Source organism: Lissotriton helveticus, chromosome 5_1, assembly GCF_964261635.1.
Source record: "Lissotriton helveticus chromosome 5_1, aLisHel1.1, whole genome shotgun sequence".
NCBI lineage: Eukaryota > Metazoa > Chordata > Amphibia > Caudata > Salamandridae > Lissotriton > Lissotriton helveticus.
Genome location: NC_136065.1, coordinates 468,297,843 through 468,586,200, shown reverse-complemented (window position 1 = coordinate 468,586,200; position 288,358 = coordinate 468,297,843). Strand labels below are relative to the sequence as shown.

General features: G+C 45.5%; 2 protein-coding genes across 2 annotated transcripts in view; both read left to right on the top strand.

The window, feature by feature from the left end:
• The window catches only part of ADAM8 (ADAM metallopeptidase domain 8), a 161,372-nt gene extending 31,805 nt beyond the window's left edge, over positions 1-129,567 (top strand). The window contains exons 5-25 of the mRNA XM_078640406.1: positions 22,877-22,953; positions 28,651-28,840; positions 38,305-38,370; positions 41,971-42,039; positions 48,547-48,716; positions 51,853-51,934; positions 54,998-55,146; positions 69,698-69,875; positions 71,570-71,659; positions 73,087-73,282; positions 73,365-73,467; positions 74,611-74,794; positions 74,919-74,996; positions 80,923-81,007; positions 84,669-84,783; positions 103,551-103,728; positions 107,894-107,956; positions 112,579-112,704; positions 116,792-116,845; positions 118,612-118,692; positions 124,998-129,567. Of these exons, the coding sequence (XP_078496532.1) occupies positions 22,877-22,953; positions 28,651-28,840; positions 38,305-38,370; positions 41,971-42,039; positions 48,547-48,716; positions 51,853-51,934; positions 54,998-55,146; positions 69,698-69,875; positions 71,570-71,659; positions 73,087-73,282; positions 73,365-73,467; positions 74,611-74,794; positions 74,919-74,996; positions 80,923-81,007; positions 84,669-84,783; positions 103,551-103,728; positions 107,894-107,956; positions 112,579-112,704; positions 116,792-116,845; positions 118,612-118,692; positions 124,998-125,048 (2,385 nt within the window). The 3' untranslated portion in view covers positions 125,049-129,567. The remainder of the gene's footprint in view (positions 1-22,876; positions 22,954-28,650; positions 28,841-38,304; positions 38,371-41,970; positions 42,040-48,546; positions 48,717-51,852; positions 51,935-54,997; positions 55,147-69,697; positions 69,876-71,569; positions 71,660-73,086; positions 73,283-73,364; positions 73,468-74,610; positions 74,795-74,918; positions 74,997-80,922; positions 81,008-84,668; positions 84,784-103,550; positions 103,729-107,893; positions 107,957-112,578; positions 112,705-116,791; positions 116,846-118,611; positions 118,693-124,997) is intronic.
• Positions 129,568-139,138: 9,571 nt separating this feature from the next.
• Positions 139,139-274,353, top strand: LOC144753225 (sperm flagellar protein 1-like). Its single transcript, XM_078640986.1, has 7 exons — positions 139,139-139,305; positions 173,065-173,176; positions 177,456-177,621; positions 178,814-178,847; positions 211,072-211,156; positions 230,533-230,629; positions 272,570-274,353. The coding sequence occupies exons 1-7, from the start codon at positions 139,194-139,196 to the stop codon at positions 272,681-272,683; spliced, it is 720 nt and encodes a 239-aa protein (XP_078497112.1). The 5' UTR covers positions 139,139-139,193; the 3' UTR covers positions 272,684-274,353.
• The last annotated feature ends 14,005 nt before the right edge of the window (positions 274,354-288,358 follow it).

Sequence of the window (288,358 nt, the reverse complement as noted above, 5' to 3'; positions counted from 1 at the left end):
TGCGGAAGCTCCCACTCTTGGGCGCCATCTTCAGATTCTTTTTTTCCGCGGTCGGGTCTGGATCGTTCCCGTTTGGGCTCCAGACATTTTTGGAGAAAGAAGAAAGAAAATACAGAAAAGACGAGGAGAAGTCATCTGAAGACTCCAGGGGACTTCACCGACGAAAGACAAGCAAAGATAAGGCGTTTTCCATCCAGATCTTCGACGACCGTCGACGAACACGCGACCAGAGAGGCCCTGGACGCTCGAGGATGGACAACACGCCGTTCAAGTTCTGCTGTAACTGCCACCACAAGTACGCGCAGAAGGACCAGCACCCGGTATGCAACCTTTGCCTACCGGTGGACCACGAAAGCGGAGACTGCAACGCCTGTTCCGCCTTCACCCCGAAGACCCTTCGTGTGAGAGAGAGGCAGAGGGTAGCACACGCCGCCCTGCAGGGGAAGGCCCCGACCCCGTCGCTCTACGAGCTGGGGATGTCCTCCGAGGAAGAAGACAACGCTGCCGCCGAAGACGACAGCTACACGGTCGTAGAGACCGATTACACGAAGACTTCTGACAAGGTAGGAGACTCTTCGGCCCCCAAGAACCCGAGAGACTCTGAGTCTCGAAAAATCGAGGGCAAGACCCCGAAAGCGCCGACGCCAAAAAAGGCGGCGTCCGCGACTACTCCCAGGCCCAGCGGATCCTCAGAGAAGGAGTCCCCGGCGCCGAGAGCTGCTGATCAGCAGAAGACGTCGAAAATCGTCCCCGAAAAGGATCGATCGACGAGGGAGAAAGACCCGAAACTGTCGACGACGACCGGAGACCCGATATCCGGTTCGACGTCGAAAACTTCGACTCCGAGAGGCACGGCGACGAGCCATCCGTCGAAGAGAGCGGCGGAACCATCCGACGCGGAACACGCGGCCGAGATGGAAAAGAAAAGAAGGCGCCTCGAGGCAGAAATGGAGAACTTCATGCAGCGGAAAAAAGATTTCGACGCAAGGATGAAGGCCTTCACGATCCCTCACAAGACCAAGCCACCAGTGCTGGAGGCGGTCGAGGAGGAAGAAGAAGAGGTCGCCGAAGTCACCGAGCAAGACCAGGACGTCGAGGTGTTCGACGACCAGGAGGAGTACGAGAATCCCCACGAGAGCTACAGCTATGGGGAGGAAGATGAGGGCAGGACAGACACAGAGTCGGCGCCCTATGACCTTCAGGAGGTAGATTACATCGATGTCGACACCGACAGCCCGGAGGAGGTGGTCGACACCTACCCCTCGAGGCCCTCGCCGCCGGACGACATCGGGGCCTACAACGCGGTGATACAATCTGCCGCAGCAGCTTTCAAGCTCAAGCTCGACGAAGAGAAGCAGAAAGCAGACTTCCTTCTGGAAACATTGCTCCCAACACAAACGAGGAGCCAGTTCCTCCCGATGCTCGAGAGCGTCTTGGCTCAGGGGAAGGAAGCTTTCAGGGAGCCCGCAACATGCAAGGCAGTAACTCCCAGAACTGAGAAGAAGTACAAGCATGCCGCAAAGGACCCGGCCTACATTCAGGGCACGGTCTCCGCAGACTCCATTATCACGGCCACAGCAAGGAGGAGGGCTAACGTACCCACTACCTCGGGCCCGCCACCGGATAAAGAGAGCAAAAGGATGGATCTGGTGGGCAGAAGGATCGAACGGAATGCCGCGACCCACTGGCGCATGGCTAATTCCAACGCCCTGGTAAACAGACACATGTACCAAATCATGGAGGGACTGGGGCAGTTGGTGAAGGACTTGCCCCAGGATGCCAAGCAGAAAGCCGAAAAGCTAATTGAAGAGGGGAAGAATGCTGCAAATTCTTGCCTTAAGACGGCCCTGGATGGGGCAGACACCGCCAGCAGGCTCATGATGATGGGCGTCACGGAAAGGAGACACGCCTGGCTCAGGATATCCGGTTTCAAACCGGAGGTGCAACACAGCATCCTGAACACACCATTCAACGGCAGTACGCTTTTCGGACAAACAGTTGATGAGCAACTCAGCCAACTTAAGAAGGATAACGAAACAGCAAGATCCATGGGAGCATTGCAGTTCAGAGGGAACAAGAGGGGCACCCCGTCACGGAGGCCCGGCGGAAGAGGCGGAAACCAGCCAGGTACATCACACCAGGCTTTCCAGCAAACGCACCAGGCAGACTCGCAGGGTCAGCAGGGCCATCAGAAACAGCCCTGGCAGTACCAACAAAGAGGCCAGTCCTTTCGAGGGAGAAATGGACGGGGACAAAATAGAAGAGGGGGCCAGCAGCCCACCTCCAAGTGACTTCAAAAAAATCCGTGTGCCCACCCACAAAAAAGATCCCAGGGGGCAGCACGTACAGATGGGTCAAGACAAACTAGACACCTACGACCACAGGACACCAGTGGGAGGAAGATTAAGATTCCACCTCCAGGAGTGGAGAGGAATCACATCAGACAAATGGATCCTCAACATTATCCAATTCGGATACTGCATAGAGTTGGAGGCGAGGCCAACAAACAGAAAACCAAGAAGAAAGCCGCTAGCAAGCAAGCAGCTGCAGTGCCTTCAGGAAGAAGCAAAAGAACTCCTGCAGAAGCAGGCCATAGAAAGGGTACCCTTCAAGGAAAGAAACACAGGAGTATACTCAACATACTTCCTGGTACCAAAAGTAGACGAGACAATGAGGCCCATTCTCGATTTACGGTTCGTGAACAAATTCATAAGAACGCAAAAATTCAAAATGACCTCCCTGCAAGAGGTGCTCCCACAGTTGCAGACCGGGGACTTCATGGTCACTATAGACCTCAAAGACGCATACCTGCACATCCCAATGAACAGGAAGCACAAGCACATGCTCAGGTTCACCGTCGGAGAAAGCCACTACCAGTTCACGACACTGGCCTTCGGTCTAAAATCGGCACCAAGAGTTTTCACAAAGTGCCTCGCAGCAGTCGCAGCGCACCTAAGAAGGCAGGGAATACATGTATACCCTTACCTGGACGACTGGCTGGTGAAAGCAAACTCATACCAGAAATGCAAGCTGCACGCACATACAGTGACCAGCACGCTCATAAACCTGGGGTTCTCCATCCATTGGAAGAAATCATCAATGGAGCCGGAACAAGTGAAGATCTTCCTGGGAGCACAGATCAACACCTTACAGGGCAAGGTGTTCCCCAGCGAGAAGAGGGCGAGGGCGCTGGTGAAGGAAACTCGCCTCTACCGGAAGGGACAAGCTCGGACAGTGAGGACGGCGAGCAAGATCATGGGGATGATGGCATCATGCATCCACCTGGTACCGAATGTACGACTCCACATGAGACCCATTCAAGAATGGCTACAGGAGCAATGGTCACAAGCTACAGGCAGTTGGGAGGATCTAGTGGTTGTAACGCACGCAGTGCAGAAGGAGATGACATGGTGGACCATGGAGAACATAGCAAGGGGAAAGCCTCTAACGCCCCCAACGCCAACAGTGACCATCACCACAGACGCATCCCTGAAGGGATGGGGCGCTCACATGGAGGAGCTCAAGGTGAGGGGACTGTGGACACCGACGGATGCCACAAAGCACATCAATTACTTAGAATTGAAGACAATCTTCCTTGCACTGAAGGCCTTTCAAACAAGACTGTACAAGCACAGGGTATTGATACAAACAGACAACACCACTGCGATGTTCTACATCAACAAGCAGGGGGGCACACAGTCCGCACCGCTTTCAACGCTGGCGCAGGAGATATGGAGATGGGCCATCCCTCTCAAGATAGACCTGCTAGCCATACACCTACCAGGGAAGGACAACATACAAGCCGATTGGCTCAGCAGGCAGACATCGGCATCCCACGAGTGGGAGCTCAATGCTCAGGAGACAAGATACCTGTTCGACAGGTGGGGGACACCATCGGTGGACCTGTTTGCCACACGCCAGAATGCAAAATGCCAAAACTTCGCATCCAGGCAGCCCGAGGAGGGGACACTGGGGAATGCCCTATGGATAGATTGGTCAAGGACATTTGCCTACGCCTTTCCCCCGATACCACTGATGCACAGAGTACTGAGCAAGTGCAGAGCGAGCAACATGACACTGATACTGGTCGCACCGCAGTGGGCGAGGCAGACCTGGTACTCGCAGATCATGGAGATGACACAGTGTGCACCCCACAGATTCAGCAGGAGGAAAGATCTACTGTCCATGCAGAACGGAGAGGTACTGCATCCAGAGCCAGAGAGCATGAGCCTAGTAGCGTGGCTCCTGAGGACATAGAGTTCGCACATTTGAGACTACCAGAAAGCACCCTGAGGGTACTTCGGGAGGCACGAAGGCCCAGCACTCGAAAGTGCTACGTTGCGAAATGGAAAAGATTCACAATATGGTGCAGACAGGAAAGACTCCACAATAAGATGAAGAGGGACTCCACAGTGCTAAGGTACCTGACGCACTTACTGGAGAAGAACCTTAGCTCATCCTCGTTAAGAGTTCACTTGGCAGCGATAGTAGCCTACACAAGGGGAGAAACGTGCAGGAGCTTCTTCACATCACAGGTGGTGAAGAGATTCCTAGAAGGAGCGAAAAGGATCGCACCACCCAAGCGGGTGCCGCCACCTGCATGGAACTTGAACACAGTCCTAACGGAACTCATGAAAGAGCCCTTTGAACCACTTCACAAGGCCTCCCTAAAGATGCTAACTATGAAAACAGCCTTCCTGGTTGCGATAACGTCCTTACGCAGAGTAAGCGAGCTTCAAGCGCTGACGCTACAAGAACCATACATACAAATACACAACGATAGAGTTGTGATGAGGACTGACCCACACTTCATGCCGAAGGTGGTATCCAATTTTCACATGAACCAGTCTATACAGATACCGAGTTTTTTCCAAAAACCCACAACCAGCGCAGAGAGAGCTCTGCACACCCTGGACGCCAGAAGGGCAGTCATGCACTACATTGAAAGGACAAAGGGGCACAGGAAAACGAAACAGTTTTTTGTGTCCTTCGCAAACAGCTTCATGGGCAAAGCAGTAACCAAAAGGACCATTGCACGATGGATCGCACAAACAATCCAACTCTGCCACAAACGGGCAGGACAGGAACTGGCTGAGGGGACACGTGCCCACTCCACCAGGAAGAAGGGCGCTACAATAGCCTTCCTGGCTAACACACCCATAGAGGACATATGCCTGGCGGCAACATGGGCTTCGGTGCACACGTTCACGAAGCACTACTGTGTGGACATACAAATGAACAAGGAAGCTCAAGTGGGACAGAAGGTGCTACAGCACATATTCAACACCCAACGCTCATCTTCCACCCAGCCGCCACAGAGATGAGAAACCGCTACAAAATCTATGCACAGCATAGTGAATCCAGAAAGATTCACGCTGCAAAACGAATAGTTTTCTTACCTGTCGGTGTAGTTTTGCAGCTTGAAGATCTTTCTGGATTCACTAGCGAACCCACCCACCTCCGCCAGAAAGATGAGGCTGGAGAGAGAAGAGGTGGTTAACTAAAGAATAGACTTTGAAAATACAAAGCGGTAAATACAAACTAAGAAGAACATTGCCATTACTTCGGAAACGAAAGAAACACGGAAAAAAAGAACCCGAAGATGGCGCCCAAGAGTGGGAGCTTCCGCAGGAAGCATGCCGACGTCACCGGAAATACACCCAAAGGGGGTGTGACGCCGACGCCCACCTGGGCAAAGAGAAAAAAAAAAAAAAAACAAAGAAAAGACTACGAATCCGGACCCAACCACAAGACCGCGGAATAATGCACAGCATAGTGAATCCAGAAAGATCTTCAAGCTGCAAAACTACACCGACAGGTAAGAAAACTATTCGTTTCAGCGAAATCCACTCACCCTTGCCACAGAGATGAATCATCTTCCCTGAGAAGAAAAGATGTCTCATTATCTCTGTTACTTTCGGTAAAGGGAAATTAGCTGCTGCTAATGCAATATTGTGTCGGTTGCTCAGCAACAAAAGAGCGGCTCAATAGTAGTGGAAGGAACAAAAGAGAAGGTATGGAGGAAGGTTGGAGTGAGAGGAGGGATGGAACAGAAGGGGAGGGGGTGGGGAAGGGTGTAAAGGCATAGGGGGAGGCGTGCAGTGAGAAGAGGGGGAAGGAACAGAAGGAAGCTAGGAGCGCTGTGGAATACTGGCACAAGGAAGAAATGACATGTGTCGAAGTGAAATAATGGGGGGAAGAATGAACCGAAGGGAGGAAGAGTTTAAAGAAATAACCAGAAGGAGGGATTGGAAGGGTCCTAGATGAGGTCGGTTTGGTTGCTGGCTGATTAGCCCCGTGGGAATTCTTTTTTAACGGTAAAGTTTATTTCTGTTAGTCCGTGCGAATAGTATTCTAATTTAACTTTATTTCTGTTAGCCTGTGTGAATTGTACTGTTATTTAATTGCTGTTTAGCCTTCGTTGGCAGTCCCCTGCAGTGTCTTCCCGCCATTTCAGCCACAGATCCCGTCTCCCTCCCGCCTCCCAGCCAACCCTTCCATCCTCCCAGGATTACATATAGAGATGCCACTGTTTGGCCGCGTCGCCCGGTTGTATGACGTTACAACGCATACTTTTACAACGCAGGCCTTTACAATGCATTTTTCACATCGCAAAATCCTTTACATCGCATTCCATTATATCGCATGACACGACATCGCATTTTAAGAAACTACCTTTACAACGCATTCCATCGCATACTACCTTTACAACGCATACCATTACATTGTATTTATGGTAAGTATTGGATAGTATAGGGGTAAAAATTACTATTCTAACTCCAGGGGGTGCAAAAGTAGGGTAAGTGTTGGGTAGTGTAGGGGTACAAATTATTATTCTAACTCCAGGGGGTGCAACAGTAGGGTATGTGTTGGACAGTGTAGGGGTAAAAATTACTATTCTAACTCCAGGGGTTGCAACGGTAGTTTAAGTGTTGGATAGTGTAAGGGTACTATGCGTTGTAATGGTATGCATTGTAATGGTGTGCGTTGTAATGACTGCATTGTAATGACATGCGTTGTAATGGTATGCGTTGTAATGGCATGCGATGTAAGGGATGTTGCGATGTAATGACTACGCTGTAATGGTAGTGCGATGTAAAAGTTGCATTGTAAGGTTGTTTCCCCGTCGCCCGCACGCTGAAGGCATGCTAAAGGCAAGCCTGTCTACGCCCGCCCATGCCTGGACCACTCGCAGCACCAGGACCTCTCTACTTCTGCACGCCCACCGCTCCTCTGCCACAGACCTTTGTGCACTAAACTCCAGACAGCACAACTACTGCCTCACATCACCCCGCTCCACAAAGGGACCTTTCTCCTGCATCAGCTGCAAGTTCACCTCAACCCCAGAGCCGAACCCCATAACAATGATCAGCACCTTTCCACCACAAGAAGCCGGAGACCTCCCCCGGACAACTCTCTTGCCTCCTGCTCAACTACATTTTGCTCTGCAAGCACGCCACTGAAATCTGGTACACCATCACCACCCTCACGCCAGACGTGACCTTCATCACAGAAACTTGGCTCACCCTAGAAGCAACTCCAGACACAGCACCTACCCTTGGCTACAAAATGATGCACCGCGACCGCACCAAAAAACCTAGAGGTGGCATCTCCATAATCCACAAGGAGCCAATCACCTGCACCAGCTCCAATGATGAAACCACACCTATGATGCAACATATGAACTTCCGGCACGAAACTGACGACAACACCACCATCAGAGGCACCCTCGCCTACGGACTGCTAGGACCACGGACCAGCCTCAGTAATGCCATCGCTGAATTTATTTCCCTGCTCGCCATTAAATCAGAACTATAAGTCCTCCTGGGAGATCTCAACCTTCCCATAGACGACATTACCATCATCAGCTCCACTGACCTCCTGCAAAGACTGGACAATATCGAACTCAAGCAACTAGTCACAGACCCCACCCACAAAGCAGGCCATACGCTGGACACTATCTTCACATCCAGCAACAGAATCAGATACAGCCACACCTTATAACTCACCTGGTCAGACCAAGACCACTCCATTGTACACTTCACCATCGCCAGACAACTCCTCAAGTAAACCCTCGGCAGACCCCAGCGATCTACAGAACTCTGACCCATCTTGCTACTCACCTTTCCATTCAAAGTGCTGGAGAAGGCCAACAACCTCCAACTCACTAAACACCTGGAAAGAAACAACCTACTCGATCCTTCACAATCAGGTCTCAGTACCAACCACAGCACCGGCACAGCCCTGACCACCACAACAGACGACATTCGCACCCTACTGAACAGAGGAGAATTAGCCACCCTGGTTCTGCTCGACCTCTCCTCCGCCTTCAACTCTGTCTCCCACCACACCCTCATCAACCATCTTCAACACATTGGCATTGTGAACTACGCCCTCAAATGGATGCCATCCTTTCTCATGGGACGCAACCAGAAAGTCAAGATCCCCCCTTTTGCATCACAGGCCAAACACAACATTTGTAGTGTACCTTAAGGATCATCCATCAGATCAACCCTCTTCAACATCTATATGACCCCACTCGTGTACATCGTCAGATCACACAACATAATCATCATTTTCTAGGCCGACGAAACCCAGCTCATCCTATCACTCTCAGCGGACCCCATCTCAACTAAAACCAACTTCCACAACTGCATGAAGAACGTCTCAGTCTGGATGATGGACAACTGCCTCAAGCTCAACACAGACAAGATGGAACTCCTCATCTTCAGCAAGCACACCACCCTATAGAATGACTCCTGGTGGCCATCAGAACGTGGTCCCACCCCACTCCTAAAGACCACGCCCGCAATCTCAGTATCATCCATGACAGCAAACTTTTCATAAAACGCCAAGTCAACTCCGTCTCCTCAGCATGCTTCCACACACTCCGCATGCTCCGAAAGATTTTCAAGTGGTTCCCCACCAACGCCAGGAAAACGATAACACAGGCCCTCGTCACCAGTGGAATGGACTTTGGCAAACCTTTATATGCCAGCACCACTTCTGAACTCATGCAGAGACTACAGCTGATACAGAACTCTGCGACCAGACTAATCCTCAAGCTGCCCAAGAGATCCCACATTACCTAGCACCATAAGGATCTCCACTGGCTCCCAGTCAAGAAGAGATGCCTTTTCAAGCCCCTGACCCACGCCTACAAGGCCCTCCATAACCAAGGACTGGCCTACATGAACTACTACCTGCACTTCCACCAGCGAAACAGGAACCTCGCCCACACAGAGATACAAATATGTGATGCAGCCGTACAGGAGGATGTTCCTTCTCCCACCTCGCCGCCAGAGCCTGGAACGACCTACAACTCCACCTCTGCACTGCACCATCGCTACCCACCTTCAGATAGGGACTCAAGACCTGGCTGTTCAAATGACACCAGCAGTAAGCGCTCTACAAATACGTGATTAATTGATAACCACACCAAATTAAAGAAATTAGAAAGGATGAAAATGGATGGATGGATGGATGGACAGACAGAGGGATGGATGAATTAGTGAGATCCCATGCTGAGAAGCAATGCCAGTTGCGGGATGGACACCAATATTGCTGCTAATCATGACAGAACACTAGCTTCCACCATGGTCAAGGAACCAGAAGCGGTGAGCAGGAAAGTGGCCCTTCTTCCTGGTACTGAGCATTCAGTATGGTCACGCCGAGCTCTGGTCAGCAGTGGACCATACTGGAACTAGAGCATGAGTAGAAATAACAAAGATACTTTCCAGCGGCATGGGTGATGCTCCTCTCTGTCTGACACCTGCTTCCACAAGCTAAAGCAGGAAAGGAGGAGAGGGAGGATGAGGCGGGTGTAGAGCGAGGAAGTAATTAGGCTTAAAAGGGAGTGAAAAAGGAAGGTACTAATGCAAAACAGAAGTGCTAAGAAAAGGAAATAGCTAAGCCACAGAGTCTGATGGGATGAAATGCAGATGGGTGGGGGGGGGGGGTGCTGAGGTGAGAGAAGGATGCAAAGATCAAAGAAGAAGTGAAGATGCAAGGGAGGGAGCAATGGAGAAAGCAATGGAAGGGCAAATGAGCATGGATGTTAACCCCAGGGCTTAAATAGTGGGTGTCCGAAGATGCTTGGCTTTCTCTCAAAAGGACTGCAAAAAGTCCTTGAAAATGTTACAACAAATGAGCTTCTAGGCAATGAGCTAGCTCAATTGAAAATGTTCGCTCTGCTATGCCAGGTATGAAAGTAAAGCTGCATGTGTCAGAAGTGAAACAGCCTAGGATGCTTGGTTTAACATAGGCATGCAAAATGGCTGCAGGCAAGCAACATGTTAATTCAGTTAATCAGTGGCGGCTTGTAGGTAATGGTGGCGGGAGGTTAGAAAGGAAAAAAAAGACTTGTTTGCTCATTGCCACAGCCTCTTCTTCCCCCTTGATATTCTGCTGGCTCCTGGCAGAACCTAAGGTTCCCTAAGCCAATTACGACGCTGCTGTCACCATGACAGTAGCCTTGTGATTGGTCTGAGCACCGTGGTTCGGCACTCAGACGGGTACTGATAGCCTGTGCATGTTCTTCACCAGGGGTGCGCGTTACAGCCAGGGTGGAGAACATGCAAAGTGCGCATGATTGTTTGGCCGGTCCAAGACAGCCGACCAAACCATCATGCGCACTTCATGCAGCGGCAATCACTCCTCCTGCCTCGACTCACAGAAGCCCAGCCTGCCCCTGGCTGGAAGATATTAACCCCTTCCGCGCGGCCGCGATTCCCACCCTGTGCGGCTGCGGAACGGACAGGGCGGGGCCGTGATGAACCCCAGCCGTCATCAGCACACGAGCACCGTGGAGCGTGACGGCTGGGGTTCGTCACCAGCATGGAAGGGGTTTAAAATAAAATAATAATAATAACTCCTGCTATTATCATTTTATTTTTCCTTTTACACTGCTCTGAGAGACAGGAGGAGGAGCCGCCACTGCAGTAAATACAGTGCATATCAACAAAATCGGATGAATTAACAGTGACATAGTGCTCTCTCACAAGCAGGACACATGAAGAGGATGGAAGCTTCACAGGCTCAATTTAATTGGACACTCATCTTGGCATCGTCATCAGATACAGATAATAAAAGCTGTTGGAGAATTTTACAGACCGATGCAGGGCCATGTCTCACCATAAACTGGTAGACTGATGAATGATCAATAAGGGTTGATCTCTCTACAATATAATATTTAATGTAATAATCATTGACCTATACTGAAAATGCATAGAAAATACATTTCATTATAAGCCAGGAAAATAAATGTCATTATAAGCCAGGAAAATACATTTCATTATAAGCCAGGAAAATACATTTCATTATAAGCCAGGATGCTTCCATACATGGGGCCAGATTTACGGAGGCTTGGCGTTGGTTTGCGCTACTTTTATAATTCAGACCTAATACAAAATACTTGTACAAAGCAATGCAAATTGGCGTTGCTTTGTTTCCAAGAAAAAGTAACACAAAAAAGGGCTGCTTTGCATTGCTCTCTCGTCAAGGGGTCCTTCCATGGATAGTAACCCTTAGTTTTTGATGCAAAATCCTATCTACTAACAATAGCAGATAGGGGTTTGCACCAAAAATGAACGCCACTTGAAGGCATGAGTTAAAAAGGAGAAATGCTTTAATTTCTCCTAACTCTTCCCTCGTTGCATGTGTGCTGAAACTGTACAACACACAGCCAAAGTGGAAAACGTTTTAAAGTCATCCGGACCACAGTAATTTGTACTGGAAGGGTACCCGTACATATTTCTGTAGATATGGCACTTTCCTGCTTACTCCCTGTCACGCAACGTAGTACAGCACCTTTGAGGGCAGCGCTGTGCCTGCGTTCCATGACAGTTTTGTAAATCTGGGCCTTGATGTCTCAAATACCTGGGGGCAGATTTACAAAGATTTGATGCAACGCAATGCAACAAGACAATGTGCTGCACCAAATGTAGATTTCGTCGGGATGCAGGCTGTAGCAACATTGCAGTTAAAAGGGTCTGCTTGTTCGAAGTATCCGAAGCCAGAAGAAGTAGCAAAGTGATACAACGTTGCAGGGCAGAAAACTGGGATAATTACACAGTTGCGAAAGACCAATAATCCATCTTGGCTATAGATATTGAACCAAAGATAAAATGGAATAAGAGAAACGGGAGACGTTGTGTACTAACTGAAGAGCACACTTTCATAGATGGTTAAAATGTATGAACTACCACTATTTTGATACAAAGAAAAGATTCTCTACAGCCCCCCATTCCTAACAGCAACCTGATAAATGACAAAGCCCTGAGGAGATACCAGGAACTGGTTTCCTGGCATCCGAAACGTGTCGGCAAATTTAAAGGAGTAACTACTTAGCAATAGCTGGCTCAAAGATTGTTTCATTGATTGATTACACTCCTTTTTCTTTGACTTTGTCCTTTACTTTTTGGAATCAAATGTACATGAATACATAATGTTCTGTTTTGTCTAAAAAGGTATTTTTCGTTGGGATGTATGATGTTAAAAATCTGTTTGATTTAGCGTCTATATGTATTGTTGTTTTTATGTCTGTAAATTGCATTGTATAGTTATGTAAATATATGAATGTACAGTTGTCTTAATCTTTGCAATAATGATCTAACAAAAAGTCTTAAAAAAGAAAATATAAATGAACGGTATGAATAAAAATACCTGGTCAAACTAAAGAAACTATTTTTTGGCCGTCATAAGTAAGACTTTGTATAAAGAAGGGTGGTGTAGGCACCTTGTTTGTTTTCTTGCTTAAAAAGGGTCTAGCCTACCCCCATGCCCCTATGGACCTAACTCCTTAGTTTCACAAAGAACCAAATGTAGAGGGCAGGAATGTGCCACATCTGCTAAGATCGGGCACATTCCTGCTCTAACTCTGCGCTGGTCCACTGAGTGCGATACAAAAGGGGATGATGGACGGAACGTTTGAGCAAATCAAACATTCACCCCCAGTCAACTGATCTGGGTTTAATCCATCACCATTCTTTAGCCCACTCAGCCACCCCATTTCAGACATGGCTATATGCAAATCAGTCTGACCCTTTGCCTCATGGGAAAAGTCCAGCCCGAACTGCCAAGCCATGTCTTCCATGGACCGGAAACAAGCATCCTGGGACCGGTTTCGGATTCATAATCCTCATCAGCCAGGCTATCTTGAATCCAGTGGCCAAGTGAGCAAGGGACTCACGTCTGAGCATACCCTGCCACACATAGGGCGAACAAAGCGATACAAAAGGGGATGATGGACGGAACGTTTGAGCAAATCAAACATTCACCCCCAGTCAACTGATCTGGGTTAAATCCATCACCATTCTTTAGCCCACTCAGCCACCCCATTTCAGACATGGCTATATGCAAATCAGTCTGACCCTTTGCCTCATGGGAAAAGTCCAGCCCGAACTGCCAAGCCATGTCTTCCATGGACCGGAAACAAGCATCCTGGGACCGGTTTCGGATTCATAATCCTCATCAGCCAGGCTATCTTGAATCCAGTGGCCAAGTGAGCAAGGGACTCACGTCTGAGCATACCCTGCCACACATAGGGCGAACAAAGCGATACAAAAGGGGATGATGGACGGAACGTTTGAGCAAATCAAACATTCACCCCCAGTCAACTGATCTGGGTTTAATCCATCACCATTCTTTAGCCCACTCACTGAGTGCAGCATAGCGCTAACGCAGGCACACTTGAGCCATGGTGCAAGGGTGTGTGCATTTCAGGCAGGATTGTTTTTGTGCAGGAAGTGGCACCTTCCTGCACCTAAACAATCCTCTGAGGCCTTTTCCTCTTTCTACTTGTGCCGCAGAATGCAGCACACATAGAAAGATGGAAAAAATGAGGAGAAATTAAGATATTTCCCCTCATTATGCCTCACCTGGGAAGGCACAGCATTTTGACTCATTCCAAGATATACTAATGTACGCAAATCTAGGAATGCGCCAAAAACCATGGGTGGATGCATGGGCACGCCTCATGGAACGCCTTCCCAGCGCAGAGTCCAACAAAGTAGTGACCTGCACTGCCTTGTGCAACTCTTGATTTACTATGCCACGCAGAGCCATGCAAGGTGGCTCTGATTCACGGGCTTGCCTTGCTTGACACAGGGGCAATGCAAGCCCTTTATAGGTGTCTAGATGAAAACTGTGCCCTGTATTTCATTACCTATCTTTGTAAAGTTTCTTCCCCTTTTCTCCTGCACCCCCTGAGCATATTCTGGACCAGCCGCGGCTGGTAGTGGGAGTACCTGCCGGGCAGTGACGTGGGGAGGGGGGGGCATAGTGGGGGGTAGTAATGTATGGATTACAGACCTTAACAGGTAAGTAAACATATAAATAAATAAAACGAATTTCGTTGCGCGCACTGCATCGCATTTGGTGATGCAGTGCAGACAACGAAATTTGTTTTATTTATTTATATGTTTACTTACCTGTTAAGGTCCGTAATCCATACATTACTACCCCCCACCCTGCCCCTCCCCCTCCCCACGTCACCGCCCGGCAGGTACTCCCACTACCGGCCGCGGCTGTTCTGGACCCACCAACTTCTCATGAATTTCACTTTTATTCTAGAGATTCTGTGAGGCTTAACGTCACCTTCCAAGAAAAGGGTTAGGTAATCCCGCACAAAAATGGAAACTCTTGATTTAACCCCTTCGCTGCGGTGGCTATTCCGCCGCAGCGCTAAGGGGGAGGCGGGGCCGCGCGGCGGTCCCGTGCTCGTGATGGAACCGCTCCGTCACGGCCCTCGGGTGAGCTGTGCTTGTGACGGAACGGTTCCGTTACGGCCCCACCGCTCTTTAGAACGTCAGCGCAGGTGCGGAATTCGCACCGCGCAGGCGCGGCGAGAGGGCCGTGACGGAACCATTCCATCACCAGCACAGCCCACCCGAGGCTTGTGACGGAATGGTTCCGTCACGAGCATGGGAGGGGTTAAAAAGATTCTGTTCTCTCTCCTTTTGATAGCACCAATTTTCAGACTTGCAAATTAAAAAAAACACAAGGTTGTTCTTCAAATAAATAAAAACCTAACCAGAATGTTTGGGGTGTCAATGGCCATGATAATTGTGTACAAGTATTATATCGTGAAGAAAGATGTATTAAAGTAGCATGCTGTCCAAAACGTTCTGAACACGAAAAGTAAGACCTCTTTAGAAAAGTAAGACATCTTTGTTAGCTATAATCAGTGAAAAGTGAACATTAAGGCGTACCATAGATATTCAGAGTTAGAGGTAACATTTAAAGTAAGTCCAGTAGAAGGGGCGCAGGCCAGCCTGTAAGCCTTCAGCTTGCCCAGGAGGTAGTCAGGGAGATGTGCATAGAAGGTTCCTCGGTTGGCTTTTTACATTGGTGGCATTTAGAATTTAGTCTCAGAGAACGAGACAGACAGACAGCTGGCGACCAATATGTCTCTGCACGAACAGCCAAGTTTTAATTCAGTATTTCCACCGGCAACTGTCAGCTACTCCCACTCAACCGTCTGGTTTACAAAGAAGTACTCCTCCCCCCCCCCCCCCCCCCCCGAAAATTTCATTCACTCCAGGCCAGCTTTGAGTTTCACCTTACATTAATAAAGAGTAGAATTTTTAAGATTTGGGAATCTGAACTTGGTAATTTAGAAAAAAAAAAGCTAATTAAATTCAAACAATGCCACAAGGACGAAAAGCCTTTTCTACGCCTTATCTTCTAAATCCAATTCCACTGCGTGGCAACCTTGACTGGGCTCCACCAATGATTGATGAAGTCTGATGGCTTTTTACCTTGTAAATCCAATTAGCATTGATAACCCGCTTCCATAACATCTCTGCCCACACAAACCATGGAAGCAAAAGACACACAGTTGATGGGCGGAATGCAGAGCAAGTCAAACAATCACCCCCAGTAAATACATCTGGGTTAAATCCATCGTTCCTTTGCTCACCATGCCACCCCAGTTTAGACCCAGCCTTATGGAAATCAGTCTTAACCCTTGCTACATGTGAACAGTCCAGACTGCACTTCCAAGCCAGGTCCTCCCTGGACCAGAAACAGGCATCCTGGGACCGGTTTCGGGGCATCACCCCTCATCAGCCAGGCTAGCTTGAATCCAGTGGCACATTGAGCCTGGGACCCACGTCTGGGCATGCCCGGCGCACTTAGGGCGAGAAAGCAACAGCCACACAGATGATGGACTGAAAGCAGAGAAAATCAAACATTCACACCCAATCAATAGATCTAGGTTAAATCCATCGTTATTTTGCTCACCAAAAACCCATGGGGCTGGTATTCCAAGCCACATGGAACTCTTGCCATCCAGTGCTCGACTTGTCTACAAGGTGAAGGGCTAGTGAGCAGTCAAGCTCCCAAGTCACAGGGTATACAAGTAACAAGTGTTTGCTAATAAAGTTAGAACCAGGAAGGCAGATTTATGGTTTTGTACCTTTAAGTTGTGATGGGCCTTAAAGGCGCAGCAACAGGTCAAAGGATTTCCACATTTAAATGCGAGCCTCCATTCAAGCTTGGACTCATCTGTCAGCGGACATTGAGTCAGATAGAACCGGTGACCAAAACCACATTCCCTAGAACCTAGAAAGACCGCTGGAAATTCATTTGGTAACTGATTCTACTCTTTGGGGCCTTGAGTGAGTCTTCATGGCAAGACCCCTATAAAGTAAGCCTTGAACCTGTCCGTGCTGCCTAGATAATTTCAGATCAAAACATGAGAATCTAAGCGAAGGGGCGGGCTAGGTGGAGTCATACAAGGTTGCAATCAGCGCCTGCCTGTAGTGCTGTTAACCTTGACCAATGCTGGATGTGATTTTGGATCTAGTGATCTCTGGTTGGTTGGCTTTGAGTGAACAGGATGTCAAGGGTGATCTGTCTTCTCATTGGTTGCTTTTGTAAAGGGAGCTGGGGATGTGGGTCTGGATCACACAAAGTGCAGGAGGAGAGGGGTAGGAATTTGCTTCTATTTCATGCTTTGTTCACAGTTTATTTGCCGCTGGCTATATGGACCCGTCGATAATACTAAGGGGGTCATTATGATGTCGGGTGGATTTCCTCCACCAGGCTGGTGGTGGCTACCGCCAGCCTGGCGGAGGAAATGCGCCCGACATCATCAGCCCAATTCCCCCCCGCCAGATTTGGATGGCGGCAGGGACCGCGGCGGTGTGAAACACCGCCCGCCTGTTTTCCGCCCCGGTCGCCTAGCGGCCGGGGCAGAAAACTAGTAACATGGTGGCGGTGTCTTTTAGACACCGCCCGCCATATTACAATGGGCTTTACACAATGCATTTCCGTGGCGGTAGCATGCGGAGACTCCCTGCGGGGGCCCCTTGCGGGCCCCCTGGGAGTCCGTGGCTTGGGGGGTGCACTTGGGGGGTACCTATGGTACCCCCCCGCATTTCAAAGTGCAACATGGCAGGCACCGCGCGGTGCCTGGCATGTTGCGCTTTGAAAAGCACAACGTGCACTTTTACCATTGCGGCGGGCGGAGAGTCCTGCTCCGCCCGCCGCAATGGTAAACATACAGATGCGCCTGCCTGTGTGGCGGGCGCATCCTAATGCCATTGTCGGGACCCCCGCACTGTTAGCGGGCTTTCCACTTCTCCGTTAGGGCCGCCATCCTAATGGACCCCATAGATTGTATGTGAGACTATCGCAGATGATCAATTCCAATCAATGCACAATAAGGAAATCACACACTTAAAAAAAATCAAATAGAATGTTCCGCTAGCTTCTATCTCACACTTCCCCCCCTTCAGTTCCCTTCATAGTATAAAAAGGTTTATGACGCTATCTGAGTGGCTATGAATGCAGGGTTAGTGACATGCAGACAACCATCCTTGCGATTACTTACTAAAACAGGAAACATTTTTTTAAGCAGACCTTGTCCATTAGAGGGCAGATGATAGATTTGATTAAAAACATGTTTCACCCTTGGTAACAAAATGGGGGAACAGGCTGTGGTCCCTGGGACCACTGCCTTCTCCCCAAAGGCTGCCTAGCATCAGTGGCGGCTGGTGAATTTTGAAAGTGGTGCGCATAAGTCATCATGACTTGCAAGGAGCAGCTGAGCGTGACTTGATACAAGCTTGTGGTGGCTATCCAGTGGCATAGCAAGCAGGCTGGACTGGGAACCCAAAAGCAGCCCTGGTAATGTTGATGGATCATGCTGCTTTTGTTACTGGGGGCCGATTTTGAAGCACCACTGCAAAACTGGTCGCCAGTAACAAAAAATGCCCCCAACCTTCCAGCCTCCCAGGGAAACGCCCAATGCCCGCTACAGCCAGTCTGACCCTGATAGCAAGGATGCCATTGACCCTATGTCAATCAAGGAAAACGAGTCCCCTCTACCTTGGATCTATAAAAAAGCACACACACACACAGTTGGGATGCAGAATGCCCCTCACACACCAGCGGCCAATGTCACTGTACCTCTTAGATTGTTTGACAACTACGACTTGTGGCTGCTGACTGCCGCGCGGTCAAACAGAGTCCATGGTGTAGACCAACAACATTGCTGGTTTTATGTTATTTGAAGGGTCAATGGAATTATGCGTCACGAAAGGACCAAATTATGTGGCAGGAAAAAGCAAGTTAAGTGATGTAATGCAGCACATTTTGTGATAGTATTAACTCGTTATTTTGTAATTTTTGCACATTAACACTGTTCGGGCACAAATTTCACTTCATTAGTGCCAGTCCAAATTCCAAATACAGCAATAAGGATTTGAATTAGTGAACTCTCTTGTCCTTTTTAGCTTATAAAAATGCCTGGAATTTCAATTTTGGGGTTGAAGCAAATGAAAAAATTATATGAAATAAAATGTAATCAGCAATTTACATCCACAGTGAACATATGCATCTTTCACCATTTATGTAGAGAATAATTTCTTTATTGAAGAAATAATGTATACACCACCTTAGACAGCGTTTGAAAGTACGTTTTTAATCATACCCATACGACAATTTAATTCGTGACACATATTATGAAAAAAATATCATTGGTAGGCAGATCGCATCTAACTAAAAAAATACACCACAAATGTTTCTTGTTGCAAAACAAAAATTAGCTCACTGCGACTTTGAAGAACTATAATCTGATGAAAGGAAGTAACAGGCAGTGAGAGCCAAGGCCTGCCCACCTGCTCTGGGCCCAACTGCATATATAAATAAACCACAGGGGTTTGCCCTAATCACAAAACAACAAAATGGTATCCCCCACGTGCCTCATGAGATCCCTCACTCCCTGTTCACTATTCTCTACACTCTTTGAACCCTCCGCGCACTAAATTACTGAACGCATTCACATGTTGGATTAAACCCAGATCAGTTGACTGGGGGTGAGGGTTTGATTTGCTCCAGCGCTCCGTCCATCATCCCCTTTGGTGTCACTTTTTTCGCCCTTTGTTGGCAGGGTATGCCCAGACGTGGGTCTCTTGCTCACTTTGCCACTGGATTCAAGCTAGCCTGACTGATGACGGCTGATTAGCCAGAAACCGGTCCCAGGATGCTTTTTTCCGGTCCAGGTAAGACATGGCGTGGCAGTTCGGGCTGGACTGTTCCCATGAGGCAGAGGGTCAAGACTGGTTTGCATATGGCCATGTCTGAACTGGGGTGGTGGAGTGGGCTAAAGAATGATGATGGATTAAACCCAGATCAGTTGACTGTGGGTGAGTGTTTGATTTGCTCCATCGCTCCGCCATCATCCTCTTTGGTATCGCCCCATTCACATGTGACAATGTTTACATAATTGCTGTTTTGATATTCATACAAAAACACTATTAAAATCTTAAAACAATGGCATCTTAAAAAAATGTAATCCCAAATTGAAAGGGGGGCCTTATATTTTCCGGTGTTCGCCTCCAGTTATCAATGTCTGTATAAATACAATTTGTCAACCTATACATATAAGTTAAAAACATATATTATCAAAGAATCACACAAACAATACAAAAGTGACATATTCGAATCTGGCCTGTGGCCACCGGAATTTAAAAACATGTAATTGTCGACGTGACGTTTCAGTGGATGATATTCAATAAAAAACACCTTTTTCAGGACATTAACTTTGTGACAACGATCATTTGTAAAATTGTTGTCCACAGGAAGCACTCGGGTATCAAAAAACACTTCCGGGGTATGTTCCAGTTCTTTCTAATGACTCTTTCTTAACACCCTTCCGTGTTTTCCCGGAATCCTTCACACTCCCACTGTGTTATAGCAGGAAATACTCAACTTGCTTAATCTCACGCTTTTATCGTTTCTCTTTAGTTCAAACCACAAAAGGGTGCTTTGATCCAATTAATTAATCTGGTTGCACTTTTCCATTAAATCTTAAGAGCTGCATAATGAGCTTTTCAGACTCTTTAATATTCCTGTCAGCAAGATTGGGCTTTCTGCTTCCTTGTTTGGCGACAAGTAGTGTGGCAGTCGTTACGGAGGCGGTTCTCCGCCGGGCCAGGCGTCGTTCATGGCCCAATGCTCGCTTGTAAGTACGAGCTCCGCTTTATTTTGAGACTAGGAGCATTGTACTATCTGGCACCTGCTTTCAACCACCATTACTTTGGGTTCACTGGCATTATGGCACTTGATAAATAAGAGTGAGAGTAGTTGCACATCGGTGGTGGCTTTATGGTTTTTGTGTCTATCCACCAAGGCACGATTTACAGCACGAGGTTCTGTTTCTATCATCAATTTTTGATTCTATCATTTTATTAATTTTTGTGTTTCTTATTTCCATGCTTCATTGTTTAGGGGTAGCACTGGCACTTGCATGTGAGATAGGGCATGAGGAGGTACAAAGGGGAAGATGTGTAGTACTCATGTCAGTGCATTATTTTGTAGGCGTACTTTTTGCCCATGTCTCGATGAAGCCTGATTGAGTTGGCCGAAACGCGTCGACTTTATGAATTGGTGGAGTCCGACTGATAACAAGCTATATACAAGACATCTGGATACACACTTTTTTGGACATTGTGGAGGTTGAAAGTTACCCTCCTAATTGTGTACGGGACTATCTCCCACACAGATTGCGTATGAATTGTTGTTTTATTGGCAACCGACATTAGATTGTATGGGTAGGAAGGAACCGTGAAATATTGATGATTATTGCATCACTGTTATTTTTAGTCGTTGAATTTTTTTTATGTATATGAAAAATATAAACTCATGTTTAAAAATCAACTTGGGGCACAATCGTGAATGATCAATTAACTGAGACGTCCGGGGACTGAGCACCCACATGTAGGGACTAATGAATTGTTCTCGCTACAGGATTTATTTGGATCTTTTCTCGGGCCCAACTGCAGGCAGACTGAAGTACACACAGCTTGTAGCTCCGGATGTATGACGTTACAACGCATACTTTTACAACGCCTACCTTTACAACGCGGTTTTTACATCGCATACCATTACAACGCATAGTGCTTTTAGGCGCTGGATAGTGATTTATTTAATTTACTATTCCAACTCCAGTCCCCGTGGATAGTAGGGAAGGTGTTGGATAGTATATTAAATACATTCCCTATCCTAGAGCGCCCCCAGCGCTATGCGTTGTAATGGTTTGCGTTGTAAAAGTTGCGTCGTAATGGTAGTGCGTTGTAAAAGTTTCGTTGTAAAGGATGTTTCCTGTAGCTCCTTACCGCATTGTGCGTGGACTTGCTGCGCACCAGAGAATGTATCCCCACCAATGCTAAGGCTGCTCTCATTTTGGTTACTATAGTAAAGAGCATGAGAGAAGCCTCATGACTGGCAAGGGCATGGTAACAAAACGCTCCACTGGAGACTGAGGAGCTGCAATCATTGCACTCCACCAGCCTTGCATACAGTCCAACCTCTGATATGTAAAGTACGCATGTCAGGCTGGCCGTTAAAAAGCCATCGGTCACATTGACATGCGTACTTCAATTGCACTGCAGAAACAGGCTCCCCTCATTGCCATAAACAATGATGTCATGGCCACACCCCTCCTCCACAATGCCTTGACCCGCACACTATACTAATCAAAGCTAAGATAAATTAAGGTGATTTGAAGTGACGGTCACTCCCTTTATGGGTGAGCCGCCCCTGCCTAACATGATTCTCAAAGAGAAATATGTCCCCCGGTGATTGCTTCCCTTTAAATAATCAAATTTCACCCCCTTTGAGGTTTCCATATTGGGCCAATGGTTTCAAACTTAAGTTGACATAGCAAAGCATACATTCCATTGCGATTCCAAAATAGGAGAGGGATGCCCTTTTTTTTGCGCATTGCAATAGGTCATAAAAACCCCTTTTTGCGAGTTGGAAAAAATGTTCTAGCCCGTAAAAGGAATTTTGCACATTTCAAATCACTCATTTGTGATCACACCCTGTGCTGTTTGTGACTACAAATGTGTTTTGTACATCTGTCCCTGAATCTAGAATGAGACGTCACAAGAGCTCTGGAAGCCTTCCTGCAGAAGCCACATTTAGCCCAGAAAACTAGCAAGAAAGGGGTGAGGCATTGCAGGATAGTCTGTACGACTGAAGAAGGGAGCGTAGTCTGAAACAAACAGTGATTTGGGGCTGTATTCCCCAGATACTCCGGGCGTTATGCCAATTACCTGGCACCTTGGTGCTTTGTGGAGACCTCTACCAGCGATTACTTTTCCGCCATTGAAGGTTTTCCAGTAAGGCATTTCGTTCCCAAACCCATTAATGTGGGTGGGTGGTTTGGAAGGTGTGGGTTATGCTCGTGGATTTGTTCCATAAGGAGGTGTGGGTGTTGTGACCTTACAACCTAACCAGTATGAATGGCAATCATTTAGTGTCAAGTGTAATGTGATCTGCAGTTCCCTGGCTGTTTGAGCTTCTGATTGGTTGCTTTTCTAAATTGATGTAAGAAGCCCTACTGACATGTATCTCTTTGCTGCAGGATCATTGCTTCTATCATGGATCTGTGCTTGGAATTGAAGGTTCCTCTGTCAGCATCAGCACCTGCTCAGGACTCAGGTACGGTTCATCTCCCTGTAACTAATTCCTGCCTATACTGTCTGAACCCTTCTCCTACTCCCTAGCTCCTTCTTATCTTCTCTTCCTGCTCCCTACCTCTTCTCATGTCTCCCTTCCACATCTGCCTACTGTTCCTACTCTCAATCCTTGCACCATCCATGCACTGTTACATTCCGCAGTGAGCTGCACTCTAGACGGCTGCTTTCAAAGTTGAATGGACTGCAATTATCAAGATCTGAAGGGGACCATGGCACCCTTCTTGCTGCAGCCCCATGTCCACTCCAACATGGTTGACTGGCCAGCTTGCTACTCTTACTCGAAGTAGCACAGGTAGCTTGTAGCTCCAATGGATGGAAAACAGGCATGCTGTAAAACAATGCAGGTGCAAGTGTGTAGTGTCCCACATTACAGCAGTTGAGGGGGCCCGATAGGTGCAATTACGACGCCGGCCTTCTGACGAATGTGTGACAATGGAGGAGGCGTCCCGCATTCTTTGCCTTGGAGGTTGTAGTTTAGTATGACTAGGGGTCTACAGACCTTACAGAGGGAATGGTAGGGTACTATGTTTGCCTGATTGCATTGTCTGAATGTACACCATTGCCTTAGATTATATTACCCTGAAGAAGACCCTAGACTTTCTTAGGCATATATAGTGGTAGAAGCATGTTGGTAATTATAGATCATGGGTCCAGTGATTAACTGTATTTCACTATGTGGCCGTTTTGTGTGTGGTTTTAAACATACCAGTGGGGCTCGCTGAATAAAGAATATCTTGAGTATACCCCTGAGTATATTTTATACTTTTTCTCGCTCCCAAAAAACAGGACCCCATGTATTTGCACTGAACATAGATTTATAAGAACTCCCAGGGATACAATAGCTTCCCTCGGATAGAGTGCCACTATTCCTACCCCAGTGTGAGCTGTCCTCAAGTAATGAAGCATGTCTTGATAAGTTGAGGGTGGGACGACCTCTCAAAAATCTTTTGATGACCCACATCCTGGATGGGAGACGACCATTACAACGCGGTCTTTACACCGCACTACCATTACGACGCGGTCATCACAACGCAAGTCGTTACAACGACTTCCGCTGGATGGCGCTAGAGACTAAGGAATAGTAGATTTACTATTCCAACACCTTCCCTACTGTTGCGTAGGCTGGAGTTGGAATAGTAAATCGTACTATTCCTAAGTCCAGCGCCTACAGCGCAAGTCGTTGTAACGGCTTGCGTTGTGATAACTGTGTTGTAATGGTAGCGCAGTGTAAACACCGCTTCGTAATGACATACATCCGTTTTTGGAGGATACACTAAGGTTGAACCTCCTTCACTCTCACGTAGGGATGGTCAAGTGTGTAGTGTGGCATGTCTGTCAGTAACCGCAGCAGGAAAGCAGAGGCCAATGCAGAAGGCCTGTTTTACGTCCCTGAAAGAGTTAAAGTGAAAGTACTGTCCTGGAGAGGAAGGAGTCAGAGGCCTTACTGTTCCTCTGCAGCAGCCTGCTAACCTGCTGGCACTTCAGCCAATCATGTTTAGGCAGCCCCTTCTGTTGAAAGAGTGTGGAGCTCCAGCCTGGCAGGCCCGGGTGCCTTTTGTATCTTAGACCCTGAGATAAAAAGAAGATGAGGAGAGAAGAACAAATGGAAACTGCAACTGGGGTGGGTAGCATGTTGACAATGGGGTTATACATAACTGTCAGCTTGGTTTAGTGTATAACAGTGTTTGCAGTAGATATATGCTGAGCATGGTTCTGTCATGATGGTGCTGCCGTACATACTTGAGCCATGTGGATTCTGGTATAATTGTCAATGGTGGTGTGTAAAGCAGGCACTATAGAAGCTTCCATTTCAGTAGTACTTTATACATCAGGCCATTTTGTGTCTAGGATCATGATAGTGCTCTTCGTACCAGAGAAACCTGGGGTATGGCATGACAGTGATAATTTACGTACTAGTGCAATGTAGAAACGGCAGAGTCAGTTTGGATCATCATGAGTCTGATCTGATGAGACCAAAGCTAGTTTCATGCCCTAGCCTATACCTTGCAGCCTGTGTTGCCCTATCAGCACATCCCCATAGGCATTTCTTTGTTTTGTCCTGCAAAGGACTCTACAGTGGCCAGAAGGTGACTCATTTCTTGCACTATATAAAACTGCAAATTAATACATTTTCCCAAATTATAATCAGTTCTAATGTGAAAACTGATGATGATCGTTCTTTAATGAATCACTTTCACCCGGATTATAGTTGAGGGCGCATAGCTTCCTAAATACGTTAGTTGCCTCAGGTGGCACAGCTGTGCCCCTTCTTGGATCTCCGATTCACTGCACCATAGTGACACACACTACACCTCACTGATGAGACATGATGTGGCTGAAACATGTCTACGGTTGCTTATGCTCCTGTTCACAAGGGACTCGATCTAAGCAGTTCTGGCTAAACTGCTTGTTTTGAGGTGAGACTAAGGCTGATTTGCATATAGCAGTTATCTAATGGCAAAAAGAGCTACAAATGATGAAATGGAATGCTACTAGAGGCTCTTCGAAGGGCTGAGCTTGATTCCACACCATTACCTTTATACTGTCTGGTTTAGCATCAAGAAGAGATACCATGTTGTCTTGACATTCAGATGCTTACGACTGACGATCACCTCAACATTCTAGGTCGCAAAGTACACCACTGAACCATCTAAACATCAACAACTGATCATCATATGCTGACATTTTGGATATCCACCCCTACCAGCAGTCACATCTTTTTTCTTCACTAATTGCTTTCTAACCTCAAGACATGTTCTAATCTCCATTCTTGCAAACACGTCAGAGCACACTGGAGTCAGTCATACTTTGCACCCAGTTCCTAGTCTTCAGCCATGCTTGGTGTGGTCTGTGTGCGTGGCAAAGATGCAGACCATGCTCGACACCCCCTAGAGCCTCAGGACGTGGCCTTCAACTAACCCCAGTGGGCTGTTAGTGCGGCGTGAGGCCTTTGGGTTTGTTTATGTTTTGGACGCAAGCATGGCCTTCCCAAAGTGGAGAATCATTTATTCCATTTCAGGGTCCCCTGGACTGAAATGTTGAGCTGCAAGTATTTGTATGAGCAGTAACCCTTTGGCCCTCATTATGAGTGGTCGGATGTATGTCGTTACAACGCATGCTTTTTCCACGCATGCCTTTACAACGCAGGTTTTACAACGCAAGTCGTTACAACGACTTGCGTTGGGGGTGCTGGATAGTGAATAGTTTAATTTACTATTCCAACTCCAGTCCCCGTGGATAGTAGGGAAGGTTTTGGATAGTAAATTAAACTATTCCCTATCCTACAGCGCCCTCCAGCGCAAGTCGTTGTAACGACTTGCGTTGTAATTCCTGCGTTGTAAAGGTACTGCGTGGAAAACGTTTCGTTGTAAAGGATGTTTCCCGAGTGGTCAGGTAAATAGGTCAGATTTTACCACCCCCGGAGTTACTGATATTGAGGTTACCAGTAACTTCGCATTTGGTAAAAATCCAGACCATTACAAATTGGACCCCAATGGTCAACCAAGACATGGGAAACTGCCACTGGGATCAATAATTCTGAGTCCAATTACCCTGTTAATTCCTTATTATCCCCCATACGTTCATGCAGATATGTTGGTCCTTTGCAGCAGCCAAAATCTCCAAGTGAAAGTAGAGTGACGGTGGTGTTCTCACGGATCTCATAATTCCGATGGTGTCGGTAACAACAGAGGCTACACCTAATGGGGGCCTATGTGTCAAATTAAAATTGTGTATGTATTCCATCCCTTCCAGCAGCACCTGCGGGTCATGTTTACTCGTGCTGTGGTATTGACTGCCAATCATCCACTGAATGCTCATCTGTGACTTCTGATCATGACACTTACTATGACTGGTCTAATGGAACCCATTGCATTGGGCCGATCTGGGTCACATTGGGTGGACTCATCAAGACACAATTGAAATAAAATATATTTCTATCTGCCCATGTTTGTGAGAACAGTGCCACTGGTGCAAAGTGTTATTCTATTATATACCACTGCTAAATAGAACCAGCTTAAGGCTAGCCGTATTTGAGTGTACCTATGAGCTGTTTGATAAGGGGGTAATTTCTGGTAGTTGTCCTTCAGCTGTGGGCTGTGGCCTTGAATGCCCTGCTGCCAGCCCCTGAACCCAGAGAACCAGCTGTGTGTGCCTTTGAATGTGTGTAGCAGGCCCTGATCGCAGTGCATGCTGTGTGGCCACAAACTGCTCCCAGTGCTTAATTTGTATAAAAAATATTTTAAAAATAGCACAACTACTAACCATCACACACCTACAAGTTTGACAATTCAGACTATTACAGGCCCCCAAAGCTGTAAGGCTGGCTAGTGGACAGGTAATAGTAATTATTTAATGTATATTACATTAATAATTAACTGTTTTTGTGGTCATCTCTAAATTAGCCAAACAGCGCCACCTTGTGGCAGACTGTCACATGCGCCGGTGTTGACATTTAAGTGCTGGTGTTTAGCGCCGGAAACTACCTGCTCAAATTAAACTTCTGCTTTCTCTCCCTCTGGCCACAACGCGCGCCCTGCACAAACTTTGCTCACACGAGGAAGATTCGATCCAGGCCACAGCCCTCAAGAATGCTCCTCGACCAGTTGATATGCACCCAGAGCCTGCTATATATAGCCTGTGGCTGTGTTGAAAAGGAGTGCAACCTTTGGCAATGCCCTGCACCCCCTCAGATTGGCCACAATGGATGCTCTGCACAAGCTGTGGTGATGCAAGGAGTTGTAGATCCAGGTCTTCTCCACGAGCAGGCCCTGTACACCCAAAGCCTGCTGGGTAAGGCATGTGGCGCCATGTTGGGAAGGGTCTGCTCTGTGCGTAACCTGCAGCCATTTTCTGGGCCAATCTCCCTTGGTCACGAAGGGCGCTTCACGTGACTAAGACTATCGCATGAATCAGTCCATTCCCTGGAAATAGACTGCAAGTCCAGCCTTCTGTAGGCTATAAGCATGTTCCACGAGTCTACGGCGCGAGTTAGATGTACATTAATAGCATTCTGTGGAGCTGAGATGAGTCAAACACGAATGATGATTATTAGCTGTCACCACAGGCAGAGGGAAGGGCAAACCACGCTACAGTTCCACCTTTGTCCTCCTCCTGATTCTCATCACCTCTCTTCCTCCCCCTTTCCACCTACCTCTTAGGCTCTCTCTGCTTCGTGCCTGCCCCCTCTTTCCTATCCCTCTCCATTGATATGCCTGTGATCTATCAGGGTATGGCTCAGTGTCTCATGTATTGTGTGCACAAAGGCATCAGTGTCTATTTTAACCCTTTCACCACCAGAGATGCTATGCATTTATATCCGTTTTAAAATGAATTCCAAAGTCATAAGGAGATTGGAAGAACTTAGAGCTTCCTATTGCTGTTGTCTATTTTAGAAGAAGCTGCATGCTCTGTGATTATGATTAAACCTTCTGGTTAGACGAGTGGTTTCCTCCCCTTAGTTCACCACAAAAGCTGGGTTAGATCCACATGTTTTCAGGCAGGTATGTCCCGCTCTTTGGTTCCCCGGCAGGGTCTGTGCATGTGTTCGGTGCCAGATGTTCGATGTCAATGGATGCTTGAGTGAGTACTTATGTTAAGTGTGTCAGTGTCTCCTATTGTCTCTGTATCTGATGGCCTCTCCACTTATGTTTTTCTGCAGGGGGTTCTTTCAAACAGAGGCCCAGGCCTACTTGATAGAGCCCCTGTCTGGTGTGGATGGTGATCGGGGGGCCCACGCGGTATACAGATATGAACACCTGCGATTAAAACGTGCAACCTGTGGAGCCTCCAATGGGACCGTCTACGACTACGGGCCTCGAGCGGCAGCCATGATAAACCCCGCCCACTGGGTAAGGTATTTTCTGTTGCGAGACACTCGTCGGTCAGATACAGCTTCTACCAGAATTATTATTATTATATGAAACTTATAACGCGCTCAGCTTATCCGGGGGCATCCCGGCGCGACAGACCAAAAAAAGAAGAGACTCGATTAATCACTACTGTGGAAACAAGTGGGTTTTAAGAAGTTTCCTGAATAGTAGGATCTTGGGCTCTGAGCGAATCTTGAGGGGCAGAGAGTTCCACAGAGTCGCCACCTGCACCGAGAAGCGCCTGCCCCCAGTACGAGCTCTCCTAACTCTCGCTGACTGCAGAAGATGTTTTTGGTCCGAGCGTAAAAGGCGTGGGGGCTTATAAGGACGGGCCATATTAGCAAGGATGGGGGGGCCTTTGCCATGCAGAATTTTATGGGCCGTACACAGCGCCTTAAATTTCACCCGCTCCTTCACGGGGAGCCAGTGAAGCGCTTTGAGGGCCGGGGCGGCAGACTGCCTTCTGGGAATCTCCATCAAGACTCTGGCAGCTGCATTTTGCACCTGTTGGAGGGTTTTAAAGGTCGCTTCGGGAGCGCCGAGAAACAGGGCATTCCCATAGTCAAGCCTCGATAGGATTAAACCACGTATCAAAAGCTTCTTAGCTGGATCCGGAAGCAGTGGTAACACCTTTCGGGCTGACTTCAGCAGGCCGAAGCAGACCCCCGCGGTCTTCCTGGCGTGGGCCCTGAAGGACAGATCTTCCTCCAACCATACTCCCAAGGACTTGATCTCCTTCTTGGGGGATGGTGGATCACCAAGAGACCCGGGCCAACAGCTAGCAATAATGGAGGGACTGGAGTTACCCAGGAGCATCAGCTCGGTTTTTCCTCCATTAAGCTTTAAAGCAGAGTTGGACATCCAACGGTAAACATTGGCCAGGCAGTCGTGTAACACCTTGGGTTGTTCCGCCAACTGAGTGAGGCCCACCACCAGCTGAGTATCATCAGCGTAGCTGATGATCTTCACCCCCGAAGGGGCTACCACTCTTTCAAGTGGAGTCATATATGTATTAAATAAAGTAGGGCTCAGCGATGAGCCCTGCGGGACTCCACATTGAAGAGGGAATAGGGAAGACTGCTCTACTCCTTCCCAGACTTGGTAGAAACGGTTGGAAAGAAAAGATCCCAGCCATTTCAGGGCCGTCCCTGAGACACCTACCTCTGACAGGCGTTGGAGGAGCACCTGATGACTCACGGTGTCGAAGGCAGCACTCAAGTCCAGGAGGATCACTGCCACTGATCCTCCTGTATCAAGAGTGCTCCGTGCTTCCTCCACTACCGCCAGCAGGGCTGTGTCCGTTCCCTGGCCGGGGCGGAAACCAGTCTGGGAGTCTCCCAACAGGCGGTTGGACTCTAGATGGTAAGAGAGCTGACGGTTAACCAGCTTCTCGGCAATTTTTGAGAACCCAGGCAGAAGCGAAATTGGCCTGAAGTTGGACAAGTTGGAGGGATCCAAACCTGGTTTTTTCAATAAGGCTTTTACCACTGCCCTTTTCCATCTCCGTGGCACTATGCCATGAGAGAGAGAAAGATTGATAAGGTCGGTCAGCGGGGTTGACAAAGTATTAGCCACCAGCTTAAGATATTTCATAGGCACTGGATCACTCGGAGATCCACTCTTCATCTCCAACAGGACCTTTGTAACCTCCTCTTCCGAGAAGGGGCCAAAGGAGGCTAGCTCAGTCGGACAACTTATTGGACTAACAGCCGGCTCAGAGATTTGAGGAGTAGCGGGCAGGGAGGATAGTATTTTCTCTATTTTTGAGTGAAAGAAACTAGCCAGTTCCTCACATTTGTCTTTAGGATTATCATGCACAACTGGCGGGACCGGGGCTTTCAAAAGTTCTTTAAAAATTTTGAACGATTCTCTTGGAGAATTACTTGCCCTCTCAATCCTATCACTAAAGAATGTAAAACCTATCCATCTTTGAGAGCCCTGCCTGTGGGTCTTGTGGCCATCTTGTGGTCCGTCTTATGGCCAACCACAATGACCTGCAAATCCCACGCTATACCTGGGGATTGTCTAGGTACTGCTGGGATCAACCTTGGGAAAGCTGGCTTGTGAAGAGAACCTCTGATGGGGCTCTGTGGGGTTTCACCATGGTCATCACTCTTGTAAACAAAGTAAGGCCCTTGTAGGTAATCAGTCCAGTAGTGTAGATTATAAGAATAGGTTTACTCAGAATTAGTTACAGTTACAAGTAAGATGGTAAGTATGCCCCACCGGGATCAGCATCCTGCTGCTCAGCCCCACTCATTCCAACGGGCACTCATGAACATTCTATTGTATCGCATGCACACTGGCTGAGCAGCAGGGAACTAAGAGATAACAGGATACAACATATCGCCTCCATTCAGAAAACAAAATAAGACGACAGTACGCATGTTAGAAAAATACACATTCAATACTTGCTGTGACCATGTATTCAATCTGTAAATTGCAATTAGATTGTAAAGAAAGAATGTATTACATGAATTATTCATATAGTTCACACTTTAATCTTATCAATATATTCACTCCTTAAATCGTAAAGAAAGAACACGTTACATAAAATATTCATATAGATCACACTCTAATCTCATCAATATAAATCCCCTCCTTAAATGGTAAACAAAGAACACATTGCATAAATTATTCATATAGATCAGACTCTATATATCTTATCCACTCCTTAAATTGCAGAGAAAGATCACATTGCATAAATTACTCATACACTCTATACATCTTCTGCTCCCACTACAGAACACCTGAGCTATGTCGCAGGATACATTATATAAATATGTCCACTCCTTAAACTGTAAAGAAGGAACACATCATATAAATTATTCATACGGATGACACCTTGCAGGACAAAGGAACTAACGCACTCCCACTACTGCATACTTTTCAGGACACCACTAATGGATACCTTGCAGTACAAAGTAAGCTATGATCTCCAATCACTGCACATATTGCAGGACAAAAAAAGAACACACTCCACTACTGCATGCCTTGCAGGGCAAGGAAGTGATGCTCACCCACTACTGCACAATTTGCAGGAAAAAAGAATAACACACTCCCACTACTGCATACCTTGCAGGACATCACTACTGCATAACTTACAGTTAGCTGTTGACTGCGGTAGTGAGTATTGCACCCCTGATTTGTACGTGAGTTTTATGCAGTATCGGGTGAGTATTTCATTTTGTCTGTGTAGTTTTCCAAAGCGTGGAAGTCGGTCAGATTTGGGTCTGATGTGTGACCAAGTGTGCAGTAGGGTGAGTTTGTTAGTTCCTTTGTCCTGCAATATGTACAGTAGTGGCAGAGCGTAACTACCCTTATGTGCAGTAGTGGGAGAGCGTAATTAAGCACGGCAACACAGCAAATACAACAAGACCTTCATGACAAAATGCATAGGTAACGACATGGCATTGCATAGATACTTAATATGGTATATGACAGTAATTTCTAATAACTGTCCACATGTATAGTGAGTCAAGTCAAGTCAAGTCATAAAATTTATATAGCGCACTACATACCCAGAGGGTTTCAAGGCGCTTAGGAAGGGGGGGGTGATTATTTGTCAAATATCCACGTTTTAAGCTGCTTTCTGAACGCTAGGTGATTCTGGGTGAGGCGAAGGTAAGCGGGGAGTGAGTTCCAGGTTTTGGCAGCCAGGTAAGAGAAGGATCTGCCTCCCATGGTGGTCTTGTTGATGCGAGGTACAGTGGCGAAGGCTTGGCTGGAAGAGCGGAGTTGGCGGGAGGGGGTGTAGAAGGACAGTCGAGAGTTGAGGCAGTCTGGTCCGATGTCGTAGAGTGATTTGTGTGCGTGGGTGAGCAGTCGGAAAGTAATCCTCTTATTGACGGGTAGCCAGTGGAGATCTTTAAGGTGACCAGAGATGTGTTCGTTGCGTGGGATGTCTAATATGAGCCTGGCTGAGGCGTTTTGGATTCGTTGTAGTTTATTCTGGAGTTTAGCGGTGGTACCTGCGTAGAGGGTGTTTCCGTAGTCCAGTCGGCTCGTGACCAGAGCATGGGTGACTGTTTTCCTTGTTTCGGTGGGGATCCAGCGAAATGTTTTTCTGAGCATGCGAAGAATGTTAAAGCAGGAAGACGATACGGCGCTGACTTGTCTGCTCATTGAGAGTGAAGAATCCAGGATGACGCCAAGGTTCCGTGCGTGGTCTGTCGGGGTGGGAGCATTTCCGAGGGCTTCTGGCCACCAGGAGTTGTCCCATGCAGAGGGGGAATTACCTAAGATGAGGACCTCTGTTTTGTCTGAGTTCAGTTTCAGTCGGCTTTGTTTCATCCATTCGGCGACTTCTTTCATTCCTTCGTGAAGGTTAGTTTTGGCGGTGCTGGGGTCCTTGGTGAGAGATAGGATCAGTTGAGTGTCATCTGCGTAAGAGATGATGTTGAGGTTGTGTTGGCGGGCGATGGCCGCGAGGGGGCTCATGTATACGTTGAAGAGGTTGGGACTGAGTGAGGATCCTTGTGGTACGCCGCAGATGATTTCCGAGGCCTTGGACTTGAATGGTGGGAGGCGGACTCTCTGGGTTCTTCCGGTGAGGAACGAGGTGATCCATTCCAGTGCCTTTCCTTGGATTCCGATGTTTCTGAGGCGTTGTAAAAGGGTGCTGTGGCAGACAGTGTCGAAGGCTGCAGAAAGGTCGAGGAGGATGAGGGCGACTGTGTCTCCATTGTCCAGTAGAGTTCGAATGTCGTCTGTTGCTGCGATGAGGGCGGTCTCAGTGCTGTGTTTGGCTCGGAAGCCAGATTGTGAGGGGTCGAGTGATTTGTTGGCTTCGAGGAAGGCGGCGAGCTGGTTGTTGACAGCTTTCTCGATGACTTTGGCCGGGAATGGAAGAAGCGAGATGGGGCGGTAGTTTTTGAGTTCGGTGGGATCTGCTGTTGGTTTTTTCAGAAGGGCGGTGAGTTCAGCGTGTTTCCAATGTTCTGGGAAGGTAGCGGAGTTGAAGGAGCAGTTGATGACGTCTCGGAGGTGCGGAGCTATGACGGAGTCTGCTTTGTTGAAGATGTGGTGAGGGCAAGGGTCTGTGGGGGATCCAGAGTGGATGGAATTCATCAGGCGGATGGTGTCCTCAGTGGAGATAGGGTTCCAGGCGTTAAGGGTGTTAATGGGGGGAAGATGGACAGCTGATGGTAGGGTGGGTTGGCTTCCGGGTTGGTTGTCAAAGCTGTTGTGGATGTCAGCAATCTTGTTGTGGAAAAAAGAGGCTAGGGAATCGCAGAGGGTTTGAGAGGGGGTGATGTCGTTGGAGTTGGCCGAGGGGTTGGAAAATTCCTTGACGATGTTGAAAAGTTCCTTACTGTTGTGGGCGTTGTTGTCAAGTCGATCCTTGAATGCTGTTTTCTTGGCTTTACGGATCAGTTGGTGGTGAGTACGGATGGCGCTTTTGAAGGCGTCTTTGTTGCTGGTGGATGGGTCTTTTTTCCAGGCTTTTTCAAGGGAGCGGCACATTTTCTTGGATTTCTTAAGATCATCGTTGAACCATGAAGCCTTTTTGCTGCCAGGTTTGCTTTGACGTTTCTTCAGTGGTGCTAAGGTGTCGGCGGTGTTGGATAGCCAAAGGGTGAGGTTGGAGGCGGCTTCGTTGGCGTTGGAAGAGAGGGCTGGGGAGGTTTGAAGGAGCGATGTGGAGATCTGCTCCGTGGTGATTTTGTTCCAGTTTCTTTGTAGGGTTGGTTGGAGGTGGTTGGTGGGTTTCGGCTTGTTGTAGGTGAAGTGAACGCAGCTGTGGTCAGTCCAGAGGAGATCCGTAGTGTGGCTGAAGGAGACATGGTTGCTGGAGGTGAAGATGGGGTCGAGTGTGTGACCTGCGATGTGGGTGGGGGAAGTGACCAGTTGTTTAAGTCCGAGGTTGGCGAGGTTGTCTAAGAGGGTGGTGGTGTTGCGGTCGTTGATCTTTTCAAGGTGGAAGTTGAGGTCTCCCAGAAGGATGTAGTCTTTGGAGGGGAGCGCGTGTGGGGTGATGAAGTCCGTGATGTCTTCACTGAATTTTGCGCGGGGTCCTGGTGGTCTGTAGAGGAGGGTGCCTCTGAGTGTGGTCTTGGGGTCGATGTGGATCTGGAAGTGAAGGTGTTCGGAGTTCACGAGGTTGGCGTCAGAGCTGGTTGAGATGCGGATTGATTTCTTATGGACGATAGCGATTCCTCCTCCTGTATGGTCGGTGCGGTCCTTGCGTGTGATCTTATAGTCTTCAGGGATGGCAATGGCGATGTCAGGGGCGGAGGAAGCGTTCATCCATGTTTCCGTTAGGAAGGCGACGTCAGGAGAGATGGTGTCTAGTAGGTTCCAGAGGTCAATGGCGTGCCTGTGGACCGAGCGGGTGTTGAGAAGGATACATTCTAGGTGGTTGGGGTTGGGAGTCTGTGTTGTGGTCGTAGCGGGGATGTTGGCGGTGCCGATGAAATTGCAGGAGATGCAGGAGAACGGTCCATGGGTGCGTCCCGGAGCGGCTTGGACGCAGTTGGGGGGGCGACCGGGGTTAAGGGCTAGGAGGGTGGCAGCATCGTAGGTAATGCGGTGGGGCTGGGCAGCGCGAGGGGCAGGGGGTATGGCGCTGGGCGCGGTCCAGGCGCGGACGGGCGTAGACGGGCTTACCTTTGGCGCACCTTCGGCGCGGGTTGGGCGCGGTCGCTGCGCGTGAACGCTGCGCGCGGGAACTACTGTCATATATGGATAGTGGAAGGGGAGGGGCGAGGGCGGCTCAGCTGGGAGGCGTGGCGGGCTCAAGGGACGGAGCACAATAACAACAAGCACAAAATGGAGGGGAGGGCAGGGCGCCGGGGGCTCTTACAAACAATGCGCAGGAATGGTCAATGAATGAAAACGGAATGCAGACGCTTTAAATATGGCAAACTAGTTACAATGCAACTTAGAGATAAGCACGATATGAAAAACTTAACTGCATGCGCTTTTAAATCGCCAAACTCGGACACAGTGCAGCGAGAGTAATAAGCAGGTAATGAAAAGCTAAATACTGAATTCACACGCTCTAAATACGCAGATCTTGGAGTCAGAGCAGCATAAGAATAACGATACCACTTTCAGAGGGAGCGCAGGCAGGGGAGCGAACACTCGAGGCAGGAAGCGAGGAGTGAATCACAGCGCCGTGAGGACAGAGGACGCGTTTTAATGTTGGTGGGAGGGCGGCTCAGCTGGGAGGCGTGGCGGGCTCAAGGGACGGAGCACAATAACAACAAGCACAAAATGGAGGGGAGGGCAGGGCGCCGGGGGCTCTTACAAACAATGCGCAGGAATGGTCAATGAATGAAAACGGAATGCAGACGCTTTAAATATGGCAAACTAGTTACAATGCAACTTAGAGATAAGCACGATATGAAAAACTTAACTGCATGCGCTTTTAAATCGCCAAACTCGGACACAGTGCAGCGAGAGTAATAAGCAGGTAATGAAAAGCTAAATACTGAATTCACACGCTCTAAATACGCAGATCTTGGAGTCAGAGCAGCATAAGAATAACGATACCACTTTCAGAGGGAGCGCAGGCAGGGGAGCGAACACTCGAGGCAGGAAGCGAGGAGTGAGCGGCCTCTCACCCGAGCCCACTGCCAAAACAGCACCGGTTTATGAATTCACCTCTGTCCTAAGAAACGTCCTGGTACCGACTACCAACGAGGTGAAGAGAAACTCCAGAAAGAGAAAAAAATGTGGCAGGCTTACAGGCAGCAAATACACCAGCTCTTGTGATACTGCCGCTGACCGCGTGACCCGCAGGGGAACATGGGCGGGCAGCGCTTTAGTCCCACCCGGCTAGCGAGCCTCCTACCGGCGCCCCTTCCTGCGTACACCCCTCACTGGTCAGGGGGGAGGGCTCACCTGGGGGAGGAGGGGCGCCCGCTACTTATACCGCAGCCGCCTTAGCTCGGCCTCTCTCCTTCCTGGATACATGCCGTTACATACGCCGGGCCTCCAAATCACCCCCAAAGGGCCTCCAGACTATTTCCACACTGGGACTCGATCAGTGTCCCCGAGCACCATCCGAAATCACTCGCACATAGTGCACAGCATCACCATAAATGTTTCATCAAATTACATCTCACCTTGATGATTTTGCCCCGATAGTGGCTAGGATCGCTACAGCAGTCAGTGCCAGTACAATGGAAATGGAAATGTCCAAGGCTGCAGGCTGTCAGATTTCAAACCATTATGGTTAAATGCCGAACATTAATTCTGTAGGCTGTCTGTTGTAATAGACACCAGTGGGGCATCCAGGGCGCTGCTTAGGCTTCTCTTCAGACTCCAACTAGCTTCTCTTGGTTTCTTGTGCAGTTTCTTAGTTCCTCACACTTGGTTCTTTTTCTCAATTTTTGTCACTCTTGTAAACAAAGTAAGGCCCTTGTAGGTAATCAGTCAGTAGTGTAGATTATAAGAACCGGTTTATTCAGACTCAGTTGCAGTTACAAGTAGGATGATAAGTATGCCCCACCCGAAGCGGCATTCTGTTGCTCAGCCCCACTTATTCCAACCGGCACTCATACAAACCAGGCACTCACGAACATTCTATTACTTCACATGCACACAGGCTGAGCAGCAGGGAACTAAGAGACAACAGGATACAACAATCCCCCCTTCTTATTTCTGTAATCTTTTGTACCTCAGACCGGTAGCTGTGTGAGATGGTTATACCACTTTCCCCCAAAACGTTCATCCATCTCGGCTCTGTTCTGGAAAGTTTTGGGTGATCTGTCAAGAGGGAGGGGGGGGCAGAAAAAGAGGAAAGGGCAAAAACACAATTTCCATAGAGATGTTTGAACAGTGCTACAGCCAAATCGACTGAATGGAATAACACCAAATTTGGCAGGAAGCTAGGTCTTTATCCAGAAAGTGTTCTTTTTGTGAATTGGAGTAAACCCATTCAGTAGTTTTTGAGAATGTAATGTTAAAAATGTATAGATATCTGGACAGTTGGGGATGCGGGATTCCCGCAGGAGTACCACTGTCATGCAACTTAAAATAATAGGGGGTTCTGCTAAGGCGAGGGGGCTTATTCTCCCGACAGCAACCTCGCTACCATGGGAGTGAAAATCTCCAACAAATCCTCTAGGAGCTCACCCTCTATTTGGCTGGCCGCAACATGAAGAGAATTGTCGCGGCCGCCAATTTAGGACATGAGGACTCGATTTTTTAATAGGCCATTATAGGGACTGCTTTTTGGATAGGACATCATGCCTTGGGTTACGGTTTTCTGAGGGTCATGCAATGCATTTGGCCTTTAGGGAGCTTATCCTATGACCTTGTCCCCACCAATGATTTTACAAAGCTTGATCCCAAGCTTACGTGTTCAGGTGTAGAATATGGTTTGACATTTTTTCTGCTTTTTTCTGCTTTTATTTTCTTTTTCTTTCTTGGTGATCTATATGTTACAGACACAAGTACTAAAACGCATGTCCTGTGTTCTTTCCTCCCTACAGAGATCTTCCCCACTGCTGAGGGGAACCAGATTTGTGGAGCTCTTTCTGGTAGTAGACAATGCTGAGGTGAGCAATTCCTATTCTACACTCTAAAGAGTCAAGATACACATCCTAGCTGACCGGCACAGGCATATAGTTGCCGGCACTAATTCCAAGTAAGAGATCAGTTTGGCGACATTCAGGAAGTCTTTGGTGGTGTTTGGTAGTAGCTGGGAGGAAGCCATTCCTGCAAAGTAACGCTTCACCCTTTAAGGGCTTTCTTTTTATTGGTCAGCTGTCACTAAATCCTGCATATCTACAGAGTTCCATCACCAAGGAGAGTCTACTGCTCTGAGGAAATGTCTTCATGGTTAGAGAAAAAACAAATCTTGAAACAGTGTCTACCTTATGAACCGTGATTATGGCAGTATTATTTTTGCCTTTTAGAAATTGATCTATTAAGACTCTCTGCTCCTATCACATAATGGAACTGTTTGCCGCCCTCCGGTATTTAGTTGCGCTATGTAAAAAAGGAATTCATTAAGTATCTATCCCAGGTGAATTGGATTATCATTCTAGTCTTTAGTTCTGTGCACTGGCCACTGTGTGCAGCATTTCCTTCCAGTGGTAGTGCTGTGTTGTAGGCAGTATCATCAGTTTCCTTTGCAGCAGTATTTATGGTCGAATAGACTGGCGCAGTTCTCCATTTCAGCTGCAGTTCGCATATCCGGCCAGTGGTGGCAATGTTTCTTTGTTTAGATCAAAGGGAGAGAGAGGACTAGATAAGCTAGACCGGATCCCCTGAATTATATGTACAAATATCAATAAGGACTAGCTAGTTTAGTAGGATATAAGAGACTCTGATAGGTACGTCGAGGAGCAACATAGAGTGGGGAAAAAACATTGTTTTCCTCATAAAGCCCTCACCCACCGACCTAGTCGGTGGCATGCTTCATCATCGGGCCCACCACAGTGGCACCGAGTGTGCCCCGGGTGTGCTTCAACGCCAGGAGACTGCGGAGCTGGTATGTTGCTGAGTGTGCGGTGAATAGGGTGAGAAGGTGTAGATTAAAAGCTATGCAGGAGGTCCCAGCACCCGAGGGTTGTATATTTTTAATGAACTGGGCCTCTGCTAGCAGATAAAAAGGCAAGGAGACGTGATGGAGTGCTGATTATGACCTCCAGCGTCTAGTGCGGTCTACATGTTTCAGCCAGTGCCTTGTTGGTTTTAAGCTGGCTTTCCTCAGGACCATTTACTATGTGAAAAGTGCAAAATAAACTTAATTTAAGTGAAGGTGGTGTTTTGGCTATGTGTGGCGCTCGCTAAGGCGCTGTAACTGTTAGAGGGGATTCCCTCAAGCTTGATCTGTTTTTCCTTGTAAAAAGCTTCATGGGTCGCTTGGCAGAGAAAGAGACCGAGATTTTCGGTCTGGTTCCTCCTTGGACCTATTCGTCCTTCCGCGGCACCCGTAACGCGGCGTCATAACGGGCGCCGCGGAAGGACGAATAGGTCAAAGGAGGAACCAGACCGAAAATCTCGGTCTCTTTCTCTGCCAAGCGACCCATGAAGCTTTTTACAAGGAAAAACAGATCAAGCTTGAGGGAATCCCCTCTAACAGTTACAGCGCCTTAGCGAGCGCCACACATAGCCAAAACACCACCTTCACTTAAATTAAGTTTATTTTGCACTTTTCACATAGTAAATGGTCCTGAGGAAAGCCAGCTTAAAACCAACAAGGCACTGGCTGAAACATGTAGACCGCACTAGATGCTGGAGGTCATAATCAGCACTCCATCACGTCTCCTTGCCTTTTTATCTGCTAGCAGAGGCCCAGTTCATTAAAAATATACAACCCTCGGGTGCTGGGACCTCCTGCATAGCTTTTAATCTACACCTTCTCACCCTATTCACCGCACACTCAGCAACATACCAGCTCCGCAGTCTCCTGGCGTTGAAGCACACCCGGGGCACACTCGGTGCCACTGTGGTGGGCCCGATGATGAAGCATGCCACCGACTAGGTCGGTGGGTGAGGGCTTTATGAGGAAAACAATGTTTTTTCCCCACTCTATGTTGCTCCTCGACGTACCTATCAGAGTCTCTTATATCCTACTAAACTAGCTAGTCCTTATTGATATTTGGGCAATGTTTCTTTGTCAGTTACAGGTCTCATATTTAATCAGTAGAGGCAGTATTCCCTCTTGTTTGCACGTGTCAGGTAAGAGGTAGTCCTGCTTCGAAGGTAAACTCCTTTTAAGTTGTACATTTACTCTACGGACAATAGCTTCTTATGTCTCCTGCAGCCAGCAGGGTATGACCGCTTTTTTTTTTTAGCAGCGAGCTGTTGTACACTTTATTTGTGTATGGAATACAATGAAGATTTAATGTTCAATGTAGATTTAGGGGAGTCCAATCTCAGATATATCTGAGTGTTGTCTTATTGCGTAGGATGGAGTGGAACTGTGTGGCACACTCCACACGATGGGGGCACGATAGCAGAAAAAGTTACCGTATTTTGGTAGGTGAGATCCCTATGAGAGGTAAGAATGGAATGACTTCGGCCCCCATTCTGTTATTTGAGAGTGCTCAGCGAAATTTGATGGTCTATAACGTCCATAAGATGAGAAGACTGAGGTGGTCTTCATTTTCGGTGTGGAGGATACCATTGAGCACAATTATTATCGCAGATTCCATACTGTTGTTTGGCCTAAAAGTAGGTTGCAACTTGCCCACAAGGAAGTTTTATCTGGATATGATTATTCAAGAGGAGGGTCCATTTTGGATAGAAAAAATGTCCATGGCCAACCATTGACGGAGAAAAACGTGAACATTGTCTTTAGCAGTGGAAAGCCGGTGTGGGTCATCAGAATAGGAAGAGGGCTTCATATCTGAGAACAGCATATAGTAGGTTAATGTGATGCATAAAGTTATCATAAAACCCTCCTTAAAATGTTGAAACTATTTCTTCGATGTGCTAATACGAAATATTCTGATTCGGGGGACTTGAAATATATATGCTACCCCTAGGACTCCAACACCTCTACAATCACCACCCCTAAGACCCCAAAATCTTTAAAATCACTCTGGATTTATATATTTGATTTAAGTCTCTGTCTCTCAACTTACCTTTCTCCTTGATCTCTGGAAACGGTATTTGGTTATTCTCTATATCATCGGTCTTTGTCTCTTTGTCTTATTCTATAACTCCATGCACATCTTTCTCTGCCTTTCCCTCTCTTTCTCCCTTTCTCTCTCTCTTTCCTTCAACCCACTGTCCCTTTTCTCCTTCACGCGCCCATCCGTCTGCCTCTCCGTATCTTTCTGCAGCTCACTCCTTTCTATGTCTCTCGTCTCTCTCTTATCTGTCTCCCTGTCATTCCCGCTCTCTGTATATCTTTTGCTCTCACTGTTACTCTATTTATCTTCATGTCTTTATGACCTTGTTGCTCTTTTCTTATGTCTCGATTACCTACGGGTTTGTCTCTCTTCTATTTCCATGACTCTTTCACATTTCCTCTCTTCTCCTCCTTTTTCGACTCCAGCTCACCCTGCCCCCACTCGTGTTTTTCCTGTTAGTCATTCTGTCTGCATAGTTTGTCCTCCTTGATGTCGAATTCTTTCAACAAAGAATGTTATGAGCAAACCCCTTAAGTGTCACTGAAATCTCATATGTTCTTGTTTGTACAGTACAGAAGATACAGGGATCTAATCACGATTCGGAACCGCATGCAGGAAATTGTGAACCACGTTGACAGGGTAAAGTGCATGAGTATGTTTAATAGCAGTAACACCAGAAACTTTGTAGCAAGCTCCAGAGGGGTGGGGTTTCATGGTTTTTGTCATGCATGCCACTGTATTGTATTTATTTCCATGATTGTATGAAATCTACCAATGGATTCTTTATCCTTCATGGTTACGTTTGTGATAGCCACAAGTATCTTGAAATCTGAAGTATCCTTTCTTCTTGGTGGTGCAAGGCATGATGGACTGTAATGGTGAACGGAGTGATGGAAATACCTTCTCTTCATTGCTGAAGGCAGTCATGGATAGCCCTTGGCTAGACATATGTATGCCTATTGCACACCCACACTGCTGCAGGCTAAGGATGGTGGCAGATCATGGTCACGGGTTCAAATACAGGCAGGCCCACTCAGCCTTTCATCCATCTAAGGTCGATAAAATGAGTACCATTGAGTTGGATAACAATAAACATCTGTTATTCAGCACCAAGATGCCTACGGGTGAACGTGTGCTTTACAAACACACGTTATGTTATGTTATTGTAGTACTCGTTGTTAAGTGAGTGGCTTGCCACCGATCATGGTATACTCCCACTACGAGCACTCGTTGATAAAGAGTCGGCCATTTATTTCAGTTGGGTTATCATCAGGTGTACCGCAGTATATATGTGAGGAGCCTATCTTATGATACATTAAGGACTGCAGAGCCAAGAGAGGCTCAAAAGACCTAATGAAATGCAAGAAGGCCAAAAGTCCAAAACTGGCAATGTTGGATTTCATGTAACCAAACTTCAGTTAATATTGCCAGAGGGAATAGCTGGGAATAGCTGGTACATCATGTGGACATAGTCATGCCTCCTCCTAGATAATCTTTGTCTGGAAAGTTAAAGCTTTGGTGTGTAGGCCTAGAAGTGATGAACCTTGAAAAGGCATATTCTTATGGCATGAGGTGGGAGAGCCCTGTTTCAAGCAGGAAGATAGGATGTTGAATATTCTTTTCATGATTGCTCCCTCTGGGGCCTTTTTTCCTGGAACTTGCAAAAAGGCCTCAGTGGTTAGGGGTTACTGAACAGCAACTGTGATGGCTGCTGACGTTTACCCGATGGTGTCCAAGGGCCTCTGGTATTATTGCACTTCACTTGGATAACCAATTTACTTCCTTTGTGCATTTTACTCTCCACAGAGAGCTAAACCGAAATATCAGGTCTTACTGCTTGACCTGCTTGACCTGGAATTAAGAATGGCACTCATCAACAGTATGTCACTATAGTCACACAAACAATACAATTCAATAGCCACGACGAGCTCTGTCTTAAGAATGGGGAGTTATTTACACATAGGATATGTAGGTCAACAGATGACCAAAAAAAACCTAGAATGTTCTAGCACCTTCTATGACTGCCATATGTCCCTAAGTTGTTTTTAGACCTCAAATGGGCATCTGTGGAAAAGGCTTTTCAATGGAGTCGCATGAAACTAAAGGTGCGAGTCAGAATACTATGTTGTTTATCATGTATGGCACACCTTTTCTATGCTCAACTTATCCAGTGACTATATTAGCAAGGGAGTACAATTCAATTAGCACTAGCCCTGCCAGCTAAAAAACTACCAAAGTTTCACAAAACACTAAATATTTTTAGTGCCAAAAACCACCTCCTAAAATTAACCTATACTTTCTACAGGACAGGACCCATCTGTCTCGAGTAGCAGATGGGAAACTGGGATTTAGGTGTATGGTCCAGCAACATCTTTAAAGTAAAATTGGATTGAATGACAAAGACATTTTCAGCCATAAACGTATGTTTAAAAAAAGATAATTCCGACATGGGAACAGTCCAGCCCGAACTGCCAGGCCAGGTCCTCCCTGGACTAGAAACAAGCATCCTTAAACGGGTTTCGGGGTATCACCCCTTATCAGCCAGGCTAGCTTGAATCCAGTGGAAAAGTGAGCAAGGGACCCACGCCTGGGCATACTCTTGGCCTTTAGAGCGAACATAGCAAACACAACAAGATAATGGATGGAGTGCTTAACTTTTCAGCCTCTCACCCGAGTCAAGTAGCTGAAGTAGACCTTCCCAGACACTAACAAGCATTGGAAATGCAATAGGTCTCGCATTAGAAAAGTTGTAGTTATTGGTCTTGTAAATGACATATTTTATTTATTTGTTGGTTTTTAAAATTGCTAAATTGATGGCTTTGTCATTTACAATGCCAATAGTTATAACTTTCGCGAATGTGACACCTATAGCATTTGGAATGCAACATGTTTTGTATTTACGTCACTTAGATGGCAGCTCTGGTCGTTAGGCCACATCTCTAGAGAGCAGGAGAGTGCAGCAGGGGAGAGAAGCACAGCAATGCAATAGGTCTCGCATTAGGAAAGTTTGAGCTATTGGTATTGTAAAGGACACATTTTTTATTTATGTGCTTGTTTTGAAAATAGCGAAATTAATAGCTTTGTTATTTACAATGGCAATAGTTTTATCTTTCGCAAATGTGACACCTATTGTAACACAATATGTGTTGTGAGGGTGAGTGAGGGTGAGGGGTTGAGGGTGAGTGAGGGTGAGGGGTTGAGGGTGAGTGAGGGTGAGGGTGAGTGAGGGTGAGGGGTTGAGGGTGAGGGGTTGAGGGTGAGTGAGGGTGAGGGTGAGTGAGGGTGAGGGTGAGGGGTTGAGGGTGAGTGAGGGTGAGGGTGAGGGGTTGAGGGTGAGTGAGGGCGAGGGGTTGAGGGTGAGGGTGAGTGAGGGTGAGTGAGGGTGAGGGGTTGAGGGTGAGTGAGGGTGAGGGTGAGTGAGGGTGAGGGGTTGAGGGTGAGTGAGGGTGAGGGTGAGTGAGGGTGAGGGGTTGAGGGTGAGTGAGGGTGAGTGAGAGTGAGGGTGAGTGAGGGGTTGAGGGTGAGTGAGGGGTTGAGGGTGAGTGGGGGTTGAGGGTGAGTGGGGGTTGAGGGTGAGTGAGGGTGAGGGGTTGAGGGTGAGTGAGGGTGAGGGTGAGGGGTTGAGGGTGAGTGAGGGTGAGGGTGAGTGAGGGTGAGTGAGGGTGAGGGTGAGGGGTTGAGGGTGAGTGAGGGTGAGTGAGGGTGAGGGTGAGTGAGGGTGGGTGAGGGTGAGTGAGGGTGAGGGTGGGTGAGGGTGAGTGAGGGTGAGTGAGGGTGAGTGAGGGTGAGGGTGAGTGAGGGTGAGGGTGAGTGAGGGTGGGTGAGGGTGAGTGAGGGTGGGTGAGGGTGAGTGAGGGTGAGGGTGAGTGAGGGTGAGGGTGAGTGAGGGTGAGGGTGAGTGAGGGTGAGTGAGGGTGAGTGAGGGTGAGGGTGAGTGAGGGTGAGTGAGGGTGAGTGAGGGTTAGGGGTTGAGGGTGAGTGAGGGTGAGGGGTTGAGGGTGAGTGAGGGTGAGTGAGGGTGAGGGGTTGAGGGTGAGGGGTTGAGGGTGAGTGAGGGTGAGGGTGAGGGGTTGAGGGTGAGGGGTTGAGGGTGAGTGAGGGTGAGGGTGAGTGAGGGTGAGTGAGGGTGAGGGGTTGAGGGTGAGTGAGGGTGAGGGTGAGTGAGGGTGAGGGTGAGGGGTTGAGGGTGAGTGAGGGTGAGTGAGGGTGAGGGGTTGAGGGTGAGTGAGGGTGAGGGTGAGTGAGGGTGAGGGTGAGTGAGGGTGAGGGGTTGAGGGTGAGTGAGGGTGAGTGAGGGTGAGTGAGAGTGAGGGTGAGTGAGGGTGAGTGAGGGGTTGAGGGTGAGGGGTTGAGGGTGAGTGAGGGTGAGGGGTTGAGGGTGAGGGGTTGAGGGTGAGTGAGGGGTTGAGGGTGAGTGAGGGTGAGTGAGGGTGAGGGTGAGGGGTTGAGGGTGAGTGAGGGTGAGGGTGAGGGTGAGTGAGGGTGAGGGTGAGTGAGGGTGAGTGAGGGTGAGTGAGGGTGAGGGTGAGTGAGGGTGAGTGAGGGTGAGGGTGAGTGAGGGTGAGGGTGAGGGGTTGAGGGTGAGGGGTTGAGGGTGAGTGAGGGTGAGGGTGAGTGAGGGTGAGGGGTTGAGGGTGAGGGGTTGAGGGTGAGTGAGGGTGAGGGTGAGTGAGGGTGAGGGGTTGAGGGTGAGTGAGGGTGAGGGGTTGAGGGTGAGTGAGGGTGAGGGTGAGTGAGGGTGAGTGAGGGTGAGGGGTTGAGGGTGAGTGAGGGTGAGTGAGGGTGAGTGAGGGTGAGGGGTTGAGGGTGAGTGAGGGTGAGGGGTTGAGGGTGAGTGAGGGTGAGGGTGAGTGAGGGTGAGGGGTTGAGGGTGAGTGAGGGTGAGGGGTTGAGGGTGAGTGAGGGTGAGGGTGAGTGAGGGTGAGGGGTTGAGGGTGAGGGTGAGTGAGGGTGAGGGGTTGAGGGAGGGTGAGGGTGAGGGTGAGTGAGGGTGAGGGGTTGAGGGTGAGTGAGGGTGAGGGGTTGAGGGTGAGTGAGGGTGAGGGTGAGGGGTTGAGGGTGAGTGAGGGTGAGGGTGAGGGGTTGAGGGTGAGACAGACAGAGCAGACGGCGCAAACACACACAGGAGGCTGCACGTACGGCAATCGCAGAAGGCTCACGCACACAGCGTGCATAAGGTATACCTACATAGCAGATGACGAAGTGAATGTACACACAAACTGTGCCTACAACAGTAAATGCATTCCTTTAGAGAACACACACTTAGAGTATACAAAACATGGCGCACGCCTGTGGGCATAGTCACAAATAGGCACCCATACAGTCTGCGAGTACAGCAGACGCATGCACACAGCAGAAGGCAGCCTGCATAGAAAGACACGAGTGGAGCGCACACGCAGGGACATTCACAGCGTCCACATGCACAGAGCGGGGTCACAGCTGACGCGGCGCTCGTGCAGGATACAACACACATGATTGAAGAGAGAGACAACTTGGAGGAATGCTTGTAGGTGTGTGTGTAGACGATGAGGGTGTGAAGCAGCAGGAATTTAATCTCCTATTTTTTTATATGAAATGTTGAGTTGCCCATAAAACCGTGTCTTGTTAAAAGGGTTATAAAAATAGTTATGATTAAAATCCGTGACTCGCTCACTTTTCCGATTGACATTGTATCAGCTGGGATAGATAGTCAAAGCTGTCTAGTAGAAACTTCCAGTAAATTAGTATCGGGAGAGGCGGCATAACATGATTATTCGCTCTGCATTGGAGCTCTTTAGATGATGCAGTCTAATAAAAAAAATAGAGGTTTGCCAATGACATTTTGCTCCAAATTCAAAGATACAGCTAACTGCTGATTTACCTTAATCAGTGACACGGTGAAGCATGAACGCATGCGGTAATGACGGAGATGCAGTTCTTGACCCGAGTTACAGTTTCACGTTTCTTACTGGGGGTTGTTTTGCAACTTTACAGATTGGAATAATAATAATCCACTTTGCTGAACAATATAACATGTGAATTCACCACGAACCTATTGCAACTCGGTGTAAAAAGATAAAATCCCAAATCAAGACACAAGTATTGTTGCAAAAGGTGGTGTGAAGCAGCAGGAAAAGACAGCACCAACCCTAACGAAAACGAGTCAAAAGAAACACGAGAGACAGCGGAGGGCATTGCTGTGGGGAGGGGGGAGGAGAAATGCGACACGGCGGGCAGGGGAGGGGGCGGAGCGGGTAAAAAAAAAACAAGACGGAGAGAAGGCAGAGAAGGGGAGGGGGGAGGAGAAATGCGACACGGCGGGCAGGGGAGGGGGCGGAGCGGGTAGAGCGGCATGTGGGTGTGAAGCAGCCGGGGCCTTTGAAGTGAAGCTAAGCTTCACTTCAAAAGGTGTGGGAGGAATGCGGCTGAGGGAACAGACGGCGATTTGGTGATGTGCACGCGCATTTTAGGTCAATGCGCAAGCGCATTGACCTAAAAGCCACGGGCACAGCACCAAATCGCCGCAGTTAGGTAAACTTTGTTTAAAGCCCTATAGTCTCGCTCTGCTCAATGCGCATGCGCATTGACAGGCGAGACCTAAAAACAGTTCAGCCCGATCTTTGGTGTTCGGACAGGGTTCTGGACTGAACTTTTTTCATCCAAACACCAGAAAGGGTTGAAACTGCTAGGGTGTTGCTGTGGATGCTTTTCCAAGGATATGGAAGTTAGAAGACCTTACCCTTCGCAGGGAATCGCCATCTTGTGCTGCTTGCAAAGTGTCTACCATTCATACCGCACTTAGGGGCTCATTAGTCCGCCCACCATACACCCGGGAAATGGGACCGCCCGCAAAGGGTGCGGCGGTACCGCACATCCCATTAGGATGCGCCCGCCACAGTGGCGGGCGCATCCCGCGTTCCTGACATTGTGGTGGGCGGTGCTCAAAGCACCGCCCGCTGCAATGCCAGAAATGCAAGTTGTGCATTTGCCAGCACAACGTGACAGGTACCGCGCGGAGTCAACGAGAGTCATAATCAGCAGTTGTTGGTCTGTCTTTCTCACTGTGTAGGTGTGTTGATGTTGGGTGCTTTTATCTTCCTCATGTGCAGAAACAATAAGGTCAAGGTCAACAAAGCATTCACATCAACCTGTTTATTTTCTCTTCAGCTCTACCGAGCCCTCAACTTCCGCGTGGCCCTGATTGGCCTTGAAGTCTGGACCAGAGAAGATCCGATTGTGATCAGCTTCGATGCCGGCCCTACCCTGGACAACTTTCTGTCCTATCGCAAGAAGTATCTGATGCAGAAGAAGAAGCACGACAATGCACAACTGGTGACGTGAGTTACCAGCCTGTGGGGTGCCACGTGTATGATGCTGCATGACTGGGCTAATGGGAAGAGGGTTACATTATGATATTGGGGATATGTGGGGTATACATAAGAGACAATTGGGTCAATAAAAAAAAGGAGACATGCCCTTTGTGCCATTGACTCTACAGGCTGTTGAGGTACCCAGACTGTTGACCATTCACCCCAAAATATATTATCTCAGTAAAATCACCCCAAATTGAAAGGGCACCTCTTCTGACCTTTCAACTACCACCTGTTTAGTTAAGGTAGCTGCGACCTAATTCACTGCACTACACCATACACTTCTCCTTACTCTATAGGTGTTATCTGAAAGTGCACACACACACCTGATCAGCTGAGGTGCGTCGAGTAAAGTAGATTTCCCAGGGTCACAAGGTGGCAAGTGTGGACCAGGATACTGAACTAAAAGCTTTCTGATTAGCCAGGGCTTTGCCACAAAAACAACTAACAATAATAACGTTGCACAGATATGTGGCAGGACGGCTCCTTTTCAATTGTGTCCTCTTAATAGGTCAGTCTTTGTCTTCCTTTCTTCTAGAAGGAGCTCTGAGCCCTAGATGCTGGTTGTAAATGTGCTCTTACTAAATGTGAGCATGGGTCCTTGACATGTCCCTACTGAGAATATATAGGCAGCAATTAATAGAGAGACATCGCTATGCTGCAGGTCCGGACTGTGAGCCAGCAGGGGAACTCAACTGTTCTCCTCAAACAACCACTCTATTCTCAGGATTCCAGGTACAACACCTAGTTATTGTAAACGAGCAACCCCCACCCAAATAAAACTAGAGATCAGCATGAACCAGACTGTGTGCACACCTTATTCCTTGCACCACTAAAGTGACGACCTCTAAACAGATTCTCTGAAAAGGATAAATGAAAGTATTTAGCCCTTCACACCATTTGACCACCTCAGAAAAGAACAACAACTCTCCTGGGATAGGTTAAGCAAGCTCATATAAAGAGGCCAAAACAGTTACCCACCTGACCAGGGACTGTATTGCGCATTGTTATTGTTCGCGCCCGGCGCACCTTTTAAAAGGTGCGCCAGGTGCAAACAATGACAATGCACCCTATTACGATGAAAGCTCTGCCCCCACAGCACAGCCGTGAACTCATGCTGCCCCCAGGGCAGCGCATTCATATGAAAACACGGAGCGGCTGCTGGCAGCCGCTCCATGTTGTCACAGTGCGGGTGGCAGCCCGCCTGCACTTTTAAAGTGGATTAGAGATCTCCTTGCAAGCGGGTGGAGTCAGTGACTGCATCCGCCTCTAAGGGAATGTCTGGGGGTCCATAGGACACCCTTTCTCCCCTCCAGAGAGCTGCTCTCAGGGGGTGCACTCAAGGCGGACTGTGAGTGCGCCTCCTGAGAGCTTTTTAGCCTCTGCGCCCGCGTCTGTAAATTTGGCGCGAGTGCAGAGGCAAAGGACTCCCCTCATTTGCATAGGGCACGCCCCTATGCAAATGAGGGAATGCCTGGTGAAGGTAGCACTGGTGCTGGTGCTTTAAGTGAGCCAGCGCTATTGGTATAACTGAAGGGTATGCACAAGTGTCTGCACCACCTTCTGTAATACCAAAGTGCGCTAAGCAGGCGCAAACATCCCAGGTCCTAAATGTGGTCCAGGAACGACTCAGACTTGTAACCAAGAAAAAGGCTGAGCTATCCCAGACTGGAAAACTAGTACCAAAAAGGAAAAAAAAACACCAGCCTAATTGATGCCGATCAATGGAAGGCAAAAAACTTCCATTCAGGTGATTCTCTCCTCCAACCATTCACTTACTGAAGGCAACTTTTTTCACATATCTTAGCTAAATCCTGACTGCTTCTTAGAAACTGAGAACTAATAACAACAAACTCACAATATTATTTACCGCCTCACTTATACAATTTAGGCAAACCAGTAACTAACAAGCAATCAGTCCAATTGCACATCGAGAACATTTGTTCAATACATTCACAGAGAAGAGAGGGTCAGACGCACCTCCAGCCAACGAATACATCCTTCAGACACGACATCAGATGTCATCAGTCACTCTGACCCCTTCTGAGATAAGCCAAGCAGACACTGAGACAACCAGATGATGTCCATACAGGCTTTTATTTTTCTATTTAGCTGCTACATTCTATCCCGTTAGACACAAAAGAACAGTTTTTGAACTGGTAGTAATGAATATAAAGTAATAGTTTCTTCTTCTTTTTCCTCTTTTTTTCTTCTTTTTCTTCTTTTTCACCTTCTTCTTCTGTTCTTGGCCTTCCTATTACCTTATGCCTTTGGGAACGTGTCCTTCGCAAGGACCAGTCTCTTAACTGAGATTCCACCTTCTGCCCACGGCCTCGCCTCATGCCCTAAACAATGCTTTTTTACCTTGATCATACCTCCTGCATGAGCCCGCAGCTCCTGATCATTTATCACTCATACAACTGTCTTGTTGCCTTAGATCATATCTAATGCACCAGAACTCACCTCCTAGCCTTGGTTATGCTCCTGCCCTAGTCCAAACACATACATTAGACCACACTTGTTTTTCTTCACAACTGTCCTAGACCATGCTTTCAGTCCCATACCATGCCTGTTACCCTAACCCACCTCTTCTCCACATGACTGACCTCTCACCTTCTGCCCTGGGAGACATCTCCGGCATTGGCACCATCTCCTGTCCTTAAGAACAAAACCTGTCTTAGGCCCTGCTTCTTATCCAATATCCAACGTATTCCTCCTAAGGCCCACTGTCCTTCTATAAGTCTTATATCATCTGCCCTAGAACCTGCCTCCTTCTGTCCTCTCCTATCCATTTCTTTGAGCACACTCTTCTGCCCTTGGCCCCGCCTCCTGTCCTTGGCTTAGCACCCTCTGTCCTAGGCTATGGTATCTAACCCAGATACCATCTCCAGATAATAATTCTCCTGCTCTAGTCCACACATGTTGCTCTAGGCCATTCCTTCTTCCCTTTGTGAAGCACAACAGCACCATCCCATCTGTCAGTGCATTACCTAGTTTGGCACCTACTTATTAGTCTGTTTTCCAGGCGGCTTAAACACAATTTAAATAATGTTTTTGTTTGGACAAGGGTGTTTAATGCATTCTGTGTTTCTGTTTTCCCTAGAGGAGTGAATTTTTCTGGCTCAACGGTTGGACTAGCAACAAAGTTGGCAATGTGCACTGGAGATTCAGGAGCTGTGAACCAGGTGAGAGCTTTGGAGGCAGTGCATGCTATGTGGGTCAAAGTGCTAAAATATGTTCAGAACAGACCGCAAAGCCAAGGGAGGGTATTGAACATCTGAAGATCCCCAGACACAGTCTGGTAAGGGGCATCTTCAGATTTCCAGGCAGCATTGCATTGGCCTCTAGCTCTCTCTGAAGTCAGAGTCGGGCACTTGACCATTGCATCTCTCCTCTCGGAGACCAGTCTACAGATCTACAGACGAGGCTTGGCTTGAGCTTCTACTTTCTATGGGCAGCGTTCAGGAGATAGATGCAGAGGCTGGGTTTGGGCGCTACAAGCCACCTGCCAGTTTTGTTTGTGAAACAAAATACTAAAACTCCTGGCAGGCATTAGCATTGAACCTCTACAGATCTCCACATAGAAGGCTGGTCTTCCAGCTCTACAAACCTAGAGCTGAAGGAATGGACATGGACGCCACAGACAGTGAGCCGATCTAGTACATCTGCCGATCTCCGCACAGACGTTGTTTTTGGTCTCTACAGAGGTCTAAAGGAGAGCTGGATGTGATTCACTGTGGATGTGGAGACAAAGCTGGTGTTGGACCTCTACAGAAATCCGGACAGAGGGCTGTTTTTTTTGGCTCTGTACTTCAGTGTATCTGGAATATGCTGCCTCGCAGACATCTCTTTCACATAATGGGAATCCTTAACATTTGCCCTTTATAAGTAATAGGTCCTCTAGAACTCACTCAAGCTTTATTGCTCCTACTCCTCAGTTCTATAAAACACATAAATAAATAAATAAATAAAAGCAGGTTCAGTATTCTATTGTTAAACAGTGAAAAGGCAGGCAAAATTCACAAAGGTAAGGTAGGTACTAGCATCTCGGTGGAGAGACAAAGGTACAGGCATCGGGCCAGCAAGTGTGGTTTGTAAGCAAAACTATTTAGAGTCTAATCCTACCTACTCAGTATACACAACATAGGAACTTTGGGCCCGCTCAAAGACTGCCTTTTATGGCATATCTTTATTAATTTTCTCTATACTTTTCCAAGGGGAGATCTCCGCTACGGTGGCAGAGATCTCCATCTATGAGTGAAAAGTTACTAGCAGTAACTTTATAGATGTGAAGTCAGCGTTAGATGTCTCAACTCCCTGAATGGAGAAGGTGGAGAAATGTGAATCTACAATTACGTGTAAATCTACATTTGGAATTGTGAATATAATGAAAAACTATTGACTTTCACCTAGATGCCTGACTAAAATTACATTTGAGTTAATCTGCGCGTGTAAATTTACCCTTGTGACTAGTGCCCAAAGAGTGAGAATACAACGCGTCTATTTGAGGATGAAATAGAATGGGCATTCTCAAATGCTTTATTGTATATACCATGGTAAATGTAGGCAGAATGTTGACATGTTACATAAAATACGCACAAATCCCTAACTTTGAGCCACCAAGTCGGAGAAAGGATCTTGCTATAAAAACAGGAGACTAATTTTGCTTCTTGCTGGTTAGAACTGTGGCCGCCATGGTAAGCCATCGTGAAACACAGGACCATGTACTATACCCTCTCCGGGTACATACAGTTAAATGCTTCTTTTGGAACTTCATTAACTATGAGGCCTTGATGTCTTGCACTTTGATTATCATACAAAGAGATACTTTTGCAATGGAGCTTTTGGAATTGAGAGTACCCTTCAATGATGAGAACAGTACCTGGTGACTGATTAACTATAGTGGTAAACACAACTCTTTTCTGACGTGGGGCTTTAGAATCTAATCTCAGCACACTTGATAGTTCCCTGGCCATCTTTTTTTTTCAACACATATTTTATTCATTTGTAGGTTGTTTATATGTACGATACAGCTTTTGCTTTGAATATAACTTAAGATTAAAAAGTGTCCAGCGCGATATTTCCATTCTTCTATTACATACGCATAGTATCAGATATATTCATTTAATTATACTTTTCTACTCAGATCTGTATATTGAAACATTACATACATATATCAGGATAACCATTTAAGACAATCAACTTGTTCAACTCCAAACCCCCTCCTCCTCGTTTAAACAGAACAACTAAAAAGAAGCCACTATGGTCTGAGCTCCTGTTTCGTGTATGATATCCAAATGAGATGATAGTGATGGAGCAAGGGAGGGGAGGCAGGTACGTACCATCAAACTGGTGATTTACCACAATAGTTCATTGGCCATCTCATACCATCCTTGTTCCAGGCTGACAATTCTTTCCCTGATCCTTTGGATAAGACAAAAGCTGTGAAATGTCTAAAATGTCAGTGCTTGTGTAAATCTATCCAAGAGGTTCTTCTGTGGCAAAGAAAGACAGCGAGGAGGCTGCATTGTGCTTTAGGTTCTTGCAGAGAAGTAGCAGTGCCCCTCATCCAATGCATCCCCAAATGCCTCATTTTCACAGCAAATCTTGGCAGAAAGCAGGCCTTTCATATGTCTTTTCCAGGTATGGTGCTTGGGAAATAAAGTTAGGTTTGTTTGACTCTTAGCGCCTGATTAAATGTACGACAAGTAATATGCCACAGTAATACTACACACTGATAATACCGATATCATGCCTTTACTGGGAGATTCAGAGGTTTAACATCTGGAATGAGGAATAACAGGGGAAGGGATAATACATAAGGTCACTAAAATAGTTGCCTCATTACCACCACTTTTCTGCCACTCTTGAACTATACTGATGGCTTTAATGGTATATTGAATGTTCTGCGAAGTGGCGTTCCTTTAAACATAATAACAAGAATAAACAAAGGCTTTTCTAGATCACAACAGAAAATTGATTGCCCTGATGATCAAAAAAAATATTTTCCTTGTTAATAGTCGGAAAGAGCTATTCTTTTTCGAGGAGGAAGATAGAACATGGCTGCTCGACTTGCACAACGTTTTGGCCTCCATATAATGGGCTCTTACTTAACTGTGATATTTTCAAACACAAAAGTCCAATTTTTTATCCAAAAAAATGACAGTCAATTTTCATGAATAGAGGAAATGTCTTCCCCTGGGCCAGTATAAAGAAGTAACTGACAATCTCTGTACCTCTTTCCCCAGGATCACAACGAGAGCCCCATTGGAGCAGCGTCTACCATGGCTCACGAGATGGGGCACAACCTGGGCATGTCCCACGACGAAGATGTGCCCAACTGTGACTGTGCCATGCCCAGGTCAAATGGGGGCTGTGTCATGGCTCAGAGTGTGGGGTAAGGAGATGCTGCCAGACCATCCACAGGCCAATGAAACCACTATCTTACAGAGATCAATTGACGAAGCATTTCCAAAGATGCATGAGAGTGAGCATGAGTGACTGTGAGTGAGCACTGAATGGAAAATCATTTCTGTGAATGTGAATGTCTGTTGAGACTGAGAATTCTCTGAAAATTCGTTTTTGGTAAAAACAATATCTTGTTTCTTAGGAGATGAGTTGATGGTAAGGAATTTGAGGGCATGTTAATCAGGTGCCTATTTATCAATCTTTGGTGCAGCACAACGCAGCAAGCCACCTTGCGGCGCTGCACAAAGGGAAAGAGCAGAAATGCACCGTATTTAACATTATTCATCGCATTTCTGTCCTTTCCTAGCGCTGGCTCACTTTTAGCTGCCTAGGGCCAACGCAGGCACTCTTACGTCCTGTTGCAAGGGTGCCTGCATTGTTTGCAGGATTGTTTTTGTGCAGGAAGGCCTTCCTGCACAAAAACAATCCTTAGAGGCATTTCCCTCTTACTACGTGTGCTGCAGAATGCAGCACATGTACAAACAGGAAAAAACAGGGAGAAATAGAGATATTTCTCCTCGTTGCGCCTTACCTGGGGTGGCGTAGCATTTTTACGTATTCCCAGTTCTACCACTAATGCCAAATCTGGGAATCCCACACCCAGGCTCCACCCATGGAATGCCTCCCTGCCTAAGAGTAATGATTGTACTTCATGAGAGGGAATGTGTACCAAGAATATGATTTCTTAGTGACTGTGTGATGCGAGTGAGCTTTTCTAAGGCTGCAAGCAAGTGAAGTTGTGTCTCCTAAAATATGCATGCTCTAGAATGTGGTTTAATTCACAAGGTGCAAAAGTGACTTTAAAATGCTGGGAGAGTTTTCGTCAACATGAGGTGAAGTGGAAAGATTTTTTTCTGTAAGTAGATTTTGTGTGTGTGGCTTGTCAAAGCACAGTTTAAGGCAACAAGGTTTAACTTTATTTCAGCTGAAGTATTTTTACAAGTATCAAGCATAAATCAGGAACATTTACATTTTAAAAGAGAAAATCCTCATTTAAAATCCTGAAGTTTTATTTAGTGAATCATTTTGCTGGTACCGCCATTCTCCACATTTCTCAATTACATCCCCTTCTTGTGCATGCAACCTTTGCCCAAAAACATTTTGAGCTTTATGGCAGGCCTTGTATAACAAACAGCTATGAAATATGTGGCATTACTTTGAGCTATTTATGTATCACTTACAGACAGCTAAACGTTTGTGTATAATGCCAACACTTACAGTGTGTTTTGTGTCAGCCCACTGTTAAACATTTGTTGACATTCTTGTCAACTGCATTTCTTTGCTTTTTGTTCAACTGCCTTCCTTCCTCTTCTTGTGTATATCCCTCCCTGGCAGCATAGCTTCTTTACTATACATTGGATTGGATGGCTTATATCCTTCCACAGCTCACATCAGAGAACAACATTGTTCTTTTTCTTTGAGCACTCCATGGGAGTGCATGTGTTTTCGTGCTCTCCCCACCACGTGCTGTCTCAACACTACGTTCACACCCCACTCTTCCATTTTGTCCTCCACCACTCTCAGCTCATCCCTGAAATCATTGCAATAGTTATATTTTTGCCAGGTTTGAATACAGAACAAACTTTAAAGGGTTAGTTTTCTTTTATCTCCTTCTTTCCACTTATGTATTTATGGCACTGAGGGAGGAGAAGAATGCTGCCCAGAGTGCTCCAAACCATACGTTGCCATTTATTTTATTAATTAATGTATTTATTTGAAACGTTGTATAAAGCGCAAACAAAACCCGGCAGGGTATCAGAGCTCTGTACAAACGAAGCCAACTGATTAGACTGGCACAGGAGAAAATAATAGCTAGCTAAGCTTATGCAGAAGCACAGTGGAGACAAAGTCGACATGTAAACAGTTAACAATATGAAGATTGCATAGTAGACAAGGGGAGGCAGGGTTGTAAGGTCAATACCATTGGTTTTTAAGGCTACAGTCCTATTGTCACTTGTAGCTATTCAGGAGCAAACCTTTGACTTATTTTTTAAATGCATAGGCCGACGGGTTCATTCTGATTTCTGGCGGGAGAGCATTCCAAATTCTCGGAGCAAGACATGAGAAGGCATGGCTGTAGGTTCTCTTCTTTTTGAACTTTGGTGGTTTCAGCAGTAGAGTGTGTGAACTTCTCATTGTATGATTCCCACCCGATAGTTCAAGTTTATTTACCAAGTAAGTGGGCTTGTTATGACGGAGCGATGTATGCGTCAAGCTACTATTGAGTTGTATTGTGTCTGGTGAGATGTGGTCACGCTTCCTTGGGCCCGTGGTGAGTCTTGCAGCAGAGTTCAGAGGGGCCCTTAAAGGGGCCAGTTTAGCTTTGGGTAGCCCTGCCTAGGTCGCAATTCCGTAATCTAAACAGGAGATAACTAGGGATTGGACAGCTTGTTTCAGATCAGAAGGCGACAGGAACTGTTTGATTTTCCTTAATGTGCATAGTTGGAGATTGGCTCCTCTTGTTGTTGCACTGATGTGAGCTTGCATATTTAGGCATTTGTCCAGGATTAGGCCTAGTGATCTAGTGGTATTTACAACATGCGGGGTGCAATGAGGGATGTTATTTGTTTGAGCCAGTCATTACCTCCTCATTTGTGTTCCTCGTCTGAGTCCGTACTAATGAAACTTCTTTCTCAGGCATAGACCATGTTCACTTCCCTAAAAAAACAAAATGTCTGCAGATCTAGTCAATGGTCCATCAGAAACTCATCCACAATACATTTATACAAATGAGGGTCAAATCCCTTTCCAACTTTGGTTTTCTTTTGTCTCTGACGAGATCATGTCTCCTGCATTGATAGCTAGTTCTTTGTTTTATTTATTTATTTGTTCTAAATGCTTGTTTGAGACGCTTTTTTTCATAAATAAATACTGTAGCCAGTGTACCTTCTTTTTAAATTTGGTAAGAGGATATTTATTTTATTTTTTATTTATTTTGAAAGTTTTATATAGATCTTTGCAGATATCAAAGCGCTTTACAAGGGCATGGGGGTAAAAAATACAAAGTAATAAAGCGTATATACAGAGTAATATATGAGGTAGTTAGGTACAAGGTGCTAGTTACATAGGTGGGATAAAGGACATGAGGTAGATAACAGGTGAGGTAGTGTCGGTACACAGTGTATAGACAGACAATTGCGTCAATAGTATAAAGTGCAATAATAAGGAGCATATACCTGCTTAAACGTGTTTAGAATATTTAGAGTTTAAAGGAGGGTACAGTTGAGGTAGGTGTGAGCAGGGTGTATAGTCCCACAGGTGCGAGAGTAGTAAGGAACGTTGAGATGGAGAGGGTAAAGTGTGCAAAGTCAACCAGGTGCGTCAAAAATATAACAAAATAACAATATACATAATCAACCAGGTGCATCAAACATTATAACAAAATACAGAGAGTGAACGTATACAGTTAGGTTGAGGTAGGTGTGAGCAGGGTGTATAGTCCCACAGGTGCGAGAGTAGTAAGGAACGTTGAGATGGAGAGGGTAAAGTGTGCAAAGTCAACCAGGTGCGTAAATAATATAACAATATAACAATATACATAATCAACCATGTGCATCAAACATTATAACAAAATACAAAGAATGAGCGTATACAGTTAAGTAATTCGAAAACACGGGTGGCACAGTAGACCAGGGTCGGGAAGGACTTGCAAGGCAGATTCATGAGTGATACGGAGCAATAGATCATGTGTATTTTGCCATGAGGATCGCTTTAACTTCCCTCTTAAAGATTGTTTCGGAGGAGATGAGCCTTGTTTCCGGAGGGAGTGAGTTTCAGATCCTGGGTGCCATTCCTGAAAAGGAGCGTTTATAAGTTTTTTCCTTCCGAAATCTTCGAGGTTTCAGCAAAAGATTGTTTGTGCCTCTAGTAGTTCGGGAGCCACCCGAAATTGTCAGCTTTTGAGTGAGATAGGCAGGTGAATTCCGGTGCACAGCCTTGTGTGTCATGCAAGCGATTTTCAGTTGTATTCTGGCTTCAAAAGGTAGCCATTTCAGTGATTTAAAGTCCGGGGAGATGTGCGAGTGTTTTTTTGAGCCAGTGACGAGTCTCGCTGCGGCGTTAAGGGATGCTCTTAGGGGTGCCGTTGTAGTTAGGGGGAGCCCGCAGAGGGCGGTGCTACCGTAATCTATGTGCGGGATGACTATAGATTGTACTGCAGTTTGGAAGTCTTTGGCAGGGAGGAAGGGTTTGAGTTTCCTCAGGGTATTGATTTGAAAGTTCGCTCCTTTGGTTGCCTTGCTGATGTGCTGCTGCATTTTGAGATTGGTGTCCAGTGTTATGCCTAAAGATTTTGCGGAGTCAACTACGATGGGCTGTACATTTAGAGCCGTTAAATGCTTAAGCCATGTTTGAGCCGTGGATATTTTAGCGGGAGGTGAGATCAGGAGGAACTCGGTCTTCAGAGCATTGAGTTTGAGGTGATTCTCAGAAAGCCAGGATTGGGTGTTTCTGATTGTGGTGTTCAGAAGCATGATGTCCTTGGGAGATTGTATTTTGAGATAAAGTTGGGTGTCGTCGGCATACATGTGAAAGTGCACATTAGATGCCTGTAGCAACGTAGTGAGAGGTTCCATAACTAGGTTGAACAGTGTTGGGGAGAGGGAGGATCCTTGAGGGACGCCTAGCGATACAGGTACCGAAGAGGACAGCAGGTTGTTGCTTTTGAATCTTTGTGTCCGGTTGTGTAGGAATGAGGTGAACCACTTTAGAACAGTCCCAGATATGCCCATTCTTGTGTTTAACAGTTCGAGTAAGTTCTCATGTTTAACTGTATCGAATGCCGCGGAGAGATCCAGAAGGATGAGGAGGCAGGTGTCGTTTTGGTCTAGGATTTGGAGGGCATCGTCCACTATGTGAGTCATGGCAGTTTCGGTGCTGTGCCCTGCTCGGAAGCCTGACTGATGAGCGTTTAGGAGATCAAACTTATCTATGTGTTTAGTCAGTTGTTGCTGTACACATTTTTCCAGCAGTTTAGCGAGAGTGGGAATGTTTGTAATAGGGCGGTAATTGTTTAGATCAGTGGGGTCTGCTGTTGGTTTTTTCAGTAGCGGAGTGACTTGCCCTACTTTGAGGGCGTTGGGGATGGATCCTTGTTGAAGAGAGCTATTGATAATCTTTGACCAGAGTGGGAGAAGCCAAGGAGAAAAGTCCTTTACAGCGTTAGCAGGAAGGGGGTCGGAGAGGTGATTGGAAGGTTTCAAGGTGTTGAGCAGTCTGCCAATTTCCTCTTCGGAGTAGGTGTCAAAGGCTGACCAAGTAGCATTGTTCTTTGGTTGAGGCACTGCTGTGTGTCGGGGGTTGGAGTACAGGATAGCGTCATTGAGGAGATCGCTTCTTATTCTCTCAGTTTTTTGGATAAAGAAGGCAGAGAAGTCTTCGCAGGAAGGAGTATCGCCCATAGGGCTGGGTGTCTGGGGTTGCTCTTTGCATTGTGTTCTGACTAACTCAAACAGTTTTTTTGGACGGTTTTTAGCTTGGGCGAGTTGGAGGCTGAAGAAGTTTCTTTTTGAGCGCTTTATTTTCCTGAAGTAGACGTTTCTCTGTATCTTTAGACTTTTTAGGTGCACTGCAGAAGGGGCTGATCTCCAGGTGCGCTCTGCCATTCGCATGGCTCGTCTATCCTCATTGAGGCTACCGTCATACCATGGGTTGGAAGTCTTCTTGGACGAGACTCTTTTCAGTTGCATGGGCGCCGCCTCATTGATTATTGTGGACATAGTATTGAGATAGTAGTCAGTCAGAAGTTGAACGTCTGATACGCCGGGAGGGGGAAGTAGGCGATTGCAGCTGTTAGGCGGTAGGGAGTTTGGATTGAGTTTCTTCAAGTCTCTTTTCCACACTTTGTGCTTAGGGGGTTGAACTGAGTTAAGTCTGATTTTTTCCTTGATGAGGAAGGAGACAATGTAGTGATCTGACCAGTCACAAGGTTGGATTGATTCCAGTTGAATAGCGCCCTCTTTGGAGATGATAAGGTCAAGGGTTGAACCTCTCTTATGGGTCGGGTTATTGCATATTTGGTTGAGATCAGATGCGTTGAGAAAGCTTTTGAGGCTGTTTACCACTGCGTCATTGCTGTCATTCCAGTGGAGATTGTAGTCGCCAAGGAAAATTTGGGTGTGCTGCCGTCCTGAGTTGGCTGATATTGTATCCATGAGTTGTTGGACGAAGGAGAGATTGTCCCCAGGTGGGTGGTATGTAATGTGGAGTGAACATACCGGTTTGCTTTCGCTGATGATATCGAGGCAAAGGTATTCACAGGAAGTAAGAGAGGGGACGGCCACTTTGGAGACTGAGAGGTTGCTTCTGTAGATGCAGGCAATTCCACCGCCTGTCTTTATGGCCCTGTCAAGTCTAATGATACAGTAGTTGGGCGGGACTAGGATATCCAGTATAGGTGTGGAGGAATCAGACAGCCACGTTTCAGTCAGAATGGCTAGGTCCAGTTCCCGGGACGTGATGAGGTCGGCGACCTCCGTGGAATGTCTTTGGGCCGATCTGCAGTTGAGAAGTATGCATTTAAGGCTAGGGGTGCATAGGGTGGAGGACGATTCCGTAATGAGGGGTACATTAGTGAGGTTGTTGGGGACAGCGCCTCTGTTGTTATCCTTTTGTTGCCTAAGGGGGTTGGATATAATCGTTGGGATGGACATGTTGTTGGTAGCTAGTGGCTTTTGGGGAGCCGGGTCGTAAGAGTGGAGAAGGGTGTGTACGTCATGGTCAGAGATCGGGTTGGAGGTGCGTCTGGGGCGATTGGTGGTATTGCAAGAGGGGGTAGAAGTCCAATGTGGGGGAAGATGTGTGTTAAGGCGAGTAGGGTGAGAGGAGGAAGTGTTGTTAGGAGGAGAAGGGGGAGTACTGCGCTTGGTAGTGACGAGATTGCAATTGTTACTGCGATTGTTGGTATTGCGAGGGGGGATAGAGGTCCGGTGTGTGGAGTGTTGTGTGGTAGGGCGGGTAGGAGGTGAGGGGGAAGTGGTGTTAGGTGTGGTAGGGGTGTTGATGTGGGGGTGTCTGGGGTGTGTGAAGAGCAACTCTTTAATGGAGTGTACTTCTTCTTTCAATTGGAGGAGGGTAGACATAATAGTGTCCAAGGTGATGATGGGTGCGTTGACCGGGGGTAGTCCGGGTGGAGAGTCGGAACTGATGAGGGTGTTGGGGGCGTTGGGGGCGTTAGCGAGAGGGCAGGTGTTTGGAAGCGCATCCGTGCTAGGGGGGGAGCGGAAAAAGGGGGTGATGTGTAGGCTGGCTGTTGTGGGGGAGGATGTGGGGTATTGAGGAGTGAGCGAGGGGGGTGGGAGGTTGATGGAGGGGTGCAGGCTAGGTGTGGTGGGAGTGCTAAGTGTGGGGGGGCAGAAGTCGGAGAGAGAGACATGTTGTGTGTGGTGCCATTGGGGGAGAAGGGGTGCTCCGAGAAAAAATGTGCGGGGGAAGGTATGGGAGTGCACAGTGTGGAGGGGGAGACAAGAGGAAGAGCGGAGGTACGAAGGTTAGTAGGAAAGCTGGGAGAGCGAGTGGTGTGCGTAGGGACTAGGTCTATGTCTGTGAATGAGGGGCGGGGAGGGGTAGCTGCGGGGGGCAGGTGATTGACTGTGGAGCAGGGTGTGAAGGTGAGGTGTGTGTCTTCTTGCTGCTGAACTGTGTTAGGGGAGTTAAGGGTGGGGGCTGTGACGTTAGGGGAGGTGGGACAGGGGGTGATCTGCGTGTAAGTCCGAGTGTTGGAAAGGTGCTCTTTGAGAGAGGGGAACATGTTGTCCAGTAGTTCCAGGTTCCTGTCTATCGCTTGAATTAAAACAATCCCGTTGTTGTAAATAGTGATGGTGGTTCTGCCTGGGAGGAGTTGGGACGATGTGATGGAGAGTGTTAGGCCATGTGAGGATTTCCTGGTGGTGGAGACTGTGAATAGGGAAAGGAACACTTTTTTCCATTGCGCTCTGCGTGTGGTGTGGAAAATGATGTCGGTGTTCAAGGGTCCATTGACCGATGAGAAGTAGGTGTCGGCAAAGGGTGTTTCTGGGTGGGACCTAAGGAAGTCGTGTTTAAATCGTTTAGTAGATTTTTTGGTGAGAGAGGAAGGGTAGTTTATTTTATATGTGTGTTTGCCAAAGAGTTCCATGTTGGTATGGTAGCAGTGTAGCGCGGGGTGGGTGAGCAGTCGTGTTATGCCGGAGCAAGGTGCATATGCAAGCCCAACAGGTTATCTGGGTCAGAAATCAGAACATTAGTGATCTTGGAGAGCAATCAAAAAAAAAACATGAGATAGCAATCGGTGCGACCCAGGAGAAAGTGAAACTGGGTGCAGGTTACAAAGGTGAGCAAAATACCGGTAAAAATATAATATTGATAGAGGTAGTAGTCGGTGCAGTACAGGTTATAATACCACTACATAAAAACAGATAGTTGTAGTCTATGAGCACCTACAAATATGTGAAGTAGCAATTGATGTATTACAAGTAAAACAATTACATAACAACAGGTTATAGGACCAATACGTAAAACCAAAAATAAATGTATACTGTGAGCACCCAAGAATATATGTTGTAGTAGTCGGTGCATTACAGGTCAGAAAGCAAATGCATAAAAACAAGATAGATGTAAAAATGCTGCAATAGAAGGCAGCCACTATCACAAGAGCGAGTCGATGCAGGCTAAGAGGGGTGTGCGATAGTAGAACTTAGTCTATGTGTCCGGTTCTCAGGACATGCTCCCATAATGAGATTGACTAGTCCAAGATGGCTGCCACTGAGAGAGATCAGTCTAAAGTGGTCGCCAAGAAGGGGGAGTCGGAGGCAGTAGTCCTCTGTTTGTTTTTCTTGCTTTGAGGGCAGGGCCTTCTGGGAGGGAGTCTTATCTCTATGTTGGTGAACCTGCGTGGAGGAGTTATGCCGAGGAGCCTCGTGGGCGTCTGGAGGTACAGGCAGTGATTTATGTTTTCAGTTAGTGACCCCTGCCCTTATGAACAATGGCGGTTTAAAAATGTGGGACGAGTGGAGAAAATAAAATACCTTATGATTATTTTCTGCTCTGTGGCGCCTTAGAGTTGAGAGTGCAGAATTATTGCCGATATCACGTTTTGCAGGCATCCAGAGTCTAAGCAAGAGGTTAAGGGAGCAAGATGCGGTAAACTACAGGCTGTGTGCTAGACCCCACGCCCGATCCTCGGTCCCCGCCGTCACCGCAAAAAAGGCTGTGGGTCCGCAAAGTCTGCTCTGCCGGTCCGCTCCTATGGCCCTTGCAGCAGCCTGAGAGGGGGGCCACCGGGGGTCATGACCGCTGATGGAGCCTCGCTGTTGCCCGCAAATCGGCCAGAGCTCCTAGGCTGCAACCCCTCCTGCCTCGCTAGGCGCCGCCGTGTGTCTCCCGCTATCCTCGCCCACAGCCCTGGAACTTCCGTCTTACCGCAGGAGCCCGGGCGGAATCCGTCGAACAACACGAGGGCAGCTCCCGCGCAGATCCTCTCAGGGGGTGTCTCTGTGTCCGCTGAAGTTGGGGGCCAGCTCAGTCCGGGCAGAACCGCCGCGCGGCAAGAGGGCAGCTCCCTCGCAGTCCCTCACCAGAGGCGTCCCTGGTCACAGCCCGGCATCCCTGCCGGCTCCGGTCAGCGCCCCAGCAGGCTCAAAGCGGAGGTCTCGATCCAGTCCGGATCCCCTGCCTGCTCCAGTCAGTGCCCCGATAGGCTCACAGCGGGTGCCTCTGATCCCATCTGGTCTCCCCTGCTGGCTCCGTTCAGCGCTCCTGCAGCGCTCCTCCAGGCAGTCAGACGTCCGTTGTAGGCTCCTGCGATGGATAGTAGCAGCCCGATGTCTGGTAGAGGCGGGGACGATTAGGACCTCTCCCGCGCCGATAAGAATATGTTCCAATTACTTGTGTTGCTGATGTAGTTACATTCAGTTGCGTAACTACGGGTACCCGGGATACTGAGTGCTAACAGGGATTAAATCCAAAATTGGAATCCCAAGCACTCGGAGCTCCGGCTGGGAGCTCCTACCCGGCGGCCATCTTGGACCTTAGATATGTCTAGAAATAGCCAGGATGTATTTTGGTATTCTATTTTAAGAATTCTGTCCTAGTGGCGAGCTGTCACGGGTAGAGCACGATAAAGTGCCTCTCTAAGGAAATGTTGTTCTCTGATGACACACAATTGATGGACGGAATGCAGGACAAATCAAAACATTCACCCCCAGTCAAGAGATCTGGGTTAAATCCATCATTCTTTTCCTCACCATGCCATCCCAGTTTACACCTGGCCATATGCAAATCAGTCTTGACCCTGTGCCTCATGGGAACAGTCCAGCCCGAACAGCCAAGCCAGGTCCCCCTGGACCGGAAACAAGCATCCTAGGACCGGTTTCGGGGGTTCACCCCTCTTCAGCCAGGATAACTTGATTCCAGTGGCACAGTGAGCCCAGGGCCCACGTCTGGCATACCTGGCGCACTTAGGGCGAGAAAGTAAAAGACACATCATTGATGGACGGAATGCAGAACAAATCAAAACATTCACCCCCACTCAAGAGATCTGGGTTAAATCCATCATTCTTTTGCTCACCATGCCAACCCAGTTTAGACCTGGCCATATGCAAATCAGTCTTGACCCTATGCCTCATGGGAACAGTCCAGCCCGAACTGCCAAGCCAGGTCCTCCCTGGACTGGAAACAAGCATCCTAGGACCAGTGCCGGGGTTTCACCCCTCTTCAGCCAGGATAGCTTGATTCCAGTGGCAGAGTGAGCCCAGGACCCACGTCTGGGCATACCTGGCGCATTTAGGGCAAGAAAGCAAAAGACACACAATTGATGGACGGTGAATGTATGACATTGTTCTGTATTCTGTCCATCAATTGTTGTTTTTGCATTAGTCACCCCGAGTGGGACGGGTATGCCCAGACGAGGGTCCCGTGCTCTCCATGCCATTGGAGTCAAGCTATCCTGGCTGATGAGGGCTGAAAGCCCGAACCGGTCCTAGGATGCTTGTTTCCAGTCCAGGGAGGACCTGGCCTGGCAGTTCGGGCTGGACTGTTCCCATTGGGCGCAGGGTCAGGACTGATTTGCATATGGCTGGGTCCAAGCTGGAATGGCATGGTGAGCAAAAAAACTATGGATTTAGGCCCAGATCTCTGTACTGGGGTGACTGGATGTATGACGTTACAACTCATACTTTTACAACGCATACCATTACAACGAAATTTTTACAACGCAAAAACTATTACAACGCATGTATTTACAACGCATGTATTTACAACGCAGGTACCTTTACAACGCATACCATTACAACGTAAGTATTGGTAAGTATATATTAATTTTTTTAATTTAAAATAATTAAAAATAATCTATTTTAATTTAATTTAATGTTATTTAATTTAATTTAATTTCATTTAATTTATTTAATTTAAATTTTTTATTTTTTATTTTTACCCTGTACCCCTGTACCCCAAAAACCCAAAACTGGCCCTGAACCCTAAAAATACCCCTGTACCCCAAAAACCCAAAACTGACCCTGAACCCTAAAAATACCCCTTTACCCAAAAACCCCAAACTGACCCTGAACCCTAAAAATACCCCTTAACCCAAAAACCCAAAACTTACCCTGAACCCTAAAAATACCCCTTTACCCAAAAACTGAAAACTGACCCTGAACCATAAAAATACCCTTTTACCCAAAAACTGAAAACTGACCCTGAACCCTAAAAATACCCCTTTTCCCAAAAACTGAAAACTGACCCTGAACCCTAAAAATACCAAAAACCCAAAACTGACCCTGAACCCTAAAAATACCCCTTTAAACAAAAACTGAAAACTGACCCTGAACCCTAAAAATACCCCTTTACCCAAAAACTGAAAACTGACCCTGAACCCTAAAAATACCCTTTTACCCAAAAACTGAAAACTGACCCAGAACCCTAAAAATACCCCTTTACCCAAAAACTGAAAACTGACCCTGAACCCTAAAAATACCCCTTTACCCAAAAACTGAAAACTGACCCTGAACCCTAAAAATACCCTTTTACCCAAAAACTGAAAACTGACCCTGAACCCTAAAAATACCCCTTTACCCAAAAACTGAAAACTGACCCTGAACCCTAAAAATACCCCTTTACCCAAAAACCCCAAACTGACCCTGAACCCTAAAAATACCCCTTAACCCAAAAACCCAAAACTTACCCTGAACCCTAAAAATACCCCTTTACCCAAAAACTGAAAACTGACCCTGAACCCTAAAAATACCCTTTTACCCAAAAACTGAAAACTGACCCTGAACCCTAAAAATACCCCTTAAAAAAACCAAAACATATAAAATTTAAAATATAATTATATACTTACCAATACTTACGTTGTAATGGTATGCGTTGTAAAGGTACCTGCGTTGTAAAAAATGCGTTGTAAATACATGCGTTGTAATGGTTTTTGCGTTGTAAAAATTTCGTTGTAATGGTAGTGCGTTGTAAAAGTTGCGTTGTAAAGGTTGTTTCCCGGGGTGACTGTATGACATTGTTCTGCATTCTGTCCATCAATTGTTGTTTTTGCATTTGTCTCCCTAAGGAAAGGGCACAGCTGCCAGAGGATCTTGCTTAATGGAAAATGCAACTTTATATCTTACACTGTCCAGTCTTAATTACAAGATTGTAAGGCCTTAGGAGATTCAGATACGTTTGGATTGTACTAAAGACTTTTGGCAAAGGAACAAGGCAGGTTCCCTTCGGACATTTCCTTTGATGTTTTAGGCACTTTACCCTCTGACTCAGCTATATCAGCAAGAAGACACAAATGGATGTGCAGCTCAAATGTCTATGCCAAATCACTTTCCTTTTATAGGAGTTAAGTTATTTGGCACTGAGCTAGAGGACTTGATTAAAAAATCTGCTGAGGATAGGAAGTTGATGAATCCAGCACGTCCAACTGCTAAAAGTTGTTGGTTCTCAAACAGAACAGGTTTTGGATCCCAAAGAGAATCTAGAGGATCTTTTCAACCCTTTAGTGGCAGGGTGTGCGTTGCTGGGTTGCACATTCCTAAGAAAAATCCCAGTCACAGCCATCAGGTTCATCACAGCCCACTTCTTATCTTTTTTCAAAAAAGGGAAAGTGTCAATCTCAGAATCTTGAAATGTTAGCATAATTCAATAAGGATACAGGGTAGAATTTCAAGAAACAGCAGAAGATTTTTTCACAGCAAGTACTGATCCTCAGAATCCTCAAAAAAGAGCAGCAATTACACAGCGAATCCAGAACTTGTTGCAGAAGGCCTGTGAAAGAGAATGGAAATGGATGCTATTCCTGTGTAAAAGCCTTCAGGAGAATACAGACAAACCCTAGATCTTAAGAAACGGAATACTTATCTCATGCGTAGATCCTGCAAGAGGTTTCCTTTGATATGTGAAGGGTACGACCTTGCCTCTTTAAATCTGCTAGACTCATATCTACAGATTCCTATGCATGCAGTTTCAGAAAAGATTATGTGTCTCAATATGGATTGCAATCAGGAGCGTTCAAATCAGCAGCATTTGGTTCGAAGGTCTTTCCTGCAGTTTTGAATTGAGTTGTTAAAATTATAAATAAACCAGTTGGCGTGGCATAAATTGCTAATTTTCCTGCATTACTAATAATTTAGCTGTGTGAAGGGAGGATAGCCAGGATGCATCCTCATTAGCAAGGACCGGGACAAGGGAGACATATGCGGAGGTAATGCTCCTGTTATTTACCGGTAATCTTCATTACTCTGAGTCGTAGTCTTCCTTGTAACATTCCTCTTTACCCTCCCTACCTTGTTCTTTATACAGATTATATTTGCGTTTGTTGTTTTGATATAACTGGAAATGGAAGAAGGTTTGTCCCTCATTTTCTATCAATGTGCTGGTGGTGGTGTTTCTGAGGGACCATTGCCTAGACCAGCAATCATTGTTTTTTAAGGGAGCTAACATGTTCTACACCTGAGGCAGATGCCTCATTAGTAAGGACTGTGACGAGGAAGACTATTACTCAAAGTAATGAACATTACCAGTAAGTAATATGAGCATTTCTAGGATGTTATCATTACCCCCTTTAAAAGTACCCAGTGTACTGACCTTTTGCCTCATGTAGCACATATAATTGCCCTGGAATAAAAAGTTTCCGCTTAAGCCACAAAGTGGTTAAAAAGAATCAACTAAGTACACCTTTGATAGGCCCTGTTTGAATTGTAGGTCTTCCTTTTTGGATGACAATTAGATACAGGGACTGCCTTCATGAAGACTGAACCTTCCTCTCTCCGTAGTTCCTTACAAGTGCATTCCCCTAAAATAAAGGCTTAAATCAAGGCTCAAAACTCTAGTCAAAGAAACAATGTGCCAGAATTCTATTTTCAACACAACACAGAACTTTTGATTTCATGTGGAGTGGGGGAGCGTTCTCACTGAAGCTGAGTGTGAGATGGAAAGGGGCGGAATGTATTTTAAAAATCAGGATGAATTGATTGACTCTCATATGCACCGTATTTGTCTGGTCTGCTCTCTAGACAAAAGTACCCAAAGTTCTTCAGCAGCTGCAGCAGAGATGACCTTGTGAGCTTCTTGAGAAGTGACCAGCCCAGCTGCCTGATGAATGAGCCTGATGCTCAAGAGCTGTATGGAGGCCCAGTCTGTGGGAACCAGTTCCTGGAGAAGGGAGAAGACTGTGACTGTGGGACCTTGGAGGTGAGCATAGTCCCCATCAGTGGCTGAAGACCCCTCCACAGTAGTTGTATATAAAACCTTTGTGTGTGAGAAGAAGGCTGATTTGTGTATGGAACATCCAGACCATCCAGGGCAACACGAATACCCTATAGATTCACCGTAGGGACCAAGAGGTAAATATCATGCTTCTGCAAAACCAGTGGCTCTGTAGTGGAGTCACTCATCAGGCTATACTAAACACGTATGTGACGCCAGACATCTGTTGACCAGGGAGATCGCTGGGGCCTTCACCCCCCCCCCCTCCCCACCATAGCACTGTACCTATCTCACTGGCAGAAAGCCAATGGGATGGGTACAGTGATATGGGCCCCTTGGCACAGTCCATGACCAACCTTCAGCTATAAACAATGCAAATAATAGATTAGGTTAAGTAGAACTACACAGTGGTACTCGCACCATTGGTTATTTAAGGAGGGCTGCATGTAAGTCTGTTCTAGCACACTGCAGCAATGTCACAATGCATGGTCTGGAAGACAGATTGGAGGGCACCGAATGCTAACAATTCAGATCAGCCTTTCTCCATTCCAATATTTTCTCACTCCTGGGCCAAAGATTTAACCCCTCCCCAGCTCAACCTACAGCTCCTCTCCAACCCCACATTGGAACATCCTCCTAACTCAGCCAGTAATAGTTCTGCATGCCTTTCTGAACCTGTAGCCCCTTCCTAGTCGCGATTGGATGCTCCCTGCTTATAGCCTTTGCAGATTCTTGGCTAGTACTACACTGTTTAGCCTAAGATAAACATAAACACTGGTGACTTGAAAGATTTATCCTTCACGCAATGTCTTCAGCAGGCCTTAATGCAAAGCCAGCTGGCATAACTTCTTGAACTAACTAAAGGTAATGTCTCAACAGTGCATCAACTACTGTATTTGTGACCTAGATACCTAACAGAAATGTGAAACCATAATGTGAGGCACAGACGGTCCACCAAGCCTAACATTGGACTTTTAATTTCGTCCTTATTGTATGTAATAGAATATCGTCTGATGTAAATATCAAGTCCTAATTCTCGTTTACAAAAATATTGCCTTATTAGAGTTAAGAATAGTAAATCTACATCCAACTGCATGTCATTTTTATAAATTATATTTATAAGATAATATTTATGTAGGACAATATTTCTGACAGTGATATTCTGACATGCAACCCGTCCTTAGAGTAACTGAAATAAACATGGTTACCTTTCATTAATATTTGTGGTGGCAACTCAGGAAGGACTCAAATGGGCTGTTCTCTGAGCTAAAACTAGGAACGCACACAACTATACAATCATCTTGGCAATTTTTAGCCGTATAGCCTCTCCCTGATCCAAAATCAATTTTCATAGCTGCCACTGAATCAAAAGGAGGTTGACGTTTATCTCATGTCTGGTTTGAGGTCTTGCAATAGAAAATTGTCATTAAAATCTTCGGAGATAGCTTCCTCTGAGTATCTAGTTCATGGTCAAACCAGGAGACTGACAAGGAATCTAATTAAGACCCCAATTCACGGTAAATACTGGGATTCCGGCTTACATTCCATGGATGCGGACTATAGATTCTTTTTTCAACCTTTTGGAATTATTAGGGATGTTGCAGGTAAGTAACATTTCCTAACTTGAAGTAACACTGAAGATGTCAAACAGCTTATTAAAGATGTGCTTTCATTGGCAGGAATGCACGAATCCATGTTGCAACGCCACTACATGCAAGTTAAAGAGTGGTGCAGAGTGCGCTCACGGAGACTGCTGTCACCAGTGTCAGGTGAGGAAAACCTATGGGGTGCATGATTACTGCTGTCATAAGTGCTGTCACTAATGTGTCGTGAGAGGTCCTCTGCATGCACAAGTATCATGTTAGGGACCCAATGTGCACAATCGCCACTGTTCCCAGTTTTAGATGATGGGTGCATTGTACACTGATACTGCTGGTATAAGTGCCAGACTTGGACAAAGGGGGCTCTGGCCCAGGGCTGTAGCCTTTCAGGGGGTCCCTTTGATTGGTCGGGCTCTGTTCTCCACACAGTCCTGCCCTGATGAACTCGAATGATTCTTAAACATAGATTGTTTTAAATACTATTTTCCTTTCATTTATTTTAATACAGGTGATGTATGGGAGTCTATTACAGACAGTTTGCAGAGATATGGTGTGTCTAGGTTTTTCAGTACCATGCATAAAAAAGTTCAGTTTAGACGACAACAGGAACTCACTTAGGAGAAATGGCAGTGAGTCACAGAGAATATTTGCAATAATATTCGTGAGCTGCTGCCAGATTACAATATTGAAAACACATATCTTGATCCCTGAATAATAGATCAAAACACATTTAGAATTTGGACCAGTGGGCATGTCCAGTATCAGTGACCTGGCAAAAGAGGACATGAAAAGCTGACATTAGATCATAATTTCAAAGCTGTTCTGAACATGGGCCTCCAACATACATTTGGCCCAGGGCCCACCAAAATTCTTAAGATCCCACTGGGTGCAACTGAGACATCTGCAGTAGAAGCTTTACCTAGATTCTAAAGTGGTGTTGCACATGCAGCAGCAATGTGAGGATCCCCCATACAAGAAAATAGGTACACAATATCCCAACAATGCTGATTACCACCAGTTGTCATACGTCTGCCGGGCAATTGACCTGTGTACCACCGTAGAAGATTTGCTAGTGGTTTGATACAGCTTTCCTTCCTCACCCATCAATCATCTAAATATTCACCCACAACTAATTAAAATTGACACGTTCACCTCATACAAAAACATACTCATTCACACTGCTGGAAGCACATCTTCACAAGCCGAATCAGATGCAGGTTTAAGATATATACCTTAAAAATTGTTCGGAAAATCAACTGTGGGTGGATGTGAAACTACACTGATGCCAGATTCTATTCTATTTAAATGTAAATTACATAAAGCAGAAGATTTAGGGCCTGATTTAGATCTCGGTGTATGGGCTACTTCATCAAAACCGTGACGGATAAGCTGTCCGCCTATATATATGTCCCATTATGTCGGGATCACCATTGTGACACAGTAACCTGTTCGCCCAGATCTAAATCAGGCCATAAATTTCCTTTGCTCAGAAGCAGATGTGGACTTTATCCTTACAAGCCCTTGCATGTGGTAGTTGTGTGGCTGCGTATCTCAGGACCATAGGAGTTTCAAGGAGTTTCTTCTTTTGCTTGCAGATTCGAGCAGTGGGAGATATCTGCCGTCGCAGTCGTGGTGACTGTGACCTTTCAGAATACTGCAACGGAAGATCTGCAGAGTGCCCCGATGACTCCTTCCAGGAGAATGGCACGCCCTGCCGGGCTGGCACCGGCCACTGCTACAATGGAGCGTGCCCATCCCTTACACAGCGTTGTCAGAGCCTTTGGGGCACAGGTACTGTTAAGCCCACATCATGCACCAAAGTCGGCTGCCAGCCAGTACCAGCTACTGAGTAAAATTATTTTTCATTCGGCAGGTGCCCAGGTGGCCTCTGATTCCTGCTTCCAAAGCAACGTCCAGGGCTCCCGTGGCTTTAACTGTGGAAAGACCGAGAATGGGTACAGGGCTTGTAGTCGCAGGTAAATATTTGATGAAATCCAGTCATTGCTTTTTAGGAATAGTGTGAGGAGTATCATAGAACATAGATTTTTGCATCCTGAAGCACTCCCCATGCACTGAAAAATTACTGTTTATCAGTTTATCTGGCCTTTTGCAGTAATGCAGATCCACCACTAGGTGTCACCCCCAGACTACTGCCTTACCCCCAAATTGAGGAAGCGCCAGCCCTTTTTCTTTTACAGGTAGTGTGGTACATTAGTGGCTGAGAAGGGCACAGCCAAAAGGGTAGAGGGATACCTGTCCCAGTCTTGTGTCTTCAGTGGGCTAGTAATGACAGAGTGGCTCACATGTCAGACTTGTGCCAGGCAGGATGGGGTAGGGTCAGTCAGATGTCAAGCACTGGTTAGGTCTGGCTGCACCTGACCAAGCCCTGCATGGCACTCACAGCGCTTTGCCAACTGGACATGCCACCACATACATAAACAATAGTGTGACCACTCATTCCTTCCTCATACTAACTTTGTCTGTCTCTAAGGGGGCTTGTGCAACCTAGCCCCATATGTATATTACAATAAAGAAAACGATATGAAATTGATGAAGATGAATAGCAAATGATAACTTGATAAAAGAAGCTACATGTAAAGTTAACTCGAGCTCATCTGAACCCTAAAGAAAGAATACATGGGGTGACAGTAGCCAGCAAAATGGTACAATGCACAGAGAAGCCTCTGTGACCCACTGAGAGATTGGGGCAGAGAGATGTATCTGGCTGGCACTGTTAAACTAAACTGCCAGTGCAGATAATAAAGAGGGCCTCACTCAGTAACAAGCCTTTTAATTAATGGGAAAGTAAGAAGGCTGTTATCACATTAAGAAACAACCTGCCAGGGTGCCCCTGGGGTGGCGATGGGTTGGGACGAGACTAGGGAGAGTTAAATTCCCATTACAGAGAATTAGATGGACCATGGTATGTGTGTGTGTGTGTGTGTGTGTATTACGGTGGCACATGTTGTAAATATCGAATTGGCGGGATAGTCTCCAATATTAGTACCTGGCCCACAAGCCTTTGCTGAGGTCACAGCTGACATGCAAGACATAGGCTACACCCCAGAGATGTCTGTGGAGCTCTCTTTTAAAAGGCCTGCTTTCTCTTTTTCATACAGGGATGTTATGTGTGGTCAGCTCCACTGTATGAATGGGGAAGACCTGCCTACCACTCGCCAGAAATACTGGATCAGGCTGGGAAGCGGGACAGAGTGTAAGGTGGCCGAGCTGCCCGATGGCGAAACAGCGGGCTCTGATGACCCTGGGCTGGTGCCCACCGGAACCAAGTGCAATAAGGACATGGTAACGTACTTTAGTCACCGGGGGTAACGGGGGTCCACGTGACCGCCTGGGCACACACAGCATCTAGAGTTCACAACCCACTCAGTGCCTGCAATGCCCTAAACTCCATCCCTTCTCTCTACAGGTGTGCTACGAGGGTCGGTGCCAGAGCCTCTCGGTGTATGGCGCCATGAACTGCTCCGCGAAATGCAACAACCGTGGGGTAAGTACACACCTAGGTTGAGCCATTGAACCTTAAGGGCCTAGTCCATGAGGATCGGTGGCGTACAACTACTCACTGCAAAGAATTATGACCGTACAAACTATTCACAAATCTCATGGTATGGGCAAGACAAATAATTCGCAATTCCTGTAAATTTCTTGCCATACAACCTCCACCCTCTTTGCGTATATGTTGCTTTGTACCCCCTTACATGGTAGGTATATTTGCACTGGATAACTTCACTTACACACGTAAATACGCCTGTCTACCATATCCCTACAGGCAGATTCTCTGCATCGATACGGTTGGGGGAAGGATGAACTTCATAAAATACCTTTTGAAATCGAATTTTTCCCTTATGAAAAATATTTTCATTATATATCTAATTTCCCTACATTCGCCCAAGTGAAAGTGGGCCGGGAGGGAGCATTTCCCACACTTTCCATGTCTGGTTAATTTGAACCAGTGGTTTCCGCTGCTTGGCACCGGCACTTAATTATCAACACTGACACTTATGACAGTCCTCCACATGGTGGTGCTGTTTGTCTAATTTTGGGTTGAGCACAACAATTGTTTAATAACTGAATATACATTAAAAAATGTCTAATAGCTGCCGCACAAGCCATTCTTACAGTTTTGGGTGTCTTGTAGTAGTCTGAATTGTCACACTTATAGGAGCGTAATGGTTAGTAGTTGTGTTGATACTGTGATTTGCAGCGCTGGCCGGGACAATGGGTGTTGCAAGCTCAGTACACTCCTGACAAGAACCCTGGCACTTATTATTTTTACTAATTAAGCACTGATGTACTTACTTCCTGGTTCAATTTAGCGTGAGTCTAGAAGTAAGGAAAGCAAGTCATGTGAAAACCTTAAAGACAACTCTGCCGGCGCCTTGCAGTCTTAGAGTAAAAGCACTGTGGGATTCTCGCCAATAACCATTTGTAGTAACCGGTTTACTCATCCCTGGAGTCAACATTAGCTACTTAGCAGGAAATCGCGTTATGGACAGACCCTTTAATATTTAGTAGTTGAACCTGGAGACGAGTAGTGGTGTAGTACCAGAAGAAGCATGAACATATTACATATTATGTATGGTTTACAGTATTTGATCACACAATGGCCAAGGGCGTGCCCGTACCACTTGGCTGTGAGACAATGAGAGGCTTTGTTTGAAGATGGGCGTGGTGTGTAGTGACGGAAGAAGAGGATTTCTGCTCTTTGTTGACGTACAGATGACAGGAGAACCAAAGGCGGATATGATGTCACTGAGGGAGCTGGCATTTCTGGGAAACGGGAGGGGATCCAGGATTGGGTCCTTTGAAATTCTGACTACCATGGGTGTGGGTGAGGTGTATACAGGGCACAAAGAAACACATCTGGTCATTGGCCAACTTGGATGCACACAGCTCCAGTGCCATGCTATTATTGCCCAAGGTGGTGAGGTCCAAGGGTGGTGTGCTGAGGAGTGTGGGCAGTTGACATGGCTGAACTTGGAAGTGACGTGGTTATCGCAGGCAAAGATGAGATAGCAGTCAATCAAGCAGGAATTATAAATCAAAGCAAATCAACCATGGGGGTCTCAAGGCGCTGGAGAAATTAGTGAAAAACAAGGCAGGCAGAAGCAGGAGGAAACAATCAGTTTAATGTGGGAGAGGAAGGTGAAAGCACCAAAAAAAATAGGCAAAAGCAGGAGAAAGCACTCAATAAACGGGGCAAAGGAAGGTGAAAGCAGTAAAACGTTAGGCAAAAGCAGGAGAAAATACTCAGAAAAATGGGCAGAAAGGAAGTAAAAAGAAGTAGAAAACTAGGGAAAAGCAGGAGATGGCACTGAGAAAAATGGGGAGGAAGAAGAGTGGTGCAGCAGCATGGGAGACTTGGGCCTGGGGCTGCTCAGTGGGGTAGCGCTGTGGCCTCCATTAAGTAGGTCCTGGGGGTGGAGTTGAGAAAGAGCACGGTAGGTGCACCACCTGTAGGGTTATTTTAGGATGGTCCGGGCCATGGTGGACATTCATTTAAAGTATTCTGGATAGAATTTAAAGAGGAGGCAGTGGTTAATGAGAATGGACTGGCAGGTTAGACTGCAGAGAGGACTAGTGGTTTAATGATCCGAGGGATAACAAGGGGCCTGTTTGTGTACGGGACAGGTAGGCTACTTCGAGTACAGGTTCCATGGGGGAGTTGGCGTAAAGGAGTTAAGTGGAGCAGTTTGCAGCCGCGGCCCGTGGAGGGTGTTTCGGTGGGGCAGAGAGGCGGGGTGGGGGGTGCTAACAACCGGAGTATGGATAATTGAAAGATTTTGCGATACAGGGCGCGCTACGAAATTCGTTTTATTAATTAAATTGTTTACTTACCTTCAATTATCCATACTCCGGTTTTTAGCACCCCGCCCCGCCTCTCCGCCCCACCGAAACTCCCTCCACAGGCCGTGGCTGGCAGTTTGTGGTGAGTACCTGAACTAGAAGGCGCTACGAGGCCATAACAGTGACAATAAAGCGCTATTTAAATCCCTGTGAATGCCACCCTTCGCTGCAGCAACGTAGGCTCATTTTCCGCCCAGGCAGCCCTGTCAATTAGGGTGACCAACCGTCCGTAAATTTCAGGGACCATGCGTAATTTGGATCTCACACCCGTGGTCCGTGAGGATCCCTTTTACGGACGCCTTTTGTCCGTAATTTTGGGCATTGGGGAATGCACTGTTTCCCTGCATGAAGCCTCAGCTTCCTGGTGGGGCCGCCTCGCACTCTTCCTGGGAGCACAAGAGAAGCCCCAACTGCCCATTGTCATTCTGTATGCAGCTCATTGCCACATACAGAATGACAATGGGCCAGTCTGGGCTCTTACAGCATGTGGTGGGCCTCTTGTAGCCTCAATCTAGGGCAGGGCATTCTGTCAGATGGAAGAAATTTGCAAAAACTCCAATGCTGCTACATGAGAATCCAGTTCATTCAAAGAAGGTGGTGAAACAAGCTAAAAAGAAGGGGCTAGAGTTCTTTCAGTCTTATCATTTTAGAAAAGGGCATTTTCAATATCATATTCAACAAAGCCATGGTTGCTGCATTTTTATTTTATTGCAACTAACAACCATTGACAAAGCCAATAGCTCTGGCTTGTTGTAAGTGTAACGTTACTTGTAGTGTTATATATCTGGATACAATGGCAGAAGAGGCAAAATACCAGTCCGGCAGCACACTATGCTAAGCACAGATTTTTAGCTGAGGTGTTTTGAGCCACGCCCTTAATTACATCAAACACCCCCTTTGGAGAGACCCACTCCCCCCATTTTTTTCATCCCGCTTAAACCCCTGGAAACAACACCATGTCACAGTAACCTCAAGGCCTGGCACTGTGCATCACAACTTCCACTTTTTAAGATTGCCTAGGTGCAGGGGCATAGTGAACCCTACCCCCGCCCCACCCCTTGCTTTAGGAACTACATCAAGGGTGAAATTCCTGATGGGCCTCTTCTGTCTGCAACTCTACAGACAAAAGCTCAGCTCATGATTAATATGAAAAGGTGGACGAGTGAGTAAGTGAAGGGATGGCTGGATGGCTGGATGGCTGGATGGATTAGTGAAAGGGTGAATGGATGAATGAAAGGGTGAATGGTTGGATAATGTGAGAACGGATGGGTGGATGGATGAGTGAGTGGAAGGATGGATGAGAGAAAAGGTAAATGTATGTATGGGGGAAGGGTATATGGATTGGTAAATGGGCTGATGGATAAGTGAAAGGATGGATGGATGAGTGAAAGAGTGGCTGATGGGCAAGTGAATGGGTGGATGGATGAGTGAAATGATGGATGGATTGATGAATTGATAATTGAAAGGGTGAATGGATGGACGGATGAGTGAAAGGGTGAATGTAAGGATGGATGAGTGAGTGAAAGGGAGGGTAGATGGACAAAAGGATGGATAGATGAGTGAAGGGGTGAAAAGGTGGATGGATGAGAGAAAGGATGGATGGATGAGTGAAAGGATGGATCAGTGATAGGGTCAATGGACGGATTCATGAGTGGGTGAGGAGATGGTTGGGTGGATGGATGGAAGGAAGGATGGCTAAGTGAAAGGGTCAATGGAGAGAGAAAGGAAGGATGGATGGATGACTCAAAAAGTGAATGGGTGGAAGGGTGAGTGACTGTGTGAATGGATGATTAAGTGAAAGGATGGCTGGATGGGTGACAGGGTAAATGGTTGGATTAATGAGTGGATGGATGGATGGAAGAGTCGATGGATGAGTGTACGGATGGATAGGGTGTAAGGGTGGATGGATGGATGAGTGAAAGTATGGATGGAGGGATGGATGAGTGAAATGATGGATGGAAGGATGCATGATGGATAGGTTTGCAAATGGATGAATATGTTTGGATATGGATGGGCTTACTTATATACTATTGCGTGACCTCCTCTGATGTGTCTGTAAAATGTACCTTTTGTCCTGAAGTTTTGTCCTGAATTTTGACCCTTTGTCCTGATTTTTTACACTCACCGTCCTGAATTTGCACCCATGCCAGTTGGTCACCCTACTGTCAATACCTCACCGATACCGGACTGTTTAATAAATTAAGCCCAGATGCATAAAGAGATCCATCCCCCTTAGAGTCGAGTACACCAGAGAAAGCTGCATGAAACGTGAATCATGTAAACGCTCTTTATTAAAAAAGACACGCGGCTTTGGTCTCTGTTTATGATGCTGACAGGAGATCGCCCTGGTAGCTGCGCCACAAACGGCGAAGAATGCTGACTGGGACGGACGCCGCCACAGGAATGCGCTGCAATGTAAACTCTCAGATATGGCGCGTGGGGTATTGTGGAATGAGCCGTTGTTGCTCGCGCACAGGGTTAACCGAGGTCACAGAATTGTTGGATATGGCGCCTACCTGACAGAGACACTGACGAGCAGGGTCTTCACTTGAAGCACCGTCTCAGCCCTAAAAGGCACGTGGGGCTTCTTTTAGTCAGTCATTTATTAGACCTGTGCCTCAGCATGGCGGCAGGGTTGGGCCAGAGACAGTCACACAGCTAGCTCATCTCCCAAAGGTCAAAGTGTCGGGGGATACTCCTTGACATGTTACTCTCGTATCTGGCAATAGAGCCAGCCACGTCACGTGGCCGGTGCAACTCAGTGCGGCAAGAGGGGGGTCGATTTAAGCCACATTTCTGGATTGCGTTTGTGGGGCAGGAAGAGATATGAGTCACTTGTCTGGCTAAAAGGCATGGCTGGGAGAATAACTATAGGGGCGAGATACACGACTGAAGTGTGAAAAACGTCTTTATTCGTCTCCCAGCTCTCCTCACTGAGGTAAAAAAAGTATTGCACGGGCAACATGTTAAAGTGACAAATGGTTCATACCAAGGAGAGGGAGAGGGGGGGGGGGGGGTAGGAAGGGCTCATTAGACTAGAGGGATAAAAGGCAAACAATGTGGCAAGGAGTGGAACAATAATGACGGTTAAGGTGATGACATAATGGAGGCTATAGATTACAACAATAACGTGTCGGGCCACCTGGGAAAGACAGTAGGGCTGGAGAAGGATCACTCACAGGTCAGATCTTTGGTTCTGAACGGACAGAAGTGCTTGAAAAAAGTCAGTCACTTATCACCTTCATCCCTAAAGGCTGGTAGGGATTAAGATGAAGAGAGAGATGTATGACCAGTTCAACTATGAAAATGGGTGAGTCTTAGGCAGGGTCACTTACATGTCAGGGTAATATTTGACAGGTGGGAGGAGCCTGTGAAATGTTAGTGATTCGTCAGGTTTGCCTTTAAAAAGCAGATAGGGCTGGGGAAGAGTCACAGGCCATCCTGACTTGGCAGTATGGGTACCTCTACTCCCACTACCCCACGCCGTTCTCTTTTCTTCCTGACCCTTCACCTTTCTCTTCCCAGGTGTGTAGCTGGACTTTCACCTTTCTGCTTTCTCCTCCCAGGTGTGTAATCACAAGCGTCAGTGCCACTGCGACCCCGGCTGGGCACCCCCGGAATGCGCCTGGAAGATGAGCGACAATGAAACAGGTACCTGGATTCATATATATACACACATATATATATATATATGTGAGCAAGCGGCTGTGGGCTGCGAAACGCGTCTTGACATACGGGAAATAAAATCATCCTGAAGCACCAACTTTTGGGTCTGTGTCCAGTTTGCGGCGAGTGACACTCAGTATCCTGTCAGAGTGAGGCGCATGTTGCATTTTCTACACACATATATATATATATATATATATCCAAAACAAAAGGTTGCCCTCAGAAGGAGACACCACACATGTGGAGGTTAAAACCTTTAATCGAGGATTTCAGGATAGCCATCTTCCGCTTTCAAATCCATTATTTGAGCCCTGGAATTACTACAAGGGGCAAGCCGGCACCCACTGGGGTAAGAATTGCGCAGAACTACAAGTCCCAGTATGCTGGTTCAGCTCACACCCACTGGGCGGGACTTTGTGTAATTATCAGGTGTTCAGCGCGATACCTGCCGCTGCTCCCTTTCCTTTAGCCCGTGACCAAGAACACACGATGTTTGAAACGCGTTGGGCTCAAATAATGGATTTGAAAGCGGAAGATGGCTATCCTGAAATCCTCGATTAAAGGTTTTAACCTCCACATGTGTGGTGTCTCCTTCTGAGGGCAACCTTTTGTTTTGGATATTTAGCGGCTTGCTCAGCCGCGGAGACGCCCTGCTGTTTCCCATACAGATCCTGCGTTTGGAAATGCCGAGCGCTAATGGAATGTGGAGTCCATGTCGATGAACATAAAATGAACAGTGTGGCAATCTCTCTACGTTCCTGTCCACCCACTGAGGATTTAATTGGAATTACTACAAGGGGCAAGTCGGCACCCACTGGGGTAAGAATTGCGCAGAACTACAAGTCCCAGTATGCTGGTTCAGCTCACACCCACTGGGCGGGACTTTGTGTAATTATCAGGTGTTCAGCGCGATACCTGCCGCTGCTCCCTTTCCTTTAGCCCGTGACCAAGAACACACGATGTTTGAAACGCGTTGGGCTCAAATAATGGATTTGAAAGCGGAAGATGGCTATCCTGAAATCCTCGATTAAAGGTTTTAACCTCCACATGTGTGGTGTCTCCTTCTGAGGGCAACCTTTTGTTTTGGATAGATATATATATATATATATATATATATATATATATATATATATATATATATATATATGTATACACACATATATATTTATATAAATATATATATATATATATATATATATATATATATATATATATATATATATATATATATTTAGATGGAAAAAAACAAAGGTTAAAGTGATGTTATAGTTAGGTGAATATATCAGTGACAACATTAACGCATCAGTGTGGGCAGAGAAACAGATCTCAAGTCTGCTCCCAGCCGCGGGAGCATTTTTAAAGCTTCTGCCTGCTGGAAGCAAACTTTGTGTTTGCTCCCTTTAGGTGGGAGATTCATAAATGCATCCACCAGGCTGTACCAAACACAAGGGGGTGGGCTCCCCGGAATACATCTATATAAAAAGTTAATCGCCTTGGAGGATCGGGTCCCGGGGTCTTTGAAGGCTCAGGGAGGGGGGCCACACAGAACGCTCCCCTTTTTTTGGACACTTTAGTCCCGGGGGGGGGGGGGCTTTCCGGGGCTTATTATGGCTTTGGGAGGGGAGCCTGTGGCCCACTCCCCTTAATTAAAGAAATTGGCCCCAGGGGATGGGGTCCCCGGGGCCTTTGGAGGCTTGAGAGGAGAAGCACTTAATCCCCCCCACCCTTTTAGCAAAATTTTGGCTATGGGGTGGGCTTCCCGAGGCCTATAATGTCTCGGGTAGGGGAACCACCCTCCCCTCCCTGTTTGAAATGCAGCCCAAGGTGATGGGCTCCCCAGGGCTTATAATGGCTTACGTTATTTTGCGTCAGGCAGGGGTTCCATGGGTGGATGCAAGGGTATTCCCTTGCATCCACCCATGGATTTTGGAAAATTCCCAGATTTACTAAAGCTAGTAAACCTGGAAATGCGTCAAAAAGCTATGCTTTCCCGAAGCATGCCGAATGAGGAGAATATCTGGCTGCGTAGAAAAGTCCTTTTGATTCCAGTTGTGTCTTGGAAATGGTTATTGGTGTCTGAAGGTGGTTAATGGTTTCACTTGGTACTTTTATTTTACCAATAGAATATTTCTAATGCAATGTCCCAAATGCCCAGATTTAAGCACGTACTGATTGAACCTACAAGACTAAACACCTCCCAGGTTTTCTGGAGGGACGAAGTCTGACTAACCAATCAGTTTTCGTCAACAAGGAATTTGAGATACCCAGAATTAGTTAGGCGACATTTGATAGGACTCTGTAGGCGACCAGTTGGTAAACAATGACGTTATCGTGTTCTGAGGACGACCCAAGATGGCAGCACCTGCAGTAAGAAATACCTTGTTATGATGACTGGGAGCAATATTCGGCTGAGGTCAGCATCCTCAGCGATGGGCTATGCCTATTGGAGGAATAGGGCTGAGGAAATGTACTCGTGATTTGCATTTTCCGTGATATAAATAATTTCAAGGATCCAGTTTTGGAGCTAAATATGTAGAATATTGTGTAAAACATGTATAACCGCTATTTACTGCAGAATTTCATCTCTAATTGACTCTAATTTAGTAGCGGCTCATATTCCTGAGTTGAAAAGCATGCATATTGTGCGAAAACGCTGCCTAAGGGTTGATAACACGGTAGCTACATAGAACTGAGCAAGGCAAGCAAGGCACGTGCTTTGAGTCTGGTGACAGGTCTCTGACGCAGAAATGTGAATCAACAGGACTTTAACTTCTGTGAGAGAAATAGTGGCATCCACCAGTCCGACGTTAGTCCCACATATTTGTAACCAGTGGCAGCTCCTCCGCTACGGTGGAGGAACGTTGCCCCACTGCTTGTTGAGCAGTGCAAAAGAAAAATCTAATGATACTACCAAAAAGTTATTATCTTTTTTTTTTCTTAGTGGGACTCAGACTCCAGCCAGGTCAGGCGAGTCTGGGCACCCCCACGTCAGAGGGAACAGTCATGTGTACTTGGTATGATCTCCACTGGGCTGTGTTGCACAGCCCAGTGAAGAACATGCCCAGCCTCCCAGTTACTGCCTGAGCGGCTGTTTCGGCCGCTCACACCAATCAAACTTCAACGAGCTTGAAGATATGACTATGACACAAGCTGAGACTAATGCACCTCTCAATGCCTTTTATCTAGTCACCTTGTACCATACCGCTTCTACCTCATAACTGTTTGTTGTTATAATTGGTGTGATAATTGTCAATTCTGTAATCTTTTATGTTCAGCGCTCTGATACCCACGGGTCTTGTTCGCGCTATACAAAACTCTATAAATAAATAAAATAAATAAAAATCAGGATGCTGCCCCTGCAGCGTTGTGATTGGCTTGTAGAGGCCAGGAGACTGGTTGCTTCCGGGGCTCTACGAGTCCTATGGGAGAGACGTGCAGCAGCAAAGAAGGTAAGTTATTTTTTTTTATATCATTCCATCCCCTCCAGCACCCCCACCTCCGTATAGAGGCTGCCCCATTGATTTTGGAAGGAGGAAGAGGGGCATGGGACACTAAACTTAGCGATGCAATGTACTCAAATGATGTATTTGTTGTCCATGCTGGCCTATTTATCACCTCTTTTGCTCCCTTGTCTCCCTTCTGACAGGAAGTGCAGCCCTCACAGTGGTCGCGGTGCTGGCGTCCCTCATTCTTTTAGCCATTCTTGTCATCAGCGGGGTGGCGTACTATAAATGGAGCCAGAAGAAGGCCTCGCCGAAAAGGTAAGACATTTTAATTTGTGACGTAGTGCTTCCGTGTCATTATCTGACAGTGCGCTCAAAGTCTCACTATATTGTTTTCACTCAAAAAGTAACTTTTTAAAATACATATACCATTGTATTCTAGAAGTAAGTTACTGATGGTGCTAGGTCAGCAGTACCAAGAAAAATTCTGGTTCTTCATTGAATAAAAATCTCTTTGAAATAATTAAAAAGGAGATGGTTTCTCACTTCCTCCTTCCCAGAAGGAAAAGGTAGAGGCAGCAATAAATTCATTGAATTTCAATACAGGCACTGGTAAGGTAAAGTCACACACTGAGGCCAACAAAGAGGGCTTAAGAGTGAGAGCAAGGGATCAAGAGAGCAGATGGATTGAAGCAGCTCCTTACAAAGCCCAGGCAAAATTTGTGTTACGTAACATTCACAAAATTTTGCATTTTACAATTTCACATAATTTCTAGGTCTCGTCTGAAACAGTGTATGTGCTTTCTGCGCTATCGATTGCGAGAGATTGTATACAAAAGGGGTTTACAGCCCGCCTATTGCTTAACATTAATTGGCTTCATTGTCACTCTTGTTTGCTGTCTTCTAATTGGTCAGTGCATGCTGGCTTCACTTCCTCTTCTTTCGGCAGGAGCATGGACCAAGTACTGATTGCTTTAGCTTGATTACTGTCCTTCCGCAGATTGCTCTGTAATTGAGGTCCTCTTTTAATTATGTTTCTTCCCTGTCGTCGCAGGTGAACCTCTTGCCTTTTGTAGCTATGTTTTACAAGGCCACACAACTAGGCCGCACACTTCACAGAAGTCCTTCCCTTCTTTGAAATGGATGTTTATTGTGACAGAAGATGTTATCTGTCTCCAAATGTATTTTCACTAAGATATGGACATAGGTGCAATTGCTTTCTTTATGCGATATGATTTTTGCCAAATGTCATAAATATTTTTCTTTTTCACCCATGGTAAGATTAACAGATTTGCTCAGTTCACAGGGGCGAAGTCCAGAGACCTAACAAGCAAAGACAGAGCCAATAGGTCTCACTTTTAAGACGTTTGACTCTTCCATTGACTTTTGTTAATGCTGTACTGCAGACTTGTAGCCATGCCGTATAGTAGAATGGCTGTTGTGCAGTGAGGTGGAAAAAAAAAAGGACTCTGATGCAACAGCGCTAATGCATTAAAAAACAGCACATTAGCCCTGGGTGCACCCTAGCCTTTTTTAAATGTAGTTTTAGCCACACTGTAAAGCTTCCATGCTGCTGTACAGAATGACTACAAAACATTGGCAAAGTAAATAGCTTTCATAGGCGAGACCTATTGGCTATGCCAATGCTTGTTTAGGGCTCGCCTGCTGATGCGCTTCAGCGCATAGCTGGCGAAGCTCTATAGGGGCTTATCCAGTGTTTATCCACTGGCGATTCCACTGGCGATTCCTTCAAGTGCATGTGCTTTTTAGGTCATTGCGCTTGCGCAAGCCCTAAAAAGCGCGTGCACAATGCCACCAGCCGCCTGCCTGCCTGCCTCGCATTACCACATCAAAGGCAGCCCTCCGAGCGCATTTCTCACCCCCTAATTATTCACGGCCGGCCGGCAGGCACATCAAAGGCTGCTGCTGCCGTGACTCGCATTTCTCCTCCCTCCTCCCCTATCACTGCCCAGGCCGGCCGTACTTTCTCTTTACAAGGGCGCCCATTCCTGAATCACTTGAAATCTCTCCACATTATTTGCATTTTGTTAATTAAAAAAATTAACTTCAACACAGCGTTGCACATTTTTCTCGACTTCGGAAGGATGAGTCCCAATCTCATTTGTACAAAGTGTTGTAATGGGATTATTGGAGAGTTAGAGAAACGTGCTCACAAGTTACATTTTTATGCAAATCATCTGAGTAAATAAACAATAGCATGGTGCCGTTTGCGTCCTTGACTTGATCTGGTTTTTATTTTTATTTTGCTATTATTCTCACAAAGGCTAAGAAGGTCTGCCTACTTTAGTATTAAGTGCTATACGTCGCATAAGCAACAGCTAACCATTCACTCACCCACGCAACGCCACTCACCCATGCAACGCCACTCACCCACGCAACGCCACTCACCCACGCAACGCCACTCACCCACGCAACGCCACTCACCCACGCAACACCACTCACACACGCAACGCCACTCACACACGCAACGCCACTCACACACGCAACGCCACTCACACACGCAACGCCACACACGCAACGCCACACACACACGCAACGCCACACACACATGCAACGCCACACACACATGCAACGCCACTCACACATGCAATGCCACTCACACATGCAACGCCACTCACACATGCAACGCCACTCAACCACGCAACGCCACTCACACACGCAACGCCACTCAACCACGCAACGCCACTCACCCATGCAACGCCACTCAGCCACGCAACGCCACTCAGCCACGCAACGCCACTCAGCCACGCAACGCCACTCACACACGCAACGCCACTCACACATGCAACGCCACTCACACATGCAACGCCACTCAACCACGCAACGCCACTCACACACGCAACGCCACTCAACCACGCAACGCCACTCACCCACGCAACGCCACTCAGCCACGCAACGCCACTCAGCCACGCAACGCCACTCAGCCACGCAATGCCACTCACACACGCAACGCCACTCACACACGCAACGCCACTCACACACGCAACGCCACTCACACACGCAACGCCACACACACACGCAACGCCACACACACACGCAACGCCACACACACACGCAACGCCACACACACATGCAACGCCACTCACACATGCAACGCCACTCACACATGCAACGCCACTCACACATGCAACGCCACTCACACATGCAACGCCACTCACACACGCAACGCCACTCAACCACGCAACGCCACTCACCCACGCAACGCCACTCACCCACGCAACGCCACTCACCCACGCAACGCCACTCACCCACGCAACGCCACTCACCCACGCAACGCCACTCACCCACGCAACGCCACTCACCCACGCAACGCCACTCACCCACGCAACGCCACTCACCCACGCAACGCCACACACACACGCAACGCCACACACACACGCAACGCCACACACACACGCAACGCCACACACACACGCAACGCCACACACACGCGCAATGCCACACACACACGCAACGCCACTCACCCACGCAACGCCACTCACCCACGCAACGCCACTCACCCACGCAACGCCACTCACCCACGCAACGCCACTCACCCACGCAACGCCACTCAGCCACGCAACGCCACTCAGCCACGCAACGCCACTCAGCCACGCAACGCCACTCAGCCACGCAACGCCGCTCAGCCACGCAACGCCGCTCACCCACGCAACGCCGCTCACCCACGCAACGCCACTCACCCACGCAACGCCACTCACCCACGCAACGCCACTCATCCACGCAACGCCACTCATCCACGCAACGCCACTCATCTATATGCAAAACGAAAAATGTCAAACTCTTCTATTGCGAGACCTATTGCATTTTCAATGCTTGTTTTCTTGTTGGAGACTGGTTTGAGCAGAAATGTTTCCCGGAGAGACATTTTTTGCTTATACCAGTCTCCTTCTCGTACCTCATGCACCCTTTTAACATGAGCCATGCCTGCTTGTGAAAAGTTGATACAAAATACTGCCACACCTCATTTCACACTATTCGCATAATTCCATTAATTAAATTGATAATGATAATGAATCTGTAGTTGCACCAAAACCCTGACACAGATGGGTAACTGGGCGTTTCTAACCAGGCTGGAGAAAGGGTCGGACTGGGACTAAAAATAGGCCTGGGCAACAAAATAAAAGTGCCCCCAATAGTAAACCAGATAGGTAAAAAAAAGTGGCCCACATTTGCAATGCAGGCGTATTTTTAACTTGAAAAAATGCGCTTTTGGGGAATTTGCAATGAATGGGAGACAACATGCATTTGTGTTTGCTGCAGGAAATGCTTGTGGTAATATCAGGGTAATAAACAGTGAAAACAAGCCCACCTGACCATAAAACAGGCCCACAAACTGCTAAGAAACAGGCCCACACTCTGACCTGTCATACCAGCCCATAGGGCACTGCCAGATTGCCCTGTAGGCAGGGCCGGCTTTAGGGCAGTGTGACCTTTTGGGCAGTGCGACCGGTGCGGCTGCACTGGGCGCTGACCTGGAGGGGGAGATGCTGACCTCAGGTGGGGGTGCTGTCTTTAGCAATAACTTATGATTTAAAAGCAGCTGATGCAGAATTCCTTGTGTGTCCTTGTGCGGCAGCAATAAAAATGTCAAGATAAGTCTTGTTATTAATGTTACTGCCAGAGAGAGATCAGAGTTTTGTCTAGTGGCAGTTTTGGCTTGCCATTAGGTAGCTCAGATGGTTAATATGCCTGCTGCAAAAAACAGATCTGTATAATATATTGATAGCTGAGTGGATTAATAAAGTAAGCCTTTACCAGAGCTTTAAAACAAATGAAATGTATGCTAGAGAGGGTCTATGGAGAGAAGAGGGTTCCTTTTGCCAGGTGGTGGTGAGAGACTCTGAGCAGAAGGAGGTCATGGGGGGGTTGGGGTAAAAAAGATAGTCGCACCAGAGTGGAAACACGGAAAGCGGGTGAGTTAAAAAATGGACAGGAAGAAAAAAAAAAACAAGTTACACTTCAAGAAAGTTTGCTCTTGCGTACCAAGAGAGACCCTGAAGTACTGAAATATTCCATTAGTACAGCCTCAGTACTGCCTCTAAAACCTGTGGTATTTCTTTATATATATATGTTTGAAAGTGTGTGCACTAAAAGATGTGGTTTGGCACCCTTATTTGTGCAAATCCGCATGGACTAGGGCTAGGTACTGATGCTTTGCCACATGCAAGCCTATGCAAGCATAGTATTAACTTTTGTTCATTGGTTCTCAGTTGTTTCCTTCATGGGCTCTTGCAATGTGCACACTCTTTTAAATGTGTTTGTGCTTTCCCTCTAAGTGAAACACCACTTATCAGTTCTTCTACCATAATATTGAAGTTTTAATGTCGCCCTGCACTTATATTGACTCCACAATAGGCACTGCCAATATGGATGTGGCGTTAGAACCCTGAACCTTTACATACCTTCCTATGCTAATGTTGATATCTTTACAGTCGATGTGGTTGAGACCATATTTGTGAAGGTCGATATTATTGACCTTGATACTGTGACATCCAACCATTAGTCAGCAGAATGTGCATTTAAGAGCGTTTTGAGGTATAATGGCTGAAGGATCCAGTGACTGGTTACAGAATCTTCATGTTATTGCTGAGCAAACGTCATGAGTCAGGCCCTTGCTTCAATGTATGTGTGTGTGTGTGAGAGATCATCTGGTCCTATGTCATCTTACTTTTAAGTGCAACCCACCGAATGTGCAGCTTGTTGTAAATATCCAAATCACAACCCATCTCGTTGAAAACATCTGGGCAATTTACACCTCCTTCCTCAACGCAAAGAAATATAACAATTTCACAAAGTTTATAGTAAAACTGTTTAAACTGCTCGAGCCCTAATCCTTATGTTAACCTCTCCCCATGGCCCAGGACCTGCCCTAACTGAAGGGACCCGTATAATCAGGGCCGGCTTTTGTGCTGGTGGCACCCAGTGCGACAATGTCTTCTCGGTTTTCCTCACTACCACCAGACAAAAGTGCCCCTCATCTCTCCATAGCGCCTCTCTGAAATACATGATGTTTGTTTTAAAGTGCTGGCAAAGGCTGACTTTACTAATCCACTCAGCTATCCACATAAACTACAGATCTGTTCTTTAGAGCAGCCATATTAACCCTCTGTGCTACTTTATGGCGAGCCAAAACTAGCACTGGACAAAACTCCATCTCTCTCCCTCTAGCAGGAACATTGATAACAAAAGCAATTTTGACATTTTTATTGCTGCCTGAAAGGTGAACGCACAAGGAACTCTGCAGCAGGTGCCTTTAAATTGTACGTTATTCCTAAACACAGCCCCCCCCCTGAGATCCGTGCCCCTCCTACAGGTCAGCGCCCAGTGTAGCGGCACCTGTCGCGCCGGCCCTGCGTATAATTTTTAGTGAGTTGTACTTGTAATAAGAGCGTTTTCCAAGGAGATCTTTTAAATGGGTATTTCTGGAACGATAACTGCGGTGAGATAATAGGATACTGACTGGTTCTGACTTAAAGACTACAAAGTTGTGCTTTTTTTTGTGGGGAACTAGTTCAAACACAAGCAGCAGTTTTCTCACTAGAGTCAACTGTAGTGATGTAAAAAAAACAAAAAATGTGTCGTTAGTAATAGGGGCGATTGTAGATGCCCTCAATGGAGTTTGTGCAGGGTTGCCCATCCTTGTGTTAAATATATGTGAGGAATGTATGCCTCTCCTAGGGGCTCAGCCACTATGGGACAAATAACCGGGACCACGGTGGAAACCTGCAGACGAGAGCTAGGTGTAACACTGGCAATAATCTATGGATGTATGACGGTACAACGCGTACCGTTTCAACGCGTGCTTTTACGACGCGTCTTTAACAACGCAAGTCGTAACCACGACTTGCGTTGGGGGGGCGCGGATTGTGAATAGTATAATTTACTATTCTAACACCAGTCCCCGTGGATAGTAGGGAAGGTGTTGGAATAGTAAATATACTATTCTTTATCCTTTAGCGCCGTCCAGCGCAAGTTGTGGTTACGACTTGCGTTGTAAAGGACGCGTCGCAAAAGCACTGCGGGGTAACATCCGCGTTGAAAAGGATGTTTCCCATAATCTATACCTGTATTTTTCACAATATGAAATTTGTGACTTAGAAACGCTGCAGAAGGCAAACACATTTTCAAAGAAGGGTCCAATGGGCTCAGTCCTACCCGAATGCATAGGGTTGCTTGCGCAGAGTTGGGGCCTTGAGTGCATTTGACGGTGGGCCAGTGGTGTAACAAAACTAGACGGGGCCTCCATGCAAGATACGTGGAGGGGCCCCCTCTGGACTCAATCAGGAGCTCTCCGGCCAGAGTTGCGTGCTGAGGGGGCCCCCTGGAGCTTGGAGGCCCCCCCGCACCGCCAGGGCTATGGGGGCCTGTGTTACCCCCCTGCGGTGGGCTTGGAACACAGGCACAGAGAAGGTGCCCAGAGTGCTGGAAGGCCAGGCACAATTTGTAGGGCTTTAGGCCCCTACAGTTGCCAAAATCCAAAAGACCCTTAGGGCAAATGAGGCAAAGTACAGACCACGGGAGTGATCCTCAGTTCCCCACTGTGACACTTTGGGCCAAGAATGCAAAAAATAAAGGCCGCACAGAGGTTACTGTTGACGGTGAAGCAACCTCTGTTGGTCAGACATGACTGCTCCGAGGTTAGTAGGGATGAAGATGGGATTCTGAAAGGAGCCCCCCTCCAAACAATATTCTGCAGATAGTACAACAGCTCAGCCCGCCCCAAGACTGGACGCGCTGACCCGCCCTTGGTCGGAAGGTCGAGGGGTTACATTTGGTCCTCCCAGTTGTAGCAGTAGGACATTTAAAAGTTCTGTAGTCTCTGATGAACTGCACAGGATGCAGTAAATCTTCCAAAATCCTTTCCTGTTTGTGTTCCTCTGTCCACCTCAGGGTACCCTAATGAATGACCGGTGCGACACTCACAGGGTCAGCAGCAGTTTATTACCCTCTCGCCTTCTGCACTCTCAAATGACACAGGAACTGGAGGTGGGCATCCATCTTTGAGTGCTTTTTCCTCTATTTTTGCTGTGTCCTTCAGTTCCAGGATGAGCTAGCTTCCTGCAGGGGTGAGGCCGCTGACTTGGAACCGCTGACTCTTCGTGTTCCCGCGTCCTTACAGAGATGGTGATGATTCAAAACCGAACAGCCATTGTCAGCGAATTTGGGCTGTCGCGTTCTGATTTACTGACCATCGCCTTCACTCTCAACCCCACAGAAAACACTGCTGTGAAGTTTGTGAAAATTTGCTCACCCTAACTTCATGACATTTTTAAATATCTTTTGTATGAAATATTATTGCAAACATTTTTGATGTAATAAAATCGCACAACTTTGTTGATATGCAAAATTAGGCAAAGTGCAAGAACCCTGCGGCGTACAAAAGTCAAACACTTTAATAAAATTAAATAAAATGAAAACAATTCAGTGCAAACTGATGCTCGGAGGCGTCTAGGCGCTGAACAACGAGACAAGGAAGTACAGTTCTGGTGTCCTAATATTGTACAAAAAGCCAGGTTATCAGGGATTTTCTAAAAGCAGGTAGGGAAGGTGCATTTTGAAGTTCAGGGGGCATTCCATTCCAGAGTTGAGTTGTGGACCTAAAGAACCATAACTGGCAGCCAAATTACAACCTCAGAAAACCTCTACTACTCATGCAGCTCGTCAGAGGCGATAGGCATCCTTTAAGAAGCTTTCTGCACTTGCATAAGGGACCTGGCTTCTCACAAGGCACAGGCCACTACAGACAATGATGCAACTATCCACCTGCAGCAAGTTCAGCAATTACAGCATTTTTCGGGAACTTTAAAGGGGCTCTCTATTGCAACCAAAATATGGTCCGAACGAACTTGCTGGCACTTAATTGGTTAAAATGGAAATTCAGATTATGGATTACTGGTCACTGAATTATTAGTACAGACTTGACCTGACTGGTATAATTACACTGGTAATCCAGAAAGGGATTTGTCCAGTTGTAGTACCTACCTGTGAAAGAGTGATGCATGGCAATTAACAGAAAATGAAAACTGAGAAACCACATTGGAGGAAACAAAGCCATGGAAAATCAATTGCAATGAAAGAGAATTTTAAGGAAATAAAATAAATCGAAATTTAAAGGGAGCATTTTAAAGGACAATGCTTTTTTGGGAAAAATACAAAATTACATTGAGTTTGGTTGGAGTTTAGGGGTAGTGAGGGTTTTTGTGTTCAGGAAAGGGTGAAGTTTATGGATGATGTGGGGGTTTTAGGAGTCAGGAAAAGGTGGCGTTTAGGTGTAGAAAGGAGCGCTCTTTGGGTCCAGGAATAGGTGGAGTTTAGTGGCAGTGAGGATTTTTTGAAGATCATAAAAGGGTGGTGTTTAGCGGTGGTCAGAGTTTTTTAGTTTTGAGAGATTAGTGGATCTTATGGATGGTGAGAGGATTTTAGGGCACAGAGATGGGAGGAGTTTAGTGGTAGTGAGCAGTGTTAGGGTTCAGGGATGTTTGGAGTTTAGGGTGGTGAGGGATTAGGAATGGGTAGAGTTTAGATGTAGAAAGGGATTTTTAGAGTTCAGACATGGGTGGAGTTTATGGGTAGAAGGGACTTTTAGGATTCAAGAATGGGTACAAAGGTCAAGAATGGGTGTAGTTTAGGCATAGTGAGAGGTTTTTAGGCTTCAAGGATAGGTAGAGTTTACGGGTCAGGGATGGGTTGAGCGTATGTGTCTTGAGGGGTTTTATGGGGTTGGGTTGGGGTGGATGGATGGTGTTCAGGGGTTGTGAGGGGTCAGGGAAGGATGGTGTTTAGCGGTAGTGAGGGTTACCAAATCAAAAGCATCCACATCAGTTGACAATGTGAAAGATAAAGATCTGAAGTAATGTACCTTGAAAAAATAATTGAATTAAATACCTCACAAAAATGTTTCTGAAAGTAACACCTGAAACCATTGCATCTACACCTTTAAATAAGCATGCAATAGCCAATTAAAAAAAAAGTATTTTATGAATTGGTTCCTATGAAATGGTAAATGTAATTCTGCCTGTAATAGTTTTTTTTTTTAAATCACATATTACTGTAAACGGGTCAGTTTCTGCTTTTTATGTTATAGCTCTGGATGCACAGTCAGTTTATACAGGGTATTTTCCATGTCATACGGTTTGAGTCTCTACCTAACACTACCTAGAGAAAAACATTGACTGCTTAGCTTCACTACTTTAGGAGAAGCAGGTGCCCAAAAAGAGTAGTTTGACTCGCTGTGTAGCCCAGTAGTATTGATGGCCATGAAACACAATTATTAAATTACACCACCCACTTAACTAGGCTGATTGCTTGTCACAGAACAGTCACACAGGAATTCACGAGTCACTTCAATACTGGTGAAGACTGGATCATACTGTTAATCAAAATAGTAAACACGATTGTGATTTACTGCATCTTACATGATAGTTCACACTGGGACATATCCCCAAATATGACTTATTACTCAAATATTCGCCAGGGAGGTGACTTTCGTATCACTAAAAATGAATCCAGACTATGATGCTTCGACCAGTATACTAGTCAGTTCTGTAGCTTACTAATTACTTAAAGTTTTTTGCCACATAGGAAAATAATAATCAAGACTGGAAGTTAGTGGCATCTAAAATAAAAGTTCACTATTGATAGTAGCTCAAATAACAAAGGAAGGCATGACGTATACATACAAGAAGTTGGCACTCCAGCTGCTCTGAAGGAGAGATCTTTGGTAGAAATGCTCTTGAGTGATCATACATGCTTGAGAGTAGAAAATAACAACATTATTAATATTAGCAATAATAATTATAAAATCTATAATAACAGTGTTGATACAAGATAAAATATGTGAATATTAGGCTAAAGAGTGCCCAAAGAAGTTCTATAAGGTTTCGGGTCACGAACTGAAACACTATGGTATAAATATGGAAGAAGCAGTTTAATGGCCCCCACCGCCACAACCCTTGTGAAACGTAAGAGCGATTGGTGGAATATATGGTCCTCATTTTTATGATGACCCTGGCTATAATAATGCTTTATTGTGCTATGGCCTATTTGACCGAATGTGCTTCCGCTCCTATGTATCTAGGGTTCATGATGTATTGTTGAGTATCGTACATTATTTGCAAGAACATTTCAATGAAACATTTTTTTTAATTACAATATTAAAAATAACGTTAATAGCAATAATAACAATTTAGACTTTCAGTATAAACAATAAACATTCAAAAAGACACCATTTCACTTTTTTCAACATATATAAACAGTTTTAACTCATGAATATTATTCATGGCAAATTGGCAATCATTATTGTCCTCTCGATAATCGTGCACAAATATCTATGACATACTGAGAACAAACCACAAGTTGAATGCCCTCTTGCTGTTAACAAATAGGTGCTGCTTTGCTCGCGCTCCATCGTACTTCGAGTTTCCAGTGTTTTCGACCTTGGAAGAAGGAAATGCTAACTCGGCTCTGTCAAGAGCCGAAACTGTGATATCCAGATTACACACTATGTAGCAGGTGCTCAATTTAGCTATCCTAGAGACTTTTATAGATGTATTAAGCACATGCTACAAACCGAATTGCCTCTGGGTACTAATGTCATTTAGTCCAATTTCTTTACTCCGTTGGGCTCGTTTTATAGACCTTGGGAGGTTCAGACACATTTAGTACTGGATGTATAGGTGGGAAATATGATGCTACCAGAAGTAGTGGCGGAGAAGTCCCCCAAGTTGAAGTGGCAGGTCCACCACCATTTTCAACAATGCCACCTAAACTACAATAGATATTTTTAAGTCTGGCAGTAGTTAAGACCTTTTGCTTTTAAAAATATATCTAGTATGCATACTGACTTTCAGTCCCCTTCATCCATTGTTCTAAGGTGGTGTCATTCACATTTTGCTTCTGTCCATCCCAGCATGCCGCATCGGCATAGTCAGCCCACTTCCGCCATTGACTTACTGAGAATGATGGCCGAGTACTCCTGCACAATGTGCACATCTACACATTAAGTAGTCCCCTTTAGTACCAGGATCTACTGGTGCAACGAGTGCTTACACATTAACATATAAATATACGTTGACAATGCTTTTTTACTTGGACGAGGGACTAGCAGCGCCACCAACTCTGCTCCCGGGCCAATCATATGTCTCCATACAATAAGCGTTCAGAAGCAAAAGAAGCATTGAGAACGCCTCAGGTTAACACATTTTGCTTATGTTGGTAACGTGGGAACGAGAAAGTTACATTGCCCTTTTCCACCACCCACATTCGTGATAGTATAATCCTCCCTACAAATCTTCATGGATTCCACATTGGAATTCCACAATTTTAAACACTTGTTACTTGCAATCAGGAGGGATACGTTAGACAAGTTAGCTAGACATGAAGAGAGAGGAAAGGTTGGCACAGAGACAGTGCGTTACGTGTTAGGCTGGGTACAAGCTGATGCAAATGGCCTGGAAAAAGACGCGACTTGAAAGAAAGCAATAAACGAGAAGCTATGAGGAAGCAATATGAGAAAGGGATAGACTGAAAGAATGCGGGAATGCAAGTCCTTAACAGTTGTTGATGCAAACTCAGAAAATAACTTTGAATTAGAACATGGGATAAAAAACAGACATGAGTGGTGCCCAGCTAGTACAGGAAACTAGCATAATCACCTGGCATATCATTTTTAAGACCCGAACAATGCACAGCTGACCTTGTTAAGGGTGGAAATGGGCACTGTGCTGAAGTAACCGAAAAACAAGCATTTACAATGCAATAGGTCTCGCCTTCGCAAAAGTTAGAGCTATTGGCATTGTAAATGACAAACTTTTTATTTATGTGTTGGTTTTGAAAACCGATAAATAAATGGCATTGTCATTTACAATGCCAATAGCTTAATCTCTCGCAAATGTGAGACCTATTGCATTTGCAATGCAATAGGTCTCGTATTTACGCGAGTTTGAGCTATTGACATTGCAAATAACAATGCGTTTTATTTATGTTTCAAAAACCAAAACATAAATAAAAGATCTCTCACACTGCTGTCTCCCACACACTGCTGTCTCTCTTACACACACTGATGTCTCTCTTACACACACTGCTGTCTCACACACTGCTGTCTCTCACACTGCTGTCTCTCTCACACTGGTGTCTCTCTCACACTGCTGTCTCTCTCACATTGCTCTCTCTCACACAACAGGCTCTCCCCAGAACACTCACACTGCTGTCTCTCACACACACACTGCTGTTTCTCACACACTGCTGTCTTTCTTACACACAATGCTGTCTCTCACACTGCTGTCTCTCTTACACACTGCTGTCTCTCACACTGCAGGTGTGGGTTGTGGGATGTGGGTTTCCAGCTCATGTCTGGAGGGTGGGCGCTGCTGCGTTTCATGGCTATTTTTTTTACATACTTCCCAGGGCATTAGTGGTAGCTTCAGAAGCTTTTGTTTTGGGGGGAGGAATGTTGGGGGTCAGATCTCAGCCCAAAGCCCTGACCCCTCTTCATGACCTTGCGCCCTCATGCTCGTAAACGCAATTGGCTTATGATTTTGTCTCTTCATAGACACATCCCCTATAATATCCTCCCCCAAAACCCCCTCCCCCAATTGTGAAATGTATCTGCAAGTTGGCATGCCTGGGCAGTATTTTTGTGGCAGTCAATGGATCACTGCAAAAATGCAGCGTACAATTCATTCATTTTCTAGTCCGCTGCAGGCAGAAAATGGATCATGCAAAACCTGAGATTTTGCACCTATTCACATTTGCATACTACGGGTAAGAAAAATAAAATAATTGCCCACGCAAACTGAGCCACAGACACACACAGAGCCACACACGCAAAGCCTCACACACACAGAGCCACACACACACACACAGAGCCACACACACAGAGCTACACACACACACAGAGCCACACACACACACACAGCCACACACAGACAGAGCCACACACACACACAGAGCCACCCACACACACAGAGCCACACACACACACACACACACACACACAGAACCACCCACACACACAGAGCCACACACATACACACAGAGCCACACACACAGAACCACACACAGAGCCACACACACAGAGCCACACACACAGCGCCTTTGGCGCCCTCCCCAGAATCATCAGTATGCGGACTAACAGGACAGCTGTGCTTCCACTGCAATAAAAACAGTGACCCACTGGTGGCAGCCCTCCTGGTGAGACATGCCTCGCGGGCTGGCACTGACAGCATGGTGGGGAGCGGAGGAAGGGAGGGATCCAGGCAAGGCTCGCTACCCGCCCCCCGCATACCCGGCCCCGTAAAGAGATGCGAGGGAGCTCCACGGCATGGTGGGGAACGAAGGGAGGGATCCAGGCAAGACTCGCTACCCCCTCTCCCCCCGCATACCCTGCCCCGTAAAGAGATGCGGGGGGGGCTCCACGGCATGGTGGGGAGCGGAGGGAGGGATCAAGATATATGATACGCGTAACATCGTACCTACAACAAGTCAGCACTATTGGCTTGTAAATGGCTGTACGTTGCAGAAGCTAAAAAAGCAGAAACTACGGCTTGTATATAAATAGAGAAGCTTCCACTTAAAGCTCCAGTTGACATTGTTGCTGCTTCTCATGTGTAAAAAGGGGAGAGGGCAATCCCGAGGACGTTGACTTTACAGGGCCCTGGCAGCCCCACTGCAGCCCACCCTGGCATCGCACCAACCCGTTGAGCCTGTGTACATCCGGGCCGAGGGTCCTCATACGAGACCGGCTCTGCAATCCGACGCGTCAAGCACGGCACACACTCACCGCGTGCAGTTCCTGGGTCGAGATGCAGATTACAAAGCGTCTCCTGCGGTCCAGATTGGACTGCGTGACCCATGCTGTAAATAGCTCCCTGAAGAGAGAGCCTCGGCAGTACCCGTCCCGCACCCAGATACCACTCCGGGTCATAAAACTACATGCAGGCTGCAATGTTAACGTGGGTCTGAAAGAGGCTGGAATTGCAGTCGTTGCCGGCATCGCCTTTATCATCAAGCTACCGGAATGCAAAACAAACCATGTGTCCACGCACTGGCCCAGGCCGCCACGCCGTCTGACCTGTGGACAGCTGCCTCCCACACTGCGTCCACACCCGAGTGACCCTACCACACGGCGCACACGCCCTCCACCCATGCGCAACACCCACTTACCGAGGGCCACGGCCCCCGAACCGCCAGTCCTATAAGTAAGGGGGGGTGCCCAGTCTCGCAAATACTTTCCATAGGCCCCACCAGCGGCCATATTGGAGCTGGTGTTGCATTTCCATGCTTGAAACCCAGGCAAGCTCAGGACCCCTTATGCCAAAGAGGGGCGTGCCAGCGCCCTGAGGCACACACCTAGATTTTATGGCCCCTGCCTCACTCTCGGAGCGAACATTACGCCGATTGCCAACATGCCCAATCTCGGTGCCCATGCGCCGCTGCGCTCTGGCCTTCATGCCCCAGATTATGCCCTAAACCCCCCCAGCCTGCGGGGAGACTCGCTAACTCCCGGCCGGGTCCTCATTGCTACATGCCTGACTGGCGTTATAGGGCCCGCGCCAAAAACCACCCTCTCGCCGGCTCTTCCAATCCCCCAACCGACCCCCCTCTTCCCGGAGCACCGCACCAGCGGTTCCCCAGCGGGCCGGGCAGCTTGCAATTGAAGGCTAATACCGCTCCGATCTTTCACTTGTGAACCAACAGCCAAGCATGCATTTCGGTGATGTCACATTAACCCGCTGGGCTGCCACAACAGGTAGTACGTGCTTTTGGCAGTGAATTGCTGGAGCAGGGAGAGGGGGGAGAGGAGTTTCGCACACTGACTCACTTCGCTTCTTGTATGGGTCTCTAACCAACTCCGTGCATTTATTTTATTTTTTATTTTTATTTGAGAAGTTTTATATAGCGCTTGCTAGACCCGGAGGAATCAGAGCGCTTTACATAAGGAATAATGTTTACAAAAGAACAGTGTTACATAGTTACAGTAGTTTCAAGAGCATAACAAAGCATAAAAGAAAGACAGTGTTAAATAAATAACATCCATTGGTGGTGCAAAAAATAACATGGAAGACAAGTCCTGAGAAGCACAGAAGGTAGAAGGGGAAAAGCAAGGGGGTAGGAATACGTATTGAGTCTAGGAAGACCGGTCATGGCAATGAAAACTTCAGTTTATACCAACAAAGTTAGAGTAAGCAAGTCATACAAGAGCGGAGGCTCAGAGGGGGTCAACAAAGGGTGAATTGACAATCTGGCGGTAAAAGGGCGCTGACCTGTGGCGAAGAACAATCAGGGGGACCTTCGGATCCTCAAAATGGAGGAGCGAGGATAAAGACCCCATGAACTAGCTGGACAAGATGGCGGGATTGCGGGTCGACAAAAGTCTGTATAAGAAGCCAGCATTAAAGAACCTACGCCAAAAGCGGAGATGCATGGTGAAGGCAGCCGTCGGTTCGGGAGGGAGAAAAGGTAAAGGGACGCAGATCACTCCTGGGGTCCTCGAATTCAGGGGACGTCAGCATGGGTGTTGAGGCAATCGTCTCGGAAGAGGAAGGCAGTTGTTGAGCCTGGAGTGCGAGCAACTTGGAGAAAAAGGAAAGCGGGTTCAATGGTGCAGTACAGCAGCGTCATGTGTTAATCTTTGCTGCGTTCACATCGATTCTCGTTCCTGTGCAGCGGGACGCCAGGTAACCTCAACACAGTTCCGGAAAGTTAGGCTACGGTCGGAGAAGAGAGAGATCCTCTGCCATATCTCCAGCAGCCATCCAGGAAGTAAGAAAATCCACTTTATCTTGGTATCTCATTAGGGAGGCAGTGGAAGGAAGTGACACAGCGGAGAAGACGAGGAGTGCTGTGCCCGAAGTCTGGCTGGGTAGGTGACGGCTGAGGCAGCAAAAGCCGGAGCCAGTCTCCCCTGTAGCCGATCAAGCAGCTCCACCGGACATCAGCCAAGATGGCTCGGTCTCCGCGGTCGGGACCTCGGTCATGCCTTCATCTGAGGATCTCAAACCACAAAGCTGGAGATTGGAGGGACGAGGACCGCAGTCGAAGCATGACCCCTGGTGAGTAAAAGGGTCCGGGTAGGAGGTAGATATTGGGGGATTAAGGCCAAAAAGGCCATCCCTCGTCTGGAGCTCTCGACCGGAGCTCCTCACCTACGGGGCATGCCAAGAGGAAGGGCAGTGTGGGCGTGCCCATGGTGGGGGGAGGAGGAGGCTGTGGGGGCTGGGGGCAGCAGGGACGGGATGGAGGAGAGCGTGGAAGAGGCAAAGAAGGGGAGGGAGAGATTGCGCCGGAGCTTATCTTTATGGGGCATGTGTTTGAAACACATGACCCCATAAAGATAAGAATCCTTTTGCGACGGCGGTAAGTCAAGTGAGACGGCTCCAACAGAGAAAAGTGTACGTCACTGGAAGCTCTTTTCCAATGGCTGACCACCGTTTAGCCTAAATGGTGACGCCGGCCAATGGAAAAGAGAGGCGGGGCTTAAAGCCCGCTAGTGAAAGCTACCCAAAAACATAAGATCTCGCAAGCGAGACTGCGCATGCGCAGCTTACGCTAGCCGAGACCTAAAAAGGCAGAAACAGGCTTGGATATAGCGCCCAGACATCAAGAAATATGGTTATATAAAGCCACTGCTAGATGGCACAGTAATCTCACCAACAGCAGCCAGAAGATCCATCAATACACAAATGACACACACCTCTACTTAGAAACCACCATTTAGCACTGTATTCAGTGTCTCAAAACCTGCCTTTCATTTAGAATTGAATGTCCATTGCACATCTAAAACACCACCTTCCCAAGACATAATTCCTCCTGTCCGCAAACAGCAACAAACAGCCTCAAGTCGAAGCCTGGCTCACCGTCATCATCCAGTCCAGAGTTACTAGGTTTCACCCTCGACACTGACCATTCCTTCCAAGATAGCATGAACAAGTGCCCTTAACCTAAAACATATTTCATGACAGTACGAGCCCTGCTCCTTTTTACACCTTGTACTCTCACATTAAGCAACATACAGGTCCCATCGAAAAATTGAAAACCAAAATGCTTAAGACGCTGCATTACTTCTCATTAAGGGCATAAAGAAGTTCCAACTACATCACCCAACACTGAAGAAACCACATTAATCATAAATCTCTTGCCCATACACTGGCACGCTCCAGAATAAACTATTGTAACTCTCTCTTGGCTCGTCCCCACAGGACCCATCTCAAACTCCCCCCGCCCCCATGCCCCAACCCAAAAAAATGATTCCTCGCTCGGCAGTACTGTTTGTCTACGGGCCAAAAGAAATGACAACATTAGTCCCATGCCAATCAATATCTGATGGTGGCCATTAGAAGCAAGGGTTATCTACAAGACTGACTGCATCCCCCATAAAGCCCTGCACACTTCTGCCCCTAGTTACCTGGCGGACAAACTCAAGTTATCAGGTGGCTCCAGACCATAGCAAAACTCCAAAACAATGCTCCTTGAACCCCCATCCTTTAAAAGTGAACCACTGATGGTACAATCTCCCCAGGAAGTGATACCAGATTCAGAAATGTACTACTTCCAAATCTGCACACAACTACCTCGCTGTCGACTTTCAAAACAGACCTGGAAGCCCTTCTCTTCCAATGGCATTTTAACTAAAACACTGTAATCAACTCCTGGCACAGACCACTACACCACCTCAACCTTTTTAAGACTGTATACTACCTTAATCTTTTGACAGACATACATACCTTTTCTGCACTCTGTATACTACCTCAGCATTTTTACAGCTTTTGCACATTTTGTTTCATGTAATTAAATATTTCTCCTGGAAAGCACTCTAGCACTTTTAGGTAATGTCTGTGATATATAAATGATCATAAATAAGTAAAAATAAATCAGTGTGAAGTGAAGCCTGAGGAAACGAATGGAAAGGTATGGGCTTAAAGACAGCCTCAGAAGCAGTGTGATGGGCATGCACCCGAGAGCGCTGTCTAGACCTAAAATACCAAATGCAGGTATGACAGAAAAGGGAAATCTCTGATAGGTGTGCCTAAACACGTACCTGTTTTTGTCTCTCTCCATCCTGAAAGCAGCTCAGCGTCAGGATTGTCCAACCCTATGTTCCAAAGTGGAGGCAACAGGATCATCGCCAGACCAGACAATGGCTACCAGATTATCAGCCGGCCTCGACTGATTGCCACTACCTCCGACCTGCAGGACACAAAGTCTGTCTCCATCAACATGCTTCCAAGCCGGAGCCCGCCAGAGGTGAATGCTGGGGAAGACAGTCCTGTGACTGGGTGGGCTACCGGTTTCACCCTCTCCCTCTATCTCTCTCTTTTTATTTCTCTGTCTATCCCTGTCTGTTGGGTGGCTTCCTACCTTCTCTATCTGGGTGACTCTACCTCCATTCTCTCTCTTTGTGGATGGCTGCCCCCTCTTTTTCCTGGGTGGGCTTCTCTCTTCTGCATCTGTCTCTGTCTGTGGGCGTATGCCCTCTTGCTGTCTGTGGTCAGGCCAGTTTCTTCCTGGGTGGGATCCAGCCTCCTCTTTCTGGCTAAGCCACGGCCTGTGTGTCTCTCAGGGTGGGTTCCCGCCCTTTTTCTTACCGCGTTTATTCTTTAGATTCAAGTGCATGTATTTTCTGTTTGGAAATGAATAACATTCATAATGGGAATGGTGTACAAGGTTAGCAAATATGGTAAGCACCAGTTTCACAGTAAAAATGTACAAAAATGGAAGAAGTGGAAAGGTGGAGAGGCAGCGCAGATAAGTTTGTTCAAGCTAGGCCCAAGATGAATATCAATTATGTCTTTACTAGAGTCTTCCCTCTTGGTTAATATCACTGGCACAGTTTAAGGGTTTAGGGTCATGGTCTGTCATTATCGAATGTCTACGTGTGCCCTTCTTGTACCCTGAGGCGGGTGTTGAGGAGTTTGTTAAATGCTAATAGGGAGTTCAAAGATCTACAGTGTGTTCCAGTGCATGGTTGCCAGCAATGTAAATGCTCTTGAACTGCTATGCTGAACAGCATGGTTTGGGGTGGTCAGAAGGTTCATGGTAATTGACTTTGGAGAGCAGTTAGAAGAGAGAGGTACATGTTAGGACGGTAGGATGGGACAGATCGTGGACTGGTTTAAATTTGAATGAGAATGAATGCAGTTTACAAGCTAGCAAGATGGCTGCTTTTATTTTAGGTTCGATGTGACGGCTTCTTAACTTAGCCCGTTCCTCAATTCTGATGGTGCTGGGGGAAGACAGGCTCTTGAGAGTTACCTATACTATGTGGAAACTTCTGAGCTGTTCCATGGCTGGGCACTATGAACCCGCTGACCATTACCTAGGACTTCATTGTATGGGAGCAAAAGGACCAGTGATGGCAACCTCTGGCATGGCTGTCTCAAAACCTGTTGAGGTGTACCAGTAAGGCCTGAGGCTACTGGAGCCAATTAATGAAATCCATTATAGAAACAGTACTGCAGGAAGCCATTTTATGGACCTGTGAGAAGAGGCTTGTGCCAGAGGAAAATCATCTCACTGTCAGGGCCTAATTCTCGATCTACATGTTGTGATACGGACCTGCACATGAAGGAACTGCAACTGCTGAGTTCTCATGACACTCCTAGGGTGATGGGTAATCTACTAGAGCAATCCTGTCTACCTGGCTGATCTACTAGTACTGCACAAGGTGATCAATGAGTGTAAATCCTAAGTGACTAATGTGGCGCCATCTTAGACAGATGCCTTCTTAAAGGGGTTTGCTGACAAAAGGAAGAAAAACCCCGAAAAGGAGTTGCAGTCCTGAGTCCCGCAAGAACCATTAGGGACAGCTTCTTGAAACGCTTGAAGATTATGGGGAAGTTAACTACTCAAGAGACGAGAAGGTCCCTCCTACCTCTGTCAAACACTCCACAGTGATCTAAGTGGGAATACTGATGATGTAGCTAAGCTGATTGGGGCTGCCGAGACCAAGCTGCAAAATTTGGACCGTGGAGTACTTGGAGTTGAAAGGCCCTTGGGAAAGCGAAATCACTCATCAGTGTCCTAGAGTGACACAAGGAGGGAGTTTATTCTTGATCTAAGAAATTGAAGGAAGTCAATATTTGTGTCGTACCATGAGGGTGGATGCCTGAGAGGAAGTTCTGGATAATTTGAAGATGGTGTCGGAGAGCAGTGACTTGGGAGTCCATGAGGATTCTTTGAAGGGAGGGATGAAGAGGGTTCTTTGAACCTTCCCAGACTTCGGTAATGTATCATACCACTTTTTGATTGTCAGGGCTAACAGAATCCCCTACTGTGATCATGGCCTGGAACAGTTGACTCACAGGTGGTGGTACTGAGGGAGATGGACTTGAGGAACTTCTTCTCAAAGAAGCTATCCAAGCTGCAAAGAGGTTACTTGTGGCAAGTACTGTTGTTCCCAGTCCCAGCCCACATCAGTCTTGTGAACCCTGCAAGGTTAAAAAAAGGGATGACAAACAAAACAGTTTGTGTTCATGGAAGAAATGCTGCTAGGATTTTTTTTGGGGGGGGTGAGCTATACCCTGGGCTAGGTCTAGCTCTTGTCATTGTGATCTCCATGGTTATGAAATTGATTGAGGTTGCTATGCGCCTGTTCTGGATTTGTGAGTGGGGCTTTCATGGGGTGGGATACGAGAGTGGGAGCATGGGTCCATCATTGTACCTTTTGACGTGAGATTCTTTGTTTTCTGTCCTTGCACTGCCTCACTCTAGTCCGTAAATAAAGGACAACTGTGACTTTGTACAGTGTTTTATATATTGTGTAGACCCAAAAATGTGAAACAACCAATATTGTGTATTTTTTTCTTTTGCATAAGCTGTTTGGTGGTTATTAGGCCTGTTGTTGGTCAGTTTTTTTTTTCTGCCATATGTTTACTATCCATAAATGATTTTGAACACATAAGATGAGGGTTACAAATTTGAAGAGCACACTGTTGCAAGCAGAGTGGTTGTGCCGGGGATGATCGCAGCAGGTCTTCGATGAGTTTAAGATGGTGCATGTGGCAAAGTGGATAACTTTGTTGAGATTATTGGAGCACTGTGGAAAGTCAACTGGGAGGTTATCAAAGAAATCAACTACTTAATGGGTGATAGTGTTTGGTTGAGTGGAAGCAACAGTGCAGTTGGGTCTTTACAGTGAGGGGAGGTGGAAACACGTGGCTGTTGCAGAGTAAGTAATTAAAGTGTTGCTTATACAAGGCTCTCATATTTGACTCAGAATTTCCTAGTCGAGGGGATGCAGGTGACGTGGAGAAAGAAGTGTATGAGGGAAGGGTAGTTGGCGTAGAAAATTTTCTGTGGTTATGTGGAATTGAGCCCGAATGAGAAGCTTTTAATTCAGGTCATTCTTTGACAGATGACTGGGGTCAGTTCATGATTTGGCCTGAAGGTATAGAGTAAAAGAGAAAATGATTTGATTAGTGTCTGTAAATAGGTAATATGAGACACAAAATAAAGAAAAGATGTCAGTCACTTGGGTTACATATTGAGATGAGATGGGAGGATGGAGTTCTGGTTGATCCCTACAGGACATACGGACAGAGTGGACTTTGTTGAGTGTCGGGTGACTTAGAAGGACAAACTAGAGAGGAAAAAGATGAATAGGTGAGTGCTGATCCGACAAAGATCACCGAAAGTGAAGTGGGAAGTAAAGAGTGGTGATAGGAGGCGAGGAGGGCTGCAGAGATAAACGGGACAATCAGAAAGGAATGGAATGAAAATGGGTGGCAGGCTTTGAAGTTAAGTAGCAATGAAGAAGTTGGAGACGTGGGTGAGGGCTCTTCTCAGATGAGTGGAGTCAACAGAAACCTGACTTGGGAAGGCTGAGAAGACCGTGAATGCACAGGTAGTGGGTAAGTCACTTGAAAACAAGTCAGTGCAGGATCTTGGAGAAGGAGACAAGGATATAGCTGGACAGTCACTGGATGATATAGCGTGGCCTGCATGTTTATCAGTTTATGGCTAGTCTTCTGCCTTATTGCTTGATTGGTGGGCTCCAGCTTTTCTTGTAGTGGGTGGGAGCCTAACTAATCTTTCTTTTGGGTGAATCCAGTCTTATCTCTCTATGTATGAGCTTTCCTAGGTGGGCTTCTGCCTTATATATCTCCATGTGACTTCTATCAAATCTCTTAATGGGGCGGCTCTTTCCTTACCTCTCTATGGGTAAGCTCTTGCTCAACATGTAACTGCCGGAAATATATTTAATAAACAATCTTGTATATTTTGCAGGTGACTATTGTAAGCGGGCACTCACATAATATTTGTGTTTTAGAGCTGTACTAGTATGGTTACTTGATATTGTAACAGATTGATGCACTTGGCAGTTCATATCTATTGCAGCTCATGATTTTTTCTCTAGGATGTGTATCATTGCCCAATGACAGACTATGTTTCTTTTGGTCTCCTTGAATAGCCTCCATGCGCTCTGTCTCCAGCACACCAGAGATCTCCTATTGTTACTGCCACACATGCACAGGTAGGAGGACCTTTTGCTTGAAGGATATTTTGAATCTTTCAGGTTGTAGACTGTTGTCTCACTCTCTCTTGGGTGGTGACGAGGGATGCAAGGAGAGTGAAGGACAGGTGTGGCTGTACACGAGAGGATGCCCTTTTACAAGGTGACCAGGTCAGGGTTTTGTGCTTGAAGACTGTTGCATAGCTGCCAACTTTTCAGGTTGCTTATGTGCCACATTTCCATAATCATTTCAATTGTGGCACTTTGAGCGATAGTTTATAACGATTAGAAAACAATATGCGGTCTATCTGCGGTCTATGTAATGGGATGCATTGCAGATATGATTCTGTTTTGTGTGATTTAATAGTCCAGAATGGGCTTTGAAACATTTATAGAATGTCACAAGCTGACCTCATCTTTATACATTGTTATCACTATGGAAACATTGCCATGGGGACAGATGAGAGTGAGAGTCTCAACTGCCTCTGACAGCTGCACATAGGCCCAGGCACGGATGTATGACGTTACAACGCATACTTTTACAACGCCTACCTTTACAACGCGGTTTTTACAACGCATACCATTACAACGCATAATGCTTTTAGGCGCTGGATAGTGAATAGTTTAATTTACTATTCCAACTCCAGTCCCCGTGGATAGTAGGGAAGGTTATTGGATAGTAAATTAACCTATTCCCTATCCTAGAGCGCCCCCCAGAGCAATGCGTTGTAATAGTTTGCGTTGTAAAAGTTGCGTTGTAATGGTAGGTCGTTGTAAAAGTTTTGTTGTAAAGGTTGTTTACCCCCAGGCACAGCATTCTTAGCAGAAGACTAGACATATTTGCATCCTTGCTAATGCACAGCTCTAAAAGAAAGTTGGGCAGTGACCTATGTGTTGCGGAGTTGGTAGAGCGGGCCATTGCCCTTATCAAATTGCTGCTAAGTGGACAAATGAGATAGGTGACACAGTAAGACCTACATTTTAGCACTTGCTATGCATTCTGGGACTATAAGCTCAGTCACATAAGGCAAATATTCCACCTACAAGTCCCAGAATACAACGTACTCTTGGCTAAAGCGGCAAGACTGACCAAAATGAAAATCACTCACCTAATGGAATCACATGATATGTCTAGCACCTAAAGTTTAGTCAGTCCTACTGTGTACTGAAATCCTTTGGAAATGGAGGATTTTAGACTGGATAAGAGACAGTGAGTGATTGTTGCACCCAGTCCAAAATAAACATGCACAGAGTTCAGAGCTATCGAGTATGACAGTTGCAGGCATCATAAGACCATCCACTTCAGTTTGTTAGGTCGAGCCTGGGCAGCGCATGGGCTGCTCTACGAGGCATGCTGTATTGGAGTATGGCATTGAAGTTCAGCCCATTTATGAAATACAGTCCATTCCTGTCCTTTATCCCTGCGCTGGGGCACAATTTGCTGCCTAGCACCAATGCCCCCTTGCACCATGGTGCAAGGTTGTCTGCGTTGCATGCAGTATTATTTTTGTGCAAGGAGGGGCATCTTCCTGCACAAAAACAATCCTGAGAGGCGCTTTCCTCTTTCTATGTGTGTTGCAAAATGCACCACATGTGGATAGAAGAAAAACGAGAAGAAATAAAAATATTTCTTCATTTTACACCTGCTCAGGGGAGGCATGAGGTTTTGGCACTGCCCCAGGTTTTTGTGATTAAGTAAATCTGGGCCAGCGCCAAAATTCATGAGTGCTGCAATGCCCATGGAGCACCTCCTTGACGCAGAGTAAGGTTTAGCGACTTCCGCTGCTTTGCCTTAATCCATATCAAAGAGAGGCCATGCAAAGCCACGCGGAGTGGCTTTGTGCTGCCTCACAGATATGATTGAGAGGCTCATACCAACAGAGCGTAAAAGAAAAGTGCTGCTTCGGCGGTACAAGCCTCTCATAAATAAGCTCCACAATATTTTGTAAGATAATCATGTTTTAAGGCCTTCAAAACAAAGACGTGTGTGTGTGTGTGTTATTGTCTGAAGGAGTATTTTAACCTCATCGCTGCGGCGGCTATTCCGCCGCAGCGCTAAGGGGGCGGGGGGGCCACGCGGGACGCCCATGCTGGTGACGGAACCGCTCCGTCACCAGCCACGGTTGAGCTGTGCTCAAAACGGAGCAGTTCCGTCATGGCCCCGCCCACTTAATAGAACGCGCCGCGCAGGCACGAAATCAGCGCCGCGCAGGCATGTCGGGCGGGCCATGATGGAACCGCTCCGTCATCAGCACAGCGCCACCGCGGCTGATGACGGAGCGGTTCCGTCATCAGCACGGAAAGGGTTTAAATCCCAGGCGAAATCAAACAGACATCTTACCATACCCGACTGAAAGTTCCTGCACCCAACTATTTATTCAATAATACATTTATTAGGGGTGGTGTAATACCCCAAACACCCCATTGAAGCTACGACCCTGGGTCTCAAATCAACACTGACAAATAAACACTTAACACACCAGGTTACATGACACACGGCAAGTAATTGTTGCTGAGCTCAATAAGCTCTGAATTGCAATACATTAGCATTGAGTGGGGAATGCGGACACAAGCACCTAATTGCGTTGGTCTAACCCCTCATTAGAGACACTTGGCAGAGCTGAACTTGTTACACTGAACAAGCGGGTGGTAAGAAGAGCAGCCTGGCTGGGGTCTATATTGCCTTTGTAAAGCTGCATGTCTTGGAGGACTTGGTGTGGTAAGAACTGTGTTTTCTGTTCCTTCATACAAACATGCCTGGGAAGGACAGTCTTGCAGGACTCAGATTCATTGTGTCCTAATTTCCAGATTTTTTACAATCAATTATCATTGGGTGGTAACCGAACAGGTGTATCAATTGTACACCTTTAGCACCTAGTCATTTTTCTATGAATGGCTTTTTGTGTAATTTATTCTTTTTTGGAAATACAGTTTTCCTGCATTCGGTCAGATTGGTTGTACCGGTGACCTTAATCTGGTTGTTTGAAATGGTGGCCTGTTTGGCTGCTTGAAAAACATGCTCTTTCAGGGCCAGATTTAGGAAGGCAAATACCGGTCGGTAACGTCCGATTTCGACCGGTATTTGCAGATGGAGATGTAGGGGCCTTTAAATATAACGAATCTGTATATTTACCGATTCGGTAAATTTACCGAATCGGTAAATCTAGATGTAGGTGGCACTGAAAACAGTGCCACCGGCCCTTAAGAATTCGTTATTTACGGCAAGAGCGGCTGATTCCAAAGCGGGGCTCACGGTCCGAACCCGCTGCGGGCAGCACAGCTCAGCCTCATGTGATTCTGAGCATAGCACACTTAATCTCTCACACGGCCCCCAGCGCCTTGAAAGCCTTAAGGGGTGATATTTTCGCACCATACAAATACGAAATATTAAAGGAATATTATAGAATGGTGGTCACTGAATTGCCTATAATAGTTTGCAACTTTTGGCAACAGGTTTGTGAGGATGGAAGCTGAGAACTGAACTTCCAGCTCATTGTCCAGCCTCCTTCTGTACGGTTGACTGCCTGTAATGGGCAGCAGTGGTTACTGCCACTAACAGAGTGGTAGGGTGAGTAGAGGGAGTGCGGAGAGGGGAGCGTCCAGGGGATAGGGGGACGGCTTAATAATCATTTTTTTAAACGTACCTGACTTCGCCGGGCGCCTCCCCGGACGCGTCACTCCTGCAGGCCTCTTCCTGGCCCCAGCCACCCCGGGACAGACTCCCATCCAATCCCTGTGCTGCAGATTGGCCTGAGCGGGCAGGAAAGATGTTCCGCTCGGGTCATGGAGTCTGTGGGGTTCCTCCAGTCCGGTTGCTGAATGCAGCTGGGCTGGAGAAACCTAAGTGCGCATGTGTGTTTTGGTCGGCCGAGACGGACGGCCAGACACATATGCATACTCAGGAAGTGCACAAGCACTCCTGCTTCCCCCTCCATTGCCACACCTCTCCATGCATAATCGGACTCAGAGCCAGCAAACAAAAAATAAAACGAAGCTAGAGCTTCATTTTCTTTTTCGTTTGCTGGCTCTGCGCCACGCAGTGGGGTGGCACTCCTCCGCCATTGCAGAGGAGGAGCCGCCTCTGACGGGCAGGCGGACTGATCCTCAATTGTCTCAATCTGCACCAGAGTCTAGCAAGACCAATGTGGTAGGGCCTGGCATTCCGCATTATCTCCTTTCCCCCTATCCTTAAAAGACAGACTGGTGTGACCCTGGATTCCCTATATGCATGTTGGACACATGAGGGTTGCACCATAAATACCCTGCATTTGTCCAGCAGCACGGCTGAGAAGGGCATTGCCAGAACCTTGAAGTTCACGTATCCATTGCATGTGTACAAAACATGTCAGATTCCATCTGTCGTTTTAGGATGATTGGAAGATACACACTTGTTGCACCTGAATTCCTGTACCTGGAAGTTTTCCTGGGATTGGCTGGCTGTCCAAGCCCTACCTTTCCTATCTTTTTGATGAATTACCTAAGAAAATATGACAACTGATATCGAAATGGTTTCTCCTATCACTTTGACATTGTATATCTTGCTGTCTTTTCTCTGCTTTATAAAGTTATAGGCATTTATAACCACAGCCTTGCATTTCTTTCAAAGTGACTTTGTTTTTTTCGAAAATGTGTTTTAAAATTAGGTCGCCAAGCCAAGCTCTGCGCCTCCTGAACCTCCAAGCTTGCCGAGCTTTCTGCAGCAAAGCACGCGACCTCCGCTACCTCCAGGCACGCAGGGGCTTCCTAAGAAAGTCCCGATCTACCCTGAGGTAACACTTTCTTTTACAGGGCTTTAGGCTGTACAAGCATGGCTGAGTAATAAAAGGTAGCCAAGTTAACAAGCATTGGTAAATGCACTAGGTTTCGCCTATAGGTTTAATAATACGCTTTCTTTGGTTGTAAATTTTAGGTTGGTGAGCAGTTGTGCAATTTAAGTTACTGAAACTTCGTAAAAGTGTTATGACTTGTTTATGGAGAATAGCAATATGTGCAGTAACTGCGTTTTTCACACAATTATGGATTTGCCGCATTTTCCACATAATCCATCATCAAATGCATAATCAGCAGATTAAAAAAAAAAAATCTAGCCCAAAAGGTTAAAAAAGTTACTGAAATGCAGTGACAGCTCCAGCACCCATAAACCACAGTTCCTATGAGAGGGGGCCGCGCTGAGGGGAGGTTTGCGAGGTGTGGTGGCAAAAGTGAGCCTTGTGTAAGAATTAAAATTTACAACGCAAGTGAAACCAAAACCAGATAAGCCAATGGAAGACATCGGATGGCGAAAACGTTTGATCACGTAATTAAGCCTCCGAACAGAAATGGCAGCACTTTAAAAATAAAAACAAGGCAAAACCGTAATAAATAGTTCCACGAAAGCGGATGGAAGCAGTACTTGGTCGACGTGAAACTGATAAGAAAAGCACAGGTGGAAATACGAGGAGCAACAGGAAACAGTATGCTACAACCAATAGAAATGGTGGAAAAGTAAGTGTCAATCACAGAAACCAATGAAAAGCAAGGAAAGCAAGGGGGTGGGATGTACGCCTCTTTTAAGATTTATATTAAATACAAAAGATTCCACAAGTACAGCGCAAGTGCTGTGCAGGGGAAACCTAAAAATGACACTGACTTCTATGCTGCGGCACCGATATTGAAAGGAAATCTCTCAATTTGCCACATGCACTGTTATGAAGATGATACAATGTAGGGAAATTGCCTTACAGAAACAACTGTAATCAGGCTTAATAACAGAAACAATCCTTGCAAAATTTATTTTCAAAGAACTTACCTCAGGTCTAGCCCAGTCAGTGCAGCTGTTACCGTAAGGGCCTCTTTACTAGTGCCCCAGTGCAGCGGTGCGGAATTAACAGAGATTACAGCGTAACCCTAAGAATCCCCTGGGGAATAAAAAATTACTAGTGTAGTCAGTAATATTGAAACCAACACAATAATTCCTTATTCCTTCCCGCTGGTTCCACCGTACAGTACAGCTTATTTCAGAATGTAAAATCTCTGGAGTAAAGAAGGAAAATCGCATTTACTTCTTGGACTTTGTAACTTCTGCTGGGGCTACTAACAGCACTGCGAACCCCATTGGGAATCAAGGGCCTATCATGATGAGAGTCAAAGAGTAGTTATAACCACTTCTCCTTTTGACTTATTTTGATCTTCTGAGATCTCTTCACTGATATGCTGAGTTGAGCACCATCATAGCCCGACTGATGGCAGTGAACGCATCCCAAGACTCTATCCTGAAGGCTCAGCGCTGGTTGCTACCAGAGTCCTAATTACTTCTCATTAAAAATAGTTACAAAGAATTGGAGAAAAATGTATTGCTTTTACTACTGAATACATGAAAGCCCAAAGATGATAGTGCAGATAAAAGACACTGCTCTCTTCCCAATCACAGCAACATATTTATGGGAGACATAAACGATGATTCAGTGAGAGAACTCTTGCCCCTACGTCTGCTGAGGTCTGCGTTCATGCATGTATGTGGTGTCTGTGTGGTGCTAACAGTGCTGAATTTGAGCCGGTGGTTGCAGGTGGGGCCCACCAGCACTCTTTTTTGGGAACATGTGCTTATTTTTCCCTCATCAGACTTTGACCTCGAGTAAGGGAGAGAAAAACAAAAAGAGGTAAGATGGAAGTAGAGAAAGACGGAAAAGAAGCGAAAAAGAAAACGCATTGGTGAAAACAACCTGAAAGAGTTAGGTAAAGGGATAGGGAGTGTCTGGTTTTGGGTAAAAGAAACATGAGGTCGAATTAAAACTATGCGGCCTTGGTATTCAGCATGCTGACGCACATTGGCACTGGCCATGGGCTTCAGAGCAAACTTGGGCCCCAGCATCTATTCTTTTACAAATTAAGCACTGATGTGCAAACCTAGCCAACGGGCAGTAGAGTGCTCCTCAGTGTCTAAGGCAGAGTGATTCTAGGGGGAGTGCTGTGTTTTGGGAAGGGATACACTATTTAATGCATTCTTTAAAGAGATGTCTCTTCAGCACTGTCATAAATTGAAGAAAGTTGAGGGCAGTTTCAATGGAAAGTGAATGTCATTCCAGGTCCTGGGTTGTAGATGCAGGACTGTCATTGACTGAGATAATGGTGGCACTCTGTCGTCCCTACCACTGTATTAAACTGCACAGTGAAGGGAGAATACTGACCCATTCAAACCAAATAGCCTTAAAACTTTGTGCTACGTTCAAGTGAGCCCTCTCCCTGTGTGCCAGTGCCACAAAGCTGACTAGGTGAATCTGAGTTGGATGTATGACATTACAACGCATGCTTTTACCACGCATGCCTTTACAACGCGGTTTTTACAACGCAAACCTTTACAACGCATAGCGCTTTGGGGTGCTGGATAGTGAATAGTTTAATTTACTATTCCAACTCCAGTCCCCGTGGACACTAGGGAAGGTGCTGGATAGTAAATTAAACTTATTCCCTATCCTAGAGCACCCCCCAGCGCAATGCGTTGTAATGGTTTGCGTTGTAAAAGTTGCGTCGTAAAGGCACTGCGTGGTAAAAGTTGCGTCGTAAAGGATGTTTCCCATCTGAGTTAAGTATCTTTGTTTCAGGTGAACCTGACAGGTATTTGAGTCCTATGCAGTTTCTACCCTGATTACTTCTCATCTGACTCAGCATCGGCTTGTACCTCGCAAGGGTATTTGAGGCCTATCTAATTTTCAGCCACTTCAGTGTTTCACTTCAGTGTTATCTGATACCTAATTACTTCTAGCCATACAATGATAGATGTTAGAGGACCTGAGTGGGATAATAGGGGTCTGCATAATTACATCATGATTGACCAGGCAGTGGTATTTAACTCCTGAGTCAATGTGAATGGGTCTTGAATGATGAGTAATTCTCGGCCACCTCTGCCACTTACAAATGGTTTGATCACTCAGGGTCCTTGTGTCCCTGAGAGAACAATGGAAGATTATTAATGTATCAAAACTAGCTGTATTACTGAGTTCTCTCTGCTCCAGGAATCCCTATGTGCAAGTGCCTACCTATCAACACTTCCACAGTACTAGCTTATTTATTTATAAAGATTCCTGACGACCAATATTCTTTCTGCCTTTACCCCAATGTCCCGTCGTCCTCCTTACCTCTATTTCTTTATTTCCTCACTCCTCTTCAGCCTACTCCTCATCATATCTTGCCCGGCTCTCAATCCTCTTCCCTAATATTCTCTTCCACCTCTAGAGATGTAGTCCTCCCTCCCCACTTAGTGCTTCCCCAATATTAATATGCCACCTTCCTGGCCCCTTGATTACATACCTTCCTGATCGAACCCTTCTAGACCTCCAACCACTTCCCTTTGCCCACCTATTCCTCTGGTTCTATGCATTTCTATGCATTTTTCACTATATTTCTGGAGTGTGGCTCCTCACATGTGTGTAAAAGCTTGTGTGTGTCTTTGTGTACAAATGTTTGTGTGTGTGCATCCGTCCTTGTATATAAAAACTCATATATATGTGTATGGTATATCTTGTGTATGTGCATACCAGCTTTTATGAGTGGAGGGGTGTATAAAAGCTTGTGTGTGTCTGTGTGTTATAGAGTGCATGTGCCTTATTGTTGCAGTATCACAAAGTAAGAACATTGACAATGTAAAGAGCACACCTCATGCAAGTGGAGTTTCTCTTGTCATCTAAAACGTTGGTGTTGTTCTAATACCTAACTCAATATTGCTGATTTGAAAGACTTTCGTAAATTAAAGGTTGGGCTGGTCATGCTGGGATTTGAACCTTTGTGAGGGGAGATGTCAGACAATAACCTCTTCTCTACCAGTAGGAAACATCTAGCGATGATCTTAGTTTTGACTTTGTCATTAATTTCTCTTCCTAGATGAAACCTCACGTTCCGACAAAACCGCTCCCACATCTCAAAGCACGACAACAGGTGAGAGGTTCAAAGACATGAGAAAAAGATGTATCTTGGCAGTTTAAGTTAAAGTATAACACAGAGCAGCAATTGCAGGGCGTGCCATAGGATAGGTTGGGAAATCACAACCTAGCCTAGCACCGGCGAACTAGAGGCCTGCTGAGTAAGGTGAATGTTAGAGAACAAGCTGCTGGGCACAAGTAGGGTCACAGAATAACCAGGGAAACTTTGCAAGACACAAAGTGACCAGCAGGCATGGCAGAAATATTTGCTGAGTGCTAGTAAAATTCCTCTAATTGTACCCTTACGTAGCAGGCGCACTAGAGTCTAATGGTTGGTAAAAATAAATAAATACCCTCCAGGTAAAGAGAAAACCCCGCAGGTCCAGTATCTGGTGTCACCTATTAGAACATTAGAATGTTGAGTGCTCTATTGCAGACAGTGGTGTGCTCCGGGCTTCTACTGGCAGGTAGAAGCCCTCAGAGCAACATTGTAAGTTTTTTTTCTTCATTCACAGCTGCTGCTGTGAACAAAGGCCTCTTAGAGCCCAAGGGTATTTAAATCCCCTCGGGCTCTGTGAGGCCTTTGTTTTATTTGTTAGAACATTCAGCCCTCTGGTGGTAGAATGTTCTAATAGCCTTATTGCCCTCCGTAACTGGGCTATACCGGCCATTAAAGTCCCGCTTCCTTGTTAAAGGCCCGAGCCGAAAACACAGGAGCAGGCCTTTAATGGCGGTATAGCCCAGCTACGGCAGGCTAAAAGGCTATAGTAGTGCTAGTCTAGTAAGTGGCCTCATCATTCATATACTTGCCGGGTGATAATGTCCCTTTGCCCCACTTCCGACTGTCGTGGCAATCGGAAGCACACGATGACCACGGGAACAGCGGATCTAAAGGGAGGTCAGAGAGCTGCCATTGGGCACTTATAAGCACCTCAGGGCAATTCACAATGCAGCTGAATATGGTGGGAGCCGCAGTAGGCAAACAGAAAAATTCTAATATTCAGTTAACACTGTATACCGCTACCACCACGCTCCATCCATGAAACCTGTGACATGGATGGTATTCCTCTGTCACTATGAGGGTGTGCTTGGTACGATCCTCCTGGTTCACAACAATGTCAATGTGCGCATATGGGATTAGTGTCTGGCAAGACCAATATCAAAACCCAGGACCACAGGTATATGAAGTTTGGGTATGCAGGGTAGGGGTCACGACTGCACATCAAGCAGGGACATTCCCATCCCAACACCCACTTAGAGCGCTGGCAAGGGTAACCTCTGGGAAAAATGTGCCTCACAGAGTCATGTTAACTTTGTGCCTCTGATCACCTTCAGGACCCCTGAGGCCGGAGGTAGCAATGACAATGTCCGGGTAGCTGGTGGCAAGCCAGGAATAGCAGGTGCTACCCATACATGGCATCTGAATATTAAGGAAGTCCAAAAAAGCCATAAGCAGGGACTGCAAGGAGCAGCTGGGAGCACGGGCAATGCCAGTGAGCAGAGGGGCACAAGGGAAGATACAGAGCAGCCAATACGGAGGTATTCAGAGGTTGGAAATTAACTGAGCATCGAGGAAGTCAGGCTAAAGCTGGGCACAGGCAGGTGTAAGCCGAGCACCAAGGACGACAAAAAAAGGCAAAGTAGAGGGAACTGACTGGCAGAACAGCCACAAACACAGAACAAGTCACAGAGCAGTCAAACATAAAGGACATAATAAAGCAGAAAGGAACACTGGCTGAGAATTGAGGAGAGCTATATCTGATCTTTGTTTCTTTCTTTTAGGGAGTACCTCTGGCCACAGCTCATCCTGCACCTCATCAACCATTCAAACCAATAGGTGTGAAACCGAGTAGCCAATCACAGGTGAGCATTACTGAAATAGACTGCAGTGCCAGGGATGAGCATGACAAAATGTACTCAGGAAACCAACTTTTGATGGGTGTGGTAGGGATGATTGTGGATGGAAGCAGCAAGAGGTCAGAAGGGGTGGAGTCAGTGTCAGCCAAGTTTCAGCCATTACCTATGTATTCTTTTTACAAACTCTATCCCCAAAGAAACAGAGAACAAGGAGCAATGGTGCAAAGATTTGGGTTTCTTATATTGGTCACAAACAGAACTAATTTTGCAGGCTCTGCTGTAGTCTGTCACCTATCTTAAGTCAAATATCAAAATTTAGTGAAAGAATATCAGCCCTGTTGCTTTCTTAAAGTATTTCTATGTGGTTTTGAAAAGCATTCAAAGCAAGAAAAAAAAGCATTTGCCTCCAACAGTACTTTGTGTACAGAATGCAAATTCTTCATCTTGTTTGGTGCACCAAGGTAATAGAAACATTCTGTTTTTGGTAAATATGTATTATTCAACAATTATCAAGCATCTCATTTAATAACTGTTTCATGGTGTGATTCAAATTAGTCGTTCAGAATAATAGTTTGTTTACACATTTAAATACTTGTGTTATTAGATTAAAGCTCAAAATTAGTTATCGCTAACTCCTGCACTGTAATATCCAATTTAGCAAGTTCCTGGATTTGCCGTTCTTCTGAATCCACATTCAGTTATAATCTGTTTTACCCTGTCTAGTTTCCAGAGTTGCACTAATGGTACTGTGGATTGCCTCAGATTTATAGCAGTCCTTTCTTTCTGTCAGTCTACCTCAAGTTTGTTATTTTTGCTTCTTGTCTTTCTCCTTTTTTGTGACACCGTACATAACAAACATAGGGCCCGATTAGGATCGCGTTTTTCCCGGATCCTCCGGGAAGGCGGAAGCCACCGCCGGCCCGGAGGATGCGGGAAAACCGCTGGGGAGGCACAAAAGACCCACCGCCAAATTAGGATGGTGGTGGGTCTCAAAATCGGTCCGCGGCTTTTCCCCAGCGGTCGCCTTCCGACCGCGGCGGAAAAGCTCTAACATGGCTGGCGGTGTCTATGAGACACCGCCAGCCATATTAGGATGGCAAAAAACAGATGCCTTTCCGTGGCGGATTCTCCGCCTTGGAAAGGCATACAGTGAATTCTTTGGGGGCCCGTTGCGGGCCCCCTGGGTGAGTGGGGGGGTGGGGGGTGCACATGGGGGGTACCTATGGTACCCCCCTGCATTTGCGTGCAAGTGCCTGCCGCTTTGTGCATGCAAATGCTAAGCATGCATATTTAACCTTGCGGCGGGTGCTGCTTCAAGCAGCACCCACCGCAATGTTAAATATTGAGGCTGTGACCACCAGGCTGGCGGTCACATCCTAATTGCACTGGAGGGACCGCCGCTGCCCCTGCGGACGGTCCCCTCCTCTAGGGTGGCGGACGGACGCAGGTCCGTCCGCCATCCTAATGAGCCCCATAGTCGTGGGTTAGGAGCGAGGACCCAGTTAACGAATCTGACAGGACCTGGATAGCGTTCAGGTTAGAACAATGGAACATAAATGATTCTTTGACCATCAGAAAAAAATTATTTTTAGGAAAGCAAAATAAATATTGAAGATAAACACAACAAGAGATAGAATTATATCAATTTCATATATTATGGTGTCTGTACAATGACGGTATCTATGTACAATACACTGTAGGTTACTCCAGTAGTGAGAAAGTGAAAAAAGGCCACCTTTGAACTGCACAGGCCCTCTCTAAATTGTGTCCTGTCTGCCATCCTACCCGGGAGGTTTGATGACGCAAGGCAACGCAAGCTCTTAAGTCAGATGTACTATGCCATGTAGAGTCACCATGTGTGGCTCTGCGTGGCTTAGTAAATCTAGAGTTACGAGAGGCAGTGCAAGTCGATCCCTTGCATTACTGTCTGTTGGGAAGGCGTTTCATGGGTGGAGTGTGGGGTGTCCCACGCGTCCACCAAGGGTTTTGGCGCATTCACAGGTTTACCCAGAATAGTAAACCTGGTAATGAGTCATAATGGTACGCCATCTCAACAGAGATGTAACAAGGAGAAATATGTATAGTTTTCCTCTGTATTTCCTCTTTCTACATGTGCTGCATTCCGCAGCACATGTAGAAAGAGGAAAATGCGTATGAGGATTGTTTTTGTGCAGGAAGGTGTGCCTTCCTGCATAAAAACAATTCTGCTTGTATCACAGACTCCCTTGCACCATGGCACAAGGGTACCTGCATTGCCGTTTGGCACCCACAAGTGCCCCAGCATAGACAGGGAGCAGGAATGTGCTATATGTTAGTAATTATGGTGCACCTCTGCTCTTTCCGTCCAACACAGCCCAGCAAGTATTTTTGTTGCGTTGCACCAAATGTTGATAAATCTGTCCCTCTGTTTCTCCCTATTTGGAAGGGCCACTCGTTGTAGCCAGGTTGTTTGTGTGAACTAAATTCTTAACAAATAAGCAATCAAGGGCTAGATGTAGGTAATTCTCATTTACCGACTCTAGAATACCGAATTTTACCGATTCGGTATTCTAGATTCGGTAAATGAGATGTAGTTAAAAATTCGGTATTTTTTACCGAATCTGTAGGATTCTGTAATTACCGAATCGGTATTTACCGATTCGGTAATTGTCATTGATTCCTATGGGCCTTGAGGCCCATAGGAATCAATGTCAATTACCGAATCAATAAATAACGATTCGGTAAAAATACAGAATTTGCAAGGGGGACAGGGTGTCACTTTGACACCCTGTTGCACCCCTGATTCTTAGGGCATGTATGTGTGCCACATGGCACAGGTGTACATGCACAGATGTGCATGTACACAGGAATTCGTTATTTACCATGGAATAGTATTCCATGGTAAATAACGATTCGGTAAGGGCCTGTGGCACTGATTACAGTGCCACCTACATGTAGATTTACCGATTCGGTAAATATACCGATTCGATATTTTACCGAATCGGTAAATTTACAGAATGGGTAAATATACCGATTTGTCATTTTTTTCTGGCCTCTACATCTCCATCTGCAAATACCGGTCGGTAACGGCCGAAACTGGCCGTTACCGACCGGTATTTGCCTTCCTACACCTGGCCCCATATAACTTGTGTGCTAGCTACTACCATGTGCTTGCCTATTATGTCTATCAAGTTTCTGCCTCAGATATAACTGCCTGATTAGATTGTACCCTGCATTACTATTACTGATTTTACTTTTATATCTAAGAACATTGCGTGACACATTTACTGTTACCCGTTTGGACCTAAAGTTTCAATGTAATGCAGCACCTTCTTCGGTTGATCTAGAAATGTATTTTCTCTGATGCATCGGCACACAGTCCTGGTGGAGGTAGTAGAGCATATGGGATGTTTATGTCTCTCAGGCCTTACAGTGAAATACTGAGATTAAAACGTGATTACAGCTATATATAATTGAAGACTGGAGTTTTGATTAACAAGAGATAAGATGTTGCCTTCCTATTGAAAAACATTTGGGTTCTATATTGAGTTTTGTGGGCAGTCAGAACTCTAGGACTGGGCACGATACATTGAGAATCGTTTGGAACTTTGACCTGTACAGTCTAAAAATCCCTACTGCTATGTTTTTTAAACTGCCTCTCAGTTCATCTTTGGCCTCGTCAAATGTTCCCATTGAAATCTGTCTAATTAAATCACAGTGAAGGTAAAATGTAATTCAGTGTCCATTGTACTCAACATAATTTTGCTGGCGTGCCATTGCCTGCAGCTTCACATTGTCACTGTATTCATGCAGGCGAATCATGATCATTTTAGAGGCGCACCTTGCGGCGGGTGCTGTCCGGATTTGGTGCATTCTGTCCACTACTATGTCCTTTACTGTGTTCTGATCAGCGGAGTGAATCATGCGCATTATAAGTTAAATTAACATTAATATAACATAACATAAGTGTATATTATAATAGAAGTGTTGCCTTACATCCTGACGGCAATGTGGATGTAGAAACAACAGTGCAGGGAAGGATTAGTGGCATTAGTGCTTTACATGCTAGGGGGCAATGTGGATGCTGGAATAAAAAGTTGTATCTGTGGGATGGCAACAGTGCATTACCTGACCAGAAAAAGGATTACAGGTATAGCAATCTATCTTCACATGCCTGAAGGTAGTGTGTACAGGATGTATGACGTTACAACGCAGGCTATTACAACGCCTGCCTTTACAACGCGGTTTTTACATCGCAAACCTTTACAACGCATAGCGCTTAGAGGTGCTGGATAGTGGTAAGTTTAATTTTCTATTCCAACTCCAGTCCCCGTGGACACTAGGGAAGGTGTTGGATAGAAAATTAAACGTATACCCTATATTAGAGCGCCCCCCAGCGCAATGCGTTGTAATGGTTTGCGTTGTAATGGTAGTGCGTTGTAAAAGTTTTGTTGTAAATGTTGTTCACCGTGTGTACAATGGAATGGCGATGGTGCTCTATAGGCTAGAAGGCAATATCATTATTGAAATGGTAACTGTGCTTTCATGCTGGGGCAGTGAGGAGTAGTGGCATGTCAATGGTGATTTACATTCATACTTATGGGTACTATAATGGCAATTATGTAGTGGCGTAGCAAGACCTTTTTCCGCCCGCGGTCGCCCCTGAGTTTGTTGCCCGTGGCCGCATGTAAGAGCAGGGGGGATGCTGACGATTCCTGTCCTTGCTGCCGGGGGATGGTGTCTACGCTGCCGCCCCCAAAGCTTGTGCCTACGCCTTGCTACACCACTGCAATTATGCTTTATATGCTGGGGCAATAAGGATCATCAAAATGTCAATGGAGCTTTACACATTGCATTGCAATCTAAATACTGAAACATAATCTGTGCAACGGATGCAGGATTTAATGTGGATGTTATTTGGAATGGTTGAGAGGCTTTACAAGCCTATGAATATCAACCTCCTTCTCACATCGAAGGGCTATACCTGGAGATCTTAAACACTTTTTTTTTTAAGATGCTCTGCATTAAAATACAATTTAATCAGGGTGGTGGAGTTTGAATCACGGTGTGTTTCTGGTTCACATATTTTTTAAATGATGCTAGCTACAATTCTGCATGCAACCACTAAGCGGCATGATAACAAAAATGCACAGCATGTGAATCTATATGAGATGTCAAAGTGAATCTACACATGTCAAGTTGAAAAGCTACTGTTATGCAACTCTACCAATTTGAAATTCTTTACCAGTCTCAATGTGGACCATAAATATAAGTCTTATCAGTTATACTGATGGGACATACAAACAATATGTGGTAATGTCAGGCCATGTCATCTCATTTATTATGCTAAATTTATTGAGTGACTATAATTCTAGAAAGTATTCGCCCGTATGAATAGTCCCATCACAGCAGTTCTGTGACCATTTTCTAAATAAAGTCACCTGTCCTTATACAGCATTAGATTAAGTCATACGTAACATTGCTCAATATTTGGGAAGAACGGCCGTTCGTGCTAGACTTCAAGAATAGTCACCTCTGGACCTTAGTCATTCACCATGTTTACTTCTTAGTCTGTGTTTCATGCTATTCCACGTGTTGAAATAGCAAAGTAAAATCTAGGTGCCATACATACCAATAAGCCTTCAGAAAGTCCCTATTGGGGTTGGCATGTGGACTGTGGTAGAGCTTTCCCAACAAGAGCATATTCACCTCCTCAGTGCATGGTGGTACAGTCATTCTTCTTTGACGATGAACCATGCTACAGCCGCCCTGCGTTGCACTGGCAGGATGGTAGAGATGTATTGCACTTTCACTGACGTGTGGTATTGTTGCCGTGCTCTGTTGGTGCATTATGGTAGAGCTGCCTTGTCAGTGCACTGTTGTAGATCTATGGTGTTCTGCTGGTGCTCTGTGGTAAAATGATTATCCACTACTGGTATATCATGGTAGGGTGGTCATGCTTTAGTGAGGCACCTTGACTGAGCTTGCCTGCTCTAACAGTGCTGTGTGGTGATCCATCCTCTCAGTGCTATCTCAATGTACTAGAGATGGTTCACAAACCTACAGTTCGGATACAATTTGTTTTTATGCGGTCCTGAGTGCATTCACTTGTTACCTTACCACATCCATAAGCAAATGTATGTGTTGCATTATTCAGGTGATCAGAGTGTTCAAGTAGCTACTGGGAGTTCTTAGAGAGCATGACTCTTTGAACAGGTATCCGTGTCTTGAATTTGGTGCAAGATTTCACAAGGGAGGGGAAAGTGTTTAAATAATCTGCTTCCAACATACAAATACAATACGCTGAACTCTTTTTTATTTGTCCTACCTAGCAGATATCTCACCCGAAGGTCGCCTTGAAGCCACCACTGAAGCTTAGATGACCTCGTTTGATTACATCGCCGGCGGACGCGCAACACAAGTGATGCAGACTCTGTGTGTTTGGGGGTAGGTTGTCGGTGTCCACGACACCTATCCTCCAATTGTATGGTACAGCGCAACATCCATTCTTCCTGTAGGACTGTAGGATAAGAGATGGAATCTACTGGTCCACCAGGAAGCTCTTGGCTTTAAATCGTATTGCATCAAATGGAGGTTCTCCCGATTCTCTGCAGCCCCAATATTGCACTTTAAACTGCGTCCCTACCATCAACACATGGTATGTTCAATCCCTGCCACCATCTTTTCCATCTGAACAATCAAGAAGACTCTTGGAATCCATTGACAATCTTTGCAAAAATTAGCCTTTCTTTCCTGAATGCAGTAGTTGGCTCACTCCAGATGTGCCACATTCTAGTGCTGGACTAAGATTGTTCTACTTAGTTTCAGCAACAAAAGTGAAATCTGAGGATTATATAATCATACAATCTATAGAAGATAATTGATCAATAAGTCATCATGGATATACCCAGGACCGTGTCAAAATGGTGCTGTGATGGAACTGTCAAAACCTTTAACTAGATTTGTTCAGAATACCACTCAATTGACATTTGCCTATGATATGCAGAAGTCTTCCGCTTACTTAGCCAGATGCACAGGCAGTGTACATCTTAGTTTACAGGAATATTCTAAAAGCAGGTTTACTATGTTGTATGATAATTTCTATATTTGCAATAATAAGGATGTTGTTGTTCTCTTCAATTTAAAATTATGTTTGCTGTTGCACTTTTTTCTACTTGTAAACCTCATTCCATTTCACCAAAAATATAGTTAGCAGACCAAATATTTTCCCTTGGGAGGAGGTACCTGGAGGTCTCGCCGAGCACACCATTGAATTAAAAAAATTATTTTTGTTAATTATAACAGAATCCCTCTCACTTTCCTTTGTTTCTTGGGCAGATGGGCCTAAATCAAAGTGTAATGTTTTCCCAATGGAGCAGTGCCTCTAAAAACCTTCACCACTCTTAACAGACCGTTCAAACCCAGAAACCCCATAATAAATGGTATACTTTGCCCAGGAAATATCCCAACATTCCAGCTGGAGTTGTGGACCTTTGAGCGAGAACTCTCTCATACCCTCTTGACGAAGAAAAGCTGGGAATTTACAAGAGAGCTTCCCAACATTCCGAAAATTAGTCAGAGTTGAGGCTATACGGACAAGCTTCACAATACTCCAACATTTAATGGGTATTGAGGGAAATCTGAGAGAGGGCCCTGATATTCCTATAGAGACAGGAGGTGAAGACCTGCAAATGAGCACCTCATAGTTTAAAAGAAGCAGGATCTGTTCATATGTGAGCAGACTCCCACCATTCCATAACAATAACAGGTCCTCAGGAACTTTGAAGGCGTGCCCACCATTCCTAACAGAGAGAGCAGTTGAAGACCTGTGTCCAGGTTATTTCACATTCCAAAGGATAGGAGCTGAGCATCGGTGAGCGACCCTCTTGATATTTCCATAAGATCGGTAGAACCAGTGAATGGGGAAGCTCACAACATTCCAGGGCAAGTATAGAGGCGCTTGCTCTTCCTCCAACGTTCCATGGAAAAGCACTCCTTTTGCTCTCTGCATCCTAATAACAGACTGTTCTTTTCCAGCATCTGAAAATGACCCCACTAACTTGATATGTAACTGACTGTTACCTTTGTTTCAGACATTCCAGGCTGGCAGGAAATCTCCCTGTTTGCAAACATTCCCGGTTGCTCAGGTATTCTATCAACAATCCCTCATATGGGCTTGACCACTGTGTGACACTTTAAACCAAGCTTCCTAACGCCTGCCCAACAAATAAGGTTTATTTGCCTTTTAATGGGGTAGGGTGTGGGCAGATGACAACACTCATCCGCCAATCTGTAACAATAGACGTTGTGTCATCATAATGCCAGGGGTATCCAATTAGCAGCACAAACTCTATGACCGCCAATGACATCAAAATGGCCGATACTTGTCCACCCCTTTGTCCCTCAGCAGTGTCCCATTTATTTTGCAGAGCCAGGGGGTGTGGAAGAAGTAGACACTATAGAAAGCAGTGTTACATTCTGTCCCTCGTGTTGCTTTGTGATGCGTGAAATGGGTAGGGAACCAAACGCAGTGTAAGTTGTACCAAAGGGTAACAAATCAAGGGCAGCAGCTTCACCTCCTGGCCACCCCTAATTTACACCCATTATTCTAGGGGGTAACCCATTTTCATTATAAAAACACTAACAGTGTGTTTTATTGCCATGAGAAAGAATTGATGCATTCTCTCCTGTACTTGCACGTATTGTGGACATTTGCTTCGCTGCAGATTTGGGAGTAGTTTAAACGGGTCTAAACTACTTAGCGGGCGTTTTTTTATTTGTTTTTAGTGAACATAAAATGTAAGTTTTGTTCTGTTTTTAATGTCATTCTAATGGGCAGGTGGCAGATTGGTTCCTGCATGTCACATGACTAGCCTAGTCCTGTGGTCTCTGTATCACTTGCATTCTATTGCAGCCAGTTGGTGGCCTCACATTGGTAAAGTTAGATGATAAATTGCAAGCCAATAACATGTTTTCATAAAATGTGGAAGTGTTTAGTGGATAAGGCAGTTCAGACTGAGCTATGCTATGCATAACAAAAAGGTATTAAATCCAGAGGTTATTTAATGCATGCACTGAGGTGTAAGGTCAAATGATCATAATGCTGGTTTTCGGCCATCTTTTGAACTATGGACATTCCAGGCAGAAGTATCGCACCAGAAGTTCATTAAGGCGTGTGATTCAGTGCAGCCTGATCTAAAGCGGACTCCTCTGACCTGGTCGGCTACCATCCAGAATGCTGTGATACTGACTTCTGAGATCCATTATGTAACATTTTTGTCACCACTCTTGGGACCTTAAAACAAGGGAGTCGCTGCTCCTTTGTTGACAATGCAGTAGATTGCACTAACCTAAGCTGTCAGGGACTAGCGAGGGTCTTGGGTTTGAGGTACTTCTCTGTAAGGTACATACATACATGACCAGGATTCTGAACACAGTTGTTGAGTCAGGAAACTCAATGTTGCCCTCCAGTCTGGAGTCCTGATCCTCACACCTGCATCAGGAAAACCTTACATTTTCCAGACATCATGGAACTACAGGGATGGAGAAGGCATGTCTATCACTGTTCTCCCAGAATAACAAGCCCTTGGTCATATGAGTGTGGAATTGCATACTGTGAAATTTTAATGACTGGAAGAGATTATGTGAAGGGCTTCTTAGTCAGGCTTCTGGGAGAAACCCTGATCCTTACTGTATTGGGGGAAACAAGAGCTGGATAAACGTGTAGCTAGGGGTATTGGTGATTCCAGGGCAGATTCATCTCTTTAGTACTGTGTTTTGGTTTCCTTATTTAGTCCTATTGCTGCCCAGTGTTTCCACATCTATCCTCCTCTCACACCTAGAGATGGGTCTGTCTCTTCAGACAAAATACAATTGGGAGAACTGTCAAGGTGGTAATGCAGTCACAAAGCTGCTGATGGTTTCATTTCCTACCAAAGCAGAACACATGCTAGGAGCTACCAGCTACAGTCTGAAAAACATCCCAGTACACAAGATCACTCAAGGACTGGGCCATCAGCGTGATTCCACAGGTCAGCTTTGGCATTACAGCCTTGTAGTTTTACTTAATACTTTAAAACTTGGGTGGCTTTTGGGGTCAGGTTGTGTTTTGAAAACTTTCTAATAAAATAAATAAAAATAATAAAACACAAACCCATCATTTATTGAGGCCAAGTTGAAAACTTTGCTAGTACTGAATTCCACAGGCGTAGTAGCCGTATTTTACACCCGAAATTGAGATTACAAACCTGGTTTTAATTCCATACCCTGGGAAAGTTGTCTGAATGATTTTCTCCTGGAGTTTGTGTAACTTGGAACAGGGATAGCAAGTACAAGATGCCCATAATGAGCAATTACAAGGTCCATCACATGGAATTGGGTGCCTAGAAGATTGTGCCATATTGTACTTATGCGCTTGAGTCTTTTAAGAGTTAGTAACCATGAAAAAGAATAATTTCTCCCCACCCAGTTCAAAATGGAATATCAAATGCATTATGAGTTTAAACTTAAAGCTGATGCACATATTACAAATATGTCTCACCTAAAATTCACGCGAGGGGGATGGGGGAGTGCCAAGGGCTCATGCAGTCCATAGATTTTACAGGGTACGCTGTCAAAAAGTTTTACTATAAGAAACCTACTGTTTGCCTCACTCGTCCTTTTGACAATCCTATGCAATTGTTCGGTAACGACGTTGAGAGTTTTAGTTAGATTTATTTCTGTGCTGAGAATGCCCAGGTGGCAAGACTGGTTCAGACTCCCTTTCTCTCAACTACCAGAACATGGATATGAATATGAACAAATGTGCTTCTTAATATGTATATGTGAAATCTGGGAAATTGATTTTGATATTGTGCAATGCTTAAATCAGATGTTTTTCTAATAATAAAGTCTACAACAGAATTTTGTGTGGATGAGTCTCAGCCTTTGGTATGTAGTGAGTGACTGCACTTGTGAATGTAAGGATTAGTTATCTAATCACAGTGTGTGTTTGTGTGATGTGCTCCTATTTGATATTTCAACAGCAGATGAACAGCACTCTAGAAATTATAGGTTAATTGCTTTGGACTTGGAAGGTAATTACTTGCCAGATTTCTCTTATCTAAATCGAAAACATGGTCTGAGGAAAATACATTTCTGAATTTCAGATAGAAAGGCTTCCATTCTGAACGCTCTACAATTAATAACATCTTTATTTTAGCCTAATTAGTCAGAAAAGGCTTGTTTAACTCTAAAGACAAATCCTTTGCATGTTTTGTAGACTACCATGCCGTGTTTGTTGCTGCTTGTTGGAGTGGAGAGCCTAACAACAAATTGCATCCTCCAGGACCTTAAAATAAAGACAAAACATAGCAAATGCCTGCAAGGGGTGGTGGAGCAATGTAAGAGTGGCTAGGTGGATAAAACAAGGATTTCAGGGGGATAAAATAAAAATAAACCTTAGTTGGAAGAAGAAAGAAGCATACGAAGGAGACAGCAACACAGAGCACCTGGGCAGAGGGAGAAACATACAAGAGAAAGAGCAGGGTTCACATTTCAGTTTGTGACTATCCAAACACATATATGGAATAATTTTCAGCTGTAAATGCATAATTACAGCAGAAAATACCTTTATGAATCTGGCCAGTGATTAAAGACCATTCCCAGTCCAGACTCACCAGATACCGGTCCAACTTTGCTGCTTATAAATTGGCATCGCAGCTAAGAATGGTCGTCTCTTCAGAGCCTTTTTTCCGTTCCTCATTATGGCAAGAAGGGTAAGCGAGATAAGCGTTGGCCACTAGTATCTATTATGACTTTAGATCAAAGGCAGGAATTCCACATGACCAATTTAGCCCTGCATCCTTCAAAGACTGGAGAATGAAGTGACATTAAAGTGGGAATTTGTAACACCTGCTCTTTACAGTGTTTCACACAAGAATGTGCTGTGGAGCTCTTATAAATAAAATTATTAGCAAAGATGCTTCATGTAGTTCGATATCACCAAGCTCACAGCATAGATCTCTTTTCACACACTCTTAACAATATATACTACACACTATATATATATATATATATATATATATATATATATATATATATATATATATAGGTGATCAAGACCACGGACGTCGTCGAAACGCATCTTTTTGTCACAAGAAAAAAAATCTTCAAACCTGAACGAGTGGGCTTGTGGATCTGCTTTTCCTTACATCCCGTTGTGTGTGATATATATATATATATATATATATACACACATATATATATATATACACTATGTGAAGTTGCTTCTGCTACCCTTCTCTCGTCGGCGGCAGTTGGAGCGTCGTGTCAGCAAAGCCCACCGAACATCCCATGAAATTTTGTACCAAGTAGGCGCTCACTCACACCTTGTGAGCAAGGAGACGAGGGTCTCCGAAATGCGTAAACTGGTATAATAAAACTGTTGCTGGAGAAACTTTCTCCTGAATGAGCGCCTACTTGGTACAAAATTTCATAGATATATATATATATATATATATATATATATATACACAAAATGTATAATCATTCACTAGTTTCACTTTTAAGCACAGAATATATATGTGCACCAATACACTATATTTTCCAGGATTCCATAGAGATGTAAAAAGGAAATGAGTAAATGAAAAGATAACGTATTTAAAACGCGCATGATATGTTGATCGTATACCCGCGAAAAAGGTCCCGGCGAGACCGAAACGCGTTGGGAAATTGTTAGCATTTGGTTCCTGAAAGAAAAATAAATCAAGATATTGCATTAAAGGGATCGAAAACTGCCTGTGACTGCGACCCACTCTTTACTATCAGTAAAGCAAGTATGATATATATCCAATACAGTACAGACTTGGCATACAGTTGAGCTTTAACATGTTCACAGCAGTACTGTTCATACACACTCCACATGCTATTACAAAAGCTACCACAGGTTTACAAGTTTATTTGCGAAGTTAATTAAAACCATTGAAATACAAATATCCCCTGGTTTGATAAAATCCATCAATTACAGCAAACTTCTATGATCTATCATTTCACCATTTTTAGTTAACAGCATTCTTTAATAAAAACAGTGTGCAAATCTGCAGATAGGTATTCCATTATTAAAACTCACAGTAGGCCAAATCTCTGCGTTGAGTAAGAACGGAGTAAAACCATCAGTTATTTTAACATGGCTTTCCTGACTGTTCGCCTAAGGCTTTGATGATCTATACAAACAATCCTGCAGAGGTTCTCCCCAGAGTAGATGAGATTATGTCTGATTTCGGCCAATACTCAGGGTACCTCACTAATTCTTTAAAAACTGAAATAATGTGCTGGGGGGCTAACAATTGGTATGGAGCTCAAAGTAGTCAGTTCAGATATCTGGGCATACTAATAACTCATGATATAACCAATATACCCCAGATAAACATTAAGAGGGTGGCCGTAGGACATTGACCAGCTATTTCTGAGATGGCAGAACCTCCCCTTAACGATATACGGCCGAGTCAACTTGGTTAAAATGGTGATACTGCCCAAGATTACATACCTTTTTAATATGATTCCCCTGGCTTTCCCTGAAAGAATGCTCGGTAGAATTCAAGGAAAAATTGGAAGTTTTATCTGGGCTAATAAGAACTCTAGGTTATCGTGGAAGAAATTGAAAAGAAGACTGTTAAAGGGAGGTTTAGCTCTTCCAGATGTCCTGGGGTATGCCCTAGCTTTCCAACTAAAGAACATCCGTAGTCTCCTCTCTAACCATGACGAATCCAACTGGGGAAAGATCTTGGGAATTATGGCTCGTCAGGAAGGGGGAGGGCCCGGTTTCTTGTAGAAGTTTGGGGCACCAAAGTTCTATAAAAAGGTACGTCTAAAGGTTTTGAAAATGGCCTTTTTAGTTTGGTCCAGAGTTAAGGCAAGATGGGGCATAAAATATTATTCTGACCTAGCTCCAATTTGGGATTCCCCGGGTTTACCAATATGCCTTAAAGACAGTCTCTCCATTCCAATCAGAAGGGCTGGTATAACAGTGTGGTCTGACCTGGTAACATCTGAAGGGGTTCTTCCTTGGGAGGTGTTGAGGCTAAAGATTGGAGACTCTTTCTCCAGATTCAAATATATACAACTTTGTTCTTGGTTTTCTGTAGAGAAGCTTAACATCTGTGGCAATTGGGACATTGAATCCGCCCTTTTAACACCTGGGTATAAGAAAAAAGAAGTGGGGTATTGGTACAGAAGTATGCTTGAGGTTGAGGAAGGGCATACACCACCATTGTATACTGTTTGGAATTCATCTCCCTTAGAGGCTGCTTCAAGCACACTATACGAAACATCTCTTCACTATCTTTACAGATTTGTCAGGACTGCTTCTCTTAAGAAAAAACATTTTTTTGTCTTAAACAGGTTATATTACACCCCCAAAAAGATATCTAAGTTTGCCTCTTCACCATGCTGTTGCCCTAGATGTGGTTTACTGGAGGTCGGCGACATCCATATGTTTTATGAATGTCCCAATTTAGATCTTTTCTGGGACAATGTAGAGAGAGCTTTGGAGGGCATTTATAAGGTTAAAATTAAGTTGAACACAGTTAGAATTTTTTTTGGGTTAGACACGGATTTTGTTTGTAGATTTGGTGAAACACAGGTGGCTTTATTTTTAGGTCTCGCCTGTCGATGCGCATGCGCATCGAGCAAGCGAGACTATGGTGGCTTATCCACTCTTTATCCAACTTGCAAGGAATCGTGGCGATTCCTTGCAGTGCACGAGAAATTTAAGCTCAATGCGCATGCGCATTGAGCTTAAAAGCGCGTGCACATGCCCCCAGCCGCCTGCCTTGCCTACTCTCCCAGCTGGTGCCGCTCCACCCCCTGCGGCATCAAAGGCTTTCACGGCCGGCCGGCCATGCTTTCAGTTTCACGACCGGCCGGCCGTGTGAAGTACATTTCAAAGCCCGCTCTCCCTGCTCCGCCCCCTGCTCCGGCCGAGACGCATTTCTCCTCCCTCCTCCCCCCTCCTGGGTCAGGTTACCCTGCTTTCTCTTTCGCTTTTTTTTCACGCTCATGCTTATGATTTCTTTATTGTATCTTGTGCTTCTCCGCCCATCTAATGGTTGTTAGTGCGCTTTACGTTTGAACAGCCATAGAAAATGAGATTTCTTATATAATAAATATTTAACTTGCATACAAATGGGAGTGCTTTAGTGGGAGAGCGTGACAATTGTTCGTAGGGATCATTTGAAGATAGGGAGGTGCGTCATTTCCTGTGGAAAACGCGGAAGAGACTTTTCACAGTTGAATGGAAGGGGTGAAGGTAAAGTGTGTTATAAGAGGCATTATAGCATGTACACATTTTGTTTGGCCGTCTCATTGAAGTAACATGCATGCAATGCACTCTATACTATTTTAAGCTCATGCAATAAAATAAGCTCTTGAATTAGTACTTGGAAAATATTTCAGTACATAGACTTATGACACGTGCATTGCGACTAGGCTCATTTCAGTAATATACGTGTGTTCCAATTGTGAAATGACATCCAGAATTGATATTCTATTTATCACACCAAGCCACCCTGTGCTTAATCAAATCGCTCCCTGTATTATATCAGAACGCAATTGATAACGTGTTTTTAAATATAAGCCCCTTTTCCATCTTTGTTTTGTTTTTGTTTTGCCAAGTAAGCATAGGCATTCCAGCGCCTATCGAATAACGTTTCGAGGCACAAAGGGTCTCACAGTAATGCTTTTCACCACTTTTATTGTGACACTTTATTATCGCCAGGTCATTATTAATAATTAAAGGATAGGCGATTACACACGATCCTTACTTATCGTATGCATAAGCAAATGCATATTATTTTTGGTAAATGCGGGTTTCACCAAATTCAAATGCCTACGCAGCGCCAAATGAGTTTGAGCGATAAAGGCGACACTAGAAAGGGAGCCGGGAGCAGAGGAAACTGTCCTGTAGCATTTGTACTTGCATAATTTTACTCAAAAGACCATACCCTTTAATTATTTACATTTTTCTCCAGCCACATACAATAAAATATATATTTTGTGAAGAACTTCTTAATCCTCTAGTGTGGTTTCCTGATTTTTTTTACTTGTTTTTTATTAAATCCGCCTCCACTGTATCAGGGGTTTCACGATTAGTGCTGGAAAATCAGATTTAATGGCGCTGAAAAAATGTAGATTAATCGTGCTGGAGCAGCGGTTTAATCGAACGCCCTCTTTGTTTATAGCATCCAGGGTAAGCTGGCAGCCTCATTGGGAAGCATGCCTGCCCCTCTCTTTGAAGTGTTTTTTGTACAGCAGCGCATTGAGGCGGCGCAGGCGCTCTACACGTGACCTATGACATAACACGCGGTAAAGCTTCTCAAAAGCACATCAGGGGTTAAATGTTAAATTTAAAAGAGGACCCTAGACACATATTCTCTCTTCCATCCTACAGAGGAGCCCAAGCGCCTATCTTACAACTTTTCGAGGCACAAATGGGTCTCACACCAATGCTTTTCGACGCTTTTAGTGCAACATTTTAATATGGCCAGGTTGTTTTTTTTAATATTTTAAGAACAGAAACATACATGGGATCGTTACTTTGTTACCTTTTTTTTATTTAGCTGGGACTGAGGGGGGGGGGGTGAGAATGTGATTTCGGACAATATATGAAAACACTTCCCACTGCCCCCGCCATTAACTAAAATATGAAATGGTTATTCAGCAGTCTTTGGAAATTCCTGGAGGCAGAACAAGTGTTTGCACTTGAAGGGTGTGGTTGGCTTCTCGGATTGCAATAATGTCCAATTGTCTTGAAAGAGCTTGGCAATTCAAATCACACCTGTACTAAAATGCAAGGCACTTAGCTGCCCTCCTTCCAAAATATCAGATATACACATACATTGTATTTTTTTTCTGTTTGGTGCATTTCTTATCTGCAAAGGACACTCTGTAAACAGAAAGCATCTCCAAATGTGCCCTCCATAGCAATACATATTATTATTATTATTATTATTATTATTTCTCACACCCTCACTCACCCTCACACACACTCAAGCAACGTCACACACCCGAAGCCTCACACCCCCTCACTCACACTCACCCTCACACCCCCTAACCCGCACACCGCCTAACACTCACACCCCTAACGCTCACACCCCCTAACAATCACCCCCTAACCCTCACCCCCTAACCCTCACCCCCTCACTCTCACCCCACACCCTCACCCCCTCACCCCTCACCCTCACCCTCACCCCTCACCCCCTCACCCCCTCACCCTCACCCCCTCACCCTCCACCCTCACTCACCCTCAACCCCTCACCCTCACACCCTCAACCCTTCGCCCTCAACCTCTCACTCACCCTCACTCACCCTCACTCACCCTCAACACCTCAGCCTCACCCTCACTCACCCTCACCCTCACTCACCCTCAACCCCTCACACTCACTCACCCTCACCCTCACTCACCCTCAACTCCTCACCCTCACTCACCCTCACTCACCCTCACCCACACTCACCCACACTCACCCTCCCTCAACCCCTCACCCCCACTCACCCTCAACCCCTCACCCTCACCCTCAAACCTTCACCCTCAACCCCTCACTCACCCTCACTCTCACTCACCCTCACTCAGCCTCAACTACTCTCACTCACCCTCAACCCCTCACCCTAAATCACCCTCACACTCACTCACCCTCAACACCTCACTCACCCTCACCCTCACTCACCCTCAACACCTCACCCTCAACCTCAACCCCTCACCCTCACTCACCCTCACCCTCACTCACCCTCACCCTCACTCACTCACACTCAACCTCTCACCCTCACTCACCCTCACTCACCCTCACTCTCACTCACCCTCAACCCCTCACCCTCACTCACCCTCACTCACCCTCAACCCCTCACCCTCACTCACCCTCACCCACCCTCACCCTCACCCACCCTCAACCCCTCACCCTCACACAGTGCAATAGGTCTCAGACCATTTCAGTTACAGCTTTAAGAAATGTTTATGGCTTTTTTTATTTGTAATTCTTTAGCATTGGCTACAGGAAACAAAAATGCTAAACATTTACAAAAAAAACCCATAAACAATTCTAAAAGCACTAACTCTAATGGTGCGAGACCTATTGCATTTCCAATGCTTGTTTAACCTTGTTCTTGTTGCCCGCAGAGAGATTTGTAAGATCTGGAAAGATCCGAGCCCCCCCCTGTACGAGAATTGGCTTAGAGCTGTATTGAGAATGGCACGCCTTGAAGCTGGCATTACACAAAATGTAAATAGTATGGTGTGGGTTCCCTTGTTGGAGTGGGGAAAAGAAATGAGGTTGGTCTAAAGCCTCGGGGTCCTATGATTACACCAAGCCCTGGACAAAATGGGCAGGCCGGGCCGGCCTAGGCATAAGCAACAACTTCAGCCCGGGGCGCCCAGGACACAACTAGGGCTGTTAGTGTTCATTTGTGTTTGCCAATGGTGAAATGAGGATTTAAAAAAAAAAAAAAAAAAAGGCTTAAGTGCAGAGGCAGAAGACAGAAGGTGGAGTGTGGCTACTAGAGCTATACGGATTACATCTATAGGTAATAGAAAAAAGTGCTAGTGCCCTTCACCAGTGAAGGAGGCATGCTGTTCAAAAGAGGCTAGTTTAAAGTGCATTAGTGGCAATCAGGAAAAAAGAGTATTTCATCCCTGAACTGTATGTTCTAACTCTTACTATTGTGGTCCCAATTAGTGATCGCGATCCTAGTTCCATTATAGGCACAAGGCCCCAACAACACCACAGCAGAATAAGCATGCATGAATAAATACTCAACACAACTTTTTGTTTGGAGAAAATATTGCTGCAGGTTTCTTCCATACAAAAGTATACAAATACAGTGGGTTATCTTACGGGCAATCCAAGGGCAGGCAGCTGTACCAAACTATGCTGCCCTGCCCACCTGATGAGCCAAGCACTGTGGAAAATCCAATCAGCGCTGCCAGGCAACAAAGAGGACCCAAAATGGAGGGGGGCGGCCTAAACCGTCCCCACCCCACAGCGCGCCGGACATGATGTATCTGGCGCGCCCAGTATGGGGACTCCTCCTGGAGTCCCGCAGTAGTGAGTGGGGGTGGGGAAGTGCTCAAATGGAACTAAGCGGGACGCCCTCTGAGGTGGCCCCCTGCAGGGGCCGTGGGCAGCCTCAAAAAGCGCAAACGTGCTTACATTTTCTGCAGTCTCCCTGCATTTCACCCCATTAATATTTGCCAAAAGTGCTCCAATGGCATAGCTGTACCCTGCTCACTTGGGACTCTGCTTCTTTACGTTCTGCGGCTAGTACCTTTTTCTCTACTATCCTAAGGAATTTTACTAATACGCAGCTCAGTCTTAGGTCCATAGGATTAAAGCATGCAATAGCAACCTCTCTGCATGACCTTATCCCTCTCCTGATAAAGTCTTTGCATAGGATTTTCCGACGATCATTCAGGGTAGCTTTGCAGAGACACAGCACATGAATAATGTCCTCTGGTGCTTGTCCCCAAAGCCTACAGGTACCCGCTTTCCTTTCTTCTCCAAGGCGGATAGTGTTTTAATACAGACAGTATCCGTAGCCTACATTTACACACAAGAGACCACATTAAGAAAGCTGTGGACATACATGTAACAGATTTTCAGATTTAATGCCATTTTATATAGTGCGAACATTACCCGAAGGTGTCAGAGCGCTTTACAAAAGAACCAGTTGCGTTACATAAGGACTTTGGATGACATGAGTACATAGCCGATGCAAACAGAAAAAAATTGGAAATGTACAAGTTGTAAAGTCACTCAAGGAAGCGATACAAACAGAAAAAATTGCAAATGTACAAGTTATAAGGTCACTCAAGGAAGAGATACAAACGGATAAACTCTAAAATCACATAGGAATGGTAGTAAGTACAAAGGTCTACTACATATACTAGTGGTTAGTGTTATATATATATACAAATAGTAAATTCACTCAGGATTACATTTTAACAGCGATTTGGCTTGGACAATTAAATGCACTTAACTAGACTAGGAGTGGTTTAAGTGATGTGATATAATGCTTCATCCATACTCAATTCTCCTCAATGCTCATTAAAACAAATAAACGTTACCATACAAAAGCACTAATTCAAGTTAGATTTAAGGTATGCCTCTTCTACCGTCATTGCACACTGCCTCTGTGCCTCGAGCAAAACTACAACTCCAAGAATGCAATAGGCTGTCACCCCCAAGCACTGAATCAGACACTAGTCCCAAGTGACACATAGTTGAGTGAGCCTTTTGCAAATGGTTCTGTTGTTGCTCGTGCTGGGGAACTATTTTGCCCGGAGGGGGTGTGCCTTCTTTTTTAGCGTATTAGTGGCTCCCTGTCTTGGTTTTGTTGTGATGTCTGGGCATCATTCTCTTTCCCGTTTCCTCCCGTTCCTTCCCACTCTACCTTCTTTGTCTCCCCAAGGCTTCCGTACTCAGGTGGTTTCCTAGCAACGGCAAACAGACCCGAGACGTAAGCAGACTCTTCTTGCGGCTCCAGCAAACAGCAGAGAGTCCCCGATGAGCGGCTCTGCGGCGCCCCCGGACTGCCTGCAGGGTCTCTGCGCCTGGATCGACCAAGTGCCGCTGAGCAGACCCAAGCGGAGCCTGACCCGGGACCTGAGCGACGGCGGTATGAACGGCTGGGGTACATCAGGCGGGAGGGAGGGAAGCAGGAGCGGTCTCAGAGCGCGAGTGAGAGTGGACTGTACTTACGGGCGGTAGAGAGGAAAGTGCTAGGCTGAGCAATATAAGCCTCTCTAGAGTGTTGGAGGGGGTAATAACAGATGTCCTTTAGTGTCCCACAGAGTGCAAATGGTCATATAGAAACCGATGTCTCAGTTAGCTGCTGTGATCACCGGTAGGCAGCTCACTCCATCAAGAGATTTTGGCAGCATGGACGCAGCAGACCCCTGACCAGGCACACATACTGTTACTTCACGCACAGCCTCCGTGTAATTTGTAAGCCCTTCATGCTTAGTAAGTCCCTACACTACAGATTGAAACAAGCCCCACTAATCAGGGCACAAGTCCTAAACAAGCATTGGCATAGCCAATAGGTCTCGCCTTTGGGACCTTATAAGTGTTTAATTATCCAGCACAATATCCTTGGTGCAACAACATCAACTGTCGCATGGCTAAACACTTATAAGGTCCCAAAGTCGAGACCTATTGGATGCCAATGCTTGTTATGTATACTTTGTGTTCCCAACTGAAGTGCCTCAAGGGGTTTGATTTTAATTGTGGAGGGAAACAAACCAATAATGCTAATTTGCAAGGACTCTCATAAAACATGAAATCCTTGGCACAATAAAAGTCAAATAAGCTCCCTCGGTTCAATCAAGGAATGCACCAGCAAAAGTTACACAAGTTGTCTTGTGTTGGGCCAGCAAACAAAACTTGCAAAAGAATTTACCATCAAAACCCCACGATTTATAGTCCTGCCAACGTGTTTCTGCTTTCGATGAGCGATTTTCGCTGCTTGTAGAATAACGTCTGTACAAGCATCTTTGTCTTTGATCACTGTGAGAAGTGGGAAATATGTGAAGTTATCACCCTGCACTACCCCGAAACACTGCAAGTTAATGCCCCTCTCTGTTGTCTGGGAAGAGGTTTTTTTATCATCTTAGGTTAGATGTGTGCTGGAAATATTCAAACGCTACACGCCATCGAGGAGTGCATTATTGCACACCTTTACTGCCGAGAGAAAAGACTGCAAGTTAGCTCGTGCTGTGTCTGTAAATAATCTCTGATGAAACCACCTGAGCTACTAATCATAAGAAATTACCCCCACAGCACTACCGAGCTGCAGAAACAGACAAAATGCATACTGCCCCAGTGCCACTCAGGGGGGTGTACATGATGCGGCCCACCGGGCCTTTGGGAGAGACCAGAGCAGGCTGCTGCATGGGGGGGAGCAAGAGGCGGCCCACCGGGCCTTTGGGATATACCACACCAAACTGCTGCATGGGGGGTACATGATGCAGCCCCCAGGGCCTTTGGAATAGACCACAGCAAACTGCTGCTTGGGGGAATACATGCTGGCGGCCACCGGCCTTTGGGATAGACTACAACAAACTACTGCTTAGGGGGTACATGATGAGGCTTCAGGGCCTTTGGGACAGACCACAGCAAACTGCTCCAAGGGGGATACGTGATGCTGCCCACTGGGACTTTGGGATACACCACAGCAAACTGCTGCACAGGGGGTACATGATGGGAACCACCAGGACTTTGGGATAGACCACAGCAAACTGTTGCATGGAGTGTACATGATGCTGCCCACCAGGCCTTTGGGATATACCGCACCAAACTGATGAGGCCCCCAGGGCCTGTGGTATAGACCACAGCAAAGTGCTGCATGGGGGGGGTACATGATGGGGCCCACCAGGCCTTTGGGATAGACCACAGCAATCTGCTGCATGGGGGTACCTGATACTGCCCACTGGGACTTTGGGATAGACCACAGCAAACTGCTGCACGGAGGTACATGATGCGGCTCACCAGGACTTTGGGATAGACCACAGCAAACTGCTGCACAAGGGTACATGATGCGGCCCACCGGGCCTTTGGGATAGACCACAAGAAGACACCTGCAGCTGAGAAAGAACGTGCAAATAAGAGGAATTCACAGATTGGCCGTTGTTCATTACAGACATGCCGAGAGACCAACAAATTACCCGCATTTCTACCTATCCTGGCCACACACAGCACGTGTATCCCCCACAGGTCCTTTGTCCCGCAAATTGAGCCTCACACCAAGAATCCCTCTCAAGCCGCTTCCAAACGTATGTAGTGCTACAGAGACATAAGTTAACAAGTACATAGACTTTCGCCTAGCATTTCGCCTCAGAAACATACTGTGATAGTACAGTGGCCCCAAACCACATAGCGTATATTGCCTGTCAGTATGGCATCCCGAAATAACATGACCTATGTAAGTAGCACAACCTGCCGATATGGCGGCCCCAAACTACATGGTATATGTAGGTAACACGCCCTGTCAATAAGGCAGCACAAAAACAAACAGGGCAAGTAAACTGTTTCATGCCAGCCCAAACACATGATTCATGAAAGTAAAATGACCTCTCAGTATTGCAGCACAAAAACACATGGTTCATTTAGATAGCATATCTTGTCAGTACACAGGCTCAAAAACACATGATGCATGTAAAGAGCACACATGTCAGCCTGGCAGCACAAAAACAGCTAACACATGTAAGTAGCGTAGCCTCACAATATGTTGGCCCAAAACACATGGCGCATCTAAGTAGCACAAGCTGTCAGTAAGTCAGCACACAGAAAACACCTTCCACATGCAAGGAGCATGGCATATCAGACTGGTGGGATAAAAACACATGACACCTGTAAAGAGCATCGTGTATATGGTTGTGGCTCACAGACAGATAGCGCGTCTATCACTGCCTGTCAATAAGGCGGCCAAATTACACAAGTAAGCAGCACAGTACAGCTTGTGAGTATGGAGGCCCAAAAATACATGGGCATGTAAGTGGCATGGTCTGCCAATATGGCGGCCCAGAAACACAATGCAAATGTAAATAGCATGGCCTGTCCAAATATGTGAAACAAGAGCCCCTTTCCCAGAGGACGTCCCAAGACCAACTACATCAGGTAGAAACTCAAAGACCACGAAACGTCCAGCACCAGACAAGGGGGGGTAGGTTACATTGTTTACTATTGACAAGGCAGGTACCAGAGAAGAGGAACTCATTAAGCAACCTACTGTGGCTGAGAGCTGAGGACATCTATGCGAGAGAGGCACTCACCTGCCGCCAGCAATCTGGCGGGTTATGGAAGGCTGTCCTGACCTCATGGCAGCTGGGAAACTTGGCCCCGCCCGCACAGGGCAGCAGCAGCACCAGAAGAAGAGGTGTTCCAGACCCTAAAAGCAGCGCCAGCGGGCAACGAGGTCCGGAGGCACCCTCCTTGGAACTCCAACCGCAGCACCCGTCAGCTGGCCTTGCAGCGGGCACCGATGACGGGGTACCATCTTCAATTGAGGGAGGGGTAATTATGGAATGGGGGGGAGAGTGAGCAGGTGCAGGGGGTAAAGTTGGAACAGGGTTTAAGTGAGACGGTGACACCTAGAGGAGGGGTGCGTGGTGGAAGTACACTTGAGACGGGAAAGAGTAGGCAAGATCCTGACCCCCGGGTATGGGAGGAAACAGCAGGGTACTCTAGGGGCAGAAAGGTCAGATAAAAAAAAGTGTCAGAGAAATTGGGAGGGGCAGGGAGTACCCCAGAGTGATGTATCCCTGGGGCTAGGAGAGCAGGGAAGGGCTAGTATTGGGGTCATAGGACAGGGGCGGGGGACTCTTCTTAGGCTAAGAAGGTAATGGAGACTCCTGGGAGGGGTGTGGAGCACACAATGTGGGTTGTATCCTGGGAAAAGAGGTCAGAAGCGTAGAGACGGGGTATCTCTTAGGACAGGGGTGAGGGAGTCAGGACAGGGAGGGGAGGGAGGGAGGAAATCACCAGAGGACCAGGGGTGAGGAAACGTGAGATCTCCGGGAGCAGAAAATGACAAGCACGGCTGCGTGAAAGTGAAAGCGATCGCGCTAAGGCCACGCTAATTAAAAGCACACGCTAATTAAAAGCACGCCGCCATGTGCGCGTGTGTGCGACGGGAAGACCCCAGAAGCGTGGAGACGCTGTGTCTTTTAGGACGGGCGCGAGGGAGTCAGGACAGCGAGGGGAGGGAGGGAGGAAATCGCCAGAGGACCAGGGGTGAGGAAACGTGTGATCTCCGGGACAGAAAATAACAAGCGCAGCCACGCAAAAGTGAAAACGATCGCACTAAAGCCACGCTAATTAAAAGCAAGCCAGCATGCGTGCGCGTGTGCGACAGGAAGACCCGAGCTGCTTAACACAGCAACTGACATAACAAGCGCGCAAAACACGATGGCCTCGGACTGTCCTCTGTCCGTACGTACGCGTGCATGTTCAGCTTTGGCTGAATCGATCGCAAAAGGCCCTCGCATGGCGAGAGCAGAGCATGCGTGCTGCTAACGCCAGGTGAGACCTAAAAAAAGAAGTGGGGGGACTAACCTAGTTAATCAGAATGCAAGTGGCATCAGGACGCGTGGCATCACGGCGTGTGACATGATATCTCGGTGTGTAACATCACAGCGCGTGACATCACGGCGTATGACATCACAGGAAGTGGCATCATAAGAAGTGACATCAGATCTTGAGCCCTTACATATATGTTTAGCAGGTATATCATGAGTACATTGGAGCACATTTCATGTATGCACGCAAACCCTCCTGATTGAGGCAGAAGATTCACGCTTTTGAAAGCTATGCATAAAACAGTGTTGCCTTTTGTCAGCGCAAACTTCCTCTACCCATAGTGCTGTTCAAGAAAAAATAGTGGAACTTAAATTATTTCAACGCCTCCTCATGGCTAGTAAGCACTATGCAAATTACATTTATTTTGTGTAAATACAGGGAAAGTCCAATGCATCTGACAGCGCATGCATATCTTGTAAACAGGAATTTAACAAAATGAAAAGCTGCTTCCCTTAAGTATGTGTGAAGTGCTAACAAGGTGTGAACCTTTGTTTCCCCTCTGCTGCATTTGCTTCTAAGTTTGAGGCTCCTGACTGCTCCCAGCCAGGAGACTCGAACAAAAGGAGGCCTGATGATCCCTCAAATTGGACCTTTGTTATGGGCCCAGAAGGAGTCTGAACTAGGAAAGCCCCCTCCCCGTCTGCACATTGTTGCGACCGAAAGCAGACAGTAACGTGCAGGTGCTGCTGAATATGTACCGGTGTTTGTAAATAACACCGGGATGAATTCAGTATATTTTTTAGTGGGGTCCAACTTCTTGGCAGGGTGGATGGCGTCCACCCTGTGAAAATAGTAGGCGGACGCTGTCCACCCACGTGTACCCCCGACGCGTGCCCTGCCACAAATGCCCTCAAACAACTCCCCCATTAAATAATGGTCCCATACAACAACTTCATTACCCCTATAGATTCAGTACAGGGCTGGACTGGCTAACGGGCATTTTGGTTGGCTGCCAAGCTGGGGCCCGATTTTACTGCAGTGGGGGCTAATTTATGTTGATGGGGACCTGCATTTGTTTCTAAGTAAAAAAAGCAAAACAAATGGTTTTAAAGCATACTTTAAAACCACTTGGTTTTCTATTTTTTACTTAGAAAGGCCCGATAGCCAGTCCGGCCCTGATTCAGTACACGCCATGCAGAAACATTTCTTAGCCAGCATTTTTATTTTTTTTAATCTGCAACACCGTTTTCCTTTCTGAGCATATATAGCATCTTGTACATAATCATCAGTCATCAAAAATGTAATCAATTATGTAATTTAACATGTCATGAGTGATGTAACAATGGAGGTCACAAGCAGTGCATGGAGGAAGAGCAAGTTGCAGTTAGCTCACTGTATTACAAATAACTGAATTCAGTGTTTTTTTTATGTTAGTTGTGGTTGCCTCAAGTAACTATAACTCATGACCTAAGATAACTCGCGCCCCTGCCATGCACAGTTTTCTCCTAAATAATTTCACTGCAAAAGGTTCATTGATATCATGAATGATGTAATCAAAGATGTCATAAGGGATGTAGTATGAGGGGTAACTAGCAGTGCATGGCGAGGAAGCAAATTATAGTTACTGTAGGGCACGAGTTACTTCAGCATGCCATAACTATAACGGCTGAATTTCTATGGTTTTGTGCGAGTAAAATGTAAACCTAACTATAACATCCCTGTAACCTATGGTTTTTAGGTCTCGCCTGTCGATGCGCATGCGCATCGAGCAAGCGAGACTATAGGGGCTCATCGACTCTTTATCTAACTTGCAAGGAATCGTGGCGATTCCTTGCAGTGCCCGTGACTTTTAAGCTCAATGCGCATGTGCATTGAGCTTAAAAGCGCGTGCACAGCCGCCCGCATTCCTCCGACACCTTTGAAGTGAAGCTTAGCTTCACTTCAAAGGCCCGGCTTCTTCACACCCACATGCCGCTCTGCCCCGCTCCGCCCCCTCCCCTGAGTCATCCTGCCTGCCCCTTCCCGCCGTGTCGCATTTCTCCTCCCCCCTCCCCTCTCTTCCCTCCGTCTTGTTTATTTTACCCGCTCTGGCCCCTCGCATTTCTCCTCCCCCCTCCCCTCTCTTCCCTCCGTCTTGTTTCGCATGTACCCCCTCCTTTATCCCAATCCCTCTCAGCAGTTTCCCTTTTAGCAGCTCTCGTCTTTACTCGCACCCGCCTCCCACACCGCGGACGCTTCCATCTCGCGTGCACCTACTCCCTTCTTCCATTTCCTTTTAGCAGTTTTATTTCCACCAGCTCCCCTGTCTTTACTTGCACCCGCCTCCCACACAGCGGACGCTACCATCTCGCATGCACCTACTCCCTTCTTCCATTTCATTTTAGCAGTTTTATTTCCACCAGCTGCCCTGTCTTTACTTGCACCCGCCTCCCACACAGCGGACGCTTCCACCCGCCCACTGCCCCTGCGTCCATCCAGACAGAGGCCATTTACACCCGCTGCCACCGTTTTAGCACTGTCAAAGTTTAAATATTTTAAAGTCTTAAAATTATAAAGTCTTAAAATAAACATTTATTTAAAGACGCATTTTAGACGAGAGCGTGTGAGTGTATATGTGCGTGAGCATGCCTCAGTGCCTTTAGTTGCACCCACCTCCCACACATCTGACGCTTCCACCCGCCCACTGCCCCGTTTACTTTGTGTACTCCCCCACAGAGGACATGCCCACCCACTGCCACCGTCTTAGCAATGTAAAAGTTTGCATTTATTAAAGGGCTAAAATAAATTTTTAATTAAAGTCGCATGACAGACAAGAGAGTGTTTGTATATATGTGCGGGAGCATGTGTCCATGCCTTTATTTGAACCCGCCTCCCACACAGCGTACGCTTCACATGCCCACTAACCACGTTTAGTATGTGTACTCCCACACAGAGGGCATTCCCACATGCTGCCACCGTATTAGCACTTTAAAATGTTGCATTTTTTGAAGGATTAAAATAAATGTTTCATTAAAGTCGCTTCACAGACAAGAGCGTGTGCGTGTATATGTGCGGGAGCATGCCTCCATGCATGTGTGTTTGAGTGTGAATATGTGTAGGTATGTAGGAGTGCCTGCATATGTGTGCTTGTTTATGTGTGTGTAAATTGCTAATGCCCTATATGTTTGTGCATGCTTTTTTTGTGTGTATATTTATGTGTGTGTGTAAGTTTGTATGTGCTGGTCGCTGCATGCATGTGTAGTTGCATACATCAGTGTATACGGCTGCAAGTGGATGGGTTTCCAAAGGTGTGCCTGGTCTGTGTTTGCACGTTTTTTTTTCATCTGTGCTTGCGCGTTTGTATGTCTCTGTGCATCGGTGAATTTAGAAGTTTTATTTAATTGCAATTAAGTCTCTGGGGTGGATGAAATTTTTTTTTTTTTTACTAAAACCGAGAGGTGTGACAATAACTAACGGCGCATAATGAAGAACCCAATGCAGGGAAATCTCTACAAGCTTTAAAAGTTTACACTAAATTAATACATCTAATTATTTTGCTACGTATTTTGAGACAAATATAACATCTATCCCTTCTTACATGCAAACCACCAACATTTCACTTGGTAGCGAAACAAACGTACCGAAACAAACGTACAAGATTGAAGGGATTCAACCTATAACCTGTAAAGATCGCTTTTCAGGATACAGCCTGGAATTATTTCGCACTACTCCTTTACATTTGTGTACAAGTACACAAGGGAAGCACAGTTCATTTTCATACATGCCCAATTATATTACATGTGGTTTGAAAACTCAACAGGGCTTAGTATGCTTGTTCCACAATATATAGAGCGCGTGCATTAAGGAATTCTGTTTGCGAGGTGCAAGGTAATTTTCAAAAAACAAGCGCTTTTATTACATTAAGTATTTACTGAAGGGAAAAACATTTGCGTGGTTGTGCATTTTGTTACAGAAATACCGGTTCTACACTCTGTTGGTACACATCTGTGTCGTTTTTTTTCATTTTCTCTGCTACAATTATTAATTAGCAAGTGTTACTTTGGAACCGACAACTGGCGCCACTGGGGACAAGGCAGACAGAGCCATTCTTATGGGGGTACCCCCTCCCTTCTCCCTTAGCAGCATGTGCATCCGCCTTCTCCAGCTCTTCTGCTTGAAACAGACAACAGGCGCCAGTGGGCAACAACATAGACAGAGGCATCCTGCTTGACGATGGGTTTGTCAATTACGTGTTAACACTAAACCGACCCGAGGAGCCAGGAGAGCACAAGCTCTCTCTCTACACATCGCTCTCTCTAACTCTCTCTCCACACACCTCTCTCTCTCTCTTTCTCTACACACCTCTCTCTCTCTATATGCATCTCTCTCTCTCTATATGCATATCTTTCTCTCTCTACACACCTCGCGTACTCTTACTATCTCTCTCTCTCTCTACACACCTCTCTCGCACTCTCTCTCTCTACACAACTTTTATTTAAGTATTATTATTATTATTTTAAAAAAAGCCATTGTTATTTGTAATATCAATATATCCAAGTCTCACATAAATACAACACATATTGCATTACAAATACTATAGGTGTCACATTTGCTATTGGCATTGTGAATGACAAAGCTATTAATTTTGCTATTATTTTTATAATTGTATGGCTAGTGTTGACTAGACTTTGAAGCGCTAGAAGGCCTGCTTTGCACTACTTGGGAACCCAAGGCTCGAGTAACCAGACTTTTGTTGTTTTTCTTCCCGGGGATTGGGTTGCAGCGTGTGAGGTGGGACGCCAAAGAATGAGGAGCTTTCTCGTGTTCAACCACTCTGCTCTGCGAGTTTTAACTGCATCAGTGACTGGAGAAGCCTCGCCCGCGGTCTGAGTCAAAATAAACATCGCCCTTTCACTTTCCTATATTATATTTTGTTAAAAAAGCGTCCATACACGGTTTGCAAACTTCTCACAATTTCCGGTCTCCTTCCCATGCCCCAAATAAAACATAGGGAAACTGTGCTGTTCGTCATTGCAGAACGTTTTATCAACAATAAGTTTTTATATGTATCCAACCAGAGACATTTTGGTATGTTGCATCTTTGACCAAGTCCATATGGAGCAATCGTCCTGGCAAGACTGACATCCCAGAGACCAGGGACCCAGGTCAGCTGTGAAACAGCATCCCCCACTCTGCCTCATTCCGCCTCACTCCACCTCACTGTTCCTTACGGTGCCTCATTCCACCTTATTGTGCCCCAGGCTCTGTACATGGGCTCAGCTGTGTAACAGCATTACCCATTCTGCCGCAGTGCCACATCATTATTTGCAACATAATTACACTGCACTCCATGCAACTTACACTCCAAATACCACTCAGTGCCACATAATTACAAGCCACATAATTACACTGCGCTCAATGCAACATAAATACACTCCACATAATACCACTCAGTACCACATAATTACACGCCACATACTTACTCTACTCAATGCAACATAAATACACTTCATATAATACCACTGAGTGCCACATAACTACACCATATAATTACACTCTCCTCAATGCAACATACACTCCACACAATACCACTCAGTGCCACATCATTATTTACAACATAATTACACTGCACTCAATGCAACATACACTCCAAATACCACTCAGTGCTGATCTGCTGCTCTCTTCCATCCCACCTCCTCTTTAACTCCCTGTTCTCTTCTCCTGTGCTGATCTGCTGCTCTCTTTCACCCTGCATCCTTCTTTAACTCCCTGTTCTTTTCTCCCGTGCTGATCTGCTGATCTGCTGCTCTCTTTTACCCCGCCCCTTTTTCAAATCCCTGTTCTCTTCTCCTGTGGTGATCTGCTGTTATCTTCCACCCGCCTCCTTCTTTAACTCCCTGTTCTATTCTCCTGTGCTGATCTGCTGCTCTCTTCCACCCCACCGCCTTCTTTAACTCCCTTTTCTCTTCTCCTGTGCTGATCTGCTGCTCTCTTCCACCTGCCTCCTTCTTTAACTCCCAGTTCTCTTCTCCTGGGCCGATCTGCTGTTCTCTTCCACCCGCATCCTTATTTAACTCCCTGTTCTCTTGTCCTGTGCTGATCTGCTGCTCTCTTCCACCCTGCATCCATCTTTAACTCCCTGTTCTTTTCTCCCGGGGCTGATCTGCTGCTCTCTTCCACCCCGCCCCCTTCTCCAACTCCCTGTTCTTTTCTTCTGTGCAGATCTGCTGCTCTCTTCCACATGTATCCTTCTCCTACCGCACACACACATACATACAACCACGCACACACACACATACAACCACGCACACACACACATAACCACACAAACACACACAACCACACCACGCACACAACCACACAAAAAAAACAACCACACAAAAAACCAACCACACACACAACCGCACACCGCACACACACAACCGCACACAACCACACACACACACACACACACACACCACACACCACACACATCAATCTGTCGCCCTCACTCTATCTATCTATATGTCGCACTCACTCTATCGATCGCACTCACTCTATCTATTGCCCACACTCTATCGCCCTCACTCTGTATCTATTTATCAATATATCGATCTATTTGCCTCACTCTATCTATCGCCCTCACTCTAGTTATCTATCTCTCTCTCTATATCTATCTATATATTTCTATCTATCTATCTATCTCTATCTCTCTATCTATCACCCTCACTCTATCTATTTATCTATCTATCTATTGCCCTCACTCTATCTATCGCACCACCACAGCATCACTCAGGGAAATGCAATAGGTCTCGCAGCATTAGAGTTTGTGCTTTTAGAATTGTTTATGGGTTTTTTTTTAAAATCTTTAGCATTTTTGTTTCCTGTAGGCAATGCTAAAGAATTACAAAGAAAAAAAAGCCATAAACAAATCTAAAAGCTCTAACTCAAATGCTCCGAGACCTATTGCACTGTGTGAGGGTGAGGGGTTGAGGGTGAATGCAATAGGTCTCGCATTAGGAAAGTTTGACCTATTGGTATTGTAAATGACACATTTTGTATTTATGTGGCATTGCCTACAGGAAACAAAAATGCTAAAGATTTAAAAAAAAAACCCATAAACAATTCTAAAAGCACAAACTCTAATGCTGCGAGACCTATTGCATTTCCAATGCTTGTTTAAGTTAATTTGTATGTTTAAAAAGAGTTCTATTTCCTAACTATTACATCCCTGTAACATTTGTTTTTTTCAGCGAACACTTTTGTTTTTTTTAACGTTAAGTAATTGTAATTACTTTACATTAATCCAACAGTAGGCCAACCCCCTAAAAGTGCCTTTCGCTGTGCCCAGTGGTTGTTGTATGATGGGCCTGCGGCCTACCCCCTATATGCACTCAACCCCAAGTCTCACCTAGCCTTCGGCCCTTCAGGGTGGGGGTTGGCCGCCAGGCCTGCAGCTAGGCAAAGCAGCCTACCACCTACAAGCACCCTATCCCATTCCGCGCATCGCCTTTGGCTGTGCGCAGCAGGGGTTGGGCCTGCATCCAGGCCACGATACTGAAACCCCATTATCCAGGCAACCCTGCGCCACTCACAGCCTTGGGAAAGAAAAGAAAAGGGGGCAGGGCAGGAATACTGTGACTCCCTAGCCTTGGTGCTGGGTTCCAGGGCAAAACATATATATTTTTTAATGTTTGCTGTGAATTTGCGGTGAATGTGGGAAATGTTGGTTCTGTCGGGTACAGCATATAATGGGTGTTGCTAGGTGCCCATATGCGTCTGAAACTAGGGGGAGAAAATATGTAGGATCTAGCGGTCTGACTTATCTCCTTGTTAAGAGGCCAAGTTATCAACTGGACTCCTCCAATTCATTCAGTCCATCGTTCACAGTTTCAAGTAGATGGGTCCAGCTACATTCCTTGAAATTGAGCGATGCCGCCATGTCCCTACCCCTTGAGTGTGGGTGGACCCTTTCCAGAACCCACCATCTAATGTCTTCTGCTTCATGGTTCTTGTCTAGTAAGTGTTCAACCGGGGGTGCTCCCTGGGATTTGCAGCACACTCTGCTGCAATGTTGTAGGATCCTGCTCTCCAGTTTCTGTGTAGTTTGCCCAATGGAGAGTTTGTCACAGGGGCACCAGATGGCGTAGATAACATTGGTGCTATTGTAGTTTGTATGATGTGGTAGTTGAAACGTCCATCCATGGTGAATGAAGGAGGCTCCTTCCTGTGTTGTATTCTTACTTGTTGTCTATTGCATTTATGTCCTTCTGTAGCGGGTTCGGCAGTAAAGGGCAAGATACGGGTCTTCGTTTTAGAGGGGTTTATTTGCGACAACAAATAATCAGTGCAAGTCTTTCTGACGGGAGCTCTTCTTGGGGACCGGCTTCGTTCTGTCCGCCTCCTCCTCCTCCTGACGTTCTCCTCCTCTCTCTGAGTCAGTCCGGAACTTCTCCGGGTGTGGGGCGCGAAAGGCTCCGTGGTGCTGTGTTGTGGACTCGAGGCGTGTAAAAGAAAGGACAGAAAGGGCACGTGTCAGTCCTTTTGTGTGATTCCTTCCGACCTCGGGGGCAGGTAGGGGGGTGGAAACGAAGGTGCAGGAAGGGGACAAAATACCGGGGAACTACAAAGGGGCCAGGTCACGTTACCAACCCACCCTTTCTCCCCACCCAGCCTGCTATACGCCCCCGTACCTGGGTGAGCCACACACCTCCAGGCATGCGGCTGGGCGGCTCGTGTTGCCGATGGCCTCCTGGCTCCCGCGCCGCCAACGGGTCTTCTTTCTTCCTCCTCTCCACCGTAGATGTTACTTCGGTCTCTCCACGCTCTTCCGACTCTCCGACTGCTGTCTCCTCCGCCAACTGCTCACTCGACTCCGCTCTCCAATCTCCTCCTACGCCTCCGGTGAACAAGCACACCTCTTCGCCCTCACTCGCTGCTCTTGACGTCGTTGGTGGCTCCGCCCACTCTCCTAGATCCTGCCAGTTAAAGGGACCGCCGTCTTCCTCCTCTTCCTGTGAACCATACTGCCCTCCGGAGTACGCCCAGTCATGATGCTGTGAAGATAGGAGGGGGGGGGGTCACGACATGAGTCCCCTAAAGGGGTTACTGAGTTCCTGGTCCGCTGGGGAAGCGGTCTTCCCATGTTACACCTTCCTTCCATCCTTTTGTAAAGCACTCTGATATCCTTCGGGATCTTGTTCGCGCTATATAAAACTTTATAAATAAAATTAATTAATTAATAAATTGTCAGTTTGCAAGCTTTGCATTTGCTGCACTTGAAATAGCTTGTTAGTGCAGGTATGACTCAAGGGATGGATGTCCTTTAAATGAACAATTTCAATAATTCATATATCACTGAACATATATTGTTCATCCAGCACTTTTTTCGCACTTTTTTTCACCATAACTCTTGCGCCGTTGGAAATAATTTTTTGTTCATGAACCGTGACAGCCTTCTAATGTCATTTCGGCACTACAAAATGGTAAAGAATCTAAGGATTTTTCCTTAAATACATACTTTGATTGATTTAATTTTGGTGAGTTTTTTGATTCATACCCTTTGTTTTCTATTTTCTTCCCTTTTCATTGATTATTACTTAAAAGTTCTGAGCCCTGTTGATTGTCTTTTATTGGCTATTATTCAGTAAACCAATAATCCATTCTGTACCCGACAGAACCAACATTTCCCACATTCTTGTACACCCAGGTTCTGAGGGTCATTGGGTCACCTCATTATACTAGATGTAAATTTGCGGTGGCTTTGCGAATCCGCTGCAAAAAGTTACAAAAAAAAAGCACAGTCTCCCACGCTTGTTTTCAGATTAGCCCCCGGGTGGGCCCGGGAGCATGAGAGTATTTCATAAAAGGAAGGAGGCGCATGGGCCCCCCCATCTAGGGTTCTTTTTAGCCCCAGGGACCACGGCCACACCGGGGCTTTATTTAAAATGGGAGGGGGGCCATGCAGACTCCTCTCCATTGGGCTCATTGAGCCCTGGGGACCACAACCTCCCCGGGGCTTTACAATAATAGTGGAGGTGGGGCCTCACTGACCTCCCTTCTGGGGCTTTACCATGCCCCAAGGATCACCACCTCCCTGGGGCTAAATTTAATAAAAAGCTGGGGGTGCATGCGGACCACCACCTCCCTAGGGCCTATCATAAAAATAATACTGGGAGGGGAGCTATGCGGCCCCCCTCCCTGGGCCGATTTCGGTAGCAGTCCCCAGGGTCATTAATGGCTTCAGGAGGGGGGATTCTGCCCCTCCTCCTTTAATTAGCACTGCTGGCACCAGGGAGATGGTGCTCCCCGAGGCTGTATATGACCCGTGAGGGAGTCTGCGCGGCCTCCCTCTCTGTTTTAATTATGTATATGGCCCCTGGGAGGTGGCGGTTCCTAGGCCCTGGGGGTCTGTGTGGCTCCCTGCTTCATTATTTATTCAGCCCCGGGGAGGTGGTGGTCCCTGGGACATATTAAAGCCCCAGGCAGGGGTCCGCGCGGCCCCCCTCCACTATTGTTGTAAAACTCTGGGAGATGGTGGTCTCTGGATCTCAATGAGTCCAATGGAGGTGGGTCTGAATGGTCCTCTCCCATATATAAATAAAGACATATATAAAAAAAAAGACCCCTAGGAGGGGGACCCTGGGTGCCCCCTCCTTCTTTTATAAAATACCCCCATGCCTCCGGGACCTGGCCCACCGGGGGCTAATATGAAAACAAGCACGGGAGACAGCAGTTGTTTTTTTAAAAAAAATTTGCCACGAATTTGCAAATTCCTCGTGATTTCTGTCACAATGTTTTTTTTACAAAAAATGCTTTTTGGCCCTGCGGGCCCCCACATAAGTCCTAGGGAGTCAAGGTGTAACTACCCTGCCTCATTCTCTTTTTAAAAAAAAATGTTTTTGTTTGAGATTCGACTGAGTGTGAGTCCCAAGATGGCTGCCAACACTTCCTGGTTAAAGTGTTCAGCAGCCAATCAGATCGCTGCATGATTTCGGGAGGATTCACAGAGGATTTGCGTCCCTTGATATACAAATTTGGTTTTCTTTTAATAACTCTAAAGCTACTGAAGTGATTTACACCAAATAACAAAATGTTGTTTTCTGAACCAAGATCTCCCTTTCTGCTAAATTTGGTGTATAACCCCGCACAGTGATTCGGGTGTTGCCTTGTCTAAAATTTCTATGGGAATTAACAAGGGAAACACAATTTTTTTGACCTCCCCCTTTTCTTGGCCCCCACTTGACAGATCACCTCGAAACTTTCCATGCACATTAAGACTCACGCCACACTTTTTTGGGAACATTTCGTCAAGATTCGCCAACCGGCATCAAAGATATAGTAGGCAAGTCAAAAAACGCTTTTCCTATAGAACCCTAGGTCCTAACTATAAGTGCCAAATGGCGAGCACCAGTAGGTAATATATATGTGTGTGTGCATATATATATATATATATATATATATATGTTTGCTAAAAAATCTTTACTTCTGACTTTGTGTGTGTATACATCTATATATGATCCACATACATACTAAGTGCCTGATTTAGATCTTGGCTGGACTGCTGTAGTCCCTCCGCTGTGGAATATCTGAGCAGTCCACCAAGCTGATGATATTCTGCCTGACGCACTTAGATGTGTTCTAGCTGAACGCATCGACAGACTGTTCCTTCTCGCGTAAGCGGCGCACCATCGTCGGAGTATCAGACTCCTCTGCTGGCTAACAGTACTCTGTCACCGTCGGATGTATGACGGTACCACGCGTACTTTTACAACGCGTACCGTTACAACGCTACTTTTACCACGCAAGTCGTTACAACGACTTGCGTGGAGGGGCGCTGGATAGTAAATTTTTTAATTTACTATTCCAACTCCAGTCCCCGTGGACTCTAGGGAAAGGAGTTGGATAGTAAATTAAACTATTTACTATCCTGGAGCGCCCCCCAGCGCAAGTCGTGGTAACGACTTGCGTGGTAAAAGTAGCGTGGTAACGGTACCGCGCTGTAAAAAATGCGTGGTTACCGTTGTATACCGTCACCGTCAGGTCAGCGGGTTTGCGACAAGCCTTTTTAGATGTCCCCCTTGTGCTGGTGTTGTTCTAGCGGCGCTTTGCTGATGGAGTGAGTCCCTATTGGAATGGAGAATGGTAAGTATTACTGATTTATGTGTCAATACACATATATGTTGTGGTTGCTTCTAAAATATATGTAGGTAATGTGTTATGTCCCTTTTCTTACATATTTTATAGTACACAAACAACACACACACTATTGAATACACAGGCACCACAAGTACAACACCCACAACAACCTAATTTTTAATTTAATTTTTTAAGTGTCAATACAGGTGTGTTCATTTTACCTTGATATGTTGTAAAATGTACACCAATGTTTTACACATAAAAAAAATGCATGTAAGTGTAATGTAAAAATACACAAGACTAAAGCAATTGTCAACACACTATTCACAGTAACACAAGTGTAAAAGAAGCTTACCTTAGATCCAGGTGACACAGAGTTGATTAACGTCGTGGTAATGAAGTAGCAGCAAAGTGGGGACCTGGACAGTGGGGTTCAAGATGGGAAAGGAAGTGGGAAACAGAAAAAGGTAAGTTTCTACCTCATTTCTTTTGATTCTCCCAATTCAGAGTAGGAGATATCCCTGCCACAATTTTCTCAATAGAAAGGCACATTGTGATTGGCCTGGCTGTAATCTTGGCTGGACTCCCACTGACAGCCGGTTCTACCTATGATGCCGTTGACGCAGGTGAAAATTCCTGGCGGAGTTTGCAGCATTCAGGCGGCCTTTCATCCATGGACCCACTGACTTACAAATAGAGCGGGCGGACTGCGAAGTAGGCGGGCTAGTGAAGATCAATTTAGTTTAGATGCAACAGTATCTAGGAAGAGAGAGTAATAGTCTGGCTGCTGCACTCTGTACCAATAGAAGTTTGTTTATGAGTTTCTTGGGATCGCCTAAGTCTAGAGCCTTAAAGTAATCCAGCCTTAGTGATTATGAGGGTCTGTATAAGGGGTTTTCTAGCTCTGAAAGTAGGGAAGACTAACACCTTATTGAGCATTTTTAAAAGCCCGAACTCCCTGAAGCAGGTGGAAGTAACAGTGAAAATCTGATGTTGGAAGGAGAGTTGACTGTCAAATTTGACACCTAAATTCCTGATAACTTCAGCAGAGGAGGAAGGCAGACCAAGTTTCAATGGCCACCACGAGTCAACCCAGTATTCTTTGTTTTTTTTCTAAATATTAATAATTTGATTTCATCCGTATTCATTTTTAAGTGTTTGTCATTCATCCATTCAGATACTTATATCAGACATTGCCTGCACCTCAATTGATTGGAGTTGTGATTGTTCGCAGGAGAAATTATCATTTGCCTGTCATCCGCATTGGATAGCACAGAACTTCCACGCGAAGCCTTGGTCGGGAGTGCCAGAGAGGTCATATAGATGTTAAAGAGAATGGAGCTCAAGGATGACCTCTGTGGCACTGGGTCTGCGGAAAAAAAGGGGGGCGACTTATTTACTGGAACATATTGGTAAGCACATTGGAGATCCAGGCACGGAGATGTATCGATTCACGTATGAGGTTTTTGATAACATAAGGTTGGTGAGAGAGTTGAAGCTGTGTCTAGGCATACCTAAAAAAGGCAACAGTCACAATTATTAACAAATAGGCTTCAGAGGCATTGAAACAGCATTTTGAACAACCGTTTTTAGAAAGGTCAATATATTTGCAAAGTTCACATAGTGAACCCCGGTTTTAACTCAAGCGAAAGTTCTGTTTGTCCTCAATAATGACCATCTTTGTTGGAATAAAAAAGAAAACCCCAGACCAAGAAAGGGACATCTCCAGATAGTCTCAGGAATGGGTATGCTTTTAGAGCCTTACCCAGGCCTCAAAATAATGACCAAAACTTTTTTCTTGTAGATCTTTTCTGCCTATGTATAAATATCCCTATTCCATAAGATTATTGGATATGTTCCACACATTTATTATTGAATCACCGGTGGGCCTTACTTTCTAAGTGGTTTTGTTCACTAAGTACACAACCTACAGCTTAATATAGCCTAGTTCAATCATCTCTGCCCAGCACAAGACCTACAACGTAGAAGTCACTCTCAGTCCCAAAAGTATGCCCATTGCACAAATGGAAACATGGTGGACACCTCTGACAGCTCACTTTTTCTACTGTATATTTGTATTCAACTTTTTGTCAGTATGACACTATCAGGCATACTGGAAATAAGCACCCTTTTTATTGCTCAGATATTGTAGTTCCCTTTACCTCAGCAACTTGAGAGAAGCACAAGGATTCGAACTTCATGATATTGAAATCACTCCACAGTGTCCCATCATTCCCAAGTCACCTTCAAAGGCCTTTTCCTCTGCACCGACAATCCTAAATCTTAAGTTTGTCTTAATCGGATCTTGTTTTCTCCCTCTTTCTTTCTATTCTGCCTCTTTAATACACCCCTCCTCTCATCAACCCCTTTGCCCATCGTTATGCAGAATCCCTACGTCTGCGTCATCTGCACATCTCCTTTTTTGCTCCTGTTCTTCTCCTTTCCCCTCATGCTGATAGCCAAATGGCTTCCTCGATAGGTCCCTCTGCTGGCAAACCCCAGCTTCTGTCTGCCTCCTTTTCCTCACTGCCTCCTCACTAAATACATGTATTGCTTAACTGCTAGCATCTGCCCTGCCTTTTTCCTACTTTTACTGTGCTCTGCTACATATCCTCACTGCTGTTTCTCAGATCAGTTCCTCCTATCCCCCTTCTCTGTCAATCTGTCAACATATCTGATCAGTTTTATATCGGAACCACACAGGCGTTAATCACGCCTGCTTTAATAACGCATCTTTACAATGCATTCCTTTACCACGCAAGACGTTACAATGACTTGCCTTAGGGAAAACGCTGGAGTTGGAATAGTATATATCACTATTCCAACTCTAGTCTGTGCAATAGTAAGGAAAGTGTTGGACTGCAATTTCAATTTATTTCAATATGATTTGGAACTCAGTTGAGATCCATATATAAACAAAACATAATTAACAAGTGAAATTTACAAAAACATAAAATCAACAAAATACATTCCATTTATACAAAGACCAGAAAGTGAGAATCATATCTATTAGTATAATTCTAAAAAACATTTAAAAAAGTTAAAAATTCTGAAACAGAACATTTCATTGGGAGGGTTGAAGATGGCATCAAGTAAAGATTTAGCAGAGGAAATGCTTAACTGTAAACATATTGGTCTCACCCACTTTCGACTTAAAGTCCAACATCAATACAACAACGCTTTCCTCAAGAAAAGTCGTTGTAACAACTTGTGTGATAAAGAAATGCTTTGTAAAGACGCATCTGTGGTTCGGACCGTGCTGTTAAGGCATAACTTGGTTCTAACTGTGGTGTGAAGACTGTTTCCCTACCTGATCGTATGACAGCCTTCACTTCCGCAAAGACCTTAGTCCCCATCACCTAGTGGAATTGCATCAAGTACACAAAATCTGCCTATTTCTCTGGGACTCCTGTAAAGTGACTTGAGGTACTTTTTGGGCCCAATTTCTCCCACAAATTGGACAAAAAAAAGGGTAACTTTTGTCTGTTTCACAATTCATCAAATTTTAACACTCTCAGGTACATACAACAATACGATATGAAGTCTTAGAATAATCCTACATGCTCTATTAAGAATTAGCATTAACTTTCCCTAATGTTCATCTAGAAAATTCCTAGTGTTCCTTTAAGCAACCAATAGGAATTCACAAAGAAGTATATAAGAATCCTCAGGCAAAGCAACCAATAGACATAGCAAACCCTATCACCTGCACAGTGCACTGTATGGATTTAGGAAGCATATGCTCCATGAGCCAGATTTACATACATTGGATGCTTTGAAAATTGTTGCAATATGTACACCAGCTTTTAGCGAATCTAAGGGTATTACTGGAACTGACCTATTTATTAATAGGTCGGATTGTAGAACACCAAATCGCAGTGGGTCTAAATTCAACCAACCTCATGAATGTTAATGAGGTTGGTCGCAATTTGTGATGCACCACGATTTGCTGCCATCACTAGGATGGTGAGGTCAGCAGGCCACCATGTCTATGGTTGCTTTTAAATAAAGCAAAATCTTTAATGCAGCCAGTTTCCTTAAAGGAGCACAGGATGCATTTACAAAAAAAAGAGAAACTTTTGTAAAACCAATTCTTAAGAGTAAGCAGTGGTCCTGGTGCTTGGGTTCGAAATCTTTTGAAAAATAGAAGATAAGAGGCATTTGGCAAAACAAGAACTGTTTGTTTAATTAAACGTTATGGTCAGGAGAACAGTTACAGGCACGGGGATTGTCTCAATTTCCAATCAGTATATGTCCTTCTTTTATGCAAAACTACAGGTTATAAAAGTTTCCGGCATACCATATATGGCAAGGAATGTTGGACGCTGCCTTTGGAGTCATAAATTACTGGATAAATGGTTACTAAAGATGGGTCTCGACTTCCCGTGGACACAGTGTGGCCAGTGGATAACGTGTCCAGATGTCCGGCATGGGGAGCGCTTGATAACTACATGTGCTAGGTTCTGATTGTCTATGTGTTCCTAACTGATGTGACATCTCACTTTTTATGGTGTTTTTAGGAGTACGCGTACCCCCTCCGGCCATGTGTGCTTTATTGGAGCAATCCCTCTGACCATTGTAATGTCGCTGCGCCTATCTGTGGGATTGATAAAAGAGTTTCCTACCCAAGTGTTTGCCTGCCAGCTACGCACCCTTCCACCTGTGACCTATCAATCAGTAATCCTGGGCCTAGGTCTCGCGACCCGCTTGACTACATATTTACGGGTCGAGGTTGATGTGGAGTTCAGAACAGGCAATTCTATTCAAATAGATGAGATTTCATTTTTATCGATGAACGCATCAATTTCCATATTACTGTCCTATGGGCAGCTGCCTACTCTAAAAAAATTTCTTTAAACCATTCACAAAGAGGAAGGGATCCTCTAGGGATCGCTTCCTATTTGTGAAAGAGTTAACACCTCCTTTGAGGTGTCAAGAAAATATTAATTGCAACCGCATTTCGGTTGTAAACTGTAATATATCAATGCCAAAAACACGACCTTTCCAAATATCGATTCCTTATGATTTCCTAAACCCATTTAACGATTAGGTAACATATTACAGAATCGCTAAATGGGTTTAGTGCATTAGAAAAACACATTTTCTTGTATTAAACCTGTGATTTACTTAATCGCAGGATATGCGTAAGAACATCTGGCTCTTTATTCCTAAATAATTAAGAAACATCATACACACCGAATTGCATGTCTCCTATAGTTTTTGCAGCCAACATATTTTATTTGTATAAGGCCTGATTATAGAAGCTGTAAAATGTAGATCCTTTTGGAATCTGGCTACGACTTAAGTGTGCCACGATTTGAAGACTTGCTGGTGGTGCAGCTGGGCAACAGAGAAGCCTGCCCAGTAGTGGGGCAGATACTACATTAACCATAATCATATCTCATCACTGGAGTGGTGGACAAACCTGCAAGTGGTGATAAGTATGAAATTTGAGTGCAGAGGATTTAGATCACCTCTATGACTGTGGAATCAGTTTCCAGAGTGGTCAAGTGTGTCCTGTCTTGAAATTCTGAATATAAATATTGTCTATTTCTGGTCAATGCTAAAGACGTCTGGAGTAAGGATAGTGGATGTTGAGCTTTTCTGTTAAATCTGGAGATTTGTTGAGTGATAAATAACTGGGCCTATTTGGAAACAATTGTGATTACTTAAAATAAAAAAGAATAATATATATTGACTGTTGTTGACAAAGTGAAGAAAGGGGAAACGGGAAGCAGGAGGACTGCGTTCTTCAGCATTCCTGTTTACACTGCCATGAGCTATTTCAAGACTTATGTTACCTATTGTCATCACAACAAGGTGTATGGATGTGTCAGCCACATGTGTGCAGAAGTGGTGGTAGTGATGACTCGTGAGAGACCATAGACCATCAGTGGCTGCCCGGCTTATGTTGGCTGCCCTCTCTGTGAATCTTTGAATGAAGGGCACCTTGTTGTCACAGGTGACCAGGAGAAGAAAGACACTTCTCAGAAGCTGTACTTGCTACCTTTTCTCCTGACAGATTGCTTTTGAGTTGTAGCAGGAACACAGGGTTAGTGAGTGCTCATGTATGATGGGTGCAGAAACACCGGTAGTTGTCCAAGCAACTGAGCATCCAGTGTTTCCCAAGCAGATACCGCACAGAATCAGAGAAGTGTGCACATGTAGGAAACACTGTGTAACAACAAAATAGACATACTGTCAGCAAATACTTGCATGCAAGGTTGCGAGTTCAATTTTCTGAATGCATGATACATTACAAGATATCAGGGAAAACGACTGAGCTCATAGGGGCACAGTATTAATAAAACCTTCATCGTTGTGCTGAATGGCAAGCAATAGGAGCACGCAACCTTCAACTCTATGCTTGGAGGACCATTGGGAGATAAAGAACATTTGTAATATGATAAGAAAGGGAGTCAAGGAGCACTAGAAACTTATACCCAGTTCTTTCATTTAAATCACCGGTATTGTAAGCAGATATTGATTAGGTGACATTGGTGTTTGCGACTCAACTTACGACTTGAGTGATTAGGACTGAGAAACATTCAATTATTGCTGGTTCCTCAACAGTGCTTCTTCTCCAGTCCCATTTATCCATCTGTAAAATAACAAGAGAAAGAAACCGTTAATAATTTGTTGTCAACAATAAATAATGAGGACCTACCACCAAAGAAGAGGGAAACTCTTCTGCTGTTCTTTCTCCAGGGCCAGAGGGTACAATATAATTTAGACCAATGACAGATCTATGTCACATAGTGTTGGAGGAAGGGGAGAATGCACTTCCCAAAGTAACCATGGCAGCTACAGTGCATGAGTTTCATTCTTGGCCCCAGTGTGTTAATGAATCAACTGAGTATGTATCAAGCTCAAGACATTCAGGAGTTGCATATCTCAAGCCTGGATTGAATGATCTCAAGTAGTCTGTTACTTCATAGGTAAAGTGTATAGTTTTGTACATACAATTGCATTGCAGATGATTAGTTTTAAGGTAAAGCATAACCAATTGCTCATAGAGTTATGAAAGTATCATAGTTATGAAGGGAAGCGCTAAAATGAGGGGTTAAAATAGTTGGTAGAAAGCATACTCACAGAAAAAGTGAACCATCTCTATGTCTATCTTTACTGCTGATTGGAAAAGAGTTCAAACATAATGAAAGTGTGTAACATCCAGAGAGAGCTCCATAAGAACATATGTATGGACTCACATCCTTTGTACGATATTTTCAATAACCCAAGGTTCAAGAAGATTCAGCACATTGGATTTTCGGATGTTTAACACAATCGTCCATGGTATTCTGCATCATTATAGAGTTTTTACTATTGTACTGCACAAATATCAGCTCCAGAATATCGACTATCACAATGTTTTGACGATAAGTTTAGAAAGTTAAGTCTAGATTTACTATTCTTAAATACACATCTACAATTTTTGAAGATACATATCTTCAGGGAGCGGAAATGTTTCATTACCAATAGTAAATCTTGACTTATCTATGTATACATAAATTGACGATATTGTGTTAGTTTCTAGAGTGGATATATTTGAAGACAATTTGTTTGTTCCCGCATATTGTGGTATACATTCTTTCATAACGCGTGTAGTGAAATCATATCTCTACAAAGGTGTGAACTAATTCCATCTTAAGCTAAAGATGGTGCTAAGACATCTTTGAAAAGAGGAATCCAAATGTATTTCATTCTGATCCCATTAATCACCTAGCACTAGGACATCCTGAACCGGTGTAACACTGCTCTCTAGAAACATATACATCAAATCATTAAATCAAGGCACTATTGTTTGAGAAGGCTCAACTGCATCAGTTGGATGATGTAGTTTTGGAAAGAAGGTTGAGGAAGAATTGACCCTTACCTTGCATTCTCTTTGCAGTGTGGGAAACACAGATCCCAACCTGGCATAATACGCTGATGATGTTCTGGCACGTGTTATACATATGCTCCATTTAACCTTTCAACATGGTTTGGATGATATTTAAAATATATTGACCCTCATTACGATGTCGTTTGGAGTTGCCTCTGACCGACAGCGTTTCGGTGTAGGAACCGCCCGACCATTGGTCGGCGGTACCGACTACACAATTAGGATGTGTCTGCACATGGGGCATTCGCAAACTTCCATTTTCCAATGGAAGCTTGTGCAGCGGGCTGAAACTGCCCACATCACAAGCTCCCATTGAAAAATGTTTACGTTTTTAAACATCCCTGCACTGTATGGCAGGCACAGGATATTTATGTGGGGCACCATAGGTGCCCACAGGCCCAAATGTGGGGGGCCAGGAGGAAAGGGGACCCTGCTGGGGGCCCCAAAGTCAGTTTTCGACAGCAAAGGACATGGATTGGCTGTCGAAACTGACATCATAATCCCAGCTGCGGAAATGCCGACCTTAAGGCATTATGAAGGCTTCCGGACTGGCCGGCAGGCTTCTTGAGCCCGCCAGAACACACACCGGGTTCCCCGTCTGGTTTAAACTCTGACAGCCGTCATCATAATACGGCGGTAGAACTTTGAACCTACCATGTCGGGCGGAAAGCCTCCGACCAGCAGTCAGAGGCTTTCCGACAACATCGGAATCAGGCCCATTGTATCTACGGGCTCCGGAAAAGGTTACAAATTTGGAGGGGATTTGAATTTCTTGACACATTTTTGCCCATTTGTTATCTTAACTATACCCAGCTCTCGAAATTAGATAATGAATATTTATGGTTTGAATCTTTTATTGATTTTATGACAAAGTTAAACAAAACACACCACCTACATCTGGTGGCCGGTGGGGGAACGATGAGAAATAAGAATTGTTATAGAGATGGAAGAAAGGAAACCAAAAAGATAGAAAGGTAATAGTCAGAGGACTAAGTACTGTCAGTAACCCGATTGTGTGACCCTCTAGCCGGTGGGGGAGCCCCCTCAACTGTGTGGGTGTGGTCCTCTCTGGTGTGGGTCTCGGTGGGGAGTCTGTGGACCCGTAGGTATCTTGGGCATGTGAGCTCTACGAATTCGGAGGATAAATATGTGACTGTGGAGCCCCATGCGTTGGATAATGAATATTTAAAGAGATGGTCTTTGCTTTCGCATTAGTGGTTCTTACACATGATGTGAATACAGGTGCGTGTGCTCTACCAATTCCCCTTCCTATTCATTGTGTTGTAATTGCGGTCCTAAAGGACTTTTTCTTTGGATTTAACAACTCTATTATGCAGTTTGTTTGTAGAGGTAAAAAACATAGATGCCTAAGCAAATACTGTCCCTGCCTAAAAAAGGAGAAAGTTTTCTACTTGAAATTCTGGGAGCACTATAGGGTATTGTAGCTTAGAGTCCAGCAAATCACTCACACACTAATAGTGGATCTTGCTGGAGAATGGTTTGGTCCATCCCATTTCAGGATACAAAGTCTGCTGGTCCCTAAACAAGTTCTTATATAAGGTAGCCTATGGCCAGTTGACTTCTTCATAATTGCAGGTCGTTTGGGGGTGTCAATGCTATTAACATAATCCTCTTGCATTTTAGTCCTCCCTTCATCACATTACTAGCATGTCCACTAAAGCTTAATGGCCAATCATTCCAAAGCAAAGATATGGCAGGATGATTTCCCCATGATTCAGTCTTTTCCTTCCCTACAACCAGGTGAAGGGAGTTGTATGGGAACATGTATGGCTTAAAAAACTGTCACCATTCTACTCCCTTTTTAGAAATGCTGGGTATAAGTGTTTGGTTCCTATGATGTATGGAGCATTGCCGAGATGGAAACCTGGGCTGACTGTAAACATAGATTCAGGCATAAAGGGGAGCAGGGTGTGAATGAGGGTGTAATAAACAAAGAGCAGGAAATCCTTTGAAGACAGCTAACAGACTCATTGATTTTGGCAAGGTGTACTGAGAGTTCCTTCAAAATCTTCTCAAATAACACTAGATATATGTTTGCATTTCCCATACAAGACCATGTGTGTCTGCCCTCTTTCTGATTGGTGCCATAGCTGAGATCCCAATGACAGGGCAATGTGAGCCCGCCTCGCCACCTTTTGACTGGCCCCAGGTCATGGAATCCCTCACCCAACCCCTCTGACTGCTAGGGAATTGTGGATACTTTTCGACTTTGATGTTATGTTCTTCTCTATGCAGTTAGCCCAGTGGTTAAGGGTGTCAATCTGTAACATGTTACCCTCCCACTTCTACAGAATGACCACCCGGTAGACGCGAGCCTCCTTGACTACTACGTCATCATCTAACTGGTCTCTCCAAGAAACTAAATGCCATGCTTCAAAGACTTCAGAATCAAGCAGCTTTCTTAAACCCCTTCAATCATGAACAAATCACATTAGCGGCAGTAGATGCTAGGAGCAAATGAATGTTCCATGCCCTATTCATAAACTGTACTATGGAAAAGGACCTGTAGCAACTATCTCTTCGTAACTTCAGTACAAGAACCCTTCACTCACCGTAAGCCCACCTCATCAACCAACAGTCAAACAGAAGGATCCCAGACAAAGGCAGATCCCTGGGCATACGAGTCCCTAGACTCTGAAACACCCTGAATCATATGTTTTGATCCAATCACAAAATGTTCAAGAAATTGATGAAAATGAATCTCAGTAAAGCTGCTTTTAAGTGAACCCCAAAGAGAAAGGGACTGAGAATGGAGAAGTCCAGAAATTGTTCTTACCACTCAGTTGGACTCTAACATCTTATCGCCCTCGTTTTGCTTTCAGTATCTGTGCTCCCGAGTAGTCAAATGAAGGCACATCACACTTTACAAACACTCTAAAAAAATACAGGCAACAATGATAGTACAATTACCACTGAATCTCCATCTGGATATTCTGTGAGCTACTTTTAATGGATGCATTCTATTAGAGTACTCAAAGTGGATATGCATGGCGGCCAGGGTGGGTGTAGCTGCTGCACAGATGATCGTGTCTTTACAAAAAACTGGAGAATTGATCAATAGTGTCTAAATTATTTTGAAGATGATGAAGCTGAGGTTAGTGTGCCATCAAACAGATGGTGATTTTATGTGGGCCTGCCTTTCCCTCTCTGCCTTTCCCTCTCTCTCTAAAAATGCAGATGAGGGCACAGCAGTGCTCTTTTTTAAAATCTCTGGGTCTGTTTCTATGTTTAACTAGTCACAATTGCTGTCAGTATGTATTATTTTCGGCAGTACAAAGAATATTGACATCTAGTAAATTTGAGTTGGATGTGTGTGGAGTCAGTGTCAGATTCCTTCTGCCTAGAACCGTGGTGGGCTGTGTGGTGAAATGTGTTATCAAAAACAGGGGCAATCTATGGTTATCCTTAATATCAAATGCCAGACCATTAAACAGTAGTACTTAAAGGTCAAAACAGCATAACCGCCACTGATATTTTTGGCCAGACTCAAAGTGTATAAACAGACTGGTGGAATCCCCACTTCTCCAGAATACATTGGTGAGGTGAAGGAGTCCTCAGAGTTACTAGTGGTACCAAAGTCAAAGAAAGCTTTGAAGTTGTCCCTTTAGCATGGTTGCAAGTTCAAGCTCCACACTGTGATCAGTTCAGCCAACCAGAGATAACTAAAAGTTTGTGTTCTCCAGAGCCATACCAAAGAGCCTTCTTTGGTGTGCTTGGAAGGCAATACTTTCCATTCACCCTTCTCTACCTTGCATAAGAATGACCATGGATTAATTGCTGGACAGCTGGAGACCACCAAACTCTAAAACTATGGCCAGCTGGAGCAGGGAACTCCATATCAACCATCTGTAGCTCAAGGTCACCCTTTCTGGCCTTAGATCCTTCCTTATCCTGCTCTAGGGGAAGGTTTTTCTATTCTTATCAGACACTTTACTTCCATGTTTAATTTCAGCAAGAAGGCATCAGTGGTGTATGTTTGTCAGAATAATTTTGCTACTCAGCTATAAAACTGAGCCTTTGACAACACTATCCGTATGCGTGTGTCCCATCTACATGGAACGAACTACGTGGAGGTGAATATGTTTAGCAGACTGCATCATGCTCCATGCCAGTGAGTGATCAATCTAAAAGAACTGCTGATTTCCATGAAAAGCCTTTTTCACTACACAAGACAACACTCAATGTCTACAGGTCTTCCCTCAGCTGAGACCTGGGAGGAAGCCCTGGTTAGATGCTCTTATTCTAGAAGGTTCTCAGGAGATTCTTTTTTACCTTAACCCTTGTTCCCTTATTTACCAGACTTTTCAATGATTCCCCCAGTTGCAAGATGAAAATAAATGTAGTTATTTTGAATGATTTAGGGCCATATGTATCATACTACCGTTTTGCGAATTCCAAATAGCGAATTTTAAGGAATCGCTATTTGGAATTCGCAAAATGGTATGTATGTACAAAATCGCTATTAAATAGCGATTCTTTACCATTCCTAATTTGCGATTAGCAAATTGCTAATCGCAAATTACCCATGCATTTCTATGGGCCAGGAGGCCCATAGGAATGAAGGTGCAATTTGCGATTAGCAATTGGCTAATCGCAAATTAGGAATTTCTTCAAGGGTGCAGGGGTGTCTCAAGAACACCCTGCTGCACCCCTGAAAAAGACATTTGGGGGCATATGGCGCACATACATGCCCTAAGGGCATGTATGGGCGTCATATGGCACCTTTTGTTTTTTGGAAAAAAGCTTTTTGAAAAGAATTCGCAAATTACCACCAACTAGAAGTTGGTGGTAATTTGCGAATCCTTAATGGCATTTTTTGATTATTTTTTGTTTGATACATTGCATTTAAGGAATCGCAAATTTTGCGATTCCTTAAGTGCATTCGCAAAATAAGGAATTGCCAATTTTGCTATTCCTTATTTTGCATCAAACATGTTTGATACATACCATTTGTCAAATTAGCATTCGCAAAGGCCGAAATTCGCAGAATTTCGGGCTTTGCGAATGCTAATTAGCTTGATACATATGGCCCTTATTCATCTATTTCAAAACTTATTTTTAAATTTCACCTACGTTGAGAAATAATTCTTAACAATTCTTCATTTTATAAAGCTTCACCTCATCCTTCATCAGCTAAGGAAACTGTTAGAAATAGGGATCTCTAGTTGGCAGCGGCTGGCGTCGAGGTCCAAATAGGGATCCTTCTTCCTAAGTCAGAGTAAGGGGGCAACACCCTTTGATAACCCCTGCTCAACCCTGTGGTAACGTAGCAGGAGCAGACAGGTCTATCTCAAGGCAGTGTGTGAAGCATTTATGACCATACACAATAACGCAGGAGAGACGCTGCAAACGGACACCACAAGTAGTTATAAAAAAAATAGTTATCTTTATATAGACTGAACACAAGACTAAAAGCACTCAAGGAGCCACAATGCACATGATTCCAGATTCACTTCAAAAGCAATAAAAGCACTAAAAAAGGGGGTGGAACGGACTTAGTTTGAGGCCGGGGTCCATGCGAGCCGGTGATGCACAATGTACCTGAGATTTAAAGGGGCACGGCACGCAGCCTCACAAGGAAGACAGGTAGACTCGCAGCGGCCACAGCTCCCAGCTGTAGCGGTCCGCAGCATGCACTCACGATAATCCTGGGATGGGGCTTAAAGGCGGGCACCCAGCGGCACACGCAGGTGATAACAAGATCCCCGAGGTGGTGACTAGTGCGGGCACTCAGCGGCACAGCGAACCACAATAGCGATAGCGATGATTCTCGTAGGACGGCAAATGCGGGCACTCAGCGGCACAGCTCCTCAGCTGCAGCGGCCCACAATAGCGATAGCGACGATTCTCGTAGGACGGCAAATGCGGGCACTCAGCGGCACAGCTCCTCAGCTGCAGCGGCCCACAATAGCGATAGCCATGATCCTCGTAGGATGCAGATGCGGGCACTCAGCGGCACAGCTCCTCAGCTTCAGCGGCCCACAATAGCGATAGCGATGATTCTCGTAGGACGGCAAATGCGGGCACTCAGCGGCACAGCTCCTCAGCTGCATCGGCCCACAATAGCGATAGCGACGATTTTCGTAGGACGGCAAATGCGGGCACTCAGCGGCACAGCCCCTCAGCTGCAGTGGCCCACAATAGCGATAGCGATGATTTTGGTAACACAGGCAAAGGCAGGCTCTCAGTGGCAACAGCTTCTCAGCTGCAGCATCCCACAATAGCGACAACGATGACTTTGGTAACACAGGCAAATGCGGCCTCTCGGCGGCAACAGCTGCGGCGGCCCACGCTAACGATACGATGACTTTTAGTCAGCATTCCCCGCAGTAGAACCAGAGGCTCTGGAATTCTCAACAGAGGCCTCACCTGCGAATAGAATACACCTCAAATAGGAATCCAGACAGCGGATGGGTGAAGTCTAATCTCCCTGAGACTTCAGCAGGAGGCAAGCTCAAATCAGGCCCTTGGGTAGTTGCTTCAGCAAGATGGATGAAAGTATCAAACTCCTTTCCCTCTAGTTACAAGGACAGATGTTCGTTTTGACATCCAGAAATAACACACAGTGTAGGGTTTTTTGCCCAGATACTTATACCCCAAAAAGTCTTTGTTCTCACAAGGTCACAAAACCCCTGAACCAAGCCAGAACCAGTTTGGTGTCGTCCTGGAGCACTTTGTTTACAAGGCTGCATCCTGCCTTTCAGGAAGAGGGGGGTCTGCCATCAGACGCACAGTGGGAGGTGGAGCCATCATTCATCTTGCCAGGCACAGCCCTGCTCAGATCAAAGGGGCACCCCTCCCCATACTCCAACTGCAGACCTCTCTATTCAATCCAGGTCAGGCTGAGCCTGCCCTGTCCCTCCAAAACCAGACAGCCAATACACATAACAGCAGAGCACACTGGAAGGCTTAGGCAAGAAAATACCTACTTTCTAAAAGTGGTATTTTCAAACACAGAATATAAAAATGATCCTCACTAAAAGATGTACTTTAATATTCTGAGCTCAGGCATACTAAATTAGACTATCCACTTTACAAGCTTCTTCGGTGGGTGGCACAATCAGCGCTGCAGGCCCACCAGCAGCATTCGGTCTACCCGCCCTGGGCACGCACGGTGCACTATACTAGGGACTAACAGGCAAATCAAATGAGCCAATTATGAGAATACCAATTCATGCAGTCAATTTACAATAGGGAGCATTCGCGCTGTGGCACTGAATGGCAGTGGCACAGCGCCCAAAGCATCTAACACCAGCCAACACAGAGGAGACAAAAAGCGAAAGATGGAAGGGAGACCCACGCCAATGGTGCCAGGTCTAACAGAAACGTTACTACTTCACATCTTATGGTGGCCTTTCACAAAGGAATTAGGCAGCTGAAGTCACTATTGCATGGTAAATAGTTTGTTTATCTCAAAGCCTCAACACATTAGGGGAGTTCAGCCTTCTCCGAGACTTCATACTCATTCCACCACAGCAAAAGCACCATCAGTTGCCTTCTGAAAATACATTCCCATTACAGACATTTCTAAGACAGTAACATGGCCTACTCTAGATGCTTTCTACAAACTTTACTTACTAAATGCTTTATCCAAGAATAATACAACATTTATCCAGGAAGCTCTGTGTAATTTATTTGCTTGAAGCCTAGTTGTGCATGCGGTCAAATTAATTTCATATTTCATTATACTAATTCACCACTAATCCTTTATGTGTTCTGAAGTAGCGTGCTACTCGCTGAAAAAGCTCTTCGACGCCTCGTCAGGAGTAGTAAGCGCTATATAAATGCATTTACAATACAATACAATACTATATGCTGTCCTCCCCTGCCTGGCACATTAGCCCATTGCAACAGATTCAAAACCAGCAGGGAAGGGGGGAGTGCGGGATGACAGATCAAATAAAAAACACCATCTTTGTGGGTCTGAAACTCATAGTCCTTCCTCTCTATCGTTCAGAACAATCGCAGTTCCTTCTCCTTTGTGTATATGCCATTTTAAACATGATCAAAAAACAATTGCAAGACCAGGGTGGGGGTGTTTAGGGACAGGGCTTGCATGAAGAGTGAATCTTGTTCTGCGTGTTCGCAGAAAAGTTTAAATGTGGCAGCGTTTCTTTCTGATTCCGCCTGCCAGTCACGGGCTATTCCCAACCAGTCATGAATGAAGGAAAACAGGAGCTATGAGTACTGGAAACAACATAAAGGTATGTTGACTTATTTTTGGGATGTTGAATGGACCCAAATCACCACAAAGTTACTCTCTGCTGCCATATTAGAACTAGAGTATATGAAACCTAATTTTAGAGTTTGGTGGTTTCAGAAATTGCTCAAAATGTTTGATGAAATCCACATGGAGTATAATCCACAAGCTTAATTTCTTCAGCCTTAATATCCCTGTTATGGAGGAAATTCAGCAGTGGATTCTCCTCCATATTTAACATTTCTTCTAAAAAAGAAAGGCTTTTCAGTGACCACTGAACTCTAGGTCCGGCCCTTGAACACTAATTAGAGAAACTGGAAGAGTTTATTGTATATGTTGAGCCGTCTGGCCTGATGGGGATAAGTGATATTGGATGTAGATTGGGGAAACAGTACAGGAAGTACATGGCGATATTTAAATTCATATCAAAGATTTAAAATTCATGTAACAATGTTTTTTGTTTTGTACAGATTTAGCTCTGCTGTGAAGTCAGTATTCCCCTTACACCAATTTGCTGTTTATAAATAAAAAAGCCCTGTTTAACTATTCCCCCATTGTGCAGAATCACCACCCTTGCATGTCCATTATATATCCCTAACAAACTAAGCAGATCACACTTAACTACATCATGTCTTTATGAAGTCACCAAACTGCATATGAAATTCCCATATCGCTGTAGATCCTCATGGTAAATAGACACAAGTCCAGGACATCAACGATCAACAAAGTGCACACTTTCGCTCTTATCCATCTCGTCCCCGGCACTCAATTACATTTTATTTTTAAAAGCCGGTAATCTACAAAAATATATAGAAATCATAAAATGGAGGAATTTGGTCCCTTAGCTAGTAGAATTTCACTATGCGGGGAACAATTGAGCATTAATTTGATAATGTTAGAATGAAGTTAGATTTTTTGGGTTATCTCTGTGACCTTCTGATCTGTGGCTAAAAGCAATAGACCAATGTTGAAACCACTTTGGTGATTTCATCATTGAAAACATTTTATATTCCATTAACAAGGTATATGGTTCTTCACAAGATCGCCCACTGTCAGCATGGAATCAGATTTATGACCGAGAAAGCTCAACCGCTTGCAAGTTAGCTACCCTAGAGACAAATCCTAAGTATCATATGTTTCTCCTTTGTCTTTTAATTTAGTCATGGTGGCAGAAATTGTGAAGCACTTTCTCCCTAAGTTGGTGGAAATGCACAACTATGTTCCAGCCAATTCTACCCAGCAGAAGCTGAGCAACTGGGCAACACTGAACAGGTAAGCGTGAAGAGTGCCAGCTAGTTGACTGACATTCGCCCCTCACAGAATCTTTATGTTGACTAGGTGACTGTGTCCAGAATCCTCCTACTTTATTTTTTCTCAACAGCAGACTTCAGATCAGGAGGAAAGCTTGTGGTGGCATCCCCAGTTGACACATGACAGTCGGTTTTAACTTTCCCCACCCCACTCCTCCACTGGCCTTTACATCACAGCTGCCCGAGAATCTGCTTCTTAAATATTTTACAAGTAATTAGTTAGTCAGGTATATTCCAATTGACCTAAGTCGGCCTTCCTGCCTCTTTAAACTGCTGTGATTTTCCAGTGCAAATATTCTATTGAAGAGTCTTTAACCGCATCAACATGGTGCAGATTTCCACGGTGCGCTGAAGATTGCAAAAACCCGCGGTTCATGACGAGCTCAGCTCGTCATGAGCGTACGAGAGGTGTACCTCACGACGAGCTGAGCTCGTCATAAGCGTGGAAGGGGTTAAGGTAGTAAGGGTCCAGCTGAATATGGGGTATTATTCCTATCTGGTATTCCTCAAACACCATATGAACCACGTAAGAATAACAATGAAAAATACACTACTCCTCTTAAAAGCATCATTAGATGACAAGGGACTTCTAGGAGTGCACCACCATGACACATGAGTCTATCCTTTTCACTCTCCACTGTCAGAATTTATGTCAAAAATTCCATATGGTACCTTCATACACATCTTTCAGGACTCCATCCCACCCAATAATAACAACGCTAAAGCTCTCGAGCTGCTACTACTGTCCATCAGACAAATGAAACACTTCATCCTGATTAACTCAAATACCCAAAATGGCAGCCATTCAATAAAATGTTTTTAGGGTCATCTGGAAGTGTGACATCTTCATCTCATGCAGCTACAAGTAAGCAAGGATTGTGTCCTTTTTAGGAAGTGTCTGGAAAGTGAGCATATTGAGGCAACAACTTCCAGAGTAAGACAATACTCTGTGGATTTAGGACAAACTATGGATCACCTTGGCACTCACAAACAAAGATGCATCTGAATGTGTTCTTGTGAGTGTGAACATCCCCAAGCCCATGTGAGCCTTTCTCACACTCAATGAAATAGAAACCCTGAACAGATCGTAAGTCAAGGCCTGTTAGAAATTACAAATCGGCCAGCTGGATCCCGGCTTTCGTGTGTGTGCTGGCTAACTTGCAAGCTTGGTCCCAGAGGCTCAGTGTTAGGATGAGGTTGCGGGTGCTATCAGTTTATCCTTTTACATGAAATCGTGCCTTAAAGCACTACAGCGGTAGGTCAGTCCATGTGAGGTCTTTTCACGCGTTCAGAATTCATGACCCTACAATCTGTTCACTTAGGACATAGGTATTGAATGTTGGTTTGGGTAAACTGGATTCATTACTAAAAGTGAGGATTAGCACTGACTATAGAAATGAATTAATTTAGAACCATGGAGTATAAATGTATCTTATGTGGATATCCTGAAATTTAGTATCGATCTGACCGGCCTAATGATCCCTTACTTAGGAGGGCACGGTGGTAAAGCTGACCATCTGCTGTTAGCAGATATGCACTTGCATCAATAGCAGTCTTCTTTGAAGGACCTTTATGTCTTCTTCCCCCCTCATTTAACCTTCAGAAAGGTAGTGTTGAGGAGATCAGGAATATATTATTTTATACAAGATACAGTTTGATCTCGCTACGTCAATAAAGCTCCACAGATGACATGAAGGTTCAAGCTGAGGAGCGCTTGAATGTTTTCTGAGTCCTCCAAAACATGACCAATAAAATGCCTCCAGAAATATAGCCTTCAGCCCTTAATTTGTAAAAAAGTAAATGCAGGAGTCCAAACCTTTTGATTTGAGCCTTCCGCCACCGCTGCTGAATGCCAGATGTTCCAAATGCCAAGGCTACCAGTCTTGATTCCAGCTCATGCTTCTTTTTCCACCACCAAACACTTCCTGTCTCAATATCTCACTGTTTAAAATTCTTTTTCATTTCTGCTTTCTCCATTGTTACTGTTTTCCTATCTTTTTGTATCTCCTTCTGTCTTCCTTTTCAGCCTTTCTCTCTTTCGCTCTGTGTCCAACTCTGAACATGAAAAGTATGTTCTGCCCCAAACATAATGCAGATGCCCGCCACCAAGAATCACATGCATAAATTAAGCACGCCCACAATTTATTTTCTCATGGGACTGTGAAGGAAGTGATCTGATTAATGTCACCTGGGTCACTCGCGACCACCTCTCAGCCTTCCTCACAAATGAAGTCAATCAGACAGTAGAGAATACAAACTAAAGATATTTTATTTAAAGTACACTCGAGTGGAGTCTGGTCTGACCAGCCTCCTTGGATTGCTGCAGAGGGACTGACTTCAGCCAGCGTAAAGATACATTAAGTACATTTGAAACAGCCACGGTCCGTGGAGGGAGTTCCGGTGGGGCAGAAAGGCGGGGCGGGGGAGGGGCAGGGTGGGGGGTGCTAAAAACCGCAATATGGATAATTGGAGGTAAGTAAACAATTTAATTATTAAAACGAATTTCATAGCGCGCCCTGGATTGCAAAATGCGATGCAGCGCGCGCTACGAAATTCGTTTTATTAATTAAATTGTTTACTTACCTCCAATTATCCATATTCCGGTTTTTAGCACCTCCACCCGCCTTTCTGCCCCACTGGAACTCCCTCCATGGGCCGTGGCTGATTTGAAACCATTGAAGGCACCGCCCAGAATGGAAATTTCCAGGCTTATACAGCTAAAACAAAGGGGTACAGTAAGATAAGTTTAATCTTTAAGGCTGGGTACACACTATCTGTAATTGAAGGTCGTCCTGCCCGTGTCCGCAGCTGGGCTGGTGGGAGAGGGCCTGTATCTAGTGGGAACGGTATGTGCTAACGAGGACAATAAACTCAGTGAAAGACAGCGTTAAACCTTGAGAAAAAGGAAAAAACAAAAGGAGACATTTCTCAGCAAGCTAGGGTTAGCTTCAATCGCAGTTCAAAATGACCGCTGGTGTAGCGAATGCAAACTTTACATAAAGTAATATGCAAGCAAAATGAATGGGTGACGTTTACATTTCATTAACTGAAGAAACTGCTGTTTTTAAGAAATTAGAGCCATTGAGCAAAAACCTATGTTGCCATCAAAGTCTATTTACACATTTAATGATTGGGATTAGTGGTTCATGCTAAGGATATAATGTTATCCCAGCGTGACGGGGAATTTTATGTTTTGGGTTAATTGCTATCTGTTTTATGATGTTATGACTGTCTGATGAGCTCTTTGTCGATCAGAATTAGTTGTGATGCCAAAACATATCAGATCATCCCAGCGTAAGAGAGTAGTTAAATTTCAAGGTTGGGGGAGCACGTGATCCATAAATGTCCTCATACTGTAATGGGGTGTTTGATGTTTGGGACTGGCTGTACTCTCTATTGGGCTGTTTACAGTTCAGGATTAGTGATGATGGCAAAACCTATGATGACATCACAGTGAGACAGGCTATTTAGTATTTAGAATATATTGGTACAGTGTAATGCAGAATTTAAAGTTCATGGGTGAGTGATGCAATCTCAGACGTCATCACAGTTTGATCAATTAGTTAATTACTGGGTGTTTAATGTTAATGGGTAGCTGATTGTGTCTATGATCTTATTATTATGGAATGGGATACTAATCAGGTTGGTGATACAGTCTGAATCTATAATGGCATCACAGTGCAACAACGCAGGGCTGGCTTTAGCGCTGGTGGCGCCTGGTGCGACAATCTTTTTGGAAGCCTCCACACCCCATAACCTCCTGCTCGGATTCTCTGACTACCACCTGGCAAAAGTGTCCCTCATCTCTCCAATCATAAGTTATTGCTAAAAATAGCCCCCCCCCTGAAGTCTGTGCCCTCTCCACAGGTCAGCGCCCAGGGCGGCCACACCTGTCGCACTGCCCTAAAGCGGCCCGGCAACAACTTATTTAATGTCAGGATCAGAGCTGTGGCCTTTACTTATAATGTCAGAACAGTGGGATTGGGTATTTAATGTTCTGGTTGGTGGTTGATGGTACAGTCTGATCCTACTATGTCAGTAACATTGTGGCAGGGTGTTTGATGTTCAGGCTGGGAGGTGCAGTCGCAGCCTATAAGGTTGTCAATGTAGGGTGGATATTTAGTGTCTGGGGAATTGGTTACAGTATGATCCCATGGTGTAACTACAATGTAACTTGTACGTGGAGTCGGCGGGGGCATTCATGCAGGCTGTCTTTTGACCCATGGTTGGTTGTTTCGCAGGAAGGTCTTCTCCAAGTTGAATTTCCAGGTAGCAGAGGAAGATGTGCGGAAGCTGGTGGCTAATTCTTCTGACGTTGTTGAGCCATTCCTGTCCACACTCCGAGAGAAGATTGAGGAAAAGCTTCATGGGAAGGTGCAGCGAGAGCGTCCCTCCAAGCAAACCAAGGTGCGTAACCACAGTCCAACTCTGTGACTTATGTGCTGCTCTGTGTTTTGCACTATCAAGGTCTCACTCACTATTCAGCATGTGCCTGTTGCACCAAAAATGTGTATGAGGTCAGTCAACAACGCAATCTCGGACTACTCTGGTAAAGTATTGCCTGTTCTTAGTAGCCCCCGGACTGGCGGAGTTCTAAACCGCACATTTCGATGCAATATTGTGCTAAAAACCCTGGGTTACCATTTATACAAAAAATCAATGAGCTGAAAAAAGTGGTGTGTGGGGGCGAACTGATAGTATTAGTGGGGACTGTAAGCGTATTTGTTCACACTGTTTAGGGGCAGTTCATCTGTTGGAGCAGAGGAGCGTCACCCCACTTAAACTCCCCCCAATACCCCATGAAAATAAAATGGTAATTTATTACCATTTTATTTTTCATCCCCATCCCAAGCCAAGCCTCAGGAGGGGGGCGGGGTCGCTGCTGAGTGACAGCAGCAGGGAGGAAGATGGGCTGTCGATGCACTTATGTTTAAAGCGCCCATGTCTTTTTGACCGGCTGTCTTCGGCCAGCCAAACATGCGCATTTTAAACATCTTTTACCCAGCTGTCTCAAGACAGCTGGGCTAGAGTCAGTGCAGGCCTCCAGGGTGCTGCAGAGCGCCAAGTGAGGCCAATCTCCCCAATCAGGGCACTGCTCTCACAGCACAAGAGCAGTGCCCTGATTTGTCAAGGAAGTTCCAGGCTTCAGCTTCCAGTTCCTGTGGAGGTCCGAAGCGGAGGACTTTGCGTTTGCCCGGTACGCTTTTATTTATTTACTTTTTTTTTTTAAAGTTGGCCCCCCCACCCCGCCCTCTTCGCGTAGATGCCAGCCGCTACTCTATAGGTTTTCATGAAACTTAGATTCTAAAGTTTCCAACTCCAAGTGCTAGCAGTGGAGCTTGGAAGTTGGCGACAGAAAGAAACACTTCTTAAACCAGCGAATAGTTGTCCTTGATGGTCACTCACTAAGGCTGTCCTGGTTCCCCAGATATCGCCACCTTCCTATCCACTTGTAAGCTTTTTTGTGGGATACAGCCGACGCCTAAAAAATAGCTGATGTCTTTGGTGATTGTTTTTATCAATGCAATAATTATAGCAGCAAACCATGAAATATGTTATTTAATCAGTGGAAGAAAATAACTTTTTCTCTTTTCTGCAGGATTTGGAATATTACAGCACTGGCTTAACACAAGGTAGGTTTCTATTTTTAAAAGGCAGGACATGCCTTCCTCATAGAAACTGAGGGGTAGAGTCTGTAGCAGTGCTGGTCAAACACTCAGAACCACAGACTGTTTTTTAATACAAAAAAAGTGAAACCATGTCAATGTGGTGGTGGTACTTTCATCCTTTCCCAGATAATGGAATGTATCTTTCCTATATGCCTCCCCACTATAACACTACACTTTTTTTCACTTACCCTTAGTTTCTTAAGTTTGTTTATCGAATTGAGTTGTGAGATTAGAGCTATAGAGAACTCTTTCTTCAGATGTTGTAAGTAGTACTTCCCTGCGATAGTTTCAGAAAACATGCAGTTAGTAATTGAAGAATAATAGCAGAATTTAGAGAATCGAAGCTAACAACTCGTGAGCATAGATGGGTCTCACTACTGACATGAGAAGGCCCAGACTTTCCCAGTTTTGAACACTTCTATGGAACAAATATAGTTTCTTTAAAACAAAGATATTGTATATGTTAAGGTTCCAGAGCAGCCATAAAACAGTAAACATTAACATTAAAATATTTTAAAAAATTACATTTACATGTGCTTTTGATGCTGACCACCCTTCAAATTATGTGTTTATGAAGACTGACTGCTCATCTTAGGTGTGTGAAGTGAAAAAAAATGTAGAAATCACAATAAAACTGATTCAAAATGTAGTGGTGCCAATTCATGAGGGATTTTTAGCCATAAATGTTGTCCGCCTGTGAGAGTGGCTGGATTTGTACCCCTGCTGGTATGCAGAAAGGGTACCCTGCAGGACTGATGCAGCTTTCCAGGTGTACATCTGGGAATGTTTATGAATTCCCCAAACGTATACATCAACAACCATGCATAGGTATAAGTATACAAGGTGTACTACTTATTTTCAGGTTTAAATCATTTGATGTTTTATTATCGTCAAAATTGGGTAGGAAATCAAGCCAAGTACAGTGGACCCCACTGGAGCACGTCACAGAAGGCAGATTCCAGCTAGTTACGTGTGCATGGAACCCGTCACCAGTCCAATGACCATTAAAGTATGAACAAGTTCCATATATTGACCCATCTACCTACTAACATCTCCTGAGGGAAAGAAAGCAGAGAGAACCTTGGAAAGATGGAAGTGATCAATAATAGAAGGGGATAATCCGTAAGGTGAGTGGAAACGTGGGAAAGGACGCAGGAAGCGCAAATACAAGCAGAACATTATTGAGATGACAACTAGACCAATACAAGGAACATGAAAAGTTTCTCACACTCTAAACATCAAATTTTAACTGCTAGAGAGAATCCAGCAGTAATGTACAGTACAGTAGTGACCTGTCATTCCAGTTTACCATAAAGTAAGCACTCAGGGATAAGATCCAACTCCGAGATCATAAAAAAAGGTTTGCACCATCTCCACTCGCAAGGAAGCAAAGGTCTTTCTCTCCTGCCGCACTTTAAACTTGTCTGGATCCCAGACTGACACCTTGGTATCGAAATATTGATGCTCCTTATGAATCACCCGAATCTGCTGCTGCTTATGGTCCAAGAGGCAAAAACGTGTCTTCCCTCCATTTGAAGGGGCCCTTTTATCAAGGCTGCTTTAAGCACTATTGGATCTCTAAGGTCCACATCGCGAAGTACCACCATGATTGTACCCTCATCTGCCGCACCAGTTGACTTGTTGGCTAAATGGGAGCCTATAAGACTTGCACATGATGCCCAGCCTACCATTCTTTGGGTTCTCAAGTTGTCAGCGAAGGCGGAATGCATTTAGAAATCGCTGCCATAGGAGGACGGTGACGGGCACTTCCATCATAACCGTCACAGAGATACAATTTAAATGAATGGCTCCAACACTTGATATCCGGTGAGGGGCACTTCCATCAGAACCGTCACAGGGAGACAATTTAAATCAATGGCTCCAACACTTGATGTCCGTTTCTTCAAAGATGAAATGTATCAATGTCTTGATTTATAATGAACTGAGTTAAGTCATGTTTTGGTAAAGAGTACAATATAGACAGAGTAAATGAAATGTAACTCATCAAAATTGCCCTTGTGCCTGTGCTACTTTGCAGAGATGGGTGCAGGTGCAAAGAAGCTGTTGCAAGAAGATGTACTGATTGTTTGCCACAAATGAGGGAGTGCACAGTGAGTGCTCCCTCTGGGGTGCCCTGGGAGTGAGCCAGTCCCAGTCCCACTCTGCACCTGCCTGTGGAGGAATACCTCCCTTTTCTTGAAAATGAAGCTGGGTCCCCTGGCAGTGAAATGTTGAGCCACAGTTTTAAATAGTGGCTCCATTGTTCACTGATATGATCTCTCAAACAGAACACGAACTGTCAAGGTCCTTACCTGCAACTGTCAAGGTCGTTACCTGCAACTGTCAAGGTCCTTACATGCAACTATCAAGGTCATTACCTGCAACTGTCTAGGTCCTTACCTGCAGCTGTCAAGGTCCTTACCTGCAACTCTCAAGGTCCTTACCTGCAACTCTCAAGGTCCTTACCTGCAACTCTAAAGGTCCTTACCGGCAACTCTCAAGGTCCTTACCTGCAACTGTCAAGGTCCTTACCTGCAGCTGTCAAGGTCCTTACCTGCAACTGTCAAGGTCCTTACCTGCAACTGTCAAGGTCCTTACCTGAAACTCTCAAGGTCCTTACCTGCAACTCTCAAGGTCCTTACCTGCAACTCTCAAGGTCCTTACCTGTAACTCTCAAGGTCCTTACCCGTAACTCTCAAGGTCCTTACCTGCAACTGTCAAGGTCCTTACCTGCAGCTGTCAAGGTCCTTACCTGCAACTGTCAAGGTCCTTACCTGCAACTGTCAAGGTCCTTACCTGAAACTCTCAAGGTCCTTACCTGCAACTCTCAAGGTCCTTACCTGTAACTCTCAAGGTCCTTACCCGTAACTCTCAAGGTCCTTACCTGCAACTCTCAAGGTCCTTACCTGCAACTCTCATGGTCCTTACCTGGAACTCTCAAGGTCATTACCTGCAACTCTCAAGGTCCTTACCTGAAACTCTCAAGGTCCTTAATTGCAACTCTCAAGGTCCTTACCTGCAACTCTCAAGGTCTTTACCTGGAACTCTCAAGGTAATTACCTGCAACTCTCAAGGTCCTTACCTGCAACTCTCAGGGTCCTTACCTGCAACTCTCAAGGTCCTTAATTGCAACTCTCAAGGTCCTTACCTGAAATGCTCATGGTCCTTACCTGGCAGTCTCAAGGTCATTACCTGCAACTCTCAAGGTCCTTACCTGAAACTCTCAAGGTCCTTACCTGCAACCCTCAAGGTCATTACCTGCAACTCTCAAGGTCCTTACCTGCAACTCTCAAGGTCCTTACCTGCAACTCTCAAGGTCCTTACCTGCAACTCTCAAGGTCCTTACCTGCAACTCTCAAGGTCCTTACCTGCGCTTTCAACAGATTTTTCTTCTTCTGTGTAATCAGGTGCCTTGACCAAGTCTGCTCCAGATGCACCGTGTAAGACCGGGACAGTGTGCCTCTCGGATAGTATAGCCGCCTACATTAAAAAGAAAAGCACAATGTTTGGGATTATCTCTACTCTGAGTGCTCTCCTGAAGCAACTGCTGTTTTGAGAATAGTTTCCTGTAACATGAATGTAAAATGTCCTAGTTATCGTGCAGGAAAGTTTAAATTCTATTAAGGACACTGAGGCGAGATTTATGTGAGCTTCTCATAATCGTCAGGGTGGAAGGTATGCATTTTGTACTTACCACGATGGAATAATCCTCAAAGCCATGTCCTTAATAGAATTTTGTTTACGATAGCTACGAACTGTTACATTCTATGTCAGGACTGGAAGCTCAGATTATGCAAGTGTAAAGCTTCCTTACCGCTAGTGAGGGCACTTCATCAATGGTTTGAAGTAAAACTTCTTAAAAGTAGAGTCTAACGACCAATCGCCACATTGGGGATGTCCTCCAAACTGATCCCCAAAGAAAAGGCTTTAGAGGTCATACACTTCTGGTCCAATGCGCCCTGAACATGGACATGTCAATTCCTATTTCCTCCATGACCTTCAGTTCCCACTGCGCAAATGTAGGGATGAAATAGGTTTGCATGACTTCTTTACGGCTTCGAGTAATAGAGCCTAACCTGGAGGTTGAAACTTCTCTATCGCAGCTTTGTAAGCTCATAAACATCTCATCATGCATAAATTGGGTTATTGGGGTAAAGCTGGATATGGTACCACCCTTAGATGTGATTTTGTGTTTCTGGAAACTGTGAAGGACACTCTCTTCAGAGTGAGCATTCTTGTAGTGATTTCCACTGCACATCCAATACCTTTGATCACACATTTGATATCCTTTAACACGAGATGATACATAGAAAAATCGCCAACTTGCAGGTTAGTTGTTTCCTGCATAAAAACTGGTTGTCCTGCCTGGAATCCAATAATCTAGGAACCATGTTCACACCCCATGGTTTAGAATACTTAGATTTCGGTGGTCTTGACAAACTGAATCCCTTAATAACTTACTGACTAGATGATGTTATCCCACTGGAATGTCATGAAAAGGAACGTGGCTGCCAAAATAACTGATCAGCTGGCATAATTATCCTGTAAGCCAGACCGACTTCCAGTTCTGATAAAAAGTTCATTATACAGACTTCCCCCACAGGATCAAACCCCATCCCAAACTGTAGCACTTGACAGTAGAATCTGCACATGCTTTGCTGATGGGGGTTGGAAGCCTTTCACGATAAGCCTTAGATGTCACAGTGTCCCCTGTAACCATCATTCCATTAAACTGAAAGTCCATTCTTGTACCAAGTGATACAAGTTGCAATGAGTGCCCATCAGCATATTCAGTGTCCGGGAAAGTGGGATTGGAGAATCCATAGAACATTAAAGGAGAACTGAAAACCAAGCTTGCAATCTCCAAAGCAGTGTCACTAACACCGTCTCCTTCTCCGTCTTTTGCCTCCTAAATTGTGCCATTAGTCTGGTTGTTATGGAGAATGGAGGGGAGGTGTATCCCTATCCCTGACTCCATTGCTCATGCTACGGAATCCAGTCACCAGATTAGTTTCCCTGGTGAGTATTCTACCAATAGCGAGATTTTGTGCTGCAAGCTGTGGTACGAGAAGTCCTTAGCCAAATCTACTAAGGCCTTGGATCTCGGCCTGCCTGAGCAGTTTATGTATTGTACAGCCGATATGTTGTCCATCTTGAGGAGAATAGAGCACGAGGCCTTATCAGCTGCTAGACTCTGCACTTCAAAATAACTTGCTAGGAGTTCTAGAAAGTTGATATGGAGCGTCTCTTCAAGGTTTGCCCATGATCCTCCTGTGGTAATATCCCCACAGCGATCTCCCCATTCTGAGCGATTTGCATGAGACTCTAAGACGAGGTCCAGCGCCAAGCCAAAAATGGCTCTGGCATTCCAAGCCTCCATGTGCTCTAACTACCTCTGAATCTCTGTCCTCACCTCCTGTGTGATGATCACTTCCTCTGCATATGTCAAGCTCTGTCTGAGGTGCATTGCCTTCAGCCTTTACATTGCCCTGTAATGCAGCAGACCGGGGAAGATCGCCTGAATGGATGATGCAAGAAGGGATCACTGACATAATATCGACTACAAAAATATAGGCATTTAAAATATCGACTCCAAAATATCGACTACAAAAATATCGAAGTCCTATCTACAAACAGGTAAGTACAAAAATATCGAATCAAAAATATCGTTTAAAAATATGTACTTTGTAAAAATATCGAATTTATTAAAATTAATGTAATATTAAAAAAAGATTAAAAATAAATAACTAAAATATACTTAAAAATACTTAAATAACCTTAAAATGATTAAATAATTAATTTAAGTTATAAAAAACAAATTTATTACCGTAGCATAGTAAGAGTGTTAAAATTACTATTCCCTCTCCAATGAGTGCAACAGTAGGGAAAGGGTTGGATAGCGTAGCGGTAAAAATTACTATTCCCACTCCAAAGAGTGCAACAGTAGGGAAAGCGTTGGATAGTGTAGGGGTAAAAATTACTATTCCCACTCCAAAGAGTGCAACAGTAGGGAAAGAGTTGGATAGCGTAGGGGTTAAAATTACTATTCCCACTCAAGAGTGCAACAGTAGTGAAAGCGTTGGATAGCGTAGGGGTAAAAATTACTATTCCCACTCCAGTGGGTGCAACAGTAGGGAAAGCGTTGGATAGCGTAGGGGTAAAAATTACTATTCCCACTCCAATGAGTGCAACAGTAGAGAAAGCGTTGGATAGCGTAGAGGTAAAAATTACTATTCCCACTCCAGTGGGTGCAACAGTAGGGAAAGCATTGGATAGCATAAGGGTTAAAATTACTATTCCCACTCCAAAGAGTGCAACAGTAGGGAAAGCTTTGGATAGCGTAGGGGTAAAAATTACTATTCCCACTCCAGAGAGTGCAACAGTAGGGAAAGTAAATACTTCCTATATTATTTAAAAAAACATAAAATAATATCTATAAAAAATTGATGAGGTGAGGAATCCACAGGCAGATATAGTATCTACCAGAAAAAGCGTTACCGAAGGTAAGTAACTTGTTCATTAAAATTACAAATAAAAAATAATTATTACAATTAGTTACCTATTAATACAAATTAATTACAAATTAACAATTAATTAAATAACAATTAAAAATTAATTAACAATTAATTCAAATTAAATACATTTAAATAGATGTATTTATTTAATTAATTATAAATAAATTACTTCCCACCCTATTCCCCTATAAACCCACAACCCGCTACAGAAAATAAATTAGTAATTAGTAAAATTAACATAATTAGCAAATAATCAATTAAATAAAATTAATTGGCAATTAAAATGTAATTAATTAACCATAAAAAATTAATTAACAATTAATTCTAAATAAATACCAATAAATAATTTTACATATTTAATTAATTATAAATAAATTACTTCCCACCCAAATCCCCTAGAAACCCACAACCCGCTACAGAAAATAAATTAGTAAAATTAACATAATTAGCAATTAATCAATTAATTAAAATTAATTGCCAATTAAAATTTAATTAATTACCAAATATAAATTAATTAACAATTAATTAAAAATGAATACCAATAAATACATTTACATATTTAATTAATTATAATTAAATTACTTCCCACTCTATTCCCCTATAAACCCACAACCCACTACAGAATTAAATTACGCAAAAATTAAAAAAACAAAATTCATTAATTAAAATAAATTATAACATAAATACACACTTTTCACACATATAATAACATAAAAAACACTATAAAAAATTCGATATTATTACAAATTCGATAATTTTAATAACCTATATTATATACTTTGATATTTTAACTTTCTATATTTTTAACATTCGATATTACATTACTTACCTTAAAAACGATATTTTTGATGTCTATATTCTGTCCATTTGATATTTTGTCCATTCTATATTTTAAACTCAATATTATGTCCATTCGATATTTTTTACTCAATATTTTGACTGTTTACCGCAAGAAGACCTACACTTCTGGTTAACCGCCTGGAGGAATCTTTCTTGTTCCAGGGTTTTCCGCAGCTCTTTTCATATCAGGGCCATCTTCTTCTGAGGTAACTTTAGTGTCTTTTAGGTTGAATCAATAACACACCCAAGAAACACCATCTGTTTGTTTGCTGTGAAACCCAAATTCCGCAGTAGTGACACAGCCAGCCGGTACTGATCCCTCAGCTGTGAGGGGTCCTGGTGCATCAATATTATATCGCCCAAGTATACTATCAGCCTCATGCCCCGACATCTTGCTATTCTGTTGCTGGCCTCAGCATGTTGATGTACCACCACGGTATGGAAGAAAGACCTAAAGGTAGGCAAACAAATTCGTAGACCTGTTACCACCACTTGAACATAGGAACCGCCTGTGTGGTGGGAAAAATGGGATGGTTAGATATGCATCCTTCTTCTTGAGTCTTACCAGCCAATCATTTAGTAAAAAAATATCCCTAAGAAGGAGCATGCCCTCCATTTTGGAATTTTGAAGCACCAGTCATTTGTTGATATCTCATTAATGTTTAACTAGACAATGTTCCTTGTCTTTCTTCTCTACTAGGAGGAGATTGCTGAGAAACAGCCGGCGGGAAACCGATGTCGGTGTTATCACTCTTTTTGCAATAAGGCCTAAACTTCTCGCTCCATGATCTCCACATGTGAAAATGAAGGGGGCCGGGTTAGGTTCTTTGGCATGCAGTCTTGTTGAACTCCAGGCTGAGCACCGTAATGTAACGAGCCCAAGCATCCCTGTTATTTCCCTCCATTTGTGTACAAACAATCCAAGCCTCCCCCAACTTCTTGTTGAGAAGAAAGGGTACTCCCTACCAGTGACTCCTCCTGGTGAATTTCTGATGCAGCGGAATGTTCCCATGTTGCCACGGATCCTGCCATTGCCACTGGTGGGGAAGAAGGCCCTGAACCTCTGTTGGTCCTGTGACTACATGGATCTTCTTGTTTGGAACTTGATGGAGGGGGTGTGAGGGTCCAACGGTCGAGTGCCCCTACCTCTATCGAGCCCCCCAAAAGTAATCTGGCCAAAGACCATGCAAATAAATTATTGTTCCTTATCTAGGTAGAAAAACATTGTCACAAATTTGTGCTCCTTAAAGAAGGGGTCCCCAAAGAGGACACAATCCGCCACTGCTCCTGCTTCTGTGGTGCCCAAGTTTGGGATCGATTTTAATCAGTAAAGGTCATCTGCGTTCTGTGGAAAGTGAACTATTCATGTTGCCTAAAAAGCAGACTGCTCTCTATGACCATCCAGAAAGGATATTTTATCTGCAACAATGGTTCTCATTGGTATAACTCAAACAGAACATACATGATTGGAGGTTAAATAACCCCATGCAGTTAATGCTAAGAAAGTTGTAGAAGACCACCACCATATAAACTGAGTTAATATAGCACAAGTTTATATAAAACGCAAAAATGATAAACACTGGGCGCTTACAGCATGGACATGGACGGTTCCCATGCAGAAGCGCAAGCAATCTGCATGGTACAGGTTCGAAAGGTATGCTTTTTCCCCCAGTCTTTCATTTCCCTAATGTTGCTAAAAAGAGTTTGTGATGTGGCGAGCACAAGGTAAGTAGTTTTATCTATTTATTTATTTTTCCTATTCCGTGGTTTGTCAATTTCAGCCCTCCACTCCCTCCCCACCCCACCACGCTTACCTGCACGGGCTGCCACTGGTGAATCCTACACCAAGTATTCCCTGTTGTCTCATATAACATTTTCTATACACTGATTTACACATGAATGACTGATTGTCTCTGTATGTGTGTGTGATATAAAGTGCTCAGACACCTTACATTGGTATGAGAGGCACTGTAAAAGAATTGAAAAACATGTGAAAGGGGGCCTATGGAGAGATGAGGGACCCTGTTAGAGGGTGATAGCGAGGGAATCGTTGAAGGGCCCAAACAAAGATTGTTGTATCCTGGTGCGCTGTAAGGTCATCATTTAAAATGCTTTAAGAACTAATACAATTAAATATATAAATTAAGAGTGTGTTGTAGAATACACCATTTTTGCCCAAATTTTCTTGGGCCAAACCCCCAAGCTTCCCTTGTAGTGGTCAGGTACCCTCGCTATGCTCTGTACAGGAACTGGTCTGACAAAATGTGCTGGGACTCCTTTAGGTTTCCTGTCCGGCCCTGATTTGATCTAGAAACACATTTTTGTTGACATCCGCAAATTATACAAAATGTGGTGTGTGCTGCAAATTTCTAACTATGCGGAAAACACTGCGTCTGTACAATCAACTTTTTTCACTCTTGTTGCTATGGATGTTTGCAACTCCATGATTTTTTTCCTGCTCAGTTATGTTATGCTACAGCATATTTATAATGTGCACATACACCAAAAAGGTTTCATGGCTCTTCTATTGAAAATGGAATGGTCAACATTTTCACATCGAGCCTGTGTATACCTTTTGCTAAGCATCTTGCGCTACTCCAGGTTTAGAGAGATTTACAGATGATACGGGCAGAAAAAGAGCACCAGCTCTTTTCCGATGTATCACAGCACCCGGAGACCCTTCTCAGTCTCCAACTTTATAATAGCTGTCCTCTAACTTTTGGGGATAGATGTACGGCTGTTTTTAGCGGTCGCAAATGGAAAATCAGGCTGTTTGCACCTGCTAAAAAGAGTTGTAGCATGTATAAACCCTATTTTGCGAGTCTGTAAGGAAGGGAGCATGCCAAGTATGTCCCTTCCTAATAGCGAGTCGCATGGGGATGTACAATTGTTTTGCGACCACAAATGCGTTCGCAAAACAATCACTGTTACCGCCAATTTTAAATTGGTGGTATGCCAGTCGCAAACAGGAAGGGATCCCAGGGGGGCCCGTTCCCCTTTGTGTTTGATGGTGAAAATATTTTTAAGACCAGGCAGTGGTCCCACGGACCACTGCCTCCCCTTAAAAAAGGAAAAGAAAATGTTACATTTTTTTTAAAGCAACCTGGCTGCATTTGGTAAAAAAAGTTGCTTTATTTAAAAAGCAAACACAGGCATGGTGGTCTGCTGTCCCCAGCAGGCCATCATCCCTGTCATTGTAGCCCATTCCTAATGGGTCGCAAATTGCGACCTGCCTCATGAATATTGATGAGGCAAGTCATTTGCGACCCATTGGGAATCGCTAAATGTGTCTGAGACACACTAGTACAATCCGTTTTGAGAGTTGCAATTTGCAACGCGCAAAACGGAATGGTCGTACATCTGGCCCTAGACCCTTTTTCAATGTAGGGCGCAAATAGCTCATGCTGCAAATAATGTTGGAGCGTGTAGCTGGGTATTTTTCTGGGTGTGCCCTTTCCATGTGATTCTGACGTGCATACCTTGGAAGGGGGAATCGTGTTGCAAAAAATCCACATGTGCACTATTTGCCCGCACCATTTTCTCTTCATTTAGGGCCAGATGTATGACCATATTTTGCGCTCGCAAATCAGAAATCGGCCCCTTTGCGGCCGCAAAATTTGTGTGCCCTATTTAATAGGTTTCCCACTTGCAAAATAGGGTTTGCCTCCTTTATTAGGAAGGGGCGTGCTAATAGCGGCTCGCACTTCAATGTAAGATTGTTTTGTAGCCGCAAAACACTCACAGTTTACCACCCATATCAAATGGTTGGTAACCCACTCGCAAACGGGAAGGGGTCCCCAGGGGACCCTTTGTGATTGACATTGATGAAAAAAGGAAAAGCAGGCAGTGGTTCCACTACCTTCTCCTAAACAAATTAAACAGTAACATTTATTAAAAAAAATGTATGCATCCTATTTTCCTTTAAAGAAAACTGGCTGCATTTAAAAAAACTGCTTTATTTAAAAAGCTGTCACAGACATGGTGGTCGGTTGACCCCAGCAGGCCACCATCACTGGGAGTGCTAGCCATTCCTAATGGGGTCAAAAATAGCACCTGCCTCATGAATATTGATGCTGCAGGCAATTTGCGATCCAATTTGGAATCACAAACATTGTCTGGTACACTGTTGTACATTCCTATTTGCAAGTCGCAAAACGACGCAATTTGCGACTCGCAAATTAGTAGGGTCATAGTCTAGCAAAATCATGTGGGCAAAAAGCCTGTTTGCCCAATTTGATTATAATCCCGATTGGGCTCAAATTCCCTTTTGCATCAATCAGTATTTTTGCTCAACATTACTGCTCTGTGGGAATCGTCGGCTGTTTGAAATTCTGTTCCTTTTCTGCTCACAACTCGCGAAGTTTGTGTTTCCACACATCTGGATTTCACCTACTGCTAAGGAGAGGCTTCACATCCTAAAATAGTCCTGTTCTATTCATAACACCCACTTCTCGCCCTCTGTGGGATCTGGCCTGTGATGTGTGCGCAGCCAGCGTTTTCATTAATTCGGGCTGCACCGGGTTCAGCTCGCCCAGCTAGCCAACCGCATTTCCGGACAGTTCTTGGCCCTAACATCTGGACACTGTTTCATACGAGAATTCTTTTAGTCTGTTTGGACATACATTACATGTTTACTTTAATGCAAAAATAGCTCTGAACAGTAAAAGCTGGTAGGCCAATCATCAAATATTTTTGTATTAACTTCTTAACTCCTAAAATGTCTTTGCAGAAGACAAATATTGGCCTACAAATGAAACAATAAATCTGACACGTATGTAAATTACATATTTAACATTTTCTTGACGTGTCGCAAAAACTCAACAGTAGCCCTACTGGTAAAAGTCATATCTTAAAAGCATTGGGCTCAATGCACCAAAGGACAGGTCGCAAGGCATGTTTTTGCAGAGCAACTGCTTTGCGGCCGAACCTTACATTTGCGGTGTGATGAATGTACAAATCGATCAAATTCTGCACATTATTATTAAATTAGGCAGGATTCTGATTGTGATTCTTAATAAACAAGCTGCGAATAGAGGTATGGAGGCCTGAAAGGGACACTAGACTTGCATTCCTGCATTTTCATTTGCCGATTGCAAGCAGTTTTGCAGCCCATGTCCCTTAAAGGGACAGTGGCCGTATTAAAAACATTAAATTGGCATACTATGAAAGGCACTGGGAGAGCATGCAGTGGTCGCACTGGACCGCTGCCTGCTCCCCCTATGCCAACAACCCTTGTAGACAAACTGGAAGCCGCTACCCACACACAGATTCCACTTTGCACATGAATACCAGGCGCTGCCCACTTTGGGTTTTTTCGCCAATCAATGGCTTGTGACCACAGTTGCAGTTGCAAACCTTGGTACGTTGCATTGAAATTTGGAAGGAGGTTTAAGACGTCCCTTCAACTCTCTGCCTACTTCTCAATTGCAATGCATCGCAAATTGCACACTGAGGGCCTGATTCACAAACGGCTTCTGCACTGGTGGCGGAGGCAGGCCCGGACTGGCCGTATCGGACACCGGGCAATCCCCCGTGCGCCGCATGGCTGCGCGCCGGTTTTGAGCCCCTGGGGGCCGATTTTGTAACAGGGCCTTTCTTGCAGCATAGCTGCAAAATCGGCCATGTAACAAAATCGTCCGAAAACCGGCCCTGGCACAGAGCTCAGCGCCACCCCTAACCCCTGGGGGCGGTGACCAAGCACTTTGCCAGGGCCGGTTTTGGTGCCCAGTCCGGCCCTAGGCGGAGGCCCAGCAGTCGTGGGCGTATGTCCGCACCCGGGCAGCGGCGGCCGGCACAGGTAAAAGCGGTGTGGCGGGCGATGGCAGGGTGGAAGTCAACAGACGACAGAATAGGTATAATTAAATAAATAAATAGCGCCTATTAGGTCGCCCATTGGCTCCCCCACCTGCCGCGCCCTGCCCCGCCGCACCGCACGTACCTGTGCCGGCCACCGCAACGCACTTACCTGTGCCGGCCGCCTCTGCGCTCAGGGCGGAACCTCCGCAATAAGAATTCTCACTGCGGAAATGCCGCCCTTAGTGCTGAAACTTCCCCACAACTGCGAACCATCCGTCAGGAGTGCAGAGGCCCTTTGTGAATCAGGCCCCGAGTCTGAAAAAGACATTTCCAACTTTGAACGTAGACTGCTGCTTGCCTTTTTAGAGTTGCTATAAACCTACAGGTTTCGAATTTGCAGGTTTTGTGACCACAAAAAGGCTTTGTACACAGGGGCCAAACTTCACATATATTTTAGTCTGGCTACTAAAGCACTGGTGCATGCACACTGAACACTCACATCTTGTCTTATATCTCCAAAACAGCTAGATGAGATCTCGCCAGTCCAAGAAAAAGCAGCTAATGATGGTAAGGCGTGGATCCATTATAGTTTGAGTCAGCCATTTTGGATTTATCCAATGAGGACACTTTCTATAACAAAACCCATGTTATATGTCAAAGTCATACATTGTGGGCCGTCTGATCAGTTTGCACTAAATGTGTAAATTCAAGGCTGACTTTTGAATACTGTTAATCCCTATTTTTGTGGCAATTACCCAAGGGTGCACAAAAGTTATTCAGGGTTCCTTGTGGATCGGTGTGCCAACCTTAACTACAGAGGTATAATAAATCATATAATTATTTATAGGTGGGCCCCAGCTATCTCCGGATGCTGCTGCATTAAGTAAGACAGCTGCCATTTCGTAAGGCAAAAATGGAGCCGGTTTTACGTTATGTAAACAGATCATGCCATGGTGGCTTTAGTCGGAGTCTGTAATCTCAGGGTTCCAGCTCTGACATGTTGCCCTTCGTGTGCTCCTGGCTGCTGGAAAATCTTAAAGCTCGCTGGTAACATCTGTGGCTTGACCTCCCAAGTCGGCACAGTGCGGGCACCAAGTCGGCACAGTGCGGGCACCACCCCTCGGACAGAAGTCAAATTTGGCCTTTTTACGTCTCGCCTGTCAATGCGCATGCGCATTGAGCAGAGCGAGACTATAGGGCTTTAAACAAAGTTTACCTAACTGCGGCGATTTGGTGCTGTGCCCGTGGCTTTTAGGTCAATGCGCTTGCGCATTGACCTAAAATGCGCGTGCACATCACCAAATCGCCGTCTGTTCCCTCAGCCGCACTCCTCCCACACCTTTGAAGTGAAGCTTAGCTTCACTTCAAAGGCCCCTGCTGCTTAACACCCTCTCCCCACTCCGCCCCCTCCCCTGCCCGCCATGTCGCATTTCTCCTCCCCCCCCTTCTCTGCCTTCAATCCGTCTTGTTTTATAAGTGATGTAGGCGAATACATCACCAACAAGCACGTGTGTAAATTCCATTGTTTATAACAGCCTGTCTCTTTTTTTTTAATTAGGTTTTATGCGGTTTTGTAGGTTTTGTTGCAGTAACTACTATATGCGCACTATTCACATTCACTAGCCACGTACACAACGGGTCCCACGCTGCACTCCTTCACAGAGCGTCACCCTCCCTGCATCTGTTGATGTCAAAAATAAACAGCAAGTAGACAAACATTCCACCCGCGTGCAATGACAGACTTGCACGATGGATTAAATGCAGATGTAAATGCTTCTAAATATTTGTACTTTTTTTTTTGTTTTTTTACTAAATGCTGCCCAGACGCGAAGGCCGCTGGACTTCCTTGAAATAAACATCCTCTGTCTCCAGGGCTGTCTCTCAGGAAAGGGTCGCTTTAGACACCATAAATTGTGCTTGCTGCCCCCTCCCCGTACACACGGCGGCCTGCAACAATGGCAGGGGGGGCGCCTCTCAACACATCATTAAGGCTGTTTTACCAAATGCAAATACAGCAGAGGCGCCTCAAAGACCGTCTCATCTCTCACCCTCACCCTCACTCACCCTCAACCCCTCACCCTCACTCACCCTCACTCACCCTCAACCCCTCACCCTCACTCACCCTCAACCCCTCACTAACCCTCACCCTCACTCACCCTCACTCACCCTCACCCTCACTCACCCTCACTCACCCTCACTCACCCTCACTCACCCTCACTCACCCTCACCCTCACTCACCCTCAACCCCTCACCCTCACTCACCCTCACCCTCACTCACCCTCACCCTCACCCTCACTCACCCTCAACCCCTCACCCTCACTCACCCTCAACCCCTCACCCACCCTCAACCCCTCACCCTCACCCTCACTCACCCTCAACCCTCACCCTCACCCTCACTCACCCTCAACCCTCACCCTCAACCCCTGACTCTCCCTCACTCTCACTCACCTCAACCCCTCACCCTCAACCCCTCACCATCACTCACTCTCCCTCACTCACCCTCACTCACCCTCACTCACCCTCAACCCCTCACCCTCACTCACCCTCACCCACCCTCAACCCCTCACCCTCACTCACCCTCTACCCCTCACCCTCACTCACCCTCAACCCCTCACCCTCACTCACCCTCACCCTCACCCTCCCTCACCCTCCCTCACCCTCACCCACCCTCACCCACCCTCACTCACCCTCACTCACCCTCACTCACCCTCACTCACCCCACTCACCCTCACTCACCCACCCTCAACCCCTCACCCTCACTCACCCTCAACCCCTCACCCTCACTCACCCTCAACCCCTCACCCTCACCCTCACTCACCCTCAACCCCTCACCCTCACCCTCACTCACCCTCATCCCCTCACCCTCAACCCCTCACTCACCCTCACTCTCACTCACCCTCACTCACCCGCAACCCCTCACCCTCACTCACCCTCACCCTCACTCACCCTCAACCCCTCACTCTCACTCACCCTCAACCCTCACCCACCCTCAACCCCTCACCCTCACTCACCCTCAACCCCTCACCCTCACTCACCCTCAACCCATCACCCTCACTCACCCTCACTCACCCTCACCCTCTCTCACCCTCACTCACCCTCACCCTCACTCACCCTCACTCACTCTCACTCACCCTCACCCTCACTCACCCTCACTCACCCTCACTCACCCTCAACCCTCACCCTCACTCACCTTCACCCACCCTCACCCTCACTCACCCTCAACCCCTCACCCTCACTCACCCTCAACCCCTCACCCTCACTCCCCTCAACCCCTCACTCACCCTCAACCCCTCACTCACCCTCACTCTCACTCACCCTCACTCACCCTCAACCCTCACTCACCCTCACCCTCACTCACCCTCACTCACCCTCACTCACCCTCACCCTCACTCACCCTCAACCCCTCACCCTCACCCTCACTCACCCTCAACCCCTCACCCTCACTCACCCTCAACCCCTCACCCTCACTCACCCTCACCCTCACTCACCCTCACCCTCCTCACCCTCAACCCCTCACCCTCACCCCTCACCCTCAACCCCCTCACCCTCAACCCCTCACCCTCACTCACCCCACCCTCACCCTCACTCACCCTCAACCCCTCACCCTCACTCACCCTCACCCTCACTCACCCTCAACCCCTCACCCTCACTCACCCTCACTCATCACCCTCACTCACCCTCACTCACCCTCACCCTCACTCACCCTCACCCTCACTCACCCTCACTCACCCTCACCCTCACTCACCCTCACCCTCACTCACCCTCAACTCCTCACCCTCACTCACCCTCAACCCCTCACCCTCACTCACCCTCACTCACCCTCACCCTCACTCACCCTCACCCTCACTCACCCTCACCCTCACTCACCCTCACCCTCAACCCCTCACCCTCACCCTCACCCACCCTCAACCCCTCACCCTCAACCCCTCACTCACCCTCACTCTCACTCACCCTCACTCACCCTCAACCCCTCACCCTCACTCACCCTCAACCCCTCACCCTCACTCCCCCTCAACCCTTCACCTCACCCTCACCCCTCACTCACCCTCACTCTCACTCACCCTCACTTACCCTCAACCCCTCACTCACCCTCACCCTCACTCACCCTCACCCTCACTCACCCTCACCCTCACTCACCCTCACTCACCCTCACCCTCACTCACCCTCAACCCCCTCACCCTCACTCACCCTCACCCTCACTCACCCTCAACCCCTCACCCTCACTCACCCTCAACCCTCACCCTCACTCACCCTCACCCTCACTCACCCTCAACCCCTCACCCTCAACCCCTCACCCTCAACCCCTCACCCTCACTCACCCCACCCTCACCCTCACTCACCCTCAACCCCTCACTCACCCTCACCCTCACTCACCCTCAACCCCTCACCCTCACTCACCCTCACTCATCACCCTCACTCACCCTCACTCACCCTCACCCTCACTCACCCTCACCCTCACTCACCCTCACTCACCCACACCCTCACTCACCCACACCCTCACTCACCCTCACCCTCACTCACCCTCAACTCCTCACCCTCACTCACCCTCAACCCCTCACCCTCACTCACCCTCACTCACCCTCACCCTCACTCACCCTCACTCACCCTCACCCTCACTCACCCTCACCCTCACTCAACCTCACCCTCAACCCCTCACCCTCACCCTCACCCACCCTCAACCCCTCACCCTCAACCCTCACTCACCCTCACTCTCACTCACCCTCACCACTCACTCACCCTCATCCTCACTCACCCTCATCCCCTCACCCTCACTCACCCTCACTCACCCTCAACCCCTCACCCTCACTCACCCTCAACCCTCACCCTCACTCACCCTCACCCTCACTCACCCTCACCCTCACCACCTCACTCACCCTCACCCTCACTCACCCTCACTCACCCTCACCCTCACTCACCCTCACTCACCCTCACCCTCACCCTCACTCACCCTCACATCACCCTCAACCCCTCACCCTCACCCACCCTCACCCACCCTCAACCCCTCACTCACCCTCACTCTCATTCACCCTCAACCCCTCACCCTCACTCACCCTCACCCTCACTCACCCTCACTCACCCTCAACCCCTCACCCTCACTCACCCTCACTCACCCTCAACCCTCACCCTCACTCACCCTCAACCCCTCACCCTCACTCACCCTCAACCCTCACCCTCACTCACCCTCACCCTCACTCACCCTCACCCTCACTCACCCTCACCCTCACTCACCCTCACTCACCCTCACTCACCCACCCTCACCCTCACTCACCCTCACCCTCACTCACCCTCACCCTCACTCACCCTCACTCACCCTCACCCACCCTCACCCTCAACCCCTCACCCTCACTCACCCTCACTCACCCTCAACCCCTCACCCTCACTCACCCTCAACCCCTCATCCTCACTCACCCTCAACCCCTCACCCTCACTCACCCTCAACCCCTCACCCTCACTCACCCTCAACCCCTCACCCTCAACCCCTCACCCTCAACCCCTCACTCACCCTCACTCACCCTCACTCACCCTCACCCTCACTCACCCGCAACCCCTCACCCTCACCCCTCACCCTCACTCACCCTCAACCCCTCACCCTCACTCACCCTCACCCACCCTCACTCACCCTCACCCACCCTCACCCTCACTCACCCTCACCCTCACTCACCCTCACTCACCCTCACTCACCCTCACTCACCCTCAACCCCTCACCCACCCTCAACCCCTCACTCACCCTCACTCACCCTCAACCCCTCACCCTCACTCACCCTCAACCCCTCACCCTCACTCACCCTCAGCCCCTCACCCTCACGCACCCTCAACCCCTCACCCTCAACCCCTCACTCACCCTCACTCACCCTCAACCCCTCACCCTCACCCCTCACTCACCCTCACTCACTCACCCTCACTCACCCTCACCCTCACTCACCCGCAACCCCTCACCCTCACTCACCCTCACTCACCCTCAACCCCTCACCCTCACTCACCCTCACCCACCCTCACTCACCCTCACCCCACCCTCACCCTCACTCACCCTCACTCACCCTCACTCACCCTCACTCACCCTCACTCACCCTCAACCCCTCACCCACCCTCAACCCCTCACTCACCCTCACTCACCCTCAACCCCTCACCCTCACTCACCCTCAACCCCTCACCCTCAACTCACCCTCAACCCCTGACCCTCACTCACCCTCAACCCCTCACCCTCAACCCCTCACTCACCCTCACTCTCACTCACCCTCAACCCTCACCCTCACTCACCCTCACTCACCCTCAACCCCTCACCCTCACTCACCCTCACTCACCCTCAACCCCTCACCCTCACTCACCCTCACTCACCCTCAATCCCTCACTCACCCCACCCTCACCACCCTCACTCACCCTCACCCTCACTCACCCTCACTCACCCTCACCCTCACTCACCCTCACCCTCACTCACCCTCACCATCACCCTCAACCCCTCACCCTCACCCACCGTCAACCCCTCACCCTCAACCCCTCACTCACCCTCACTCTCACTCACCCTCACCCCTCTACCCCTCACCCTCACTCACCCTCAACCCCTCACCCTCACTCACCCTCACTCACCCTCAACCCCTCACCCTCACTCACCCTCAACCCCTCACCCTCACTCACCCTCAACCCTCACCCTCACTCACCCTCACTCACCCTCACCCTCACTCACCCTCACCCTCACTCACCCTCACTCACCCTCACTCACCCACCCTCACCCTCACTCACCCTCACCCTCACTCACCCTCACCCTCACTCACCCTCACCCACCCTCACCCTCAACCCCTCACCCTCACTCACCCTCACTCACCCTCAACCCCTCACCCTCACTCACCCTCAACCCCTCATCCTCACTCACCCTCAACCCCTCACCCTCACTCACCCTCAACCCCTCACCCTCACTCACCCTCAACCCCTCACCCTCAACCCCTCACCCTCACCCTCAACCCCTCACTCACCCTCACTCACCCTCACCCTCACTCACCCACAACCCCTCACCCTCACTCACCCTCACCCTCACTCACCCTCAACCCCTCACCCTCCACTCACCCTCACCCACCCTCACCCTCACCCACCCTCACCCTCACTCACCCTCACCCTCACTCACCCTCACTCACCCTCACTCACCCTCAACCCCTCACCCACCCTCAACCCCTCACTCACCCTCAACCCCTCACCCTCACTCACCCTCAACCCCTCACCCTCACTCACCCTCAACCCCTCACCCTCACTCACCCTCAACCCCTCACCCTCACTCACCCTCAACCCCTCACCCTCAACCCCTCACTCACCCTCACACACCCTCACCCTCACTCACCCTCAACCCCTCACCCTCACTCACCCTCACTCACCCTCAACCCCTCACCCTCACTCACCCTCACTCACCCTCAACCCCTCACCCTCACTCACCCTCAACCCCTCACCCTCACCCTCACTCACCCTCACCCTCACTCACCCTCACCCTCACTCACCCTCACACACCCTCACACACCCTCACCCTCACTCACCCTCACTCACCCTCACCCTCACTCACCCTCACTCACCCTCACCCTCACTCACCCTCACCCTCACTCACCCTCACCCTCACTCACCCTCAACCCCTCACCCTCACTCACCCTCACCCTCACTCACCCTCACCCCCACCCTCACTCACCCTCAACTCCTCACCCTCACTCACCCTCAACCCCTCACCCTCACTTACCCTCACCCTCACTCACTCTCACCCTCACCCTCACTCACCCTCACCCTCACTCACCCTCACCCTCACTCACCCTCACCCTCACTCACCCTCACCCTCACTCACCCTCAACCCCTCACCCTCACTCACCCTCACCCTCACTCACCCTCACCCTCACCCTCACCCTCACTCACCCTCAACTCCTCACCCTCACTCACCCTCAACCCCTCACCCTCACTTACCCTCACCCTCACTCACTCTCACCCTCACCCTCACTCACCCTCACCCTCACTCACCCTCACCCTCAACCCCTCACCCTCACCCTCACCCACCCTCAACCCCTCACCCTCAACCCCTCACTCACCCTCACTCTCACTCACCCTCAACCCCTCACCCTCACTCACCCTCACCCACCCTCACCCTCACTCACCCTCAACCCCTCACCCTCACTCACCCTCACCCACCCTCAATCCTTACCCTCACTCACCCTCATCCCCTCACCCTCACTCACCCTCAACCCCTCACCCTCACTCACCCTCACCCTCACCCTCCCTCACCCTCACCCACCCTCACCCACCCTCACTCACCCTCACTCACCCTCACTCACCCTCACTCACCCTCCCTCACCCTCACTCACCCTCACTCACCCACCCTCAACCCCTCACCCTCACTCACCCTCAACCCCTCACCCTCACTCACCCTCAACCCCTCACCCTCACCCTCACTCACCCTCAACCCCTCACCCTCACTCACCCTCAACCCCTCACCCTCACTCACCCTCAACCCCTCACCCTCACTCACCCTCACTCACCCTCAACCCCTCACCCTCACTCACCCTCAACCCCTCACCCTCACCCTCACTCACCCTCACCCTCACTCACCCTCAACCCCTCACTCACCCTCACCCTCACTCACCCTCACACACCCTCACACACCCTCACCCTCACTCACCCTCACTCACCCTCACCCTCACTCACCCTCACCCTCACTCACCCTCACCCTCACTCACCCTCAACCCCTCACCCTCACTCACCCTCACCCTCACTCACCCTCACCCTCACCCACTTCACCCTCACTCACCCTCAACCCCTCACCCTCACTCACCCTCACTCACCCTCAACCCCTCACCCTCACTCACCCTCACTCACCCTCAACCCCTCACCCTCACTCACCCTCAACCCCTCTCCCTCACTCACCCTCAACCCCTCACCCTCAACCCCTCACTCACCCTCACTCACCCTCACCCTCACTCACCCGCAACCCCTCACCCTCACCACCCCACCCCTCACTCACCCTCAACCCCTCACCCTCACTCACCCTCACCCACCCTCACTCACCCACCCTCACTCACCCTCACTCACCCTCACCCACCCTCACCCTCACTCACCCTCACCCTCACTCACCCTCAACCCCTCACCCTCACTCACCCTCACTCACCCTCAACCCCTCACTCTCCCTCACCCTCACTCACCCTCAACCCCTCACCCTCACTCACCCTCAACCCCTCACCCTCACTCACCCTCAACCCCTCACCCTCACTCACCCTCAACCCCTCACCCTCAACCCCTCACTCACCCTCACTCTCACTCACCCTCACCACCCTCAACCCCTCACCCTCACTCACCCTCAACCCCTCACCCTCACTCACCCTCACCCTCACTCACCCTCAACCCCTCACCCTCACTCACCCTCAACCCCTCACCCTCACTCACCCTCAACCCCTCACCCACCCTCAACCCCTCACCCTTACTCACCCTCACCCTCACTCACCCTCACACACCCTCACTCACCCTCACCCTCACTCACCCTCAACCCCTCACCCTCACCCTCACTCACCCTCACTCACCCTCAAGCCCTCACCCTCACTCACCCTCAACCCCTCACCCTCAACCCCTCACTCACCCTCACTTTCACTAACCCTCACTCACCCTCAACCCCTCACCCTCACTCACCCTCACCCTCACTCACCCTCACCCTCACTCACCCTCACCCACCCTCACCCTCACTCACCCTCAACCCCTCACCCTCACTCTCACTCACCCTCAACCCCTCACCCTCACTCACCCTCACTCACCCTCAACCCCTCACCCTCACTCACCCTCACCCTCACTCACCCTCAACCCCTCACCCTCACTCACCCTCAACCCCTCACCCTCACTCACCCTCAACCCCTCACCCTCACCCTCACTCACCCTCACCCTCACTCACCCTCAACCCCTCACCCTCACTCACCCTCACCCTCACCCTCACTCACCCTCACACACCCTCACTCACCCTCACCCTCACTCACCCTCACCCTCACTCACCCTCACCCTCACTCACCCTCACCCTCACTCATCCTCAACCCCTCACCCTCACTCTCACTCACCCTCACTCACCCTCAACCCCTCACCCTCACTCACCCTCAACCCCTCACCCTCACTCACCCTCAACCCCTCACCCTCAACCCCTCACTCACCCTCACTCTCACTCACTCACCCTCAACCCCTCACCCTCACTCACCCTCACCCTCACTCACCCTCACCCACCCTCACCCACCCTCACCCTCACCCTCACCCTCACCCTCACTCACCCTCAACCCCTCACCCTCACTCTCACTCACCCTCACCCCCTCACCCTCACCCTCGCTCACCCTCACCCTCACTCACCCTCAACCCCTCACCCTCAACCCCTCACCCTCACTCACCCTCACCCTCACTCACCCTCAACCCCTCACCCTCACTCACCCTCAACCCCTCACCCTCACTCACCCTCACAACACATATTGTGTTACAATAGGTGTCACATTTGCGAAAGATAAAACTATTGGCATTACAAATAACAAAGCTATTAATTTCGCTATTTTCAAAACAAGCACATAAATAAAAAATGTGTCCTTTACAATACCAATAGCTCAAACTTTCCTAATGCGAGACCTATTGCATTGCTGTGCTTCTCTCCCCTGCTGCACTCTCCTGCTCTCTATAGATGTGGCCTAACGACCAGAGCTGCCATCTAAGTGACGTAAATACAAAATATGTTGCATTCCAAATGCTATAGGTGTCACATTCGCGAAAGTTATATTTATTGGCATTGTAAATGACAAAGCCATCAATTTAGCAATTTTAAAAACAAACAAATAAATAAAAAATGTCATTTACAAGACCAATAACTACAACTTTTCTAATGCGAGACCTATTGCATTTCCAATGCTTGTTTATGTGGTAAGTACCAATAATAACACATGTGCAGCTTCATAGCACAGGTATTGCCATTGCCAAATTAAATTGGATTCATTTTCTTTCTCTGTGGACGAATAAGGGGCTGAGCCACCTTGCCTGTTACCCAAACCCATTTCCTGCACTATGCACATATAGCAGTGGGTAAACCGGCAGATTAGGCTTTCTATTGGTTCATTGCTGGGCCGCTCTCTTTCCGCTGTGAGGTTCGGACTCTGTAAACCTTTACAAGAGGTGATAGGACCACCTCTACATTTACTTCAATGAAGGTGCCTCGTGCCTTTAGCCTCAAAGGCGGAAGGGATTTTGCAAAAATATACACCTGCAGTTCTCAAGAGCATTGAAACGCTTCATAGGCCCTCTTTCGAAGTGGTAGGGGAAAGATGGAGGTATATAACGTACAATTCGTACCCCTTAAATATCGACACCACGGGGTGTGGTATTTAATGAGTCTGATATACGCCAATTTGGGAAAGATGGAGGTATCTATCGTACCCCTTAAATATCGACCTCGCGGGATTTAATGCATCTGATAAACGCCAAAATGTGCGTCAATCAGAATTTATCAGGTGTAAATTAAGGGCAGGGCCAATGAAATGATATGATTATGCAGCAGCAGCATTTTCCCGCATTATTATGTATTTGCCACATAATCCATTGTCTTCTGCAAAATATGCAGATTTTAACAAAGCTCAAACGGGTCAAACGTTACTTAAATCATGGTGGCATGTGTTCCGCACATTGGAAAGCCCTTCGCAAACTTTAACTGGCCATCTTTTAACTTCGTATAGCTCTATTTAGCTATTTAACTGATACTAATAAAGTAAAATATTTGCCCAGACAGTGTTACCATGTGTAAACATGACAAAGTAATGAAGTATTACTTGCCTTTTCTTGCGAAATAATTTAGTATGCTGCACTACATAATTTCGTCCTCTCCTGCTGTATTATTCTAGTGGCCCTGATTAAGGGGCATGATGTTTTTTGCAGTACATGAAATTCTGATCTCCAGTCCCTGCACAAGCAGGAGTTTGCGCTGGTATCAGAATTAACCGCCATCTTGTAATGAGGCTCATAGACAGTAGTAACAATGTATCAACGTATGGACAGATGGAAAATAATTGCTGGGAACTCTATGAAGTGAAAGCTCTATCTCTGATCTCCTCGTTGAATCACAAGTAGAGTCGCTCTTGCAATTTCCGGTGTCAGATCTTTTCAATGTAATCACACCTGAGGCTTCGCACATGATCCTCTTCCAAAGAACCATGCTGGTCGAGCAGGTGAAGCAGTGAAGAAATCCTGAACTGTATCAAGAAAATGTGTCTTTGCCACCTGTTTTCTTCCACGTTTCCTTCACAAAACCTAGGTTAAACCTTGCTTTGAATGTAACATACACTAGCTTCAAAAACACTGATTTCATACCTGTGTCCCAGGTTTCTTCCCCATATATCCATCATTTGAGTGAGTGTGTTGTAACATTTTTCCCAAAAATTTGCCTCACCCTTTTGATCAGTTTCTGCCATACATGTACAAAACGAACACAGCTTACATAGGCCAAACCTTACTCGCGCACTCTCTCTATGCATATGCGTAATAAGGTTCATATTTATCATTTTTTCACGCAAGGCAGCAAGACAACTTGCTGTGCCGAGTGAAAGGGCGAGGGAAGGGATGTGCCATATCTATCACTCTATGGAGCATTCCTGTCCTCTGTCTGTGCTGGTGCACAGTCTGCGGCCTAGCACCAATGCAGGCACCCTTACTCCATGATGCAAGGGTGCCTCTGTCACAGGCAGGATTTTTTGTGCAGGAAAGGGCACCTTCCTGCACAAATAACCCTTTGAGGCTTTGTCCTCTCTATGTGTGGCACACATTTAAAGAGAGAGGAAAACTAGGAGAAATAAAGATATTTCTCCTCGTTATGCCTCCCCTAGGAAAGCGTAGCATTTTGTCGCCTTCCCAGGTCCACCACTCATGGTAAATCTGGATTTGTGCTAAAATCCATGGGTGTATGCATTGGACCACCTACACTCCATCCATGGAACGCCTCCCTGGGGCAGAGTAACACAAGGGAGCGACTTGCACTGCTGAGTATTAACTTAGATTTACAAAGGCAAACAAAGTGGCCTTTTATGACTTCGTAAATCACCTTCTAGGTTTTGTTTCGTACTACATCACCTTGCGTGGAGCAAGAGCGACACAAAACCTATGATAAATATGCCTCTTAGGCTCAGCAACAAAAAGATAATCACTAGTCCTCTCGCATGACTTCATAACATTAACCATATAGGCCACATGGCAGACCCACACTCTTTCATCCACAGCACTCCCAAAGAGTGCTGCCTGTTCACAAATGTGCTTCCATGATTCATCATTGCTGTATAAATGCCACTACAGTAGAACACAATACAGTTGTCTGTGACAAAAAAGGAATTTTGTCTAAAGTAATTCCATGTTTCTGAATCGATTCTACCAGTGCTGCCTTCTCACTTTTAACCCCATCCGTGCGGCCGCGATTCCCCCCGTGTGCGGCCGCCGAACGAACAGGGCGGGGCCGTGACGAACCCCAGCCGTCATCAGCACAAGAGCACCGTGGAGCGTGACGGCTGGGGTTCGTCACCAGCATGGAAGGGGTTAAAGTTAGCATTTTCCAGTCTAAAAACATTGAGCAACCTGACTGTTCATTGCTTTGTGTTTGTCAGAAACCGCCTAGCCTTTAATGGCGGCTGGCTGGCGATGTGAGAATGCTTGGAATTCTGGGCATGGCTTTGGTCCCCTTCGGTATTATCTGTGGACGTCTCGTCAGCCGGAGACTCGTCCTATGCACTCAGTGCTTATGTAATCCTACGGAAGTGTACCTGTGGACCCCGTCAGTCAATCCTCTTCTCGATTATCCTGTGTGACGATAGTTCGCTCCCAAATAGCGTTTTATGACATCTATGCCTGTGCATCTCACAGAGACACTCGCCCAACGTAATTTCGGACGTTCCCTTAGGTGTTGCCCTGTCACTTACAAGGATCGGGTTTTCAGGATCTGGGTACCTTATCCGAACATTCTGTGTGGTGGAAGGTTACCGCCCTGTTATATATTCGGATTCTAGCAAATTATACGATGACATGTTCATATCTGATGTAATTTCAAGATTAAGCCCCCCTGTTATTCTATCTGGTGGATTCATTTCATAATATTGAAGAAAAAAGTTACGTCTATCAAGAATTGTGTCTACCAAGAACTGTATCAACTGCGCCCTGACGAAGGAACTGTGGGCATCGGTCCTTTTCCGAAACGCGGGTCGGCGCCTTTTCTTTGTTTGCCTGTTTGTGTGTATATACTTATGTATTTTTCTGCTTTGCAATGTTTTTGTCTTATTTTATTGTGGCTGAACTGTGGTTGGTGATTTTTGGATGCTTGGTATGATTAGATGTATGAATGATAAACATTTTTTTCCTTTCTTTGTGGGGCTACTGTATATATTTTTTGTGTATATTTGAAAATATTGTACATATTGAATGAGCATATTGATGATGTCATTTTTTCATGTCAGAAAAGAATAAAAAAGAATAATGTTTTCTAAATAACCTTTGTTGTGGGACAATGTTGATATAGATATTCTATGAAGGATATATTACCAAGATATTGATGTGATACATAGGAGAGGTTTGTTCTTGTTCTATTTTGATTCCCTGCCTCCCTCTCCTGGTATTTAGTGTACTCAGTGACCCTCTTCTGTTTTTGAACTTGGTCCCCGTGCCCTTTGGGAGCACCCCTGCACAAACACACTTGGATTTCTCAAGCTCCTGAAAGATGTTCATTCACACTGTACACTGTACACTGTACGTTTGCATCTTTGTGCTTTGTGTTTTCTCTCTTTCTCTACTCACACGTACTCTTTGCAAGCAATGCCGCCGCCCCTCTACATTTCACCTGCCTCCCATTCTGCACTTGTTCTTTTGCTTTTCTTCACCTTCACTTTCTCTTTGGCCCCATCTCCAACACCCTGTCTCTTTCTCCTTTCTACTTTTACCTTCACTCTCTTTTCCACCCTGTCTCCCTCTTCTCCTCCACATGCCTTGTCATGGACCTTTGCCTAGCTGACCTCAATGTTTTGGGATGCATGCTCTGGCATAATTCATGTTAAGTAGGGTCATGCTCCTTGTTGGGACACTCTGTGAGGAATGAAGCACAAACACAATGTGGAACAGAAGTGTATAGACTCATGGTAGCTTTTTCGCACAGCAAATGGCACCCTCTCTGTAGCTTAGACAACCTGGGAAACATAACCATCTGAAAAGATCCACTACAAAACTGGTGTGCTAGCAAACTCAGCTCTTCCCAGAAAGACCAGTTTTGCCGCCTCCACTAAGGGTGGAGGAGCATTGACCCACTGCTCAATAGGAAAAATAGAATTATAATAACTTATCGTTATTATCATTTTAGTTTTCCTATTGCAGTCAGTGGCTCTCGGGTGGGAGTGGTTTGTACTCCCTAAGTGCGCATAACCGCTTGGCTGGCCCTCTTGGGCCTGCAAAACAGTCATGCACTATTTGCATCTTCCCCAACAGGCTGTAGTGCACAGCCTGGTGAGGAACATGCCGAGCCTCCCATTCCCCATCTGAGTGCCGAACCATGTCAACAACAATTGGAAAGATATTCTCCTGCTGACCAAAAGAACTGATGGAACCATGGTAAAAAAAGCAATCTGTACCACCGGGTCACTTAGAGATTCCTGGAAATTTAGGCCTATTTCTTCTGACCATCCTTACTTGTCCTCTTATCCTATTCCAGAGAGGCTTGTTGTATAAGCTTTGGCCTCAAGGCTTGAGCAGAATGTGATTATGTCTAATCCAATAGACAGAGAGTCCAAGAAGCTTGACTCTATGTACAAAAGAGACGTTTACGTCTAGTTGTCTGGCCCTCAGGTCATCCAGTGCTAGCTGTCTCTTAGAGAGTTATACGCCATGCATGATGTGTACTTGTGGAATTCACTCTGCATTCAGTGACGGAACATCTGAGGGATCCTTTTAAGCAACTTCTGCATGATGACATTGAACATCCAGGCAGAACATGAAGGTTGCTCTATGATGTCTTCTGTGGTCCTTTGGAGGTATGCTTGGATATGTGCCACTGGTTTTAAGTCTGATGAGTAATAGCAATTGATTGACATCCTGTTTGATGGTCAGAGGTTAATGAAAAAGAATTGGCATCTTTGGAGAGATTTAGGCAGATTTTAGAGTTGGGCCACTGTGTGTAGGACTTTCCTCTCCCTTGCGGAAGTTTCGTAAACAGTACTGGAATTTTGAAGGGTATGCCCATTGGTCTGGGATCAACAACCACAGACACAACCTCAACGCAACAACTGTTTTATCGTCTCGTCAGAGATCATGGATCAGGGCGATGTAATCACTGTCAAGGTTCTTGTTCATCCACCATCACATGGCCAGCCTCCTAGCCTCTTTGATTCCTCTCCAGGATTTGGTGATGAGACACTTGTAGGGGGTTGTGTGGCAGCATTTCTCCCACTATGGTTCAATTATGTCTGACCAATGGATCTTGCGGATTGTCAGACAGGGTTACAATCTGACATTTTTCAAGAACCCCCTTACCACCTAACCCCTCCCCTCTACACAAACATTTTGTGCTCTGTTGGAGAATGGTGCCATGGAAGTCATTCCAGTGTCTCAGAGAGGCAAATGTCTCTCTTTTTGTTATTTTCCTATTCTTAAAAAACAAGAGGATTTGCATCTAATTTTGAACTTTCAATCCCGAACAAGTTCATGCGGAAGGAGATGTTTGAGATATTATGACAGTTTCTTTTGGCTTTTCAAGTTTAGTATTGGATGGTGTCCCTGGATCTTCACAGCACCTATTTTCACATTCCTATGAAAACTGTTTTTTAAATTCACTGTGCGTGATCGTAATTTTTAGTTGAAGGTTTTACCTTTTTATCATTTCCTCTGATCCGAGAGTATTTGCCAAGGTCATGTTTGTTGTGGCAGCCAATCCCCAGGGTCCCAGTAGTAACCATATCTGGACGACTGGCTCATTACAGTAAGTTCCTCGTCTTTGGCTGATGGCAAGTTTGTTAGCTAGACCAACTGTTTTGCCAGAGTTAAAAGAATAGGCAATGGTAATTTCTTTGATAAAAGCTTGAACAAAAAAAATATTTTCACTTTGTTTGTCTCTCTGTGAACTTGAAAAAAAGTCATTCTTGATCCAGACTAAGTTGATTTGCTACAATGAGGTGAAATTAGATATGTCTTATGTATCTAATTGCCACAAAGGGGAGGGGATTGATTGCAAGATCTCTCTTTCAATTGTCTCAGGCCTCTGTGGGAGCAGAAGCATATACCAATGTTTTGAAGCTCAGACTAACTAAGTTGGATATAAAGGGTTTCGTTCCATAGCGGCAGGGCAGGGTGTTGGAGGGGCTGACAGTTACAGACACTGTGATGGGGCATCTTTATGTGGGCTCTAGACGTTTTGGCCCTGACCCTGATTAAAAGTGAGTGTTCAGTCAGCTGCTCATCTAGCTGGGAAGGAGAGCAAGACTGTGGGCTTCTTGAGTAGGCTGTCTTCGATGGTTGTACGACGGAACAAAGCAGGGAAATACATTGCATGCCTTAACCACTCATTTTTTACCCCGCATTTATTTACATCACTTGTGTTTTTACAATGGATGCCATTACCACGCATTGTTTATATGTATTTAAAAACTATGTATTTGTGGGGGGAGACCCCCCAACGTACCTTAAATGCATGATAAAGGCATGCGTTGTAAAAACATGCACATGGTAAAAACATGCATGCTCAAAAATGCGTGGCTAAGTCACAATGTGGTAAAAACCTTGTTGTAAAGGCTGTTTCCTGTCTTCGTTGAGTCATGAGTTGCCCTTGCATCTGGAAGTGGCTCATATCATGCACAAAAAGTGTGCTTATCTGGATATACAACTCTTTATTGAGAGATACCAAACTTTTTTACTAGTATTACTCCAGTGAAAATTCTTTGTGAAATAAATTGGGGATGCTCTATCTCGAAGTGGGATCATGCTCCATTACGCCTTTCCTTCTCAGTCGCTTAATGAAAATGCTGATTATCACTCAGGATTTAATTTATTGCCCTTGGTATGTGCATCTTCTGCACCTCAGTTCGGTTTCCTTGTGAGTTCTCCCGGTAAGTGAGGACCTTCAGACCCAGAGCAAGGGAAGACTGCTCCATCCAGAGCTCAAGATTCCCACTCTTCTAGCTCTGAACTTGAAAGGCTGGTCCTCTGTTATTACCACCTTCCTCGGATGGTGATGGATGTTCTCTTAGCTTCTAATAGACCTTCTAATAGGGCAGTATATTCTATCAACTGGTCAGTTTTATCCATTTGGTGTTCAGATCGTTCTATTAACCCTTTGGACGCTCCGGCTACTAACACTCTGGTCACGGTTTGTGTCACAAAAGTGATTCCAAGCCGCCACAAAGTGTTGTTTTGGCATTTAGCTCTAAAGTAGCTCTAAAGTAATGCAAAGTAGTGCTGTATAGACGGAGGAGGATGGAGGAAAGGATAGTGTTACAACAACAAATCTCCATGGACGTGGTGATGCAACAACAGTAATTTGTCAGAAGGAAACACTTCCAAACAGGTTCAGCCAACACTCAGCAACTGAATACTGAGCTAGACCCAAAATAGCACATTCCAGTGGGACACAGGCCCCTTGGCCATTGCAAAGTAAACATTCTACCTCTACCCAAAAACCCCACCCAACAAACAAGGTCACATCAGATAGATTTGAAAATGGCTGCAAGAAAACCTGCTCCCTGGATGCATGTGAAGTTGTTGTTATATCAGTCGGGGGCAGAGGTACTTATGAAAATGCAAGAAAAGGGTGGGGTTTGCTTTAGGAAGTTGTTGGAAGAGCTAGACCTGACTGTGTCTAAAGTAACGGAAGTCCACATGGCATTACCCCCTTCGGGGGTTGATTCAGGCGCTTTATAAATTAAATAAATAAATGAACACCTTTAGCGCTGAGATACACCTCCTGGGGTGATTCAGGCGCTTTATAACTTGAATAAATAAATTACGATACGCCCAATCTGTCTTGAGACACCATCTCACACATTGATCTTTTATTCTATGTCTTACAGAAACAGCAAATATGAATGTACCTTCCTATGGAATGAAACTCACAGAGCAAAACCCCATGCAGTGGGGGTACAGCAGCCTTGGAAGGTAACATACTATTATTTAATCTACTTTGTTATATAAACGTATATTTGACTGACACTTCTAACAAAGGTTCCCATAAGACTACTCATCTCTTTGGGTCATCACTGCATTATAAGATTCTTAAACCATTCTGTGTCACTCAGGGTATCTGCTAGTATTTATTTGCTCAACAGCTACCAACATATGGGTTCTACTGGTGTTAACTTTCTTCATCGTCTACCCTGTATAGTGTTTTACGCCAGAGTGTAATATAGATGCTTTCCCTTCGGACGGTGTGTCGATAAGAGTACAACTCTTTACTCTTTCTTAACCCTATTAAGAGGAGTGTAAAAGTCCTTTTTGTGAGCCATCTTGGCATTATGCTTTGTGCTTCACTGTTGTTTAAGTTCTAGTTTTACTTGTAAATATCATATACCGCTGTGGTCTGTTCCGTGGATATTTCGTAGAAGGGTCCTATACATAATCAAGCAACAGATTATTGAGTTGCTCTATCTGTTTTACCCTTGTTAACTTTTCTTCCTGTGCATCAGTGGAATAACCAACCCATATTTTCACCTAAATCGTTTATGTGCACAACTAGATCCACTGATGCACTAATCCCACATTCAGTACTCTGAATAATTAGAGGATGGGAAGGAATCTGTCCTTGAGAATTTAACGTACATCCAAGACCTTCTTCACACGAGGGATAGTCCTTATGACCACAAATCTGTGCACTTTTGCCTGTATTAAGTTGCGTCCTGTTTTTAATGTTTCTAAAATCAGGGTTATCCTATAGACACGGTAAATACTGAACGAGGCACCTGGGTCTGAGTCAAGCATTTTCCTAGTGTAACCATACACAGGCACAGACAGCTCCCCGAAGAAACTGATCAGATTCTGTGGATCAGTTTCACAGCGTCGGGGGGGGTGAGGGTGACTCGGCCATATGAAGCGGGTACAGGTAATGTTTGTCTCCCTTTACAAGACTCCGGGCGATTTTGGCTCAGTGAAGACCGAAACAAATCGGTAGACATTCTATGTAAAGAATGAATCCGGTTAAATCCAAATACCTTTATTGGTATAATAAAAGTCCTTTGAATACAGGTGAGTGCCAGGTGAACTCCTTCTCATGCAGATGCTCCATTACAACTGACACCCACCGGAATGGTACAAGACCATACATTCTACATATATTCTACAGCAATGAGATCACAAGCATTAAAGTAACAGAGTACCAATTAAACAAGTAACCAATATAACACACCCCCCCCCTATAACCAAAGAAAAGAATAATAAAAGAAAAGAAAGAAAGGAGAAAAAAAACAAAAACAAAATGGAATACCCAACATAATATAAACAAATAGATTACATAACATACCCTTTTAGCCAACCTGGTAAAACTCTTGTTCTTTTCCCATGAACAGTATCGACAACATTAGAATTGCAATCTCCCACCATCTCCCCCCCCCTCTTACAGGAAGAAGAAACTCCATCCAAAGAAAGATCATTAGCTAGTTCATTCACATTCACATCATTACTAGCTAGTTGAGGTTGCAAATAGCTATTCTCAAAGTGGTCCTCAATCCAATCAAAATTATTCTGATTGTCAAGTTCCTGTGCACCCAACATTCTATCCTGTTTAGGATTAATGGCAATACTTTTAAGATTCCACACTTTCCCATCACTCAGTCTCACTGAATTCCTCAAAACCTCTACTACCTGCTGAGGCAAATCAAAACGACTCTCACCTGTAGGCACTTTAAAAGGTTTCCTAACTCGTACCCAATCACCTGCCTTGACTTCAACATCTTTGGTACCATGATGTCTGTCATAAAATTCTTTGTTTTTAGCATGAACCAAATCTAATTCATTCCTGACCTTCACCGGAGACCATTGTGTAACCTTCCCATCCAAAAGCCAACCAGGGTTGACCTTACATCTAGGCAACCTGCCTCTCATCATGACAAATGGAGATAACCCAGTACTGGTCTGAGATGTTATCCTGTAAGACCACACAGCTTTTTGCACCTGAACGTTACATTCCAATTTCGTGTTAATAGCCGCCTGAATAATCCCCTTAATTACTCTGTTAAATCTTTCCACTGTGCCGTTGCCACTTGGATTATATAAAGCTGTAGTCTTGTGTCTGACACCACACTTCTCAAAATAACCTTTCGCCAAATTCGACATAAACTGCATCCCATTGTCTGTCAAGATACAAACTGGTAACTCTTCCATAATGAAAATGTTATCTAAGAACTTAAGGACAGTATGCATGTCTATTTTGTCCACAAACCGGACAATAGGCCATTTAGTGAATAACTCTATAGCCACCAAACCAAATTCTTTCATTTCTCCAATAGGTCCAATGATATCCACTGCAACTGTATCCCATGGAAGATCTGGAAGCAACCCCTCACACATACTGGGTTTCAAAGTCCTGAGTGTTTTGTCAGCAGAATTACAAACATCACAATTTCTCACATAGTTTTCCGTGTCCCTATCAATTCCTGGCCGCCAAAACATATTCTTCACAATCAATTTACTCCTTACAATGCCAAAATGCCCCTCATGAAATAATTCCAGAACCTTCCGTCTCAGAGAAACAGGAGAAACAACCCTATCACCCCTAAAGAGTATATCCTTTTCAAGAGATAATTCCATCCTAACTTCCCAAAAAGCACATAAATCTCCTTTCACAAAGTTCTTCTTAGGCCAACCCTTACAAATGTAAGTCATAACCTCTTTCAAAATCACATCTTTATCTTGTTCCTCCATCCATTGCTGATTGCTGATAGCAGATGCACCTGAATCATGCACCAGCACCACACAAAAATTACCCCAAGGGTCATCAACACACTCTTCAAGCGCATTCACATTCTGTAAATCCATTTTGATCTGTGCAAATTCATCCTCACAATTCATAGTCCACTCAAACTTCGCATTTTTCTTCAACAGAGTGCAAATGTTATAAATCTTTGAAGCGAAATTATTTATAAACTTCGCACAATACTCGGCCATGCCAAGGAATGCCCTTACCTCCTCTTTAGTGCTAGGTGCAGTCGAATTTACAATACTTTCTACCAGTGCAGGCTTAGGTCTGACACCCTCCTCACTAATAATGTGGCCCAAATACGACACACTTCTCTGACCAAACTTACATTTTGACAACTCTACCGTTAATCCTGCCGTCTGCAAAGTATTAAGGACCTGTTCCAGTCTAGAGTCATGTTCAGTCTTGTTCGCTGCTGCCACCAAAATATCATCCTGAAAGAATGAAACCATATCCATTTCCCCAAACAATCTATGCATCAAACGCTGGAAGACAGCTGCAGCTGACGCCAGCCTGAACGGCATACGCCTAAACTGGTAGCAACCAAATGGCGTGATAAATGCCGTGAGTCTCCTAGATTCGGGCTCTAACTCCACCTGGTGGTAAGCAGCAGAGAGATCAATTGTTGAAAACCATGTGGCACCCCTTAACGAAGATACCATTTTATTAATTTTTGGTAGCGGAAACTTCTCAACTATAATATTATTGTTCAAATGGTGCAAATCAATGCACAGCCGAACCTTGCCATTGGGTTTCCGCGCAACCACAATCGGAGAAATCCACTCCGATGTTTCCACCTCCTCAATTATCCCCCTGGACTGTAACCCTTGTAACTCCCTATTAACATCTTCTCTAATTAACATGGGGATGGGCCCTACTTTATGCACCTTCGGTTCCGCATTCGCTTTCAGCACACTCCTATGTTCAAAACCCTTCAACATTCCTAATTCTTTTCCAAAAACACTTGGAAAACTTTTACACATTTCATTACCCAGCTTGCTGCACTCATCCATGATCAAAACCTTTTCCACACTATTGGGGTCCAAAATTATATTCAAATTCTTTTGATCGAACCACCCAAGTACCGATGGTCCAAGCTTTGCCACATATAACTCCCCCCTAGTGGTTCTCCCTTGGAATAAAAAGGTAAGCCATCTGAAACCCAATATCTCAATTCTCTCACCAGTGTAACTCACAGGGCAAACGTCAGATACATTCAAATGGCTTCCAATTTTACCCACAAATTTCTTCCTCCAAACCTCCTCATTAACAATGGTGTATGGAGAGCCCGAATCAGCGTAAACCTCCACTATAATTCCACCTAAGGATATCTCACACACTGGTTTACCCTGCAAGGAATTTTCTGTGATATTAATAACATAATTCCCCCTTACATTTTTAATGCACTCTTCCTCCAACTGTCATGTATTCCTATAGGTTCTGAATCGATCCCCCTATTCTGGTTAAACTAACTATCAAGTTAACTAACAGTCAGCCCATGAGGCAAGAACAGCCCCCATGATGCAGATACCGTTATCTGACGCAGTCACACTACGGCACAGGAACGTGTTATCTGATTAGGTCATAACGCTTGAGATCTAATTAGACAAGCGACATTCCTCCAGCCCCTGATAAGGCATACGACGTTCTCATAACAAATCAAACCTATGACAACCTGGAAAATCCGTGCGGCCATTGTTTTGATTTCACAGAGAACTTCAGTAAAAGAATGTGCTAACGAGCAAGTCGTATGACATCTTTATTGACGTATCTATGTCCATCCTTACGTCAATCTCGGCACCTTTAAGGTATAAATATTGCCGATCTTGCCCTATGCAAACACACGCGTGGTGACGAGACGGAGCAGCCATACTTGCCGAAGCCGAGAGCAGAAGCAGACCCCTCTGGCAGCAGCCCCGCCTTCCTGACGCGCTGAGAGACGCGCTGCTATCTCAAGCCGAGAGACCCAGCACCGGCACTTTCGGGCAGCCCTCGCAGGCAGCCTGGAATATCGAGAGCAGAGAAAGAGATACCATTCCTCATTCATCCTAAATTCCAGGTACAGAACTGAATAACCCCTCACAGAGAATTCTTTAGTTATTCACTTGGCAAAAACAAACTTAACTTAAAACTGTAACTTTCTATTCCCGCCCACGCATTAGACTTAGGTCAGGTACACGGGGTAGGCGTATTTAGAAACACCAGTTGAGTACGTTTAGTCAAATGTATATGTGTATGTAAATATATTTTAATCATTTTAAACATCATATGGCTCAGAAACCATATCAATGTTTTTACAGTATTATTTTATACTATTGCTTTTAATGTATGCACTTTACTTAACTATAAGTATTGCAATAATATCGATCCATTTCTCTTGTACGAGAAAAGAGACTGATCAATAAATAACACCTTTTTATTGAACACGCCCGTCTCTTCCTTTTCTCTACAATCTGATGAGACTAAGAATGCACGTACTGACTGAGTAAAATAATTGCCTTGTGCTCACACGACTCTTGAGATTGACTCTTGATTAGGGGAGAGCAAAGTTGTCATGTTCTATGGTTGTCAGAAACTAAATCCCTTCTTGTCTAATCAGGGGAGTTAATTCTTTCCTGAACATTCGAGAAAGTTTCTAGCGAACTCTGAGCTACGCTGGCAAACCCAAAACTTAAGTGTAGTATCGACAGTAGTAGACCTAGTTAACGTCTGGCCTAGGCCTTTACTGCTGTAGGTATTATTCCAATGTGCAGAGCCTATTGGGAAAATAGGAACTACACTACATGGCGCCCAACGCGTTTGGAAAGGGCGATAAAACTAACGTAAGACATTTAGAGTAACTCAGTCGTGCTTTCTCACTCAGACCCCTTTTCCCAAATTCTCCAAAGACGTCTGGAGTGGGTGAAAGGTAATATCCTCCAAAACCGCACAGGAGGGAACTCCTATGTAAGGTTCTTGGTTTAGTCAACGTTGAAGGATACACTGTTCCAAAATATTGTGCATCTAATCTCTGTTCCATAAAGAAACCTGATCTGCAAACAAACAAAATAACCATCCTGTCGGTAAAATGTCAGACAGTGATGATGAAAGAGAGGCAGTTAGATTAGCAGCTGAAATAGCAGCAGCAGATACTGCACTAAAGGATGCAGACGCGGATATAATACTCATTCCGGTCAGCAAAAAGAGATCTATAACCTTAAAACTTTTAGAAAATGGACTGACACCTAGAGGTGGCACAGTCATATTCGTAATTGAGGCACACGAATATCGGCAGACAGAGGTATACTATTCATGGATACATTTTCCAGCAGCAAATGCTGTAACAAAGTACTTCCACTATTACAAAATAGAGGTTCCACCCGACATTTACACTCCTTTCGAGGAGGTGGAAGTACCACTCAAATTCCAAGAGCATTTGCTCTTATTTGATGGCGCCCTAATACATAACAATCACATTACAAGGCTCGGTCCTTTAGGAAGACCAGGAGCAACGTGGCCGGTCTTAGCCGGATACACACCACACCCAGACATCGAAGGGATGTCTACTGGAGAGCTGTTAATACAGCTAAAACAATTACTAAAAATTCATAGACAATTAGTTCAGTATGTAATGCGGACTTCAACAATTCAGCCAGCGATTAAACTTCCACAGCTGACCCCTCACCAGGGGAACACAAATAAAATCACACCACAGAACATCCAATCCTGCCTAGGTAAAGTTCCGGCTAAACGGGAACAAATACCATTCTGGTTGGCACAGAAAATCACCCAAATAGAGGCGGTGTTTCCTGACACCACCCCGATAGAAAAACACAGGATTCTGACTATATGTCTCCCAATGGGAGTCGCACCACACATAGAGGACTGTGACACTTGGGGTACAGTCTTTGCTTCAATCTACACAAAAACGCACGGTGTTCCATCCATTTCGGTAATACCAGATGTGCTAAAACAAATTCAAGATGAATACGGTCCAGAACCAGCTTTAACTCTTGGTATGAAATTACTGAAAGACTTCAAGCAGGTCTCGGCTATATTATTAGCCAATATAAAAGGTGAAGCAGCAAACGTGGCGATCCGCCAGAGGTTAAAAGAGACAGATATAGCAGACCAACCAACTGAAATTGCCAGAATCATAGAAAAATATTATGAAGAACTAGGTAGAGATAGTTTAGGTGGAATACCAGTAAAACCGCAACTGACTGAAAGTCCAGAAAAAATATTTTTTAATAATAATTCACCAAAAAAGAACTGGGATGGAAACAAACAATCCAATCCAAAAGAAAAGAAATTCCAGTCCCGAGGAAGGTCTCCTAGGCGAAGGGAGAAATCTCCGAACCAGAGACACAGGTCACCCCAGAGTGACCCCTCTGGGAAACGATATAACCTTAGAAATAGGGATAATATTAAAAAACCTGATAGATATCAAGACATTGATACACGTCCCTCTCAATCTTTTCAGAATTCCTCGCAGAAATCGGAAAGAAGAGGACGATCAGAACAAAGAGAAGAGCACGCCAAGTCCAAAGACAAGGAACCTGCTCAGCTAAAAAAGAAATTACAATTTCCAAAAAAGAAGGTAGCCAGTATCAAGGTAGTTAACAATGCCGAGAATACTGAGGACACAACTGAAAAACGGAGAGTGGGCTCAGACAATGCTAGACAGCGCAGCAGAAGTGAGCATAGCTCGCAAAGTCCTTATGAATCATCTGGAGACAGTGGACACGAATGAATACCTTCAAGTGGAAACTGCAGACACCAGAGTTAGCAAGCCCCACAAGATATACGAGATAACATTACGTATAGAGGGAGATAAGACTAGGAAAATAAGGGGACTATTTTGGGATAACCTCTCCAAGGGTTATGACATCCTTCTAGCTGAAAAAGACTGGCCACCAGAGTTTGTCAGGGAGTGCCCTCATGGCGAAGAAGTAATTATGCCTGCCTTCTCGAATCAAATCCCGATTCATAAAAAATACACACTTGCTAGAAAGTGGGCAGTGGCCTTAGCACCTGCTTTATATAAAAATCATGTAGGATGGGATGAGGATTCTCCTCCTCACAAAATCCAGTTAAAATCACAACCTACTGCACAAAGGCAGTACCCAATTAAGCAAGAAGCTAAAAAACAGGTAAATGAAATACTAGATCAGCTAGAATACCAGGGGGTGATTGAAACTTGCACCTCACAAATGAACAATCCTTTGTTTCCGGTCTCCAAACCAGACAATTCATATCGTCTAGTTTTGGATTACCGACACCTTAACACATGTTGCAAAACCTTTGCAGTGCAAAACTCACACAGTGCTGCACTAATGAATAACATAGTGCGCAAAAAATACAAAACAACCTTGGACATCTCCAATGGATTCTTTTGTCAAAACATAGCACCTGAGAGCAGATATTTAACTGCATTCTCAGTAAATGGCACTCAAAAGCAATTCTGTCGGTTAGCCCAGGGGTACAAGAATAGCCCGGGAGTATTCTCAGCGAGAGTAACAGAATTACTACAACTATATGATGATGAAGCATTATCTTATGTCGATGACATTTACTTAACGGATGATGACTTGGATACTCACTTGAAAAGAGTGAACACTATAATACTTGGGTTCGCAGCAGAGGGTTACAAATTCAACTTTAAAAAGTCCAGAATTGCCCATCTGACAGTCCTGTTCTTAGGATATGAGTTATCAAGTGAAGGTAAAAGCCTGGCAGACAATTTCCTAGAGAAATGTGCCGTAATCCAAGCTCCTAAAACACTAAAAAACCTACAGTCAATTCTAGGCTTCCTAAATTTCGGAAGAACATACATTACAAATTACGCAGAAAGGGTCAAACCCCTTTATGATCTAATTAAACCAGACTTCAAAAAATCCAATTGGACTCAAACACACACAGAAATTTTGAGATCCTTACAAACAGACATGCTAATTAAAACAAAATTAGAAACACGTGATAACACACGCAATCTTGTGATTCGAGTCATCCCAGGGAGATGCGGATTCACATACCTTACCTCTAATGAGGGAGAAAAGGTACCAATTGCATTCAAATCACACTTGTATACAGAAGCTGAACAGAAATTCAGTAATACAGAAAAAATCATTCGTGCAGTTCAAACCGCAATAGCTAGAGAAAAAGACATAGCTGACGGTAGACATATCACAGTCAGAACAGCAGAATCAGCCTTGGAGGCACTAACAACACCGTGTAATTTACCAACAACAGCATTGAATCCGGAATGGATACAATGGGTGAATTCCATCACAACGGACAAAGTATACTACTACTTTGATCCAGAACTAGAAGAAGTAAAAAATCTAAAGTATGAAAAGACGTATCCTCTGCCAATCGACATTCTGCTCTACGACATTACGCCTGTGTAATCTATACAGACGGACATGCTCAACCCTCCGTTTGGGGAGAACAAGCATACAACCCCACATGTGAGATTACAAAAGAAGTGTGGCGGGGAGGTAAACTAAGACCTCTATTAACAAAATCACACTCAGTAGAAACTAATTCAGAACTACAAACTGAAATAATAGCTTTGAAAATGGCGCTAGATAATGCGGATCGCGAATTCCCGACACTTATAGTGTCAGATTCATATTACTGCGTCAAAGCATATAACAAGGATTTGCAGACATGGATTCAGAACGGTTACAAAGATGACACAGATGCACCAATAAAGCAGAAACTGCTCTGGGAACAAGTAGCTCTTTTGAAAAAAAGAACTACCAAAGACTCACGTGACACACTCACTGAGTCATCAGCGTGATGGCGTTCACGTTGTGGGGAATTCATTGGCTGAAGCAGCCGCAGCGGCAGCCACTAAACCGGCTCCCGTAGATCGAAAAAAGCGTACATTAAAATACATTGACGGTGAAACAATGCTGGCGGTGAAAACGTCATCAAAAGGCGACTGCTCAGCGTTACCGATCAACTATCCACTCAATTATACATACATAATCGATGCGAACTCCGTCCCTTTTGCTCGAATCCCTGGAGTGGGGGATAGAGTGATTCCAAACATGGACAGGAGAAGCTTGTTAATCGCAGACGCACACATGGGCGAGGGTCTCAGACACCTCAAACTGAAAGATTCTCTGGAAGAACTACAATCACGGTACTGGTGGCCAGGCATGAGCCTGCATTACACCATGTTTGTAAAAAACTGCCCAAACTGCAACAGAGATCGCAGTGGGGAGAGAAACAGTTTAATACCTCGTCGTATCAAGGCAGATAATATCACCAGTAAAAAGCAGGGCTTGCGATTAACATATACAGGCTAGTTTCCACTTATAATGTAGATCACCAGCACTTGGCTGACGTCCGGACTGTTATACAAAGATTTGCGAGTCTAAATGGCATATACGCTAAGAGCATGCTACGTTCGACCATTGTTTTCACTCAAGCCCTCCGGCCGGGGGGGAAACATGGCCAAATGAGCACAGCCCAGCGGGAATCTTCTCACTTCCTTCCTGAGGGTACGGGATGGTGTAAAGAAAAAACCAAGGCAGAAAGCAATCTATAATGGAAAGGATATTAGGTTCGGGAGCTGGGTGGGTCAAACATCTAATAAGTGTCCAACGTAGTCTAAATAACTTGCCAAGAAATTCTCTGAAGGGATTCAGTCCGTACGAATTATTATTTGGAACTAGAATGATAATCTCTGACCTTGATAGTCAGACTTCAGTGGTTAAAGAAAAAAGCTTTGATGTCAAAGACCGTTTGGCTATTTTGCAGGACTTAAACAAAACAAGAAAAGACCTGAGCAACATACAGTTGAAACAACAGCCAACAACCACTGAAGAATCACCACCTGTCCCAGCAAGACCTGTCTGGATTCCAAAAGTCGGGGATCTAGTCAGGGAGAAGATTGCGGTAAAGAAGGAATTTGGGCCTTCTTACAGAAAAGCAGTTCCTGTCTTGTCTGTCAACGGGACAAGATCAGTTGTACTACCGCCACTTGCTGGTAAAAAGGAGAACCGAGTTGTATCCATCGACCTGGTAAAACCACAACATGTGGCCGATAACAAACAGTAGGCCAAGTGGACTCCCAATAAGTAGCAGAACACCAAGGTTTGGTACCAGTACAGAGGTCTTAACAAAGAGGCTCATCACATTCGAAACGCCTACAGAAGAACAACAAGGACTATGCAACAAAGCAATAGAACTCAGACCTCTGACAACCCAAATAAAAACATTTAGCAGAGACACACCAATCTACAATGAAGTACCAAGTGAAAATGCAAGAAACAAAAATCCTGAAGCAATTGGAACAATTGACAGAACTGCATCCGGGTACTTCATCAACTTCGATGATTCCTCTGAAGGCTTCAGTGAATCAAAGACACAGCCATCATCAAAATCCTTTAAAGACAAAGCTAAGGAACTTTTGAAACAACTGAAAGAAACATATCTGATTTCTCCATGGATTGAATTTTGGGTGGGTTTTGGTGCATTTATCCTCATACTTTGGCTCATCATGGTATTTACTTTGGGACGCTTCATTGAGGGAAAATATGCTAAAATGGACACAGCAAGTCAGAACATCAACTTGGTCCTCAAACCACACACATCTTCACACGTCAAGAAAAGAGAACTTTCTTCAGCCAACTTCACAGCCAATCCGATACCTGGTGGGGTAGCCTGGGACAACACTGACTATGAAATTTATGGTCCGGTCGAGATCCTGAAATACCCACACCAAATCAAGATCTCCTTGAGTGACTTTACAAAACCAAACTCATTTGCTGATGATTGGGACTTCGAAAGCATTAACAACATGATGTCTGATCTAGTAATGTCTGCTAAATTTACAAAACATGATTATTTGCAAGGTTCTACAAATTATGATAGTATGTATTGCTATAACCACTATGGTAATCATTTTTTGCATAAATCTGCACAACCTAGAAATGTTTTAAATTATAATCAATGGGAACATTGTGCAACACCTCCAAAAGGGAGCTCAAGAACCGTTTATGACAAATATTCATATTTTTCAGGTTTTAACACAAGTAATGCTGAAACATTTTATTTTAAAATGTCAAACAAGACAGGGATGAAAACCATGATAACCAACACAAAATTGATATATTCAGATTCATTCTTCGAAAAAATGAATACCTTTGGATTTGATTATTGGGACAAAAATGTTGATTTGAAAAGTGTTTGGGGTACAAAAGATTGGCAAGTACAAGGTTTAGAAGCTTTGTTTAGAGCCTGCATGATCCCAGAACAAATGATATTTTTAAATGACACTGTTCAACAAACCACCTGTCTTGGATTAGCCAAAATCAAAGATTTAAATAAACCGTCTATTCCAAAGCCAATAATGTTTAGCAATAACTCTGATACAGATGAAGAGATAGACGTAAACCATATATTAAACCAAAACAGAACACATCCTGATTGGAAACAATGGTTGATCTGGCCCACAGATACAAATAACTGTCAAGATAGATTCCTGAATAAAACACAGGGTTTCAAAATGACCAGGCCAGACCCTAGATATCCCCAAAGACATCACCCAGGAATAATAACAACCTACAGTGTGGGCAAATTATGCCTTCAATGGCTACAAACTTCCACACTGCCTGAAATTAAGCAACACCTAACTTTACTTACTGATGGTGCTGACTTGCGTGATTTCATAATGGGACCACGCAAACAGCGTCAAAAGCGTTTCAAAGCAGCCTCTGTATATGCAGCATACAATGAGGCCTGGAAGGTTACTCAAATTGAAACAGCAGAGAGAATACGGGAAATTGACCGTATTAATTTGGAAAAATCACTTTCTGTAGTGGACAATGGGTTAATGACTCTGTCCTCCAGAATTTTTTCTTTGGACAGCATTGTGTCGTCAGCAATCGATATATTATCGCAAGACTTACTGTTATTACAACATGGTCAGTCACAATTGCGTTCTATTGTACAGCTTGGCTGGACGTTACAAAATCTGCGTTCAGGCTATGTGCCTTGGCGTTTAATCAACACAACGTCACTATTCCAAATCTTTAACCTTACTGATAGACAAATCGGTATGGCGCAAAAGGGTGCTGATTATACAATCTTGAGCATTGAAAAACTAGAAAGATTACCAATGACAATGTCAGAACGACCTGTCAGTGAATGGATAATCCACGGAATCATAAATATTCCAATCTCAACCTTCAGGTTTCAATACTGCCAAAAATATATACAGGCTGGCATGTACGAGAAATTGGGAAAGGGGTACCTTAAAACAACTTGGAACCTGCCCTATTCACATGCATGTGTCAGTAATAAAGGACAGAAAGTGTTTCTTAGTGGCAACAATTGTGCTATGTCACTAAGCGGCACGCTTCTGTGTAACGGAATTAGTTTGCATGGAGCCTGTGAAGGGAATTCATACAACCTTTCATGTCACCAGCAAGGCGCACCTGCAACTGAAATAGAACCTTTCTTTCAAAGACTCTATAATGGGAGTTACATTCTTATTGTAGACCGCAGATGTTGTAGTCTTATGCCCGGGACTCCTTATCTAGTCACTACGACGGCGAAGGTCAAGTGCTGTGGACGTTCTTTATTCCCCAGCTCCTTTCCAGACAGGGAGGCAAGGGCATGGCCCAATTTGAAAATTACTTCTATTCGAATAGATACTTTAAGCAGAATGAAAACAGTGCTTCTTCAGACGCCTACAAGGCTCACGTCATCAAAAGAAACGTATGATCTACAAGTCGCAAGGACGACTGCAGAGATACATACATTATTATCAACTAATTCCCCCGTACATTTCGCGGAAATCCTGAGCGAAATCTTAAATATTTCTGATACCACTGGGGTCTCAAAGGTATTTAAGACAGTATTTTCGATGGCATTAACACCATTCAAAGCCATACTGGGTATTTTTCCAGATTTCGTCCATTCGATTTTTGGCGGACTTCCCCTGATCCTGGGACTAATTGCAGGAATACTATTCTTAGTCCTTATTTTTCGTTATGGCAACCCATGTCACAGATCAAACTCTCGCGACAATGGAAGATACAATCCTAGCCATTGGATACCGGGACCGGATATCAAAAATCCTGGGACTATCCCGGCTTAGAGACCTGAACATGACTTGGTTTCTATCATTTCGACCAATGTGGCAAAGATGTGTTTTACCTGTATTGAGATGTCTGCTATGCGGAGAAGAATGCGTGTTAGACACCTGTCTGACGCTACAATCGGATGCGCCAGTGGATGCAGATACATTGTTGGTTCCTACCAAGGTTCACGCTTTGTGCTGCCCTCAAAGGCTACCAATCCTGATGACGGCATTCCTGGAATCTTCACCACTACGATTGAAGAGTAGTGAAGTTCAAGATGAGAGCAGCATTGAACAGGTACGACCTTCTGTCAGCAATGCGAATCAGAATGTCAATGCAGACAATCATGCGCACAAATGCATGGTTACCCCTATTATCGACTTAGTGGAACTTTCCCATGAAGCTGTTGACAGTTTTTTCGAAAGCCTTAATGATATGATGTTCTCTCCGGAACAGAAATAGAGACTTTTGAGCAAGCTCGCACACGGCGTTCCCTGAATTCGGCCTTCAACTTTAAAAATAAAGTCACATGAACAATTCTTCCCACCAGTTCACGGACAACAATTTTTTAGCAGCCCCAAATTATTTTTCACAAATTTTTCGGGACACTTATCTTCTGCTTAAAGTAAGAAACTATTCCTAGAGAACTAAGATTTCTATTTTTAGATACTTTATAAACTTTAGTTGCCCGCTGGGATGTTCACAAATATTTTATTATGTGATGAGATGGTCTCGAACTTCCTTTCTGTATAGCCATATTAAGAGCCATTTCATGTGTATTTCTCATATACCAAATAAGCAATAATGTCTACAAATGCGTGTTTACTTTAGCGTTTAATTCATAGCTTAAGTGCATACAATATATATGACTGCAATTTTTCAGTATATTTGAAAATTTCAAAATGCATTTATGTATTTTGGGGTGGTAAGGTATACACTATACTCTATAGTATGTTGTACTATGTTATACTATGCATAGATTAGTAAATATGACCATAGTTAGCGTGGAGTGGGTGTCATGTATTCCTATAGGTTCTGAATCGATCCCCCTATTCCTGACCCTATTCTGGTTAAACTAACTATCAAGTTAACTAACAGTCAGCCCATGAGGCAAGAACAGCCCCCATGATGCAGATACCGTTATCTGACGCAGTCACACTACGGCACAGGAACGTGTTATCTGATTAGGTCATAACGCTTGAGATCTAATTAGACAAGCGACATTCCTCCAGCCCCTGATAAGGCATACGACGTTCTCATAACAAATCAAACCTATGACAACCTGGAAAATCCGTGCGGCCATTGTTTTGATTTCACAGAGAACTTCAGTAAAAGAATGTGCTAACGAGCAAGTCGTATGACATCTTTATTGACGTATCTATGTCCATCCTTACGTCAATCTCGGCACCTTTAAGGTATAAATATTGCCGATCTTGCCCTATGCAAACACACGCGTGGTGACGAGACGGAGCAGCCATACTTGCCGAAGCCGAGAGCAGAAGCAGACCCCGCTGGCAGCAGCCCCGCCTTCCTGACGCGCTGAGAGACGCGCTGCTATCTCAAGCCGAGAGACCCAGCACCGGCGCTTTCGGGCAGCCCTCGCAGGCAGCCTGGAATATCGAGAGCAGAGAAAGAGATACCATTCCTCATTCATCCTAAATTCCAGGTACAGAACTGAATAACCCCTCACAGAGAATTCTTTAGTTATTCACTTGGCAAAAACAAACTTAACTTAAAACTGTAACTTTCTATTCCCGCCCACGCATTAGACTTAGGTCAGGTACACGGGGTAGGCGTATTTAGAAACACCAGTTGAGTACGTTTAGTCAAATGTATATGTGTATGTAAATATATTTTAATCATTTTAAACATCATATGGCTCAGAAACCATATCAATGTTTTTACAGTATTATTTTATACTATTGCTTTTAATGTATGCACTTTACTTAACTATAAGTATTGCAATAATATCGATCCATTTCTCTTGTACGAGAAAAGAGACTGATCAATAAATAACACCTTTTTATTGAACACGCCCGTCTCTTCCTTTTCTCTACAATCTGATGAGACTAAGAATGCACGTACTGACTGAGTAAAATAATTGCCTTGTGCTCACACGACTCTTGAGATTGATTCTTGATTAGGGGAGAGCAAAGTTGTCATGTTCTATGGTTGTCAGAAACTAAATCCCTTCTTGTCTAATCAGGGGAGTTAATTCTTTCCTGAACATTCGAGAAAGTTTCTAGCGAACTCTGAGCTACGCTGGCAAACCCAAAACTTAAGTCTAGTATCGACAGTAGTAGACCTAGTTAACGTCTGGCCTAGGCCTTTACTGCTGTAGGTATTATTCCAATGCGCAGAGCCTATTGGGAAAATAGGAACTACACTACACAACACCTCATCTTCCATCACACCACCATCCTCATCCCGGATGTATTTTACATTCGTGAGCCTACGGCACATTTTACTAAAATGGCCTATAAGTTCACAAATCGCACACTTCTTTGTCAATGCTGGACAATTCCTACTGAAAGCCAAGTGTTCTTTACTGTCGCAACAATATCATCTTCTTTCCTCCATCTTCCTATCCTGAGCTTGATACTTTGCAGATTGACTCGTCCATTTCCCCTGCTGATGAACCTGTGGTTGAATTTTACACACAGCTCCTGATGTTTTAACCAGATCAGCCTCCTTAACAATTGCAGCACACCTGCCTGACCTTTCCGACTTCCTCATTATTGCTATTACATCATCTAAAGGTGCATCCCCATTCACCCACAAGCGATCCTGCAACGTCGAATTATTATTATGCATTACCAACTGGTCACGTATTAGATCGTCGTGTAGGCCTCCAAATTTGCAGTCAATAGCTAGCTTCTTTAAGTCATCAACCCAATCATCAACTGTCTCCTCCTTGGTCTGTTTTCTTTGGAAGAACTTATGTCTAATAACTCCTATGCAGACCTTCGGAGCAAAGTATTTATCCATATCCTTAAGAGTATTCTCAAACACATCTAGATCTGGATTCACTTCCTTACTCATGCGTGAATGTGTTTTCAATCCAATAGGCCCCAAAGAATGTAAAAAAATCCTCTTCTTTTGTTCCGCTTTCATCTTTTTAGCCTCGTCAATCGCCTCAATATAATCTGTAAAATACTCTTTCCATTCAATCCATTTAATAGCAGGTTGTTTACCTGTAGCCCAAAAGGGATCTGGAGCGCTAATTGAAAACTTTTGTTGAGCCATGTCTCTATCCCTATTTACACCACAGTCTCCTTCTTCCATAAACTTCCAAAATATGAAAAATAGTCTTTCTATTTATTGGACAACAACTCTTAAAACAACCAGAAATGGTTTACCCTGACCACCTCACCTGTATCCTGTAGATTTAGTCCATGCCAGACTCCTGTTTAAATCCACATCGCTGTTTTATTTTATTCAATTCAGCGGTTCTTATTTTTTTCCTTTTAATGCCAGTTAGTAGTTCACCCCGTACCGGTAACTCTTTAACCCCACTTCAATGCCCCCAAAATGGCCGCCGCGCAAGGTCACGCTGCGTGACCTCGCGTCCTGACGCTCCGATGCGCTGACGCCTGCTGTATCAATGACGAGGAATTCATTCTTGTAGCGTCGATGTCCCGAGGAGAAGAAGAACCTCACAGCGTCACCTGCAGCACGCACAGCCCGTACCGAATCCCGCCGTTGCTCGAAAAATGCTGCCGAGGCGGTGGACTCAACGGACACTCTACGTGCTACCTATGAAAGGTAAATCTTACCGCACTGGAACGTTTTGCCAAAGATTACTTTTGAGGTTCTGATGACAAGTTCCTCATGGAGCGCTTCTTTTATATATCCTCTTTCCTTCTTTTTCTTTCCACCGCCGTAACACGAATTAAAAAAATAAATGAATCCCAACACTTGAAGATGTCCAGGTCGATTGCCAATTGTAAAGAATGAATCAGGTTAAATCCAAATACCTTTATTGGTATAATACAAGTCCTTTGTATACAGGTGAGTGCCAGGTGAACTCCTTCTCATGCAGATGCTCCAGTACAACTGACACCCACCGGAATGGTACAAGACCATACATTCTACATACATTGTACAGCAATGAGATCACGAGCATTAAAGTAACACAGTACCAATTAAACAAGTAACCAATATAACATTCAACCAAAAAGATTAAATATGCACCTCACTTCCTTGTTAAATTAGATTGAGAGATAATTAACTTATCACACTCATAAACCGGCTGCTGTGGTACCACTGAGCGAAGCAGGGAATCACAGATAAACAGATGCATTGTGTAGGTGGGTGCCTGCCAGCTGAGCACTTAAGGAGGGTGGGACATATGAGCAAAAGAAAACACATAAACATGATTTTGCTAGTTCTTTCGTTGTAGGGATGCTTTTTCTTGTCTCTTTATGTCTTGCGCCCATGGCGATGATGTCCTAAGTCCACAGACAAAAACACATTTATTCTGGGGGCTTGTTCCTAAGGCTTGTTTATTGTGAAACGTGATGGGTTCAAATTTCTCTGTTACCGTTTTGAAACCTATGAATCAAAATCCTGTAACTGGACGGCTTTAAAAGGGTTAAGATTAATCAAGTGTATGTTGTAACCCATTTTCTAATGTGCAAAATAAGTGTACACTAAGCACAATGCTACCTAACTTGGGTTACTAAATGAAAATAGCATCAGAACGAGGGAAGGTTTTTAAAACCTTGCTCTGTATCAAGCTGAATTAAATCCAGGCAGAATCTTGTCACTATCTTGCCACGGATGTATGACGTATTCACGCATACTTTTACAACGCATGCCTTTACAACGCAGGCAATACAGCAGACGCGTCATTACCATGCGTTCCATTACAACGCACGTCATTACAACAGCCTGCTTTAGGGCAGCGCTGGACTTTGGAATAGTTTATTTTACTATTCCAACTCCAGTCTGTGCAACAGTAGGGAAGGTGTTGGATTTAAGATCCAGCAATGTGTTCCCTAAAGCAACTTGTTTAAAGCAAGTTGTTGTTACGACTTGTGTTGTAATGGAACGCCTGGTAACAACACATTCGTTGTAGTGCCTGCATTGTAATGGCACTGCGTAGTTCTGTCTGTGTTGTAAACGCTGTTTCCCACTTGCCCCGTGCAGCATGATTGCAGGCAGACTTCGCATCTGCCGCGCCTAACAGCGCCTCCTTCGGTTGAGGTGGTGGATTACATGAAGTTAGAGCCGACTTGTCCACTCCAGGGCATAAGATCTTTTTTCTTCCGGTGCTATGTCCTTCATATCTTTCTCAGGCTAAAAATCTCCTCTCTATCAAAATGAGCCTCCCAACAGTACCGACCTTCCTTGGGACCTTCCTAGGGGCCGCCGTGCTGCAATGGCACACAATGGACTGACTGAAGTAGAAATCCCTTTACTTATCCTATGTATCTTATGTAAGAGATAAATATCTAACGTGGCATCACTTCTCTTTGTAGAACAAATCAGAGCCTCTATGCTCAGCTTGACCCCCAAGTGCGCCTGCTATTGGAAGAGAAAGAGCAGGCAGTGATGACGTTACAGGAAACTGTACAGGTGAGTGTCTGAGGAAATGCCTTTCGAAATGCTCTTCCGTTGTGAGTGGGGACATGCTTCATCTGCTCACATGGAGTTGATCTGTTGTATCCAACTCGCTTCCCCTCTCCAGCAGGGATTGCTTAGAACACTGCCACGTCTCACAAGAATCTTAGCGTTTATAGACCATCACAATACTGCATCGTGTGAGAACCTCAGAGTGCCACTGGGGGTTCTATACGACAGCACCACATCCAGTAAGGGCGTGGGAACCAAAGAACATCACAATAGTGCAGGCAATATGAATTTCCATCTGTGTAACAGCAGCTCAGGTTCTTCTGCAAGAGATTCCAGACATGGACGGTGTCCATTGTGACAGGACCATCTTCAGGACCTTAACCTGTACGAACTCTGAGGTCCACGGAACACCAACATAATGCATCCAACAACAACCTCAGAGTGCGTCCGGGTACTGTAAGCACACCACATTGTTGCTTTTAAGACATCCTCAACTCAATCCGTTAAAGCTCCAGGAGCTTGGATTGGGTTCTGCATGACACCGCCCCATCTCATCAAATAAAGGCTGGAGGTATTCTTCTGGACCTCTCTGTAAAAGAATAACACCCTATCCAGTAAGAGTGCCCGGAGCTCAGTAGTTGTGTATCCTGTGTAGCACTGCCTCATCTCACTGTATTGTATTGTACTGCAGCACTTATATTGTACTTACGACTTCTATGTTGGCTACTGAAGTGCTTGCCTACATGGGCAGCAGTCCATGCAATGTTGGGTGTGTGGTTGGAAGGGTTCTGTATTTATTTTGTGATCCTGTCATGCATGACGGTCACCGAGATGCAGGTATTGTGTTCTGGGTCACAGCCGTTAGCAGTGTGGTGAATGATGAGGTCTGAGAGATTGGTGCCCAGATGATGGTTTTCTGTAAGCTGGGAGTTATAAGCAGCTCTCAGGTCTCTATGGTATTTCTTATGATCGTGGTCTACTTAGTTGGTTGATGCACTGGGTTTGCCAACGTTAAATTTTGTTCTCCAAAACTGACATGGTTGGAGAAAGAAAAAAGTGAAGAGATCAGATTGTATGGGCTTTGTAAACTATCATTGCATATCTGAGTGTCATTGTGAAATTTAGAGACGGGGTCATAGTGTATGGTTATTTGGGATCTGCCGTGGTGGACTAGATTAAAATCCTCCAATTGTTCAGCATTATGTGACAGATCTCTTCAGTTATTCCATGCCTGCTCATTTGTGGATGGCTAGTGGTGATGCTGAAGCTCCGTAGCAGAAATGTCTTATGTGAGGTATAGTTGGCTGACAACTGCTGAGTGTGGTATTACTATTAGTGTGGGCCTGAAATGTTGTATATGAATTGCCATAACTATATACTGCTCAGGGGAACCATAGGCCAACAGTTTTTGCTTACCTACATATAGAATGTAGTTTGCTAGTTGGGTTGTTTCCTATCATTGGGCTGTACGCTGAAAATTTAACTTGAAGGTGTTATCTTTCCAATAGCTATCACAGGGATGTGGGATGATGTAGATGTCTTGTAAATAGCCATGTTTACAACTGTCTTCTGAAGTAAGTACATATGCTCATAGATGCTTCAAATGCTGACTGGGTGCAAGCTTCAGTATATGACAGCTTGTACTGAGAAAGAAGGGCGCCAACGGGTTCCTTGTAAGGTGGTATGATGATCAGTGGTGAAAGCCTGGAGCACATTGTCATGTTGTGTTTGTACTGCTTGAATTTAACTTGCAAGTATCGTGGTCCTTTTCATTGGGAGGCACTGTCGCCAATGCAGGGTGCCTTGATCATTGTCCTTCTAGCTATATGTAACCAGTGGAGTGATTGCAGGACTGAAGTCATGCATTCTCTTGGATGATGACAGAGAAGAAGTCTTGCAGCAGCATTTCAGATTAGTTGTGTTATGTGTATGGTGAATGTGGCTGCACCAAGGTATAGGTTTTTGGCATAGTCAAGCTTAGAGATTACAAATGTGAGGATGGCTTACAGTTTCGGTTGATATCCAAGGTATGGGAAGATGCGATGGAGTGTTTTCATTGTGTATAAGCCACTCACTGTGACATTCTTAACATGTGGTATCAAAGGTAGGTCTGAATCCATGATTACCTCTAGGTTTCTGACTTCGCTTGATGTTTTTGGAGGGGCCTCAAGTTCCTGGGGCCATATGATGGTAGACTGGTATTTTTGCCATTGTCGCAGGCCATGATCTCTGTCTTTGCAGTGTTGAGCTTTATATGGATATCCATTATCCCTGTGTTTATTACGCAAAGGCAGTCATCAGGTTTTGAGTTGTGGAGGTCTTCTGGGCCAGCCAGTTTTAGCATGAATTAGGTGTCATCTGTATTGCTGTAACGGGTGAGGTTGAATGATTCAATAATGTTTGTTAAGGGGGTTAGGTAGATTTGCATAATTGAGGGGCTCTGATGGGCCCATTAGGGACACCACAGTGTTGGGTGTAAGAAGCGTATGTGAAAGGGGAAAGAAAATTACACTTTGTCCTTAAGGTAGGTAGCTATTCTGTTTAGAACATTTTCATTAACTCAGAGATGATGAAGTATTTATAGTTTTATGTGGTGGTGCATAGTCTCAAATGCAGCTGATAAATCCAGAAGCATCAGGGTAGCCACTCTGTTTTTGTTCATTGTGAGTTTTAGATCATCTCAAATGGATATGTGCCTCTTCCTGGCCTTAAGCCAGACTGTTGGTCTGAGATCAAGTCATTGTCTTCTGTAAAATATGAAAGTTGGGAAGCGCTTTGTTAACTAACAGCCCATATTTGAGTGCTCATTCAAATGTTTTTCTTAGGCATGGTCCATTTGACATAGGCTTATTGTTTGTTGGTTCAGATGGGTTGAGGTTTGCTTTTAGAGGAGTGGCCTAATATGAGGTTTTCAGCTCCAGTGGGAATCTATATCCTGTGGCTTGTTCAGCAAGCTAGGTTGTACAGAGGGTGTCTTTAAAGATTTTTGGAAGTGCTTGGTCTGAAGATGATGCTGAGGGTCTGGTTATGATGATAATGATGTGGAAATCTTTTTGTGAAAGAGTGTGTAGTGATTCAAGATGGCTTTCATCTTTTTCTACTTTGATTGGGTAATATGTTGGTGTGATGTGATCTGTGTTACCCTTAAGGCCATTTTCAATTCTTTTCATTTTAGAGATTAATTCCATGGAGATTTTGTTACATAGGTTTTGTGATTGTGGTGTTTCTGTCCTTTGACCCTCTGGGTTGTGAAATTCTGCTAAAATATGGAGGTCTCTAGAAAAGCAGTCAGCTTCATTTATGCGTTTAGAGCAGTGTGGCCTTTTGTGGTTCTCGTGGCTCTTCTGTAGGCTCGGTTATAGTGGCATAGTGTGCGTCTGTTTTATTTTTTGTTTTACTCTATATGCCTTGTAGCACATTGAGCTCTGTGTTCATTCTTTTGATGCTGTCATTAATCTGTGTGGTTTCCTTTATTATGGGCAAACCTGAGTGCAGTTGTATTGGTATCTGTTTATCCAGTGGAGTTGATATCCAGTTGTAGAAGGTGTGTATGTCTTTTGGTTGCATTTTTATTGTCTCTTGCTGTCATTTGCAAATCTCAGAACTCTACCTTCCTTCAAGAGAAATGTGAAGGACCTGTTGTATATAAGAAGAGTGGGAGTGATCCACTGTAATGTTATTTTGTCATATGAATTATCTGACTCATGGGAATATTAAATTGGGACAGCATGATCTGTAATTGTTTCGTTCAGATTTGCAAAGTGAAAAATAATAGATGCTGATCTTTTAATGCAGAAAATAATCAGCAGGTTCTCTGTGCAGAGGATGTAATATACAGTGCTTCAGCATTGGATCTTCCATCAAAAGATAGATAGATAGATAGATAGATAGATAGATAGATAGATAGATAGATAGATAGATAGATAGATAGATAGATAGATAGATAGATAGATACACTTTTTCACTCCTCTATTTCAATCTGAGAAAATTATGCCTACTGCTAATAAGCCATTTTCATTAATTATGTACATTTAAGATACCTGAACAAATATCCAACACCATAGCATTTTGATTCACCTCTGGATTTATTTTACCTTTTCATCTGACTGTAGTTCATGTGTTATAGTGATGTTCTCTCTACTCTCCACACATTTCTACAGCAGCTCTTCCACTTTAAGACCTTTAATCTATTCCCAAAACCAAGCTTATATGAAGCCACTTAAAACACAGATATGATACCATTCATGCCTAGCTATTAATCTTGTGATGATACATAATGACACATCATATACTGCCTCAAAACTCACACACAGATTCAAAAACAAAATATTGTTCAACACATTTAGATGTTGAGCATTTAGCAAATGTTACAAAAATGTCTACCTCATCAAATCCACAAGCTTCAATATCATGGGGATATCTGTATCATGGAGACATAATTATCCTGGCTTTCAGAGAATCTTGCTCACCAATGCTCTGTTGTCAAGCTACCTTGTTTTCCATCTGCCTTTATAACATTAACAGGACCACTGATCTAGTAACTGGTCACCAAAATCTGTAAGAGAGAAATCAAGCTCAAGCCATCCCTCACCACCTCAATGTGATTGGAAGCTGGGTCTTTGAAAGATTTGGCTGACTGTTGTCTTTATAAGATCCTTAACCCCCCTTACCCGCTGCCAAACGTTGGATACACTTGAAGGCACCTCTCTGGGCAACTTATCCTTATCACACGTTATTAAAAGAAATCTACTAATAGTGAGAGACTTTATTGCTTGGGCCAGCAGTAAACGAGACAATAACATTCATTTTTCCCACTTACATTATAGAGAACTCTTTTGTTAAAGGACACATCTTCGACTCACAAGCTATTTTCTCTGAATAGTGTTTCACAAGACATCTTCTTCAAATAACCAAACATACACTTGCCTCTACTGGTAAGGCCACCAACTCTTTCTGTTTTTATTTCGTTGCTTCTATTTCATCTTCCAGCCTCAAGTAGCCCCTGACAATGTTCATGCTACCAAGATAGAGATAAGCTGTGATTATATTGTTTCTTCACTTCGATGGAAAATTCTCTTTCATGAAATATATATAAACCTACTGCCTTGAAGAACAATATCCTGGAAGGCCTATGGACCGGACATCTCAGCCGCAAACAATAGGTCTTCAAAGCCTTGGTTAAATCTGGCACTCTTTCAAAAACAACATTTTCAGATTCCATGTGAAATTCAGACACTACTGGAACCTATAACTGAAATCTCCCTGTGAGTTTTTTTCTGCTTTTGCGGGTGAATAAAAAACACTTAAAACCATTGATCAATGCAGTATCCTCGGCCTGCTTCCACACCCTTTCGATGTTCCAAAAGATTTTCAGATGGCTCCCTGTCGACACCAGAAAAACTGTCACCAAGCCTTAGTCACCTGCCAACTCGACTACAGCAACAAGCTCTATGCAGGAATCCCCACCCAACCACTGAAGAGACTCCAGATGACACAGAAGTCAGTTGCCAGACTCATCCTTAATCTCCCCAAACGAACCCATATTGCCCCCACCTCAGGAAGGTCCACTGGCTCTCCGTCCAGAAAAGAAGTCAATTCAAGATTGTGACCCACACCTACAAAGCACTCCATGACCAAAGACCAGGACCAGCTTACATCAACAATTGCCTGAACTACCACCAACCTTCCAGGCACCTGCGTGCCTCCTCCCTCGCCTGGCGGCTGATAGGGAACGGGGCGTGGAATGGTGTGGGGGGTAGAATTTTTTTTTAAAGAAAGAAAACATTCCTGTGATTGTGTCACAGACGCTGCCTCTGTCGCAGAAAGCACCTGGGTTCCCGAAGCCAATCACAATGCTGCAATGCAGCATTGTGGTTGGTTCCACTAAGCCAATCACCACGCTTCAATGCAGCGTGGTGATTGGTCTGAGCGCCACAGTTCGGCGCTTAGATGGGGACAGGGAGCCTGTGCATGTTCCTCACCAGGCTATGCGTTACAGCCTGATGGGGAAGATACAAAGTGCGCACAAAATATTTGGGCAGCCCAAGAGGGCAGGCAAAACAGGTCATGCGCACTTAGGGAGTGAAAAGCACTCCTCTCCCTGGCCCCTGCTCTGGCCAGCCCTGTCCATTCCTGCACCTAGGAGCGGAAAAATAAAATAATAATAACGTTCAATTATTATCATGCTATTTTTCCTCTGCACTACTCTCAAAGCAGTCGGGGGGACGCTCCTCCGCCTTAGCGGAGGAGCCGCCACTGCCTCCCTCGCTCACACTCCCCGCATCCACCGAAGCCACAGAGGAGGACGCTCCTTCTCCTACCTCGCTGCCAATTCCTGGAACGAACCCCCCTCCAACTCTGTATAGCTTCCTCTCTCAGAGGATACTGTTCACATGAGGGAAGTGTTAAGCACTACTGAACTAAAACTACAGAGTATATAGTTCATATGAGGGAAGCATAAAGTAGTACTGAACTACAACTACAGAGGATACTGTTCACATGAGGGAAGTGTAAAGCACTACTGAACTAGAACTACAGAGTATATAGTTCATATGAGGGAAGCATAAAGTAGTACTGAACTGGAACTACAGCGGATACTGTTCACACGAGGGAAGTCTAAAGCAGTACTGAACTAGAACTACAGAGTATATAGTTCATATGAGGGAAGCATAAAGTAGTACTGAACTAGAACTTTAGAGGATACTGTTCACACGAGGGAAGTCTAAAGCAGTACTGAACTAGAACTACAGAGGATACTGTTCACACGAGGGAACACCATACAGACCTGACATCACTCCTTTATTTCATCCTCAAATAAGGAGATATTCTAATATTGGTGAGGAATCTAATGCCCAGGGTAGAAGACCCAGACAGCGCCTCAGGCAGTGCTGTAGTTGCAAGTGTCGTAAAGTCTCGTGTAATGGGGGACCAAACTCCTCACGGAGCAAATCAAAGGATTTTACCTCTCCATTTAGTATGACTTGATCAAGTCTCTGAATTCCTCTCGACTTCCAACTGGACCAGTGAAGCGCATGACCATTTATTCGAATACTCTCATTACCCCAAAGTGGAGGTTTATAGTGCAAATGATGAGCAACCCACAAAAGACGATGTGCTTGATGCCATGCTTGGTATGTGGCTTGTATCACCGGGTGTGGAGGGGAAGATCATGGGTTACGAGTTCCATAAAGAAAATCAAGGTCATAATTTCGAGTAGGTAGAGAATGCTCCATTGCGACCCATTTTGGAGGGTCAATTGTACCTGGAAGTAGATAAACTAATTGTGAGAGATGTAGGGCTGAAGAATAATGTTCCAAAGATGGTAAACCCAGACCACCATGGGAGCGGCGAGCCATTAATTTGACAGCAGCTAAACAAGGACGCATTGATCCCCAGACAAAAGATCGAATAGGGCATATACCCAACGCAGAATAGATAAAGGAACTAAAAACGGAAGTATTCCAGGTACATAATTAATGCGAGATAAAGTGACCATCCTTACGGACTGCACTCTTCCCCCCATGGAAAAACCTAAGAGAGACCATTTAGCAAAATCGGTTTCCATTTGTGTTATAAGGGGTGAGTGGTTGTCTGAAAGCATTCCTACAAAACCTCGATTGATCAAAATTCCCAGATATTTTAATTGCGACGATTTCCAGCAGAAGGGAGATCCATCAATTGATGCTTTTGTAGTACCGGATGATAGCGGAAGAGCCTCAGTTTTATCCCAGTTCACTTTATAGCAGGAATGGACTGCCAAACCATCAATAATCTCAAGTAATGCTGATAAAGAGTGAGGGAGATTTTTTAAAGTAAGGAGAATGTCATCAGCATATAAATATAGTTTAGATTCATCTCCCACTATAGGTACACCCTGAATCTGTGGTGAGTGGCGAATAAGTGAGGCAAGGAGTTCTATTGCTAGCAGAAATAAAATGGGAGAAAGGGGACAACCTTGGCGAGTACCACTTTGGATTGGAAAAGGGTCTGAAAGAAATCCACCACAATTGACCTGAGCTACTGGGTTGTCATATAGAAGGCGAACCTCAGAAATAAACTGATAGCCTAGGCCAAAGAGCTTCATGGTGGCCATGAGATATCCCCAGTCAATGCGGCCAAATGCCTATTCTGTGCCCAATGAAAGTGCAAAAGCATCTTCCGTCATCTCTTTTGCAGTCCATAAAATATGAGCCAATGTTCGAAAGTAGTTCCTAGAGGAACGACCTAGGACAAAACCAACTTGTGAATAATTTATGAAAGATGAAATGACTTTACAAAATCGTGCAGCTAGAATACTCGCCAACATTTTAACATCTCCTTTTATTAGTGAGATGGAACGGTAGCTACCACAAGCAAGCGGATCCTTGCCTGGTTTGGGGATAACCGCGATCAACGCCCTATTAGAAATAGGACCAAGTGAGTCTGTCTAAACATCCTCATTAAAGGCAGAGCATAAAGTATCAACTGTTTCCACTCCAGACCATTTATAAAACACCCAGTAAAACCATCTTCTCCTGGGGATTTCTAATAAGGTAATTTGGTGATGGCAGCAGCAATTTCTTCTTTACTAATGTCACCACCAATGAAGTCCCTACCCTCTTCTGTGAGGTGATGGAGGTCAATGTCTGAAAGACAGGCAGCTAATTGATCCTCATTTACTGAAGTTTCAGGGTGTAAAACTTTTTATAAAAAGATGCAAAAGTATTCACAATTTCTTGTGGCTTAGTAAGAATCACTGCTGTTTCTGTTTGTATCTCAGGGATAGCCATGGCTGCCTCATGCTGTTTTAATTGTGCTGCCAGTAATCGGCCTGCTTTCTCTCCTTGTTCATAATGTCTACGCTGAAGAGCATACTCGGCTTTAGAAGTATATAGGTTGTTAAGCTCCATTTTATCAAGCTCTAGTTTGCGACGGTTTGGTACTGTGGGACGAGATGGGTATAAACGTGTGGGAGAAATAATTTGAGCCTCTAGTTCAATACCACGAAGAGACACTGATTTATTGGCCTCAGCTGCATCTTTCATCAATTGTCCACGAATAGTTGCTTTCACAGCTGCCCAAATGGTTCTGCAGGAGATAACTGATCATTAATAGATAAATAATCAGGGAGATGAGACCGTAGTTGGGTTTTACCCTTGAGTGAACGGTATCTCTGAATATTCATATGCTATGGTTTACGGCCCAGAGAGGTTAAACCTATTTCTAGAGCAAGAAGAACAGGAGAATGGTCGGAGAGAGCAGCTTCCAAAGTATGGGATTCAGTAGTAATTGCAACTACCGAATGAGATATAAGAAAAGAATCTATCCTGGATTGGGTACCATGAATAAAAGAGAGGAAGGTGTACTCCTGATCTGAGAGGTGACAGAGGTGCCAATGGTCAATTAACCCATGGTCCTATGTTATGTCTTCCATTCGAGCTCTGTCTTCCTCATTACATCTATTCAAGGGACCTGTTCTATCAATCACTGCGTCACGGGCAAGATTCCAGTCACCACCAATGACTTAACTAGATGCCCCACTTTCTACTAACAAGCGATTCAAACTGAGAAAGAAAGAGTGTTTAGCTCCAGTTGGAGCATATACTGAGTCAACACCAAGGATTCTATCTTCTATTTTTAACTTTGCAAAAATGTATCTGCCATCTGGATCAACCCAAGTCTTGACAATTGTGACAGGTAAGTATTTGTGTAGTAGGATAGCCACTCCGCATTTCCGTGGTTGACTCTCCTTAGGAAGAGATTGAGTCGTCAATCCACAATGAATGACTTTTCCCACTCAATCTCGCAGCAATTTAGTAGATTCTAAAGCATCCAAATGAGTCTCTTGCAGAAGAGCGATATCAGTTTGTAGATAGGAAAGTACTTTCTTGCATTTAATAAAATGCATAAGACCACGAACATTCCACAAGATAATGCGTAATGGGTGAGAAGTAGAAAAGATGTTCACTGCCATGTGTGTGTTAAAAATGGAAGAGGTTAGCTTTTGAGGAAAAGCCTATGTAGGGGATGAAGGTGTTACATTTTTGAGGGAGAGGGGAGAGTAAGGAAGAAAAAAGATTATGTTGGTAAAACATGTGCAGGGAAGAGAGAGGAATAAGGAAGAAAGTTAGATAGGAGTAAGAAATAAGGTAAAAGTCTATACAGGGAAAAGAGTGGATGGAAAGGGAAAACTCAAGTTCCGGGCAAGGAGGAAAAGCAAGTATGAGTCACTTGTTAGTACACATGGGAACTAGTGAAAAGGAGAGGGTACAAGGCACTAGAGAGACTGAAAGAAAAATAAAGAGAAAAAGAAATAAAAAGAGAGAAAGGGTAGATATATTACGCAAGAATAATGCAGTACTGGAGGTATTGGACTGTTCTCTGCGGGTCTAAGCTTTCGGACTATATGTGCAGGAGGAGCCCCATTCAGCTACGAAGTGAATAGAAAAGGACATAACTATATTAAAAATAATAAGGTTGAAATTATAAAAGTGCATAAGTATTCAAGTGTTCAAGCATATGAACCATGGCATAAGGATCAAATTTAAAAGTAGAACGGTAGGGGGTAAGAGAAAGAAAGAAGTAACATTAAAGAATAGTGTGAAAGAAAAAAGGAGATCAGAAAAGAAGGAGAAGAAAGAGAGAAAAGTCCATGTCATATGGAAATATAAAAGTATCAGATGTAGAGTACAATCAAGCAAGCTTTGCATAACATAGTAATGGCAATTAAATATTAAATACAACCATATTTAAACATTGTGACAATTAAATAGTGTAACAGTTAAATATTGATGTCATAAATACATGCTAAATGGGGAAAGAAAAAAGGGGGAGGGAAAAGTGTAAAAGGGATCAAAAGAAGAAGAACATTATAGAGCATGTAATGTATAACCAGTGAGTAGAAACTTAAATAAATCAGGTGTGTAAGTATGAAAACCATGGTATAAAAGATCCGATTTGAAAGTAGAAGGGGGAGGATAGGAGAAAGAAAGGAGTATCATAAAAAAGTGTAGTATTAAAGAGGAGGATGAAGAGGAAATCAGAGAAGAAATTAAAGAAGGGAGAAAAAGAAGAACGTCTATGTCATGTGAAATTATCATATGTAGAGTACCATCAAATAAGCTTAACATAGAAATGGCAATTCAATATTAAATATAGTCATAGTTGGGACAGTTAAATATTACCATATTTAAATATTAGCCCAGTTAAATATTATCATTGGTAAATTATATCATAAATACTTGCTAAACCAAGAAAGAGATAAGGGGAAGAAATGGTGCAAGAAGGGGTCAAAAGAGGGGGAATATTATAGAGCATGTAGCATATAACAAGTACTACAAAAGGGGATGATGGACGGAGCGTTTGAACAAATCAAACACTCACCCCCAGTCAACTGATCTGGGTTTAATCCATCACCATTCTTTAGTTCACTCAGCCACCCCAGTTCAGACATGGCTATATGCAAATCAGTCTGACCCTGTGCCTTATGGGAACAGTCCAGCCCGAACTGCCAAGCCATGTCTTCCCTGGACCGGAAACAAGCATCCTGGGACCGGTTTCGGATTCATAATCCTCATCAGCCAGGCTATCTTGAATCCAGTGGCCAAGTGAACAAGGGACTCACGTCTGAGCATACCCTGCCACACTTAGGGCGAAAAAAGCAATACAAAAGGGGAGTTCTATCTTCTAAATCCACTACTTTACTCCTGAGGAAGAGAATCTCTTGGTCTTGGTCTGGAATTGAATTGAATTAAGACGGTTCTCTATTATTACCATCTGCAAGGTTAGGCCATCCATCCAGCTCTAGAATCCAGCAATGTCTGTGCGAATTGAATTAGTTTTGGTTGTGAGAGTAGATATGGATGTCTCCATACCCTCTAATGGATGACCTACTGCAGAAATTTCCTGAAGTATCCATTCTATCGTGGAGTCCAATGAGTTTGACATCACAGGGTTAGAAACATTTGATGTCGAGGGGGTGGCACCTTGGCACCTCGTGTGTCTGAAGTAATACAGTTCTGACTTAGGGCTTCAGAGAAGATGAGTTGTTTTGTAGGCTTCCCAGTTGTCTTGCCAGAAGGCATCCCCAACCTTTCAGCATAAATCCTCTGGTGTGAGAGTGGTTCACTTGGCAGATGTCCCGGCACGGGTAAGATATCCAGTAATTACTTCAAAAAATAACTGGAATAGTACTTCAAATGTAGGAGGTTTAAAGAGAGGTCATCTTCTGGGGCTTCTGAATATAACTTTAACTGGCTCCAGAAATGTGTGACAGGCTAAATCAATCTCAGCAACTATCGAAGGGCAGTATTATTCACAGGAGGGCGAGACGAATTTCTATAATTGAGGTAAACCTCCTTTAATAGTCCCACATGATGAAACCGGATTGCACCCACAAGCGCCTCTATAGTATCACGCAGAAGTAAAGTATATTAAAAAGCCACAACAATCGCAGTATAAAAATCCATTACTGCTAAAAGGCCTTGCAGTCAAACAAGGGAGGGGTGAAGCGTGAAGCATTGAACAAGGCCTTGTAGTGCAAGGAGAAAGGCCTTTATGTGGAATAATGCGAAAATCACTGGGTCACACGGACCATTTCCCTCTTTCCAGTGTAGTATCTTTAGAAGCAAATGAATGTCAATGTGCACTGGCACCGTTCTATACATCTGAATTAATGTTCAAGGCACCATACCCTGTTGCGCTTATAAGTTGGGCTCAGTTCTGCAGACAGCTGCGTCATCAATCTCGGGGCAGCAAAATTACCACATATGCTTCTCAGGCTCAACAATAGCATGAGAGCAGGTCATTTCGCTTGAGGCAAAGCACGTAAGACTAAAATCCTGCCTCAAAAGAAACAGTTTTAGCCTAGCAGGAATTTAAACTTGCTTCCGACGTCACACGCGAGTTTACCTCAGCAGCTCCGTTGTCTCAACATGGCCGCTCACTCTGAGCGACAGTCAGCTGTCTGCGTGCACGTCAAGACATGACAGGAAGCGTTTCTCGACACCAGGACTGCAGCGATTTCAGCTCTAGCCTCTTCGCCACCTGACACCGAAGTTCAAGCTGGTATTTCGTCACTCAACGGGCTTGCGTCACCATCGGGGGCTCCCCGCAGCGTGGAGCTCAGGAACTACTAAGCAGCCATCTTCCTCCGTGGCCAGAACACGCCACCTGTGGGTCTGATTTAGAGGTTGGTAAAGGGGAAACTCTGACACAAAAAATGACTCATATCCCAACACACAGGTTACAAGTACTTTATATCCTATAGCACTTGTGATAAGGTGGATAGGATCTCTTTCCTGTTTGTGACGGAGTACCCCATCTTCCAAACTCTAAATCAGGCCGTAACTTTGTCAAATAAGCATGAACTACTTAAATGAATCATACTATAAAGTTACATTGAATTATTAAACCCTTTCTTTAAGGAAACGAAACAGCACCTGTCACATAGCAATAGTCTACTACAAATTTGACTACCGGAACAACTTGTATGTTGGCCCCTAATCAACAGGACCCCATTAGAGAGGTTTTAAGGCATGGTCAAAGTGGGCTCTGGCCTAGGGCTCCAGCCTTTCAGGGAGGGCACTGATATAGTGTGCTCTGTTCTGGACAGACTCTTGCACTGATGACCCTGTATAATTCTTAAACAGATCGTTTTAAATATTGTTTTCCTTTTATTTACTTTTAATGTGGGTGATGCATTAAAGTCTATTGCAGACATGTTGCAGACAAATGTAGTGTTTATGTTTCATGCAATATTCATAAAACAGTCACTTTTTGATAAAAACAGGACCTCACATATGAGAAATGGGAGGGTGTCACAGAAATTATTTGCAGTAATAATAATGAGATGCGTCTGTGTTGCAATATTGAAAACACACATAATTATTAATGAGTAATAGATATAAATACATTTAGAATTTGAACTAGTACACTTGTGCACTGTCAGTGACCTGGTCAAAGAGAGCATGAAAGAGCTGAAACTGGATCATTAATTCAAAGCTGTTCTAAATAGGGCCCCAAAGAATGCGTTTGGTCCAGGGCCCCCAAAATCCTTAAGGTGTCCCTGGACCCCATTCCAAAATATTACCACTAGAGCAGTGGTAGTAGGCAGGAAGTTCCTCTGTTTAGTTCTAATCAAACAACAGCGACACTGTGTACCTACAAAAACTAGATTTAAAATCTCAAGGAAAGAGTGCTTTCTGACAGTGGCGGCTCGCCGTGGGAGTGTTGCGGGTCGGTAGGGCAGGGGAGCGGCAGGGTGAAGAGGTAGTGGAGTCTGACATTCAACGGACAGGAGTAAGGTAAGTAATTAAATAAATAAAATAATTTACCTTGCGCACGCTGCATCGCCGCGCAAGTAAGGTAAATTGTTTTATTTATTAAAACACTTACCTTACTCCTGTCCGTCGTATGTCGGACCCCACTACCCCCCACCCTGCCCCTCCCCACTCCGCAGCACTCCCACAGCTGTGCTCTCTGATGCCAAAATCTAGAGTTCCCTCCCACCTTGCATGACATCCAAAGACAACCTTCTGCTGTTTGCACGACACTCGGAGATAGCGCAGTGAGTGAGTGTTTGTAGGCTTTTGTTATCACTTGAAAATTATGCACTGAACACCTAATCGCATGTTTGCACTGGGGCCCTTTTCGAGCAGGAATCACTCATTTCCGGTCATCGTGTGACATATTTTGTGGAACTTAGCCCTCACCTTTGTGGAAATAAGGCAGAGCCCTACCGGAACACACTGAAAAAGTCTCATTTCTGTGCACGCTTTGGTGGTTCACACTCATTTCCGCTCTTCCAGCATGACAGATAGCGACCTCCACTTAGGTACATTCAGAAATACAGTACATTTTATGTGAAGGGCACCTCTGGTCAGGGATTCCGACAGGAAGCAGAGAGTTGCTTCCAGGGCAGTGTCGGCCATTTTGGCTCCCGGTTCCTGAGCTTGCTGATGAGAGAGGAATGACACATGTGGACTCCGGGTGGCCCGGCTATTGATGATTAATGTGACACTTATGTTCGCTGTTATACTGGTTGCTGATGCAGGAGCACCAATGGAAACTCACCAGGTCTTCATGATTCACATCCTTGTCTTTCAGCACGGGATGTCACCCTTGGCCGGCATCAGTTTGATGAAAACCTTGGTGAGAGTGTGAGTCAGCGGCCTGGCAATAATCTGAGGCTGTGAAAGGCACTCATGTGCATGCTGGTTTATAAGAGCACAGGTGCTGCGCCGTCTATTTGTGTAGCTGCAAAAGAGGAGCAGTTTATAGGTCGAGCCGGGGCAGCGCATGCGCTGCTCTGGGAGGCATGCTGTATTCAGGTAGGGACTTGAAGCTTCCCCCACTCTCCGCCCACATTTTTCATTGGCTTGTGTCATTGTCCGCTGTGGCTGTTCATTGGTCAGAAGGCTTACTAGCAGGTCCTCCTTAGTACCGCCTGGTCTCATTTTGTAACCTCCCATGGTGGCACCCCTTGTTACGTGTGTTGTTACTCGGTGGGTTTTAATTACAGCCTCCAAGCACTATTTTCTCAAATAGCTTTGCCCTCCTAACGCTTTAAAAAAAAATCTTTATAGCACGGGCGCCGATTGCATTTGCAATGCAATAGGTCTCACATTTGCAAGAGTTTAAGCTATTCGCATTGTAAATGACAATGCCTTTTACTTATCTGTTTTAAAAACCACAAAAATAAAAGGCATTTTTATTTACAATGCCCATAGCTCAAACTCTTATAAATGCGAGACCTATTGCATTACAAGTGCTTGTTATAACGAAGCTACCGCTTCATATCAAGTAAAAAGTAATAATCCAAAAACATAAAATAAACTCTTATAATTTAATAAGAATAGGACCTAATAAGTTAGGGATGCCCGCTTAAAAGGATGTACACAATATTCTGTTACAAATCATACCCTGTGGCTGAGCTGGAGTGTGGTGTCCATCCAGATGGTCAAGACAGAGCAATTCTTCCTCATTTGGAAACAAAAGAAACATGCACAGCGGCACATCTCATTCCTTTGGAACAAACTGACCACACATCACATCTGCCCCAGGGGCGTAACACCCCTGTGGCGCAGTGAGGCACCAGCTCTTCAAAGGGCGCCCTAGGTCTTCAAATGGGGGCCTCAGCCCTTCAGGGGGTTCCCATTCAGCCCATGGTCAATGAATATCTATGAGACTCAAAGGCCCTTCATCATATTTCACAAGGGGGGGACCATCATTTTGCGTTACGCCACTGATCTGCCCTTAACACAAGGCACAGGTAACAAGGAAGACAACACAACCATTCACATCACCATCCTATAGTGCTGTACCTAGTTAGGGACACACGGTGTGTACACACACTCCACAACGATGGCACCACAGACTGTTACAACATGCCCAGGTCATACTGCAATCTTTATCCCACACCACGTGTGAGCTGGCTTCCAACAGGCAGGATCATCTTTAACCGGAAATCACGCATATCTAACGCTCTACTCTCTAAAAGCCTCTCTCCAATAATACATCAAGTGGGGCTTCACACGCACCCCATGTTTGGACCTCAAAATAGGGACCTAATATCAGTTGGACTCCAACTCCTTGGTTGCACTCTCCCCCTCCTTCCATGAATGAGCCAGTCTCTTCCATGATCCAAAAATTAAAATAAAGTTTCTAATAGGAGCTGTTTATGTTTGCAAATATTCCAAAAACACCCTTTTTATCTCGGATTTTCTTTCGCCTCTTACCCGAAGTGCCAACACCAGATGCTATTTGTGACATGACTAGACTCATTTGCTCAGTTCTTTCTTTCAATACCGCAGACATCAGGACTCTGTAACCAGTTAATCGCTTCATGGCCAGGATAATGGAAGTGTGCCTAGTTTGACTTTTCTTCACACGACAAGATCAAAATGAGCAGATGGCCTTCAGGGTTTACACCCAGCAGCAAATGTGGTTGATTCATGACTAATACATCTTATAATTATTAATCCATCACCGTTGCCTTGATGTGATGTGTCCTACAGTTTAACATCCAAATCTGGGATTTATAGAGAAAAAAAAGCATTGTTGGTCGGTGTAGTGTGCCGCCACACAAACATGAGAATCCATTGACGTTTGAAAGGACCAATTCCCTTAGTTCAAAGGGTAATATAGGCTCCCACCAAAGACCTTAATTTTGACCAGTTCTGAAGGAGAAAATGAGACCTCTGTAAATCTTGGAATACTTGGAGCTCTTGAAAACGTAACATTCATCTTCATCGCTACCAACAGGTATCTGTGCTGAAGAAATTTTCTAAGCACCTCCACATGTCTCAGGGTGCCGCCCTACTTAGAGTTGAGAATTTGATGCTAGCAGTTCTACTAATGACTTAAGGGCATATGTACAAGCCCCTATCATCACCACAATGTCACTTTTAGTGACGGTGTGGTGGCGATAGGGGATTCACCTAATATACAAGGCAGCGTTAAGCCACTTAACGTGGCTTAACGCTGCCTTGTAAATAAGGCCCCCTTTGACGATACACTTAGCGGGAAAGGGGCGGGCAATGGGTGGGTTTTACTGCAACACCCATTGATTTTGACGCTGCCCCTATATACAAGAGCAGCGTAAATAGGAGGCAGCGCCAAAATAAGGACCAGGGAAAACCTGGCCTTAAACAGGCGAAACGAGGAGAAATGCTTTATTTCTAATCATTTTTGCTGTTTCCATGTGTGCTGCATTCGGCATAGAAACAGCAAAACAGCAATGATTGTTTTTGTGCAGGAAGGTCCCCCTTCCTGCACATAAACAATCATTTAAAAAAAATGCCATTTTGTAACTTCTATATGTGCTGCATTAAGCAGCACACATAGGAGTTAGAAAACGGCATATAAAGATTGTATATGTACTGGTAGGGGGACCTTCCAGCACATAAACCATCTTCCCCTCAACACAGGCACTCTTGCATTATGGTGCTAGGGTGCCTGCGTTGGCGCTAGGGAGCTAAACCTAGTGCCAGCACAGGGTGAAACTTATGGCTGCACCATATTCTAGTAAATATAGTGCAGCCCTGCGTTTCCAAAGTGACAAAGGATGTTGTTAGTAAGGGTGGGCGTAGTGGGGCTTCGCGATGCTTCGTGAAGCGGGCAGGAAACTACGCTCACCCACGCGCTTCGCGTAGCCCCACTACGCGCAGGCCGCCTCCCACCCGCCCCACTCCCGCCCTCTTCTTCATCCCTAATTTAGTTTTAAAATAGTATAAAAATAAAATACAAGCACTTACCTGATAAGCGGCGTCCCGGGGCTCCATCTTCTATTTCACGCTGACTTCTTCCAACCAAATGCGCATGCGCGGGCGCCCGCGCATGCGCATTTCTTGCGAGGAATGAGCATGCACAGGTGCCCGCACATGCGCATTTGGTTGGAAGAAGTCGGCCTGAAATAGAAGATGGAGCCCCGGGACGCCGCTTATCAGGTAAGTGCTTGTATTTTATTTTTATACTATTTTAAAACTAAATTAGGGATGTAGAAGAGGGCGGAAGGGAGGCGGGTAGCGGGCAACTTCGCTCCGTCCACGGGTGTGCGTAGAGTTGCCTACTTTGCGAATTGCAAAGTACTACGTGCACTACGTGGGCGGAGCGAAGCACTCTGCCCAGGGTTAGTTGTTAGCCTTCTTGGCTTAACAAAACGCTTTGACACTTTCTTGTAATCATGCCCCTTAGAGCTCAAAGTCGGATCTCTGAATTGCAAGGAACAATTATGAAAATGTTTTTTCTTCTGCTGAATAACCATGTGTAACACAACACTTGTTATTACTAGACCATCTAACAGTCAGGTAAAACTTGGGCAGATCTGTTATACCTCAGTCTCTAGATTTCTCTACTGGTCAGCCTGTCAAAATCACTGGGAGACTGAGATGTTAAAGAACGAATACCTATGTTATGTTATGTTATATAAATCTTTTATAGCGCACGGCTACTCCTAGGAGTGTCCCGGCGCTTTTATTGTAGACCTGTAACAGATAACACAACAAGGAAAATAAAAGACCCAGACAACAGAAAGAAAAAACATAACTAAAGAGCAAAAAGCCAAGTTTTAAGGCCCTTCCTGAAGGCCAACAGATTGGAAGTACTACGCAGTACCAAGGGCAAAGTGTTCCAGAGTTGTGGCGCCAACAGCCTGAAAGACCGGCCCCCAATACGTGCCCTTTTTACTCGCGGGACCACGGCAAGAAACAGAGACTCAGATCTCAGAGATCTGGCAGGATGGTAAAAGGCTAGCCTCTTTTGGAGATATTTCGCACCAGAAGTGTGAAGGGCCTTGTGAGCCAAGGTCAAGGTCTTAAAAACTATCCGCTTCCGGATAGGCAGCCAATGAAGTGACTACAGGAGGCCGGAGGTTCTAGCTCGTCCGTAGAGGCCAAAAATGGCCCGTGCAGCCGAGTTCTGGACCACCTGCAGCCGTTGCAAGAGATACTCTGGCAGGCCGAGATAAAGGACATTAGAATAGTCCAATCTCTAGCCAATTAAGGCCTGCACCGTGATCTTCCTATGATCTTCCGAGAGCAAGGGAAGAAACTTACGGAGCATCCTGAGGAGGCCAATGCATGTACCTGTTAGACCCAGGATCTGTGATCTCAATGTCAGGCCATGATCTTGATCCCCAGATTCTTAGCTGACTGGGAAGAGGCCGCTGGAGGAAACATGTTGACAGGCCACCATTCCTGCCAAACTGGGTCCGACCGACACCCGAAGAAGAGTACCTCAGATTTATCTGAGTTGCACTTGAGGCTGTTAAGCTGGAACCAGTTGAAAACAGCCCCAAGGCAACCGCGGATACTCTCTCCATCAAAATCTGCTCCTTTCCCACACGTAAAAAGGAGCTGGGTATCATCGGCATAGGATACGATATGGGCCCCAAAGGACTCCGCCAGTGCCGCCAGAGGGGTCATAAAGATGTTAAATAGAGTTGGGCTCAGCACTGAGCCCTGCGGGACTCCGACTCCCAATGGCGGCATCACGGCAGAGCTAGGAGAGGCCCAGACCGTTTGTCGGCGGCCAGCCAGGAACGATCTAAACCAGCTGAGCACCGTCCCCCTCAGACCGATCTCATAAAGTCTGGCGAGGAGACCCTCATGGGGGACGGTGTCAAAAGCCGCCGACAAGTCAAGCATCACAAGCATAGCTTTGCCTCCTGAATCCAGTATCTCCTTGATAGCTTCCGACACCTCCAGCAGCGCCGTCTCGGTGCTTACGTTGGCGCGGAAGCCACATTGGGTGGAATGCAGCAAATTGTGGGATTCTAGAAAGTTGGAGAGCACAATATGCACATGCTTCTCCAAGATCTTAACAAAAGCAGGCAGGAGAGAAATGGACCTGTAATTGACCAAAGCCTCAGGATCCAAACCAGGCTTCTTGAGAAGAGGAATGATCATCGCCTGCTTCCAGGCCTGCGGGACCCCCCCCCCCCACTCAAGGAAAGATTCAGGATTGGATTCACCAAAGGATTAATGACTTCCGCCATTTTCGCCTAAAATTTGGCAGGGCGCGGGTCAAGAGGCGACCCAGATTTAAGTTTGGCCATAAGTTCCAAAGACGAGGAAGCTGAAAGTGGCGGAAAGTCTGCCAGGACCGGACCCAGACAGGCTGTTAGATCTGATTCACCCTCCGTGCAGGGAGATACTCCAGCCACCCTCAGAGGGAAAGAGTCCTGAATCAATTTTATCTTGGTGGTGAAAAAGTTGGCAAGGGCACTTACCCACGGCTCAGAAGGAGCTGCCTGGGTCGAATTAGTGCATGGGGCCGTAAATTCTCTCGCGATAGTGAAAATCTCTTTGCACGAATTAGAGGCAGTCTCAATCCTCTTTGCAAAAGAAACCCTTTTTTCACGGAGGATGTCACGATGGTAAGCTTTCACAGCCATCCTATAAGCAAGCTTGGCCACGGAATCATACTGTGAGCGCCAAGCCCTCTCCGCCACCTTGCACTGCCGTCGAGATGCCGCCAGTGCTTCAGTAAACCAAGGGGTAGAAACCCGTTTAGCTGTTTTACGGGGGGCCAACACAGGGGCAAGATCGTTCAGCCTGTCCGTCAGCCACGCTTGCAGAGACTCTAAATCCCTTTCCAGGTCTCCTATCATAGGGCAGGGATAATCCAGACATGCATGTGTCAGCATTTCCGGAGACACCAGATGATACGCCCTAGGTGCTTGACCCAGCTGCCGAGGAGCAGCACTCGATGGTTTCTTTGTACCTAGCACATGAAATTTGACCAGCCTATGATCCGACCAAAGCACCGGCAAAAGAGCCAGCACCTCTATAAAGGTCATGGAAAAAACCTGATCCAGGGTATGGCCTTTTTCATGCGTCGGTCCAAAGAGATAAGGGGAAAGGCCTAGAGGAGCCGTAACATCAGTCATTTTCATTGTGTCCGGGTCCAATCCATCGTCCATATGGAAATTAAAATCCCCGGCCAATACACAGTGCTCGGACCTCAACACCAAAGCAGAGACTACCGACTGGAGCTCTTCAAAAAAGGAGCCTACCGGTCCAGGGGGCCTGTAAACTAGGAGCCCTTTAAAAGATTGATGGGGCGCTAATACTATGGAGAAAGCAAGAGATTCAGATCCTGTGATAACATCCATAGGGATAGTGGAACATGTGGCGAGTTTATTCACCACAAGTGCCACACCACCCCCCCTCCCCTTCAATCTATCTTGCCTGAAGATATTATAATCAGGGGGAATTGCTGTGGCAATATCGGGGTTAGAAGACTCCCCTTACCACGTCTCTGTCAACATCAGACAAAGAGGCTTTTCCGTGACCAGGAGATCGTAAATATCCTGGGCGTGTCTGCTCAATGATCTGGTATTCAAGAGCAGGCAGAGATGCTTCACGCTGTCCACCTCCCTGTCAGATATAGTGGCCGGGGCATTGCCTGGCAACCACCCGCAGCCAGGACACCGTCTCTTACCCCTAAATCGACCCGGAAAGACTTTGTGACAGGAGCACGCAACCTTTTGCAGGGACCGGAGTTCCAGCGATGTATAGCGAAACATTGTGGCGGCAGGAGTAGAGAATCCAGATGATCCAGCCCAACCCGTCGCACCGATCGCCTCCAAGTCGCTGACGGGCGCAGACGGGCTGGACTCTGGCGTGACTCAGCGACTCGGAGGCGAGAACGCTACGCGAGAACGCTACGCGTAAAAGGGTCGCTTTATATGCAGGCCAGCGTGTCCTTGTGACAGCTGGTCTGCTAGCACAACTGGCGCCGCCCGGCGTCCAAGAAGACTACCCCCAATATGGCGGCCAAAGTCAGGAGAAGCCAGGGAATCCAGGGACCCGCCAAAGCGCGGTGTGTAAACAATTATCGTGCGAGTGAGGGACAACGCTGCAGGCTAAAAACGAGGTACAATGCAACCAAATACAAAATGAAATACAAAACGGGGTCAGTTAAAACGCTACTACATTATTATTATTATTAAATTTTATAAATTTTTATAAAGCGCGTAGTCACCCGTGAGTATCCCAGCGCTACATAAATCTCTGCTATGCGCTAAAGAGCGCTGCTGATATCCCAGGAGGTTGTAGATGTTAATAGAAAGAGATGTTAAAGAACGAATACCTAGACCACATTATGTTAAGTTGTCACAGGAACGCCCATCATGTTGGTGACGGAGAAACGAATTACCAAGAAAATAGAGGCAGATACTTTAAATATATGCTATGTTCTAAAAAGAGTGATCTATAAGTCATACAAGACCTACACTGTGGGATGTGTCGTTTGCTAATACATATGCAGGTTACATATTGTGGAGAGAACTCCTGCTGTACTACACATTACATTTCCCACTGTTGTTGCCGGTCAATATCAGAATAAGAGGATGAGTGTGCTACGTATTGCAGCCTGCACAGAGAGCCAATTTTGCCCTTTGTCTGTAGATTTATGTACCCTATAATGGGTGTGTACCAAAGCGATCTGAGGTCCAGGTGCTCTTTCACTGTGCTTAGGAGGTGTATGCTGGGTGTTGTCAATTTCTCTTCACTTTTTGACCACCTGGAAGTGAATTCCTTGTAGACTGCTTGATTACTAATATGAGAAGATCAAATATTTCCCATCTCTTACCCCCAGAGAATCGAAAATTATAGATTATTTTGCAAAGTAGGGATATTTCTTAGGTTCCCTTACTTGGAGGACAGATAATTTGTCTGAGTACCAATATTCATGGTGGCAGATAGTAGAAAAGGTGCAGCGGTATTTACCTGATGGGAAATCGTAGGCTGTAAAGTAGTTCATCATAGATGGATTTGAGGGCTTGAAGCAAATCACTCAGTTAAGGACTAGACACACTGGATACTATAGCTAGATCTGTAGCTGGTGTAGTTGGGAAATCATCCGAGAAAATGTACAGCAAATGCCCCTTGGACACATAGCGGGGCATATTTACAAGAACTGACGCATAGGCATCGATGCGTCAGATTTCTTGCACCTGCCGCAATTTCCCTCAATGCATAGTTCACCTTCAGTGCTCCCACGTAGTCATGAGTCGTAGCACGCCGCATCCCGTAGAGGGGTGCGAAGACCCCGCTGATGAAGCATGACACCAAGGGGCCTGTTGGTGTGTGAGCGGTATTCAAAACAACACTGTGTGCTCCCCACCACTGTAGGGACCACCACCACTATTTGAGTGGGTTCCTTTTGTTTAGATAAATTGCTTGGGGAGATAGAATCCGCTCCCTCCTCTCCCTCCATCCTCCTGTTATTTTTCTTGTTCTAGACAGCGCACAGCTGTGGGAGCCCCTCCCAAACAACTTGGACACTTATAGACAATCGCCACATATTACATCCAACACCTAAAACCCATCTCCTTAACTAACATCAGAATGGAGGATGAACACGGCCTCACCTTCAGTGAGGATGACATCGATAGGATTCTTGCAGAAGTAAATCCTTTCGAAGGATTGAGCAATAATGATCCAGGCCCAGCAGTTGTGGATTGGGACGAACTAACGAATTTGAGGAAAGTCCAGATTAGGGCTGCCTTGCACGGTCTCCTGATGAGGGAATATCTTAGGAATAAGATAGTTTAAGTTCGGGCATTTATATAGCGCACTACTCACCCAGAGGGTCTCAAGGCGCTTGGGGAAGGGGTTAATTATTAGTCGAATAGCCAGGTTTTAAGTTATTTTCTAAAGGAGATGTGGTTTTGAGTAAGGCGGAGGTGAATGGGGAGTGAGTTCCAGGTCTTGGCAGCCAGGAAGGAGAAGGATCTGCCACCCATGGTGGATTTTCGGATGCGCGGGACTGCGGCGAGGGCTTGATTGGACGATCTTAGTTGGCGGGTGGGTTTGTAGGACAGTCGAGTGTTGAGGCATTCGGGTCCTAGATTGTAGAGGGCCTTGTGTGCGTGGGTGAGAAGACGGAACGTAATTATTTTGTTGACGGGAAGCCAGTGGAGGTCTTTTAGGTGTCCGGTGATGTGATCTTGGCGAGGGATGTCCAATATGAGTCTCGCTGATGCGTTTTGGATGCGTTGGAGTTTTTTCTGTAATTTTGTTGTGATTCCGGCGTATAGTGTGTTACCATTATCCAGTCGGCTCGTGACCAGTGCGTGGGTGACAGTCTTTCTTGTCTCGAGGGGGATCCAGCGGAAGATCTTTTTGAGAATGCGAAGTACGTTGAAGCAGGAGGATGAGACTGCGTTGACTTGTCTGGACATTGAGAGAGAGGAGTCTAGGATGAAGCCAAGGTTGCGTGCGTGATCTGTGGGTGTGGGTGCTGTGCCCAGTGCGGAAGGCCACCAAGAGTCGTCCCAGGCAGAGGGGGAGGATCCTAGGATGAGCACCTCCGTTTTGTCTGAGTTGAGTTTTAGGCGGCTATGTTTCATCCATTCGGCTACTTCTTTCATGCCTTCTTGAAGATTGGTTTTGGCGGTGTTAGGGTCTTTGGTGAGGGAAAGGATTAATTGGGTGTCGTCGGCGTAGGAGATGATGTTGAGGTTGTGTTGGCGCGCGATGGATGCGAGTGGGCTCATGTAAACGTTGAAGAGGGTGGGACTGAGTGATGATCCTTGAGGTACTCCGCAGATGACTTCAGTGGCCTCTGAGTTGAAAGGGGGAAGTCGGACTCTTTGAGTTCTCCCGGCAAGGAACGAGATGATCCAGCCCAAGGCTTTTCCTTGTATGCCGATGTTGCTGAGGCGTTGTATAAGGGTGCTGTGGCAGACTGTGTTGAAAGCGGCAGAGAGGTCGAGTAGAATGAGGGCCGCTGTTTCTCCATTATCCAGTAGTGTTTGGATGTCATCTGTCGCTGCAATGAGGGCGGTTTCGGTGCTGTGTTTGGCTCGGAACCCGGATTGAGATGGATCGAGGGAGTTGTTGGATTCAAGGAAGGCGGCGAGCTGGCTGTTGACGGCTTTCTCAATGACTTTGGCGGGGAAAGGGAGGAGGGATATGGGTCGGTAGTTTTTAAGTTCAGAGGGGTCTGCTGTGGGTTTTTTCAAGAGGGCGCTGAGGTCGGCGTGTTTACAGCTTTCTGGGAAGGTGGCAGAGTTGAACGAGCAGTTGATGGCATCACGGAGATGGGGTGCGATGGTGGAGTTCGCTTTTTTGAAGATGTGGTGGGGGCAGGGGTCGGTTGGCGAGCCAGAGTGGATTGAGTTCATTAGGCGGATGGTGTCTTCAGTGGTGATTGGGTTCCAGGCGCTAAGGTTGTTAGTTGGCGGAATAGGATCTGAGGGGGGTGGGGAAGGTTGATCGCTGGGAGTGTTCTTGAAGCTGTTGTGGATGTCAGCAATTTTGTTGTAGAAGAAGGAGGATAACGCATCGCAGAGGTCTTGGGAGGGAGTGATGTCGTTAGATGCTGCGGTGGGGTTGGTGAATTCTTTGACGATGTTGAAAAGTTCCTTGCTGTTGTGGGTGTTGTTGTCGAGACGATCCTTGAATGCTGATTTCCTGGCGGATCGAATCAGTTGGTGGTGTTTGCGGGTGGCTGCCTTGAGGGTGGGCATGTTGTCGGTGGTTGGGTTTTTTCTCCATGTTTTCTCCAGGGAGCGGCATAGCTTCTTGGATTTTTTAAGGTCATCATTGAACCAGGGAGCCTTTTTGCTGGCTGATTTGATCTGGTGCTTTTTCAGGGGTGCTAATTCGTCTGCACTGTGGGTGATCCATTGCTTGAGATTGGTGGCCGCTTGGTTTGGGTCCAATGAGAGGGTGGGAGGGTTTTGGTTGAGTGATGTGAGGAGTTGGTCGGAGGTGATTTTGTTCCAGTTTCTCCGAGGAATAGGTTGTGGGCGGTTGTGGGTCAGGGTGGTTTTGTAGCTGAAGTGAACACAGCTGTGGTCCGTCCAATGGAGAGCTGTGGTGCGATCGAAGGAGATGTGCTTGCTGGAGGTGAAGATAGGGTCAAGCGTGTGTCGGGCTACATGGGTGGGGGTATCAACAAGTTGTTTGAGTCCGAGATAGGCCAGGTTGTCCAGAAGGGTGGAGGTGTTGCTGTCGTGTTTGTTTTCAAGGTGGTAGTTGAGGTCTCCTAAAAGAATGTAGTTCTCGGAGGCGAGGGCATGTGGGCTAACGAAGTCAGTGATGTCATCGCTGAATTGAGTGCGGGTTCCTGGAGGCCTGTAGATGAGGGTGCCTCTAAGTGTGGTCCTAGGGTTGGTGTGGATCTGAAAGTGGAGATGTTCGGCGGTTGCAAGATTATCGTCGGAGCTGGTCGTGATTTTGATGGTGTTCCTATGGATGATGGCGATGCCTTCTCCTGTTTGATTGGTGCGGTCTTTTCGGATAATCTTGTAAGCGTCCGGTATGGCTATGGCGATGTCGGGTGCTGATGATGTGTTCGTCCATGTTTCTGTCAGGAAGGCGATGTCCGGTGACGCAGTGTCGAGTAGGTCCCAGAGTTCGGTTGCGTGTCTGTGGATCGAGCGGGTGTTCAGCAGGATGCACTTCAGGCGGTTAGAGTCGGAGCTGTGTATGGAGGAAGTGGAATTGGTGAGGGTCCTGAAGCAGTTGAACTTGCAGGAGAGGCAGGTGAATGGGCCGTGGGTACGTCCTGGGGTGGCATCGCAGCATTGTGGTGTGCGTCCGGGGTTGAGGGCGAGGAGAGTTGCAGCATCATATATGAATCTAGTGGATTGGGTGCGGCGGGGACCAGGGAGTCTGGCGCTGGGCGCGGTCCAGGCGCAGACGGGCGTAGACGGGCTTACCTTTGGCGCGACCGCTGCGCGTAAGTCCATTTGTCTTAAATGGAGAGTGGAGGGGGCGGAGCGTGGGTGGGGCAGCTGGGAGGCGGGAGCGAGGTGTAGTGACGGTGTGGGAGGAGGGCACAACAAACAAAATGGCAGCAACAACAACAAACGCTGCAGGGCAGGACGAGATGAGGTACGAGCAGTGAAAACAGTGGAGCGCCTATGGGGAGAATGATGTACCAGTAGCTGATGGCCCCCCAGGGCCTCATAGTCAAAAACGAACCATTCATTTTTCAAGACGATCTTGTGTTTAAAAAAGCCTGGTCCTTGATATCCTGGCATATCACCAGAGATTGGCTGGTATTGATAGTACAGACAGCCACAAGAAAATCCCAAGAATTGAAGGTAGAAATTCAAAAACTCGAGGTACAACTAAAAGCATTCATTTCACCAGCAGCCCTGAAGATAGGGTTAGATGAACTCAATAAGCAAATTACTGACTTTGAGGTCACATTACAGCAAAGTAAGTTTAACAAACTTAAGAAGAACAAAGACCGTTTTACGGCAGAGAGGGCGTACCCCTACACAAAAGCTGATTATGTGGCTAATGGAAACGCAAGTGACACTGATAGTGTGAACTCAGATGGTAGCTCCACCAGCACCAACTCCGGTAGTTTCCAACAAAGAAAACAACAAAGAGGAGGCTACAGCCAGCAAAGAACCCAATTCCCACGCCAGAGAGGCTGGAGAGGCTTCCAAGGGCCGCCACAATTCAATCCTTACCAGGGCCAATACCAATTCCCCCAATATTAATATGGCCCACCACCAATGGGACCAGTGTACCCACAATGGGGGCAACAATGGGGGCAAGAACAAACTGCCACACCTCAGAACCATCAGCCTTTTTTATCATGGGGCCCAGGACCCCGCAGAGGCAGGAACAAGAAGGGGAACAATGTCACCTGGCAACCGGGAGACGAGGCAGACCCCAGGGTCCACACCAGGAGCATGACAGCGAACCAAGCTTCAACAAGCAAGAGGGGAACCTAGTTATTGACATATCTCCATGGCCCTTAACAGACCTACAGAACCAGGTACTCAATAAGGGCTTAGGGTATGTTCCTACAAACAAACCGGACACGTTCCGTTTACACAAAGAGATCCAAGACTTTGTGAGAACTATCAAGTTAAAAGCTTTTTTTAAAGACCAAGAGCCTACCCAGGATTCATCGGACACAGGTCTAAGACCTAAGTCAACTTTTACACCATTGGACAACCAGCTTCCCGTTGAAGTCCTGGCGTTTGAAAAAGCCATCATGCTTGAACTCAGTAAAATAAACCTTAACCAGAACGTGTTCCAGAATATGAGTAAAAAGGAGAATGAGGCAATAAGGGAACTCTCGCAGAACAAACAACTTATTATAAAACCCGCTGACAAGGGCGGGGCGGTGGTGATCCAAACTATGACTGCATACGACCAAGAATGTAGGAGACTCCTTTCTGATAGGAGGAATTACCAGATCCTCTCAGATGATCCCACAGAATCCATACGCATACAAATAGGGGCTATAACTGAGGAAGCTCTGGCCCACAACTGGCTTACTAAGAAGGAGTCAGAGTTTCTGATACAAAGAAGCCCTCGTATACCTTACTTCTACACAATACCTAAGGTCCATAAAAGCCTACAAAGTCCACCTGGCCGTCCAATTGTGTCTGGCATTTCATATATCCTTGAACCATTGTCCAAGTTCGCCGACGCTTTCTTGAGACCATTGGTACAGGCAACGGATACATACCCGAGGGACACAAAAGCGGTCCTTCAGTTACTAGAAAATCAACCTTTTGACCCAGACTCGCAGATGTTGCTGAGTCTTTATGTAGAGAGCCTCTACACCAGCCTTCCACATGATGAAACCCTCCTAATCATTGAAGAGGTGCTCCATTCCAACTTATGGAGATACCAAACCCCGCGAGGAGTAGTAATGGAGTGTATTTCCATAGCACTTACCAAAAATTTCTTCGAATATGAGGGCACTCTGTACCTGCAACGTCACGGAACCAGCATGGGTAGTACTTTCGCGCCGAGCCTGGCGGGGCTGTACGTACACCATCTAGAAGCTACCAAGATCCTTCATCCCAGCAATCCCTTCAGGGGCAAAATCCGCACCTGGCGGCGTTACATTGATGACGTTTTCGTCATCTGGGAGGGTGACGGTCCATCTATCGTAGATTTCATGACCTGGTTGAACACACAGAACGCCTTTCTGAAATTCACCCACCAGATGTCCAATGAGTCAATGGTGTTTTTGGATTTGAACATCTATCATGAGGCAGGATTTCTGAAGACAGAGACTCATTTTAAACCCACAGCGAGGAACTGCCTCCTCACGTTCGACAGTTTCCATCCACGTCACCTTAGAGAGAATCTACCGTACGGGCAGTTCCTACGGCTACGCCGCAACTGTAGCGACGTAGAAAAATACAAATCCCAAGCCCAAGACCTGAGTGAAAAACTAAAACAAAGACGATGTCCGGCAGGGTTATAAAGAGAGCAATGAAAAGGGCACGGAATAACAACTGTGAGGCTCTCCTGGAAGATAAAATCCCTAGAGATAATACAACCAACAGAACAGTCTGTGTTACAACATACAGTTCAATCTCGAATCAGGTTTCCAAATTGGTAAATAAAGACTGGCGCATTTTGACGAGTGGTACCCTTGACTTAGAAAAACCTCTGTTTGCCCATAGGAGGGGAAAGAATCTAAAAGACATTCTTGTACACACGAGACCCCCTACCACTGCGATTCGACAAACAAGGTTACAAGGGCTCCATGGGCACCAGCCATGTGGAAACTGTAACAGCTGCCATCTGACTGAGAAGAGTCTGACCCTCACTTTCCAGAATGGCACGAAATGGCAACAGCGAACTTTCACTAACTGCAACAGCAGGAATGTGGTCTATCTCATTATGTGCCCATGTAACAAGGAATACGTGGGCATGACCACGAGAGCTGTTAAGACTAGGATAAACGAACACAAAAGCAACATAAGATGCAAAAAATCAACCACAAAGATGGCGGCGCATTTTTTGGAAGCACAACATTGTGTAAATGAGCTACACTGGACTGTGATTGAACAAATGCCATCAGATGCTGGTTTATTTGAAAAGGAGCAGAGGTGGGTGTTCCGGCTGGGGACAGACACCACCGGTTTAAATGACTCCATTGTATGGAGCCAATTACGATGATCAAACCCTATCTGTTCATAATAATATACTGCCCTTTATTAGGAAAGTGAAAAATACCTTTAAAATGAATAACCCAGATCTCAGGTATTTGACTTTAAAAACATCATGTAAACCTTTCATTATTGAATCACTTCTGTTATCATACAAAATAGATCTTTCATTGACACTATTTTGGCAAAAAAACTCCCCCTTTCATGAGAATTGCCCGTGATTCAAGCTAAATCTCGGCGGTCCTCTCTGCACATGCGCGGGTAATCAGTGTTACACTCGGCGCATGCGCACTATGCACAGAATCGTGTAATCGCGACGCTAACCTGCCGCGCATGCGTGGTTCGTTCTGACACACCCTCCTTGTGCGCGCAGGACCGGACTTGATTCTGAAGGTTTGAGTCCTTCTTTGGGCATATTCCGATTACAATTAGGCACCATTTAAGCAATTAAGGGCAGTATATAAGGTACCTGGTCAGTACAACCCGACAAACCGTCTGAGCCGCATTGAGGGGAAGATAGCCTACGAGGCTGTGCAGTAACCGTAAGTTTACCTGTGGGGAATAGAGGCTTCTATTTTTCTCTCGATAAGCAGCATTTGAGATCCTAAAACGTAGCTGTTTCTTTGGCATTCGACAGGTTGCTATATTCAGCAGGAAAGGAAAAAAAAACAATACCACGCTTTAGGCTCATGAGGCCAGTTAACCTCTGTCAAAAAGTAAGCATTGTATTAATGTGTGTCTTTTCTCTCCATTCATTCAATCCCAAGGAAACTGATGGCGACTATATTTGCAATTAATGTGTGTGCTTGTCTATATGTGTGTCCATGTCCTTTTTCTTTTACAGGGTTCGTGGATCTTATTTTTGGTCCTCCATTACCCTCCTATGTATCAACATTGATTTTTCTGAACATCAAAACCATATTGTGATTATATTTCATGATGTTTTTTGTTCTTTCTCAGGTTCTGTATTAATAACGCCAATTGGGCGCAACAGAATTCTTTCTAAACACAAATAGGTACATTTCACCTTATATTTTTTTGTAGAGCACACTTTGACATCTACATTTTCATCTGAGTAAGGTGAGGATAATTGTGCATATCCTCGTCCTGAAGAAGGAGTTGTCTAACTCCGAAACATGTCGACGCACTTTTGAGGTTGAAGTAACACAACAACCTCACTCTGCACATTTTTAACGATACCAGCCGAGGGCTTAATAAAAACTTTTATTTTTTTCTCCTACGAGCCAGGTATCTTTTAACCACCACTCTCTTTCACCTCACCACTCACATTTATTCCCCTCACACACATCAACGCATAGTTCACCTTCAGTGCTCCCACGTAGTCATGAGTCGTAGCACGCCGCATCCCGTAGAGGGGTGCGAAGACCCCGATGATGAAGCATGACACCAAGGGGCCTGTTGGTGTGTGAGGGGTATTCAAAACAACACTGTGTGCTCCCCACCACTGTAGGGACCACCACCACTATTTGAGTGGATTCCATTTGTTTAGATAAATTGCTAGGGGAGATAGAATCCACTCCCTCCTCTCCCTCCCTCCTCCTGTTATTTTTCTTTTACAATACAGTGCTTCATGGCACAAGGATTCACTTTTGTGTCAGAAATTCTGACTAATTTTTGGTGCTAAAGTGACACATTGCTGGAGTTGGTCGTAAGACTGACGCAACCCCAGAAATGTGTCAGAACATAGAGGTGAGTCTAATGTTATAAACCCAGCGTCAATCCTTACGCCTGGTTTGAGAAGGCGCAAGGATTTTAAAGCAGTCAAGTCGTAGAGTGACAGAGTGAAAAGTTGTACATTTCACTGTGTCAGTTATGTGACTTTTAATGTGGGAATGCCTACCTTGCATACATTATACCTGGCGCAGGTATAATGTGACGCCGGCCTCTATAAACTGACGCATTGGGCCTATGCATCAGTTTGTAAATATGGAGCAGTGTGGAGCATTGATTGTCAAAAAGTATGACGCTGCGGCAGCGCTAGCTTAATGGAAATATGCCCCAAGGAGTCATCGCTCCTCTGAATCCATATAACAGCATTTTCATCCAATTGTCAGAACAGAATTGTCCTACAATTGATGGGCTCCACCAAGGTATCTTATGTCGTCACTTCCAGTCAGGCTGTATAGCCTTCGTGCTCCGCCTTGGGGTATATATAGGACATCTTTCACAGTGCCCATAGAACCTGCCAAAATGGTGAGCTTGAATATGGCAAGGAAAACAATATTCATCAGAACTAACATTAACAAAGGTAGGAACATGTTTGTCTGTTGTATCAAAAGTATTTTATGGACTGCTGCTACCAGGGCCTTGCCCTACCACCAGCCTCTCCTCCCCACCTGGTCACCTGTCCAATGCTTCAATTCACCTCTGCCTTTTCTGGACCTGCTTTGGGCAGTGTCAAAAGAATGAGCCCTGTCCTAGAATGCCAGTCTGCACTAGTAGCCATTATTCCTTCCAAACTTCATCTGAAGATGGTGGTGATGACTCAGGTACCCTTAAGTTCTCCTCTTAGGAGTAGAAGAATGAAAACTGTGTACAAATTGTCAGGTACCTTTTTTGAAAGAGTCTCATAAAACAAGAGTGTGAGAAGTGAAAGAGCAGAATTGTGTTCCGTGGGTAAAACAGTAATGCTGTACATCTGAGGTGCCGCAGCAGTACTAAATGCCACAAGTAGGAAAGCAGCGTTGCGTGCCAGAGCAGGTAGGGCCGCCTCTTTGAAAGCCACGGGGTGGGGCATCATTAATGTATGCCAGAGACAGGAACATCACATGAGCGCTTCTCCATGAGAGGTGTAATGTCACAGTGTTTGGGAACATGGCCCAACTTCTTGGTAAGCCAACCCATCTCTGCCTTACATCCACCTTCATGCTGATGTGCCTGTCACCCTTGGCTTTAGAACTCACAAGCATTACACTCTGCAGTGTCTCCTGTACATTCTCGCATTGCACACCACAGTTGTCCTTATCATGAGCTAAACAGAGTGGTATCCTGTTCCAATTCAGTGTGGCCTGATGTTCCCACACCAAGTAGTAATGGGTGCGGAAACACTGGCCCTGACTTCACCGGATGTGAATCCTCACCGGATGTAATGCCTGAGTTTCTAGGCATATATAAACACAACAGTATCCCAACTGGTATAATTTTTAGGACAGTTAGTGGAGACATGAATATAACATTATCCAGGCAGGAACAAGGAGACTCAAGGTGATTTGCACATGTGCTCAAGGCATCATTTTACTAAACATATTTATAGGGATAGCCAAGTATGTTTTACAGTTAATATCAGCACTGCAATTTCAAATTGAAGGATAAACAACCCAAAGTTGTACAAGGTGCACGAGTGAGACAAGTGAATAACACTACGGCGACACAGTTTCTAGGCAGGCAGAGGGAAAGGTGCAGTCTGGCGAGGGCCAGTTTTAGTGCTGGTGGCGTCTTGTGCGACATTCAGTTTTGGCACCCTCCCATGACTACCACTGGGCAAATGTGCCCCTTATCTCTCCATAGCCCCTCTCTCACATACATTTAATTTGTTTTAAAGGACTGGTAAAGGCTATATTTACTAATAAGAATTATAGCTACCCAAACTAACACTTTTTAGCAACAACCCCCCTGAGCTCAGCACCCCCTCCCCAGGTCAGCGTCCAGTGTGGCTGCACCAGTCGCACTGCCCTAAAGCCGGTCCTGAGTCTGGCACCTACTCAAACCCCTCCTACAGCACATGGGGCACACTCAAAGCTTTCCCTAGGAGCACCCGAGCCTGCCCTTGACACCATCCCGAAGCGATCTACTGCACAGCAACCCACTCCGTCCTCCCAGCTCGCATTTACCACTTACTCAGAACAAATAGTAAATGTGGGAAAAGGCTAACAGCTAGATTCATGAAAGACCCGTTTTGCGAGTCTCTAATAGCGATTCATAAGGAATCGCTATTACAGACTTGCAAAACGGGATTCATGTAGGAATCGCAATATTTATTGCGATTCCCACTGATTCCTTATTTGCGATTAGCTAATTGCTAATCGCAAATAAGGAATAACTCCCCATGCATTCCTATGGGCCTAAAGGCCCATAGGAATGCATGGGGAGTTATTCCTTATTTGCGATTAGCAATTAGCTAATCGCAAATAAGATTGCGATTTCAAGGGTGCCAGGGTGTCCAAATGACACCCTGTAGCACCCCTGATATGCAAATTTACACAGGTGTCATAAGGAATCACTATTACAGACTCGCAAAACGGGATTCATGTAGGAATCGCAATATTTATTGCGATTCCCACTGATTCCTTATTTGCGATTAGCTAATTGCTAATCGCAAATAAGGAATAACTCCCCATTCATTCCTATGGGCCTAAAGGCCCATAGGAATGCATGGGATTTCAAGGGTGCCAGGGTGTCCAAAGGACACCCTGTAGCACCCCTGATATACAAATTTACACAGGTGTTGCGCACACACATGTCCAAAGGACATGTGTGTGTGTAACATGCAAATGAGAAAAATGCACTAAAGTGCTTTTTCCTATTTTTTCGCTATTTACCACGAAGTCAGACTTCGTGGTAAATAGCGACCAAAAATTGCGAATTCGCAATGTAAAAATGGTTCATGAATTGCATTTAAGGAATCTCAAATAGAGATTCCTTAAATGCAATTCCTCGCAAATGTGCGAATTCTTTATTAGTGAATTTTGCATTTGGGATGATGAATCCCAAATGCAAAAAATTGCACTCGCAAAGGGCCAGATTCTCAGATTCTGGCCCTTTGCGAGCGCAATTGAGCTTGATGAATCTAGCTGTTAGTTTTTTACTCTTTCTCTTATTACTGGTGAAGCAGACCATTTCTCATTCAGAGGACTACCCTGATATCTCACCATCTTAACTCCAGGCAACTCCGAATACAAATTACAGATTGACAAAGGCTGTTGTTACAGCAGAAACGCGTCTCTCTTGGTTGTTGGGTTGAGGGAGACCCAACATAATAAAGAAGACTTAATCCTGCAGTGTAGTGTAGGGGTAGTGTGGATATCTGTCTATCTATCTATCTATCTATCTATCTATCTATCTATCTATCTATCTATCTATCTATCTATCTATCTATCTATCTATCTATCTATCTATCTCTCTCTCTCTCTCTATATATATATATATATATATATGTGTGTGTGTGTGTGTGTGTGTGTATACGCTGCACTGTAGTCTAGGTACTGACACAAATGACACAGTGCAGTGTCTGATTGGATGACCTTAGTACTCATGCACATAACACAGCACCTGCCAGTGTCTCCTGTAAAGCTGTGGTCGTCACACACACGTCACACAGAAGTGTCTCCCTTAAAGCCTTGGAACTCTTAAAGCACTGCCTATCCTAAATCGATTTGAAGTGGCTGCACTAACACACTAATTACTGTGAAAGAGTGAGAAGGAAATAGTGCAGAGAGTGCCACCCCCTGGTAGTCTGATATGTACAGCTCCCTCATCTCCAGCGTCATGGCCTGACGTGACCCATGTGTCACGCAGACAGCAACAGTCAGATCCATGGATGGTTAGCTGGTTGGGCCTGAAGAGTATGAGGTTTCAAAGAAGCAAAAATGCAATTACCTTGTATGTGACAACAATTTTAGTTGTTCACACAGCAGCTACACAGGTTTAAGTATAAAAGCCTACCACCTGTTATATTAAGGACCTAAACCAGCATTTTGTGTTTAAAACCGCGAATATTAAAGCTTTTGCTTTCTCACATGAACTAATGTGCTTTATTAGTGTAGTAGTTTACGGAGTGGCCAAGCGTGTTGTTAAGCCAAGAAGGCTAACAACACACTTCATCACTTTAGAAAAGCAGGGCTGCTCTATATTTACTAGAATATGGTGTAGCCCTGCGTTTCCCCCTGTGCTGGTGCTAATTTTAGCTGTCTAGTGCCAACGCAGGCACCCTTGCACCATAGTGGAAGCAGGCTTTGGAATTCCACGAACCACCCCTGGAAACAGACCCTATCAAAGCAGATATGAAGTTTTCCTCCTGGATTGAAAACTCCCTTAACATGACCCTCCCAAAAAAACCTCATCTTACCTCCTGTAAAAAAACATCCGCTCCTTGGTTCTCCCAGGAGACTCGCCAGCTAAAGAAACTTTGCAAAAAAGCCGAAAGAGAATGGCGGAAAGACTTCGACCCTAGCCGCAAGAAGGACTACAGACTGTCCATCCTTACGTATAAAAAAGCCCTGAAAAATGCCCAGACTGCTTTTTTTCAAGAGAAAATCAGCTCGGCATCATGCTCATCGAGGGAGACTTTCCGAATCGTTAAACAACTTCTTAAAACACCAGAACCCACTGGCTCTATTGACCCCTCAAACAATCACTTTGATGAGCTGGCTATGTTTTTTGACCAAAAGATCCAAAATATTTTACAGTCACTCCCACCCCTCTCCCTGACAGACCAGGCATTGCCATCTGTACTGCAGGGCTACGATCCTAATACGGGATTTGACTCATTCATCCCGATAAGTCCTGATACTCTGTTCCCTATCTTCCAATCACTTAAAAGTGGCTCACCTTCGGACCCTGCTTCAGTCAAAATCTTAAAGCTGGTTGCACCCACTATCCTGGAACCATTGGTAAATGTGATCAATGCCTCGCTGACCAACGGATTGGTTCCCCCCAGCTGGAAAAAGGCGAAGGTGAGGGCCTTACTGAAAAAACCTAACCTAGATCCCTTCAACCTCTCCAACTTTAGACCGATCTCCCTTCTTCCATGCACCAGCAAGATCACAGAAAAATGTATCAACTCTCAGCTGTCTAAGTATCTTGAATCCAACGAATTACTTAAATCATCTCAGACAGGCTTTCGCCCGGGCCAGGGCACTGAAACAGCGATGGTGAGAGTGGTCGAGGAAGCCAGGAAGATCATGGACACAGGAGGATCAGTGGCAGTGATCCTCCTGGACCTAAGCGCGGCCTTCGACACGGTCAACCACCAGATCCTGGCCCAGCGACTCAGCGACCTTGGGATTACAGGCATCGCCCTGTCTTGGCTGAAATAATTTCTGCAGGACCGCTCATTCCAGGTTATAGAGGGCAATTACACATCTAAAGAGACCCCCATATGTTGTGGAGTGCCTCAGGGCTCCTCCTTGAGCCCTACACTCTTCAACGTATATATGTCCACCCTGGAAAAGATAGTCACCCCTTATGGGATAAAACTCCTGACATACGCGGATGATACGCAGCTGGTGGTTTCCCTCTCCCAGCAGGAAAATCCCATTATAGACCTCCACTCCTGCTTAAAAGACATAGTCAGCTGGATGGACAGATCTCACTTGAAGCTGAATAGCGACAAGACCGAGATCATGGTGATGGGGAACCAAGCCCACTTCCATCCAGACTCCCTCTGGCCCCCCTGCATGGGCAAACCTCCAACTCCCAAGCCTGAGATTAAAAGCCTCGGTCTGTGGCTTGATAAAAACCTCACCATGCAAACCCAAGCCAGGAAAACGGCTGGAGTTTGCTTCGGTCTCCTACGGTCCACCCGAAAAATCCTGCCATTGCTCCCTTTCCAATCAAGGAAACTTTTGATCCAAGGTCTCGTCCTATCAAGGCTGGATTACGGCAACGCACTGTACCTGGGTGTACCCCAGAAAGTTACAACAAAATTACAAGTAGTACAAAACGCCGCCGCTAGAATTTTGACCAACACTAAGACCCGTTGCTCGGCCAAACCAGCTATCCGTGAACTACACTGGCTACCCATCATAGAAAGAGTGCAGTTCAAGGCGCTTTGCCTTACACACAAAATTCTTAATGGAAAAGCCTCCCCCATACTCAAAGATCTGGTCACTCCTTATATCACCTCCAGACCCCTTCGATCCTCTAACGCCCACCTCACACGAGTTCCCAAGATCAATAGAGCACGAACAGGAGGCCGCTGTTTTTCGTACAATGCGCCCAAATTGTGGAACTCCTTGCCCTCTGACCTTCGTGCACAACCCAATCTGCTAGTATTTCGAAAAGCACTGAAGACATGGCTGTTCCCGTGAGCATCCCTCTTTCTCATCTCATCAGTAATGGGTCAGCGCTGGGACGCTTACGGGCAGCTATGCGCTCTAGAAATCTCGAAATAAAATAATAAATAAAATAAATAGTGCAAGGGCGCCTGTGTTAATGGGAAGATTGATTATGTGCAGGAACGCCCCCCTGTACATAAACAATCTTTAAATGCCATTTTGTAACAGCACACACAGAAGTTGCAGAACGGCATTTTTTAAAAATAATTGTTTATGTGCAGGAAGGGGTATCGTCCTGCATAAAAACAATCATAGGCAAATTTCTGTTTCTATATGTGCTGCACAAGGCAGCACACATGGAAAAAGCAAAAGGGAAATAAAGCATTTCTCCTCGTTTCGCCTGTTTAGGACCAGGTTGTCCCTGGTCTTAATTTTGGTCCTGCCTCCTATTTAAGCCACCCTTGTAAATAGGGGTCAGAGTCAAAATCAATGGGTGTTGTGGTGGAACGCCCACCGCAACACCCATTACCCTCCCCTTTCACGCTAAATACAGCGTGAAAAAGTGCCTTATTTACAAGGCAGCGTTAAAAGACGTTGTGGTGGCGATAGGGGCTTGTAAATATGCCCCTACATTTCGATTAATCAACATATTGATTTTTCAAACCAACGTTACTGTATACCAACCAGTACAAGGAATGAAAATCGATACAACTTGTGTGAACCAGTGCAGTACGCACAAGGACACATCCACTATGTTTCAGACTTATCCAATGTAGTTGCCATGTGAACCACTATGTTTGATATAAACTAACACATACAGCACTCCTGACCTTTATTTGATTTCATCTCGAGGATTTTTTAATACGATACTAACCACCATTACGCGTCCAAGGAGACTAGAATTGTCTTCTCTCCTCCATGGATGCACTTGCTGTTTGGATATTACCATTTCTGCTACCACATACAAAATTGTCTAAATGTGTGCCCAGACCAGTCAGTTTTCTTCCTCCAAGACAGCAGACCCTTTGCATCCACAAAGATTGTTAAGGGTCTATTTTATTTTGCCATAATCAAACAATTCCACCGGATCCTGCCGCAGTCCATCAGGCGGTATTCCATGAGGAAGCATGGCATTTTCAGCGCCACAACCTGCCTGAAGAGGAACACTTGAGCGGGTCAAGGTACAGTATTCCCCAAATGTGCGATTTACACTATACTTAGTCGTCTCCAACCAGTAGATCGTGAGCTACAGTAGCTCTCCAGCTACCTCTGAGTAGCTCACCTGTGTGGAGCCCAGCCTCTTAAATTAGAAAGTTTTTGCTTGGTTCAATTATTATACATATTTAAAAAATTGAAATTATACAGCGCTAATAATATTAGTAGCTGTCAATGCGTTTCATTGAACATAAGTAGCACTCAGTACAGAAAAGGTTGGAGACCCACTAGGCCATGACAGACCGTAGCTGAATAAAATCATGCCAACTGGCCAGAGGTTCTACTTTTCCCCCATTAGGCCTTGGCAGGCATTTCCCAATGTTTGTCAAAGCCTTGAAGTCACCCATGCCACACAAACTGGTGTTGAACGCTTTCACTGGAGTCGTGGGCGGATCCTGCAAGGAGTTCCTATGAAACGTTACACACTGGTTAGTTTAATTTCCAATGTTTTCAGGCGAGTTATTTGATCACTGGAAATTGTCTGGTTTCTTGTTGTTCACTGACTGTGCGACCCAGATGGCCCCTCAGCAGTACGGCCTGATGTACCAATGGTCGGATCGAGCAACAGTTACTAGGCAAATGCAGCGATTGCTTTGTGACCCAATATTTAATTTGCCAATGCGACAGATGCACAAATCTAATGCACCAAAAATTGATAATTTGGTAGAATCCTGTCTCGTTATTATTAATAAGGCAGGATTCTGTTTCAGGATCCTATCTTAATATGGAGATGGAGGCCTGCAAGGGACAGCAGACCTCTGTACCTGCATTTCCATTCTCAGGAAGCGTTACCTTCGTCTTTATTACAGCCCTTGTCATTTCTTAGAATGCAATAAAAAAATAAAATAGGTATACAATGAACTGCATTGGGGGAGCATGGAACTATCTGATCCATGTAGTGCCCGTACCCACATTCACGAAATGTAAGCAGTCCCTCACATACAGCTTTCATTTTGTGAATGGATACCACATTTGGGTGTCGGTATCCAGTCAGTCGTTTGCAATCGCGTTTGTCATTGCAACCAATTGACAAATTGGATTGTGATTTGGAAGGGGTGGAAGGCCCTTTCACGCCCTCTCGCCCTTCCTATTTGCAATGAGTCGCAAAGTGCCCATGGTGAGTCGGAAAGAGATATTCAACTCTCATTGTGACTTTGGTACTTTTTGACTTGTGGTTTTACGGTTGCAAAAACCCGTGATCTTGCAAATTGCAGGCTTTGCAACAACATACACTAGCCTTCTAGTTCCCAAGTAGTTTCGGCGCATTATTGCCCAAATCCAGCGTCCTTCGCCCAAGTTGGTTAGAGGAGGTGCCATTTTAAAGAAAAGCCATCCTGCCAACCCTTTGACTCTAATGCCACCGGAGGCTTCCTTCAAAATGTGTAGGAAAGATTATGATGAGATTTAGTAGAAGAAATTAGGTGAAAAATGGAGGGCCTAATTTACAAGATTTTGACGTAGGGCAGCACGTTAAGGAATCTTGCTGCGCTACAATCAAAACAAAAGGGCAATAATGCGCCTTATATATGTGATAGGGCGCATTCCTGTCCTTTTCCCCAGTGCCGGGGCACAATGGGCTGCTGTGCACTAATGCAGGCACCCTTGCACCATGGTGCCTGCACTGTGCGGCTGATTGATTTTGTGCAGAAAGGGACACCTTCCTGCACAAAATCAATCAATTCAGGCAATTAAATTTTTCTATGTGCGCTGCAGAATGAGGAGAAATGAAAACATTTCTCCTCATTGCTCCTCCCTAACGCCACCCCTGGGATGGCGTTAGGTTTTGACACATTCCCAGGTTTATGATTTCTCATAAATCTGGGTTCCATGGGTGTTGCCCCTTTCATGCAGCTTTCTGCATGAAAGGGGCACATATTTATATGGTCATGAAAAGCCACGTAAAGTGGCTTAATGTGGCCTTATAAATATGCTGTTGCACATTGCGCCACCAGGACGTACAAAAAGTGACATTTTGGTGGTGCAAAAAGTGCCGGTAGGAACTGATAAATGAGGCCCTAAATATTTTGTGAGCCAAGTTAGGCCTGACCACTAGCTCTGCTCCCAGACGTTGGCTACAGGTAAGCTAGGTTTATACTGTACAGCTGTCTTGATGGTCAGATGATGTAAGGCATTTATTACACGGTGGTCCTTGTACTGTTGGAAGATGAGTTACATTTATTACATGGTGATCCCTCTTTTTACTACAATCTTAAGTCACAACTCAACTTTCAGATTGCAAAAGGTTGTTAGACAATAATATTTAAACTAAAATGCTACACACACAGCATTGTGTCTCAAACTCTCAAAAACGTTCTCACTGACACATCTTTAACTCCTAAGATTTTGCAGATGAAGATCCACCGTCTTGAGCATCTGGTGCAGCTGAAGGATTTGAGAATTGAGGATTTGACGCGACATTTAAACAATCCCAAGATACGGAATCCAGACAAGTGAAGTCAGAATACTGAAGCACACACCCTCTGCACTGCCGGAACATCAAGGAAGGATGGTGGGCTAATTCTCAACCAGTACTCCCACCTGCCATCTTTAAATACAATGTGTTTCATTTGGCGTGGGTTTGTAAGAGGGGTAGTATTGGGCGCATCCATACGTGTGTGTGCTACACATGCAGCCGTAACACAGGAGACACCATTGTCAGCTGTACTAGTGAATGACTACCCTGGGTTCCCATAATGTGTCCAATTGAGGCATAAGTATTGGAAATTGATAATCCCCCACACCTCTCTTCCCCCTAGCGCCCCACCACCTCTGTGCATACTGTGCAGGCAGCATTACCCTCTACATACGGTGTGCACAGCCAAGGTGAAGCTCCATCTGTGTGCCTGATCAGTCGCATAGCTGTCAATAGTGCATCAGGTGCAGGGGTACCTGGGCTCACAGGCATGAGTGGCCCTCTGCATCCCAAATACGGCATCCTTTTACTATCCAATCAGGGGCCGGGTTTCATTTTTCCTTCATAAATTATGAGGCACGGTATCCTTGCTACGCCACTGTGCCCAAGAGCCACCCCCAATGAGTCATGCCCCATTGACTCTTCTGCTGAGACTGCCAACCAACCAGGGAGCATTTGTGAGTGGATTTTAGTAAAGTTGTCTGTCAATAGCAACTCATTCCTGTCAAGCCGCTCCCCAATGGTGATGCCTCCTGGTTACTAGTAACAGGCTGGGGAGCACAGTGGAGTAGCCTTCCTTGTAGACTCAGCTATTTTATACTATACTGAATGTGATAACGTAGAACGTCTTTAATAACAAATAAATGATCTTTACAAATCTAAAGTTAAATGTTCATATTCAATTGGTAATCCAGTGTTAGGTTGGATCTAGTCGCAAGTGGGCCAGTAGTTTTGTTTCAAGCCGAAAACCTCTGTTTTCAGCTAAACCTGAAGCAAAAGTGGACTTGTAATTCCGAGAACAAAGTGACCTGCAAAAAGTAGGTGGAACTATGCTGGGAAAATTGGATGAATCAAGAAAGACACACAGACAATTGTGTGCTAAAACTGCTGTGCCTATATTTTTCATCATTCCACCTGTTAGACCTTGTAATGACCCAGTAAATGTATGGCAGTGCCACCCAGTATCGGTAATAATGCATGCAATGTTACAGTGCCTTATTACCAGCCCACTTGTGATCTACCGCAGGTGTTGCAGAACAACACATACCTGTGTCATTTCATGATTGTGTCCATTTCAGGTGAGGAAATGCATGCAAAAACATCTTACTGGCACCGTTCCCCCTTCTAATGTTTTCTACAAACAGGCCATAAAGAGAGTTAAAAGCAAACTTGTGGCCTCTACTATTTTGAACTATGTTCACAATTAAATGAAAGGACTTTCAGGACACAAATAAGCCTGGAATTCACCACAAACCCACAGTATAAGAAGATACATTGTGTTCTCCTCACATTGTATCAAACAATACTTTGGAAAAATCACAGAATGTCTGCACTGCTGGCCTTTAATTGTTTTTTCACGGTTGTTGAGAACTTCCTTGTGCTGTACGTATATGTTGTTTCTATGTAGCACTTTGTTCGTTTCGTTCCCAACACAAGTTATGTGTGATGTCCCACTTGCATAATAAATATCATTTTTAATTTGTGAAAACAATAGTGTGGTGTTTCTGATCTCTGGAAAGTAATCCATATTGAATCTTGTACTTTGAATGCAGATATTGTGTGTCAGTGAAAGCTGTTTTTCCTCATTGTGGGATACTCACCAATCTAGTTTCGTTTATGACTCTTTGGACTTCCTGATCAAATATGGCTGCCAGGTCTGTCTGTCCAGCTCAAACATGGCTGCAAGAAATCACTTCTGGACTCACCAAGGAATTCCTTATGACTATCTATCTCTAGAGGCAATTACTTTATTTAAAAAAAATATTTTAAGGATAACTGGTTACAGAAAGGCAAACAAAAAATATATAATTTTTAGAACATACATCAAAAATAAAATAAAGGGTTCCACTAATGTATAACTCTATACATTTTGCTGAGCTGCAAGAGTACAAATAGCTGCATTTGAAGTCAAGATTCTACATGTTTATAGGATATTGATTGCAACAGTAAGAAGTTATATGTTTGCAACAGAAACACAGATTTTCCACTTCTAAACAAAGGTCAAATGTGGAAATTGCAGTTCAAGCCCAGTAAAATGGCTAATGAATATACTTTTCTGTAGTAAGCCGTCACACTTCTGAAGGTTTCCTTTAGGTGTAGCTTCTGCCTTTCCTCTGGTTCATAACTGTAATTAAATACTAATTATGGGGCGTCTCCAGGTCTATCAAGCTGAGGTTGTTCATAGCCTCTTGGGTTTTCATTGTTTGACCTTGTGAATTGCATGGGGCAACTCTGTCTCCTTGACTGTCTTAATTGAAAACATGTAACCCTGTATTTGAAGAAGAGGCAGCTTGACCAACTTTCTGAATTGCTTTCTGTCTTGCCTTCAAAAGCTCTTGGTCCAAGACGGGTATACCCACAAGGCTTCATTTCCATTTGGTGGTCATATAAATATTGTTGTCTTTGGCTAGGCCCACTACTATGAAAACCACTATTTAGCAAGAGAAAGTTGCATTCTTAATGGGTTCTCACTTTTAGAACACTCATGCTTCTTCGACTGTAAATCCATTCTAAACCAATTGACAGAGGGCCTTAAAGTTGTCTTTGTCTTTGGCCAAAATCAATGTTTCAATCACAATCATCTTCTATTTGTTCGCTATTCCACAAAACATGGCATAGATGGGTGAACACAAAGTGACAATCTTTGGTGGTAACCTTTTCTAAAAATGCTCTTCCACCTGCACTGCTGCCTCAGAAGGAAGTCCTTGGGACCTAGGGCCAGATGTACGATGAGCCTTTTGTGAGTGGTAAAATACTTTTTGTCATGTACCAGCCCTCTTTTGCGAGTCGGTTACCTATTACCGACTCGCAAAATAGGGTTTACGAGTCGCTATTAGGAAGCGGTGTTTTAATGGCGTCCCTTCCAAATAGCGAGTCGCACTGGTATGTAGGAATGTTTTGTGACTGGGAATACGGTCGCACAACATTCCCAGTGATCACCAACTTCAAGATGGTGGTAACCCATTTGCAAACTTTGTGAATGTGGCTTTAAACATGTTTTAAGAGCAGGCAGTAGTCCGACGGAACACTGCCCCCTCTTAAAAAATTAAATGAAAACTTTTTTTTTTTTTGTAATGCAGCCCGTATTCCTTATAGGAAAACGGGCTGCATTACAGAAAAAATATTGCTTTATTTAAAAAGCAATCACAGACATGGTGTTGACAGAGGGCCTTAAAGTTGTCTTTGTCTTTGGCCAAAATCAATGTTTCAATCACAATCATCTTCTATTTGTTCGCTATTCCACAAAACATGGCATAGATGGGTGAACACAAAGTGACAATCTTTGGTGGTAACCTTTTCTAAAAATGCTCTTCCACCTGCACTGCTGCCTCAGAAGGAAGTCCTTGGGACCTAGGGCCAGATGTACGATGAGCCTTTTGTGAGTGGTAAAATACTTTTTGTCATGTACCAGCCCTCTTTTGCGAGTCGGTTACCTATTACCGACTCGCAAAATAGGGTTTACGAGTCGCTATTAGGAAGCGGTGTTTTAATGGCGTCCCTTCCAAATAGCGAGTCGCACTGGTATGTAGGAATGTTTTGTGACTGGGAATACGGTCGCACAACATTCCCAGTGATCACCAACTTCAAGATGGTGGTAACCCATTTGCAAACTTTGTGAATGTGGCTTTAAACATGTTTTAAGAGCAGGCAGTAGTCCGACGGAACACTGCCCACTCTTAAAAAATTAAATGAAAACTTTTTTTTTTTTGTAATGCAGCCCGTATTCCTTATAGGAAAACGGGCTGCATTACAGAAAAAATATTGCTTTATTTAAAAAGCAATCACAGACATGGTGGCCTGCTGACCGCAGCAGGCCATCATCCCTGTGATTGTAGCCATACCGAATAGGTCGCACATTGCAACATGCCTCAAGAATATTGATGAGGCAGGTCCATTTGCGACCCACTTGAAATCGCAGACAGTGGCTGAGATACTGTTGTACATAGCTGTTTGCGATTTCCTAATTATGAATTGCAAAAATTTGCAATAAGGAAATCGCAAACTGACTTTTTTGTACATCTATCACCTAGACTGCTAGAAAGTCTCAGTCCTTGACCAGGGCCTAACTTTACAAACTGACCAGCTTTGGTGTATGTGCATCCAAAAGAGAATTATGACAATCTTGGACATTAAAAGACCTCATTTTATTTTCAAGTCAATATTCTCTCTGGCTTTCTGCTTGAAGATCATGCACAAGAGGTTTTAGTCATTACTGTGGTGTACTATCAAAACATTAAAACCCCGTTCTAGTGGAAATTTGTTCAATTCTCCTTCAAGAAGAGCTCTCAGTCCTTCTTGTTATAATGGAAATCATTTTCTTTTAATTGAACTTGTGCTTTGAAGTAATCATGGATTGGATGCTCTTGAAGCATCATAAACACATCTTGGCTGCCACCTTCTCAAACATTCAGAGATCAAAGCGAGAAATCTCTTGCTCAATGCTTACACTGACTGCTATGCAAAGGTTTCTCGTACATATATTTTTGGGATTTGCCGTCATGAGATAAGCTTTGAAAGTGCTAGATTTAGCCCACTTTCAAAATCATAGAGTTCATCAGGAAAGGGCCTTAGATTTTGTCCAGATCTATGAAAATCTTCAACTCCAAAATGTGGCTAGTTTCTTGGCGCCTGTCACTAGACAAGTGGTCAGTGTATGTTCTCTCCTATTAACTACTTAATTTCCTTTCATTATTTAGTATTGTGCTTTTTTTACCACACTAGGAATGATCATCCGGAAAAGGGTTAAGTCTTCATAACCAAGATCCCTTTTTAGGTCTCGCCTGTCGATGTGCATGCGCATCGAGCTTGCGAGACTATGGGGGCTTAAACAGTCTTTAACCAACTTGCAAGGAATCGTGGCGATTCCTTGCAGTGCCCGTGAAATTCAAGCTCAATGCGCATGCGCTTAAAAGCGCGTGCACATGCCCCCAGCCGCCTGCCTGCCCCTGCTGCTTTCACACCCTCTCCCCGCTCCGCCCCCTCCCCTGCCCGCCGTGTCGCATTTCTCCTCCCCCCTCCCCTTCTCTGCCTTCCCTCCGTCTTGTCTCTTTTGGGCCCCCTCCTCCTCCTACTCTCCTCCCCCCTCCTCCTCCTACTCTCCTCCCCACTCTCTCTCTCACAGCCTCCCCCAGCTCCGCCCCCTCACTTCTTTGTTGCACGGCCGCTAGGCCGTGCCTCCCCTACTCTCCTCCCCCCTCCTCCTCCTCCTACTCTCCTCCCCCCTCCTAGTGCGTTAAAAAACAAAAGAACACTGCCATCACCTTAGCAACCGCACCGGGGCAATTTCTCATTGCATTCTCCTCGTGTCAGATCCTCGCAGCCATTGCACGCTGGATCTCTTACATAGTAAATTGTAATTGTATTTATGTAGTGCTTACTACCCCTAGTGAGGCGTCGAGGCACTTTACGCTGGCCAGCACGCAGCTCCAGAACCCAAGGTTAGTCCAGTGTTATGGGTTACTGTTAGTTATTGAACGTAGTCTTGTGCGCTCAAAGCAAAACATTCCATGTCGTCATTTCCGTTTCTGTGCAATGCTCTTTGTTTCACAGACGTCCTCACACGCAACTCGGCCAGCTCGGGTCACACTTCTGTCGCACAGTCCTTCCACGCCCCCTCATGCCACTGATCCGTCGTGCACACGGCGAGAACTGGCACGGATCCCAGGCACGCCCCGTGCCAGCCGTCGGTTACCAAGCGGCGCCCGGTGTTTAAATCAGGAAGATGAGATTATCTTAATTGCTGTTTACTGAGCTGCGCGGCAGGTGGTGGGGGGTTAATTACAGCCCTTGGAAGGGGAAAATGCGTGCTTTACTCCTGCTCTGGAGGCGTGGGCATGCTTACCTCATTTTACACTGAGTGTTCCATTATTTCACTGCTGCTGGCTGTGTTTTTTTTCTTGACGTGTTTTGGCCACCCCCTCTTACAAAAGCGCACCAAACGCACGCCTACACCACCCTCAAGCTACAGATTTTGAAGGGGCCACTAATTAAGCTGAACAGGTCACGCAGGCATCCTTACCGCCATCTCTGCTTTAATTGGATGTATTTTATTGTGAATAGCGCAGTAAGGCACAGAGTTGGTGTGATCTTGCATCACACATATAACCCAGCAAAGGACCTTGGGAAACATAACTTAGAATGACATTGTTATGACATAACAACGAATGCAATATGGGGGACAGAAAGGTGTTATCGATGCATAGGGTCAGAGGTCAAACCAGTTTTGGGCTACCTCTCAGCGAGTTATATTTGCGTTCAATAACACATCCCACACAAACAAGCATACACTTCATTTAAAATAAAAAAATAAAAGCCCGCCGTGTCGCATTTCTCCTCCCCCCTCCCCTTCTCTGACTTCCCTCCGTCTTGTCTCTTTTGGGCCCCCTCCTCCTCCTACTCTCCTCCCCCCTCCTCCTCCTACTCTCCTCCCCACTCTCTCTCTCACAGCCTCCCCCAGCTCCGCCCCCTCACTTCTTGGTTGCACTCTCCTCCCCCCTCCTAGTGCGTTAAAAAACAAAAGAACACTGCCATCACCTTAGCAACCGCACCGGGGCAGTTTCTTACAATTCTAGGTTTCCTTAAAATTAAAAGTGAAATTCTACCGGTGCTATGCCCATAACCTCACAGCAGGGCAACCCGTGCCAATATCAGAAAGGCTGACTGAAGCACAAACAACAAATATATATAGAATGAGCGAGTCTGCATGATTCAGACTGTTCTACTGTGTCCTTTCCTCCGTTCTACTCTCAACATTTTAAAAGTTTCCGAATGAAGCTCTGGTTGGAAATTCTTAGTACGAACCCTTCAGGTGGGCTGAAAAATGTGTGTGAGGGTTGCTCTGAAAAAGGTGCGACCCACAAATTGTAACTAGTAATGACGTAAGTAATTATATGTTTGGCTTACACGTGACCTAAAATACTGTGCATTATATGCTGTGCCACACGACCAGTTTTGGGCTACCTCTCAGCGAGTTATATTTTGGGTTCAATAACACAACACATCACACACAAACAAGCATACACTTCATTTAAAAAAAAAAAAAAAAAAAAGACAAACCTTTTGGAATGTTTTTGGCTTTTTTTATTTGTAATTCTTTACCATTGGCTACAGGAAACAAAAATGCTAAAGATTTACAACAAAAACCCATAAACAATTCTAAAAGCACTAACTCTAATGATGCGAGACCTATTGCATTTCCAATGCTTGTTTTTAAACTCCCCCTTGCTTAAGTACCATGAAGGGACTCCTTTCTCTGCCTTCAGTCCTTGATGTATTGTCAAATTTTGGTAGAGTAATGTGTCCTCCCTCTCCGCCGGAATCACAGTCATCAATATACCCCATTGCTAGAGTGATCTTCCACATGTATCCCTCTATCCAAGGAAAGACCTGCAGATTCATTAAAGGCTTTTAATGCAAATTCTAGATTCCAGCCATCAACATCAACCAACTACCAGTATATAAGATATCAAGTCGTAACACGAATGTCAATTTGTTTATCGTTGTAATAATTCCTAAACAGGCATTTTTTTGTAATTTTCTTGCAGAATAGCATCATCATCAGAACTTCAGGTCCAGCAGTTTGCAGCTTCTGGTACATTAGGGGGCATATTATCAAGGGGGTTTATCTCCGCTTTTTTTGGCTTTAAAAGACAAGAAAGCGGAGATAAAATGATCTCCCTATTACCTAGCTGTCGCTAACACCAGTTAGCGACAGCTAGTAGGAGATAGCGACCATCTTGGGCCCCGCTTTGCATGTCAGTGATATTTATCACTAATGACATGCAAAGTGGGCGTGCCAAGATGTTAGCGACTGGAAACAGTCGCTAACATCGCTATCTCCTATTACCAACTTTTGGAGATATGCGCGCTAAGCGCGAATATCTCCAAAAGCTAACACCTGCCCTGAGCAGTTCTTAGCCATGTTATCCAATGGTAGGTGGATAACATGGCTAAGAGCATTAGCTCGGTAATGCATGAATATCGCTGACTTTTCAGCGATATTCATGCATTTCGGCCGATTTTTATCGTTTAGGAGATATACCTTGATAATAGCAAGGTACCCAAGCGATAAAAAAATATCGCCGCTAAACCAACATAGCGATAATTATCGCTAGTTGTTGGTAATATGCCCCTAGGTTTTTAGGTAAATCATTCACTTCATAATAATGAGTAATGTTTTTTAGGTCCACAACTAACCCAAGCTTTTGTCCCTGAGTTCAAATTTCAGCTTTCCAATATTTGGGTGTAGTGTTGTGCTGCAGATGTATGCCCCAATGTAGGCCTTTTTATTTTGTATTTAGCTGTGCTGTCTTTGGATGGAGCCAGATACCCCTCAGATTGTGTACCATCACCAGAGGTGATTGATTTACGTCATTGTCTTAAATCTTATATATCATTACATTTCTTTAAAAAATCTTGCATTGTCTTTCTTTGTTTCCATTGATCTGTCACATCAATTTCTCTTTTAGACATTGTTTAACATTGTACCTTATCACCAATACGGTAAACAATACATCACCATTCGTTGGAAAATTAGGTGAGTAGTGGTACATGGTAATGGTTATCCATAAACCTTGGTGGGCCCTCAACAGCACTGGTGTGCCACCCCTTCAAAACTGTGCATTCACCTCTAACTGTCACTTAAAGTTTCAGGCTTCCCTTGACACTCAGTGTGCTCTCATCCCTAATTCTACCCTTATTAAATTAGTGGCACAACAACTTATGTTACCTCACCCACGACGTGTCCCAACTCGTGCTTCTCACTGCCTCCGTGTGCCATCATCCTTTCAGTGTGCTTCCCCTTTTAAGTGCATCGTACCCTTCAAGTTTAAGCCCATTTTGCCCTTTCCCACACATTCTGCCCCCTACCGCAGTGTACTGTTATAAAAAAATGTTTTACAGGGTTTACTATAGCGCAAACTTGACCCGGATCCGGTATCAGAGCGCTTTACATATCACCAATTGCATTACATGAGGACACATTCATTTTTTAGGTACTAGGAGATTAAGTGATTTGCCCAGAATCACAGGATGTTCAGCGTAATTGCCGAGACTCTAACCCAGTTCCCCAGATTCGAGGTGGACCACCCTAGCCGTTAGGCCAACTCCTCACCCAAGAGAGGAGTTACTTCCTTTTTTCACGAACCCAAAGTGTGCAATTTCCACGGGCACTTTTTTGGTGCTGTCACGACACAAAATGCTATTTGTGATTTACAAAGCCACTCAAATCAGATTTGCATGGCTCTACGTGGACTTTTTCACAAAAAGTAACGTAAAGCAGCGCATGGAGCTGCCTTACATTACTTTAAGTTAAGGAGCCATTCCATGGGTGTTCCCATGCATCCATCCATGGATTTTGGCACATTCTCAGATTTACTAAAGCTAGTAAACAAAAATGCTACAGCTCACTGAAAAAAGCTCCAACATTGAGAAATGTCTTTATTTCTCCTCGCTGCTTCCTCTTTCTGAAGGTGTCGTGCAATGTGCGGTTTAAACTGATTCATTTTAATTTTATGCATTGTACTTTCCTGACCCCGGTCTCCTTACGGCGTATTTCGGAAACCAGGGGGGACAACTGCCCCAGATGTGGAGTGGAGGGAGCGGGGTTCCTGCACCTGGCCTGGGACTGCCCATTGGTCGGGAGCTTTTGGAAGGCAGTGGTTGATCATATACGTGCCGTCACTGGCCTCCGATTGACTTGACCCCGCTTCATTGCCTATTAGCCTTGGTCCCGAAACCTAAGCAGAGAAACCTTTCCTATAAAATGTTGCAGCTATTGCTGGTGTTGGCGAGGCGGAGGGTAGCAATTACCTGGATGGGGCAGAGGGCTCCTGAGGTATCGGCCTGGCTTAGGGATGTCAGAGAGTGGTCTTTGGCCGAGGAGACGCATATGCAACGCACGCGCAGAGACGAGAAACTGCAGGAGGATTTGCTTGCATGGCGAGTTATGTGTGCTACGGGATTGTCCAACAGTGATTCGGAAGGCACGAGTGCTGAGTTATTTACATCTGAGGGATCGGAGTCTGATGGCGAGGGGGGTGGGAGCGAGGTGGTTGAGTCTGTTATGGGATAGTGCCCTGCTGGATCAGCACGTATACTTCCGGATGTTCTTAAGAATTGCTTTGCTACTGGAAGATGCAGCACAAACTGTGATGTCTGTACCCAAGTGTGCCATAATGAGGTGAACGAACAGTATACACGTATTGTATTATTGATGCCAATTGCGGGGGGGGGGGGGATTGTTTTGCTGTTGCAATAAAAAACTAAAATAAAGTTTTTAAAATAAAAAAAATTAAAAAAAGATGTTTTAAGGCATTAGCAAAGAGGACCCTGGCCCAGGGCTCCAGCCGTTCAGGGGGACCCTGATAGAGACAGCTCTGTTCTACAGAGTCTCCTGCACTGATGACCTTAAATAAGTCTTAAAAAGAATGTTTTAAATATCATTTTCATTTACTTTATTTTGAATGAGGGTGATGTATTGGAGTCTATTATAGACATTGTGCAGAAAATGTTTGTTTTTCTACACAGTACACCATCCATTAAAAAGGTTTCTTTTAGATCAAAACTGGACCTCACGGTTGAAAAATGGGAAGGGGGAACAAAGATTACTGCAATAATATTGGTGAGCCACTGCTGTATTATAATATTGAAAGCACACGTCACTGTCCCTGAATATTAGATCTAAACAGAGTTGGAATTTGTCCCAGTGTGCCTGCACACTGTCAGTGTCCTGGCCTCAGAGAACATGAAAAAGATGAAATTGGATCATAAGTTCAAAGCTGTTCTGAACAGGGGCCTCCAAAATACTTTTGGCCCAGGGCCCCTGAAATCCTTAAGATGGCCCTAATTTCCATTTCAAGCACTGTGCAATCCCACCCCTCCGGTGTGCCCTCACTACCTCAGTGTACCTTCCCTCCCTTTGTGTGCCTGCTCCCGACACATCTCTGCATGTCTCTTTCGTCTTGCGTCCACGCTTTCTTTGGCAAGCTAATGCGTCCCACCTGTAGCTATGGAAAATAAACAAGGATTCAGGTGGTCGCTGTTATTCTTGCCTGCCTCCGTGCAGCTGTGACTTTTTTATTAACTTTCTGACATCATTAGGGACAACCATCAGCTCGTCAGGAATACGGTAACAGAGAATAAAAAAAGACAGGGGGGGCATATTCTCAAGGACTTATCGCAGAGTTAGTGCCACTTTAGTGCAGTCAAAGTGGTGATAAAGTTATCGCCCTATTTACAAGCTGGAGCTAACAGCTGAGATCACCAGTTTTCCAGCGATAGTAGCCGCAAAAACCATCGCCACATATGACACCGGCAACTAACGCTAATGATATGCAGAGTAGGCGTTCCCGTGCCTAAAGCAGCGACAACACCCCTTTGCAACATTCTCAACGACCAGCCAGATCGGCGATAAGATCTCAAAACAGGCGATAAGGCGCGTTAGCAGCAGGGATTTAACACCTACTCTCACCTGGTGTTAAGTCGGACGACAACCTGCACCAAGAAAGGGAGCCCAGCCCAGAGCCACACCTGAAGAACAACAGATGCCATGGAGCTACTGATCATGCAGCTTGGAGCCCCAAGAGGACCACAACACCCACTGCAACCACGCACAGGGATGCCCCCCCCGACACTCCCAAACCCTACCTCCTTCCCGGACTATCACAGAGGCAGCGCAGACAAAGACAGCGGACCTTCAGAAAACGCACCAGCCTCACCGACTTAACACCAGAGGATGTCATTGCCCACTACAGGCTCAAAAGGACAACCATCCTCCGCATCCTGACCATCATTGCCCACAGGCTGACGGTACCAACACAGCGGACAACCACATCCCTCTGCAGACAAAGCTGCTGGCTGTGCTGCACCTGTTCGCCTCTGGTACCTTCCAACCAACAACTGCCAGAGTCAGAGGAGTCTCAGCCAGCCCTATCAAAGTTCATCACAACTGTTTTGGATGCCATCATCAACTTGGTACCCCAGCACCTTCACTTCACCCACAATGCACAGGAACAGCTGGAGACCAAGCAAGGCTTCCACGCCATAGCTGGCTTCCCACACGTGTTGGGGGCAATTGACTGCACACATGTCCTACTTGTGCCCCCTGCCGACACTGCACACAGTTACTGCAACCGAAAGCATACGCATTCCATGAATTTGCAGGCAATAGTGGACCACCGGGGTCTCTTCACTAACATCTTTGCCAACTACCCAGGCAGCGTGCATGATTCCTACATCTTCCGACAGTCCATTATCAACAAGTGCTTCCCAGGATGGCACCTAAGGAAATGCACTGCTCGTTGGTAAGTACCAAATGAACACACCACACACCTCAACTCCACCTTAATGAAACTCACAACTCTGGGAATGCACATGTTACAAACTCACATACAACATGCCAAACAACCAGACACGACAGCACAACTTACTGTGGTTACCTGGGCTAGCCATGTACACAAGCCATCAACGGCATGGCACCCCAGCCACACAATAGCAGAATGTGGGGCGAGGTGGGAACCAGGCATGTGCAAAGAAGGCAAATGACCCATGAATAAGAATGTGCACAATGCCAAGTGTGGCGTAGATGTGCTAGCCAGACTGCAGTATGCAGACCACAGACATGTCCATGTCGACATATACTGCTGGTGTTTGGAGTGCAGTGGACAGTGGATACAACCATTTTACCCCAGTCAGTGGGGAAGATCATGGACATTTAGATTGTTATGTCACCCCCTGTAAGCGTGAGCGGAGTGGGCTGGCCCGGCAAACGCCAGGTCAGCGTAGGGGTGTGAATAAAAAGCCTGTTACTCTGGGCGTGGTTCTTTTCCGTAATGGGCAACGTGTCTGCCGGGGCGGTGCCTCTCACCCCACCACAAGGCCGACGCCGTGAGCAGTGGTGTCTGTGAACCTGTGCGCCTGCTGCACCCCAGGCCTCTGGTCTCCAGACCCGTCTTGGCTGCCCCTGCGCATCCAGGCTTCACTGCTCACCTGCCGACACCAGCGTGTCAAAGAGGGCTCACCATGTACCAGTGCAAGCTCCATGCCTGAGGCCCGCGAGCTTGGCAGCCTCCTCAGACCATCACTGGCCTCCGCGACACAGGCCCCCAGCACTCCTTTCTCGTTGATGTACTCCACTGCTGCCTCCAGCCTACACTGCAGTCTAGTAGGTCACACATTTGGAACTGAGTCTTGATATAATGATGGCAAAGTTCATATGTTAATGGGAAGTTTAATATCACTGTACTCCCTCGATGTGGTGCCACCAACTCTGTGCATACCATTTCAACAACACGTGTCTGTGGTCCCTTGCTGACTACTGCCTTCGGCCTACACTGTGGTCAAGTAGGTCACACATTTCGAACTGAGTCTTGATTTTTCAATGGCCAAGTTCATATCATTGTATGCAAGGAGAGGAGTAAGAGGAAGATGCGGATCAGTCCGGAGCAAAAAAGGATCTCCGTTACGGAGGTGATCGAACACTACCAACTGCTTTGGTGCCACTAACTCTGTGCATCGCAATACAACAACGCGTGGCTGTGGGCCCCTGCTGACCGCAGCCTCCAGCCTACACCGCGGTCAAGTAGGTCACACATTTGGAACTGAGTCTTGATTTTTTTATAGCAGAGTTTATAGCATTGTACAGGCCTCTTTGCAGGCTGCATCCCCTTTCAGCTCTGGTGCCACTAACTCTGTGCATCGCTAGCCAAAAACACGTGGCTGTGAGCCCCTGCTGACCGCTGCCTCTGGCCTACACTGCGGTCAAGTAGGTCACACATTTGAGTCTTGATTTATTTATGGAAGTTTATATCATTGTACAGGCTTTATTGCAGACTGCATCCCCTTTCAACTCTGGTGCCACTAACTCTGTGCCCCGAAATTCATGGACATTCTCTGGTTGAACTTTGGTGTCATCTGAGTATATGGCTTGTGGGTTGTCTTCATCATCATGTAGCTGATACTGACTTGGTGGTAAAAATGAGTCTGTAGCATTCATCTCCTCCATATCTCCATATGTTTCTTTTTGGTTCTGCCCTCTGCATCATGCCCTGGAAGAACATCTTCCAATGTCCCCCGAAACACTCTGCAACATTCAGCTTGGACACCGACGAGGACCCTCTCAGCTCTCGTGGCCCTACCTCAGTGCACCGCAAGTCACCGTCCCGTGGCGGTGTGCCTGTGCCTGTGCCGGCCGCAGTGCATCCGGGGCCACTAACTCTGTGCATCTCAAGTCATGGACCCTTGCTGTTTGAACTTTGAACTTCTGATTGTCTGATCACTGTTGTAGCTGTTGCCAGCACCAACCACTCCCTGAGGGCTGGCTTACACTCACCCCACACCCATCCAGCACAGGCGTCACTGGACATGTGACCCTGGCAATAAAAGGGGCCGGGCGCACGTGCCCGTAGCCAGTCCCACAAACTATCTAAGTGTGTCCGTATGGTCATTATGTATGCATGAGGGCCCGGGCCCTACCACATTACATTGTTCTGTGTACAGCGGACGCAACCATGTCACCTCAGGCAATGGGGTAGACCTGGGCCATGTAGCTGTGTCGTACCCCCCTGTAAGCTTAAGCGGAGTGGACTGGCATACGACTGTCCAGCCTAGGGGTGTGCTTGATCAACCCGGAGTTCTGGGCCTGGTTAAGTTTTGGCCTTGCCAAGGAAGTAACTAATGTGTGTGTCTCTATTGTAGTGTCGGCGCCACCCGTCCCGCAATGGACAATGTTGCAATGTAACATGCCCCTGGACTGCGGGCTCGGCCGAAGGGGTAAATGAGGGAGTGCAAGCCCGCTCAGTGTGTGTCGCTATTACCGCAGCATAAGCCAAAGGTCTACCTTCAACCGCATCGCAAGTTCGGCCAGCCATGAACTCTACATCTGTGTCCATCCTATCCTTACCATAGGCCTACACACACGTGGCCGCCCACCTTCAACGCACAACATCAAAGTGTCGTTGTCAGGCTTGTGGACATGCGCAGACAGGCTTGACAATGGTGTGCCGTAGGAGTGCAAGTGATGCAACCGCGCTGCGCACAATAGTAAAAATGCTTGGGGGAGGGAGGGACAGCAGTGAGGCTACGTAATACACATTGATGCCGCTCATTTGCTACAAGCAGTACATGTCAAACAGGAATCCCTAAGTCACATATATCACACACCAATGAACCAGTGAGCCTGCCAACACATCATGCAGAACTAACTATTGACTCATGTCTCTCTGCACTGTCACAGGTGACCAAGGATATGTACTCTGCCCTTGGATGATGACCCCCCCTCTGGGCCCCGAACACACAGGCCCAGAGGCAGTACAATGTGGCCCACAGACGCACCAGGGGTATCGTAGAACGCACATTTGGCATGTTGAAGTCACTTTTCAGGTGCCAGGACATCAGAGGTGGAAGCCTCCTCTACAGCCCAGACATCGTGAGCAAGATGATCGTTGCATGTTGTGTGTTGCACAACATATGTGTATGCATTAATGCCCCATGGATACAAG

What these genes read in the sequence shown, in the direction of transcription:
- LOC144753225 (XM_078640986.1), top strand. Translation starts at nt 139,194, where the DNA reads ATGAGCGGCTCTGCGGCGCCCCCGGACTGCCTGCAGGGTCTCTGCGCC. An exon ending in CAGCACTGGCTTAACACAAG is followed by an intron (nt 178,848 to 211,071) that starts GTAGGTTTCTAT and finishes TATGTCTTACAG; the next exon opens with AAACAGCAAATATGAATGTA. An exon ending in GGGTACAGCAGCCTTGGAAG is followed by an intron (nt 211,157 to 230,532) that starts GTAACATACTAT and finishes TTCTCTTTGTAG; the next exon opens with AACAAATCAGAGCCTCTATG.